Source organism: Molossus molossus, unplaced genomic scaffold, assembly GCF_014108415.1.
Source record: "Molossus molossus isolate mMolMol1 unplaced genomic scaffold, mMolMol1.p scaffold_m16_p_1, whole genome shotgun sequence".
NCBI lineage: Eukaryota > Metazoa > Chordata > Mammalia > Chiroptera > Molossidae > Molossus > Molossus molossus.
In genome coordinates, this window is record NW_023425344.1 from 15,055,228 (window position 1) to 15,343,585 (window position 288,358).

Below are 288,358 nucleotides of genomic sequence, written 5' to 3' on the forward strand. Positions count from 1 at the left end.
AACAAAACAAGAAAACAAAACAAAACAAAAAACTAGGCCTTCTTATCTTCTCTTTCATTCCTTTGACATTCTGTTCTGTGGGCCCAAATTAAATTCTGTTTTTACATCTTTAATAGTACAAGCATTCATGGCACCATGAAAAATAAAGGCCTTGTCCTGGCCAGTTTGACTCAATGATTAGAGCGTCAGCCCGTGGACCAGAGAGTCCCGGGTTCGGTTCCAGATACAGGCATGTACCTTGGTTGCAGTGTGTCCCTGGTCACAGTTGGGGTCCTGTGGGTGGCAACTAGTCGATGTGTTTCTCTCATGTCGATGTTTCTCTCTCTCTTTCCCCTTCCCTCCCTCCCAAACTATCTGAGGATGAATGCAAAAATGTCCTCAGGTGAGGATTAAATAAATAAATAAATAAATAAATAAATAAATAAATAAAGGCCTTATTACTTGATATGTGTGGAATCATGCGTAATCATGCCTACTTGACTAGCTGTCTATAGGAATCGCAGGTCCACAGAGCGACTGAAATTAGAAATGGAAAAGAGCCACTGGGTGCCATTATCCCTCCTCCTGTCAAGGCAAGGTTGTTTTCTGCCATGCACTGTGTGCGTGTGCGTGTGTGCATGTGTGTGCGTGTGTGTGCGCATGTGTGCATGTTTGTGAATTCTCTCTGAGCTACATAAATACACACTCTGATACAATTGTGTAGCAGAATTTGACAGGAACTAAGGTGACACCCGGACAGAAGTGATAGAGCACTGACGGTGACAGTGACCTCGAAGGTCGCAGCAGCAGTAAGGAGCTACAGAGCAGCAGCTCTAGGCCAGACGCCATGACGTAGCCGTCTCCAGTGTGAACGCCGATCGTCCCCAGCAGATATCACTATCCCCACTTGATGTGTGAGGAAACGGTATAAACGAGGAGACGTGGTGTAAACAAGGACAGATGGTTCGCTGTAAGCAGTGGAGCCCGGATTCGAACTCTGGTCTGCCTGCCTCCAGCCCTGTGCTGACCCGTCACACTGAGGAAGCGAGGGGGGAGATGCCTTGCAGCAGCGGCTCCTGGGCGGCCCGCCATCTAATGCGAACCGGGAGAAAGGAGAGTGGTCCTGGGTGGTGCCACCATGGTGGTGGGGTAGGAGCCTCAGCCTTCATCTCCCCACAAAGGACAGTCGACAGCTCTCTGTGGATGCAGGTCCTTTGGGTCAGCAGCAGTCTACTGAAGAAGCTTCAGCAACACATGGAATAGAAAACCTAGGAGCAATCGCGCCAAACTGTAGGAAGAACAGTTTCATTTTGCCTGCAGCCCTTCCCCCCGGTTGGCACTGCTCGGTGCCAGGAAGGAACTGCCCACTGGAGAGACTTCCTCTCACCAGGGGGAGCTCCTAGCTTCCCCAGCCTTCAGGCTCTGTATGAAGGACCCTTTTTAGTGTCACCCCACTCAGGGACTGGCATAGCCGAAACATCTAGGGACAGAGAGGAACAAGGAAGAAGGTCTTGGGGGACCAGCATCAGCCACACAGTACAGCTGACAGCAGGTCCCTGTGGCTGCTCTGCTGAGGACCACAGTTCCATTGCCACTGAGGACTGTAAGAACCCTGTGGACACTGAGGACCCTCCAAAGACTGTGTCACTGTGACTTCATCATGGACCCAGGGGACTGCACCACAAGGGCTCCAACAAAACCGGCGTCCTGCAAACCCACCATGGACGCCTGCAGCTTTTTCCCTCAGGGCCCCGTGGCTTCTGCATCTGCTGCCCGAGTCCCTCTGCTCCCCCATCCTCTGCTAGGTGCCCCTCAGCCAGCGCTGCCCTGGGTGCCCAGGCTCTGGGCCCCGGCATTCATGCCCCCTGCCAGGAGCCCAGCCCAGACTCTGCAGCGATGCGTGTGCGCAGGCCGGACCCACCGCCACGTGTGTCTGTGGCGGACCCCTACCGCGACACATGTGCACACCCACGGCCCAGCTGTGACGGCCCAGGCCCTGCAGCTGCTCTGGCCTGATCTGGCCCTCACTCCTCTTACTGGCCTGCAGTAAAGCCGTCCGTAGATAAAGTTGGAAGCTGGGACCAAAATCAGGGAAGTTGCCACTCAGGGCCAGTGGTTAGCAGAGTTTTGATTTAGCTTCCTGGGTTGACACTAGGGCTAGAGGTCTGCTTTCTGCAAGTCTGGTCCAGAGCCGCTGCTGCCTGGCTGTTTACTGCAGACACGGGGTTGGTCTTCTGGGCAGTCTGCTGCTGGTTGGGGGTCAGTGCTTTCTTTTTATATCTGCTCTGCCGCTGTCCATTTGCGTAGTCAGTCTGCCAGATCTGAGGGGGAGGCATGGCTGGCTGTTTGTGGGGTATAGACGAAGCCTGACTGTGTGGGCTGTGGCGTCTCCATGTGTTAGCATGAGGTCCCTCCTTATGGATGAAGCTAGAGGTGGACAGAAAATGGGATCACGTCACAGCTGGGGACTGGGGCAGGGTCTGCAGTCCCTACGTCCTCACCTCCTGCAGGAGTAGGATGTCTTAGATCTGACTGTGCAACCCCCCTTCCAGTGTCACAAAGAAATATTCTTTTCAAGGTGAGAGGGGAGAATATATTTAATAATTTGGGGTTGGTTGACCGTTTTTTACAACTTCTGATATTCAGCCATATCATAGGTGGCCCTCCAAATTTATTCTTGTCTTGCATTCTGCAAATGTAGGGAATACACCTGTGCCTAAGTCATAGGAACACATAAAGAGAGTGGGGTGGCTTCTCCGTCAGTTATCAGCATCGTGTTGGTGGAAATGGGGGATCCCTTTCCCCACTGGGTGCTGGGGGCTGGGTCCTCACAATATCTTGAGAAAAAGAATTTTCTAAGACTCGTATGGGAGAATGAGCAATTTTTACTTGGGTGGAGTTATATCCCTCAGTTTCCTAAGTCCCATTTTCCTTAAACGGTCCTGGAAGAGGTGCAGCTGGGGACTCAGCAGAGCTAGAAGCAGAGCCAGTGTCCAGAGATTCCCTTCCATGATGGAGTTGGGTCGGCACAGCATCAGCCTAGTTGCAGTCCTTTAGTCCATTGTGTGGGGCCCACACGGCTGTGGCCATGAGGGTGGATGCAGGGGAGTGAGTCCTGTGTCAGGTGTGAGCAGCAAAGGAGAAAGAACCCCTTTGTTTAGGAGATTAAATATCCAAATCTTCCTGCACTTGCAGTGGCCAGTCTATTCTGGCCAATGACCGTTCTCAGGTGTGATTGACAGGCAAGCACCCTCCCCTACGCCACCCAGACTTGACTGGGCATGCGTCTAAATGGCAGCTTCCTTTAGCTCCTTTCCTGTCATTAATAACTGGGTCAAAGTGCAACAGTATCAATCTGAGCTCACTTGTCAGACCTGGGCACCACTGTCTGAATCAAAACGGTCCCTTCCGGTCAGAGCCAGCTCCATCATTTGTTGGGGTCCAATGCAAAATGGAAATGGGTCTGTTGTTCAGGTAGCAGGGGGAAAAAAGCATTTGAGGTGCTGAAATATGAGGTTTTAATCTTTCTTCTACAAGCTTTCACTCACACCTTTCTGGTGATTTTTATTTTGTATTTCATGTCATTCTAAACAAAGAAAAAATTAAAATTAAAATTATTAGCATAAACTTTGATATTCCTCTTTATATTGTACAAGATCAGTTTTAAGTACAACGGGAAGAATATGTATCTCATGTGTAGAATCACCAACATTACATAATTTGTTTTTCACAAAGAGTTGGACAGAGAGGGGAAGAACCTAGTTGATCCCATGAGCTAATTTGGGCTGAGAGGTCATTTTTTTGCCACCAGTGACACACTTGCATGGACTTCTTGAATTAGCTATGGATCTTCAGTAAACCCTCCAGTTTTTAGCCCCATCAACAATCTTGCTTTTAGAAATTGGAAGTCCGAGGACTGAGTCAGCTTGCGTCTGGGGCTGAATCCCAGGTGTTCCCCTGTTCCGCTCAGCCTGTTACTACTTGTCCACTTGTCTTCTCAAAATGTGCTGCTGTTGTCTCCTGATCCATTCTCTTTTGAGAGTTTCTCTCTCCATTGTTACTGTGATCGGAAACTAAAAAGAAGACAGCTTGAGCACAGAGTAAACGACTGTATTTAATTGTAAGTCCCTTTAGTTTTCATATGTTCTCTTTGGTTCCCTGTGCACGTGGAAATACACAGACACTGTTGCCATCTTTGCGTCCCTCATATCTACTCTGTCCATGTTAAAAATGGGATTCAAGACAGCCATTTCTGGTGTCACTGAAGGGCACCGTGAAGAAGGATGTAATGAAATGGGCTTATGTCTGCAATAACAAAATGTAACAGATTGATGACAGAAAGTCCTGACGCTAAGGTGTGAAATCTGAGTGGGATGTATCTCCCCTGTTCTTTCTGGTGTACCTACAATAATTACTAATTTTTTTAGAAATAAGAAAAAAGTAAAAGTTATTTTAAGTTGACAAAAATACACATACACACATATTGCGCCCCCCCCAAACCCTAAAAAAGTATTAAGCTAGAATTAGTTGGGGCTTCACTGAGCTGAGACAGACAGATGCAACGTTAGAACATAGCCTGGTTCTAATGTCTACTGCCAAGGCACGTTGTGTCTTTGTGGCCAGTCCCCTCATTCCTCAGTCGTACCCACTCTTGGGTTCTAAACGTAGAGGTGTTGCCGGGCTCTTGTCGGCAGGGGGGCAGTTGCAAGGTGTGGTCACTGTTGACGTCCCAGGTCTCGGAGTGACTGAGGAAGACGTCACTGCTGTGTCTCATCCAGGGAGCTGCTCTGTAGAGCTGAGCACACGTGTGTACAGGGACACAGAACCTCTCCGCTCGTCATTACAAACTCCCCAGGAGACAATACCACTAACCCCCTTTTGTCTGAAGATGTGTGATTTCAAAACTCAGGGACTTGCTTCTCCCACTAAAGACAAATTAGAGAAATGAAATAGAAAGGACCCTCTATTTCCTGGTTGGAAAATGCCTTAGCCCCGCCCCTCCTGGGGTGCCCCGTGTTTTCATGATAATGGAGTTCTAGGCATTCCTCACTGGCTGCCTTCCCCAGGTGGCCAACCTGACAGTTTCTCCTTCCTTGTCTGTGTAAAGAGCACTTAATTAGAGCACATTTGGCCTGACCAGAAAATAAGAGGCCAGAGTTCACGCTGAGTGATAGCTTTCAAATGCTGCCAAGGACAGGAAACCCAGACAAGGAGACAGGCAGGATTCGCGGAGGTCAAGGAGTGTGGGTCTGTGTCAGCGGGCCCGGGAGGACCCAGCTCTGAGACCCCGAGGACCAGTCATCTGTGTCCTTTCTTGGCTACACCGTGAGCCCACAGGCCGGGACAGCCACCGGGCCGCCCTGGCCAGCAGGGAACGGTGTTTAGAGGAATCCGGTCAGACTGCCAAGGACTTCACAAGCTAGGAGCTGGACATATGGTAATACTCTTGTCTAAAAGTAATAAATCACTTGTTTGAATGAGAGGTGACTGGCGTGGTTATTTCGGTCTCAGCAGATCTCCAAGAAGAGGAAAAAAGTACTTCACAGAAGGGAAGGAGTGAGACTAAGTGAAAGTCCATGTGCTGTGAGGAGGGTCTAAGCCCAGTCTGCCCAGAAGAGAAGCCAGCCCGGAGGCTGTGTGAGGAGGAAGCAGGGGACCCCCAGGCTCTGAGTGGGGACACCAGCGCAGTGGAATCGCGGCCCGCGCGCCCACTTGGGCCATCAGAAGGCCTCGCCAGCGTCCGGCTCTGCCGTGCGGGAGCAGCTGCCAGTCCGATGTCTGAAGGCCCCTGTACCACCTCCTCATCTTAATCTTTTCCCTTTGAGCTTTTAATATTCTCGCAAAAGTCAATTTTAATCGATCTTCTTAATCAGGCTAGCTTCTCCTCTTTGAAATTACTTCCCTTTGACAATATCTTAATAGTAACTAAGGCATCCAGGCAGAAAATTAGAAATGCATGGCCCGCCCCCCGCCCGTCCTCACCCCCCACTGCGGGGGGCACGGTTGGCTGCAGCCCAAGGCGTCCAGAGAAGCACGGGGGTGCCTTTGAGGAAGGAGACCCCTTAGCGGAGTTGCTGCTCTGTTCTGGGAATGTATTCCCTCCTCACCCCACCTCTCCCCCTCTCCCCTCCTCCTCCTCCTTCTTCACCAATATTTACTAAGAAGCTACTAGGGCAAAGGCTCCGCACCAGGTGTAGGAGGAGGTAGAGGCCAGAGCCACAGGGAAAAGGTTCTGCACTAGGCATTAGGAGGAGGTAGAGACCAGAGCCACAGGGAAAAGGCTCTGCACCAGGTGTAGGAGGAGGTAGAGACCAGCCACAGGGAAAAGGCTCCGCACCAGGTGTAGGAGGAGGTAGAGACCAGCCACAGGGAAAAGGCTCTGCACTAGGCATTAGGAGGAGGTAGAGACCAGAGCCACAGGGAAAAGGCTCTGCACTAGGCATTAGGAGGAGGTAGAGACCAGAGCCAGAGGGAAAAGGCTCCGCACCAGGTGTAGGAGGAGGTAGAGACCAGAGCCAGACAGTGTTTTTGTTCTAAAGAAATTCTCCCTGCGGCCTGGGAGCTGCTAAGACATAGTGATTAAAGATTCAGGATTGGGAGTCAGAAAACTGGGTTCCAATCTTGCCTTTCTACTTCCTGGGAAGATTATATACCCTTAATAAATCTATTTTTCAGCTGTAAAATGGGATTAATAATAATAATACCTTCTATGGTTGTTGTATGGACTATGTGACATAGAACATTGTCTGATAAATACTAAGCACTTAAGAATAATGGCTCTTGACTGGGGAAATGGGAAGACGATACAAATAACAAATAGCATAACATTATAAAGTGAAAAATCATAAATATGAAATGGCTGCAAAGAATCAGTTATTAAGAACGTTTTAAGGAAGGCACACACTAGTGTCCATTTTACAAAATAGGTAACTCTTACTTATTTTGAACTCTTACAGTTCAGAAACTGAAAACGAAGTGAAGTGTCTGAAAGCACTTCTAATGACAGTCAACAATAATAATATGGAGCTTTGTTTACCTGTTGGTCACACCAAGACTCACGGTGACCTTCAGTGCTGCCACGTTTGAAGTGAACAGACAGGTGTCCGAGATACTGTGGATGCTGGGAACGACATTGGCGTCCGCCCAAGTGAAACACGTCAGAAAGGTGGCACCTCTGTCAGGCTGTCAGGAAATACATGAGATAAGCAAGAAGCAGTCAGGAGATGGCCCATTGAAAATGTCTCCCCTGTAAAACTTGGTGTTGAAAATAGGTGATATTGCAATGCTTGGAATACTGGGACTCGGGAGATTCTGGTCACAGTGAAAAACAATGGCCCAGAGTAAGACTACGCCAAGTCCTCAGCCTTAAATTGACAACCAATGGGCTCTGCTTCTAATCAGTTGCTCCTTTTTAATCTTTATTTTATTTAAAAATATTAGTACTGGATACTAGATGCTCTTTGAAGGAAGGGAATGTGCCCCATTCTTTGTCATCTCTCCATGGATCCCAGCAAGGTGCTGAGGACCTTAGCGTCTTAAGGAATAGTGGTACATTTATGCAATGGAATACTACTCAGCCACAAAAAAGATGGAAATCCTACTCTTTGCAACAACATGGATGGACCTGGAGAGTGTTTGGCTAAGTGAAATAAGCCAGTCAGAGAAAGACAAGTACCATATGATTTCACTCATATGTATAATCTAAAGAACAAAATAAACTAAGAAACAAAATGGAAACAGACTCATAGATACAGAGAACAGACTCAAGCTGCCAGAGGGGAAGGGAGTGGGACTGGATGAAAAAGGTAAAGGGATTAAGCCGAAAAAAAGACAACTCATAGACACAGACAGCAGTGTGGTGATTAACAGAGGGAAGGGGGGGGGGGAGGAAGTAGAGAGTATGGGGGAGATAGTGGTGACGGAAGGAGACTTGGCTTGGAGGGGTAAACACACAATATAGTGTGCAGATGATGTATTATAGAATTGTATACCTGAAGCCTATGTAATTTTATTAAACCAATGTCACCCCAATAAATTCATTTTTTTAAAAAAATAAAAGTTAGTCCAAAGCTCTTTACAAATGCCAAACTTCAGGCCCAACAAATATCTTGGTTGATTGTAGGACTGAGAGAGGACTTAGAGAACCATGTCCAGAGAAAAGTGCGATGCAACATTCTTTGTTTTGACCCATAGGGAGCCTGCTGATACTTCAATAAATTATCTGATTGCACACAAATACATTTTGACTATTGGTGTAGGTATATGTTGTAGTACACGTTAAAAAATATGTTTTTATTGATTTTTTTTAATCCTCACCCGACGACATTTTTGCATTTATCTTCAGATAGAGTGGGAAGGAGAGAGGGGGGAAGAGAGAGAGAGAGAGAGAGAGAGAGAGAGAGAGAGAGAGAGAGATCGACGTGAGAGAGACACATCGAGTGGTTGCCACCCGCACAACCCCAACCGAGGGACAAACTACAACCGAGGTACGTGCCCTTAGCGAGAACCAAACCCGGGACTCTCTGGTCCACGGGTCGATGCTCCAACCGTTGAGCCAAAACGGCCAGGGCTTTATTGATTTTATTTTAAAGAGAGAGGAAGGGCGAAAGAGAGAGAGAAACATCCATCTCCTCGATCTGTTTCCTCCTGCACACCCCCTACTGGGCATCAAGATGGAAACCCAGGCATGTGCCCTGACCGGGAATCGAACTGGTGAGTTCTTGGTGCGTGGGACAATGCTCAACCAACTGAGCCATGCCAGCCAGCCTCTAGTACACTTTTAAAAAGAAACTAAACCTCCTTTCTCTGCATCCTGGAGCTTGATTCACGGGGAATGAAGCAAATGATGAAATCAAACTTCCTGCCCAACAAAGCTGGGACCTGGATCTCAGAGCTGAAATCATCTTATCAAGTCAGTAGTCCTAATCGTTACTAATATCGGTGCAGTATTTTATAGCTACCCATTTCTTTATTCAAGACATTTATTTAGCGTCAGCCATGTTCCATATTTAGCGACAGGTGTTACAAATGAATAACTGTCATATGTTGACAAGGTGCTATGGCCCGTACTTTTTTCTGAGCCTCTTATTTATACTCTGTGGGTCCTCACAGCGACCCTCCCCCACAGCGGATGCTACCTGCACACGGCAGGGAGTGAGGCTGAGCATGACGAGGTGAAGGGCCTGCTCGAGGACCCGTAGCTGTTGAGCAGAGGGCTGCTACTGTAGCCCAGGTGTTTGTCGGGCTCTAAGACCATCGTGCTCCATGATAGCTGCCTTCCGGGGGCTCATGGTGCAGAGGGAACATCCAGAAAACAGTGTGGCCCTGGCCAGTGTGGCTCAGTTGACTGGGCATAATCCTGTGCACGGAAAGGTTGCCAGTCGATCCCCAGTCAGGGCACATGCCCGGTTGTGGGCTCGATCCCCAGTGGGGTGTGCAGGAGGCAGCCGAACCATGTTTCGCTCTCACATGGATGTTTCTCTCTTTTTCCCTCTCTCTCTAAGTATCAGTAACAAAAATCTAAAAATGTGTGATATATTATAGTAGGAGCTAACATAGAGTTATTTGAAAATATTAGAGTTATTATATCCTAAATGTGCCGTGTACTTTATTCACAACACTGCAAATTCTCAAGACTTTTTGGACTATTATAGTAGTTTCTTCCCAACATCAATATCCTCTCTCTCTCCTCTCTCTCTCTCTCTCTCTCTCTCTCTCTCTCTCTCTCTCTCTCTCTCTTTCTCTCTCTCTGTCTCTCATCACTTTCTCAATTTTTTGGTGGAGGAAATAAGTTCAGAGTAAGTTTAACTGATTTACTCAAAATTATCAGTGATGAGTGACTGAGCTCGGATTCAAACACAGGGTTGCCGAGTTTCAAAACCGGTGCCTTCTGTTCTTGAAGTGCTCAGAGTGTGCCAGGTGCGATGAGAGCGTGGTCAGGGTTTACTTAACGCCGCCTGGGGAGTCCCGGCTGACAAGATGCCCTTGGCCAGGGTTTGCAGGGTCAGAAGTCCGCTAAGTGAATGGGAGCACCCAGGGCATCTCAGCCTACAGACCTGCCTGCGCAGAGAGCCCAGGAGAGCGAAGCGGAGGTGATTTGGGGAAAAGCGCCTCATTGCCCTGGCGGCTGGCGCGCAGGGACATACCCGGTGAGCTGCGATTTCCCATGGCTTTCTAGACTAAACACCGACAGAAAGAAGATGACGTTGACTCTAGGGAAATTACAGAGGTCTCCTAGGAGTGACATCTGGACCTTGAAGGGTGACTAAGCGTTGGACAGGTGGAGATGGAGAAAAGCATCCCACCTGGCAGGAACAGCATTAGGAAAGGAATAAGGAAATACTCAGCCTGTGAACAAATTTTATTTCACTTGTAGGAACCGCCAATGGAAAGCCAGGATCAAAATGGTGCTTTAGGAGGTTGGAAGTAGGCATAGAATTCATTTATAACACACTTTAATGACACTCATTCTCAGAATACTTTTGGTGAAAATCAACACTAACACAGATAGCCAAGCTGACTTGTGTGTCATGTTTCTCTGGCTGTAGCAGGTCCAGCTGAGGACTCACTCGATCCTGAAGCAATCTTGGAGGCAGGTGATGAGAACCTTGAGAAACAGATTTTTAGGAGATGTTCCCAAGCCCGCCCTGTTCTGGCAGGGTCTCTTCAAATCTGACTCCAGGCCCATAATTTTCTGAGCATCCTCACGGTAGGTGTTGGCATTTTACATTTCTTTGTTTTCTTCTTCAGACCATCCATCTAGTTTTCTCCCCACAGAGAAATTAATAAAAGTCTGAGATGTTTCATTAGCATGAGTAGTGATAGCTGACATCAGTGATTATTATGTATTGGGCACAGTTGTAAATGTTCCCTGTGAATGAGATAAATGAGTCATAACAACCATCCTAAGCAGTACCATTTCCATTTTACAGATGAGGAGACTGAAGCATAGTTGACTCCATGTGTTTGCAGCAATTAAGTGACAGAGCCTGGATTTGAACTCTTAGAACAGGGCACACAAATGGAACCTTGTAACCACCACGTCTTACTGTTTTTCCAAGAGCAAGAATTTTTGGAGGGGTTTGGCTAATAGAAATGCAAAATAAGGAGTATTTTCAAGACAATTACTTAGTGGCAAGCACAGTATAAATCTATACAGTGACTTATTTGAAAGTAGCAGTTCTAATTTGTAGGTTTCCCAGGGGCAGTAAGATGACCTTTGTGGCATTCTGACCCTTTCTGGGACACCTCTGGTGAATGCAGGTTGTGAACAGTGAGAGCAAATAGAAGACAATGAATTACGAGATTGACTCGCGATGGTCTTAGGGGCTGTCAGCAAGTGTCTTAAGTCCCTCATTCAGCCCAGCCGGTGTGTCTCAGTGGTTGAGCATCGACCCGTGCACCAAGAGGTGGCTGGTTCGATTCCCGGTCAGGGCACATGCCCAGGTTGTGGGCCTGATCCCCAGTGGGAGGCATGCAGGAGGCGGCCAGTCGATGTTCTCTCTCATCAATGTTTCTATCTCTCTCTCCCTCTCCCTTCCTCTCTCTCTCAAATCAATAAAGAAAAACCAAAGTCCCTCATTCATAAAATAAGGCAAGCAGGAAGAATTTCTAAGAACCTTTCTCATCATAAGTAAGTACACCCAGCGTTCTCCTTTTCTTTGCTTTTTCTCTTTACATCACTACATCAGTAGGCACGTCCGCCCAGCACTGCGGTACTTGCCAGGGCGTCGGATGCAGCTTGTGGAGCCGTTTTCCTGGAGTGACTTATACACATCATGAACGGGTCACAAATCAGGAGGTCTTAAAGTCTGGGCTTGTCCAGCAACAGAAAATTAAATTTTGTCGATGAAATACATTTGAGCTGTGAGTGATCGTCTCTCTAATTTATGGTTTAAAAAAGATAAAGGGAGGCATCAAGATGAGAAAGAGAATGACCAGGGTGATTCATGGAAATGGATTTGGAAGAAAGTGGCCGAGCTTGGAAAGCCTGGAAAAGCGGCAGCTTTTTTTTGTGCGTGTGTGTGTGCTCCAGACCTTATCACTTCCCCCTACTCCTCCCCTGCTTCCTTGCTGTGTTATTCAAGAGACCTCCCCGAGGGCAAGGTTGGGTTCTCCCTACATGTCAAAATCCTTGAGACCGGGCCAGGGTGCTCAAGGTGTTTAAAATCTACCTCTGGAAAGAGTCTCTGTTATGCAAAGGAAGCCGTCTCGGGGAGATAGTTCTGGGGGAGACGAAGCTTTTTCAAGGAAGGTGCTCATCGTCCAGGAAGTGAGAAGTCGGCTCTGCAGAGGGATCGGCACTAGCAGGTTCCCAGTGAAAGGGAGGAGGACCTTCTGGGGCTTTTGTCTCCAGGGACTCCTGCCCTGGAAATCAGGTGGAGTCCCCACACTCCACGTGGCTTTTTTTTTTTCCTTTTCCCACATATCAACAAGAATACACAATCCTGTCCCAGGTGCTGAGCCTCCTCCTTCCCAGCCACCATTTGTTTGGAAAAGGCTGGCTTTTGTCAAAATGGAAACGGGTGATATTTTCGGAACCCAGATTCACAGGCAGGCAGAATGGGTGTCTTCTGGCTGAGGAGTCACAGTCTCACAGGCTCTTCGGACATGGGCTATGATAAGCTTTGCGTGTCATGACTGGGGCAAAGCTATTAGGTTTTATTGTCAAATAAATCCCCAGATGACTCTTCTCTAGTTTGGAGTTAAGCAAAGTGGCTCAATTCGATAACCGTCTATTTCTGAATCTTTAGAAAAGGAATAAGACTGTTTGGCCTTCAGGCTGATTGGGCACTAAGTCTGCGTGGCCAAGCGGACAGGATGACCCCTAGCCTACCCTCGTCGATTTCCTCTGCCCTCCCCCTCCTAAATTCCCAGTTTCACTGGGAAGAAAGGGACAAGTTTGAAGACAAACTGAAGTCGTTAAAGTTGTCAGCAACATGGGCCTGATTACCAACAGTCACTGAAAGGGTGACATGTTTGTTCTTCCAGCCTCTGCCCCTCCCCCAAACACCTGTAGTTCACCTCCGAGCTGTTCGCCTTTGCATTCGGTGTTCATGGAGAGAGGAAGGAGAGGAGAGACATGTGTTCATGTCTGGGAGAGAGACATCCTGCTCTACACTTTTTTCTTCTTCAGCTGGTCTGATTATTAAATATACACAAAACAGATCAACAAGAGACAATAAATTAATTTAATTACATATGTATGTATGGGAACCCCACATGGATGAGAGAGTCAAACACCCCCCCCACACACACACACACATGAGAGATGCGGAGACAAAAAGTTGAATGAAGTAAGTTTGACATTCTGAGCAAAGGATGGTGTAGGGCATCTGGGGATTCAGAGGGGAGGGAGGTCATTTGCAAGACAATAAAAAACAGATTTTCAGTAACTAACTGTTTGCCTTGCCACATAGATAGGTCATGGAAGTTATTTCTGGTAATAACTTTTATTACGGGCAAAGCCTGCAATGCAGATTCTTCCGGGTAGTTAAGGGAGCAGACGGTTCACCTGAACCGAAAGGGTCTCCACAGCCTACAGCTCAGACAATCCCCACGGCAAAGTGGCACGTTTTGTGGGGGCTGTTCTGAACCCCTTCCGTCAACTCTCGGCTTGGGAGGCCTACCATATTCTCTTATCTAAACCTGGTCTGTTAGTATGGTGGTCTCCGTCAGGCTGAAGTGGAAAATTGTAGGGCTAGAGCTGATCTGATCTAACTTAGGAAGCCTGATTTCTTCCTCTCGGTTCAAGGCAAATACTATTCTAATGCACATAAGAAGGTTCTTTGTGTGTGTTTTTTTTTTTATGAAATGATGGCAATCATGAAAAATAAAAACAAAAGCATTTTTTTTTTTAGCATAGCGTCAATCCAACAGAAATGAAGTGGCAGAATTCTGGTTGTATGTCGACCCTGGACAGAGACATCTGTTCAAAATATACTGATTCCCGGAACTCTTTCTCTTGGTTTGGAGCCCCAGTGACTGTCTTCTGGCCTGCGTGTGCGGTCACTGTGCGCCACAGCACGACACGCTTCTACTCCAGTGGCGTGGCGCCGTGCCGAGCATACAGCAACACATGTTTCCGGACGTGTTTCTTCCTTTGCCTATTTTGCTTTTATTCAAAGCAAAGAGCGGGAAGGAGCAGAGGAGGTGATTACACAGAAGAAGAAGGAGGAGGCGTGGAGCGAAGGAGCGTTGGCCAGGAGCATCGTATTCGCGATCCTTTTGAGTATTGTTAGCTATAGGCCTGTTGAAAAGTGGAACTACTGCGTAAAAATGAATGCCCGTGAAAAGGAGTATAGAATCCTCTGATGTCCTAGCAAGCTTAAAAAAAAACAAAATAAAACAAAAATGTAGGAAACACTCTGACATGGGCATTAGGGTAGAAATGTGGCCAGCCTTCTAGAATAAGAATGGACTGTATCTTGAAGTGGAATAAAAGTGCTGGAAAGAAAGACAGGCCTTGGAATGGAAACACTTGGACCCGAGTTCTGGCTTTGCTGCCTGGGAACATGCCTCACCAGGCAATCCTCGGGCCCTTTTCCTTTTCATAAACGATGGCACCTTACTAAGTGACCTTTCCGTCATTTTCAGCCCACAAGACTCTGTGACCCCACCTCAGACTCCTCTCCAAACTCCATGAATAGGGCCTTTTTGGTTCTATGCTTTATGACTTTTGAATGGAGGTCTTGCTTCCACTGTACCCCCGTAGAAGGGGAGGAGGGAGGTCTGGAAGGGGCTGCGGGGAGCTAACTGCTCTGCTCGGTGGCACACAGACCAGCTGTACTACAAGCATTTCTGCTTCCTAAAAAAGATGTGCTGAGGTGGACAAAGAAAGCCCAAGTAGTGGAAGGTCAAGAGCCTCTGGAATGTTCGCTTTATTTAGCCCCAAATGATTGGCAGCCAGTGGTTACTTATTACTCAATGCATCTACGTTGCCACTCAAAACAGTTGTTGCGAGTGCTCAGGCTGCTGTCTCTGCGTTTCCTCTCCTGCAGCGTGGCAGGGTGTGGCCCCACGCAGCCCGCTTCGGAGAACACTAGTGGGGAGAATCGGGGTCTGCCGAGGCTCGGCAGCATTGCTCTATTCCTCCCGTGGGCTCATTGTTAAAAAAAACAAAACGCTTTCCTCGTTCTGATCTGTGACATGGACAGTTATCAAACATTTGTAAAAATGCAAATGAAGGTGAAGATACCAGAATCGCCACACCAAGACATGAGCGCCGTTTGTAAAGAAAACTTGTAGGAACTACACCGAGAAGGAGCGAAGGGGACAGGATTGGTGGGGAAGACCCACGTGCACCGATGGAACAGCCCTGGAGAAGTTGAGGCACCTTGGCAACAAGTCCAGATTCTCGGGGCCACCGCGGGAGAGGAGCCTCACTGGTCCCGGGAAGCTCAGGACGTGGAGGGGGCAGTGCTGCGCTCGGCCTCTGCGAGAAGAAGAGAGCCCAGTGCCTGCCAGGAAAATAATTTTGGAAACTCAGTTAATTGTGAAGGTGAGGCTGAGCCAGCCTGCAGTTAGATACAAAGAAAATATTGTTCACTTCCCATAAGTGATTTCCCATATGTAAAGTGGGGCTGATCCTAGCAGGTGACTTCAGAGATGTGGAAACATTGAACCACATATGAATAAATCTTGCAAACACTTAAAAAAAAAAAATGCTAAGTCTAACCTTTAAAATAACACCGTGGTTGTCACATCTGGAGACCGAAAGCTCTAAAAACAGAGATTGTTTATACCAACCACAAAAGCCAGGGACCTGTGGTTTGGGAGGATTTCTCATCCCAAAAAAATATTTACACTTGGAGGAGATGATGGTGCATTTTTAACTATAAGAGCCATACATAGCACATTTGTGGAAATTATTGCAAGTAAAAATGTTTTCTTCCAAAGCCTACAAAATTGACAGTTATGCTTAAGGCATCAAAAAAAAAAAAAAAAAAGGAAAGAAAAAGGTAAAATGAAGAATTGCACTTCTTTTAAATAAGTGAAGTTTAAAAAATTTTTATTTTATTTATTCTTAGTGGGGATGTATATGGGTGATTGCCACGAAGGGAAAAAGATTTTTGGTAAGTATCCTGCTTTCTATTGCCACACAATTCCCGTCGCTGGAGTTTTTGGAAGCCTAGATCCTTATTTATGGGGGGAAGAGAAAGAACACCACAAGAGAAAATGAGAAAAAACATTAGGATAGACATAACTCAACGGACCGGATGCAATGCAGCATAAATGAACATTCTAAGGAAATAAAGGCAATTTGGGGGAATTTAATAATGTTTTCCATTTAATCATTGGCAATTCAATAATATAAAAAAAAAGACAATGATGGATTAAGAAGTCAATTAGTTTGAGAAAAAAAAACAACCCAAACTAAACATTCACTTTGTGCCTTAACCGTCACGCCATCAAACAAAGTCCTTATGTTCAGGTGAAGTCTCCAGGCTTCTAAATAACACCGACAGAAGTCAAACAGAAGCCACGAGAGGGGGAATGTTGCGGAAACGCTGTGGTGATGCACGCTACCATCTGACCAACAGAAGTGATACCCCAGTGCACCAGTGGAGGGACCCGACGCCCCCCTAAACATCCCCTGTCTCTTCTCTCACTTGTTAAAATTTAATTTTATTGTTTAGAGTTTTAAGATGTCCCCCATGTTTGCATCGCCCCCCTCCACCCATCTTCCACCCACCCCAGGCCTTGCCCTCACTATTGCCCGTCCCTGGGCTATGCACATATGCATGTAAGCTCTTTGGTTCATCTCGTCCCCTCCCTCCTTCCCACCCTCCCTCTGAGATCTGTCGGTCTGTTCCATGGTTCCATGTCTGTGGATCTATATGGTTCGTCAGTTTATTTTGGTCCTTAGATTCCACATGTAAGTGAGATCGTGTGATGTTTATCTTTCTCTGTCTGGCTGTTTTCTCTCATTTTTATAGTTTCTGATGACCACTCTAAAGAATTTAATGCCAACCCCATGAGGAAACTACATAAAGAACTTCTCAAACTGTACTGTTGGACTGAAATTTAATTGCAGCAAGTGTAGCAAATATTTCTTGGAATATGAAAATGAATAACCCCAAAGATTCAGTGTTTTTCCTCAAGGTTACACTGATTTGAGTATATATGTGTGTATATATATCCCCAGTCCCTGACACAGACTCATAATTTCCTGGGGGGACAGGAGCATCTTTTGTTCCAAGGAAGTGACTTTTTGTCACCAGAAAGACCAAGACATGGTTAGAAGCTTGGAATTGTCAGCCCTGTCCTCCGTTCTCTGGAGAGGAGCGAGGGGCTGGACTGAAGTTAATACCCGGTCATGCCTACGTGAGGAAGCCTCTATAAAAATACCCAAAGCACAGGGTTCAGAGAGCTTCCACAATATTGTGCATACCCAGACTGGGAGAATAGCACACCCCAACTCCCTGGGGACAGAAGTCCTGCAGAGGAGACCTTCCTGGACCTCACTCTTCATCTGACTGTTCATCTGTACCCTTTGTCAGATCTTTTATTACGTAGTATACTCACAAACATAACTAAGTGTTTCTTGGGGTTGTGTTAGCTGTTCAAACAAATTATTTAACAAGTAGGTTGCAGAGAGGATCCTGATTTATAGTTATTTGGTTACAAGTACAGGTGACAATCGGTGACTTCAGACTGGCCTCAAGGTGGAGGCAGCCTGTAGGACTGAGCCCTTAGCCTGTGGGATCTTAGACTAATCTAGGTAGATTCAAACTGTGGGACATGCGACTGGTGTCAGAAATATTGCGAAGGTGGGAAAACCCACACGCGACTGGTGTCAGAAATATCGTGTGTGTGGGAGTCAAGGAAAACACTGCTTTTTCCAGACAACTGAGATGTTTATTGTCATAGTGTTTGTTGGACTGCACTGGGACCCAACTGGAATAACGAATGGCCGAAGGCCACAAGTCCAGGGAAAGAGGGTACACCTAATGACCCACACTGTCATTGGAAAGAATTGGCAGGGACATGGTTCCATACACACGTGTGACTTCTGGCCCAGTTCCTCGGTCAGACTTGTACCAGCAAGAGCACGTACCTATGGAAGGTGCGAGAACCCACTTCAGAAAAGGGGTGTCTCGTGAGAGAAGCCATTCCGGAGGGAGCCATGGAAACTGCTCAGATACACATCCTAATGGTGAGCTCGGGCTTTCCCTACGTCTGGAGAGACCCCCCGTCTGTCTCCCGCCCACCGCCAGCTCGCATCGACTTGGGGAATTCATTTCTTTTCCATGTTTGTGTTATTCTGCAGAAAAGAATCCCTCCCAGTGCAGCTTATCACTGTACAGCTCTCTGAAAGGCAAACCACGTTCCATCACTAACAGTGTCTGACCTGTGACTGCTGGTGTCTCATCTGTGGCACTTGGCTCTGTGCTTCGCACACACCATCTCATTTAATCCTGACAACAGTGCTGAGAACTGGGAGTCGTGACCCCTGGTTTACAGACGGGAAAATTCTCGTTCAGAGGGGTCTAGGAATGCGGCCACGCTTACGTATCTAGGAAACAGCCAAGGTGTGCCTCGCCTGGGGCCTGCCCTTGACACCCAGCCACCTGCCTCTACCACGCCCTGTTCCAGGTCACCTGCAGCTTGAAAACACTCAATATTCCAATTGCCTTCCCAATAAAGACGACCAAAGGCAAAGCTAATCAACTTTGCCCTAACTGTTTGAGTGCACATATAAGATATAGGGGGAATTGTTATAATAATTATTATTTTATTGCTTTTGAGAGAGAGAGAGAGAGAGATTTGTTCCACATATTGATGCCGTCATTGGTTGTTTCTTGTCTGTGCCCTGACAGGGGAATGAACCTGTGACCTGTAACTTTGGCATATGGGGAGGACGCTCCAACCAACGGAGCTACCGGCCAGGGCTTATTTTTTCCGCAGGGGAAATTATTGACGGGGCATGGGTTTAAAATGGGTGCAGATAATAGCCTGAGACAGAGCTTCTCAAATTTCAGACATCTGAATACCATCTTTTAAACTTTGCCATTGCTCCCTGATACCTGCATTACTACTTACTTTATTGACTCATCTGTTGTCACTCAGAAATGTATTCATAGAGAAAAACTGGTATCATGCTTGTGTATGGAAAACTAGTATTATGTGTTTTAAGTAAAAGGTAACCAGAATATATAAACACACACACGTAATATATAGTGAAAACATGCCATTTTAATATATTTTAGCTCCCTCTTTTTTTGGCCCCCCTCCCCCAGTTTCCAGCCCCCTCTCCTCCCTCAAACTCCGTTCGCCCCCTCCCTTCTGAGGTTTCCTGCTTGAGTTCTGTGTCTCCGGGGAACGGCTAGGAGATGGCTGCACTCATCACTGGCCTCCCGTCGATTCTGCCGTTTCTACCCACGCGGCATCCTCTTCGGCTCCTTTGGAAGTCGTCTTTGGAGTTATGCTTAGAGTTTGCCATTGACATTGGCAAAAGGATAATTCTGATTCAGACTCCTTTGCCGTTACCAGAAGCTAGAACTTCTGTTTTTATCACCGTTATAATCCGATCTTTGTTTGTGTGTGTGTGTGTGTGTGTATAATGTTGTTCTTTTCAATGAAACTCTAAGCACATGAAGTGAATGCGATAAAAAGAGGTTTCCAGGGAAATTTCTTATCGGACACAAGTTCCTTCCCACTGATTTTAACTGTCTTGGCATATTTTAATGGTCTTACCTGACTTCATGAATCATATTAATATATTGCTCGTTCTTTATGAATTTTGATTGCTATAGATAAAGATTATAATGCAAGAAATCATTAGTCACAATCCAACCACATAAAACTCAGACACGAAATGAGAATGTAATAAGCTTTAAAAATCATTAAAATGTCCACAGTATGTTTTAGCCCTAAGAAGTATGAACAGGAAGGTAAGTTGAGGGCTTGTGCTGTGCTAATGGACCACTGTACAATGCAGGGCCTCCCCAATAACAGGGATGTGAGCACATGACAGTGTTGCCTTCTGGGAGATGGGCATGATGGGCACCTTGGCTTGGTGTAGGGGCTGAGAGATGCCTCATGATGTCAGCACAGCACAGGGGGCAGAGGGATCCTTTATTTTCTATAATATATTTTTTATTGATTTTTTTCTTTTTTTAGAGATAGAGAGATAGAAAGATCCATGTGAGAGAGAAGAATTGATCAGCTGCCTCCCCCACGCACCTTTCTGGGGATCGAGCCCACAACCCGGGCATGTGCCCCGATTGGGAATGGAACCAGGACCTCTCAGTCCATGGGACGATGCTCAATCCACTGAGCCACACCAGCCAGTCTGGGCAGAAGGATCTTTATGTCAGCAACCCTAAGACTGAAGCTTCACAGACAACATTTTGGATATGGGCCTCCTAGTCCCAGCTGCCTGAGCTTAAATCCTAAATCCACCTCAGCCAATGGTTCCAGAGGGCTCCTCTCTCCATCGATGTCCGGGGCAATAGAGCAGAGCATCTTTAGTTTTCAGTACACTCTGTCCTGCTCCCTCTCCTTCTCCTTTCTCTACTCCGAATCTATAATGTGTAGTAGGTTGTGAAGATGAGCCCAACCCTGATGGTTCAGGGATCGACTTGGTCAGATGGGTTGACCACATTCTTCCTAAGGTTTAGCATAGTGCCTGGCTCATAGTAGTTGCCCAATATTCATTTAGTAAATGAACTGATAAATGTGGAGAAAACTATACCAAATGCACCCCCCATTTTTATCTTGCCCAGTTAAGGCCATCCCTACTCTCAGAAAAGTGATAAATTGACGGGGAAGTCAGACGACTAAACGCAGTTTAAAATAAAATGCCACGCGTGTTACAATAAGGGGCACACAAGTACAGGGGGAGCACACAGAAGGGAGACTTGACGTGTTCTGGGGAACGTGTCCGTGGGAAGGTCACCTTAGGCTGGCCAGTGGGGCATAAGGAAGGCAGCCCAGGAGAAAGGAGAGGAAGTTCTAGGCAGAGGAAGCGTCGTTTGTCCAGAATCGGTATTGAGAGCGAGCACGGAGATGGTGGATTTGGAAAGTGGAAAAGAGAAGAGCGTGTGAGAGGGGCCCCGGTGTGAACAGGGACAGAAGGGGGCGGGATCCAGGTGGCACGAGCTTCCTACAGGTCAAGAAGTTTGAACTCGGGGGGCGGAGGATGCTCTCTGAACAACGTGTGTTTTGAAAGATGGGCCAGTCTGCAGCAGAATCTGTCGGATGGGAAAAGAAGACCCCGGAAGCTGGGAATCCACCTGGAACTTCCAGGCTGGAGAGGATTTCTGTTGCCTTTGGCAGAGAAGAGGCCGCAGGCACGAAGGTCAAAGGACTCATGAGAGACATGTCCCGGCCTTAGGGTCAGCAGTGCTTGGAGGTGGGCTGCCTGTGGCCAGAGGTGGAGGACAAGAGAGGGGTTCAGAGCACTGTCCAGGTTACGTAGTGGCCTTTGGGGACCCAAAAGAGAGGGGTCAGGGCAGCCGCTCCTGGCCGGCCACACGCTCGCTGTAGGGAAAGCCGCGCTGTCCAGTCCAGGCCATTGGCAGTCTGACCACCGGGACTGTCCTTTCCCGCTCTGGTTTGTATTCGGTTTGGCTCCATTCCACTCCTGTTCGCTGTCTTTCCAGACGTGGGCCCCCAACGCCTTGCTTTATTCACTGTGGGAAGAAAATGCCTTTGAAGCCCCAAAGGCAGTCTCTGCAGTGAGGTGAATGGCCGAGATCCTCTGGCGAGCAGACGCTGGGGACGTAGGTAGACGCGCTGTGTCTGGTCCCAGGCAGAGGGGCACCCTGTGCTTACGCACAGACAGTTCCGAGGCGGGCGCACCCAGCTCGGTCTGCAGCTGGGCCTTGGAACTGGAGCGCGCTCTTCGGGCTCATGGACGCCAGGGCGGGGCGGCCCGCGCCTCCTTGGATTGCTTGCCCTGCGCCTCGCTTGCTGCGCGGATTCCAGCTCCGCTTCCCGCGGCTCCAAACACTGCGTAGGGATTGAGGGGGGGAAGGGGGGGAGGGGGGGGGAGGGGGGGGGGTTAGGTTGTCCTGGTGGAGGACGCCCCGGTGGCTGAACGAGGTGGACGGAATCGCTGGCAGCGGCACCAGGACAAGGTCCTGGAGCGTGTTACTGCGGGACTCGGTACCACGCTGTGGCTACTTGCTGGGAGGCTCCCAGAAGGCATTCAAAGGGCCCTGCGTCTGTGCACTGGCCTTTATTCTTACAGCTGGGGTGGGTTCTGTGATTCCTTCCGTGCCATGGTTAGTACCTGCCTGTCAACACTTTGAAGGGCAGAGCTCTTTGGGGTTTGTTTTGAAAATTGCTCAAGAGTACATCCCTCCCTGTGTACTGGCTCGGCTTTCTGAAATGCTGAGCGACGCACCGGTGGTGTTTTGTATTGCTTTCATGATCAATCTCACGGGGTGGATGGCCTTGCATAAATTAATGCTAATAACATAATCGAATCTCACTTGAGCCTGCCACTAATTATCTCACATATATCTTCATTCTTGGGCCGGTGATATGGGGCAACATGCAAGTCAGCTAGAAAAATATCCAGTAAAGTACCTGTACGTGGACGGGGTTTATGATATGTGGACATGCATGTGAATCATGTACATTACATACGTGCACTTTCATATGTCTATGTCTGCAGTCATTTATATACATCTACAGCAAGCCACATGTATAAATAAATAGGTATAATATATACATTTATCTTACATATACGCATTTACATGTATGTATTTATACATATACATGTGTGCGTATTATAAGTACAGATAAGGATAGAGATATAGACACACACATATCCCAATCCATATGTATACCATATATGACTCTTGGTTGCAAGTAACAGGAAAAGCCACCCAAAGAGGCCTAAACCATAAAAGAACTGTACTGGTTCTCAAAGGTTTAGTCCCTTCCATCTTTCCTCCATACCCCACAGCTGGTCTTTATGTGTAGGACATGACTGCCCCAAACGTCCACATTGCTGTGTGGCAGGAAGGTACACCTTTCAGACAGCTTCCGCAGAAGAGGGTGGAGCTGCTTCCCCGGAAACCCCAGGTACGTTTTCTGGTGCTGCATTGTTTGGTGGGGTCTGCAGCCCTCCTCAAAGCCACTTCCTGTGAATAATGGGATGAGAAGTGGAGATGGCCTTGCATGAATCCCTGGGGCTGGGGGATCACCGGGTGGGGTGCGGCGTCGGCTTCTCCAGATGCCTACAAGCGGCAGGGGAGGAAGGCAGGTGCCCAGAGGAAATCAGATTCTGTTATCAAGGGAGCCCTGAGAGCTGGCTGAATCCTGGGTGGCTCAGATTCATAAATACCCCTGTCCCCAGGCTCCCCACCAGAACACACACACACACACACACACACACACACACACGCACATGCACGCACATATACCCTGGCTGTGAGAATTTCCAGTTAAAAATTTCTTTTATAACTAGTTTACTTTCTGGACCTCATGTTTTGACAGATTCTGCCGACTAAGAAACCGGGAGCATTGTTATAACTAATTCATTTCTGCACTTTCATGCATGAGAAGCTGGTATTAGCACAATGAGTTTGTATAATTCAGTCCAATGCAATAAAATGGACGCTTTAGATAGCCTGGGAGAGCTGATAGGAAGTGAATTTATAATTGCAATTAGAATTATTGAAATATTAAAAACAGCCTGATGACTCTCAGGAGCCAAGGGCGCTGTTCGGAAGGCACTCAGAGTGAGCATCGTGGTGGAGAGTTGACTAGATCCTGTTGGCAAATGAAAGTCAAGACGAATAATCCATCAGGAAACCGTGGGAGGATTTGCTCTCCGGTGTGCCCGGCCCACCTTGCCCTCCTTCACATTCCCTTTTACTCTTTTTCCTCGGTGACTAATATCACCAAAGTAGCTCCCTTGCTGGAGAGAAGTTCTTTGAAGTTATGAAACTTTGTCTGTGGCCTTTTTGCAAAACAGTCATTATTTGAAGTGTCTTTTTCAGCAACTGCCCAAGCTCAGTGGTTTGGCAAAGTAAACATTCGTGCCGTAGTCCGAAGAGGGTTGCTTGTGGGTTGGTACTGGCCCTGCCCCGCGTGGTAGCTCCTTCCATCTGAAGAGCTCTGGGTTGTCCGGTGGTGCCTCTGTATCCACGCGGTGGGTGGAAGGGGACGGATGACGTCTGGGTGACACACGGATGACTCTGGGCAGACTTCAGCGACCTCGCCTGGAAGTGGTGTGCCTGATTTCTGCCCACGTTCTCCCGGCCAGAGCTCAGCCACGTGGCCACATCTAACGTGGAGGGGAGCTGACGAATGCCATCTAATCATGTGACCAGATGGAAAGGCGAGGGACTCGGCCCTTGGCTGTCTTTGCTGCAGACAGAAGATGCTTATGTAGAATGGCCCCTTTCTCCAGACACAGGTACGCAGGAACATTTTGGATGCCAGGGTTTGGGAATCTCGGCATCTCAAATTGGGAAGTTCAAAGTCATGACGAGTGGGGCTGAATCCTTATAGAATAACTGCTTGTTCTGTAGTTCACAAATAAAAGTTCCTGAGATATATATATTTTACCCTGGATCACACTGAATTTATAATTCCTTGCCATTGCTAGGACTTCTGGAGAGAGCATGTGTGTAGCCAGAACCATAATGCAAGTAGCTTGTATTTCCTGCTAGTGGGAGTGGGGGAGAGGAACTGGTAGTTGTCACCAAGGGCAGTACTCATTGTGGTCCCAAGGCAGCGCCCTGGGAAGGTCTCACAGAGAGGACCCCTGTACCTCAAAAGTAGAGGGTCAGTGTGTGGACTTGGAGTGACCATGGCTGGCATGGAGATTGGCAAGTGGGTGCATTGAGGTTAATCCGTCTGAACCAAAGCCGTGAGGGGAGAGAATGGGCCACCAGGAATCTCTCCTTCTGTGGGTCTTCATAAGACCTACAATTCCTTGTATGGCCCTAACGTGGAATGGAGTGGATTGAAATAATGACAAATTCCCAGCCAGTCTTGCTCAGTAGGACCATGATATCAGAATTCTTTTTGTATGAAGGAACTAAAGAAATAGTTTTTTTCTTACCCAAGACAGGGGCTGAAAATTCCTGTCTTACAGTCAGAGGGCTTTCGTGCAGGGATGTTGGTGGAATGAGACTTCTGAGAGGCGAGAAGGTGCAGGGCTTGTGGGTAGAAATGGGAAGTCCTGGAGAAAGTGTCCCGGACAGCTGAGGTCCCCTGGGGTTCTGGAGACCTTTCTGGGCACCCTCTAGGTCAAAGCTCTTTTTGTAAGGATACTAAGACATGATTTGCCTTTTCCACTCTAATCTCTTATTCTCTGAGTATGCAGTGGAATTCTCCAGAGGCAACACATCGAATCGGAAGCAGATATGAACATCCAATTGTCTACTGTTAAGTCGGGCATAAAAGAGATTTGCAAGAATGTAAAACTCGCCCTGGCCGGTTTGGCTCAGCGGTTAGAGCGTCGGCCTGCGGTCCCGAGAGACCCGGGTTTGTAAAACTCTTTTCACTAAATAGTTTTGGTTTTAGAATATATGATTATTTTTTATAAAATATGTTATTTATGTTCACATGCTTTTTTAAAACATTTATTTATTTTTATTTAATTGATTAATTTATTTTTGTTACAGATGTTTCTCCTTTGCCCCCACAAATACCTCCCTCCCCTACCCTCCCTGCCCTGTCCCCAGCTTTGTTGTCCATGTCCATTGTTCATGCATACATGCATATAAGTTCTGTGGTTTATCTCTCCCCCACACCCCCCCTTCTGGGGATTGTTAGTCTGTACCCCACTTCCATGTCTCTGGGACTGCCCTGTTCCTCAGACTGTTATGCTCATTATATTCCACAAATAAGTGAGATGATATGATACTTGTCTTTCTCTGTTTGGCTTGTTTCACTTAGGATGATACTTTCCAGGTCCCTCCATGTAGTCTCAAAGGATAAGAGATCTTTCTTTTTTACAGCTGCGTAGTACTCCATTGTGTATATGTACCACAGCTTTTTTATCCATTCGTCTACTGATGGACACTTGGGCTGTTTCCAGGTCTTAGCTATTGTAAATAGTGCTGCTATGAACATGGGGGTGCATATATTCTTTCTGATTGGTGTTTCAGGCTTCTTAGGATATATTACTAGAAGTGGGATCACTGGGTCAAATGGCCGTTCAATTTTTAATTTTTTGAGGTAACACCATATTGTTTTCCATAGTGGGTGCACCAGTCTGCATTCCCACCAGCAGTGTACTAGAGTCCCCTTTTCTCCATACCCTCGCCAACACTTGTTGTTTGATGATTTGTTGATGGTAGCTATTCTGACAGGTGTGAGGTGATACCTCATTTTTGTTTTAATTTGCATCTCTCTGATGGAACAGAATAGACAACCCAGAAATGGACCCAAGACAATATGCTCAATTAATATTTGACAAAGGGGGCGAGAACATACAGTAAAGTACAGACAGCCTCTTTAATAAATGATGTTAGGAAAATTGGATAGCTACATGCAAAAAAATAAAACTAGACCATCAACTTACACCATACACAAGAATAAACTCAAAATGGGTAAAAGACATAAATGTGACTCACGAATCCATAAAAATCCTAGAAGAAAATGTAGGCAACAAAGTTTCAGACATCATACACAGTAGAATTTTCACTGATACATCACCTAAGGCAACAGATACAACTACATCAAACTCAAAAGCTTCTGCACAGCAAAAGAAACAACCACTAAAATGGAAAGGCTACCCACTCTATGGGAGAGCATTATTACCAATGATACATCAGATAAGGGGTTAATTTCCAATATATATAGAGTGCTCATACCACTCAACAAAAGGGAGACAAAGAACCCAATTAAAAAATGGGCAGAGGAACTAAACAGACACCTCTCCAAACAGTACATACAAATGTTCACATGCTTTTAATGCTGTTTTAAGAGAAGTCGTCAGTAAATACTATTTTAAATCTCAGGTTTAGTTTTGAATAGAGTGAATGTTGATCAGTATAACCCACATTTTAAAAAGCTCTTTAAGGGCCTCAATTACTTTTGAGAGTATAAAGATGTCCTTACACTAAACACTTGAGAATCCTAGGCTAGAGAATCCCATCAGAGCAGAGAAAAATGGAATTCTGCCATTTGTGGTCAAATAACTTCAGAGAATGTGGGACACGGTGAAGGTGGAGGGTTCTTTCTGGAGAAAATCAGCAGAAGAGCAGTAGCTATTAGCTAGGGGTTGCTGGGGTAGGGGACCACTGGTGGAATAACTACATTTTAATAACACTCCACACATCAATTTGTAAACCTAAAAAAGTTGCAATACTGCCATCTAGTGGTCAATAATAAAAGTAATTTAATTTTTTTTCCCACTGGAGTTACAATGATTACTTCAGAACTGAATGATGGTAGGCACTGAGTTTAGTAGTATGCCCTGTATTTTTGACATTTATATCACCAAACACATACCTTTGAATGTCTTCCTTCATTTCCCTCTATAGGGTTAGGATAACCGGACAGGGTAGGATTTCAACCTAGTTATATCTCACCTCATTGCAATGCTGTGTTCCTATCATTGCAGTGTAGGATGGTTAAATACTTTCCTGGGGGAACTAAAAAAATAGCTTTCCTCACTTTTTGGAGGGCCTCATTCCTCTCTCCATGGCATTGTAAAACAAATAAACTGTTGATTGTGGATCTAGTTTAGAGATACAGACAAGTTGCAGAGACAGTACAGGGGGTTCCTAGGCACCCTTAAGCCTGCTTCCCCTGTGGTCAGCACTCTGCGTTACCTTGGAGAACCCGAGGGCTGGCTGAGAAGTCCCACACGGAGGCTCATAACCGAAACCTCAGAAAGAAGCCTGGGGCGCGGGGAGGGTGGACTGCACGAAACAGGTCCCATGTGGGGGATCAGGACCTGGCTTGTCACTCACCTTCTCCACGGCCACACAGGAAGCTAGGAAGCCGGGAACCCATGCCTTCAAAATTCCGAGTGACAATTATTTCCATCATCAAATCCCACAATACACAGACTGCGTATCAAGTGTGGGGTTAGAATGAAGATGATTTAGAGCTGCATGATTTCAGAAAGTACACCTTCCATGCCCCTTATCTCCGACAGCTATTCATGGATTTGCTTCTCTGAAAAGGAGAAGAAACAAAGAGGGAGCAAGCCCAGGAGACGGACGCAGGCAGCGGGTTCTGTGGCTGGCTCGGCCGCCTGCAGACAGTACATGAGGAAGCAGGAGAGCAGAGGTGTTTGAACAGCTCAGAGATTTATAGTTCTGTCAGAGTGTTTGGGGATGAATTAGTTATAGGTATAGAAAACAATAAATATAAAAACCAGACAGTTGATTAACCCCAGAGAAAATAAAAAGTTGCAGGTAAGCATGGTATACTGCATGGTTCAATTTTGAACGGTATATAGTCATAGTAATGTAAATATCACACATTTATTTCAACACAAAGGTAATCTTAGCCTGTTCTGTGGATGGAAGAGAGAGAGAGAGGAAACTAGGATTTTCTATTCCTATATCCAGAAGTCAATAATCATGATCTAAACCCTAAAAACATACGAAGAAGACCACTTGGAAGTAAATATAGTATTCTCTTCTTATCCACAGTTTCACTTTGAAAGGTTTCAGTCACCTGCGGTCAACCGTGGTCTGAAAATATTAAGTGAAAAATTCCAGAAACAATTCATAAGTTTTAAATTTCCCACCTTTCTGAGTAGCGTGAAGAAATCTTGCGACGTCAGCTTGTGTCCTGCCCAGAACCTGAATCATCCATCCCCTTGTCCAGCGTCCTCACACTGTGGGCACGCTCTGAGTGTCCGTAGGCCACCAGACTGACCCTCGTGGTATCACAGTGCTCGTGTCCCACGGACCCTTATTGTGCTTAAAAATGGCCCAAAGACAGGAGTGGATTCATGCTACGTCACAATGTCCACAGCACACTCTGCGCATCATCTCATCACAGGGGCCCTGCCTCCTGCCACGGCGTCACCGGAGGAGGGGAGTAGAGTGCAATAAGATATTTTGAGGCAGAGAGACCATATTCACATAACTTTTATTATGGTATGTTGTTAAAATTGTTCTATTTGCTATTAGTTAATAATACACTGTTAGTTTCTTGCTGTGCTTAATTTATAAATTAAATTTTATCATAAGTGTGTGTGTATAGGAAAAAAAATACATATATATATATATATATATATATATATATATATATATATATATAGGGTTTGGTGCTATGCATGGTTTTAGGTGTCCACTGGAGATCTTGGGACATGTCTCCCTCAGAAAAGGCGCTGTACTGTACCAGAAGAAACTGTTGAAAATAGTTACCTCTAAGGAGTGGGGATTAGGAACTGGGAGGGACTGTCTAAGGGAAAGTTCTGGTAGGGTTCTGTGGCTTTATAAGATACTGTCCACAAGGCCAAAGGTCAGATGAGTGGGTACCCTGCCAAGGCGGGGACTAGACCAGCACCCAGGGTCGGAGTCTGTGAGAAATCAGGGTGTGCCTGGAGGGAAAGTACAGAGGCGCCCCTGGTACAAAGTGTCTGCGTCTTATCAAGGCAGTGGCCAGTCAGGGGGGCCTGGAGTCGGGCTCCTTCCTCATTTGCATACAGCAGTGCTCTGTGTGACCCGGCAGGGTGAGAGCGGCTCGCTGTTCGCACACGGCCACAGGGCACAGCGCTCCGAGCCGGCTGTCCGGGCCATGGCGTTCCCTGCGGGATTTGGATGGGGGGCCGCCACCGCCGCTTATCAAGTGGAAGGTAGGGGAGCTCCCTTCCCTTTGCTGGGGCTGGGATGAGTTTTTTCTGGTGGGTTTTTTTTCTTTTTAAAATTTTTTTCTATATTGATTTTTAGAGAAAGAGGAAGGGAGAGGGAGAGGAGATAGAAACATCGATGAGAGAGAACATCGACTGGCCGCCTGCTGCACGCCCCCCACTGGGGATCGGGCCCACGACCTGGGCATGTGCCCTGACCGGGAATCGAACCAGCGACCTCCTGGTGCATGGATCAATGCTCAACCACTGAGCCACACTGGCTGGGCTCTGGTGGGTTCTGTATGTGTCAGAAAGAGGGGGGGCGAGGAGGCTAAGAGAAGGAAAAGGACTGCAGAATCCGTAACTGTGCAAATGAAACGAAACCGTGTCCCTCTGCACACAGAAGAGGCGCCCAATCTGTGGTCCTTCCCCGGGACACTGATGGCGGGAGGGCTGAGCACCAAGCTGCCTTTTCAGTCAGTCCCGCCTTGCCTCCGACACCAGCTGACATCGCGCCAGATGCTCTCGGCCTTGGCCATTGGTTTTGGGAACACATTTGCCCCAAGCCCCCTAAAAACAGCAATATTTCCTATTGGCTGGAAAAATATGGGGTAACTGAATAGACCAGCCCTCTAGGAGTGAAAGCGAGAGACGACCTTGGCCAGTTTCCTTGTCAGGAGAGAGGTCGGACAGGTCGGAGAGGGGGTCACAGACAGGAGCAGAGAGGGAGCTGGAATGAAGTAAATAGAATCAGGTTCTAGAAGCAGCAGGCCTGGCGGCTGTGATGAGGAGCTTGGAGCCAGACTCCCTAGACCTGGGATCTATCTCTGCATTTTTTAGATTTAAATTTATTGGGATGACATTGGTTAAAAAACTATATAGGTTTCAAGTGTACACTTCTAGGATATAGCATCTGGGTATTGCATCGTGTGTCCATCATGCAAAGTCAGATCTTCCAGCACCATGTAGCTGACCCCCTTCACCCGATTCTACCTCCCAGCCCCCTTCCTTCTGGTCTCCACCACACTCTTGTCTGTGAGTTTTTGTTTGTTTTTCTTGTTTGTTCATTTGTTGCTTTTAGCTTTGTATGCCACATATGAGTGAAATCATATGGTTCTTAACTTTTTCTGTCTGACTTATTTCACTTAGCAGGATATCCTCAAGGTCCATCCATGTTGTCACAGATGGCAGTATTTCATCCTTTCTTACGGCTGAGCAGTATCCCACAGCATGCCACCCCTTCTTATCCAGGCATCTACCAAAGGGTACTCGGTTGTTTCCATGTCTTGGCCACTGTGAATAATGCTGCGATGAACATAAGGGTGCATATGTCTTTGCGAAAAAAAGTTTTGAAATTTTTTAGGTAGCTACCCCAAAAGGGCGTTGTGGGGTCAGATGGCAACTCTATTATTAATTTTTTTAGTTGCCTTCACCGTCTCTGCGTTTTACCAGTTTTGTGTGACTTTGGGCAAGTTACTCAGCCTCTCTGGCCTCCTCATCTATAAGAAAGAGAACTATGGTTTGTGCCTTGTAACATTGCTGTGAAGTTCAGGGAAGATGGGCCTGTTAGGAGGTGGGGCTTGGTAAGTGCTCAATGCGTGGCGTTTATATTTACTGGGGTCACTGAAGGGTTACTGAGAGTGACTCACTGTAGTATGCTGCAGTTAACTTGGCATGAACACCCCATCAGGTATACAAGACAGGACAGTAGGTTTCGGGTACCAGTGTCTAGGTCCTGCTCGCTTAGCCCTCGGGGATAACCTTGCCAGTCCATCCGGGGTCCTCCCTTCACGGGGTCTCGGCGTGGCTGTGTCTCTTCTGGAAGCTGTCTGTCCCGAGCTTTTGCGTATGTGGTGGCTGCAGCCTGGTTTAAGGTCTTTGTCTGCGGCCTCAAACTGCTACTGTGCTGCTTCCTCTCTATCAACAGCCCTCAGGGTGGGGACATGACCCAGCTGCCCGCTCTCTTAGTTAACCAGCACAGCACCTCCTATCGTTGGCCTGTCGCACCTCTTCCCTACCCTCTTCTGCTGGGTCCGTATCCCAGTCCCAGCACTTTCTAGCTGAGTGACTGTGGGCAAATAACTCATTTGACTCAGTTTCTTGAGCAGGGAAATAAATTTTACTCATTTCGTTAGTAAAATTAGGGAAATGGTCACGCCCACTCTGTAGTTTTGTTCTGGAGATTAAACCAGATGGCCTATGTAACGGGGACACCAGAAGGCCTGGCACATCGTATCCAGGAAATAGCAATAGCAACAACACCTTTATTAATAATCCTTGTACGATTACTTTTACTAACAATAGCATTGCTATTATTGTTCTTTGCCCTGGCGGGATCCTCTCCTGCTCTGTACTGACAGGTGAGTGACTTGTCTGCTCTAGTTGGTGAGAACGCTCGTGCACACTTTGGACGGCAAATTCGAAGGTGCTCCCTTCTTGCTCATTCTATCAGCGGCTGCTGGGAGAGCTGTTGTTCAAGTGGCCTTCCACCACGGCACAGGCCAGACGGCAGGACATCAGCACGTGGGTTTGTTAGATCAATGTGGCTGGATTCAAAAGCTAAGGTCACCCTGTTGCTTTTTTTTATTTTTGAGAATCTGAACTTTTAGGCTGCCGTGGCCTCCGACAGTCTGCAGCCTCCTGAGGAGGTCCCAGGCCCCCAGCAGAATGGAGGACTGAGCGGGAATTGTCTACGATAAGAAATCTAACGTTCCGTGATTTGTTATAATGATGTGTGATAAAACAGGACCACGTATCTCTTTCCACTGAGTTTCAGACCACAGCCGTCTGCGTAGGTATCTTTGTTTTCAGAGACCCTCTCGAGAGCCCTGCGCCGTGGTTATGACTCCACCTTCCCCACTTACCTGGATGCCCTCGCCGCACCCTGCACAGAGATGCACGTATCTGGGCTCTGTTGTTTGGAAGAGAAGCCACCGCCAGGGTCACTGCAGGTGGGCTCATGGAAAGGGGCAGGACAGAGCCTCCTGATCACTGGGTCTCCTCACATCCTGTCTACTTGGTTACATAATCACCAGGCCCATGGCTCGTCCTTCTTCCCGTCCTTGCTCATATCCTTTGTGCCGCCTCTTGTGACTTCCCGGTTGACGGTTGTACCGACGCGTCTAATGTAGTGTTTATTATGTAAGAGCTGACTGTGGGGTGCCGTGCGCCTTTTGGCGGGAAGCACAATGGAAACCTAATGCATATTAAACAAGTGGAGTAAGCAGGAGGAAAATTATGTGTTTTAGGTGGGTTGTGAAGAACATTGTCGAGCCTGTAAAAATGTATTTGTTAGAGGAAGAGGCAGGTAATCATCGTTCTGCAGAAGTGAGTCCCATGCAGTATTTCAAAGGGCGGAGAAGCTCCGTGATTGTTAACCCTTCGGCGGAGGTGACTCTGCCTCTGTTTCTGCCTGGAGGGACGAGGAGGCCAGGACCGCGGGTAGCTCGGTGGCTTTTTGTTTACGTTCTCCTTGGAAAGCTGTGGAGCAGCTATGAACACGGCATTTAAAGCTGATTCTAAAGCCCTGTCACTCCCAGCGACTTCAGGGAGGGCTCCTGAGGGTGAACATTCTCTGGGAACCCCCACAAGTCCTAAAAAAAGCCTAGCCCTGGCCGGTTTGGCTCAGTGGTTAGAGTGTCCGCCTGCGGTCCGGAGAGACCCGGGTTCGGTTCCCACTAAGGGCATGTACCTCGGTTGCAGTTTGTCCCCGGCCCTGGTTGGTCGTGCGGGTGGCAGACACTCGATGTGTCCCTTTCACATCGATGTTTTTCTCTCTCTCTCTTCCTCTCTCTCCCTCCCACTCTGTCTGTACAAAAAATGGAAAAATGTCCTCGGATGAGGATAAAAAAAAAAAAAAAAAGCCTAAACGACTCCGTTAATGCTTCCTTGTGGGACCTGGGTTTGTGGTTCCTAAAGGGGCAGAAGCCTCAGGGTCATGAACGTTGTTATCCGTCTTGGTGCCGCACTGAGTGAGTACCAGTGTAATGTCTGGGTTTTGATTTAACTTTGACTTTGGCTTTGTGTAGGCAGAAACTGGGGCGGGCCTCAAACCTTGGCCATTTATCTGCCACGGTGTGTCAAAAATGAAAGTCTGTAGTTGAGAAATTTGGGGTTAGTTGTGCAGTAAAAATATGGGAGAAGGACCAGGGCAGATGCAGAAATTGGTTTCAGGTCCACTTTGTGGAGATGCTATGAAGGCTGTGTCTTCTCAGGTACCTTTGAAAAACGCAGTTGGTCCACACAAACCCGAACTAGAGGTACATTCCATCCACATGCCATGACCGCCAGCATGGGTCCTGAAGACGTTAGACCATTTCCTGTGTGCTTTCTCCATTCAACCCGACTTGGCTGGGTGTCTGGGTTCCTATATCCTGCTAAGCCCCTTGGATTAAACAGCCCAGTTAGGGACTTGATCTTTGGGCTACCCGTGGTGGACATCCAGAACAGGGCTCAGCTGACACAGAAAGAGGGAAAATAAGCATGGTGGGCGGGGAAATGGAAAGAAGGGGTATGAACACATGTCCGAAAAACTTCTCACTGCTTAAAAGTTGATATGACAGAAACCACTCTCATTTCTTTCCTCCAGCTTCACATTTGCGACTCACAAAAATCTCAACGGTTGCCCCCTTTTTAAGTTGCACAATGAAATTATGTGGGGAGTGTTGAAAGAGAACGGGCTGCAGCAGGGATGACACTCAATATTCATCAGCTAATCCCATTACCGATCAGATGCCAAACAGTAGGTGTAGACCAGAGTCACAGCTGCATTGATTAATGAGGGTGGATGTCGCTGCAAACAACCGCTCTGGGACGGAGCAGCACCTCCACTGGCCGTTAGCAGCAGAGGCCAGATGTAAACAACTGTACCGGCCCAGGCTGGCCCCCGTGTCAACTAGTCGGTGCGGATGCAGCTATAAAAAACCATCGGGGCCACACTTCCATATGCTGCGTGAATTTCAGTCTTGGGCTTTTGAGTGGAATACATCTGGAATATTTCAACTCTATTTGTGGACCACTGGAGTTAAGTCACTTAACTTCTCCAAACCTCAGACCTATCGCCTGAAGATCTCCTAATGCTGCTCTCTGTTTTTGTTTTTTGAAATTGGGTGAAGATCGGAGAACTTTCACTTTGTGTTTCTTTGAAATTTGATTCCCTCAGCTTTTGCCTTCAGGTTTCTCATTTGGACTTCAGCTCCGTTCATTCCACTTTTCAGCCCCGGCACTGACATTTTCCTAGTGACAGTCATCGCTGTAGGCTTTAGGAACTCACTCTGACTCTTTGGTTGCTTCATTTTTAGGAAGCCCTGTTCTGCTTTCTGGATGTGGTCACCCTTCAAATATTCTTGAGAATGCTAGCTTAACAAATTAAGTTCTCTTTCTTTCGTAATTCTTCTTTCCGATATTACATTGAGATCTTTGGGTTATTTTTAATGTGGATTTTCTCTTTCATGCTCTTTGTGTTTGCCTCTTCATGTTTTTGAATGAAAGGCTATGTTGATTGCTCCCTGTAACTGAGTTAGGCTTCCTTTGAAGTTGGATGGTTCTGTCTAACTGAAACAGGGCTCATTCTAGAATCAGGGTTCTGTGCAGGTGGGTGGGAACCTGTGGACAGACAGTCCTCTTGTAAAGGTCAACGTGTGCCAGGGGAGGAAGCCAAGAGCTAGACCCCACCACCGCCAGATCACAAGGACTTTAAGGAAGGGTGTTTATGATCTTAACTTTTAGGTTTTCGTTCTCCACTGCCCTTCAAGTTCATGTTTGGCTCTAGACGTCTGCTTTCCTTGACCAGCTCAATGCGCGTCTACCCTCGTTAGGAATTCTTCCCTCTCATGTCACTCACTTTTATTAAGCATTTCTTGGGACTGCACCATGTGGAAAAGGCATTGCCAGCTGTTCAGTTTATGGGGAGAGGAACCCGTCAGACCAGCAGGGTGACAGGACAGATCATCTTTTTATTAGTTGCTGTGAGGCCCGCCCTGCTCTGTGTAGGTTGACCCAAAGGTTTGCGGGGGGAACTCTTGTTAACCCTTACCATCCCTCCTCAGTGTGAGAATTCATGTTGCAATTCTTTGTTTTAGTTTCTCAGACAATTCAGTTCTGTTTCCCTTCAGTTATCCGGAAATCATTTAGTAAGTGTGATATTCTACTGAAACTTTATTTTTTTGTTTTCAGCTTTATTGTGGATTCTTTTTTTTTAAAAAGTTACTGTCATTTCAATGGGGTTGTGAGAGGGAGAAGAATGACATTCATAGACTCCATTCCCCGTCTTGACATGGAAGTCTGTAGGAACATATGTCGACTTACGGAAGTGCCTCGTCAACCGTGGACTATCACTGAAAGTTAGCGAGTGAATTCCCCTCTCTTCTTCTTACGATCATCTTCCTCATCACTTCTAACACGTCCAACCTCTGGATGTGAGATTGGAATTATCTAGTCTTATGCTTTTAGAAGAGGACAGCTAATGTGGAATTTCAGACAGTATAAGCAAAGAAAGTGAGATAAGCCGACGAGGAGAGGAGAGACAGGTGCAGGAGGCTCCTACGGCCAGGAGAGACGGCGTGTCTGGGCATCCGCGTCTGCGGCCAGCTGCTCTAAGCCACCAGCCCCTCCCGTCATCTCTCAACACGCAGGTTCTCCATGTACCAGGTGCTGCAATAGCGCAGCTGGCCTCAAGGGCAGTGCTGAAAGGTATTGTACTACCATTGCTGTCATTATATCTGGGTTATTTATCAATAGGTTCTCCCTGCTGTGTGTTCTGATGTGCTGGCAAAGTTGTGAATACAGAATGGATATTAATCACATATGTTTAGGAAAAAAAAACCTCAAAATGTTTACATTATAAAAGTAATTAAAGATAATTGTTGAACATTAAAAACATATATACAAAAAAGAAATACAATTAAAAATTAGCCATAGAGGTATTTATAAATTTTGAGTAGGTGCTTTTAGTCTTTATATATTCACAGACTTTCAGGCTTATGTCCCTCCCCTCACCCCCCCCCACTCCCACTTTTGTTCACCCTAATAGAAATGTCCTGTAGATGCTGTCGGTTTTTGTCAGATACTTATAAATATCTCGATGAGCTATAACATGTCTGTACCTTTTCTAATCATCCAGTCCCCTCCCCCTTACCTGTCTGTAGATGCACATGGACAGCTAAACGTGAGTCAGTTTAGTTAACCTTGAAGAACAGCAACAGATCTTCTGCTTCTCAGAAATGATTGTAGGTTCTGTATATTGTCCTACCTATCTGTATATGACTTTTTTTTTTTTTTTTTTTTTTGTCACCACTAATTTCATCAGTTAAGATAGGACATTTGTTCATTTGGATGACTCTGTGGCGACATCATACTGGGAAATAAAAGGCATTACTTGTGCTGTTGCTCTGGGCCTGCCCATCTGGTAGGGGTTGCTTTCTAGGTGAGTTCACTGATGCACAAGGTTGAGTGGTCCTTTAAAAATTATTAGGCCGTCACACAGTGCCCAAACCAGAAATATGGACGCCTGCTAGACTCTTCCTTTTATGCTCTCTATTTAACCAATTATTTTCTATTCTATGTTCTCTAAAACTCTTGATTGCCTCCCTCCTCACCATTACGATCACCTTTCCCCTAGTTCTGAAACTCACCACTCCTTGTTTTCTTAAATTCTGTTTCTCTCTGTCCACTCGGCTCCCGTCTCTCCAGTGCATTGCTTCCTGCTTGGTCTTGTAAAATTCTGACCACATCATTCCTTTTTTTTTTTTTTTTTTGAGAGGTAACATTAGCCTTGAAATCAAACAGACGAGGTTTGAGCCCTGACTCCCCCACTTACCAGTTGTGTGATCCTGGGAGATATCTAAGCTTTGCATGCCTTCGTTTTCTCATTTGCAAAATGGGCAAGTGACAGTGTCTATCTCAGGGTTGTTGTCAATATTAAATGTGTTTATGAACATCAAATGCCTGGGCAGTGCTGGGCAAACTATCTGTGTTCAACTATATGTATTCACAATTTAAAAAAAATATTGTCTTGTACAGAATAATTTCTGATGTTCTTGCATGGCATTAAAAAACCACCTCTGTATTTTACCTCTGACAAATCCAAATTTTATCTTTTGCTTCTTCTTCATTGGTATCCTGTTATTTGACCAAAGCGAAGTGCGTGTGATTCTGTAAATGCGCCATGACCTTCAGGTGCTGTCGCACACATGGATCCCTCTGCCTGACTGCATTCCTGGCTATCGGCGTGAGCAGAGACCAGCAGGGGACAGAGATCCGGGCCACCTAACTCCCAGGCTGGATCCCCTCCTACTCCACATTCTGTCTCTTTCATATTCGTCCTCTGTGCTACTCTTCTGAGTGTGTCCCTGCGAGCTGGGTAGAGGTACTTAGGGATGGTGGTGAGGTGGGGCATAGGGGACCCCCAGACAAGCATTTAGTACATGTGAAAAATCTATTCTTATTTTAGCTATTTGGAACAACGTGGATAATATGGCTTTTTCCTGGGTGCATTTGGGTGTAACTCCTGGCTCCTAAGATGACTAATGTGAAAGGTGCTGAGATGGACCTTGGAGTGAGTGTCGGGACTTTGGATGCCACGGCGGTCACCACGGCAGCAGCTGAGGCTCCGTTGTCTTCCTTCTTCTGTGCTTCATGAGCCTCTGCCTTCAGGTGCCCTCACCGGCAAGCAGGTCTCCACTGGCTGCGGGTCTTTCTCCAGCTGCTCGCTCTTCCTTTCATTAGTGTGAATAATCAGAGTTTGATTGTAAGGTATGCCCGGGCCAAACACAAGGGCTTTTAAAATCGTCTGCTGTTTTAGATTATCCAGGCTACTGATCCCCCTTCCTTAGCATGGATAATTTACAGTGGACCGGGCTGAAGAATGTTAAGCAGAACCAATTGACAAAATAAATGAGATTTAAAAAATCCTTTACATTTTAATAATAGGAAAAAAAAAACTCCAACCTAGTTTACTTCTTCTTTTTTTTATTAATCGAAAAGGGCCTAGTTTATATTTTGAAACTCTAAATTTATTTGGTGTTATCTGATTCCAAGTAAGAATTTATTTTCTATGATGTGACCAATTATAGCCTATTTAAAATGTATTCTGATTATAATATGTACTTAGTAGAGGTAGGGGAAAACTTTTAAACATAGACAAGAGGTTGGCCAGTTTCACATTCAATGTCAAATATTATAACTATATTTATTTTTCAGCTAGGTCGTAGGGGGAGGGTGGGAGTCACTTCAAAGTCTGAAAATCTCTCCCTTGGGGGTGGAGGCTGTACATCTTTACCGCTAACGAGCAATCATCACATAGGGAAGGGCACTTTTGAATGGACATGTATGATTAGCAGGATTCCGGTCCTGGGAACATCTGAGCTCATTCATTTCTCGTTCTCATCCCTCTCCTCTTTCCCAATACATCCCGAATGCAGGGAGAAATGCATTTTATTTACATGTCACTTGACTGGGAATTTAGAGGACATTTTCTCTAAGGGACGATCTTATAAATAGGGCTAGGTGTCACTGAATACCCTTCAGGTGTGTCACGAGATAAATAGATTTGGGGGGCTGGCTTGGGAATTTGGAACAGATTGTAAGACGCAATGGTAAATTTCTTGGCAGTTGACTCATAAACAAGGTTTTTGAAACATTACCCATTTTTACATTGGGAATTTCCAAGCTAAGGCTTAAAGTCTCCCCCAACACCCATGAACAATCATTTAAATACAGGCTTTGAGACTTGGGGGGAAAAGTGCATTATTTACTCTAAAGACAATAATCTTCCTTTGGATTGTAGTCCATCATATAGATGCATACTTGGGGATCTCTGGAAGAGGAACATTTTCTCGTGATGGTCTATGACTTCATGTATCTTAGACATTGTTACCCAGGCACAGGTAGGAACGCACATTGCTACCTCTCTAACAGAGTGGGGGGGACGGAGGCTCTTTCACAGGCTGAAGTGTTAGAAAGGAGCTTCGGTGTTGCCCATTGTGTTTGTGTAAAGAACAAGATATGGGGATGGTGGTTTTGAGGACTCTAATGTAGCCTCTGGGTCCCCATAGCGCCAAGAACGTGGCAAATGTGGGCACACAGGTTCTTGTCACCCAACTGATTTAATGAAGTGAGAACTGAGGGTTTCTCAGCATAGATATCACACAGCTGAGGCCAAAACATCCTCTAGCATCATTGCAGTGCATTCTCTCTGGCTAAAATGAAAACCAGGTCTCACCATCCTAAAGCTATGATGTGGTGGCTTGCTATTGAATGATGACTTTTTGTTAGAGAGAAATCGTGTAAACTTCAGAAAAGGTCTGTGTCTGTATTGCACTGGGAGACCAAGGTTCTCTGGCATGAATTAATAATTAAATTCAATTAAATGAATATTTATTTGAATGACTACTTTGTAGTTCATCCTTGTTAGATATTCATTTACTGTGGTGGACAATAGAGCCTGGCGGTATAAAAAGTAAATAAAATGATCATTTGGATCCAACTTTTTAGTGAGGGAGACCATGATGTGATGTAATAAATCTAACAGAGAGACAAATGCTTTTGGAGAATAAATGGGATACAAGAATAATGTTCAGGGGATTGTACGGGCATCAAAACTGGGCTTTTAAGGAGTTTGTTTTGTTTTCAGGGAAAGGCATAAGGAAGGGTGTATAAGCAAAGAAAACATTTTGAGCAAAGGCACAAGAGTATGAATACTTCTGTTGTATTTTGCAGAACGACATAGTCGCCTCCCATTGGTAGGTAAGTAGTTTAGAATTCTAATACTTTAAAATGTGTTCGAATCATAGGCAGTTCTTCTTCAAGTATAGATGGGGTGGGGGTGGGGCATCATACCAGACTATATAAAATAGCAGTATTTATAGATGGGAACTAGGAATTTACCTTTTTTCTTTTCCCAATGCTCTGATAATTGCGCTGTAGATGGGTCATGCTTTGAGAAAGCCTGCCACAGGCTATGTTTTATGATGATAGGGTGACTGGCAGGATTTGAAGCTGGAAGGAGAGAATAGGGCCAAGTTGTAATGTATGTAAGGTACCAGGCTAAGGAGATGATATTAGGATCATATGCAATAGATTCCTGGCAGCCATACAATATTCTTAAGCAAAGAGAATGATATGGCCAGGTCTGTGTACTGGAGGTTTGCCTACAGTGTGGAGGGTGCACTGAAGGATGGAGACGTGCAGGCTTGGAAACTGTCGCTAGGCAATTGCAGTAGATGAGGCGTATGACAATGAAGACATGCATTTGGGTGGCGAGGACAGAACAGAGAGAGTGTCAAGAGATATCACTGAGGGAGAACAGAAGGATATGTTCATGAAAACAATGTAACACGTGAAGGAGATAGGAGGCAGACTAAGGTGTCTCTTGTGATTGAAATGTATGTAACTGGTTAGCTGACCATGCTATGAATAGAAATAAAATACCCTAGAGATGGGGCAGGTTGGGAATTTGTGTGATTAGGTTTACTTTGGGTTTGAGATTCCCTTAGAGTATTTAAGTGGAGACGCCTGGGAGGGGACTGGAATTTGTACCCCCATTTCTGGTTGGATTTGCCAGTAGTCACCAGTTCACAGTTGATAGCTACAGTCATAATGGAAGAGGGTCAAGACACAGCGTATGAACTAAGGACCCAGAGGCTTATAAGAAAAAGGAGCAAATGTTTCAAATTCTGTAATAAATGATGAAAAGAAGTGAAAGGATTCAAAAGGAACCCACATGAGCCCACCATTCTTTCAGAATGACTGGAAAGGTCTTTAGAAGCCTTTTGGTGCAGTGGTTTGAAAACAGTGATTTTCAAGAAAAATCTAACGCAGATCTCTGATAAAACAGGTAAAAACAGAGCTTCTCCGGTTGGGGGAGGAAGGAAGACCGTCTGCCTGTCCACCCAACATTCCCTTCTTTATTGCTTCTTCCCTACATGGCAGTTCTTGACTCTTCTTCAGGGAACGTGGTTTTACAACACTGACATCTGTGTATACTTATTATTTTATAGAGGCCAGAGAGATGGCTTGACATGGTCAATGTCACACAACTTGTTAGTGACAGAGGGGGATGTGATGTGAAAAGGCTCCCAAGGAACAAAGCAACAAAAGGCAGTGGGACCATAGCCGGAATGAATGGGCAGAAAACACGTGGTTCTAAGGGAAGGAGTCGTGACCCTTAGGGAAGGAGTGGAAGGGAGCTTAATTTTAGAGGCTAAGAAAACCTTTAGGGGTTCATTTTCTTGTCCATCTGAAAGTCAAAGCTGGTTTGTGCTGGGTTCGAGAAAGAAGGTGGATCTTTCCAACTTCTACAAAGTGGAGGCAGCTGTCATATATGTTGCTTCCCAGTTATTGCTCAGACCCCGTTCCAAGTCTGGTAGGAGTGAAACCTAAAAGGTGGAGTAAGCTGAAGAGTCAGAGTGGGAGGGGCTTAGCCGGGGGCAACTTGTTTGGGAGGCAATGGATGTCTTGGTAACTTGTCTTAAAGTTATATTTGCAAAGACAGCTTGCTCTTCTTATTATGCATATTTATTTAAGGAGGCTGTTTGGGGGGCTTGTGGATGAAAAACCCTTTATCCTGACAGTTGGCCTATGGTAGAAACTTGGTAGCTACCACACTCCATCTTTAACACGAGAAGTTCAGAACACTCCGTATTTAGAGAGTTGTTCTAAGACATCAGCAGAAATTTGCCAGGACTGAAGGCTGACCCAGTGATTCCTGGGGGACCTTGAGGAAAGTCAATTAATTTGGGCATCAAAGGAATCTCAAAGTATTCTAAATGGTGTTTGCTGCTATCAGAGAGGTCTGCTCTTGAATTAGCTGCTGCTGCAAGTTCCAAGCTGCTGTGTTTTCTTCGAAAGATGCTTATGGGATATAAATCTTTTAAAGTGCATTTCATTGTATCAGTTGTTTTGTTTTCTTTTTTAAAGCCCATTAGGTTGTTATTAAGTGATCTATTTAATAGTGTCAATAAATTATAGAATTGGAGACTGGGTATTGTTACTTGGGATGGTCCCGACTGTCTAAGTTACTTGGCTTTGGCTTGTTTGACCTTTGTTTAGTATTAATGATTTAGAAAAATTTCCCCAACTTCACAGAGTTGATATAGTGGCTCTTTATACATGTGATACAAATGTGGAAAATATTTGAATAAGTTAACTTATAGTATTTGAATGATTGGACCAGGCTTATATAAATAAAGTGAAATAAATAATTGCAAATTTTATTTATTTTATTTTATTTTTTAAGTTTGTGCATCCTGGCCAGTCTCAGAGGAAAAGGGGGGAAAAATAAAGAGAGAGAGAGAGAGAGAGAATGGGAGGGAGATAATTGCAAATTTTAGAGGAATCAAAAGGCTCAAGTAAAGATTCAATATTTTATAAAAATGGCATAATTTATGACATTTATTATTTTAAGTGTAATTATAACTGTGTAATATCTATCCAGAAAAAGGAGTGGAAAATTATGCTGCAAAATATTAATACAGATTGATAATATAATCCAGTAGTTACAGCCACCTACTAACTACTGGCGTAGGGAAAACAAGACTTTTTTTTTAACCTATCTTTATTGTTGAATATATGACAAATGTCCCCCCTTTTTCCCCCTTTGACCCTCTCCTCCCCAATCCCGGCCCCCTCCTGCCTCCCCCACACTACTGTCAGTGTCCATTGGTTATGCATATATACATAGAAGTTCTTTGGTTTATCTCTTCCCATCCTCCCCCCCTTCCCTTTGAGGTTCATCGGTCTAACAACCAATTTGTATTTCTTAATTCCTTCATCTTTTTCACCCGAAAAGACTTTTGATTTGACTTTCACAAGTAATTGGTGTTGGCCTTAAGCTCTTTATGCCTCACTTCCCTCAGGTGTGTACTACCTGCCTTTGGGAAGTTATTGGGAGTAGTACATAAAGTCATTTTGACAATCTCTTAGCAGAGGGCCTAGAGTTTCTTCTGGAGAACTCAGTAAATGTTAGTCCTCATTATGATTATCCTCACCACCATTAGGACTACCACCACCATCAGCATCATCATGATCATCCATCCCCATCCTCGCCATCAGGTGGTAAGTTGGTCTGGGTCCTCCAAGGAGCAGGTGCCCAGATGGTGTTGAACATGCAAGTTCATCAGGGGAAAGGCCCACGGCAGAAGCTGGCGCGGGAGCCGGGAGAGCCCGGGGTGCAGATGTGATGAGTGAGGGGAGAGGAGGGAGGTTTGAGGGAAGCCTTCAGATCGAGGTCCATTGCAGAGGGAAGTTCCCCAGGTCTTTGGGGAATCCGGATCCAAAGTCGCCTGTCAGAAGAGACTCACCTTCCAGGGACCAGCTTGTCACCGTGGCTTTGCCACCCGGGGCATTGGCTGGGCGCTGCTGGGGAAGTGTGGCCAGTGCGCACGCACCAGCACAGGTGACGGATTTCGGGGCTCAGCAGTCGGGGCTGCAGTCAGTTATTCCCCTTGAGGTTGGGGGTTTGAAAGTGTGTTCTTAAGTCTGTTACAGTTGTGAGTGATTTAAAAAAATCCTCTCATTTTTTGGGGTATCTTAATAATTTTTTAATACTTAACCTTCATTCGATTAACATGTGGGAGAAGAGGTAAAATAAAGAATTCAAAATATAGCCTTTTGCTTGGTTAACGTGAAGAGTTAGGGACTTGCCCAAAGCTCCTCGGAATTCCCAGCTGTTCACCCCACTTCGCCGCGTCGGTGCCGCGGCTCCTTCTTCCGGGAAAAGTTGTCCTTTTCGGATCCCACTTTAATTTCTAGTTAGAAACTTGATTTGATTAAAGAGTAAAAGTTTAAGTTTGTAACAGGATTCAATTAAAGTAGGTCATTCTTAGGGCGCTGAAAATGCTAACAGGCCTTTGGGCAAATTGGAACAAAAGTTGTAAAATTCAGTTGGATGCATCACAACATCTAACATCTTTAAGGAGGACATTTTGCCTAATAGGTTCAATTTAGAAATATTTAGTGGAGGTCATCAGCTTCAGCACCTAACAGATGTGTTTGTTTGTTTGTTTCTGCCTTTAGTTAGAGCTAAGACCAGGCCTCCTGAACCCTAATCTACAAAATACACAATTTGTGGTGGGACCTTGAAGAGAGTCAATTAGTTTCTGTGACTTTACCAGTAGGTTAAAAAGGAGATTGCAATATTGGTGAATAATGTGCTTAGAGATGTTTGCATAAAAGATGCTTTGTCACTGTAAAGTATTATTGAATATTTATGGTCTACCAGACTGAGCCAAATGGCCCAGAGGAAAAAAACAGTCAGATTTATGTAAACCTTGTTCAGTGTCCCAGATACTTCAGGATGGGTGCTCTATATATGAATGAATAAATCAATTCTATAAACATTATTTTAAATTTTGAAGGCCCATCAATATTATCTGGGGTGTTAGCCAATGTGTCTGACCTATGACATTGAAATAAAATGTCTGCCTCCAGGTAACTATTTCAATCTTATAAATATTTTTAAAGCCAGAGGCGTTGACAACAATTAATGTTTTCTTAGAGTTTGGTGTCTGCGAGGAAATGTAAATTGTATCATTACCTAAAACCTGCAAGAAATGGTCTCTCATTCACGGGGTTGCTCTAAGAATTCCCAAATCATGTATCATATACTTCCCTTCCCCTCCCCCATTTTTTAAGAAAACGTCTTTTACTCACTGTCTGCACAGTAGTTTCCTATCACGTTATTGTGAGAAATCTGAGCCCCCAAGAAATAATAAAAAAACATTAGCCGTAAACACTGCCCAAGGACTTAATGGATCTTACTGAGCCGCACAGCGCAGACGTATTGGGACATAAATAGGTGATGGAGATAAGAGGAGCAGAAGCAATTTGTTTGGACGGGGTCACTGCTTAATCCAAATGGGTTCAGCACAAGAATTCATGAAACGTGACAGTGGGCCAAGAAGAACTTGCTGTGACATTTCAGATCCCCCTGCCCCCACCTCCTCTAATTAACCATTTCAAGTATAACACAACGTAGCTCACATACAGATAGGTGAGACCCACCGGTACCAGGTGTCGGCCTGTCGGAGGGGTTGGAGGGCTCTGCTCTCCACAGGCATGGACTGTGACTCAACAATTTCTCAAGTTGGGCTTTTAATTTCTGCAACACATTGATTCTGAACAGCATTCTCCTGAACGGCGGAGACCAGGGCAGCGCTGCCTGATGACATGGCTTGTCATTGAGCGCATTTGGGGAGATCGCACGGATCTAAATATACCTTAGCCGGTCTCACGAGACATGTGAAGACATAAAAATGAAGTATAGAAAACGCTCGCTATCATGGGAATGAAAAGAACAATACCAATAACAAGCACAGCTGCCTTTTTAAACACACACTGTTTGCCACCAGGCCAGCCATTTCACACATTTTCCACAGAATTACTCCATTGTGACGGATGAGGACGCAGATTCAAAGCAGCGCACTTGTCCAGGGTAAATTTGTATGAGGGAGTGCTAGAGATGTGTTTAATTGCAGGAAAAAAACAAAACCCCCACATTCCTGATTAGGTAGGTTGTCAGGAATTCTTGCCCCATTAGTTGGTGGGTTCAGGATTCTCCAGCTGTGAATATCTGGATACGACCCCCCTCTCTTCAAGTCAAGCTTTCCAGGTCGACCTACCCCCAAATCCTCTCATTTCTCTTGGGAAATAGGGGTGAAGATTCAAACCCCAGAGTTAGCCACAGTATGTGACATGTGTGATCCCTATGTCTAATATGATAAAAGAAAGAGCCAGCTGAGTTTGAAGGCTGCAATTTTTATTTGTCAAAAAACGATGCCATTTTCACGAATGCCAGAGTTAGGTGGGTATTCTAGGAAACATACCAAAATGGAATTCATTAAAAGAATATGTTTGAATTTAACTGACAGGAAGAATTAATTGACCTGGCCCTATTCATAGAATAGAGTTAGAGAGCCTATTTGGGTGTGGGGGGCTTGTTTGTGTTGTACAATAAAAATCTGTGATTTTTGGTTGATAAGAAAACAATGAAAATCAAATTAGTGTTTATAAAATTCTTGGGTTGATTTGCTTCTGAATCAGGCCAGACAAAGTCCCAGGAATCCTGGTTTCTTAGGGCACTTTATGTCCCACCTGATGTCACTAGGAAGTAACAGATTAACCACAGGGTGCACTGTGTGATTTTCACGCGGCAGAGGGAGGAAAGAGATAAAGGATGAAGTGTTGCCCAGGGTGCTTCTGGGCAACAGCAGTTTGAATGCAGGGCATCGTTTGCATCTTAACACTGATGTTTGATCTCTTGCCCCATAGTTATGTAATAAGAAAATTTTATTATTTAAAGGGAAAGGGGAAAAATGGGCCACTGAGAAACGTATCTGCCCCTAGGAGACAGCTGTTGCCATGCATTTTGTCCAGGGGCCCTTCCTTCTGCTCCACAGCTCTGGAATAGGAAGCACGCCCTCCTCGAGGTGCTGAGGCCGGAGAGACTACTGAATGCAGGCCTCAGAGACATGGCAGAGCTGTGTGGGCGCCTGGGCACACCCAGCAGGTCTGGGTGGTCACTGGCCAGAGAGCAGCCGCGGGGTCCAGAAAGAGAACCAGGGCTGGAGTCTGCAAGGAGGGCAGGAAGACCAAGTGGCTTCCGAAAAGGCCTGGTCCCTCTGAGATCTTTTCTCAGGGGGACAGTATAGCCCAGACTAGGAGGTTCAAAAGCTGTTTATTAAGAACCACAGTATATGCCTCCTAGCGAGTCAGTTTTAATGCTCAACTCCAGTAATGCATCCAATAAATTTTCTCCACAACTCCAAGCAGGACAACCCCGGTGTCATCATCATTTTTATTTTGCAGATGAAGAAACTGAGGCACAGAGAGGTCGAGTGAGTATAGTAACACAGAGGTAAGTTACTGTGTAGAAAAGGCCATAGGATGTAGTCAAGAGCTATGTTAGCTCAGTCACAACAGCTTCCAGTTTTAGCTTCGTCCGTCACCAGCTCTGTGAGCTTTCCTAAATCCTTTAACTCGAGGAACACTCAGACTCCTTTATATCTAAACGTGGGTGATATCAATAGAATAAAACACGTGATGGGGTTCAGGACATGCTACCCCAAAATATGACACCTTGGAAGCTGAAGGAATTTGAGAATACAGCTGGAACGGGAAGGTCACTGTGACCTTCACCCACCCTTCGTCCTCGATATAGGTTATAGAACATCCCTGTGAGAGGTGCCTCTATATCCCTGAAGGAAAGGCACCCTTAGCTCTGAAAACACGGCCATGGAGGAGAATCGGAATAGACAGGCCTTCCTAAGGGTTCCCCCACGTTGCTGCACTTCCCTCAGGCTCCTTAACCCACAGTGTTCCTCTATGACTGTCCCCCTTCATCACACCTGGCATACAGTCCCCAGGTCTAACTATTCCTTTAGGTCTTCATTTCCTTGTGTTGAATCCACATGTATGCTTTTTCCCTGTGCATCTGTCTGTCGGTTTAATTTTCAGACCCAGCCAGGAAGCCTGAGAGGGTCAAGGGAAATGTTTCCTTCCCTACACATGTAAAGTGCTTGTAAGGGCTTAGTCCGGGGTAGCGATGATTACTCTCACGATGCTTCTGCCAGGATATCACGCCCTTCTGTTAAGTGGGGCTCAGGTCGGCATGGTGGCCGTCAGAGGCTGCGGCCAGCCGAGAGGTGGCGTGCTCTGATGCATGGGGAGGGGGGTGGGGCTCTCCTCCACGGGCAGAGCAAAGGGCCGTTCGCTAGAGAGGGGTCCCACGCCTTCACGGCTGCACGCAGAGACTTTAGAAAGATTAAAGAGTAACTGCAGCAGAATAGGAGAGGCAGAGGCCGTGAAGACGCAAAGCCACAGATGTCAAATGGCACTGTGGTCCACGCAGAGGGACTCCGAGACACCTTTGTGGCTAAAGACATCGTGGTCGTCAGAAAACACACGACAAGTACAGGAGGTTGAGTCCGAGAACCCAGATTGAAATATTTCCTCTCACGCTTCACTCCTGAAAGAATCGATCACCTCTCTAAGTCAGCCTTTCAATGACAGCGCATTCTGTCGTGTATTTGCAGTGCTCCAGTAGGTCACTGCGGGCACTTGGCTTTGTTTACCCTTTTCTTCGGCTCAGCTTTCCCTTTTCTTTCAGAGAAAACTGTGGGTTCTGTTTCTCTGGTGGCCCATAGTCTTCTCGTGAACTGGGTATTTTCTATTCGCTCGTCATCCTTGCCTGTTCTTGGCCCTGGGCGGCCAACCTATATGGGTGGCATTGTCCTCTGGCGTCGGTTTGGACTTGATCAAGTGGAAGCATTAGCAGGAGACAGTAGAGACGGGTGGGAGGAGAGAAAAGCCAAAGTGCTCGTTCTCTGGTTCCTTCCCTGCTGGACTGCAGTGGGTCGGGGTGTCCCTTTCCCACGGCCGCCCCTCCTGCCAGGCTGCTCTCAGCAAGCCACAGCTGCTGATAGGTTCTAGAAAGATTCTGCTCCTGCCCCCCTGTGGGTACTAACAGCTTCCTGCCGCTGCACGCCCCGAGGTCCTGTGCCATCCCTCGTTGCCATCCCCAGACTCTTCGTACACCGCCGTGCACAGTCCTCTTGTGAACCTCCTTCAGTTACCCAGTGCGAACGCCATCTGCTTCCTGCTGGGACCTGGCCGATACATATGGCCCCTTCTCATTGCAACACAGTCTCACATTTGGTCTTTAGAATAATTAACCTATGAAGAACTTAAACTCCAAATCTGATTTAGGGTTAAGTCTGTTTCTTTCTTTCTTTTTTTTTTTTATCCTCACCCAAGGACATTTTTGCATTTATCTTTTAGATAGAGTTTGGGGGCGGGGAGAGAGAGAGTGAGAAACATCTACGTGAAAGAGACACATTGAATGGTCGCCACCCACATGACCCCAACCGGGGCCGTGGGGACCAACTGCAACCAAGTTACGTGCCCTTAGAGGGAACCGAACCCGGGACTCTCCGGTCCGGAGGCCGACGCTCTAACCGCTGAGCCAAACCGGCCAGGGCTTAAGGCTCTTAGCTCTGTTGGAGGAGAGACTGGCCCCCTTTCTTTCTCTTTCTGCTTCTCATATTTCCATTGTTAACTGAGCTTCGGATCTGGTCCAACCCTGCTGACCTGGAGCAAGGTGAGGTCACACAGAGAAAAGTCCTTAGGGTACTTTCACATCTGACTCTGATGGACATTAGAGCTGATCCTTTTTCTCACGGGGCATGTCTGTGACTCCTTCAGAGGCGCCCTTGCTGGGGGGTGTCCTGGGTCCCCGAGGCAGGAGACGTTTCTCCGGGCTGAGCCATTCTCCCTCCAGCCGCTGGCCTCAGGCTCCGGCGTCGAGGAACAGTTCATTTTAAAGCACTTACCTGCATGCAAGATGCTTGTTTTCAGGTGTATGCCTTTTCTTAAGATAATTTTAATAACATATTTTTCCTTAAAATTCACTCTGCTTTTATTTTCTGTTTACTCCAAGATTTAGTTAGAATTTTTAAAAAATGCAAGTGATTTGACTGGGTTATTTTATTGTTAATCTCCCTCCTTCTCGCCTCTCCTTTTCTCTTTTTTTTTTTTATTCCCTCTCTTCTTTTTTGTTTAACCGCCAGAGAATGTGGAGTGCGTGAATTATAATATTTGGGAGTACTTCAAGGTGCTTGGAAATACTTTTCTGTTGGTGAGGAACAATCTCTGTCTCTCAGATGTGTGTGTATCACATGTATATATACACATACATACATAGAAACCTATATGTATATATAAAGTCAATCATGGACATCTGTCCATAAGAGTATAAGCTTATTAACCATGTTAATCAACTTCTCTCTTTCTTTGTCAGTTTCAGAGAGTCTCTCACTGTGTTAGCGGAGTTTTCATTATATCCCTACATTCAAGGAAGGTTTTTTTCGTGTACATTTCAAAACTTTATTGTTACATGCACAAAAGTTCATGATTACTATATAGTACTGATGAGCTGTAGCTTTTATTAATATGAAAATTTTACTTTGTTCCATTTAATGCTGCTTCTTTGTGTTCATTTTTACAGAATATCAACATTGCCAAACTGAGTTTCTTTTTATCAGTATTTACACGATAAATATTTTTCCTCCTGGCCTTTACTTTGGTTTCAACAGGACTCTTTAATGGATTTATGATTTGGATGAATACCGACCAAGTATTTGAAGTTTTATCTGCCAGCTTCATTATTTTTCATTTTTTATGTAATAGTTTCATTTGGTTGCCCTGCCCTTTCACGTCCCCTCCCCCCACATTGTTTATTTCTCTGCTCTTTTCCCATCTGCTCTTAGCCCAGTGTCCAGTGACTGCTGCTGTCCTCTGGTTGGGCCGCTCCCTGGCTGTGTGCGGCTGCTCCGCTCTCGGCAGGACCTCGTTGCTGGCCCTGGAACTAAGTGTCAGCAGCCCTGGAACTAAGTGTCAGCAGCGCCCAGTCTCGCTCACCGAAGCAGCCTCGCCCATTTCCACCCCTCCTTCGGGCGCCGTACCCCTCCTGACCTTGAACCAGAACTTACTACTTTGGGGCTTAGGTCTACAATTTCTCTTCTCTTAGGTTTTCTCTATTTTTCTAACTTTGTTTTAAATTTTATTTTATTGACATGTGCATAGTTGAAAAGCTCAGGTAAGTACAGTGAGAGTTATAATACCCACCATATGCAACAACAGAGACAGGTTATTTTTATGCCACTCCATGGTACTTGTTTTTATTTTCCCCAAAGCCCGTGCTTTTGAGTCTTTCACTATCTCTTTCTAGCACTTTCTTATGTGTTTCTAAGTAACATGTGTATATGGCTGGTTTGATGTTCTACTTGAAAATAAGACATTGGCTTCCTGTGTGTAAAACGAGATCATTTAAAAGTCAGCTTGGTTCATTATACTCACAAAGCAAACTTTCTCTTCTCTCTTTTTTTAGTTTGGTTATTTAACAAACGTTGTCTAAAATCGTCATTTAGTTTTTACATCACTGTTTTGTTTTTGTTTTTTTAATCCTTACCTGAGGATATTTTTTCCATTGATTTTTAGAAAGAGTAGAAGAGAGGAGAAAGAGAGAGAGAGAGAGAGAGAGAGAGAGAGAGAGAGAGAGAGAGAGAGAAACATGGATGTGAGAGACACACATCGATTGGTTGCCTCTTGCACACACCCAGCTGGGGCCAGGAATTGAACCTGCAACCCAAGTACATGCCTTTGACCAGGAATCAAGCGCAAGACCCTTGGTCCTCAGGCCGATGCTCTAACCACCGAGAAAACTGATCAGGGCCATGTCACTGTTTTATATAAATACTGTGCATGGCTGAGATACCTAACGTCTTTTTATTCTTACGCGGACTTTGTTTTGCCTAAGAGTTCATAGTTGTCTGTTGTTGTTGGCTTCCTCTTCTATGATTCTTTCAGTAATTCTCCAGTCTGCCAGCAATGTAAATTACTTCTTGACATGTTCAAACACATAAGATCCTTCCTTTCTTTCTTTCTTTTCTTTTTTTTGTTTTGTTTTGTTTTTCCCTTGGAACCCACCACCCTCCTGTGACACAATAGTGAAATGAGTATCCATGAAGTATGGTGGTTTTTCTTGTCACTTCTGGGCTCTTGTCCCTTTTGAGCTAGGTTCAGGCACACAGGGCAGCTTCTCGATGAGGGTGTCTCTGCTCACCACAACCTCAAGGTTTCACAAAGAATAGTCATGTCTAATATGCTTAGTGAATATTAGTGATAACAAGACATGTATTTGTTGTTACTTACAAATGGCAATTACTTGAATTTGTAGCCACATTTCATTTTTCAAATTAAGAATGTGCAGTAGCCTACAAGCATGAGGGTAACTTCCGCATGCCTCTGTGAAGCGATGGGATGGCAAACATCATTATTTCTGTTTATGTGCAGCACCCACACAGGGATTTTAGTCGGCACACACTGCTCCCACATACCGGTCCTGCTACGGGAAAGCAGACAAGTGAGTGCCGAGTGGACCTGCCTTGACAGAGTGCGAGATGCTTCAACAGATGCCTCTGCCACGGTGCTCTTTGCTAGGGGTGCACCAAGAGGGCCGTGATTGGCATGGGGATTCAGAAAATCCTACGAAACAGGTGGTGTGGTAATGTTGTTTTTGGGTTTCGTAGAAAAGTCTACACACACCTGTGAACACACACTCACACATTTATTTTTTACTTGACATTATTTGCTCTGTGCAGAAGACAGGTCTACGTAGGTCTGCGTCCTCTCAAAGGGTGTCGCTGTGGCAAAGTGTAAGGGGCAAGACACCGTGTGTAATGATGGCTTCTGATCCAGGACGTGAGGGCTCCGCAGGCCAGGTCATCCCAGCCCAGACTCTTGGCCCGTGACCACAGGCAAGACTGCACATCTTTTCAGTGATAGTATTTCCTACACGTGTGCTCTGGTACCAAGAGCAGGCTGCAGCGAGAAGAAGCCAAGAGGGACTGGGGGCTTTTTGTGACGCGTTGTGAGCGTTCGTTGCACTGAGTCAAGAAGAGGAGAAAATCAAGGCTTGTTGAACACAGACCATCTGCCATGGGCCCCGCTAGGCACCCTTGCCTTGGCTCACATGATGTTTTCTAGAACTTCATGAGGTCGATATTATCCTCCCACTATGCATACTGAGAAGTCAGATAAGAGGCAGAGACAGGTCTTACCTCCGCTGCCTGTGCTCTTCCCACAATGCTTTGCAGCCTTGGAAGTCTTTGATAGGTAGGTTTGTAAGTAATATCAACCGTTTACAGCTTTGTGGGAATGCCTCCTATGTCTTAGTATGGTGAGATTTCAGAGACACTATTATTTTCTTCCAAATTACTAAAAAATAAAACATAGGAGCTTATCATTTCTTGCCAAAAATAATGACATAAGCTGCCAACTGGTCTTTGGACCCCTAGTGCATTCTTCCTGGAATTCACCCTTAGCACTGTCACTGAGTGACAGGTTTGCTTTCCCCTTACTTGGCTCACTGTGACAACTCATACTCATCTTTCAACGCTTGCCTTCAAATGTTTTCTCTTGGTTAACTCCCAGTGACACAAGTCATTCTTGAATGCTTGCTTCTTGATTTGCCTGTAGTATTTCCACATGATCTTAAGATAACTCACTGGCATGTGGTCTAAGAATTTATTTGTCTGATATTAAGTAGGTTGTAAGATCCCCAAAGGAAAGTGAATATGCAATGATTACTTGTAAAATGTATAAATGTGAACTAAAACATTAATTCATTTAGTTAAAGACTCATCTAAGTTGTAAACAATAGACTTCATAGAGTTTAATCTGTTGGTGTCAATAAGGGTAGGACTTGTGTATTACATTTTGATATTCACAGTTATTAGCTATATGATATGTTATCTTGGGAAAATTAATCTTTATGAGTCTTAGTTTCTTTTGTTCTTATTAGTAATAATTATAGCGCATCTTCTAAGAGTTATTGCGAGAGAATGAGGTGGTTGATGTAAGTTGTTGGTATAGGACAGACAGAGAACTAAGACCAATAAATAGTGTTTACTATATAACACTGAAATGTATTATAAACATAGATAAAATAACAGTTATAATGTATATGTATAGTATAAAAAATAATAGTAATATCCACTTAGCATGTTATTTCTAGAACCCTCTCTTATATTGTCTCCTTACCCTTCTTCCCAGAGGTATGAATTTTGCATCAATCAATTCCTTGCTTTTTGTTATGGTCTTAGCACATGGGAATGTATAGCTAAATAATCGATTGTTTAATTTTACATGTTTTGGATAAGGTGGAAGTGGAAATATATTGTGTGTATTCTTTGCAACTTGCTTTTCCCTCTCAATATTATATTTGGGAGATTTATCTATGTTGATCTGAATAGATGTTATTCATTCACTCTTGCTCCTGTGTAGTCTTTCATTATATGACTATTCTATAGGTTATTTATTTTTCATAGCTTCATTGTCCTGATAAAGGAGTGGAAATTTGGGCAGTTTCCAGTGTGGCTTTTCTTGTTGTTGTTCCATTGTAGGTATATAAATATTTCCTGGTCTGCATTGTAGAAACAGGGTATATGGTGGTATATGAATCCGTGGGTTTTGGTAAATGTTTTCTTTCAATTTTACTAGCTATTTCCATATTGCTCTCCTTCCAACGGTGTGTAAACATTCCTGCCATGCAATAATCTCTCCAGTGCTTCATATTGCCCAACTTGTAAATGGATGCCAACTGTGTGGGTGTAGAATGGTATCTTGTAGTGGTTTTCATTTGCATTTCCCAGATTTTTAATGATCTCTTACATTTAAAAAAGTGTTTGCTAGCCATGTGTTTCTCCTTCTGTGAGGAAACTATTCACGTCTTTGGTCCATTTTTCTGTAGTGCTGTCGGTCTTTTTAATTAAAATATCCAAATATAATTGTGGATTTGTCTATTTTTATGTTTTACAGTTTCTTTCAGGTTTTGCCTCATGTATTTTGAATGTCTGTTAATAGGTGCATAAACATTTAAAATTGTAATCCTCTTGCCCTGGCTGGGTAGCTCAGTTGGTTTGAGCATCCTCCCAATACACCAAGGTTGTGGGTTCAATCCCCGGTCAGGGCACATATAAGAATCAACCAATAAATGCATAAAAAGTGAAACAACCACTTGATGTTTCTCTCTCTATCTCTCCCCCTGCCTCTCTCTCTCAATTCAATTAATTAAAAAAAAGTATAATTCTCTCAATAAATTGATCCTTTTAATATTATGCAGTGACTCTTCTTGTACCTGGTAATATTCTTGCTCTGAAATCTACACAGGTATCAACGAGCTCCTCCAGTTTGCTTTGATTAGTATTAGCGTGGCACATCTTCTCCAACTGTCACATTTAACCTTTTATCTTGATATTTAACATGAGTTTTTGTAAGCAGTATATAGCTGCGTTTAGTGGTTTTATTCGATGTGACGATGTCTTTGAATTGGGTTGTTTAGACTCATTTACATTTAATGAAAGTATCGGTATGGTTAGGTTTAAAACGACCCTCTTGCTATTTGTTTTCTATTCGATCCATCTTTTTTTTGTTGTTGTTACTTTTATTTTCCCTCCTTTTTCTGCCTTTTTTAGTTTACGCATTTTTATAATTCTATCATACATTTTTTTTTTGCAGGCTCATTAGCTATAACGCTTTGGTGTGTTGTATTTTTCGTGTAGGATTTATAGTATACATCTTTAACTTGTTAAAGTCAACCTTCAAGTGCTATTATACCACTTCATGTGTAATCAAAGACATTTTTTAAACACTGTATCACTGTCCTGTGATATAACTGGACTCTGCTGACAGCACACTTCCGTTTCCCCTCTGCTGGCCTGGCTGCTGCTGTGCCTTTTATTCTCACATATGTTAGCAATGCTAGACTACACTGCCGTTAATTCTAAAAAAGTAAATGCTCTACTAAAGAGATTTAAATAAGACGTATGTTACATATTTACCCAGGTAGTCTCCATTTCTGGTGCACTTCTTTCCTTTTTTTTTTAAACGTTTTTTTTTTCTTTATTGATATTAGAGAGAGGAAAGGAGAGAGAGAGAAACATCAATGAGAGAGAACATCAACTGGCCACCTCCTGCATGCTCCCCACTGGGAATCAGGCCCACAACCTGGGCGTGTGGCCTGACCAGGAATCAAACCAGTGACCTCCTGGTGTATGGGTCGATGCTCAACCACTGAGCCACACCAGCTGGGCTTCTTTCTTTTGTGTAGATCCACACTCCATCTGATATTTCTGCCTGCAGGACTTTTAAAAATTCCTGATAGAGGGTTTGCAGGTGAGGAATTCTTTGAGCTTTTGTATGTCTGAAAAAGTATTTAGCTTTTATTTTTGACACATATTTTTACTGGGTTTATGTTAGTTGGACAGATTTGTTTCCCTTCTATTATGTTAAAGATGTTACTCCACTATTTTCTTGCTTGCATTTTTTTATTATGTTTTTATTGATTTTTTAGAGAGAGAGGAAGGGATAGAAATAGCAATGTGAGAGAGAAACTTGGATCAGCTGCCTCCTGCACACCCCCTACTGGGGTTTGAGCCTGAAACCTGGGCATGTGCCCTGACTGGGAATCGATCCAGGTCCTCTCAGTCAATGGGACAATGCTCAGTCCACTGAGCTATACCCTCCTGGTGCTTTGCTTCCTTCCTCCTTCCCTCCTTCCCTTCTTCCCTCCCTCCCTCCCTCCCTCCCTCCCTCCCTCCCTCTCTTTCTTTACTACAACAAATCTACTGTATTTTTATCTCTGTTCCTCTAGACATTATATCATTTTCCTCTGGTGGTTTTTGAGATCTTTCTCTTCATCACTAGTTTTGAGCAATTTGGTAATGTTCTGCTTTGGCACACTTTTCTTCATTGTTTTGTGCTCGGGGCTCACTAGATTTGGAGTTATTGGTTTACAGTTTTTCTCAAATTAAAAACAATGTCAGCCATTATTCCTTCCAATGTTTTTTTTTTCTGTGCCCTTCCTTTCTTCTTCTTTGGAGATTCTGATTACACGTAAATTAAGCTGATAGAAGGTGTCCCATGGGTCACTGATACTCTATTTATATTGAGTCGTTTTCTTCTGTTTCATTTTCAAGAGTTTCTACTGCTATGTCTTCAAGTGCACTAATATTTTCTTCTGTGATGTTTAATCTATTAATTCCATCTAGTACATTTTTCATCTCAGAAATTGCAGTTTTTATTTCTTGACGTTCCCTTTAGATCTTTCATTTAAAAAAGCTTCCAGGTCTCCACTTACTTTTGCATCTATATTTATGAGTGAGATTAGCTTATAACTTTTTTTCTGGTAGGGACATTTTCTGGTTTTGGAATCATGGGAATTCGAACCTCATAAAATGAGGTGAAAAATTTTTTAGTTTTTATTTTCTGGACTAATTTGTGCTAGAGTGCTATTTAATAGAACTCAGTTGTAGAACCAATTAGCATGGTATTTTCTTCATGGAACATTTTAACTACTGATTAATTTTTAAATAGTTTATAAGATCTTTCAAGTTTTTTTACTTTTTGTTGAGCTATTTAGGTGTTTTAATTTCCTAGAACGTGTCATTTCCATATAACTTTTCATGTTTGCTTATACAAAGTTCAATATACTCTTTGATGAGCATGATCTCTGCAGTTTTGGCAGCTATGTTTCCCTTGCATTACTAATACTTACTTTAAATTTTCTCTCTCATTTAAAAGACTTACTTTGCAGGGTTTATTATATTTTGTTAGACATTTCTAAAGGCGTCCTTTTACTTCTGACAGTCCTCTCTATCCTGGTTTGTTTTCTATTTTATTTCTGATCTTACTTTGTATTTTTCTCTGATTGTGCCACCTTGTGGTGTTCTTCCTTCTTTTTATCTTCTTCCTCCTCTTCCTCTTTCTTCCTTCCAACTTTTAAGTGAGATACTTGTCTCATTAACTCTGAGGCTTGCTTCTGTTCTAACACATGCATTAAAGCTCTCTCTCTGAATATTTTAAATTAGATGCCACAATGTTTAAATACTTATTTTTTGTTATTTTGTTTTCAATGATTTCTGGTGACTACGATATAGCTTCTTTAACCCTTACGTTATTCAGATGCACCTTTTCAGATATCTGAATTTTTGGGGTTTGTAATATTCCTTAGACGTTAAACTCTAACACAATATATTAGAGAGTGTATCTGCATTTCTCCAAACATTTGAAATTTATGGAGTCTTTATTTATGGATCAATTTTTGCTCAACTTTTATACTGGTTTTGTCTACTTGAAAAGAGTGGAGTAGGTTCTTCAACTGTGGGGTTCAGTACTGTGCAGTGTCATTTGTACCCAAGAGATGAGCTTGTTAATATTTGCCATCCTTGTTCTTTCTCAGTCACTGAGAGGGGTTTTGTATCAAGGTTATTTCAGCCACATAAAATGAGCTGAGGAACTCTTCCCTTTTTTAATTTTCTGGAATGATTTGTGCGAGACATAAAAAGTGTAAAGACTTGTGTAAAGTCTTTTTATTTTGGTTTTTAAATGTTTGGTAAAACTCACTTTAATGAAAATCTCCCATTACAAAACAGGTTTTTCAGTGTTGTTTTTCAGTTATGCCCATTTTTGCTTCACATGTTTTGAAACCAGATTATAGATGCATGTACATGTAAGACAGTGTTGTCATTATGTGGTGGCCACATTCTCTTCGTTCATGCTTTAGCCCTTGAACGTCTTTGCTCTTTGCCATGAGGGGGCAGGGATATCTTTTACCCGTATTTTGACTTCAGTTGTCCATATTTTTATGTCTTAGGTGAATTGGTAAAGAGTAAGTCACTGAATTAAAGAAAAATCTAGTTGGACCATAATTCTCTTTTATCTGGGGAGTTTAGTCCATTCACTTTTATTGTTATAAGTGATCATTTAAACCTTGTTCTACTATCTATTTTTATTAACATTTATATGTTTATTTTTTCTGATTTTTTTGTTCTCTTTTTTATTTATTTAGCTTTTCCTATCTGACGTAATGGTTGAGTGTGGGTTCTGGATAGCAAATATCAATACTAGCTTAATTTTGTAATTCCCAGGCATGTTGCTATATGTTTACCTCAAATACATATGTTCAAAAAACCTGTATCGCCCAGCTGGTGTGGCTCAGTGGTTGAGCGTCGACCCATGCACCAAGAGGTCGCCAGTTCGATTCCCAGTCAGGGCACATGCCCAAGTTATGGGCCCGATCCCTAGTGGGGGACATGCAGAAGGTGGCCAGTCGATGTTCTCTCTCATTGATGTCTCCATCTATCTCTCCCTTTCCCTTCCTCTGTCTCTAACCAATAATGAAACAACAACAACAACAAATAAGCCAACAACCTGGATTGTCTTACATATTTTTAAATATACGAAACGTTATAAGCATATTATACATTTATTCTTTTTAAAGTTACAGACCAAAGTCTATTATCTTAGAGCAATTTTAGTTTTACAGAAAAAGTGAGCAGGGAGTATAGAGAGTTACCATAAAACCCATTCCCCCAGTTACCCACCGTATCAGCATATTGCATTAGTGTGGGATATTTGTTACCACTGATGAGGGAATATTGATACATTATTCACTAAAGTTCACATTCATGGTTTTGACAGTGACATGCGTCCACCATTATAGTATCACACAGAATTGTTTCTTTGTCTTAAAAGCCATCTCTACCCCACTTATTCATCCCTATATACATTCTTCTAAATCTTGATTTTTGTTGTTCTTCAACATAAAATTTTTGAGGGTATTTTAGTACATTCGGGCTGCTATAACAAAATACCAGAGACTGGGTGGCTTATAAACAGCACACATTTATTTCTCCCAGTTCTGCAGGCTGTAAGTTCAAAGTCAGATGGCACAGTTGGGTGAGGGCCTTCTTTCCCAGACAGACTTGTTCCTCACATGGCAGAGGGCACTCGGGAGCTCTGTGGGGTCTCTTTTGTGAAAGCACTAATGCTATCCTTGTGGGCTCTACTCTAGTGACCTACTGACCTTCCAAAGACCTCCCTTCTAATCCCATCACCTTGGGCATTTGGATTTCAACACATGAATTTTGAGTAGGGTGCAAACATTCAAACCATGGCCGAGGGTCATCTCTTCTCTGAGTCATTCATTTTCATTGTTGATTAGTGTTTCCTCTCTATCCATACACCTTCAGTTAATGATCTGTTCTGCTATTGATAGGATGTAAGTTGTTCCTAGGATTTTGCTGTTTTGGGCTTTTCTGCCTCAATATATTGTAGATTCTCTGCCTCATGTAGTTTCTTCGTGGAAATATATGAGTGTGTCTGCAGAGTGTGCACCTTGAAGTGGAATGAGGGACTGATGAGATTTTAAAAATTAATCCTTTGCACCATAAAATGGATTCTAACTGCCTCCTTAAACAAAATTTCTATATGAACAGATCTTCCAAATCTAACGTAATTTTTACTTTCTGTTCCTCTAATGTGTACCATGCTCTTATCTCTGAGCTTAGTCAAGTCCTAACTCTTCTTTTATCTATTTCCCCTATCCCCACCTCCAAGAAATTCACCTTGATGATCCAACATTTTCTATATGCTTCAGTCTAGAAGTGACTTTTCTAGGAGACGTCTGACTCGAGCCCGCATCTGGATAAATGCCATTCCTTGGTTACCTTGCAAAGGCCTTTAGGTTGGCTATTTCGCAGTTGCCTATGGCTAAATTCCTCAAGGACAGGGAGCACGTCAGAGTTCACCTCCTGTCCCCTGTGCACAGCATAGTGACGGGCACATAACATTGTGTGAATGAATGACCACGGGGCACCAATATTATATCAGCAATGATGGGGACCAGCACCTTACCCACAAATAATTAACTGGGTGATCACAGGCTCCGTTGTTAAATAACAAGTGTAGAGGGCCAAAGAGAAGGTTTTGGGACTTGGTCATGCAGAGCAAGGACAAGGCATGTCAGTCGTGGCCAAGGGAAATGTTCACAAGGAGATGTTTTCATCTCAGACATTGTAAGCTAGAGCTGCCTCGGTTGACCAGCCAGGGGATCTCCAGACAATGAACTATGAAGTCTGCTATGTGGCAGCACTATGCAATGATTTTCCATTTGCCACCAGTCAGCTTCAGGGATCAGGGGTGGCAAAACATATAACCCACTCGTGTGTGTTATTTTAAAAGCATATTTAAAAGATATAAATATGGTGCATTGAGTTAATGAGGTTTGCTTTTTTGGCAACAAATATTTACATTCCACATATGCCTCTTGATGTTTAGAGTATAAGTGTTTCGTTTTCTTTTTCTCAGGAGGCTGGGATGCAGATGGAAAAGGCCCTAGTGTCTGGGACACATTCACCCATCAGGGAGGAGACAGAGTTTTCAAGAACCAGACTGGCGATGTAGCTTGTGGCAGCTACACTCTGTGGGAGGAAGATTTGAAATGTATCAAACAGCTTGGATTGACTCATTACCGCTTCTCTCTTTCCTGGTCACGTCTGTTACCTGATGGGACGACAGGTTTCATCAACCAGAAAGGCAAGTGTTTCTTAAAAATAGAAGGTTGCAGCTTTAATTCAAGGTTATTGCTGCAGCTTGGCATAATTAATCCAGTATGCTATTCTGCAGTGTAGCTTTGAAACTGCAAGTTTTGGGAGTGATTACGGGGTGCATTTTTTGAAATGGGCTTACATTAGCTGTCTCAGTGATATTCTGCATTCCCTTCACTGCAGGTCGTTGTTGGGAGGGGGCAAATAGGTGGGCAGCAAGAGGGTTGAAACACGTGCTTTATTTATATAAGGTATTATTTGAGTGTTAACCTGAAGGTGAATTTTCAAAAGTTGTGTATAAATTATTTTCTGTTGTGTTACACTGGCATGAGTTATGAAAAGCCCTGGAGAACTTGAGATGATTCTGAGCATTTCAATAGGAGCTGAATTAATGGAGCTAATTAACTAGCACAGAGGTTAGCACCGAGAAATCTGGAGCCCACCTACATGAGCTTAAGTACCAGCTACATCACTTCCTGTCCATGTAAGCATCTCTTGGTGGCTCAATTTTCCTACAGGTAGAAGGGGATCTATAATAGTTCCTACTTCAGAGAGTTATTGGAAAATTAAATAAAATAATCTTTGTACTCTTTACACTTGCTTGTATATCTTAAAATTATCCAATACATGTTAGCTATTATTTATATTAGGCCTTGTAATTCAAAATATTACACCCTGTTCAAAAGACTGTTATTTATGAGTCATTTTACATATATTTTCTAAAAGGTAGAATGATCACACTTTACAGAGGTGGACATCCAAATATTTTGTAAATGGTGGGTCTGGAAGTTAAATCTAAGGTCTGATTACCTCCTTCCACACAACAGGGTTGGCACACGATGACCCGAGGTTCACATTTGGGTGGCCACCTATTCTTGTCAATAAAGCTGTGTCGCAACACAGTCATGCCCATTGTTACCTGCTGTCTGTGGCTGCTTTCTCACCACAACGGCAGAACGGAGCAGCTGTGGCTGAGACCGTGTAGCCTACAAAGCCTATAATATTTGCTATCTGGTTCTTCAAAGGAAAGTTTTGTGACCCTTGTACTACAACATAATGGCTTCTTAATAGAGAACCTTTATTGCTACTTTGTCTTGGAAAAGATTTTACACTATTGCTAGAGTGGGGACTAGGTGAGGCAAGGGACGTGCTTGGGTTGCAAAATTTAGGGAGTCACTCACTCTCAGGGCCTCCCGAGAGCAAGGCAGGACTTGCAGGAACCCGAGTGAAGGCACCCGCTGACCTCAGCACACGTCCAGCCTAAAGAGCCTTCACTGATACTAAGGGGTTCTTTTTGAGTAAGGGATCTGATTTAGAACATAGTAAGAATAAAACACGATAGCAATTTCTAGATAGACGTGTGCATTTGCAATGCCCATTTTATGTCAGGTGGGATCTGTACCTTGTGACATGGAACCACAACTCATGGACTCACATGTCACCTACAGCCTTAGCGTAGCCTCCGCCGGATGGGAACAGCAGATTAGCAGGTTCATTGCTCGATTCTAAAGACATTAGCCCTGTGACTAACTGCCTTTGATTGGATGTCTTCTTTCTGGACATCACTGGCTAGTTTTATTCTTTGATTTGGGACAAAAGTTAATATGTTGTTCAGTTTTAAAATGAACTCAAAATTTTCTACCTTCCCAAACATCATCTGTACCCTCTCTTCTATAGGGCACCATCATACACCCAAGGTCTAAAAACTAAGAGTAGTCTTGGAATCTTCTCTTTGCTTTGCTTTCTACACCTAATTGGTTGCCAAATCGGAGGCATCTATTTATGTCTCTTTAACTTCTCCCCTCCTAACCATCTTCTGTGCCCCTGCCCTGGTTCAGGTATTTATCATTCTCATCAAGGACTTTTTGATATACCCTTGATGGGTTTACCTACTTTTATTTTCTTTCTTTGTCTTTTAATTCTTTATACAAAATGCTACCACAGCAATTTTCCTAAACATGGTCCAAGTCATTTGGCTTACATCATCTCTGCTGAAAACAAAGCAACCTAAACAATGTTAGTCACCCCAAGGCTCAATGTACCGTCTACACTCCTTCACATATCATTCTGGGTTTTATTTGACTTCACTCACCCTGAGTCATGACAGGCTGTAGTTCCCCCGTGCATAGGACCCATGCAGTTCCCTGAGCACACAACCCGTCACTTATTAAATATACTACATAACTTTCTACCCTTGTCAGAATATTCTTAAGCTCTTCCTATTGCCTGGAAGGGCTTTTCCCGAACTGCCAACCAGACCCCCTGCCTGTCTATCCTCCTGTTACGGCCTAGCACAAATGTTTTTCCTTTTGAAAAATCTTCCCCTATTCCAAGACAGAAGAGATCTTGTTTTCCATTTTCATAGCACTTTGTAAAACTCGCAGGGTATTTCTCACAGTCTTCACTCTTAGTGTTATGAAATCCCCCGTTCGACTGTGAACACATGGGTTGAATTTGATTCAACAAACGTGTGTTGAGTGTCTGTGTGTCAGGTGTGCTTGGTGCTCATAACATAGATGTAAGACGATCCCTCGAATTGCTTCTGGTATCATGGGAGATACTTCTGCCTTGTTCACCCCTGTGACCTAGCCCAGTGTCTTGAAGGGAGGAATGGAGTAATCATTTACTGAGTTTAATTGAATTAGGTCAATAACGATTGTAAAAAATCACTCTCAGGACAGGAATGGTTGCCTTTTTAAACACAACGTTATCTTTATTGTTGAAAGTACTGCAGATGTCCCTCCTTTTCCCCCATTGACCCCCTCCTTCCCGCTCTCACCCCCCTCCTGGCCTCCCTACACTATTGTCTGTGTCTATTGGTTATACATATATGTATATAAGTTCTTTAATTGATCTCTTCCTGCCCCCTTCCCTCTGAGGTTTGTCAGTCTAACAACCAATTTGTACTTCTTAATCCCTTCACCTTTTCTGCCCATCCTTTGTGGAGCATGTACTATGCGCAACTCACTGTGCCCACATTGTACCTACTTTTCTAAATTTAATGCTCCTAATAGCCCTATGAGTGAGCGTGTCCTCTAAACAGAGGGTATCACGGCTACTGGGGTGTAACTGTGGGCGTACATTTACTAAGATGACGGGTTTCTTTAGGGCTGATTCAGCTTAGGTCTGTCTGATGTCAAAAACCCAGTCTCTAGTCTTGACATTTACAACCTCACCAAATGACGTGTAATCTTTGTGCTACAGTCTCCCTGTTGGGAAAATGAGGTGGAAAACACTCCATCAGTACAACTCTGTTCATTGTTTTAGTCCACGATTCTGGGAGTTTGGAGTTTTCACTGAGCTTGCATTTGGTTGGTAAAAAAAAAAAAACAAAAACGGAAAAATTAAAAACAGAACAAAAACATAACCCACCAGCTCACACTATAAGTCCATAATTCCTTATCCGAAATTCTAAAATCCAGAAGTCTATGAATGCTGAATCCTTTTTAGCAAGTTTAGTTCTCAAACTAATTTAGCAGCAAAAGCTGACCTAAATTGATGTGGAAGATTTTTTATCATCTCAGTTTTCTTCTGCTTGATGAGGATATTTATATATTTTACTCCAGAAATATTGAGGGATACTAACTCAGACACCACAAGGGGTGTTAAATTTAATACATGGTATTTCCTTTCTAAAATCTAAAAATTGCTAACACGTTGGCCACCAAGATTTGCAGATAAAGGATCGTGAGCCTCTACCAGTGGCAATATATCAAGCTATTTAAAACCAACGTAAGGTTTTCAGAAGTTCAGGGAACACACTGTAGACCCGCAGTCCCTGAGCGGGAAGCAGAACGGCTGGAGGCTGGTGGTGGTGGGACTGGAGTCGTGGGGGCCACCTGAACAGTGTGGGGAGTCACTCATGCAAATCTCACCTGGGGATCATGTGCCTCCAGCACTGAGCTTTCTGTGTCTGCCCAGCTTTTGTAAAGCCACAGCTGATGAATATCACGGACTTTTCCATGAACAAGAGGGCACTGGAGGTCCTTCCAGGAGGTAGAATTTCAATAAGCAGGTGCTCATTCTTGTTCAGTGATCTGTTGAAGCCATTGGAACAGTTTTAACTCAGAAAGGCCATATTTCTTTTTTTTTTTTTCCCTGTTTAACTATTTTCTCAAAGAGCATATAAAGGACGGAAATCCCTTGTCGCTGTTCTTCCTGAGGAATCCCCTCTTTTGTGAGTTTGACTCCTTATTTCAAAACTTGATTAGAAGACACATGGAAACTTATAAAATCCTATGTTGCTAAATCGGAAGAATATTTTACAAAATGGAATTGTTTCACAGTCTCTTTCAAATGTCAAGTTTTCCAGGTTTAACAAGAAGAGACTGAGCTGGCAACGGAAACCACACATTTCTGTATTTCTCAGCTGTTCAAGTGCATGTTCATCTCTGTCTCAAATGTGAGTTTCAGGTGATTAGGAGGGGACTCAAGTGTGGGAAATAAGAGAAAAAGGAATGCTTATACAGAATTTCTTGTTCACTTCTAGGTTGGAAATAAGAGCACAATTAGCAGCAGGAATGTTAACTAAATAAATTACCACCACAAGCTTTTATTAATCTCTTACTTATTTGGGGCCATGTGGCAGCCACTCTCCCCAAATTTATCCGCCCCCTAATTCTTAGAGACTGTAAGTATATAATTTTACCTGGTGAAAGGGACTTGGCAGACATGATTAAAGTAAGGATCTTAGGAGAGCAGCCTGGATCACGTGGGTGCTTGCAATGTAATCACACGGATCCTTACAAGAGGGAGGCGAGAGGATCAGGGAGAGAGAGAGAAAACCCCAGGGCTGAAGCCGAGCTCAGGAAGCAGAGAAGTTGCAGTGCTGGCTTTGCAGGCGGAGGACCGGGCCACGAGCCAAGGAATGTAGGCAACTTCTAGACCCTGGAGCCGACAAGGACATGCATTCTCATGGACAGCCTCTGGAAAGGACGCAGTCCTGCCGACATCTGGATTTTAGCTCAGTGAGAACCATTTTGGATACCTGATGTCCAGGATTGTGAGACGATACATTAGTGTTGTTTAGGCTACTGGGTTTGGGGTGATTTGTTTCAGCAGCGGTAGGTAACTAATGCAGGTGGTGTGCCAAGGGACCCCAGGGCGACGAAAGAAGCTAGTGGTGGGGGTTTAGAGAGGAGTGGTCTTAAAGAGTTGTCATATGTGTGACCCATGTAGCCACTCCATCAAAATTAATTCTACATTAATACGTTTATAGTTTGCCTAGGAGGAGTCCAGTTCAGTTGTCTTCTATATGGAGACATCAGTTTTGCAAGTGCCAACCACGTATTTTTCTCAGGATATTTTCCCGGTTTCTTTGTTCTGTATAATTTTACTGCACTCCTGGCCACAGCTGACTGGATGAGGAAAAGACTTCCCTGTGACATTTCATTTGTGTAACCTCATGAAAAAGATCATCTTGCCCTGTTTTGTTTGTTTGTTTGTTTTTTGTTTTTCTGAGAGATGTTTGCAATTGAGGAGCCCAGAGGCTTAGTGGTGGGTGGTTGGCCTTGGCAGATCGGATGCCCATTTTGAGACCACGGCAAATAGAATGCTTAAAGACAACTGGTCTTTCGAGAAAGAGCCATGCAGTAGGTGGATCAGGAAAAGCTGAGATGGGAGAGATCAGAATTTCCTGAGATGCAAAGATCTTCTCAGCCCCAGCTTCAAATTCCTCAAATTCCATTTGCAGTCATGTTTTGTTATTGGGTAGGTGATATCTCTTGATCACTTCAAAGAGTGCTCACCACATCCCATGCAAACCAGCCACCGGCCGTTACTGCCACTTTCACATTGAATTTAATCTGAATAGGTTCCATTTTTCCAGGTCCAAAAGACCTTAAACTCAAATATGCTTCATATTTTTAATGATGAAATAAAAATAAATAGATTGAATTGAAACAGAGACGATGGAAGTGATGATCCAAGAAGGCCACAAACATGTCAATACTTCAAATAGTCAATCCTTTTCTAACATCCAGATGTAGAACTGGGTCCAAGTGACATCGAAAGTTTCAGGATCTGTAGATTGGTAACAGATGATCATTTGAAAAGCACATTTGTGTGGAGAATTGTACCGGTCTGGTGAAGCTAAAGAACCCTGTGATGGGTTTCCCTCATTAAATACCTACAACACTCACGGGGTAGTACTATTAATACCCTCCTTTGTAGATGAAGAAACTTGGGTGTCAAGAGGCTGGGTGATTTGTCCATGACCCTTTCACTGAGTTGTCTGACCCTGGAGCTCTGCTCTTAAAAACCTCACCCCACTGCATCATGGGAAAGTTTCATGACAACACCCAATAAACTGTACAAACCAGAAATGCAATACTCCATGGTGGGATGTGAAATATTAATCGCCCAATGCTTTGTTTCTCTGACATGCTGATGCATGAGGAAAAAATTTACTTAAATTTTTTTTAAATCTTCAGTTCAACTGAGGATTATCATGTTGTGTGAATTACATGGCTTGTCATGACTTACGACTGTTCCACATCTAATGATGCTTCAGGAGGTAGGTCATCGATTCCTCCGAAAAGACAAAAAGGACCTGATGTTATGAGTCAGCTCCAAAGTCTGTGTTTGTTAAGGCTAGGAAAACAGAAACGGCACTTCTGGTGCTGAAACATGAGTAAATGGGAGAAATGGAATATCGCGGTGGGAACAGTCTGCAGGGCGGGTCTAAATGCTGGCTGGGCCTTATGACAACATGGGCACTTTGTATCCTCACTCTTTGCTGAGGATACAAATGCCCACCTCTTGGGCTTAAATATGAGTGCAGTAAGAAAAAGCTGATGTTTTTATATGCAAAGCCAATGGAAGAAACTGGCTATGTGAACGTTGTCACACCAGTTCCAAGATGATGCCAGGACAGCGGCTTTGAATTCCCCATTTCACAAATGAGGATGTGTGGGTTCACAGAGGTCCAGAGATAGGAAGGTGGAAGACCTCCATCAGGAGAGAAAAGAAATTTTTATAAATTATGGTGAGTATAATCGTTTTTTACTGGTGCTTAACAAATTACTACAAGCTTCGTTGTTTACAGCACAAATGCATTACCTTAGAGATCTGTCAGTCAGAAGTCTGACAGGTCCCGCTGGGTGGCTACAGGGATGTCTTTCCTTCTGTAGGATTTAGGGGAGAGTATGTTCCTTGGTTCATTCAGGTTGTTAGGAGAATTCAGCTTCTTGTGGTTGTAGGACTGAAGTCTGCATTTCCTTGATGGTTGTCAGCTGAGGACTATTTTCAGCTTCTAGAGTTCACCTACATTTCTTGGTTCATGGCTCCCTTCCTCCATCTTCAAGGTCGAGCCTGCCTCATGCTGTCATCTCTCGTGTCTTTTCTGCTGCTGCATCATTCTACCCCACTCTTCTCTGCCTCCGCTTCTGCTTCCAAGGACTCGAGTGGTTTGATTGGCCTAACTGAGCAATCTAGAGAAATCATTCCATCTCAAGATCTTCAACCTTAATCACAGTTGGGAAGTCCCTTTTGCTATGATACATAGTCACATGTTCCAGGGACAACTTGGGGGTGGGGTGGGGCCTTGTTCTATTTACCTAGTGAGCAATGGCATTCAGGCGGGTCATCCAAGTATGGAGTGGTTATACATGATTCACACTGCATTCCAGTTTGCAAAATAAGTGAGCCATTGCTAAGAAGATCCGCGTTCATAGGCAGACAGTCAGACCACGCACGGCCTCGCATGACTGGGCTTCTGCTTACCCTGTTCACCTCTCACCATTCTTTTTTTTCTTTATTGATTCTAGAGAGAGAAGAAGGGAGGGAGAAAGAGACAGAAACATCGATGAGAGAGAACATCGATTGGCCACCTCCTGCACGCTCCCCACTGCGGGTAGGGCCCACAGCCTGGACATGTGCCCTGACTGGAATCGAACCGGCAGCCTCTTGATGCATGGGTTGACGCTCAACCACTGAGCCACACTGGCTGGGCTCTCTCACCATTCTTATTTCTCTTCTGCTGAGCTACATGCTCTCCTTGTACTGAACATTCAGTTTCCAGAAAAATCCAGACTATTCTAAGAAAATAAATATGCAAGCAAAGAATGGCCAGGCTATATATGAGAATAAAATTCCTCCTAAGAAGCCCAGGAAGGCACACTGGGACCTCTGCAGCAATTATTCCCGAGAGTCAGAACTTGGCCAACAACTGTCTGCTTCTTTATTTTTGGGCTCCCTTGCCCTCTGCTTCCAATGGGGGACCAACCAGAGAAAACCAGAAATGTTCCTCAAACCAGTCGTTGAAAATCCCTACTTACTTCTGCCCTGTGCCAATGACCTCTCATCAGCATGTACATAAAGGTCCCCCCTTTTCACTATAAGACTTCCCCCTTCCAAGACTATACTTTCAGGGATCATTTCTATAGTTTGTCATAAAACGTCCCCCTTCCATGACAGCCTGTGGGTCTCTGTCAAATGCTGGTGGTGATGGCTCACTCCCTTGCTATTGCTACGTCCACTTTGGGGTGTTTTTTCGGTCTTTTGACGTTTGCTTTCCCCTTCTCTCCCTGGATCACTTTCCTCTTCGCCTTGTGTGGGTAATTTACATTTATCTTTTGAGTATCAGCTTAGATGTCATTAATGACAACAATAAAAATAGTCGTTATTATTAGAAGGATAGCTAACCTATACTAAGCCCTTATCTTACGCCAAAAACTGTGCTAATAATGTTCAAGTTTTCAACTCATTAAATTCCACAGCAATTATTGAAGTGGGTTTCTATTCCTGTTCACATTTTACAGAAAGGATAAGATAATTCAGAACGATAAAGTCACTTGCCCAAGGTCACTGACATAGTGAAGGAATTGGCATAGAATTTAGGTAGCTTGGCATAGTTCTCTTTTGAAACTGTTATGCTACATTGGTTTCAGAATAAATTTTCAAATGCCCTCAGTTTGGGATGTGTATTCTTTATCATAGGCTTAAGCAGCATTCTGTACTTCATCTTTAACTAATAATACTGTATTGTAATTGTTTATGAATTTATCTAGAGTCCCTCCTAAATTTTAAGCTCCCTGAGGACAAGGACAATGTTGATCTTACATCTATATTTAAGCCCAGCATGTAGTAGCTTCCCTAGAAATGCGAATTTAAGAAGTGAATAAATGAATAATCAAAGGAAACACATACAAAATCTGAATTATTAATAATATATTTTTTAAATCTTCACCCAAGGAAATTTTCCCATTGATTTTCAGATAGAGTAGGGTGATGGGGGGGGGGGGGGGGGAGAGAAGCATTGATGTGAGAGAAACACATCAATTATTGCCTCCTGGCACAGCCCTGACCAGGGCCAGGGATCTAACCACAGCTGAGGTACGTGCCCTTGACAGAATCAAACCTGAGACTTTTCAGTCCTTTGGCTGATGTTCTAACCGCTGAGCCAAACCTACCAGGGTTGGATTACTATTTTTTAATTGGAGGATACTATGTTAAAAAAAAAGGGAAAGGGACCTTATTCCTAGGCAAACTTTGAATGCAACACAGTTCCAATATGAAATTATAATTATTACCCAGGAAACACCTTTCAAAAGAAAAGACAACTTATCTCTTCCAGCTCAGGCTGCCTCCAAGTCTTAGACTAAAATTCCACAATGCACTAACACCACCCTCCCCTCAGAAAGTCTCACGTGAAGAGTGCTCACTAGGGAGGACCCAGCGCCTTCCTGGCGCTGGTCTCCGAGGCAGAGCCTCTCTCGCTCAGTGGCATTCTCTGGACCTGCAGGGTCCGGACGCTCTCTCTCGCCACATGCTGTGCCAGGGAGTCAGCTGAGAGCCAGAGCCAGGGCTGGTCTGTATTCCCAAGGACTCTGTCGGAATTTTAGAGCAGACACCGCACCTAGTGCTCCTTCGTGTCCCAACTGCCCTGCACCGGACATCCCGGGACACGCGCGGAGCTCTTGCTTGAGCACAGTGTGTCTTTCCCTAGATTCCTGAGACCCGTGGTTCTGGAGAAGCACTAAGGTCCCACTCTTTTACCTTATTTTTAATACCATTGAAATGTATTCATTCACCCAACAAATATTTATTGAGTACCGACCCAATTTCCAGCACTGTGCCAGGATTGGGGGAATTCTGAGGTTAAATAGATAAAGTTTTTTGTTACCATGGGGTTTGTGTTCTAGTGCCCTTAAAAGGCAAATCTTGCATGTAAACAAATAAATAACTGGTGTGTAGCAATAACACAAAATTATGTGATAGCAACTTGCCCAAAAGTATCCCTTTCAGAACACACATCTTCCAAACCATGTCACCCCGTCCCTCTCCCGCTCCCTGATCAGCCGTCTTCCTTGAAATCCTTCATGCTCCCTCTCAGCCTTGAATTGATCATTTGTAGGAGGTAATAAACTTTATTTTGAACAAAAGTTATTTAGAAAATTATTCCCAATCATCTACCTTTAAAAAATTATTGCCGTCGGCAGGTGTGGTTCAGTGGTTGAGCATCAAACCATGCACCAAGAGGTCGCCAGTTCGATTCCCAGTCAGGACACATGCCCAAGTTGTGGGCCTGATCCCCAGTGGGGGTTATGCAAGAGGCAACCAATCGATATTCTCTCTCATCAATGTTTCTCTCTCTCTTTCCCCTCTTCCTCTCTCTATAAAAATAAATAAATAAATAAATAAATAAATAAATAAATAAATAAATAAAGGTATTGCCAACATACTAAAAATAACTTTTCTTCTCATATATCTTCTTTTTCTTTTTTCCTAGGAATCGACTATTACAACAAGATCATTGATGATTTGTTAGCAAATCGAGTTACGCCCATAGTGACGCTCTACCACTTTGATTTGCCTCAGGCCTTAGAAGACCAAGGAGGATGGTTGTCAGACACAATCACTGAATCCTTTGATGGATATGCCCAGTTTTGCTTCAAGACATTTGGGGATCGCGTCAAGCAGTGGATCACCATAAATGAGCCTAACCTGTTTGCCTTGCTGGCATATGATTTTGGTGTATTTCCTCCTGGTGTACCTCACGTGGGGACTGGAGGCTATCAGGCAGCTCATAATTTGATTAAGGCCCATGCCAGAGCCTGGCACAGCTACGATTCCTTATTCCGAAAAGGGCAGAAGGGTATGGTGTCCCTAGCACTGTTTTGTGGATGGATAGAACCAGCAGATCCCAACTCATCATCTGACCGGGAAGCTGCTAAAAGAGCCTTGGCTGTCCACTTGGATTTCTTTGCTAAACCCATATTTATTGATGGTGATTATCCAGAAGTTGTGAAGTCCCAGATTGCCTCCATGAGTAAAAAGCAAGGCTATCCATCATCAAGGCTTCCAGAATTTACAGAAGAAGAGAAGAGAATGATCAAAGGCACAGCTGATTTCTTTGCTGTGCAATACTATTCAAGTCGCCTGGTCAAGTCCCGGGAGAATGATAAAGGAGAACTGGGTGTCCTCCAGGATATGGAGATTGACATTTTCCCAGACCCATCTTGGATAACACTGGATTGGGTCTGCGTGGTGCCATGGGGAATACGGAAACTACTGAAATATATTAAGGTAAATGCACTTTTGAGTGTGTTCATGGACACCCAAATACCTGAAGAGGAGAAGACAGGCATAGCTATGTGTGTGTACACACAAATCTGAAAAATGAATGATTTTAGGCAATAGCATATACCTTTGTTGGCCTGAGAAGAAAAGATTAGAAAATAGGCTGGTGATTGGTAGCCAGCTGATAAAGGGCCTTAAAACCATGGTCAAAGGAGTTGACCACTGCTAAAGTCAGCTGTGGCCACAGGAAGAGCTTGGATGTAGCTTTCAGGCTTAATGTCATGACTATAAATATTAAAAGGCATACGAAGGTTTCAAATAGCCGGATCCTTTATGGGCCTCTGTTATGCTGGATAGCGTCCAGGTAGCTGAAATTAAAATTTCAAGGTATCAGTTTTCAAGTTATCCCCGTGACTGCGGAAGGCTAGAGAGTGTGGCTGATTGTGGGACAAAGGGTTAAGGAACAGTGACAGTGAGCAGATGCTGATGGAAGAAAGATATTTCTGTCTTCCCATTATAATAGGAGTCATTTGACTGTCTTCATGCACATTTGCACAGTTTTCTTTTCCATTGTTAGTCATAAAAGATCAGTGCGTGGAAAATTAAGTTAATAGGGTCAGTGCAATTTGCTGAAAACTAGTTTGGGGCTGTAGCTTAGAGAAGATAGAGGATAATGCACCTGATTTTATGAGCCATTTTTTTCTACATCTGTTTGGAATAAAACTTCTGCTCTCTTGTTCCAGGATACGTATAATAACCCTGTAATTTACATCACTGAGAATGGGTTTCCCCAGGGTGACCCCACATCTCTTGATGACACTCAACGCTGGGAGTATTTCAGACAGACATTTCAGGAACTGTTCAAAGGTACCATTTGAAATGATGAAAGATCAATTGTGCAAACTTATGTGCCTATTTGCATTCAGCAAAGACCAATGATTTTGAAAGCTGAAATTCATGTAAATCAGCGTAAAGCCATGTAATTAAGAGAGAGGAGGAAAAGTATTTAGGAAAGAGTAGGGCGAGGATTGCGGCCTAGTTTCAACCTCCTAAAATTTAATCAAGTAAAAAGCGACTGTCTCCAGCATTCGGTGACTCCTGGATGAAGGGGACACGGATCGGAGGAGCAGTGGCTGTTGGGAAAGAGCATTAGTCATTCCAGAAAGCTTAGCACTGACCAACGATAGCATGCTTATTTGCATAATTTAATATCCTAACTACCAAGAAATGAATTGATAGAATTTTTAAAGGATAAAAATTAAGCATTTGAGTAATAAATTTTAAAGTAGCATGAGGCTTCGGTCAACATATGTTTCATTGAATCTGTAACCAACCAGGGTGTGTGTGTCCTATAGATTTTGTGAAATTTGTTTCAAGACAATATTCTTCTTCTTCTTTCCCTCATGGAGTTGTTTTCATGTTTGCAAACAAATGTGACATAGTAACCTTTAACTGGTAACACACATTTCAAAAACAGTAAATTTCCTCCTTTTTAGCTACAACTTAAAACAGTATTGCTTTATAAATGTAATTTCTCCTCCCACTAGAGGAATCATATCATAGCAGCAAAATCCAATACAAGATGAAATTCTAAATGTCTTTTTTTTTTTTTTTTTTTAACCATGGTAGGCACACTTTTCTCTCATCATTCTATTTGAAAGGTCCTGAAACTATTGTTTCAGAAATTAATTAGTAATATACTGGAATCAGCCAGAAGAAATTCTGGAAAGTAACACAAGGGCTTTCTTTCTAAAACCTAAAATATGTTGACTTGATCACTTTCGCAGGCCTAGGGTTTATTGGTAGAGTGCAACTGGGTTCCTACAATTTATTTCAAGCAAAATAATTTCTTTGTCTTACACAGAAAACATACTCTTTCTCTGGGTGGGGATGCATATTCGGATAAGAAAGAGAAATCTCTCATGTTTCTCTTCTTCTCACTTTTCCCTGTAAATGGGCCTATTTATACTTAATCCATTGGTGTTCCCAGCTTCATCCTGAGAGACAAATAGGCTAGTTAACACCAGGCAGATTTATGGATGATGTAGGGGCCACAGATGACTTGTCCAACATTGTTCTCTGTGTTTTTAGGAAAGAGAGAAATACAGGAATTGGCCTTTTTCATCTCCAGTTTGGATGTTTGGTGCTAACCACATAAGGTCTTTCAATTGCTCTTTAAACAAGTTTTGGGTACTTTATACACTCCCTCAAATATTTAAAGATAAAATCTCAATGGTGGACCCCCCAAATTAAAAAAACTACAGCTCGAAAAGTAATTGAAAGAAATGGTGGAAAATGTGAGATGATTTGTGTTTCTGGGGGACAGAATAAGAGAATACCATTAGAGAACAAAATCTTATTTTTCAACTTGCTGATTTTCTATTTTCTTTAAATGGATGGAGAAAGTACTGTGAACTTAAAACATTAATTGTTCATAGCATCTCTGTTCTTCTCTCATTTTTAGCATTAGAGGATCTATATTCATTGTGATTAACACATATACTGTATTTATTTGGCTTTAAAAAAATCACCTTTCATAATGTGTAGAAATATACATATTGACAAAAACTCATACATATATATATCTGTTCTGGACTGGGTGTAGTGATAACTATTCTTCATATATTGTTGCAGTGGACACCGATAATTTTATCTGTGATGAAACTCTCCTTTCTGGTAATTAATCCTCTTTTTTCTACAAAATACCCACCTCCCCCAATGCTCAGGTTTACCCAGAGGGGCAGCCATGTAAGTAGAATCAAGTACTGCTCCTTGTTAACAGATAATTGGTTGGTCTAGATGTAGGCACATGACATGAGCTGGGCCAATCCCAGTTCTTCCCTGGGATTTAGAACTTAGACCAATGAGTTCGTTTGTCTCTTAGCCTGGGCTGGCAGGGGATGTAACTTTGGGGCCCCTGCTGGCTGTGTCCCGCCACATCAGCTAAGAGCAGTGAGAAGGGCAGCTGCAGGCGCCCCAGGGCGCCTGGCGACAGGAGATGGGGACAGATTCTAGATGAGACTGGGGCCTCTAGATCTAGTGTTTCCTCAGACCCAGATGCGTGCGTGTTCTTGAGATACATTACATTACTTTTCGTTAAGTGCCCTTTCTGCTTTTCCTGATTCTGATTGGTTTTCTATCAGTTGGAGCAAAAGAGTCTTAATTGAGACCATCTCATTTTATTTTCAAAACAGTCCCATGAGGTCATTGCTCCTACTTTACAGATGAGAAAACTGAGTTTCCAAGAGGCTACGTCATTTGCTCTAGACCACAAAGTTAATAAGTAATATTTGCTGGAAGAAGGTAGAATGTGTGTACTACTTGTCTTACTACTGCTACTACTTAGGTGTTTGACAAGGTCGAAGAGTCCAGGGCTTTCTAGCTTAGAGTGTTGGCTTGTCCTACCACACAGAACCTTTCCGCACCTTTGCTGCTCTGGGTTTATGTAGATTCCTTGAAAGGGCTTCCTGCTGCCTCTCCAAGAGCTGCTGGGTCCTATGACTTTGGACAGACCTCAACATCCCCTGTCCTGCCTGTCCTCAGAGAAGCAGAGCTGTACTTACTAATCAAATTCCTGAGATTCTCTGAGGTAGCGTGTGATGATTTTGATTGTGGAGTACTTTGCCAGTAAAAAGCACACCATCAGCAATTAAAAATAATAACAGGCGAAGGAAGACATTCACGGGGAGCGCTGCCGGTGAGGACCCACCAGATCCCAGGGAGTCACATACATAATGTCTTTGTGATTCCCATGAACAGACCCTTCCCTCCAACAGCATGCGTGGATAGGCATGTACGACACTATAGTTGAATCAATGGCGTCTACTTAGAGGTGTCACTGATGTCTTTGGGTAGAATCCCACAGCAGTTAATTGGGGAGTAAAAAAAAGTAAGATAATGTTTCTGTCTCCTTTTGGGAAAAGAAAAAAAAAGAGGAAAATGTCATTTCAGGGGAGAAAAAGAAAAAGGAAAGCAGCTAATGTCTTTCTAATTATTGCATTATTGAAATACCTTTAAATAGGTTGTGTTTTAATTCATGTAGACGTAGGTAAGAGTAAAGCAACAGAGTGAAGATACCAAACCTCCAAATAACATCCAGCTGGGCTTGCATTCCAGCTCTGAGGGGCATTTGGCAAATTGTCCAGCCTCCCAAACCCTTCCTTAGTCCAGCTGTAAGAATGACACGACACTTTCCCTGACGGCAGTTGTAATGATTTTATGTAATGCGCTATTGTGGAACCTCCCCCTAGCCGTTGCTGGACACATTGTAGGTTCTCAAACAATGGAAAAAATGATCATCTGTACAAAATATGTACTCTTAAGAACATATTGGTCACCTTTAATTATTTCTCTTGTTATTTTAAAAATGGCATCCAAGACTTTTTTTTGGTAACTCCCCCTCTCTAAATTATAGCAGACTCTTCGCTTGTGTCGGCACGTTGCGCTATCATTCTTCCTGGGGAAGCTCCGAATGAGTGTTGTGACATTGACAGTGGAATCCCATGGAGGAGGCAGCAGCAGCCACTTCCCTTCATTCGTTATTTCCATCAGAGAGGTTGTCAGACTAGCTGAAAACCAAATAATTGGCAGAGAAACAGCCATCAAGCTGAAGAGCTGCATGGCCCTGCCACATGAATTTCGGTAGAAGTTCAGGAAGCAGGGATCTCGGAGAGTTCAGCTTTTCTCACATCAGATGAATCTTCATTCTATCCATAAACTGCACACCAGTCCCTGCTGCTCCAGAGCCAGCAGGCAAGTTGAAACTTAAAATGTACAGATGTGCAAATGGACACCTCACTAATCTGAACGCTGTTGGCCAGGTTATTCCCAATGGGCACTACTCCACCACGGCTGCATTCACCCCGAAGGGGATTCCAGGCTGTGCTCAGCCTGTTCCTAGTCCCGACCCAGCATGTGCCTGCCTTTCACTTGGCTCGCGATCCTTCCTCAATCTGGAACGCCACGGCCTTCGCCTTCTGCCTGGCCCCATTCTGTCCTTGGAGCATGTGAGCTTGCTTCAGGTCACATAAGACGTGGGTTTGGAACCTGGTTCTGACTCACACAAGGGCAATCATTTTGGCAAACTTCTTAAACAGACAGCACTTCAGCTATGTCATCTCTAAATTGGGATAAGAAGAACATCTATTTTTCTAAAGAGTGGTAATAAATGAGTAAGATAATACTTATAAAGCCTAAACACACAGTCTGGCCCATGAGGAACAATTCTGTAAATGATAGTTTTTGTTTGTTTATTTGTTGGTTTTTTGGAGGGTCCATGTAAACCCTCTCGGAGCTGGACCTGTGTGTTTCTCATAATTCTGTCTTCCATCCGAGCATCATTCCTGCCACATGGTAGGTGTTCCATACATGTTTGTTGAATTTGGTTGTGTCTATCAGAGAAGAGTTAGTCAACGGATAATGAGAAATAAATGATTAAATGATTAGGATCGCTATTTTCTTTCCCTAAAGAAATATAACCCACACAAGAAAAAAATAAAAAAAAAGCAGCCTTCTGGAAAGTTTGCGAGCAAGCCCAGCTTTGCGGTCGGATCCGTGCCTGAGTTAGCACAGCGGTAGATGACTGCAGAGAAGGTTTGTTAATGACCAGCTTTCTGCTTTTAATGACAAAACCCCTCAGCAAGATGTCATCAAAGTTATTGAAGACTTCACTGAAAGTGTTGAAGCTGATGTATTGTAACAAGCAGGTTATAAATCTTGCAGCTTGAGTATACCACTAAGACAAGATGCTGAGCGCAGACTCACCCTGCTGCTGTCTGTCAGCATCTCCTCTCCTTCCCACTTCTCCTTCCCACGGAGAGCAGCTAAAGGAGAAATACATCCATTTCCCAACATAGTGCGGACCTGGCAGCCACCTGCCTGTGCCAATTTCAGATCACAGAGGCCCATTTAACTGGACAAAATGTGTTAAGCCCCTGTGTCTTTCTAAATGTGCATTTAAAAATTCTAAGAATTAAGGGAAGATCTCAACGGTTAATACATTGACCTTTTAGAAAAACTAACCAGTTAAAAATCCATTGCAAGCTCAGAATAGAGACCCAAGTACCTGAATATTGACGCCCACTCTATACGTATCGTTTTATTGCTTCTCAAAGTAAATCTTTGTCAACTCTGTGAAGCAGTTCATTTCATAGACCGTGGATGCTCACAGCATAGGCTACCTGTGGAGAGGGATGTTGGAGTCACTTGGGACTGCTGCCCCTAGTTAGACTGGATGGCAGCTAGCAAAGGGGAGTCAACGTCAATACAGAGAAAAATGAGTGAGATTCAAAGGCTGTGCACAAGAATTGCTAGTCTGTGCTAGTTTACAGATTGTAGAATTTGCAGTCATGAAGAAAACAATTTCCAATAAATTAGTGCATCACCAACCTACATACTCACACCACACCGACACTCAAATAGCCAGAGATAACAGAGTTCACCTTCGACAGATATGCCAGATGACCTTCTCCATTTACTTCCACTCAGTGGCCTCCTTACTTTGCCTCCCATTGCCCATGGTGGAGTAGAAAGCCTGTGAGGCTGGAGAGTGAGGCCAGGGACCAAGTGCCTGTTCTAGTGGTGTGCCTTTGGAGTAGTTATCCCTGGGGCCCTCTGAGGGTCAACTTCCTCCTGTTACATGGGGCTCATGCTAGATGCTATTTGGCCTGACCCAAAGTCAGTTGTGAAAATACAAGGAGGTAATTTATGTCTGTGTATGTTCTGTTGAATATTATTTTCATATTTGATATACTTACTTTATACTTTTAAGTAATTCTCTCAACCCAAAATACATAATCTGGACCTCGGTGTTGTCCACTGCAAAGGGAAGGAATTGGTGCTCATTATTCTTTCAACATTGACAATTCTTAGATTCCATGTTTTTGTGGATTTTTTTTTTTTTTTTTTGCTGCATATTTCTAAACAGCTATGATGGTGTGATCAATTTAGGGATCTTAGAGAACATGTACTATGATCAGGTGACTGGTGCAGCATTTGGTACAGCGAAGACACACACACACACACACACACACACACACACACACACACACACACACACGTTGTTGTTGAACTACTTCCCCTGTCCAGAGGAGGCACAGAGTGAGATGATCAGGGACATAGACCATTTAGCAGGCACAGCCTCTTGGAGACAGAACCTGGTGCACCGGTTTCCTGGGAACAGGCTGCATGGAGTTGCCCATGTGAGAAGCAGCTCTAGCAGACATCAGAGAATCTCCCTGTGCTTCCTGACTGGAAGCCATTCTCTACCTTCTCTTTCTGTGCTGTCCTAAAATGTGAGCTGTGTCCCTACAGACTGCCATTCCCTTGGATTTCTTCTTAATTCAGTTCTAGCTTCTCCAAGGGATAATTACTTAAGATCCCACCACCCCAAGCCCAGTGCATTGTATGATTACTATAAAGTCTTAAAAAAAAAAAATTCAGATCATTGCAAATGTGCCCTCCATTTTTAATGAAAATCTGTCCAGTAGTTTTTGTGTGATGTAGCGGCAAGCAGAAGCTCAGTTTTATTTTTATGACTTAAAAGAGAACTGTAAAATAATTGAAGTATAATTTATCTGAAGAAAATCTACTTTTCCAATATGAAGAGTAGACTCAATGGAATCTTGAAAAAAGGAAAAAAAGAGGAAGAATTTGATTATGGCTTTTTAAATTAAATACAATTGATGTATACCATTTTGTAAGTTTAAGATGTATGTGTTGATTTGATATTTATATATTGCAATATGATTATCACCCTACTGTTAGCAGCACCTTTATCACATTACATAATTGCAATTTCTTTTGTTTAGTGGAAACAATTAAGATCTAGTCTCTTAGCAACTTTGAGGTTTAGAATACAGCATTGACGACTACAATGATTATAGTGTGCATTTTATCTCTAGTACTTATTGATCTATTAGTTTCCAGTCTGTACCCTTAAATGATATATCTCCAATCCCCCCACACCCTGCCTCTGGTAACTACCATTCTATTCTCTGTTTCTGTAAGTTTGGCTTTTTTTTAGACTCCACATATAGTGATATCATACAGTGTTTGTCTTTCTCTGACTTATTTCACTTAGCATAATGACCCAAATGTCCATCCATGTTGTCGCAAATGGAAGGATTCCCTTTTACTCATAGCAGAATAATATCCTGGTGTGTGTGTGTGTGTGTATCTTACAACTTCTTTATTCATTCATGTGTTGATGGACTCTTAGATTGTTTCCATATCTTTTTAATTGTGAATAATGCTGTGATAAACATAGGAGTGCATGTATGTCTTGGTTATCATCAAGAACACAAAAGATAAGTGTTGTCAAGGGTGTGGAGAAAGGGTACCCTTGTGCACTGTTGGTAGGAAATAAATTGGTTCAGACACTATGAAAAAAAGTATCAAGGTTGTTCAAAATATTAAAATAAGACCAGTATGTGATCCAACAATTGTATTCCTGGGTGTTTATTAAAAAAAAAAAAAATGAAAACAGAACTTTGAACAGATAATGGTGTTTTTAAACCTGTTCCAGGAGAGAGCAGTGCTGGAATACTCAGGTAATAAGATGGCTATTGGAATTGAGAGAAGGTAAATTTATCAGGTTTTGCCCAGGGCCTGGGTGAAGTGGTCCTCAAACATCTGCCTACATTATCTCTTATTTCAGGATGTCCAAATTGACGTGATTAGTTATCTTGAGAATAAAAAAGCACTGCTTTGGAACTAGGCTAATGGAATTTATCTTAGTGTCATTAGCAGAGATTGCCTGGATAACTGTATTAAGAAGAACTCCACTGGACACCCGGATCATGGAAAGAGTAGGGAGATGCGGATGTCCAGGTGTTAGCCAGTCCTGCTCAGGAAACTTAAGTTTTTCAAAGCTTGGAAAGGAATATTCCCCATTATAAATGAATGCATTGACATTATGTTTTGTAAATTGACATCTTGCAAATTCACCAGTGAGAATTAGTTTTGGGTGCACTAAAAAATTGTTTCTGGATTTGTAGTACTGGCAATGAAACCTTAACAGTCTGAATCCCACCTCTATAACCTTCCTCTCTATGGTCTTCTTATCTTACCTGTTTAGTACCTCAACTTTACTTATGCTGATCAGCCACTCTACAGTGACATAAGTATTGTTTCTGCCAGCTTTCCTGGGTTCATTATTGGATGAATTACTTGTTAATTACACTCTATATTATTTTTCCAATAAAGACTGTGACACCGTGTAGAAGACAGTCAGGAATATTATGAATAAAATCATTAAAAACTGGTGCTGAAAGTGATTCATGGGCCTCTTGCACAACCGTAGCCCTGTCAATTAAGTACTTGTTGAATAAGACAATTGAGTAACTGGAACTTGAGAGATATTTTGACCATTGAAGATAATACCCATTATAATCCTTGAAAGGAAGGAAAAAATCATTTTAGGAGAAAATGAAAGTCTTTAAATGGTATAACCACTTATAGGAAGATACAGTATCTATAAAGATTTTATTCACTATTTTTAAAGACAAAATTCCAAGTAGAATAGAAATTTGAAGTTTTGAGCTATATACTTAGCATTCAGCAAGTGCTCAGTAAATGTTTAAGGAGTGACTAGGAGATTGAGTTTAGATTAGCAGGAAAATTGATTACTCATGGGAATTTCAAAATATTGGATTTATACCACCATTTTGCTGGTTTGTTTTTGTTGTTGTTGTTATTTATTTTATTTTATTTTTTTAGTTTTTAAAGAAATGGTAGATTGCTTTTTCTATTATGAGAACAATTTCCATGCATTGAGATTATGCATGGGTGCTAATTATACCCTTTCAATATTATCCTTGTGTTTGTTGTGACAATAGTTAAAGTATATGCTAAAGTTTTTAAACTATATAAATATAGGTCACCTCTCTGTGCCTCAGTTTCTTTATTTGAAAAATAAAAGGGTTGACTTAGCTATTATTTTGAAATCCTTCCAGTTTAAGAATTGTGTGACCCTCTAAATATCTTTTCTAGAAATGCATGTCAAGAATAGTTTGACATGCATTCCTGGCCAGTTTGGCTCAGTGGTTGAGTGTCAGCCTGCGGACCAGAGAGTCCCGGGTTTGGTTCCTGCTAGGGGCATGTACAACAAAAGAAAAAAGAATAGGATTTTGTTGTTGTTAGTCCTCATCTGAGGATATTTTTCCATTGCTTTTTAGAGAGAATGAAAAGGGGAGGGGGAAAGAAACATGGATGTGAGAGAGACACATCGATTGGTTGGCTCCCACATGTGCCCCAACTGGAGCCAGGGATCATACCTGCAACCCAGATATGTGCCTGTGACCAGGAATCGAACCTGCGACTCTACGATCTACAGCTGATGCTGTAACCACTGAGCCACATGGGCCAGGGCAAGAATCATATTTTATTAGAACTCTTCATACTTTCTTAGGCTATCAAATTAAGTCTAAGAAATTATAATTAATGGTCTTATTTTAACTTTCTTCATTCTTCTCATCTAGCTACTTAATTTGAAATGTGAACACCTTTCTTATCTGGACAAAAAATTAGACTGATCTGCAGTGACCTATTTCCATTGACATTGATTCAGGTACCAGGCGACATTTTCTTGACCTCCAATCTGGGTGTTTCCTCTGCTCTTCTCTTATATTGAAAATGAGTCCCCTTTCTTCCCCTGAGAAAGTTATCCTGGAGTTCGAAGTAAGAAGGACCATCTCAGATTTAAGTTTAACAAAGTTACTGCACAGAGCATAAATCTCAGAGAGGAAACTGAGAGAACACATCAGCCTGAAGCATTCACGTGTAATCTCCAGCTGCCCAGCTGCCCAGCAGCCTCCACGAGCAGTGAAACCACCATCAAAACACGATCATGGCCAGTGCCGCCCAGTCTATCAAGTTTTCAGACAGTTGAGTATGATTTTCAAGTTTCGTCATAAATGCATAATTTAATTCAGTTAGGCAGTGCAGTAATTTTCACTTTCCTTACATTGAACTTGAGCAGGAAACTTTTGTCTCTGAGCAAGATCCTGAATTAGAAGGAGGAATCAGGTTGTGGCGTTTTCAGAATTACCTTCCATCATTTCTGTGTAGAGATGGCGTATATGGGCGGTCTGTTTTTCTATTCCGAATTTTCGAGCAGGTTGCTTGCTCCAATCAGGACACCTTTTACCCCAAGCTACTGCTTGGGTAGCATTTTCTTCTATACAATAAAAATGTTAGCCCTGTGCTAGAGATGAAAATAGTTTCTTTTGGAATAGAAAGTAATTCTTAGGGCTTATCTGGAAATGCTATGTGCAGGGGTGGGGGAGGGAGGCCTGTCTCTCTGCATAGGGTGACCTCAGCAACAGCCAAGTCTCCTGTGTGTGAATGAGATTAGCTAATGAAACAGTATCATGGCCCGAGATTATTTTGTGCCATTCTAAAGTTCAGCCACTTTTCCCTTCTTGTTTGTGGAAATCCATTATAGGAATCACTGCCTGCTTTAGAGATAAGTGGAACCATTATGATTGGAGGAAGAAAAGGCATTTGAACCTGGCAGGATTTTAATCTGTGCTAGTGAGTGGAGGTGAAGAAGAAGCATACATGTATCAGATGGAAAAATTCCGGAGTTTGGGTTTTCCTTGCCTAAGATGTAGCAGCAGCAACAGCATTCACTTTCTGGGTGGTTGCTTTCCAGGCATGATGAGCCTGTATGCAGCACCTAGAATTTTTCAATTAAAATAATATATTCTTTGGGTTCTGATGTGTCCAAGACTGTTGTGGGTTTTAATGCCCACCCAAAATTGTTTTTGTTTGATGTACATAAGTCTTAAGTTTCTCAATAAAGAAAAAAATTATACACACACAAAATCATTAATGAGTTTGGGACTAAAAAGCAGATGATGGGAGTGGAAATGTTTCACCTCTGTTGGTGAAATAACTTTTTGCTTCTCTAATTAAGTGGAGTTTATTTCATTAATAGATTTAAACCCAGCCTAAAGTCTTCCATAATTTAAAATGAACAGGGTCATTTCTAAGTAACACTCAAATAAAATATGTTTTATAATTAAAAATAAGTGGGAAGAGTCTTGGCCGGTGTTGCTCAGTGGTTAGAGTGTCAGCCCGCGGATCAGAGTCTTGGGTTCAATTCCAGTCAAGGGCATGTACCTCAGTTACGTTTTGGTCCCTGGCCCTTGTCAAGGTTGTCAGGAGGCAGCCAATCTGTGTCTCTCTCACATCGATGTTTCTTGTTCTCTCTCTCTTACTCTCCCCCTCCCACTCTATCTGAAGATAAATGGAGAAAAAATCCTCGGATGAGCCATGGCCAGTTTGGCTCAGCGGTTAGAGCGTCTGCCTGCCGTCTGGACAGACCCGGGTTCGGTTCCCGCTAAGGGCACGTACTTCGGTTGCAGTTTGTCCCCGGCCCTGGTTGGTCATGTGGGTGGCAGCCACTCGATGTGTCCCTTCACATCGATGTTTCTCACTCTCTCTCCCTTCCTCTCTCTCCCTCCCACTCTATCTGTACAAAAAATGGAAAATTATCCTCGGGTGAGGATAAAAAAAAAAAAAAAAAAATCCTCGGATGAGGATTAAAAAAAAAAAGTGGGAAGACACAAAAATTAGATCATTGCATAAGATACGAGTAAATGAGTGTATGTAAAGTATATACATTTATTGGCATATCATTGTGTTATGTGGCTAAGGCTCTGATGGTTAAGTTCTTAAAACATTTTTCTTCCAAAGATGTTCAGGCTAAATTGTTAATCCTTTGAATGAGCTGTTTTCATTTAAAAAAAAAAAAAGTTTATGGCCCAAGTTTGCTGCCCTACGAATACATGGTAGCAATCTCAAGAATGCCTCAGAGAAATCCTTCAACATTCCTGGAAGAACAAACAATATGACCCATTGAGGGGGCATACGCTTTGTACACAGAGCCAGCAAATGTTATGAATACTTTTACATAACAAGGACTTGCTTGTTTGACATAGTCAAAGAGAATATTCTTTAAAGACAGTTCTGCGTTCCAGACCCGGCTCTGATACCCTTTCATGTTGTGTAACCTTGGACATGACATTCTAACTCTATGATATCAGTTCATCATCCGCAAGATTTTATTTTTGGCGACAATTAATGATATAGTACTTCAGATTCTAGCAAAATGCCTAGCGCATAAATCCGCCAAATAATGACTATTGCAGTGAATCCTTTGTTACCCAGCATCTATTAACCAAGATTGTAGAAAAACTGTGACTTCCTGCATAGTCATCAAGCACTGATAATTTATGCTTCTCTTGATGACCCTGAAATGCATTCTGAATAATTAGAGAAAGATTAAATTATAATCAATTTAGTTTCAGTGTTAAGTGTATTTTAATTTATTCTCATTCTTTAAAAATTTGTAGTCCTTCTGCATGTGGTAACAATTAACAGAAAATATTTGATTAGCTGGTGCACTTCATTTCCTTACTATCTGGTGAATAAAAACTTTATTGGATATTGTTGAAATCCTGTGGATAAACTGGGCATTTGCTGGATGGGTTCACTTCACACTGGCCTGACATCCATTCTCAGAGATGATGTGTTGATTTATTGCCTATTGGAAATTCTAGAATGAATCTTTAAATATTCTTAGGCAATAGTCTGAGTCTACACAAGGTCATCCTTGCATATTTTTAAAATATGTTTTATTGATTTTTTTAGAGAGAGAGGAAGGGAGAGAGAGATAGAAACATTGATGTAAGAGAGAAACATCAATTGACTGCCTCCTGTACACCCCACTCTGGTGATTGAGCTTGCTATCCAGGTATGTCCCTGACCAGGAGTCGAATCGGGACCTCTCAGTCCATGGATGACACTCAAACCACTGAGCCACACCAACTGGGCTCCTTGCACATTTTTTTTTTTTTTTTTTATTCTCACCCGAGGACATTTTTCCATTTTTTTGCTCAGGTAGAGTGGGAGGGAGAGAGAGGAACAGAGAGAGAGAGAGAGAAACATCGATGTGAAAGGGACACATCGAGTGGCTGCCACCTGCACAACCGACCCGGGCCGGGGACAAACTGCAACCGAGGTACACGCCCTTAGCGGGAACCGAACCCGGGTCTCTCAGGACCGCAGGCCGACGCTCTAACCGCTGAGCCAAACCGGCCAGGGCTCCTTGCACATTTTTGATCACAAGGTCGTAATGCTGGTCATCTGATTTGATTTTGTGCAGATGAGACACTAAAGCTTCTAGCCCTTAAGGCTGTCTGTTCTTTTCCTATGGATTTCCAGGGATGGTCATCACAACTGACATTAGTAATCAATCTGTCTAGGTGTTTCATCAACCTTTACTCTTGTCTAGGCGTGTTTTGTTTCCACCAGGCTTTCTAGGCTGCATAACCTTGATGGAAAATTCACATGCATTTTGTCACTTTTGTGGTTCTTTTCATTTACCACAGTTTCTCTCCTTCTTCCGCCCACCCCACAGAAGGTCATAGGCTGCTTTAAAATATGGTCTAACAACTGACTTGTGTTAAAAATAATGTCTGTTTAACAATTTATCAGCTCCCTTGTCCCTTTGCGACCTCGGTTAGTAGGTACGTTTTTGGGTTTAATTGATCACCGTAGGTCATAGTGTTCATCAGTCCTTCTTTGTCTGGCCTCACTCTGCCTGTCCCTGAATCTCTGCCCAGCCCTAAACCCCCCTCCCAGCTCAAGGGTCTGCTCTTCCATAATGTGCTTCACATGGCAGCCTAGTGGTAGCATAGAAGGATGCTGGTTGTTTCTTTAAGGGAGAGTAAGGACAAGGGGAAAATAGCTGGTAAAGAGTTAATTTACTTTGTAAGCCGGGGCACCATTGGACCTTGGTATGAAGGAAGGATTGGCTAGGGTGCTCTGCTCAAATGTAGAGGTCTTTCGTGGTGATGTCTAGGTGGGGCTAGGTGAGGGTAGGGAGCCTGGGTATATGGCCAGAAGGCAACCGTTAGCATTTCACGCTAATCCTGTGATTTATCTTAGACCCCACTCATTAAGTAGCTGTCCTGCAGTCAAGAAGGCAAGTTGCCTGTTACTGCTGTTGTGTATAATTTCTCCCCAAAGTGACTTTTTTCTCCTATGGAGGTATATTAAAAGCCAGCAACTTGCCCTGGCCAGTTTGGCTCAGCGGTTAGAGTGTCGGCCTGCGGTCCAGAGAGGCCTGGGTTCGGTTCCCGCTAAGGGCACGTACCTCGGTTGCAGTTTGTCCCCGGCCCTGGTTGGTTGTATGGGTGGCAGTCATTCGATGTGTACCTTTCATGTCAAAGTTTCTCTCTCTCTCTTCCTCTCTCTCCCTCCCACTCTATCTGAACAAAAAACGGAAAAATGTTCTCGGGTGAGGATAAAAAAAAAAAAGCCAGCAACTCAATGGTGTCAAGACCGCTGCTTTTATGGCTACAGCCAGCCTACAACTGTTTAACTACTGTGAACATGATTCATGTTTGACAAAGCCTATTCACATCATAAGACGCTTTTGGATTTTCTGGAAAACAGGATGAACTTTAGTAGATTGAAACGGTCAGTTGTAATGTTGAGTAGGCTTCATTAACACATGTGACATTTTCATAAATATAGCGTAAGATAACCTGGCAGACCAAATAAATTTATGTTAATATAAAATGTAAAAACTTAAGAACATTCACAAAATTGACATTAAACCATCTTTACGGGTTTTCAGTACCAATACATTATGAGCCACGGAAATGTCATTCTGAATATTTGTGTTTGTCAGTAGTTGAAAGAAATTTACATGATGTTTCTTATTTCTTATTTATTTACTTATAATTTAATATTTTTAATTGATTTTTAGGGAGAGGGAGAGAGAGACAGAGAGAGAGAGAAAAACATCAATGTGAGAAAGAAACATCAGTCAGCTGCCTCCTGGACATCGCCTACCTGGGATTGAGCCCACAACCCTGACATGTGCCCTGACCCGAATCAAACCAGTAAACTCTCAGTGCATGGGACGATGCCCAACCAACTGAGCCACACCAGTCATGGATTTTTTTCCCTTTTTTAAAAAAGATTTTATTGAGGTTGAATTGACGTATAATATTATGCTAGGTTTAGATGTACAACATAATGATTTGATATGTGTGTATATTGTGAAATCACCACAATAAGTCCAAGTTATTTTTAACTTTGACATTCCTAATGATGGATTCTCTCTCTTTTTTAATGATCATCTCTTTTCAGAGATTTATTTATTTATTTATCATTTATTTATTTATTTTTTATTAATTAATTTTTGTTACAGATGTTTCTCCTTTTCCCCCTACTGATTCTCCCTCCCCCTCCCTCCCCACCCTGTCCCCAGTTTGTTGTCCATGTCCACTGTTCATGCATACATGCATATAAGTTCTGTGGTTTATCTCTCCCCCACCACCCCCTCTTCTGGGGATTGTCAGTCTGTACCCCACCTCCATGTCTCTGGGACTACCCCATTCCTCAGACTGTTATGTTCATTATATTCCACAAATAAGTGAGATCACATGATACTTGTCCTTCTCTGTTTGGCTTGCCTACTCAGGATGATACTCTCCAGGTCCCTCCATGTAGTCTCAAAGGACAAGAGATCTTTCTTTCTTACAGCTGTGTAGTACTCCATTGTGTATATGTACCACTGCTTTTTTATCCATTCGTCTACTGATGGACACTTGGGCTGTTTCCAGATCTTAGCTATTGTAAATAGTGCTGCTACAAACATGGGGGTACATATATTCTTTCTGTTTGGTGTTTCAGGCTTCTTAGGTTATATTCCTAGAAGTGGAATCACTGGGTCAAATGGCCGTTCAATTTTTAATTTTTTGAGGTGACACCATATTGTTTTCCATAGTGGCTGCACCAGTCTGCATTCCCACCAGCAGTGTACTAGAGTCCCCTTTTCTCCACACCCTCGCCAACACTTGTTATTTGATGATTTGTTGATGGTGGCCATTCTGACAGGTGTGAGGTGGTACCTCATTGTTGTTTTAATTTGCATCTCTCTGATGATTAGTGATGATGAGCATTTCTTCATATGTCTCTTAGCCATTTGTATGTTCTGTTTGGAGAGGTGTCTATTGAGCTCCTCTGCCCATTTTTTAATTGGATTCTTTGTCTTCCTTTTGTGGAATTGTATGAGCACTCTATATATATTGGAAATTAACCCCTTATCTGATATATCATTGACAATTATGCTCTCCCATACAGTGAGTAGGTAGCCTTTCCGTTTTGATGATTGTTTCTTTTGCTGTGCAGAAGCTTTTGAGTTTGATGTAGTCCCATGTGTTCATTTTCTCCTTTGTTTCTATTGCCTTAGGTGATATATCAGTGAAAATTCTGCTGCGTATGATGTCTGAAATTTTGTTGCCTACAGTTTCTTCTAGGATTTTTATGGATTCATGAGTCACATTTAAGTCTTTTATCCATTTTGAGTTTATTCTTGTGTAGGGTGTAAGTTGATGGTATAGTTTCATTTTTCTGCATGTAGCTGTCCAATTTTCCCAGCACCATTTATTAAAGACTCTGTCTTGACTCCACTGTATGCTCTTGCCACCTTTGTCAAATATTAATTGAGCATAATGTCTTGTGTCCATTTCTGGGTTCTCTGTTATGTTCCACTGGTCTATATGCCTGTTCTTCTGTCAGTACCAGGCTGTTTTGTTTGGCTTTGTAGTATAACCTGAAATCTTATAATGTGATCCCTCCATCTTTGTTCTTCCTTTTCAAGATTGCTGTGGCTATTCGAGGTCTTTTTTGGTTTCATGTTAACTTTTGAAGTACTTGTTCTAATTCTGTGAAGTATGCCATTGGTATTTTGATGAGGATTGCATTGAATCTATAGATTGCTTTGGGTAATATGGACATTTTAATGATGTTAATTCTCCCAATCCATGAACAGGGTATGTGCTTCCACTTTTTTATATCTTCCTCTATTTCTTTTTTCCATGACCTGTAGTTTTCTGGGAATAGGTCCTTTATTTCTTTGGTTAAGGTTATTCCTAGGTATCTTAATTTTTTTGCTACAATGGTAAATGGGATTGTTTTTTTAGTTTCTCTTTCTGTGAGTTCATCATTGGTGTATAAGAATGCCATTGATTTCTTGACATTAATTTTGTATCCTGCTACTTTGCCAAATTCATTTATATAGTCTAGTAAATTTTTGATGGAGTCTTTGGGGTTTTCTACGTATAGTATCATGTCATCTGCAAATAATGACAGTTTCATTCCTCCTTTCCCATTTGGATCCCTTTTATTTTTTCTTCCTGTCTGATTGCTGTGGCTAAGACTTCCAGTACTATGTTAAATAAGAGTGGCGAATGTGGGCATCCTTGCCTTTTTCCTGTTCTTAAGGGAAATGCTTTTAGTTTTTACCCATTGAGTATGATGTTGGCTGTAGGTCTTTCATATATGGCCTTTATTATGTCGAGATATGATCCCTCTATTCCCACATTGCTGAGCGTTTTTATCAGAAAATCGAAGGCTTTTTCGGCATCTATTGATATGCTCATGTGGTTCTTATTCTTCATTTTATTTATGCGGTGTATCACGTTTATTGATTTGCGAATATTGTACCAGCCTTGCATCCCTGGGATGAATCCCACTTGGTCATGGTGGATAATTTTTTTGGTGTATTGCTGGAGCTGATTTGCTAGTATTTTGTTCAGGATTTTGGCGTCTATGTTCATTGAGGATATTGGCCTATAGTTTTCTTTCTTTGTAGTGTCTTTTTCTGGTTTTGGAATTAGAATTATGCTGGCTTCATAAAACGAGTTTGGAAGTCTTCCTTCTTGAATTTTTTGAAATAGTTTGAGGAGAATGGGTGTTAATTCTTCTTTGAATGTTCGGTAAAACTCCCCCATGAAGCCATCCGGGCCTGGGCTTTTGTTTGCTGGGAGAGTCTTGATTACATCTTCAATTTCTTCTGTTGAAATTGGTATGTTCAAGTTTTCTATCTCTTCCTGGTCCAGTTTTGGGAAACTATGTGTTTCTAGAAATTTGTCCATTTCGCTTAGATTGTCGAATTTGTTGCCATATAATTGTTCATAGTAGTTGTTAACGATCTTTTGTATTTCTGTGGTGTCAGTTGTTACTTCTCCTCTTTCATGTCTGATTTTGTGTATTTTGGGTTCTCTCTCTTTGTTTCTTGGTGAGTCTAGCTAAGGGTCCATCAATCTTGTTTATCTTTTCGAAAAACCAGCTCTTTTTTTCATTGAATCTTTGGATTGTTTTTTTGGTCTCTATGTCATTTATTTCTGCTCTGATCTTTACTATTTCCTTACTTCTACTTCCTCTGGGGTTTTCTTTTCGTTTGCTCTCTAGTTCTTTAAGTTGTGAGGTTAGATTTTCTATTAGAGACTTTTCTTGTGTTTTGAGGTAGGCCTGTAGTGCTATGAACTTTTCTCTCAGAACTGCTTTCGCTGCATCCCATAGATTTTGTGTTGTTATGTCTTCATTTTCATTGGTTTCCATGAAGTTTTTGATTTCTTCCTTGATCTCCTCGGTGACCCATTCATTGTTTAATAACATGCTACGTAGCTTCCATGTGTTCAAATGACTTTGTATGTTCTTCTTGAAATTGATTTCTAGTTTCATGCCATTGTGATCTGAGAAGATGCTTGATATGATTTGAGTCTTCTTGAACGTGTAGAGACTTAGTTTGTGCCCTAACATGTGGTCTATCTTTGAGAATGTCCCATGTGCACTTGAGAAGAATGTGAATTCTCTAGTTTTGGGGTGTAATTCTCTGTAGATATGTATTAAATCCATTTGGTCTAGTGCTTCATTTAGAGACTCTGTTTCCTTGCTAATTTTTTGTCTAGAGGATCTATCCAGTGATGTCAGCGGGGTGTTGAAGTTCCCTGCTATGACTGTATTGCTATCGATTTCTCCTTTGAAGTCCTCCAGAAGATTTTTAATATATTTTGGTGCTCCTATATTGGGTGCATATATGTTTATCAAGGTTATATCTTCCTGTTGGATAGATCCTTTCAATATTATGTAGTGGCCTTCTTTGTCTCTAGTTATGGCCTTCATTTTGAAGTCTATTTTATCAGATATGAGTATTGCTACCCCAGCTTTTTTTTCCTTTCTGTTTGCTTGGAAGATTTTTTTCCATCCCTTCATTTTCAAGCTATGTGAGTCTTTTGTTGTGAAGTGGGTCTCTTGTGACAACATATAGATGAGTCATGCTTTCTTATCCAATCAGCTACTCTGTGTCTTTTTATGGGAGCATTCAATCCATTTACATTTAAGGTGATTATTGATATATACTTATTTATTGCCATTTTTGTTTAGTGTGGTTCTATTTTTCTTCCCATTGCTCCTGCTAATTACAGCAGTCCTTTTAACATTTCTTGCAGTGCTGGTTTGGTGCTAATGTATTCCCTTAGCCTTTTTTGTGTGTGGGAAGCTCTTTATTTGACCTTCCATTTTGAATGATAGCCTTGCTGGGTAGAGGAGTCTTGGATTCAGATCCTTGTTTTTCATGACCTTGATTACTCCATGCCATTCCCTTCTGGCCTGTAGTGTTTCTTGTGAGAAGTCAGCTGAGAGCCTTATGGGGTTTCCTTTGTAGGTAACCTGTTACTTATCTCTTCCTGCTTTTAGGATTCGCTCTTTGTCTTTAATTTGATTACAGTGATACCTCGGTTCTCGAACATAATTCGTTCCAGGAGGACGGTCGAGAACCGAATTGTTCGAGAACCGAAGCAATGAAACTAAATAGGAAAGCGTGACTCCACAAAGCGTGACTCTCTCTCTGTACTCACACTGATGACGCAAGCAAGGCGCGCTGGGCCGAATGAACGCCATTCGGCTCAACTCGGCTCATCTCGGAAGTTCGAGTTCCAAATATTTGTTCGGATTCCGAGACAAAAGTTTCTCGAATCTCCTGGTCGAATACCGATTTGGTCGAAAACCGAGGCGTTCGAGAACCGAGGTATCACTGTACTATGTGTCTTGGTGTGAGCCTGTTTGGGTTCTTCTTACTTGCGGCTCTCTGTGCTTCTTGAACTTGAATGCTTTCTTCCCTCACCAAATTAGGAAAGTTTTCTGTCCCTATTTCTTTGAATATATTCTCTAACCCTTGCTCATTTTCTACTTCTTCGGGGACTCCTATGATGCGAATATTATTACGTTTCCAGTTGTCCCACAGTTCTCTTAAACTGTTTCCCTGTTTTTTAATCGTTTTTTCCTTTTGGTTTTCTGATTGGTTGATTTTTTCCTACCCTGTCTTCTAATTCACTGATCCAGTTCTCAACTTCCTCTACTCTGCTTTTTAGACCTTCCAATGTGTTTTTCATTTCTGATATGTCGTTTTTAATTTCCAACTGGTCCTTACTCATGCTGTTGAGCTTCCTCAAGATCATGGCTAGAATTCTAGTTCTGTTAACTTGCTTAACTGCACCTCATTTATCTCATCTTCGGTAGAGGTCTCTTGTTCTTTTCATCTGGTTTTTGTTTCTGTTTTTCACCATTTTGGCTATCATAGTGGGCTTTGGTGTCTGCCAAATTTTCCCTGTGGGTGTTGGTGTTCTGCTGTTTGTGGCTTCCTCTCCTAGGTTTCGATGAGGCAGGGAGGACCCACTTTAACCACCACTGTCAAGTCTTAACTTTACTCTAGCTTTTTTTTTTTGTCTGGAGGCTATTAGTAGAGGTCACCTAAAGAACCCTGGTTTCTGAGTTGCCTGAAAAACTCCCTCAGGTGCTCAGTGTAAGATGATTTCTCTAGGGTGGGGCAGATGCTGGTTGTTAATGGGTCTCAATTAGCATTTCTATGGCCACCAGGTGGGGTTGAATCTCCAAGGGAGGGGCCGCTGCCTCTCCCCAGGGCCCTGGGAAGGAGTAAAATGACCACAGTCCTGAGATGGCTGCAACTCAGCAAAAGCTCTGAGTGCCCTCCAAATCCCGAGTGCCCCCACACAGTTCCAGTCCAGTCTGCCTTCTCTCTGCCCGAGCCCAAGGTGAGTGGCTGCTGCCAATTTAGCCTCTGTCCAGACTCTGCATCATGGAGCCGCCTGGGACTTTTAACCCTCTGCTCCCCGCTAAGGGCGGCCGAGTCTGTGGCACCAGCTGAGGGTGTAGCACTCAGCCAAGTTTGCAGAACTTAGCCGCAGTCACAGGTGAGGTGGCGGCAGCTTCCCCCTGAGTCCCCTGGTCCCAGCTGAGTCCGTTGGTCCCAGCCCAGGCCACTGCGGACCATGGGCTCCCGGCCCCCTCTCGCGTCCTCACAAGCTTACCAGGATTGAGTCAGTGTCACTGGTTATGTGGCCCTCCAGGCTGCCTTTCGGTTGCCCCTTCCTGAAGATTTGTCTTTATTTTCCTTGTAAATCCAGTTTGGTCATGGGAGATGGTCTGTGTAGCTCCATTCCCTCCGCCGCCATTTTTTTCCTCCTATTTATTTATCTTTTAAACTTATCATTATTGTTGAATGTATCACAGAGTTCCCTCCTTTTTTCTGCAATTGACCCCCTCCTCCCCACTCTCACCCCCCTCCTGCCTTCCCCACACTACTTCCTGTGTCCCTTGGTTATGCATATATACATGAAGTTCCTTAGTTTATCAATTCCTGCCCCCTCTTCCCTTTGAGCTTTGTCAGTCTAACAACCAATTTGTACTTCTTAATTTCTTCACCTTTTTCACCCATCCCCCAATATCCCTCCCATCTGGCAACCAACAAAAAGTTCTTAGTATCTATGAGTCTGTTTCTGTTCTGCTTGCTCATTTTGTTTGTAGACTCAATTATTGATAGATATTTATTTATTGCCATTTTACTGTTCATATTTTGGTTCTTCTTCAAGAAGACTCATCAACATTTCATATAATTCTGGTTTGGTGGTGATGAACTCCTTTAGCTTTTTCTTGTCTGGGCAACTTTATATGTTCATAGATTCTAAATGATAGCTTTGCAAGATAAAATAATCTTGGTTGTAGGTCCTTGCTTTTCGTCACTTTGAATATTTCTTGCCACTCCCTTCTGGCCTTCAAAGTTTCTTTTGAGAAATCAGCTGACAGTTTTATGGAAGCTCCCTTGTAGGTAACTAACTGCTTCCCTCTCTTGCTGCTTTTAAGATTCTCTGTCTTTAATCTTGTACATTTTAATGGTCATGTATCTTGGTGTGGACCTCCTTAGGTTTATCTTGTTTGGGACTCTCTGTGCTTCTTGCACTTGTATGTCTGTTTCCTTCACCAAGTTAGGGAAATTTTCTGGCATTATTTTTTCAAATAGGTTTTCAATTTCTTGCTCTCTCTCTTCTCCTTCTGGCACTGTCATTATTCATATATTGGCATGCTTGAAGTTGTCCCAGAAGCTCCTTACACTATCCTCATTTTTTTGGATTCTTTTTTTCTTTTTGCTGTTCTGATTGGGTGTTTTTTGCTTCATTGTATTCCAAATTAATGGTTTGCTTCACCTACTCTACTATTGATTCCCTGTACATTATTCTTTATCTCACTTTGTGCATCCTTCATTTCTGACTGTGCATCATTCATTTGTCACTAGTCCTTTTTTATGCTTTTGAGGTCCTCACTAAGTCCCTTGAAGTTCTCACTAAGTTCCGTGAAATTCTCACTAAGTTCATTGAACATCCTTATAACAAGTGTTCTGAACTCTGCATCTATTAGATTGCTTATCTTCATTTCTCTTAGTTCTTTTCCTGGAGTTTTGTTCTGTCCTTTCATTTGGCACATGTTTCTCTGTCTCCTCATTTTGGCTACCTTCCTGTGTTTGTTTCTATGTTTTGGGTAGAGTTGCTATGTATCCTGGGCTTTGTAGGGTGTCCTATTGTTGTAGGTATCCTGTAGGGTCCAATGGCACAACCTCCCTGATCACCCCAGCTGGGCCCTCAAGGTGCACTCCTAGTGTGGACTTCATACCCTTCAGTTGTAATTGAGTCTTGGTTACTATTGGCACGTCAATGGTAGAGATTTACTCAGGCTGATCAGCTTTAAGGACTGGCTGTGCCCACTGCCCATTGACCTCTGACTACCTTGGAGGATCAGCTGTGCCAGAACCCACCACACAGAGCAAACTTACTTCAGCAGAGCTCTGGTACCCACTGAGTGTGCTCCTCGAGTGTGTCACTTATGGAGGTGGTTGGGTGGTGGTGTTTCGATGTAGTCTGAAGCTGTCCACTGGGTGTACTGGCTCTGGGGCAAGGTCAGTCACTGCCTGTGTTCTACCCGGGGCCACCAGGCATAAATTACAAAGTGATCTGCACATGGCTGCTGCTTGTGTGGGCTTGAAGGTATCCAGGCAAACCCAGTCTGTGAAACAAGGCTGACTGGTATAGGGCTTGCTGTGGCCAGATGCTGCTTATTTGAGAGAATTTACAAAAATCTAAAGCAGAAGCCAAGACAGGCCAATCCTATGGTAAAGCCACTGGAAACAGCTTGGGTGGGCCCAAAAGTTGGGTGAGTCAGGGCCTCAGGGAATCAGCAGGGCGGGGCTACCAGTGTGAGCCAGGTTGCTGGAGTCCCAGATATGATGCCCATCCGCCTGCCCCAGGGAAGGGCTCACCAAAGGAACGAAGGCCTCTACCAGCCGTCTGTCCTGGAGGAAGCTGCACTCCAGCTCTCATCCAGATGCTGAACAACTCAGTTCTTCCCTGCATGTCTCTGGTGCCTTGTTTGTTTGTTTGTTTGTTTGTTTCTTAAAATATGTTTTCATTGATTTTTTAGACACAGAGAAAGGAAGAGAGAGATACAAACATTGATGTGAGAGAGAAACATGGACTAGCTGCCTCCTGCCTGCCCTCTACTGGGGATCGAGCCCGGAACCTGGGCATGTGCCCTGGGGAATCAAACCAGGACCTCTCAGTCCACGGAACGATGCTCCACTGAGCCACCCTGGCCAGGCATCTCTGGTGCCTTTCAAGCTGCCTCCCCGATGTTGGAGCCTGGATGGAGTGTGTCTGAGTAAGTCCATGTGTTGGCCCTTTAAGAGGAATGGCCTGGGGCTCCAGCAGCCTCAGCTTCTCTTGACCTCAGTTCCGGCTGTTTTTTAGAGCCAGCATTATGGGGACTTCTCTTCCTGCCACTGGAACCCTGAGCTAGGGGCCTGGTGTGGGATGGGGACTCCTCACTCCTCAGGGAGGACCTTACCAGCCGAGGTATACTCCTGATTTTTATCCACCCATGTGGGTGTGGGACCAGCCTGTCCACCTCCACCCTCCTCCCAATGTGGATATTTCTCTTTTTAAAAAAAAAATTTTTTCTTTATTGATTTTAGAGAGAGAGGAAGGAAGAGGGAAAGAGAGAGAGAAGCATCAATGAGAGAGAACATCGATTGGCCACCTCCTGCATGCTCCCACTGGGGATTGGGCCCCCAACCTGGGCATGTGCCCTGACTGAAAATCGAACTGGTGACCTCTTGGTGCATGGGTCAATGCTCAAACGTTGAGCCACACTGGCCAGGCTTGATGTAGATATTTTTCTATTTATCTTCAGACAGAGAGGAGGAAGGTAGAGAGAAGGAGAGAAAGAGAAACATCCATGGGAGAGAGATAGTTGAATTGGTTGCCTCCTGCATGACCTCGACCAGGGCCAGCGACCAACCGCAATTGAGGTTTGTGCCCTTGACTGGAGCTGAACCTGTGATTTGTTGGTCTGCGGGCCGACGCTCTAACTGCTGAGCCAAACCGGCCAGGGTTTAGTTTAGTTGTACTTTTGATGTGGTTGTGGGAGGAGGTGAGGACAGGTTTACCTATATCACCATCTTGCCTGGAAGTGGATTCTCTTTTAAATATATCTAATTGCACTCACTCTAAGTCATTTCTTTCTTTCCTTTTATTTAAGGAAGATGTGCTTATTTAAAAAAATTAACTTACTGCCTGACTGGTGTGGCTCAGTGGCTGAGCGTTGACCCATGCACCAAGGGGTCACCAAGGGGTCACCAAGGGGTCAGGACACATGCCAAGGTTGTGGACTTGATCCCCAATGGGGAGCAGGCAGGAGGTGGCCAATTGATGTTCTCTCTTATTGATGTTTCTACCTTAAAAAAAAAAATTAACTTCCTTTTGTACATTTGTTTTTAAACCTATTTTGGGGGTAATAAGCATTGTTAAATCTGTTATTCAGAATAATGTTAAGGAGGACAGGTAAGAATTGCCCGTTTAAATTTGTTGAGATGTATTCATTTCTGTTCATTATTGAAGATGAACCCTTTTATTACATTTAGGTCCTCGATAAAAAGAAATCCCAGGTAGTAAGGCACACACAGGAAGGGAAGGGAGGATGCGCATGACCCGACCTTAAATGTGAACATAAACCTTGAAAACTGGCTCGTAGCTTCCTGGCTTCCAGGTCAAAAGGAGTTGCCACTGGTTACATCAGTGGTTTTCTAACTGTGCTCTGTGGAGCCTTGGGTTCCATGGAGATACCTTTGGGGACACTGCCACGTTGCATAGAGACAGAGAGAAAGCAGGGCTCCAGGGCACCTCGACTTTTACTGGTTGTGTGTATTAGGAATCCACACAAATGTTCATTTAAAAAGAAAATTCTGTTACTTTAAAAAGATATTTGGAAAGGCACTGAATAATGGGGATCTCATTACCAGAAGGGAAGAAACATAGCAGCTCCTTTGTGGGAGTGAAGCTTAATGTCCTCTCTTTTACTTAAAACAAAAAGTTATCTCAACATACAGAAAAATATATCTAATTGTGATCCAGATTTAACAAATGTTAATATTTTGCCACATATATTTTACATTTACAAAGGAAACCAAATGCTATTGATCCAGGTGGAACCACTTTGTACACCTCCCAAAAGTCCTTTCCTCCCTCTCTCGCCCGGGATAACCGTGATCCTGAAGCCAACGAGTATCTACCTATCACTGGATACGTATGTTGATACAAATGCACGTACCCATCACCTATTTGTATATTTATTGTGCATTTTACTATTTATATAGATGATGCTGCCGTATACATATCCATTTTCAGCAGTACGTTCTTTAAGATTTATCCATGTTGATATTAAGTCACTCTTTTTAATGGATCTATGGTATTTTGATAGATGAATAAACCGCATTTATTTATCCATTCTCCTGCTGATGGACATTTGGGGTCCACATGATGGGTTTTTTTTTTTCACATTTACACACAGTGCTGCATTGAGTATCCTTCAGTAGCTCATGTGTTTGGAAGGCATTGCTTACGTGGAGTTGATGAAGCAGCCCTACAGCTAGTCCACGTACGTCTTCGTACCACTGAGAATGAGGCTCCCATTCCTCAGAACACTTTATACTTTTTGGAAATTGGTCACAAAGACTAAAGAAATCTACAGTGACCTTATGTCAAAGGTGTCCTCCAGAGTTGTGCAAAGTAAACCTGCATAATCCTAAGCAGCAATCCTGGATGTAGGGGTGCTGTAAGTGTGAAGACCTGTAGCCTATAGAGAGTTGGGGTGAACTAGTGTGCTTAACAGGCTAGCAACTGCAATCTAAACAAAATAAGTGTGCTTAGTATTTACAGGGCGCTTTTCTAGCTAACGATTTGGGCTGGGGAAAATTGTACCTTCTTTAGAGATAGTATGTTGTGAATGGAGAACACAGGGAAGAGGTATAGGTGATGGTTTTTTTCCAGGTCACAGAGGACCAGCAGCAGGGCCCAGTGAAGATGGAAGGGAGCATTACCCATCAGTTTCTCCCCTTTCCAAAATACTGTCCTCAAGTCCCTTCTATGGACACCTACATATACAGTGTAGACTTCTACTATGCTTCATCTGCTAACTCAGCAGCATGATGCTAAGGAAGGGCAAATTGTGCCCTTGCTCTGGAAAAGGAAGTTTAAATTGTATCGAGCTGAGGAACCAAGCTGGGGGCCTCCCACTGCAGCTACAAGTATCAATACTTGTAGCTGCATTCATCTCAAGTTCCTTTGGTCCTCACTAGGTGGTTTGCCTGGAGATGAAAACAACTCCGCAACAGGCAGTGCAATGCACCCTCTATTGTTTGTGGGAGTTTGAAAAGGGAGACATTCTGTCCTTCTTTGGAAATCTTGAAAGCATAATGTTTGCTTTGCAAAGCTCTTGTAATTAGATGTTGCACAAGACAGTTTACCAGGCAACTCTCCTGCTGCCTGAAGTTTCTTCTTGACCCTGACACATGCAACATTTTAATCAATGATTTGGGTGGAGTTGAGGGAATGAGTTTCCAATTTGCAGATGACAAAAAGCTCCTTAGGAGAGAGCAAAACCAGGCTTGCTACTTCCGGATGCTTTGTTCATTTTCATCAAATAAGTCTTAGCTCTTTTCACCTCTCACTGACACTTTTGCTGAGGAGCTGAGTAATATATGGCCTCTTTTTTGATCAGTTTACCTTTTTTTTTTATTCATTTATTTTTTGTTACAGATGTTTCTCCTTTTAACCCATTGACTCCCTCCTCTCCATACCCCCTTCCCACCCTGTCCCCAGCATTGTTGTCTATGTCCATGGTTACACATACATGCATATAAGTTTTGTGGTGTATCACTTCCCTCCCCCGTACCTCCGCCCCTCTCTTCTGAGGTTTATCAGTCTGTAACCTATCTCTGTGTCTCTGGGTCTGTTTTGTTCATCAGTTTGTTTTGTTCATTATATTCCACAAATAAGTTTGATCATGTGATACTTGTCTTTCTCTGCTTGGCTTGTTTTGCTTAGGATAATACTCTCCAGGTCCCTCCATGTTGTCTCAAAGGATAAGAGATCTTTCTTACCTATTTTTTTCTTAATCTGTATTTTTAACCTTAGTTGTTTACCTGTATTTTGAGTTGTTAACCCTTAGATGGTGACTATATTTGTTGACTCGTTTCCTGATGCATCTCCATAGACTATATGCTTGATGGGAGAAGAGACCCCGCTCATTTCAGGAGCCCCAAGGACGCAGAAGACCCCTTGCACATAATAGGAACTTACTCAATCTTTGTTGATTAAAAGAAAATCATGGGAATCCCTGAAGAATATCAGATAAGGAAGTGACCTGATCCGATTCCCGGTTTAGAAATGAGACTTGGAAGGAGTCAAGACTAGAAGCCTGGTGGCCACAGCTGAATGTGCTTTGTGGAAACAAACACGCCTGTGTTGTCATTTAAAAATTTGCCTAACTTGCAGTCCATGGCCGATCTCCCAATTATGAGACGTAAAACATCACCCTCAGTTTATATCGGGAACATGATCTCCATTCTCAGCACCACTGAGTATTAACAATAATATTAACAATTTACATTGTACCCAGAAAAGAATGTGTAGGCTGAGCGCAAATAGGAAGATCCCTGTTCGTTTTTGCTAAAATTGTTCAAGAACTGTCAGGTAGAAGACGAAAAAGACTCATTTTGTGTTGCTGGAGAGGGACGAACTCAGGCCAGTGGGGGCCCATTACATGAAAGCAAGTTTCAGTTCAACACAAGACAGAGCTTTCCGACAATTAGTGGGCCCGAGTCAGGAATGAATGCCCTCAGGAGATCATTAGATACCTGTCAATAGATGGCATGGAAGCAGATGCCGGATGCCCATCTGTCAGAGACACTGTTGAGAGAATGTCTGCGCCATGTGAGAGAGTCATTCGCAAGTATGGGCAACCATCTAATATTTATTGAGTATCCGCCATGTCCCTGCTTCTGTGGTGGGGATACAGAGATATATAAGGAACAGCTGTTGTCTGGACATGATCAACTTCTAGTCCTGAATTCTGTGAATCTCCGGGAGTTTTAGCCAAGGCTCTGATGTAATTCTCACAAATTCCACATTCGAGCTGTCTGAAAGTTAGGCAGTGTCAAAACAGTGCCAACCTGTGGGTAATACTTAACCTTCTGTCCAGCAGGAGGCACATGGTATGGAATAGCACTTCATAGCCTATTTAAGATCTGACATTGCTTCTGAACTTTTTTATTCTTTCTCTTTACAATTGAAGCATATTTGATGTTGATTTGGTATTTCTATATTGTAATATGATTGGCATTGTAGTGATAATTAGTACCTCTACTATGTCACGTAGTTATCATTTCTTTTTAGTTTTGGGAAAAATTAAGATCTAGTGGCTTTGCTTTTGTGACATGGAAGATTGTAGCCTATAAAAAGTTGACATCTTTTCTTTGGTTAACTTCTCTCCTGGTCTTGATGTTAATATGAATGCTGAGCTCAGGGTGATGTGTGCTGTTGGTTTTATTTAATCGAGCTGTTAAGATAAATATTTTTTTTTATTAGAATTGGATCTCTGTAATTCTCACTGATGATAAAAACTTGAATTATAAATTAGGGACTTTATGGAATTATAAGTAAGCACACTTACTTCTTAAAGTTGTAGCTGCTCCAATTAATCCCAAAGTGACTTGGAAACCTTTTTCAGTGCAGTAGAGGACATTCATAACCATCTTTTGTGAAACAGTTTTGGGGGTTGGATTAGGATATCACATTATGAACTTAACATTTCGGTCTTAATCCTCTGATCTGTGCTAAAGACATGACCTCGGCAGATGCATGGGTATGGACTCTGTCTTTCAAACACTTTAGAAACAAGTGTGTCAGAATCTCATTGATATATGTAATATTTCCCGCAGTCACTGATCCACATTGTATCCCCGTGACCTGAGGAGTCAATGTGCTTCCTTAGGCTGCTGCATATAACATTGGGAGTGATGTTGACCCTGAGTGGAGTACAGCCCTAGACAGTTAACATTTGCCTTCATTACTACATGAGTAAATATACAAGATACTTGGGCAATCTTTTAAAATATTCCTTTGTTGTATAGTCTGCGGACTGAGTTATCTCCTCTAGTAGCCGAAGTCTCTTTGTGTATGTCTATTTTTCATGTGTTGACCCTGAAATTAATCCAATTTAAAATTATGTTGTCCAAATGCAGTTCAGAATTATCTGTTCAGAGTAAGGAATATAGGCAAAGGAAGAGTGTGACAGAGACAACTTTCCCGAGCCCTTGCTTTGGAATTGCGAAGGGTGACGTGCCAGCAAGACCTGAAGGGTCCATTTCACATGGCATGCACGTGTTTTAAGAGGATCTTAGCTGAAAAAGCAATACCTTTGGGAAATTAAAAATAATGGAAGTTTGCACACTCTAACTGGGAAAGGAAACATTACCCCTACGTGACTCCTTTTTGGTACTCAATGTTTTCCTTTATGTATGTATGTATGTGTATATTTTATTTTTTAATTCTCACTCGAGGATGTTTTTCCATTTGTTTTCAGACAGAGTAGGAGTGAGGGAGAGAGAGAGAAAGAGAAACATTGATTGGATGCCTCCCGCACGACTCCAACCAGGGCCAGGGCCTGAACTACAACCGAGGTACGACGTGCCCTTGACCGGAACAGAATCCGCAACTCTTTGGTCCATAGGCCACCTCTCTAACCGCTGAGCCAAACCGTCCAGGGCCAATGTTTTGCTCCAAATAGAGCAAAGATTTGGAGCTTCTTAATTTGACTATATACATTGCAGTAACCTAGGGAGCTCTTTCAACTACTGGGTTCTACCCCCAGTGATTGTATTTCCCCTAGCCTTCTTGAGATATAATTGGCATATAACACTGGGTAATTGTAAATTGTACGAGGGGATGTTTAGATACATGTATATACTGTGAAATGATTGTCACAGTGGGGTTAGTTACCACTCCATCCTCTCACATGAGTACCTCTTTTTTACCTTTTTTGTGGTGAGAACATTTAAGATTTACTCCCTTAGCAACGTTCAAGTCTACAATGCAGTCTTATTAACTACAGCCACCACCTTGCACATTTCATTCCCAGAACTAATTCATCTTGTAACTGAAAGTTTGTGCATTTTGACCAACATCTCTCTATTTCCCCCATCTCCAGGCCCTGGCAACCGCCATTCTATTCTCCATGTTTAGCTTTTTGAAAGAATATATTTTTTGCATTCCACATATAAATGTGATCTTACAGTATTTGTTTTTCTCTAGCTGACCTACTGCACTTAGCATCATTCCCTCAAGTTCCATGGATATTGTTGCAAATGGCAAGATTTCCTTCTTTCTCATGCCAGAGTAATACTCCTCCCTCCCTCCTTCCCTCCCTCCCTCCCTCCCTCCCTCCCTCCCTCCCTCCCTCCCTCCCTCCCTTCCTTCCTTCCTTCCTTCCTTCCTTCCTTCCTTCCTTCCTTCCTTCCTTCCTTCCTTCCTATATATCTATATCTATAACTATCTATCTATCTATCATCTATCTATCTATCATCTATCTATCTATCTATCTATCTATCTATCTATCTATCTATCTATCATCTATCTATCATCTATCTATCTTTCTATCTATCTATATCTCCTATTATCTCACCTCTTCTGTAGCCATTCACCCATAGACAGACATTTAGGTGGTTTTCATATCTTGGCCATTGTGGATGACGCACCATAAACACGGGAGTGAAGAAACAGATTCTAATTTAGATGATGGAGTTGTGGCCTGGGCAATAGGACTTCCCACATTCCCCTGGAGATTCTACTGTGCAGATAATGCTGAGAAGCACTGGGGTGAGGGCTTGGATCTTCTAATATTAAAGAGAAATCAAAAACTTTCCATATTATTTGTGGAGCATCATTTGCATAGAACATAGTCTGGATCTGAGAACTGAAAAAGACCTCGTTTCTAAGAGACACTTCAGGCCAGTGCCCTCATTGATGTTGAACAATCATGAAATGGTAGAACCTTTTCGAAAAGTGCTTCCAGAAAAGTTTTTACAGGTGTGACGTTTGCAGAGTGTTTCCGAAATGTACCGTTTGAGAGAGCATTTCTGTTGTTCTCGCTCACAGATAGCGATCAGCATGTGTCTGCGATTCCCCTCCGCCCCTCCTCCACATCCTCCTTCTCCAGTTCCTCTTTGTTGAATTAAGGGTTTGATCTATTTTCTTCTGGATGTCAGTGTGTGGAAGCAACGTTTGTAGACTGATGTGTGTTTCTTTGTAGGGGATCAAGCATCTAGGTGGACGCTTATGAGAATATTTGTTTATTCTTGAGACACAAAACAGAGGATACCTGTCTCTTTATGAATGTAGGCTGCCAGTAGCTATTTGCAGCAACAGCTGCAGGTTTGTCTTAAACTCAGGAAAAATTTGTGCTATTATATCTTTAATAGTCAGGTCTGTTTCATCTCTACCGAGGCCACTGAAATGCTACTTTTTTTTTTTTTAAACATTTTATTTTTTTTTATTTTATTTTTTTTATTTTTTAATCCTCACCCGAGGATATTTTTCCATTTTTTGTACAGATAGAGTGGGAGGGAGAGAGAGAAAGGGAGAGAGAGAGAGAAACATCGACGTGAAGAGACACATTGAGTGGCTGCCACCCGCACGACCAACCAGGGCCGGGGACAAACTTGCAACCGAAGTACGTGCCCTTAGCGGGAACCGAACCCGGGTCTCTCCGGACCGCAGGCCGACGCTCTAACCACTGAGCCAAACTGGCCAGGGTGAAATGCTACTTTTGACACACAGAATATTGGCTTTTCTGAACCAGTTTTTTTTGTCCTTTTTTTCTGATAGTTAAATCCATTTTTTATTTCTGTGAGATTCAGACAGATTTCCAACCATGTCTCTTGCTTTACTGATCCGACTTTTAGCTATGCCCGATTATCTGATCACTGCCGCAATGGTGGTTTTTGATTTGGCAGTTTATTTTCTCCATGTGTGCTTTCCGTGTGATCTCAAGACTTCTTACTTTAGTTTCATAAATACAGTAAGTGCTCACATACATTTGAGGCATAGAGACGGTGGTGGGGGGGCGGTTGGAGAAATTGAGCAAAAAGAAAAGGACGAGTAAAAACTCATGGACATGGAAAATAGTGTGGTGATTGCTGGAAGGGGTAGAGGGGGGTAAGTGGGTGATACATGGTGATGGATGGAGACTTGACTCGAAGTGGTGAACACACAGTATGGTGTACAGACGATGTGTTGTTGCGTCATGCCCCTGAAACCTGTATAACTTTGTTAATGGTGTCACTCCAATACACTCAATTAAAGGGGAGAAAAAAGGATTAAAATGTTGTAAACATTCACATCGTCCTTGCAGTAAGTCTCATTTGTTGTGAAGCATTTTCTCTAACTTTTAGTAGTTCTATTCTTAAGACAGGCAATACCTTTTCAGGAGACTAATTGTTTCTGCTCATTTGGGAGGAATCCAGATTGTGTCCTTCCTGCTGCTGGAGTCTACCCTCCTCAGGCGTGTTCTCTCCTTTCCGTCCACACTGATCTACCCTCAGTCCTTCCTTCGGTCTGGTGCCACCTGCTTTCTCTCTCCAGCAGAAAAACTGGAAATCTTACAATCTTACATTTTTGGGTAAATGGGGCCAATCCTTTATTGCTTCCAGACTTAATGCAGGGTTAACCTACTGCGTGTCTACTCACATAGATAGCTTGTATAAATCATGATATATCATTGGAACATATGTTTTGACCCAGCTTCTGTTGATAGCCTTACGATATAGTTCTAGATAAAAATTACTGAGTTTAAAATTCTGCACATATTTTCAAATTGATTTCTGGAAATACTTCTTTCCTTGATACTTTTTAGGGTACCTATTTTGCCACATCTTCACTAATACTGAGTGTAATCTTTAATACACACACATACACACATCATATGATTTGCTAATTTAATATGACATATACATTTGCATATATGTGTTTGCATTTATTTTAATTTCAGGGGAGACTGGATAATTTTTTGTTTTTGTTCTGTTGTTAATTCTCACATGAGGATATTTTCTATTGACTTTCAGATAGAGCAGAAGGGAAGGAAGTGGGGAGAGAGACACACAGACAGACATTGATGTGAGAGAGATACATTGATTGGTTGCCTTTTGCATGACCTCAAAAGCAGATGGGGATTGAACTGTAAACCCAGGCATGTGCCCTTTTTTTTTTTTTAATTTTATTTTTGTTACAGATGTTTCTCCTTTTTTACCCTGTTGACACCCTCCTCCCCATCCCCCCCACCCCGTCCCTGGCTTTGTTGTCCATGTCCATTGGTTATGCGTACATGCATATAAGTTCTGTGGTTTATCTATTCCCTCCCCCAACCACCCGCTCTTCTGAGGTTTGTCAGTCTGTACCTACTTTCACATCTCTGGATCTACCCTATTCCTAAGACTGTTATGTTCATTATATTCCACAAAAAGTGAAATCATGTGGTATTTGTCTTTTTCTGTTTGGCTTGTTTCGCTTAGGATAATACTTTCCAGGTCCCTCCATGTCATCTCAAAGGATAAGAGATCTTTCTTACAGCTGCGTAGTACTCCATTGTGTATATGTACCACAGTGTTTTATCCATTCATCTACTGATGGACATTTGGACTGTTTCCAGATCTTAGCTATTGTAGATAGTGCTGCTATGAACATGGGCATACATATATTCTTTCTGATTGGTGTTTCAGGCTTCTTAGGGTATATTCCTAGAAGTGGAATCACTGGGTCAAATGGCAATTCAATTTTTAATTTTTGAGGTAACACCATAGTGTTTTCCATAGTGGCTGCCAGTCTGCATTCTCACTAGCAGTGTACTAGAGTTCCCTTTTCTCCACATCCTCGTCAGCACTTATTGTTTGATGATTTGTTGATGGTGGCCATTCTGACAGGTGTGAGGTGATACCTCATTGTTGTTTTAATTTGCATCTTTCTGATGATTAGTGATATTGAGCATTTCTTCTTATGTCGCTTGGCCATTTGTATGTCCTGTTTGGAGCGGTGTCTATTTAGGTCCTCTGTCCATTTTTTAATTGGATTTTTTGGCTTTCTTTTGTCGCATTGTATGAGTACTCTATTTTGGAAATTAACCCCTCATCTGATGTATAATTGGCAATGATGTTCTCCTATACAATGGGTTACCTTTCCATTTTGGTGGTTGTTTCTTTTGCTGTGCAGAAGCTTTTTAGTTTGATGTAGTCCCATGTGTTCATTTTATCCTTTGGTTCTGTTGCCTTAGGTGATGTATCATTGAAAATTCTACTGCGAATGATGTCTGAAATTTTGTTGTCTACATTTTTTTTCTAGGATTTTTATGGATTCATGAGTCACATTTATGTCTTTTACCCATTTTGAGTTTATTCTTGTGTATGGTGTAAATTGATAGTCTAGTTTCATTTTTTTGCATGTAGCTGTCCAATTTTCCAGACACCATTTATTATAGAGGCGATCTTTACTCCATTGTATGCTCTTGCCTCCTTTGTCAAATATTAATTGAGCATAATGTCTTGGGTCCATTTCTGGGTTCCTCGTTCTGTTCCACTGGTCTATATGCCTGTTCTTGTGCCAGTACCAGGCTGTTTTGATTACAGTAGCTTTGTATTATAACCTGATATCTGGTATTGTTATCCCACCTACTTTGTCTTCCTTTTTCAGGATTGCTGTGGCTATTCAGGATCTTTTTTGCTTCCCTATGAAATTTTGAAGTATTTGTTCTAGTTCTGTGAAATATGTCATTGGTATTTTGAAGGGAATTGCATTAAATCTATACATTGCTTTGGGTAGTATGGACATTTTAATGGTGTTAATTCTTCCAATCATGAACAAGGTATGTGCTTCCACTTTTTTATATCTTCCTCTATTTCTTTTTTCAATGTCCTGTAGTTTTCTGCAAATAGGTCCTTTAGTTCTTTGGTTAAGTTTATTCCTAGGTATCTTAATTTTTTTTCCGCGATGGTAAATGGGATTTTTTTTTTTTAGTTTCTCTTTCTGTGAGTTCATCATTGGTGTATAAGAATGCCAGCAATTTCTTGACGTTAATTCTGTATCCTGATAGTTTGCCAAATCCATTTATTAAGTCTAGTAAATTTTTGATAGAGTCTTGGGGTTTTCTATGTATAGTATCATGTCATCTGCAAAAAATGAGAGTTTCACTTCCTCCTTTCCCATTTGGATCCCTTTTATTTTTACTTCATGTCTAATTGCTGTGGTTAAGACTTCCAGTACTATGTTAAATAAGAGTGGCGAAAGTGGGCATCCTTGTCTTGTTCATGTTCTTACGGGAAATGTTTTTAGTTTCTGCCCATTAAGTATGATGTTGACTGTAGGTCTGTCATACATGGCCTTTATTATGTCGAGATATGAACGCTCTATTCCCATATTGCTGAGCGTTTTTTATCAGAAATGGATGCTGGATTTTGTTGAATGCTTTTTTAGCATCTATTGATATGAGCATGTGGTTTTTATTCTTCATTTTATTTATGTGGTGTATCACATTTATTGATTTGTGAACATTGTACCAGCCTTACATCCCTGGGATGAATCCCACTTGGTCATGGTAAATAACTTTTTGATGTATTGCTGGATCCAATTTGCTAATATTTTATTCAGGATTTTGGCATCTATGTTCATTAGGGATATTGATCTGTAGTTTTCTTTCTTTGTAGTGTCTTTTACTGGTTTTGGAATTAGAATTATGCTGGCTTCATAAAACGAGTTTGGAAGTCTTCCTTCTTCTTAAATTCTTTGAAATAGTTTGAGGAGAAGGGGTGTTAGTACTTCTTTAAATCTTCAGTAAAACTCCTTCATGAAGCAATCCGGGCCTGGTCTTTTGTTTGCTGAGAGAGTCTTGATTACATCTTCAATTTTTTTAGTTGTTATTGGTCTGTTCAAGTTTTCTATCACTTCCCGGTCCAGTTATGGGAGACTGTGTGTTTCTAGAAATTTGTCCACTTCTCTTAGATTGTCGAATTTGTTGCCGTATAATTGTTCATAATATTTGTTAACAATCCTTTGTATTTCTGCGGTGTCAGTTGTTACTTCTCTTTCATTTCCAATTTTGTGTATTTGGGTTCTCTCTCTTTGTTTCTTGGTGAGTCTAGCTAAGGGTTCATTAATCTTGTTTATCTTTTTGAAAAACCAGCTCTTTGTTTCCTTGATCCTTTGAATTGTTTGGGTTTTGTTTTTTTTTGGTCTCTATGTCATTTATTTCTGCTCTGATCTTTACTATTTCCTTCCTTTTACGTACTCTGGGGTTTTCTTTTTGTTTGCTTTCTAGTTCTTTAAGTTGTGAGGTTAGATTGTCTATTAGAGATTTTTCTTTGTTTTGAGGTAGGCCTGTTAGTGCTATGAACTTCCCTCTCAGAACTGTTTTCGCTGCATCCCATAGATTTTGTGTTGTTGTGTGTTCAGTTTCATTGGATTCTAGGAAGTTTTTAATTTCTTCCCTGATCTCCTTGGTAACCCATTTATTGTTCAATAACATGCTATTTATCCTCCATGTTTTCAAATGTCTTTGCATGTTCTTGTTGCAATTGATTTTTAGTTTCATGCCATTGTGATCTGAGAAGATGCTTGATATGATTTCAATCTTCTTGAACTTGTTGAGACTTAGTTTGTGTCCTAACATGTGGTCTATCTTTGAGAATGTCCCATGTGCACTTGAGAAGAATGTGAATTCTCTAGTTTTGTGGTGTAATTCTCTGTAGATATGTATTAAATCCATTTGGTCTAGTGCTTCATTTAGAGTCTCTGTTTCCTTGCTAATTTTTTGTCTAGAGGATCTATCCAGTGATGTCAGCGGGGTGTTGAAGTCCCCTGCTATGATTGTATCACTGTTGATTTCTCCTTTGAAGTCCTCCAGAAGATTTTTAATATATTTTGGTGCTCCTATATTGGGTGCACATATGTTTACCAAGGTTATATCTTCCTGTTGGATAGATCTTTTCAATATTATGTAGTGGCCTTTTTTGTCTTTAGTTATGGTCTTCATTTTGAAATCTACTTTATCAGATATGAGAATTGCTACCCCAGCTTTTTTTTCCTTTCTGTTTGCTTGGAAGATTTTTTTCCATCCCTTCACTTTCAGCCTATGTGAGTCTTTTGTTGTAAGGTGGGTTTTTTGTAAACAACTATATATGAGTCATGCTTCTTGGTGGTTTTTCATTTCCAATTGCTTGGTTTTCAACGTTTCTCTGTCTTTACTCATGGTGTTGATGTCCTTACTCATGCTGTTCAGCTTCCTCAAGATCATGGCTCTGAATTCTAACTCTGTTAACTTTCTTATCTGTATCTCATTTATCTCATCTTTGGTAGAGGTCTCTCTTTCTTTCATTTGGCATTTGTTTCTTTGTTTCACCATTTTGGCTATCTCAGTGGGCTTTGGAGCCTGCCAAATTTCCCCTGTGGGTGTTGGTGTTCTGCTGTTTGTGGCTCCCTCTACTGGGTTTGGATGAGTGTGGGAGGACCAACGGTAAACACCACTGTCAAGTCTTTCTTGGGTAGATTTGCAAGCCCAGGAATGGCTCAGTTATTCTCTAGCTTTTTGCTTTGTCTGGAGGCTATCAGTAGTGGTTACTTGAAGAGCCTTGGGTTCTCAGTTGAATGAAAAACTCCCTCAGCTGTTCAGTGTAAGGGGATTTCCTGTGGGTGGAGCAGAGATGCTGGTTGTTAATGAGCCTCAATTTGCATTTCAATGGCCCACTGGGTGGGGTTGAATCTCTGAGGGAGGGGCCGCTGCCTTTCCCCAAAGCCCTTGGAAGGAGTAAGATGACCACTGTCCTGTGTGGCTGAGACTCAGCAAAAACTCTGAGCACCCTCCAAATCCGATGAGTCCCCACAGAGTTCCAGCCCAGTCTTCCCTCCCTTTGTTGGAGCTCTAGGTGAGTGATTGTGGCTGTTTTAGTGTCTGTTCAGGCTCTGTGCTGTGGATCTGCCTGGGAGTTTAACCCGATGGCCCTGCTCACAGCTAAGGCCGCTGCTGTCTGTGGGCTCCCAGCCCCTCTCTCACGCCTCTGCAATCCTACCAGGATCGAGTCAGTGTCCCTGGTTATATGGTCCTTGAAAGCTGCTTTTCTGTTGCTTTCTCCCGAGGATTTGTCTTTATTTTAATTGTAATTCCAGTTTGGTCCTGGGAGATGGTCTGTGTAGCTTCCATTCACTCCACCACCATTTTGGAATTTTCGATATGTGCCCGTGATCAGGAATCAAACCCAAGACCCTTCAGTCCGCAGGCTGATGTTCTAACCACTGAGCCAAACAGACCAGGACTAGACTGGATGTCTTATTTATTTGTTATTTGAATTTCTTATGTGAGGTGTCTGTCTTGTCCTCTGAACATTCTATTTTGGTATTTCCATTTAGTCTGTATTTTAAGAAAATAATAGCCATTATGATATCTAAATGCAATCTCCAGAAGTATATCAAGACAATCATGATTTTAATATATGGGGCAAAGTCATCAATCTTATTTGTAGTTTTAAACATTGGACCCATTCATTATAATCTTAGCTGTAGTTTGACACCTTTTTTAGAGCTTAAAATGAGATTTTAACATGTCATTATATAAATGACATCATATGAAGGTATCCAAAAGAGGATAAAGTGAGGGAGAGACAGGGAGAAAGACAGAGGGAGAGAGAGAAAGAGAGAGAGGGAGGGGGGAGAGAGGGAAAAGGGGAGAAGGATAAGGACAGAGAGGGAGAGACCGAAGGGGAGAGAGAGGGAGGGAGAGGGAGCGCTCTTCTGCTTGGACGATGACACTCTTGTTCCATGAGGCATAGTTTAAACACCAGGTTAGAGATTTTCCTTTTCTGTTAACGGTAATAAAACCCTTTGGTATCATTTCACTGTAACTTCATTTGCCTTCAATGTCAGCAAATCCCCATAGCTGCCTACTGCTGCAGAGATTCACACACACATTATGGATGCCCATTATAAATTTAGAGACGATGATGAAGAAAATCATGCTGCTTGTTACCTCCTAATTAAACCCAAACTTGTTTTTATGATTCCTTAAATCTAGGCCAAATTTCACTTCCATCTCCCTGGCATGTTCCAAATCCAAGGCAAACACAATATATTACTTTCTCTTTCTCCGGCTGTGTGGGATTCTCTCTGGGTGAAATCATTGTCCTATGATGTTGCTATTGTGAGACATCGAAGGTGTGATATTACAACCCAGGATCTGGAACAAGGACGACTATGAAAATTCAAGTTTCTGTTGAGATGCATGATCCCTTTGCAGTTGTCACTGAACTCTTTAGTCGGTAAGCAAGATGCCTCAGAGAAATAGATGTAAAAATTCTTTCGTTTTCTGGAAAATGACACCTCTTCAAACCGCATTTTTATTTCCTTGTCATGCCTTTTTCTTTCCTCATTCACCCTTCTCTGTTCACTTCACCCTTCACACTCTTTCTATTTCCAAAAGGGCAAAGTAGAAGGTTTGAGGCCCCGCTCAGCATGGCTTGGAGTAGCTTTGTATAAGCACGAGAATTGCATTATGTGCCACTCAGTCTTAAGGCATGAAAATGGCTTTCACTTTAGTGAAAAGAAGCATCACAAGGTCTGAAAATTATAGGCCATCAGAGCTGAAGGGAACCAGGGAAAGCATGGCATCCATCCTTCTTGTTTTATGGATTAAAAGTGACCAGGCAATCTTCCCGGGGTTGGAAAAGCCTCCCTGCGCCCACCGCCGGCTCTGTGCGTCCTGCCCACCTCCCTCCCCCGGACTAAGTGGAGCCAGAGTTAGACCAAAGTGCAGCAGTTCAAACCACTTCTCCTTCAGCTCTTCGACCTTGGGCAAGTCACCTCACTCTGCTGAGCTGGGTTTCTTCCCTCTGTGAAACCAGACTGATTGCATCATTACGTCATTGCGAGGACTGAATGGTGTCGTGTTTGTAGCATGTTGAGTTCAGGTCCTGGTACAAAGTCAGAGTGTAGGAAACGGAGCCGGCCTTTGGTGACTCCTTCTTCCTGTTCATCGCCTCCGTGGGTTCTCAGAGCCACGGGTCCTGCTCATCTGTGTGCCTGGCCTGTCATCTCATTCAGTGGCCACTCCAAGCTTCCAACGATGTGAACTCCCAACCACAGAGACATTTTTATCTTCTCTCTTTCCTTTGTGCTTTTCATCTCCAAACATTGAGGTTGAAGCGACCATCATCTTTTCTGGGAGTAATGGGACAGGGTCTTAATTGGTTCCTTATTTCTCCATCTTACAGCAGCCACATAGCCTCTGAAAACACAAGACAAATCACAGGAACACTCTGCCCGGAGCTCTGCGGGGGCGTTCTGTCTCACAGAGTGATGTCGAACCCCTTCACTGATTGACAGGGTGCTACGCCTCCACCCTGTTCAAACTCTTGGACCTCATCTCCTGTCTTTCCCTCTGCATCATTCCACTCCAGCCACACTGGCCTTCCAGACGGCCCTCAGGACTCCAGGCCCATGACTACCTAGAGGGAGGGTCAGTGTCGCCGTTTTGAAGACATGTTGATTAGCCTAGCCACATGTAGGTTGTGCATTTCATGTTAGCACCTGCAAACATCATGTGTTCTTAAACGAGTCCATTATACTGTCTACCTGCTTTCCGATAGAAGGAGGGGGATCAAAGCTGTTACACGAAAGACTTAACTCCCGTGGTTGAAAGCCTTTTCAGAACAAAGGATTGATTGGGCGGTGAAGGACCAGGTCCTGGGGAATGAAGTCGAAGCCTGCTGAGCGGCAACAGCACTTGGTGAAAGAGGCCACAGGTCTGCCCTCCTGCAGATGATATGCCTTTTGACGCATCACACAGGGGCACCAGCTGGTGTGGCTCAGTGGTTGACCCGTGCACCAAGGGGTTGCTGGTTTGTTTCCCAGTCAGGACACATGCCCAGGTTGTGGGCCAAATCACAAGTCGGAGGCATGCCGGAGGCAGCCAGTGGATGTTCTCTCTCATCGATATTTCCACCTCTCTCTCCCTCTCCTTCCTCTCTCTCTCAAATCAATAAAGCAAAAAAGTAGTTATACATCACACAGGGGGAAGAAAGGCTGTTTGAGAGAATTTATATTGGCTACAGATAAGGCGGCCGGATAAGGTGGCGTGGGAGCCGCTGTATCCTTGGGGCACAGTCTGGAAGGAAGAAATATTTACTGCTTTGGACTGGTTGCCGGCAACAGTCCTGAAAGTCCACGCATCCGCGGGTGCTGTGGCCTGTTCACCGGGGGCTGGTGGGAAGAAGCCCGGACTCTGACTCAAAGCTGCGACATACTTTCCCGATGTGAGTGTCCTTTGTTGGCTGCCCCCAGCTACTTGGAGGCTAACTGCTCTGTCTCTTCTTTCATTCTACTGCCTGCTGTAATTTAATGTAGAACATCTCAGAATTTTTTTCTTGTCAAAACAAAAATTAACATATTCAATTAGGCAGATTGGTAATGACAGTGCAAAACGAAGAGAAGAGGACTCTTTGGGAATGTAAACTGGGCTGGGAAGCTAATCCGTGGACACACAAAGAAGAGAGCAGAGTGTGCACGCTGGGCAGCACGGAGCTTGCTCCCGCGGCCCCTTCTCTGCATTTCATTATCTCTGGCCAGCATGTGCTCCGCCGCTGGTGTGTTGTCTGTGGCTCTCTCTCCAATCTCTTACCCTCTGTTCCAATTATCTGGCTTTTCATCTTGCTAAGATTTTAGTTAGTTAGCTCAAACCAGATGTAACGTAGCTGACTTCTTACCAGACTCTCTGCTCCTCATGGTCCCCACGTGGCTTCTTTTCGGGCAGCGCTGTCTGAGCGTGGCTGAGCCCAGTGTGGCCAGCGTAGAGGGACGGGCATGAGTCACCAAACTCTGAGGTTAGCACAAACCCTGTGCTTGTGCTGAGTCACCATCAGCCAGGGAAAGACTAGACTGTGAGTCGCACACTTTCTTTCCCTAATAATAGAATGCAGGCCTGTTTTTCTCCAAGAGAAAGAAAAAACAGTATAATCTTCTGATACATACACTATATATATATATACATATATATATACACACACACACACACATACATACATATACACACACACATATATACATACATACACACACACACATATATACATATGTATTTATACACACACACACACGACTATATCTTTGTCAGTAACTTACTGTGTGCTATGTGAAAATGTGAAAACAAGAACTCACACGGAGTTGGCAACTCATTGAGGTTAAGATTTCGCTTGATAGATATTGAAATTTTTATGAAATCTTAGGATCCTTATAGGAATAAAATGGGGGACCCAAAAGAGCTTTCATAACTGGGTTACAAACTAATTAGAGCATTTCACCTTTGAAATATAATAAAAAACTCTACACTTTTGTTGGGGGGATGACAAACAAATGGGGTTGGCTTTATTTTCCGACTTAGAATAACGGAAGGCCAGAGATGTGGAAACACGGCTTTCTGTGGCCAGGGTGGTAGCTGTGACGACCTCTGGGAACCGTTCTGTTGCAGCAGGAAAAAAACCTTAGATCTAAACCGAGAAATCCCGGGCTCTGTTTTTGCCAAAAATATGTGACCACCAACAAATCATTTGACTAATTTGAGACTCTTTGTCATCACTTGTGAAATGAAGGCTCACGAACAGCTTCCAAATTCCATGTGATCTATTGAGTGTTGGCTACTTCGAATAAGGTGGCCACCCAGTTTCAACCTACGAAAGTCTCTCTTATAGTTAGAGTGGAGGCTAACCGTTGGCAATGAGGCGGGCCTTGCTGATGACGCTGTGTTGCCGTTGTAGTGTGAAGGACATGAGCAAACGTATGACGCCGAGAAAGTCCATCCTGACAGTCGGGCAAGGCCCTTGGGAAGACATGATCGGGCCAGTGACCGTGTTCGTGGACTGAAGTCTTGTCAGCATGCCCCGAGTGTATACATTTTGCACGGGGCAGACTCATATCAGTGACTTGCAAGACACTGATATATAAACCAAAACGCCAGTTTATTAATTTATGACTAGAAATACACCTGTCAAGGATGTAGGCTATTGGTGTCAAATCGTCGACACAGCCTCTCCCTGGGCGAGAGCTGTAAGTGAAACAGAAGAGAAGCGGAGACACCGGCCAGATGGCCACGGCGCAGGAAGGACTAACAGTATTACCATCTCTTAGCTTGAGGTGCCCCCCTCAATTATACAACAAAAGTATACCAGGGGCTCCGGGCATTCAGCACTGCTTGGGCTGGGCACATCTTGGTAAATGTTTTCATGGCCAAATCTCTCTTGTTTCTTGTTGCATCTTGTGTGTAGGTATAACCATACCTTCCTTATGGCCCTGGTGAGCCTGTTCTGTGGGGGGCGGTGGGGGACCCCGTGTTGCTCACAGGCGTGTCTGCGGCTGCCTGCCATCCCCAGTTAGACAGCGGTGCTCCTCTGCTCAGCGGGCACTGGGCGTGCCGTCTGCGATCCACCCGTGTCTCAGGCACGGTTCTCCTGCTAATGTTTTGGCAGTAGCAAAAAAGAATTGTCTCCAAGATCTGCATTCCCACAGCCTGGGATGTCTCCAGGCCTAATGCTAAGGGTGGGGACAGGGTTCACTGGAAGGTGCTGGAGGAAAGTGTAAGGGGAGTGGCTATTCCCGAGGCTGGATCATGTGTCTTTGCTTTGTCCTTGGTGGGCTCAGGCCCCGGAGGGGGTATGTTCCGTGTGTAGTAACACTCACAGTCATCTGGGACTCTCTTTTTGCAGACCTTGACTGTTTCCCCCCTCAGGGAAATCTGGAATCTCAAGAGTAAAATGAATCATCTCCTTGGCTAATTAGCTAGGACAGAACACAATTCTCGGGAGGCTCACCCCATCTGAGAATTTCTGTAATGTATGCTTGTTTTTGCCGAGTCGATCTCTCCTCGTTTCGTAGCCGGCTTGTCCTCTAGCTCATGCCTCACAGACAAGACAAAAGTGTCAAGTAGGCGATTTCTCTTTCCTGCACCTCTCTGCCTTCCTCCGCGTCCTCTGCCCCATGATTTCTGATACTCATGGGTGACCTAAGGCACTCCGTCCTCTCAGGTTGTCCCAGTTTCTGCACTTGCCTGCTCTGTCAATTTCTCGCCTCAGGAGATGAAATGTGTCCCCGCCAACACCCACCACATTTACATCCTCCGCACACCCCTTCTCCTGCCTCCTGCCAGGCCAGGTGCCTTAATTGGCAATCAGTGAACATACCAGCATCCTGATAAAGTATGAGCAGCTTCGCATGGTTTTCTGCCTTACCCTTTTCTAACGGATAGAGACCACATCTTCTAACATGAGCCCACATTTCCTTTGAGCGGTTCATTTGGTCCCCAGTTCAACCACCTAATTTTGGCAAGAATGGCTTCACCTTTAGCTTCAGAGGGAAGCCCTTATTAGTTTTAAGTCCATCAGAGACTCACTCGTTCCTGAGACACTCTGACTGAAGCATGGACAGGATGTGACCCAGTAAGAGACAAAGGGACGTAAGAAGATATTCGCTGGGGTTTATACACAGGTATTTCCCCTCTTCCACCTGCTAAGGGAGCGCCTTGGTCTCCGTGCTGTGAGAAGGGAGGTCTGAACCCCTGGCCATTGTGTTGTGTTCCCCAGGGGAGAACCTGGAGCTCTGGGGGCTCTGAGGGCTGACACAGAAGCAGATACCATGCCAGGCAGAACAGAGAGAGGGAGCGAACCTAGATTCTTGCTGAGATCATCGTGGCTGCAGATCACACTAACTTCAGCCACTGTGTCTCCAGACTTTTCATTACCTAGGTCCACGAGCCTCTGTCGTTGAGGTCTGGGTCTTTGTCAGGCTCCACAGAAGGGCTCGTGGAAGGTTCAAAGGCTTTCTGGAATGCAGCAAAGCAGTAACTCAGAAGTTCATATTTAATGATGGACTTCCATGTGCTGTTTCTCACTCTGCGGCACCCCTCAGCTGTAACATGAAGGCCATGTCAAAGGGTAGCCCTGGCCAGGAGTGACAAATCCTATACGCATATGTCTGTCAGACCTCAGACACAGTGTGCACCCGGACTCTGCTCATTATGCCTTTGGGAGACCCTGCGTCATATGGCATTCCTACCTCTGACCCACCCTAGACTCACAGTGGTGGACTGTCCCTAGTCCCCACAGCTGGAAGGTCAGCATTAGCATGGAGGAGTAGAGAGACAGATTTTGGGGAAAAGATTTGAATTCTCTCATTGGCTGTGTTGCTTAATCTCTCCTAAAAGTTCATCACATTTGTATAAAGAGAACCATGTGGGGCCCTGCCCGGTTTGGCTCAGTGCTTAGAGGACCAATGCGTTGGGGGTTCGATTCTGGTCAAGGGCATGTACCTCGGTTGTGGTTCGTCCCTGGCCCTGGTCAGGTTGTGCGGGAGGCAACCAGTCGATGTGTCTCTCTCACATCAATGTTTCCCTCTCTCCCTCCCTCCCTCCCACTCTGTCTGATGATAAATGCAAAAATATCTTTGGAGTAGGATTTAAAAAAAAAAAAAAGGAGAGAATCATGTGGGTTTCAGAGAAGTGTTTGGCTATGAAAGGAAATAGTGCACCAAAGGTGTGCACTGGCCTGGGGTGTGGGCCATGCCTGCTGCACTGTGTGCACCCAGAAAGCAGCATTTCCTGTGGCCCTTGTTTCGTGACACATACACACATCCGATCATTGTGCTATCTGCCTTAATGTTACATTGCATCATATGTCAGTTATAGCTCGATAAATTTGGGAGGTGGGGAGAAAATGGAATTTTCTTTAATCCTCCAAAACAGATAGAGACAGTCTAGTTGAGTGACTGAGGTCATGGAATTAGAATAAGACTCCCTGGCTTCAAATTCTGGTCCCTCCACTCTTGGAATAAATGGGCAAAGTCAAGGTTGTCAACCATCTATTCCTCAGTATCCTCATCAGCAAAATAGGGGTAAATACAGCACTTTCTTTATGGGGTTCCTGAGAGGATGAAGGAGGCAGAGCAGGGACAGGGGACCGGAGTTGCTGGGAGCAGAGGGGTTGGTGGAGTTGAGGGGCTGTTGGCACATAACTGTCATTGAGTTGGGGTTCTATTGAGGATTGTCTTGGAGGAGATGAGAGTGGAAATGGTGAAGACATTTGGGGTGGGGGGAAGCTTCCAGTCAGAGGGAGGAGCCAGCACAGAATCTCTGCATCGAGACCTGGTCTGGCCTGGTCCGGGACAGGAAGGGAGTCAGCATGGCAAGAGCAGTGGGCCAAGGGGACAGGAGTCCCAGATGAAGAGGGGGAGCTGTGTGAAGAGAGTTCACAGGGAAGGGTAGGTCTCTAACACACTGACTTCTACTTTGGTTGAAATAAGACTCATTGGAAGTTTTTGTGCAGAAAAAGGACTGAATCTGATGTGTTGTGTGTTTTTTTTTTTTTCCAGTGGATCCCTGGCCGTTTCACTAGGATAAGGTGTGGGTGATGTCTTAGTTGCTAGGACTGCTATACAAATACACCACCAACTGGGTGGCTTACACAACAGAAATTAATTTTCTTAGATTTTTGGAGGCTGGGAAGTCCGAAATCCAAGAGGTTGGGTTTCTGGTGAGAGGTATGATAGGTAGCTGCCTCCTCTTTGTCCTTCTGTGTGCCCAGGGTAGCAGGGCGTGGCAGTGGGGACAGAGGTTGAGCTCGAGAGGGAGAATGTGAGGAGTGGAAGATAGAGGGATCGATGTCTCTGATGTCTCTTCTTACACGGACACCAGTCCTGTGAGATTAGGGCCCCTTATGACCTCATTTAACCGTAATTACCTCCTTAAAGCCCCATCTCCAAACACAGTCACATTGGGAACTAGGGCTTGGACATATGAATCTTGGAGGGACAAAATCTAGTCCCTAAGAGGCAGTTTGTGTGTCAACTTGGCCAGGCTATGGTAGCCAGATGTTTGACCAAACGCCAGTCTAGATGTTGCTATGAAGATATTTTTTAGTTGTCATAAAGATTTAAGTCAGGACTTTGAGTAAAGCAGATTACCCTCCATAATGTGAATGGGCCTCATCCAATCAGTTGATGGCATTAAGAGTAACAGGCTGAGGTTCCCCAAGGAAGGAGTTCTGCCTCCACACTGACTTTGGACTTGAGCTGCAACGTCAACTCTGTCCTGGGTCTCCAGCCTGCCCTGCAGACTTGGTACTTCATGGTCCCCAATTGTGTGAGCCAATTCCTTTAGATAAACTCTCCCTCCAACGTATGTGCACACACATGGCCATCCTGTTTCCCTGGAGTGCTCTGACTAATACAGGGGCAAGGGTGTGATCAGAGGCATAAGTCAGATAGCTGCTGTAGTGGTTCATTAGACCGGGTCAAGTGAAATGCCTTATAGTTAATTTGCATGACTTATTATGCACAATAATATTATATCTAGATTTCTATTAAGTTACCATAATAGGTAATGTTATGTAATTATAATGTTGCCATATGAATAGCGTTTAATTGTTTGGGTTATTTACATCTGGCTTCATCAGATTATTTTATAATATTGTAATCTACAAAGGAAATGAGATCCCAGTGTGAGAGGAACACATTGGCCCTATTGACTGAGTGTGGTGTGTACAAACCTATGGATACAGTAGTTTGTTTTGAACTTTATCCCTTTGGGGAGTTTTAAAGGCGTGAACACTTCAGGAGACTGAGCTTATACACTAGCTTACAGTAGGTGCTCAATGCATAGCATTTAATATATAATGGTGAGGGCTGACACTGGCTAGAAGGAAGTTTCCGGGGACGTTGGTGACTGGGAGATGCTAGCAGAGCCTCCTTGGCCCATTGCATGTGGCTCTTTGAAGTGGGTGGGGATCTGGTCCACTTTATGGTTGTTTGTCCCCCAAGGAGCACCGTTCCAGTTCTTTCTCACCTCCACATTCATAGTAAGTTTATTCTTCAAGTAATTAGGTATGAAAAGGCCTCGTAGCTTAGTTGTTCCAAGAAAGGAGACAATCTCAGCCCGATCATTCCCAGCAGTGAGGATTTGGACTGGCAGCCTCCCCTGAGTAAGACAAAATTTCCTCATTTTTCAAATGGGGGTGACGTAAAGACAGAAGGAAGACAGGTGGCTGCCAGCCCGGGAGGAGGGGAGAATGGGGACCGACTGCTTGATGAACATGCGGTTTTCCTTCGGGTGACGAGAACATTTCAAAACTACATAGAGGTGGTGGTTGCACGTTGTAAGTGTAATAAATGCTCCTTCACTTAAAATGGCTAAACCTAGATGATCCTATTAACCAATGCCACCCCAATAAATTTAATTAAAAATGATTAATCTTGTATTATGTGACTCTCACATTGAGAGCAAAATAAATAAATAAATAATGAGGATAAAAACAGTACACACCTCAAGGTTATAATGAGATCTGTGGACATTGGATACTTAGCACAGTGACGGACACTTGCACATGGTAACCGATCAAAGAATGTCAGAATGTCAGTCCCCTCTTCCTCCTCCTCCTCCTCTTCTCCATCATCGCTGTTGTCATCATTGTTATCACCATTCTCAAACCAATTCCTCCTCTGACAAATGTGCTAACCTGTATCCAAGTCACCTGGAAGGAAGTCCTGGGAGATAGGGGTAGATAAGTTAGGGACTAGTTTATGACAACCTGAGAGATCCAAGTGCATTTAGTAAGCAACAGGGAGCCACTGCAGATACTTGAGCTGGAGAGTGAAATGGGTCAGACCGTGCTCTGAATCAATCACCCTGGGAGCCACGTGGTTGGAGCGAGGAGCCTGAAACAGGGAAACAGGTTACTCTTAAAGGGGTCCTCAGATTCACTTTCTTAGTTGCTCCTCAATCACTTTGGACTTGGCTGGCGACAGCGAACACTTAATAAATACTTGTAGATTAGTTATTTTTACACTTGTTTAATGCCTTCCTTTAAAGTACTTCCAGTTGAGATTACTTCTACAAATCATATAATGCAAGATAAAATGCCCTATATATCTGCCAGTTTCTCCAAGACTGTTTTCTCTGTATTATATGTGCTTGGTTCATGGACTGGGTTTTCAGTTGCTGGAAACATAGAAATCACCCCATTAGTCATACCTCTGCAAATTTCACATTTTATATTCCAAGCTTTGTGGTGGGTGATATTGACAGCTTTCACTTTGCTGGTTATTGTGTCCCTACAACTGTATATCGCTTGTGGACATTTTGCGATCTCAGATCTAAGGGGAATGGTGATGCTCCATTTGTTATCACTTTGAGCAAAGCGCAAGAAGACCGTCAAGTGAGAAACACAGCTTAATTAGCACGTTGGTGATTTATGTCATCCAGTGTAAAACCTGCACTGGCCCCGAAAAAAGGATCACAACAAAAGGCATTTTTTGGATTTTGAATGTCTTTTGGTTTCATTCAGAATTCACAGCCTTCTTTCCATGTCTGTAATCTGCTGAACCCACAGTGTAGCATCATCTCAGTTACTGGATTATCAGTATCAGGCGAAGGTCCTCAGGTGCTTGTGGATTAATCTTCGAGGACAAATGCCCCCTGTGCCATTTTAGGCAGAGGTTTATACCCCGATTTATGTAATGCAAGATTTCTTAGACATCTTGGGGTTTTAGAACCTGAAAAAATTGCCCTAAGTACTAATTGTACCTTTTTACTATATATTAATTGGAAAAAATCCTAATAAAAATGCTTTTAAAGCTTTTACATGAATTTATATTTTATTTGGTGCATTATTAATGAGTCTTATAAAAATATTTGTATATCTCTGTATTAGACTGAGTAAATTAGTCAATTTATAGATTATGCATACCTAATCCATCTCTTTTAGTTACCAAAAAAACAACACAAACTGGTTTCATTTAGGGGAAAAAAAAAAACATAAACCCATTAAAATAAGGGAAATTATTTGCTCAAGTGCCTGAAAGGTCCATGTTCTTTAAACTACTTGAACTCAGAGGCTCAAAGAGATCTATTTTTTTTCCATCTCTTGGCTCTGTTTTCTGTGGATTTTCTTCAACTCCCAGACTTCATCCTTATGATGGTTTCTAGCAGGTCTGGCTTATATTCTCAAGGTTCAAAAGCAGAGGGAAGAGAAACACGTTCTCCAGCTTCTCAAGTGTGGCTTAGCTCTGGTTAGGCAGCCTGAGGCGGCAGTTCATCCGTGGACCAGTTACTGTGATTTCAGTGACTGACTGGAAACAGGGCTTGTGTCCACACCTGCATTCAAGAGACGGGGCCAATCCCAACTAAACCATGTATACTGAGTATAGGCAGTGCAGTTTCTCCAGAAAAATCGAGGTGTTCTTAAAAGTGTTTGGTGGGGGCCAGATGCAGGATTGGCAGAACTAACAGATGCCCATGAGAAGTTCATGAGTCTATTTCCAAATGCCAGGCAGTTGTAACAGGACGGGAGAAAGGAGACATGAGGAGGAACCCCCCCCCCTCCCAAAGAGTGTAAATCCACAGATTAGGAATACTTCGTAGGAACTTTTTCATGAGGTTGTACTCTCTGCAAAATTAGTACCTTGTCTGTGGAATCACATTTAAAACAGTAAAGCCAGCCTAACACCGTACTCATGCCCTTCACTTAGACTAGGACATTTCTTAGGTTAATAATATAGGATTTTTTAAAAAGTCAATTTTTTGTGTGTGCCTAATTTCAAAAGTCTGGAAAGCTCCCAAGAGCAAGTGAATATGACTTCACAAGAGAACTATTAAAACTTTCTCTCTTAAATTGTTTTGAATTTAATTCTGTAAAAGGAGAATATATAAGCTCTATTTAATCAGTCTGTTACGATGACTTTCATGTAGAAAATGTTCGTCGGGTTATTTCCACAATTTAAATTGTATTTATGGAAAGCCATCTTTGCAAATTCCTCAATGAGATATGACCAGAATTACATTATTATTACATAAACACATCCGTTTTCGGGTAGGGGCTTTTCAGTCTTTCTCAGAATGCTTCTTCTTCTTTTTTTTAATCCTCACCTGAGGTTATTTTTACATTTATCTTCAGACTCAGTGGGAGGGAGAGAAACATCGATGTGAGAGAGACACATCAACTTGTTGCTTCCTGCACAACCCTGATGGGGCCGGACATGAACTGCAAGTGAGGTACGTGCCCCTGGCTGAAATCGAACCCAGGTCTCTTTGGTCCATGGGCCGATGCTTCAACTGCTGAGCCAAACCGGCCAGGGCTCAGAATGCTTTCTTTTACTGACTGGCTGGCACTCTTCTATGTGGCAGGTTCCCAAAGAGTTGCTTCTATGGATGCTCTCAGGAGAGACTTCTTCACATGTCACTACACAGTCTACTGGCCCAGGAGTTCCAAGTCAGTCTTGACCTCTTCCTGCCAGTTTCACTCCAGACCATGGACAGGCCACTCACACCATGCCCTATTGCAGCAGGGTCCCCTCATTCACTGAGCGACTCTTGTGGAAGTGCTTTCATCCATCTATCTTCTGGCAACTGGTCGACCCGTAGGAAATACCTATGCCCTTACCATGGTGATCTGCATTAGGGCAGGCAGGCCCCAAACCACTACCCATCTTACTTCTGCCATCCGGCTCCTGCCCTTTGTCCCACGTCTTTGTAACACTGGGCACTCTGCTTAGCCCTTCAGATAAGAAATGATCGCCTGTTCCTCACTTACCAGAGTGGAAAAGGACCCTCAATAATACAGTAGGGGGTGGCAGAGAGGTCCAAGAAGAAACGATGCTTGCTGCTCTGCCAACTGTTATAGGTGCCCTCTCTCTCCTGGTTCTACTTATTTGTACTGGGTGGGCTGGAGGTGTTGACAGTGATCAGGGTGGTGGTTGATGAGCTGGGGTCTTGACTGAAGCAACCTGTGTGGGGAAGGGGCTGCCTCTGTCTCCTGGCTATTCTCTGACCTGTATTTGCTTCCTAGTAGGACATTCTTTTCACATCAGCCAAATCAGAAAATGTCATTTCTCTGCTTGGAACACTCTCATGGCTTTCCATCTCACTCAGAATAAGATCCAAATTCTTGCTGTGGCCGAGAAGACCCCTATCTGATCTGGCCCCACCTCCCCTCATTTATGCTCTGACACTCTTCTGTTGCAGATGTAGCGTGCACTCCTTATTGTCCTCGGGCATGTCGGATGTTTCACCCGAGAGCTTTGTGCTCACTGTTGCCTCTGTAGAGAACAAACTCATTGTGTATTCTCAGGATTTTCTCTCTTTCTTTTGTAAATCTCGTCTCAAATGTCACTTTATCGGTGAGGCCTTCCTTGACAATTCTATATGAAATAGTATCTTCCAACAATCTCAACTCTTACCCTGATTTCTTTTTCTTTATATCATCTCTCACAGAGGATATATGCATGCCTTTACTTGTTTATTTCCACCCCCTCCCATGGATTTCTCTGCTTGGTGCATTGCTGTAACCCTGATTCCAGGGCAGTGACTGACACTTGGTAGCTCTCAGTAAATATGTGTTGACTTAATAACTGAACAAGTGATGAGATAATTAGGATATATATGGTAAATTTGAAACAACACAAAGAAACTTACTTTGAAGTTTCAGTCGACTGATTTTCACAGAATGCAAATTTCAAATTCCCACCAGAAAAGCCAACTCCTCTCCTAATTTTGACACAATAGTTCTGACTGTTTCTATTTTTGTGAAGAATAACCAGGTACCTGCACAAATGCTGAGAAGCCCCACGGGCATTTGGCTCTGTACATTTCATTTCTTCTCTGCCAGTGGGCAAAGTTTTACCTTCCACACTTCCTCCCACTCTCTCTTGTGATGGTAGCTACAAGACCAGACTAGGTAACTGGACAGGTCTCTTTTTGCCCTCAATTGAATACACTACACACATCCCCTTCCATTTCACTCTGCATGCACTTGAGAACTGACACTGTCTGCTCATAACTTGCAGACGAGGTTCTTGTGGTACGTACTTTGCAAGACTGGTCTTGACTGTTTCTTTCCAATGAGAGCTAATAGTGGCTGTGGAAACCACTAAATTAGGAATCTGATTCAAGTAGTTTGGATGATGCAGTTACTTTTCAGACGAGACTCTCCCTGAGGCTATCAGTTTTCATCTGCAGAGCGATGTGGATTCAGGACTCTGAAGGCCATTAAAATGGGTTCTTTCTCTAGTTAAGTCGATTTGTTGAGGTAACTTTACAGTAAGTCTGTAAAGCTGTTGACAGGGAACTAAGGGTTAGGGGTCTTCCTTTTTTGTCTCTTCTTTTTTTTGTATTATACCCCTAAGAATTATTTATTTTATAACTGGGACCCCCTTTATTCATTTTGCCTTCTTCCCAACCCCCCTCCTCTCTGGCAACCACCAGTCTCTTTTCTGATATCTATCAGCTTTGTTTTCTTTGGTCTGTTTGTTTGATTTGTCTTTTAGATTCCACGTATAAGTGAAATCATACAGGACTTGTCTTTCTCTGTCTGATTTATTTCGCTTAGCATAATACCCTCAAGGTCCATCCATGCTGTCATAAATGGCAAGATTTTTCTTTTTTATGGCTGAGTAGGTTGTTTTCATATCTTGGCTACTGTAAATAATGCTGCAAGGAACATAGGGATGCATATATCTTTTCAAATTAACATTTTTATTTATTTTCTTTGAGTAAATACTAAGAAGTCGAATTGCTGGGTCATATGGTAGTCTTATTGTTAATTTTTTGAGAAAACTCCGTACTGTTTTCTATAGTGGCTGTACCAATTTACATTTCCACCTATCATACATGAGGTTTCCCTTTTTTTCAATCCTCTGCAATACTTATTTCTTGTCTTTTTCTTTTTTTTAATCCTCACCTGAGGATATTTTTCCATTTATCTTCAGATAGAGTGCGTGGGAGGGAGGGAGGGAGGGAGGAAGGGAGGGAGGGAGGGAGAGGGAGAGAGAGAGATAGATAGATAGATAGAGAGAGAGAGACATCAACTGGTTGCTTCCCTCATGACCCTGACCAGGCCAGGGCCGGGGACTAAACCACAATTGAGGTACATGCCCTTGACTGGAATTAAACCTGTGACTCTTTGGTCCTTGGGCCGATACTACAACCACTGAGCCAAACCAGCCAGGGCTATTTCTTGTCTTTTTGACAATAACCATTCTAGATGTGAGGTGATATCTCATCAAATGATATCACCTGATATCATTTTGTGTGAGGTTTTGATTAGCATTACTCTGATGATTAGTGATATTGAGCATCTTGTCATGTGTCTGTTGGCCATCTGTGTGTCCTCTTTGGAAAAATATTTATTAAAATATCTGCCCATTTTTAAATCAGTCTTTTGTTGTCGTTGCTATTCAGTTGTATCAGTTCTTATATATTGAATATTAACCCTTTATCAGATATATGATAGGAGATATATAATCTATTCACTAGGTTGCCTTTGCATTTTGCGGATGGTTTTCTCTCCTGTAGAGAAACTTTTTAGTTTGATGTAGTGCTGTTTATTTTTGCTAGTGTTGTCTTTGCTTTTGGAGTCAGATCCAATAAATCATCATCAAGACTGATGTCAAGGAGATCAACACCTGTATTTTCTTCTAGAAGTTTTATGGCTTCAGGTTTTACATTAATTTTGAGTTAATGTTTTTTCTATGGTGTAAGATAATAGTCTCGTTTTATTCTTTGTAAAAAATTTATCTTTATTCTTGAAAGTATTACAGATGTCCCTCCTTTTCCTCCCATTGACACCCTTTTCCGCTCTTGCCCTCCCCCTACATTTTGCATGTGGCAGTTATCCCAACACCACCTATTGAAGAGACTGTCCCCCCCATTGTATATTCTTGCCTTCTTTGTCATAAATTAGTTGACCATATATGCATGGGTTTATTTCTGGGCTCTCTATTCTGTTCCATTAATCTGTGTGTTATTTTTGTGCCAATATCATACTGTTTTAATTATTATAGCTTTGAAATATAGTTTGAAATCAAGAAGCATACAATTCTAGCTTTGTTCTTTCTCAATATTGGTTATGCTATGTGAGATCTTTTGTGGTTCCATTCAAATTTTAGGATTTTTAATTCCATTTCTTTGAAAAATGCCACTGGACTTTTGATATGAATTATATTGATTGCTTTGAGTAATATGGATATTTTAACAATAATAATTATTCTAATTAATAAGTATGAGATATCTTTCCATGTATTTGTGTTTTCTTCAACAATGTCTTATAATTTTAGTGTACAGGTCTTTTACCTCCTTGGTTAAATTTATTCCTAGGTATTCTTTTTGATGCAATTGTAGAGGGGATTTATTTCTTAATATCTCTTTCTGATAGTTCATTGTTAGTGCATAGAAATTCAACCAATTTTTGTATGTTGATATTCTACCCAGAAACTGAACTGAATTTGTTTATTAGTTTTAACATTTTTGGTGGAGTCTTTAGGGTTTTCTATACAGTCGTACTACGGTATCTGCTTGGTTTGGGATACCTTGTAGATACCAAAATCTGCAGATGTTCAAGTCCCTTGTATAAAATGACATAGTATTTGCATTTTACATATTTTTGCATATGGGCTACTGCAGTGTATGCTTACATGTCACTTCATTTGCATGACTTCAGTGTAGTGCTTGGTGCACTGCAAATTCAAGTTTTGCTTTTTGGAAATTTCTGGGATTTTTTGCTAGGGGGATGTTTTTGATCTGTGGTTGGTTGAATCTACAAATGCAAACTCTATAGATATGAAAGGCTGACTGTATATAAAATCATGTCCACAAGTAGTGCCTGTTTAACTCTTTTGTTCCAACTTGAATGAATTTTACTTCTTTCTTGCCTAATTGCTCTGGCTAGAAATTTCAATACTATGTTGAATAAAAGTGGTAAGAATAGGTTTCCTTTTTTGTTCCTGATTTTAGAGGAAAAGCTTCCAACTTTTCAGCATTACATATAATGTTAGATGTGGGCTTGGCATATATGACCTAGGTTATATTGAGCTATGGTTCCTCTATACCTACTTTGTTGACTTTTTAAAAATCACAAATAGATATTGAATTTTTTCTAGTAATATTTTTGCATCTATTGAAATGAGTATATTATTATATTGATTCATTTTCTTAGTATAGTATATCACATCGATTGATTTGCCGATGTTGAACTATCCTAGCAGCTCTGGAATAAATTCCACTTGGTCATGGTGTATGATCCTTGTACTATATTGTTGGTTTGGTTTGCTAAGATTTTGTTGAAAAATTTTGCATCTAATTTTATCAGGAATATTGGCCTTTAATTTTTTTCTTTTTTTGTGGTGTCCTTGTCTAATTTTTGTATCAGGATAATTTAATGCTGGCCTTGTAAATAAGTTTGGAAGCATTTCCTTCTCTTTAAAATTTGGAAGCATTTGAGAAGGATAAGTATTAAATCCTCTTTGAATGTTTGATAGAAGTTACCAGTGAAGCTGTCTTGTTCTGGAATTTTGAGAATTTTGAGGGGAGGTTTTTAATTACTGATTTCATCTCCTTATTAGTGATTGGTCTATTCAGATTTTCTATTTCTTCATGATTCAGGCTTGAGAAATTGTGTGGAAGGTTTTTCTATAAACATTTCTTAGCAAAATTTTTAGATTCTCATTCTTAGTATAGGATTTAGTTCACTTTTGCTTAAAATCAATACAGTTAAATTTGTCTGGATCCAGTAGGGTTATTTGTGGAGATATAGATTTATTCATTCTCTCTCTCTTTCTCTCTCTCTCTCTAGGTCCTTGAATAATATTGTTATGTTGATGAGATGCCACAGGAACTTAACTCTTATTTATATCAATCCACTTATGGTAAAATTTGTTTCATTTTGTGTTTTTATGCTTAAAGTTGCAGAACCTATAACAATGTTAAGTGAGAACTTACTGATTATGTATCTATTCCTATATCTATTTTTCAGTATCTACATTTGAATTCTTTTTTTTTTTTTTAATTTATGTAGGGAGATATAAAAGGACTTTATGGCTAGGTTGACATAATGTTTATGTTGAGTACATTCCCAGCACAGAAAAGAACAGAACAGAAAAAAGCCACACCTTGGAAGGATAAGTTTGTTTACAACTGTAATTAATCTGTTTTGAACATGATAAATGCCATAGTTTTTAAAGGTTCATTATAGAATTGATTTTTTTTTGTATGTTTCCAATGGTTTAATTTGATTGGCAGAACAAAACACTACCATTTCATGTAGGAGAAGTTATTTTTAATGTACAGTACTGTGTAAATTTTATTTGTGTTAATAATGTTATATAAAATGCATTTATCTGTTGGTTTAATTTCTGGCTACTGTGCTACTATGTAATTTGATTGTTCAGTGTTCAGACATAGTTTTATATTTTCACACAGCTGTCAGTTAGCTGATGACATTGCATTGTTTCTGCTTGTGAAATCAGGAAAGTGATCACACTTAAGAAAGAAAGCTATTTCAAGATTTTCTTCTCTTTTTAAAAGTACTAAGTTAGCCCTGGCCAGTTTGGTTCAGCGGTTAGAGCATCGACCTGCAGTCCTGAGAGACCTGGGTTTGGTTCCAGCTAAGGGCATATACCTCAGTTGCAGTTCCTGGCCCGGGTTGGTCGTGCGGGTGGCAGCCACTCAATGTGTCCCTTTCACATCGATGTTTCTCTCTCTCTCTCTCTGTTCCTCTCTGTTCCTCCCACTCTCCCTGAACAACAACAAAAAAGTACTAAGTTATTTCTGTAGAAACTTGATAATAAAGAGTAATTAAACCATTGACCTCTGTCTGTCCGAATGAGTCTGAAAGTACGGTTCTGACTTTCCATACAACTGCTCATGTCCTTACCTAAAGATGTGACACTTTTTCTTAATTGTCCTTTAAACAAATCAACATATTATTTTATGCTTTTAAAACCAATTCAATATATCGATAATGAGCTCTTACTACATTATGAAGTTATTATTTTCAATATGTACCTTGACACTATAATTTTAAATAATCATCACATTCAAACCCATAAAGTGGTTACTGAGTTAATGATGTTTCAATAATACCAAACATATTTTTTCATGCGTACTAGAATATACTTAAAATTGGGTAGACAATAGAACTATTTGATCAAGATGGTACATCTTAGTGACCATTACAGTAATTCACATGGAACTGCAGTTTACTTTTCAGTGTATTCTCCTTTTCGGGCTAGTTGGTGTCCAACTCCAGTGGAGTTAAGACCACGAAAGCTCGAGGATTCATCTATTTTAACTCTATGATGAAGGCTTCATAAAATAAACTATCCATAGCTCATACATATACCTTCTTGCCTTGTTTAATTCTATTACTGTCAGCTTCTATGGATCTGACTATATGTATGCCTAATTAAACACCAAAACATGAATCAAGGTCAAATTGTTTGAGATCTTTTAATCTGAAAGAACTAAGTATTCATGGGCAGAAAGACCAACTCACCAATATTCACTCCAGGGTATTTTCATCAGGAATGGCAGAAATTGACTCAAAGGCACCAGTCAACAAACAAATACCTATTGAGTGTTTGGATGCTCCTGGTGGTACGGGAAACCTATCTTCAAGAAGCATAAAATTAAATTGATGAGATAATGCATAGATATATGAAAAGTCACTTAGCAACACAGTAATACAAAATAATAATAAATTACATATTAATTGGCACATGAGGGGTACAGCAGATATCACAGATGCCTTGAGTACATTTATTTACTCAAACCTGAGTAATTTAATCATCTTCTTCAGACATTTTAAATTCATTGGACTAAGGTGGTTTGTCCCATGCAAATAGGCTAGGGAAGTAAATAATACTGAATAGTTCCTACATGCTGGACACAAGTGTATCACAGGATTTGAGACCCCTGGATCCCATGAAATAGGTTCTGTGATCCTTCTTTCACCAATGAGGAAACTAAGGAACGATACGTTGCGGAAGGCCATGTGGCTGGTGGTTACCAGAACTGGGATCTGAACCCAGGCAGCCCAAGCTTGGAGCTTATGGCTGCATCCCTGCCCCATCCTGCCTTTTCCAGCATGGCTGGTGCCGCGGTGTGGCCGAGAAAGGCATCTGGCCAGACAGAGCAAGCTTCTCACGGCAAGCTGACCATTACAGGGCTCCAATCAGTGCACATAAAATGCTCATTTATTGAACAGGCTCTGAGTAATTGGCTAATGGGCTTTTGGTGAGTAGTGTCCTCAGAGGGCTGACACCACAGCCTGAGGCATTGGGTGGTCAAGCCCTGGGTTGTTGATCCCTCTCCAGGAAAACACAGCCCAGCACACTAATGCTTCTAGAAAATGCTTCCTTACTGAAAGCTCAAAATGGATCGACGCAGCCTGGCCCTAGCTTTCAGAAGGCAACACCAGCTGCCCGGCAAGGAGGCCCCGGGTTTTCTTGCCTGTGCACTGAAGGAAATGGGAGTGAGGCAGGGAAAAATTGCCCCCATCTTCCATATGTGGGTGAAAACAGTGAAGACCTGTGTCTGCATCCTCCTTCAGCCACAGGCTCTGAAAGAACCGTGCTCTCTGACACACAAAGGTGTGTTTCCGTTTGCCAGGGCACCAGACCCTCCGCATAAGGGAAATGCCAACAGATCAATTTTTTTTGCCCCAACTGATACCGCTTATTGCTGGCACCTCTGTGCCCATTGGTTTCCAGTACAAAATGTGTAGGGCTGTTGTGAGGACTGGGTTGATCAATGTAAACGTCTTAAAAGAGGCATGGACCTTTAACTCAGTTACCTCTCATCGTTATTATTTTGCAACTATTTTTATGTGTATCAGATCATGTAGTGGAAATAAAATGAAATTAAGAAAAGTTCAACTTTTAGTTCTTCCCTCTTCTCCTTTTGGGACGTGATCATGCCCCCAAAACTCTATTCAATGTGCCCATGGGAGATGAGAAAAACACCAACATCGTAAGGTTGTTTATAGAAATGAAAAAACAATACCTGTCAGTTTCATTGGTAAACTCCAAAGCCTCATGTTTATTATCATCATGAATCATCCAAACCTGATCCTTATATTAAATTCTCTTTATTAAACCAGTTGACACAACTATAAACCTGAGGTCATCATAAACTCTTCTTTCCAATTACTGGCCTATAAGAGTTTATTCTTCTTCTTAATATTTGAGTGTCTGGCCCCTCCCTCCCATCCCATTGCAATTTCTTTAAATATCAGACTTTGCAGCCTCCTAACTGGCCTCCTGGCCTCCAGTCTCCAAGTCTGCTGGCAGAACGATGGTTCTAAAGTGCAAATTCAATCATCTCATTCCCCTCCTTAAACCTCCCTAGTGGTTTCTCATTGCCTTGAGCATAAAATTCCAATTTCTTAGCATGACAAGCAAGGTCTCACATGACATGGCTTTTTACACACTTTTTACATACTTCCCTAGGGTCATTCTTGCCCTTTTACCTTTATCGATGCCTAGTGTCACACCAAATTAGATGTAGTTCCCAGAACATGTCCTTGTCTTTTTCTTTTACTCTCTGGCCTTTTACTCCTCATTATCTTCTACCTGCCCTTCAAGATTATTTTAGCATCTCCTACTGTAATGAAGCTCTGTCTGACAACCTCTTTCCCCAAAGCATTCACTGAGTCGGAGTCTTCTCTGCGGCCCATGACACCCAGTGTTTACCCTGATCACATTGCATCATAACTACTCTTTTGTGTGTCTTGCTTCCTTATAAGGTCGAGCAACACTTGAGGATCAGAATCATATTCTCCTTGTGTCTGCATTCCTAGTGTCTTAACACAAAATTAATAAGTGTTGATTGAATGAAAGAATAAATATTATACTCAATGAAAAAAAGATAATGCTGTCATCCATCAAGTATCATCTCCAAGTTGCTCATCCATTCCACTCTGTAAGAATCTTACAAAAGAGACCATGCTTGAGATGTATTATCCAATGTGTGACCTTAGGTATGTGACACAGCCTCCCTGTGTCTCATTTTTCTCATCTTGTAAAATGAGAATAATAAGAGGTTCGCTTTATAGGACTTTTGGAAAAAGTAAATGAAATATGCATATAAAACTCTTAAAACAATGCTTGGTCTAGTAAACACTCAGTGAATGTGAATTACTACTCTCTTATTAGCTCCAAAATGGGAGTAAATTCACCATGTCCTTTCCTCAGGAATGTTGCTCTTGGAGGTGGTCAATGAAAGATTGAGTGGGAGTGGTGGCCAGTAAATTTTCTTAACTTCAGTGAAGTAGCTCATAAAAGAGTGGATTTATTAAAATCCAAACAAAGCCAATATCTATCAAGAAAAACAATAGAATTTAAAAAACTTGTAGAGTCCTGGCATAAGCCAAAGAATACAAAAATCTGTCTTTGTCTGGTGTTTTTCTCTGCCCTGCAGTTCACAGTAAAATATAAGGTTTTCAACTCCCACACACATTCTCTACTTTATCTCCCTTTCTGTTGATGCCTCTTAAAAATACTTCCGTCTTCTTAATACTCAAAACCAGAAAAGATGAACTGATGTATGAGAGACAGCAAGGTCAAATAAAAAGAGGCACTGGTTGGACATGCTGCGGTCAGTCACGTGCCCAATGTCTGGCACTTGTCCAGAATTCCTCTGACACGCCTCTGCTGTGGCCACCTCCACAACTGTGATCAACAGTCTTTCAACAGTAAATACAATGGGGGAAAAATGGCTATTTTTTTTTACTTCCTAAGCAGAGGTATGAATAAGGAAAAGGGCATGGTAGGGTCTTGGAAAGAGTATGGACTTTGGGGGCAGACAGCTGGGTTTCAATCCTTTCTGCTACCTGTTCTCTTGATAGCTTTGAATACATTTACTTTCTCTGAACTTCATTTTCTGTGTCCAAATGATGGAGATAACACCATCAATCTTTAAGGATTGTTGTAAAAAACATGATTTCTAAGCCATAATTTATAGCTGTTCCTTTTTCTATGTACCTGGGCAGGATCACATGCCATTTTTTGGTAACATCTCTGCTGTTCTCCTTGAGTCTGAAAAGACTTGAAAGATAATGCCCTCGCTACATCCTTGTGAGCCATTGTTGAGAGCCTGGAGATAAACACGGTTTAGACATACTATCGGTTATAGTAGGTAGATGTTCCCTGCCTTCCTTCCTCCCTCTTTCCCTACCTTCCTCCTTTCTCCTCTCTCCCTCTTTGTCTCCTGTCTCCTTTATCTTCTTCCTCCCTCCCTTCCAACCTTTTTTTTTTTTTTTTTCCTTTGTGCCCTCATGAACTTGTTAAATAAAAATCCCTGGTCAAAGCAGCTTATCTTCTTGCATTTCAGATTCTAGCATCATCAGTACCTGTAGGAAGCCAGTTACTTCTTTTACATGTCTCCAGGTCTACCATGTTATGTCATAGTCAACATATTTATTTCATCTACCATTATTGCTCTAAATTTTTTATTTCAAAGATTGAATTTGATATAATCTTTCCATGATAAAATGCAGAGGCTCTTTTGGCGTGGGACCATGGGCTCCAGAGGAATAAGATAACGTCTTCGCAGGCAAAGTTCCGCACGCCCATCACTCTCTATAATGTTAAGCTAAGCCATTTTACATAAAATAAGTTTCTAAAATTCTAAGCTGTACCACTGTGTACTGTTTTGGGGTGGAGAAATACTGGAGCTCCACATTTCATGTTGACTCTTAGTTGGGGAAGAACACTAGAGAGATTCTAGTGCCAATATACTCAGAAGATCCCCATTCTACAACCATCCTTGGATCATATGAGCGATCTCAGACACACATGTCTTGTTCATGCATAAGCTAATTAGAAATGGAGATAGGAATAGGACTCAGAGCCTCAAACTGAATCATTCTGCTCATGGCCTTGGGGGAGACCATTAAAGTGGGCATTCACGCAAAGTTCTCACCCTGCTATGGCTCATATCTGTTTTTACTTGACTAGCTAAAGATACTTATTTTTCAAGTTTTGATTCAAATGTCTGTTCCTCTGGAAAGCTGTCCTTGAACTTCCCAGGGGAATATCACCCCCTGAGTATCTTTTTGTATTCCCAAAAAGGTGCTTTTGTGGTCTTTCTTCTCAGTGAGCCAATCAACTCCCGAGGGCAGAAATGGTGTGCTATTGATCTTGGAAGCACCACACCTAGTCTGGAGCCTGGCACATAATAGCTGCTCAGTGCATATTTGTTGAGTGAATAATGAACAAACTGTGCCTCTCAAATATTTGAACCAGATGTGGAGCCACAGAGCTCACTTGTAAAGGGAAACTGTTCATGTCCCCTTCTCCCCTGCCGTTGCTGACGGATAGAGCTTGGCTTACATTCACGTCAAATGCTCCCCTGTCTTTGCAGGGCTGCATGATTGAACTGCTGCGGTTCTTTTCAGGCAGACTGGAAGGTTCTATATGCCACAGTGTTGGAGTCCCCAACGTTTAGGAGGAGAGATATTTCATGGCCTTCACTCTGAGGTCTATAAGGAATTTTATTATCTGAATAAGTATTGATTGCAGCTTACAAAATACGGCAAACCTGTATAATTAAAAAGAATGAGACCAGTCATTGGTGGGCAGTGCATGGCTAAGTGTAAGAGAAGACAAATTCTTCAGGTGCCTGCAATTTTATAATTGCACTTGCTTGGGAGGCTCACTAAAGCTTTGCAGGTGCAGTGCTTCATCACAGAGTAGTGAACCTTTGAAAGATATGCATAATAAACAGAGTTTGAAATATGTTTTTATTCCAGGCCATATGGTCCTGTCTGGAGCTTTCCTGGATCTTTGGGTCAGTTCATTGTTGAAAGATGGGCTTGCAAGGACCCACCTCTCAGAGCAGCTGTCAGGGCCCCATCAGAACAAATCTGCTTTTGCATGATTATTTATTTTATGTGGCTCCCTGAAATGAACCCAGCCTTGCTCAAGAGCTGAAATGTGCTGAGCAAAGTCTCTTCCCTGAACAGCTTGTGGTCACCAAGCAGTGTCCTTCTTTGTCCTTAAAAAGCAGACTAGGGAGACTTGTACAATAGGCCAGGACAGGCAGCCTGGGTGAAGTGTACCCACCTGGGCTTGAACTTAGTGCCAGCAATATGAGAACATATGGTAGCCTTTTAAAGAAGTATCATTGTTCATTCTTCTTACCTCTCTTCTGCTCACTTTCTATTATCGTATGACTCAACACAATTACAGTGGCTGCTGTGCACAAGCACCGAGTGTTATTGTGGTGAGGATAATGCTAATGCTTCTTCTCCTTGTCATTAACAAAAGGTGGTGTCATTGACTCCTTGGAGAATGGTTTTTTAAGGAGCATTTAATATAATGTATTCACCATTTATTGTATATGTATAGGAATATCAGTAACTGACAAGGGACATGATCTTCGAGTCAAGTGATCCCGGAAAAATATTCTAGCATACAAAATGAGCAGTGAGTTGATCAGATGGGAGGAAGGTATTTCTTTCTCTTTATTGGGACAAGGTGAATTTGGAGTTGAAGTTTGTCAACTTGGCCAAGAAAATAATCTTGCCTTCTTGAGAACTACTTTTTCTCTATTCTTTTCACCCATGGTGCCTACTCTTATATTGCTAACATTATGCTCCATATTCAATCTCTATTTGTAGTCACTCATTTAGTTAAGCAATATTCATTAGACACTTGTCCTTCATCGGCCACTTTGCTAATCTTTGGGAATATATAATCCATGTGCTTCTTGCCTCCACGGAGCTTAGAGTCTGGAGTACATGGCAAACTCTGAACAAAGAGTTAATTCCATGTCTTATTTATTTTGCAGGAGGGAATTTAAGGTTGTTGAGTGAAGGCACATAGCAGGGGACCTCTGTGGATCTTTGCTCTTCTACTTGACCTTGAGGGCAAGGTCTACGTTAGGTATGTCCCCCCTGTATAAGTATCACTCTGCCGAAAACAATACCTTTTGTATAGCAGATACTTAATAAAGTATTTTGTGGTTGTAAGGAAGAATGAAAGAAAGAAGCAAAGAAGGAAGTATTAATATGAATCCATTTATTTAGGATATGGTTTGACAAATTATGGTTCTAAAGCCTTACGTCAGTTTTGGAACAAAACCACACACTTTCTTTTGCTCTCAAATGCAGCTATGCCCATTTTTGTTCACCCATGTTGCCCATTTTTCGACTGAGAGCCATAGAACCTGGAACCTAGTCATTGGTGTACAGAAATATGAAACTCTGCTGTTTCCATCTGGGGCACCAGCTACTTTCTTTGAGGGTTTTTCTTGGATGGTTGTAGTTAATAGAAACAGGCTATTTAGAGATACAAGTAAATCAATATTCTTATGGCCTAAAGAATGATAGCTATTACAAAGTGTGTACCCGAGGCCCAGGGATAAGGTCATATGATGAAATATTTTCTTCTGGAGCTCTGCTATGGTACCCAGGGAACTTCTGGGACCAAGGAGCCACTGTCCCAGCTTAGCTCTACGCCCAGGAGAGTGGTGGAACCTGGCTCCGTAGTGTCCAGAGTTTTCAGGAAAGGGGAAACACTCAAGAGGACTACCCTAGAAAAATAGTCAAGAGTGAAATAAAACATTCTTTGCGAATATCCAAAATCAGAGGTAAAGTGTGGTAGCTGCAGCTGAGACCATGGAGAAGCTTTTGGGCAATGTCAGATAGTGGGAGGCCAGAGGAAGATGATGGGGAATGTCATATCTGAATGGGTGGAGAGTTGGAGTAGGGAGGTTGGGACTGGAGACAGAGGCTGGTTTCCCATGGGATGGGGCCCTCCCAGCAGTGCAGTAACAGGGATTCAGATGCTCAGTAGGGACTTGGCATCAGTGGCTATTGAGGTCTTGGTTGTTCAGCTTGGAGATAGTGGGATTCTAATACCCAGGTTGGGGTAAAAAAGAAAATTTCAAGAAGAGTACGAAGTCCAGTGTGCCTGGAGTTTTGCAGTTGTGGGAAGGAAGGAAACAGTGTAGGAAAGCTGGGCAGATGCCTGATCACATAGGTTCTTCAAGGTCATATAAGGATTTTAAATTTTACACGAAGCGACATTGGAAAACTATGGAGTGTGTTGGGGGAGGTGGTTAAACAGTGAAAGGACATGAGCTAAATTGGTTTTTCAAAGATTTACACACTCTGGCTACATTGTGTGCAAAAGCTGTGGCTGGGACACCAGTCAGGAAGCTGAAGGGCTAGTTTAGAGGGTAGAGGAGTGGATAAAGGCGGAGCAGGCTACAGGTGGTCAGGGAAAGGGGGTAACGAAAAGGGAGAGCCAGGCTTGACTTCTAGGTATTTGTTCTGAAGAACTGGGTGGATGGTGCCATCTATTGGGATCACAAAAGCTGGCGTGGGGGCAGGTTTGAGGAGTGGGTTGAAAACCAAGAGTTCTGTTTCATACACAAATTTTATTTACTTATTTTAAAAATTTTAAATAAATTTTAAATGTTTAGTTTAATTTTTAAAATTCCAAAATTAAAATACACTAAAACCATTTAAAGGAAGTCTACCATTTTAACCATCTTCAAGTGTGCAGTTCAGGGGCAGGAGGTGCATTCACCGTGTGCGGCCATCACCTCTGCCCACGTCCAGAACTTTTCACCCGCCCTACATGGAAACTCTGTTCCCATTCAACGAGAGCTCCCCATCACCTCCTCCCCTGCATCCCTGGCAGCGCTCATTCTCCTTTTTGTTTCTGTAAATTTGACATTCTAGGTACCAAGTAAGTGGAAAATACCATAGAAAATATAATATGTGTTTTCCATGGTGGGCTTATTTCACTTAGCATAATGTCTTTATGGTTCACCCATGTTTTCAAATGATCAGATGTGTGTTCTTTTTAAGACTGAATAATACATATTGCATTGCGGGTATATGCCATATTGTGTTTTTCCATTCATCCAGGGATGGACATTTGGGCATTGCCATCTTTTGTCTATTATGAATAATGTTGTATTAAACATTAGTGTACAGATATAAATGTTAATTTTTTTTTTATCCTCATCCGAGGACATTTTCCCATTTCTGTTCAGCTAGAGTGGGAGGGAGAGAGAGAGAAACATCAACATGAAAGGGACACATTGCGTGGCTGCCACCTGCATGACCCAACCAGGGCCAGGGACAAACTGCAACCGAGGTACGCGCCTTAGCAGGTACCAAACCCAGGTCTCTCTGGACCGCAGGCTGACGCTCTAACCACTGAACCAAACCAGCCAAGGCATAAATGTTAAATTTTTAATGTCATTTAGACCCCCCAAAAGAGAAGCCAAACAGTCAGTTATTTATAGATTTTTTGTAGGTTAGAGAAATACCAGAACTGAAAGTATAAATTTTGGAGTCATCGCAGAGTATTTGACCAGAGGACCCCATGACCCAAATTTTGCCATAGCTGAGTCACCCCCTCTCATGGAGATATATATATATCTCCATGATATATATATACACACACACTAAAAAGACAAAGAAAGTAAAGTAAAACTTTATTGCTAGTTGGGTCTTTGGACTCCAATTGTCTACAGAAGTCTAGTGAGCTAGTCTAAACCATATGGCATTAAATACTTTTTTTGGCCGACATTAGAGGCAGACTAGAATTAGTTTAAAGCCCGGAGTTTAAACAGGCTGAAAAGGCTACGATTTCCCCTAAGTTCACATGAGGAGCTCTGAGCTTAGCTTTCCAGTAGGATGCAAAGCCACATCACTAGATCAAGTTCTAGGCAATGCAACCAGAGCAACAGAGAGCACCCCACCAAGCCCGCCTCTTTCCTGGGCCCAAGCAAGTCAAGAAACTTTTGGCCTGCTGGCAAATAAGGAAAAGGGAAACTTCAAACAAAATATGAGCAATGGCAAAGTGTGCTCCAGGGGGACAGAATCTGGGCCATCTCACCTCTCACTTCAGGACTGCATGATAGACAGACCCCTTCCCCTGCGGGCTATATCTTTATAATCTGATTCCCTTTAAAACTATCACCCCAGAAACACTTGGTGCAACCCCTGACCTCTGAACTGAATGCTACTGTCTCACTGGGCGCAAGCTTCTGGTTTTGATCTGGATTTTTTCCTGGGGGAGACGTAGGGGGTTCTAGAAAGTATCGATAAGCCTTGAATTGTCCCTACACTACAATGTCCAGATATTGCTCTTAGGGGATTGATGTTACAGGTACCTCCCTCACCTCTACCCACTTTATACTCTCCATATAGTTTGGCTATATGTGTTTCCCATAGTGGCTTTGACCCTTGGATGTCACATTCAGTCCTAGATTTGCAATCGTTCTGGATTTACAATCTTGCCATGTTATTCTGATATACAGAATGTGAGCATTGGAGTAATTTCTAAATTCTCCTTTTGTAGTGTGTGACGTTGATCAAACGACATCCACAGAAAGTATCCCCTATGGTTGTATCAGGTCAAGGACATTGAACATTTCTGGTCGTCCTTACTATCTCTTTCAGCTCATCTTCAAATGATGGAATACCATAAGTCTTGCACAAATGTTTTGTTTTCCTGTTCTATAAATTCTATTCGACAACTATGATTTCATTTGCTACCTCTACATGATAATTCTAACATTTCCATTTCCATCTCAGACTCTAGTTTCAGCTCTTTATTTATTTATTCAACTGTCTATTCAGCTCTTCATTTGAAGGTCAACAATGGCACATAAAAGTCATCATAACCAAAGCTGGATTTATTATCTTCCCTGCCTTTTCTCAAAAATTTGTCTATGACCAGTTTTCTACCTCAGAGACTGACAACGTTATCCATTAAATTGTGCTAAATTTGCTACCTTATCTCCTTCATTACCGATCTCCAGTGAAATGTTCCATCCTGTTGATTTTATCTGAGTATCTGTGGAATCCATCTGATTCTCTCTGTCTTCACCTATGCCACCCAGATGAACCCCCATCCTCTCCCTTGTGATTCATTGCAGTCACTCCTAAAAGCTCTCTCGGATTCCATTCTTGCTACACTCAAATCTATTCTCCACAGAGGTCACAGTAATCTTCTAAAAATGCAAATTAGCTAAAGTCATTCTCTTGCTTAACCTCCTTCAATGACATTTCATTGCTGTTAAGATAAAGATCAAAATCCTTAAAGTTTTTAGAAGGACCTACATGTCTCAGCCCTGCCTTGTGGATTTCTCCTGATAATTCTTTTTTTTCTCTTCCAGCTTTTTTTATATATAATTGACATATAATATTGTGTAAGTTTAAGCTATACACCGCGTTGCTTTGATATACTTACATATTGAGACATGATTCCCACCATAGCATTAGCTAACACCCTCCAGCCCCTCACAGAATTACCATTTATTTCTTGGTGAGAATATTTAAGATCTAATCTTTTAGCAACTCTCAAGTCTATAATACAGAATTATTAACCATAATCACCATACTGTACATAGATTCCCCCAAATGTATTCATCTTGAAACTGAAAGTGTTCACCCTTTGAGCAACATCTCCCCATTTCCCCATCCCTAGACCTTGGTAACCACCATTCTACGCTCTTTGTCTACAAATTTCCGATATTATTTTTTAAATGTTTTTATTGATTTTTAGAGAGAGAGAAGGAAGAGGAAGAGAGAGATAGAAACAGCAATGAGAGAGAAACATGGATTGACTGCCTCCTGCATGCCCTTTACTGGGGATTGAGCCTGCAACCTGGGCATGTGCCCTGACTGGGAATCTAACCGGTGAACTCTTGGTGCATGGGTCAACACTCAACCACTGAGCCACACCAGCTGGGCATTTCAGATATTCTTTATGATCCCCTGAACTATCTTCTTTAAGTTCTTTGCTAAGATACACCTTCTACATCTTCTATGACATTACTGAGTGCATACATGAAACCCTTGAAGTGGTACCTAAATGCTTAGTACATGTCAGTGATTATGTTCTTTCTCACAGTTTTTTTTTTTTTTTACTTCCATAATTCCTTGCACATGCCATTAAAGGCTTACAGGGTGATAATTTGATTAAGAGATACATTGACTGTTAAGCTCCATAAAAACAGGGGCTGTTTAGTTTTCCCACCATTATATTCCCAATTCCTAGCACAATATATATTTATTTGATAAATGTAGGGTGGATGTTACGTAGGGTCCCAGAAATCTCGAGTGACGTCATCCCCACCTCTGACCACTCTGAGGAACAGGGGTGTCAGCTTACCGGTGTCCCTGGCAGCCTTACCCGCAGTTCCTTTTCTTTCATGATTTATTTCTCATGACCCACAACTGACCCGTTCCCACAGAGCACAAGCCCTGCCCCAGATGCTACACTTTTCTGTGAGGCCCTGATTTCTCTGGTTCTCAGCACTGAGCATTTTGTGCTGACTCTGTACCCTCTGAGAGTTGGAGGCCAGATGGAAGGAAGAGATGAAATAGGTCTCATTCATAGCCCGCCCAGACTTGGAGAGAAACAACAACAACAACAACAACAACAGTAACAGCAAGCGGCGTCTATTGAGTGCTCCCTATAAACGAGACATGCCTCATTGAGCTTTATACATATTAGTTTATTCAATACCCACCACCACCCTAGGGAGAAGATGCAAAACTATCCATTCATAGAAGGGGAGAGCCAGTCTCAGAGGAAAATGAATGGAGAAAGGAAAGAAGGAGAGAAGGAAGGAAGGAAGGAAGGAAGGAAGGAAGGAAGGAAGGAAGGAAGGAAGGAAGGGGGGGGGAGGGAGGGAAAGGGGAAAGGATGGACACTTTCCGGGGGGAGAGCACTTCACTTGCTGAGCACTTTGGTTTCTACAACAACTTCTCTCCTGCAACAGAAGTAACTGTAACAGTAATATTGATGGAGAAATTACATGAGATGACACAGAATATGTAACTATCCTCCGACCAGCTTTCTAAGGCAGGTAGTTTTACACGGTCCCTTTCAAATGCTTGCTGTTTGCAGCTTCTTTCCCCCGAAGTCCAATGTGAGTAACAGGAACAACGCAGATAATTAAGACATCTGTACAGCTTGTTTCTGGTTAATTGGCATTTTCCTATAGAATATTTAAAAATTAGCCTTCGGTTTCCAAAGACACTCTTTTGAGAAAGTCATAATTTTTGCTACCAGGAGGTCCCACGTGCAGGTAGGCCTCCTGTCTGGGGATTATTTGGGCATCTTCACAGACGCTGCTCAGCCACTGACATTCACCTTGGGGGGGGGGGGGGCGCTTATTGTGCATTTTCTATGTTTAGATCTTCCTGATGTTGTTTTATTTTATTTTTCTCCAAAGAAAAGGGGAAACAGCCGGCATGCCAGTTCTCTTGCAGGAACCGTTGTCCGGATGAAGCTGCCCTCCCGTCGTACGGCTCTTGTGCGTTATAACCAAACTCAGGGAAACACAGCTTTAAGGTCACTGTGTGGGGCAGTTGCCAGGAAATGTGCTGCCCGCTGTGTCCTGGGAAGGCTTTCTCCCTCCGGTTCTGACGCCCTGAGAGGGCTTCTCATCAGCCATCCGCAAAGCAGGTGGGCGGCTTGGGACTCGGAGTCCAGCTGGCAACCGCTCTGCATGTCTCCTGGCTGCCTCAACAAACTACGGCAAGCTTGGTGTCCAACACGTGAATGAATGAAATATATGCTCTCACGCTCTCTGAAATGCAAGCATCAGTAGGATCGGTTCCTTCTGGACACGGAGGAGAAGTCTGTTCTGACCTCTCCTCTTGCTGCGTAGTGACCTACAACTGGTAGACGTATCCCTCCAAACTCTGCCTCTGCCATGTGCCTTTTTCCCTTCCTTCCTCCCCATCTCTTCTTTGGTAAAGGACACTTGTCATTGGGTTTAGGACTCACCATTAACAAGGGTGATCTCATCTTGAAATCCTTCCCTTAATTACATTTGCAAAGGCCCCCTTTCCAAGTAAGGTTACATTCACAGGCTTGGAATGGACAAATATTTTGTGTGGTTGGTCAGACAACCCACTGCACGCAATGGGGTGAGAGGATTTCTCATACTCTGGGGACAGGGCTAAGGCTGACTGAGCAGTGGGATGAAAAGGCATCCCCCCCCCCCCCCCTGCATTCAGCATCTCTGCCTTAGGCTCAGTAACCATCGTTTCTGAAAGGCGTTGTGACCTGGTTGCCATAGAGCTGTGTCTCTTTGCCTAGGGCTCCTCTGGCTAGGGCTCTTAGGGAGAAAGGCTGAGGGAGGTTCTCCAACGTTTATGAGCCTGAATAAATATTCCTCTGGGGTTGGAGACTGTTCAAAAAATTGTAGTGGACTATCAGAGCTTATTCTAGATGGGTGAGTCTCAAGCTCAGGGAGATTATGAAAAAATAGAAATTTTTAGGTCACAACCCAAATTAGTTTGCTAAGGCTGCCACACCAAAGTGCCACAGGTCAGGGGGCTTAAACCACAGAAGTGCATCTTCTTATAGTTCTGGAAGCCAGAAGTCCAAGATCAAGGGATCAGCAGGTTTGATTTTTTCTGAGGCTTCTCTTTTTGGCTTTTGGACAATCTCCTTCTGGCTGTGTCCTCCCTGGTCCTTCCGCTGTACACACATCCCTGGTGTCACTCTTGTGACAAGGATACCAGTCATTGGATCAGGGCCCACCCTAATTACCTCCTTTTAATTCGACCCCCTCTTTAAAGACCTTCTGTTCAAGTAAGGTCATATGCTAAGGTACTGGAAGTCGGTGCTTCAACATATGAATTTAGCCCATAGCACAACCCAAGAGATTCTAATTTTAGAAAGTTGGTGTCAGTGAACTATATAAGCTATGTCCCCGGTAACTGCAACTGGTTGAGGTGGTCAGAGTCTACACTATGAGATGTTTTCGACATTTGCTTTGACTCCATATCTTTATGTCATCCTGATTCTTCCACATCCCATATTTAGGAATAAATTCATGCAAATAGAAGATACTCCATGGCCCTTTGCAGTCACTCCCCATACCTCTCTGAAACTCCAGCGTCTTTGTCTCAGAGGTTTCCATTTCAGGGACCTTGAACCTGAGGTTGTTCTGAATCCTGTCTTTTGGACTTGTTGTGGCATTGACTTAGACACATACTGCTTGAGGATCTTGACTCACACCTACTCTGCTAGTTTTTCCCACATCTGGGGTAGGATTTGCTGCTCAAGAACCAATTTCTAGCATGCACCTGCTCAGCTAACACAGTTCTGAGCGCTTGGACACCCGAAACTGAGTGCTTCAGGGGGTCTCAGGACCACTCCTCAGGACTCAGAGAGGCAGGAAGCCAGGCCATGACGGGGAGGTATCCTTATGGAGAAAAGAAAGGAATCTGTCAACTGATATAAAGAGACCCGTTTTCAGATTTACATAGTTTGTTTATACCTGTCCCTTCATCCCTAAGCTCACCTTTCTCAGACTGAATGTTGTCCTGTGACTCCTTTTCCCCTTTCATACAATCTAAGATTTTCATGTAAGCCCATTTTCTACTTTAAATATTTGTGTTGGGGGAGAGGGCACATCAGAGTTTGTTTTTCCTTTGGGTTCTTCATTCTCCTAAGAGGTGGCCAGAAAGAAGCAACAAGCTGGCCATGGGCTGGGTACGGTGCTGGGGTCCATGCTATTGCATTTAACCCTTACCACATGAGAGAAATGAGAGGTCCCTTCCACCTATGTGGTCGAAGCTCCCGGGACTCAAACCCAAGCACGTTGACGGTCTTCTTCTATATCTGCCACTTTATTTTTTATGGTTCCTCAACCTTGAAGATGTTTGAAGTTTACCTCTGTGGTTTAGACATAGTTAACATGGTCATTTTGTAGTCTGTCTGATAATTCTAAGAACTGGGAATTTTGTGGGTTTGTTTCTATTGTCTGTTCTGGTGATTTTTAGAATGTCATCATTTTCCCATGTCTGTCTCATTAGATTTGATCATATGCTGATAATTACACTTAAGATATTTGTAATAACAATTGGAGGTTTAGAGTAGAGGCATATCCCTTTAGAAAATAATTTTAATATACATATTCTAGGTGCCTGAGGTACTACCAGCCTGGAATCACCTCAACCCCAAATCCAGACTTGACGATTTCTGAATCACCAGCTGACTCAAGACTTTCCAATGACGGGTTTACTGCTGGCTCTTATCCCGGTAGTTTAGCCCTTGAGATACTTAGTTTTCTGTGTGTGGTTTTGGACATGACGTGGCTCTGTGCATTGACATCCATCCTCACCATAGAAAATATACAAAGGTTCGGATTTTCAAAGACTGGAAAATTCCATCCGGCGAAAGTAGCTGCCAGATATGCCAATCTCAGCGTCTGCTCTCTGCGTTGGCTTGATAGTTCCCTGCTACACTGTCTGCTTTCCATTGGCTGGAGAATTTGTGTTTAAAATTTCAAATACCATGTTCACTTCTTTTTATTAGAAGGGTTTGCTCGAAGAATGCAGCAAGTCATTACCTGAGCACAGAGATATAGAAGTTATAGTTTTTCTTCTCACTCATTCTTGGGGCTTTAACTTGCTCATTTCTTTTCCATAAAGTCTGCTGCCCTTTGCGTGGTCCTGAACCTCTGCACTGGTTCTTGTCACGGCTGTTTGGGTTTGTGGATAAGTGGTGTGCTCGATAGCTTCATAGCGTTGCCACACATCCAAGGCAACCTTGAAAACAAGGCTATCTTACCCAGCCGGTGTGGCTTGGTGGACTGAGTATTGTCCCATGGACCGAGAGGCCCTGGTTTGATTCCCAGTCAGGGCACATACGCGGGTTCTGGGCTCGATCCCCAGTAGGGGGCGTGCAGGAGGCAGCCAATCGATGTCTCTCTCTCACATTGATGTTTCTCTCTCTCCCTCCCTCTCTCCCAAAAAAGTCAATAGAAAAATATTTTAAAAGAAAAAAGAAAACAAGGCTATCTCTGTTGTAACCTGGGGGATATAAATTAGATTGAGGTCACATGCCCAATGTCTAGCTTTTTAAATAATGTGACACACACAGATGTGGTCAGGCACTTTATACACCAGTAACCTGAGAAGAGTCTAGCCAGTAGCAGGAAATAATGAGCTTCCAAACAGGTTGTGTGCACATGTAGTAAAGAATTTGATTTTGTCCAGAAAATGGGTTGGCTTTTGCTCTCAACTTCTGGGAAGAAACCTCTCTCATACCTGACAGAATGTCCTTGTTCAGTTGGGAGCTGGTCACACTAGGAAGACCAAGCATGTGATGGAGGGTGGGTGGCTTTGGGTCGCACGGTGTCATGTAACCTGGGGACTGAGTCCATTCACACTGGGCATCCATCAACCACAACAATGTAACAAAGCCCAGGGAAAGCTCTGGTCACTGACTCAGGTGGGTTCCCTGGGTCAGCGGTGCTCTGTGAGTATCGGCACATGTCCACACCAGGAGGACAACTTTCTGACTCCTAGGGGAGGCGACAGTGGATGCTTTGTGTCTGGAACCCCACGGACACTGCCCTGTGTGCCCCTTTCTTTGGCTGATGTTAATCTGTATCCTTCCCTGAAATAAACCATAACTGTGAGAATAATGGGTTTTGGAGAGTTCTGTGGATCCTTCTAACAAATTATGGAAACTGAGCGTGATTTTGGGAAAACTCTGAACTTGCATTTGGTGTCAAAAGTTAGGGCAGGCTAGTGGAGGACTGCACCCTCAGCCTTTGCAATTTGGCTAATACTGAGCAGTATATAGATGTGTGTATGTGTGCATGTGCGTGCATGTGTGTGAGTGTCTGTGCATGTGTGTGAGTGTCTGCATGCATGTGAATGTGTGTGTGCGTGTGTGCGTGTGTGTAATACAACGCTGGCATGGGATTCTTATCATTAGGACAACCTGACTAAGGCTACAACATATGAGCAAGGCCTAGATGCTTTTCTCTTTGCATCTTTATAGTCAACCTGCTGGGAGTCCCTTCCCACTGGCCTTTTAGTCCCAAACCAACTCTGACGCTGTGGTGAGTGTCGTTTTCATCCCAGTGTGCTTTGTACCCATCTACAGTCCTGTTAGGTCTGTGTTTACGTGTCCTCCAACTCTGGTTAAAGAAAGAAAGTGAACCCACAGAAGTGCTTTTTCCCTACCAAGGCTTGGAGCCTCATAAATCATGACGACAGGCGAGCCGGTGACGGTCTCTTTCTGTTCTTGAGACTGGAAGACGAGAGGCCTGCAGGTTCCAGTGCGGTCTGTAATTTTCCCCGGCGGTGGCGCAGCGTGAAGGCGTCCAGCAGGCCAGCTCCTCGGCCCTCGCTCAGTAGTTCTCTACTTGAATGTCCCTGCAGCGAAAGCGCAGACTCCCCCAGTGTCGCTCGGGCAGTTCACCACCTGCTGCAGACTCCTGGCAGTTAGCAATGAGCTCGGTGTGGTTTCCTTTGTTCCCTTCCAAGCCGGCAGGCCATCATTTTTATCCCCCAGTTTAGCACATGAATCCATCCTTTTGTACCTGATCAGTGGGACTGTGCATGTTTTCAGAAACGGTCTGGCTTGCTGCGTGGCAGGTGAGCTGGTTGGGCAGGGGTTCTGCAAACGAGAAAGGAATACACGGATCCTCACGCGTCGCCAGATTGGATTACAAGGCAGTCAAAGGAGGTGGCTGCTTTCTGGCCTGATACCTGCCTTGCGTTGTTTGAATTCTTAACAATAGTCTTAGTATTTAAAAAAAAATTTATATTTAATAAGTGGTATTTTGTAGATTGTGGTGATAGAAAGGGGAGGAGACATCTGGCAATCTGGACAAGCTGGAGAAGAAGGAATATCTCGTAAATGTTTTAATTCCTGCACAGCTTAATGTGTTTGCATGTTATATATTTCGTTTTCCAAGAATACTTTATTTTAAAGGAACCAACCCAGCTTGGCTTAATTTCTGCCCCGAGGCCATTCATAAGGCCCTTTCTAGCTTGGGCACTTTTCAGGCCTCCATGCACAAAGGCAGGGAGGTTATGCATCAGTGAACCTGTCAGAAACCATTTGTCTATGGACTATCCACAACAAAAAGATAAAATGCTGAGAAAATGGGAGACCATCACACGTATGGTTGTGTATGGATGTCGTGTCAGCAAGAGACCTGAAAAATACTGATTTACACCAGAGAAAGAAATTAGAGGGTAGATTGTTGCTTTGCCGAAGTTAGAGGGTCACTTTGGTTGAAAGCAATCCCCAGGACCATTAAAACTTGACTTGTTAGATGAATGCTCATTTCCACCCAACCGATTGTAGAATATGTCTGTCTTATAAATGGACCCTTCCTTACAACTTTCGTTTTTGAACCGAGACATGGATAGGCGTGCACCCTGTAGATACAGTTGGTTATTTTCACTTAAACAAGGAAAATGCTCGATGCAGAGGTCTGCACAACCTCAGAGCTTTACCAAACTTAAAATACTAATAAAAACGAGCTCAGTTCTGTGACTGAAGTGATGGACTCAGTGTAAAAGTAGGTAGAGAATTCTCTACGTGTTGTTGTCTTAATGGGGAGGCCATAGATGGGCCTGGGGGCACCCAGGAATGAACTGGCATAGGATGTGCCTGTGCACATGTGTGTTTGCAGGGAGGGTCCCTTGCCTTGGCTCTGCTGACTCAGTCTGGGCTGTAGGCTCAGCCAGCGCATTTGGAGGTTCTGTTTTCAGAATTCTCAGACATGTTTCCATTTGGTCATGGGGGCAAAGGTAAGTGCTGGGGCTTCCCCACTCATGTCATTATGACCTCTTCCCTTTAGCAGTGGATTTTCTAGATGATCTGGAAGTTGTACTTTGACGCCCGGCAGGGCCTTTACTGAATGTAATTTCAGGTTCTAGGAAGAAATTCACTGTGTGTGTTTTGTTGTGTCTGAAAAGTAGTAGATATTGAAAAGATGTGCATTGAGTATGAATGGGTAAATAAAACAAGTGTCTGAATGAGTAAATAACCAAATAATTATAATAATATGTAATTTAACTTCTTCAATGAAGCCCATGCTCAATTAAAACAGCAAATTGGCAGGGGAGTGAGAAGCTTGTTTCCGTTCCCATTGTGATCTCTGGTGCAAGGAAGATGCCCACACTGGTCTGCAGGGATCTTGTCTGTGTTCTCCTAGAACCTTCCCAGCAATGGTAATTGTTCTTTTTATTTTTTAAATTTCAGCTATCCAACTTGATAAAGTCAACCTTCAATTCTATTGTGCTTGGTCTCTTCTGGATAACTTTGAGTGGACCCAGGGGTACAGCAAACGGTTCGGTTTCTTCCATGTTGATTTTGAAGATCCAGCCAGACCCAGAGTCCCTTACACGTCAGCCAAGGAGTATGCCAAGGTCATCCGAAACAATGGCTTAGAGGGACATCTATAGACAAACATGGCTGGGCAGTGTCACCGGGAGAAGAGACCTCTGCATTTGGAAAGGAAATCTGCTTTGGTGATCCCTCAGACAACTTTGTAACCACCAGGTCCTCTCAGCTGATCCATGATTGTCAAGTCTGAATATGTAATGCCTGGGGTAGTATTTAATGATGACCTTCGCTCTAGGTGAATTTGAATCAATGAGGCTTTTAAAAAAATAGAATAGGAAACCACTGCAATTGATTTTTATTTTATTTTTTATGTTTTATTTTTTTCCATTTTTTTGTTCAGATAGAGTGGGAGGGAGAGAAAGAGAGAGAAACATCAACATGAAAGGGACACATCGAGTGGTTGCTACCTGCACGACCCAGCCAAGGCCAGGGACAAACTGCAACTGAGGTCCGTACCCTTAGCGGGAACCAAACCTGGGTCTCTCTGGACCGCAGGCCAACACTCTAACCACTGAGCCAAACCAGCCAGGGCAACAATTGATTTTTATATTAAGAAATCAGATAGACTTAGAAACTTCTACATAGATTCTTTAAATTTTTCTAGAAAAAAACAATGCAACATTTATTATTGATTTGCAACTGTAACAGCCGACTACTTGTTATACGAATAGTTGTTTGCAAGCATATTTGTTTTCTGATTACATAAGCTTTGGTTTTCTATTAGGTCCATAGTTTTTCTTCTAGTTAATCTAATGTAGAAAAAAAATCAAAATCAAAAGTCATATTATAAAGTTATGCATTCCATTCACCAAAGGGATTAATTGATGACCTATTAAATAAAAATGGATGGATTGATGTATTTGACTTACATTTTATCTATGCATCTTTCTCTTGCCTGGTAAACTTTTGAAAAATAATAAATTATAAAACAAATGAGACTGTGAATACCAGAAACAGTACTTGAGTGTTGATGTTTAGCAGAAACTGGACTCCTATTCCCGGATGACACCAAATGAACAGCAAAATAATTAACAGGGGATGGTCTGTACTTCTGAGGACTTAGAAACAAATGTAAGATCCAAACAAGCACCGGCGACACCTGTGAACACACGCATGTGCTGATTGACCAGGCATGCAAGCAGAGAGAGAATGAGTCACCACACTGTAGTTGAAATGTCTGAGATGTAGAGGGGGTGAGGGAGTTGGGTTTTTTACTGAGCTTCTTCAGTAAGAGATGTAGGGCTCCCTCTGGACTTCATGTCTCCACCCTCACATCCTTATTTTTTTATTTAATTTTTATCCTTACCCAAGGACATGTTTGCATTTATCTTCAGATAGAGCAGGAGGGAGAGAGGGGGGAAGAGAGAGAGAGAAACATCAATGTGAGAGAGACACATCGACTGGTTGCCACCCACTCAACTCCCACTGGGGCTGGGGACAAACTGCAATGGAGGTACTTGCCTCTAGCGGGAACCGAACCCGGGACTCTCCGGTCCGCAAGCCGATGCTCTATCTGCTGAGCCAAATCGACCAGGGCTCACATCCTTATTTAAGTAGTATTTACTAAACATTTATTCAGATATCAGGCTTGGAATTAGGAGGTGAGTATTATTACCCCATCTTGCAGACTGACAAACTGAGGCCGCATTGACGTTCATCTTCCTGAAATCACACTAGCGCATGTTACTGGACCCAGGTCTTCTTTGGCATCAGCTCTGTTCTCTGTTCAGCACCATGGGTTTTGGTGCCTTAGACATCTTTTTAATAGAGAAAAAAAGAATCAGAGAGGTGGAGTTGCCTTACACAGGAGGAGACGGGAAGACAGTTTTCTGTATTCCCAGTCTACTTGCTTGAAGAAATGGCACTTAATTTGTGGTCCTCTTAAGGCTTTTGGCCCTCATTTCTTTTTTTAAAGTGTGGTCAGTTTCTGGATCATTTTCATGTTCATAATCGAAGGGTTATTTACAACCAAGAATACTCTCTCAGTAACTTTGGACAGAGCGAGAAAGAAATGGTCGTGGTAGTTCAATAAACGTGGATGCACTGTGGAAATTTATATGAAGATTAAAATGGTATGCACAGGAAATTCTATTACTTCTTTGCCACTGGTTTGTTATTTTTATTGTTCAATGAGACATTATCTCACAATTTGTGCTCATTTAAAAAGCACATTTCCAAATCTTATTTCATTCTTTTCCTATCAACCTGTCTTTTTCATTTCTGCCATGTATCTTATTTACAATTTAGGTGCCCTCTTCTATTATCTTGCGAGACAACCAAGTTTTCCTTTTAATTAGGAGGTTGATTTGAATAGTCCTTATCCTACAGGGCATATTTACAAGTTTTACAACAGTACAAATGAACACTGTACTTTGGGTACCAAAACCACTACTGTACTATCTGCACTGTGAATGAAAGGGTCCGTCACGTTGGGTCCGCCAGTGAAATGGACACTATGGCTGCAGCCCCCATATGGCTGCAGCCCCCAAGCTTCTCCCGCTGCCGGCCTTTTGCCGCTCTGGGCTGGGTTTTAAAAGTCAGCTTTTCACCCCAGAGGTGAATCAAACCAAGGGTGCGTCCCTAATTAGTCCTGTAAATTAGAATTGCCATGAGGTTAAACTGAAGAAGAAGAAAAAAATCCACTAGCCCCAAACTGAAGGGCCCCTATAGTATTTTAATTAATGTCACTTGTAATTGCTTGTATTAGGATTTGAAAACGAGATTGATTGGCTTTTGCCTGTCAAGGAAACAGAACTTGGATTCTTTGGGTGGAAAAACAGGAGTTGTTAATTATACTTAAAAATCCATAGATACTGTACTTAGATGTCTTGAAGGTCACCTGAGGCTTGTAAAACACATGTTTTATGTCTGTTTTATCTAAGGAGAAACTTGGATATCACAGTGATGGATTGGATCTCCTTGTATTTCTCTCTGCCTTCCTTCCTTGATCTTTTTTTTTTAAGGTAACATGAACACATATTATTAACATCCTGGGGACCACTTTTAAATAATTTTTTTATCCTCACCTGAGGATATATTTTTTTTTTCATTGATTCCCAGATAGAGTGGGAGGAAGGGGGAGAGAGAGAGAGAGAGAGAGAGAGAGATGTGAGAGAGACACACCAATTGGTTTCCTCCAGCACAACCCCTGCAGGGGCAAGGACCAATCCTGCAGTCCAGGTACATGCCCTTGACTGGGAATCGATCCCGTGACTCTTCAGTCCATAGGCTGAGGTTCTAACCACTGAACCAAACCAGCCAAGGCTAAATAATTTTTTAATAGTTTTTATTTCCAAGTTATTTCTGAATTGCTAAAAAACACGCAGAAGGTAATTGTAGTCCATTTTCATTTTGATGTGTAGGGTTTTAATTTTATAATTCCTACCAACACCACCAGAAAATGTCCACCTAAGCCCTTTATCGAATGAAAAGGCATGAGTTCTCATTAAGAAATCCATAAACTAAGAAGCTGGCAACCTTGGTATTTGGCAGTGGAGTGCCAGTCAGGTTTTTGTGCTCAGGGAATTTGTGTTCAGCCTGTAGCTTTTAATTATTTTTATGAATGAGGGAATAATGAATACATTTGTAATATATTGAAAGAATTCCCCAACACTGACTGACCAGAAAGTAGATTTATATGATAATCCTTAAACACCGATACTATTACTCAGTGCTAAGCAGAAAGAAAATAAAATACTGAGCTTCATTGCTGAGAGAGCAGAATAAATCAAAGCTGATAGAATTAATACTGTTTAATTACTAGCAATACACCTTACCTGGAGAACGCATATCCATCGCCCATCACAATATTTTAGGTTACAGTTGTCCTGGGAGGGATATAGTCCTGAGCACAAAGCATGATGAGCCTTAAAGAATGAAATTAGAAGACATTTTGACATAGAGACACTTTATGGTGGCCTTAGAATTACGGCAGCATGAAGGAGAATCAACCTTTTAAATGATGGCAGGGGGAAGACGGGAAGACATGTAGAGGCTCTGGGTTAGGGTCACAGGAAGGAACACTTCCCGATCGTGAGATTTTTGAGTGCCACTTACAGAGAGTAGACAGGGCCTGTTGTGTCAGCTTTTCTCACTGTCTACAAATGTCCCCTGGCCCTCGATTGGCTAATGTGACCTTGCCTGGGTGGCTATTGGTAGCCTGTATAAGGCAAATGTAGTATAATCATTATGAATTCAGGCTCTGGAGCCAGGTCACCTGGATTTACATTTTGGCTCTGACATTTAATAGCAAAGTGACATTTAAGCAACTTATTAAGTTTACTTGTGCCTCAGCTTTTCTCTCTGTAAAGTGGGTTCCTCAAGAGGCTGTTGTGTGCTGATAGTCGTAACATGTTTGGAACAGTGTGAGCCATTATTTTTAATTCTCAAACTTGTCCATGGTGATGGCCCAGCAATTTTATTACAGTCCAGGGTTTTCCTACTCTGGTACCATTTCTGTTCTGCAGAGGAGTCTGCTCTGGTGAGTCGTGATGCATTCTCTCCCTCGTTTTCTGTCTCCCTCGTTTTTGTGACCGTCGTTTTCCCTGTGACCTCAATTCTCGGACTGGTCTAAGAAGAGTCGTTAATTCAGTTTGTTTAGCTTTTTGGTCTTAGGAAAGGAGCGATGACTTCCAGGCTCCTTACATACTGGACTGGAAATGGGAAGTTGCCATTATTTTTATCATCATTGGAATTGCATTTTTCAGTACGTATTTAATTACTTTGCTTCTGTGCAATACATTGTGCCAATGCAATTCCATAGACAAGCCAGTTCTTCCTCAAAGGAGTTCCAGGCTGGTTGGGGAACCAAGATAGAGACCCCACATGCTGAGCATTCCCGGGTGAACTCCCCAGGCAGCAAGAGGGGGGAGCGCTGTCTGCCAACTGGGGTGGGCAGACAAGGCTTCATGGGCAAGGGGAAATCACATCCTTAACGTAAGTAAAAATATGGAAGTGGGAAGTGTAAGGTCATTAAAGGTGAGGGGCAGTGCCAGAGTGTGCAGGTTGGGACAAGAATATGGAGATTCTCTCATGTTCTTCAAAGATGTTTTGGTTTTACCTTAGAGCAGAATTGATTCTGAGCCGCACGGCAGTGATTAAAAGCAACATGCTGAAAGATGGTAAAGAAGAAGGGTAGAGGAACCAGATCAAAATTCCTTGTAGTAGAATATATGTAGTTGATGTGTTAAGGGACCTATTTAAGGTGGGAAGTACATGTATGAAAAGTTCATGTGTGATTAATGTATCAAAAGTACACAGGAACCGAAATGCAACGTGTCCTCTTTGGTTGGATTCTAGAACAACAACAACAAAAAGGACATGAGTGGAAAACTGGAACTACAAGTCATCTTTAGTCTAATTAATAGTGCTTTACCGATATTAACGTCTTAGCTTTGATCAGTAATGTACAGTGGTTACGTAGGATGTTTTAGGGGAAGCCGGGTGAAGAACATATGAAATATTTCATTGTTCCTCTGCAACTCGTTTGTAAATCTAAAATTATCTGCCCCCCAAACTTTTCAAAATGTACATGGGAAGAGTTAATACTCTATTCAGAGAATGTAGTAGACTAAGACCTATTATAATCTACAGATACAGAGATAAGAGATAGGAAGGAAATAACCAATGTTGATGTCTTAATAGTTCCTTTTTTCTCTCTCTCTGGGTTGGTACAATAGCTAATTTTTTAAAACTTTATAATTTGCTTTCAAGTTAGCCTTACTTTGCTTTTGTCTTTTTTATTTGAATACACACACACACACACACACACACACACACACACACAGATGTATATTAGAGATAGAGGAAGGGAAAAGGAGATAGAAACATGGATGTGAGAGAGAAACATTGATCAGCTGCCTCCTCCACACCCTACTGGGGATCGAGGCTGCAACCTGGGCATGTGCCCTGACCAGGAATCAAACCCAGACCTCTCAGTCCAAGGGACGATGCTCAATCCACTTAGCCATACCAACTGGGCTATCTGAATATATTTTTAAAGACAAACTTTAGCAGTCCAGGTGATTCCTTGGCTGTTGGAGTAATGGAAGTAGACAAGTCAGCAATGGTTTTTCAGGGAACAAAGGTACAATTGATAGAAATTGGCAAGTGTGCACATTACTTCATCTAGGTGATACTTTAAACACTTGTCACAACAACAAGTATATCTTAAGTACGTGTTACAGTTTTGAGATATTTAAGAATTAATTGCTACCTCTAGTCTATAATCACCAATTTATTAGATCTCTGTCACGCCTAACACTTTATTCATCTAGATGATGAACAATTCAAGGTCTTACTCATCTTAATATTTCCAGTATCTAGCATGATATCTGGCATAGCTAAGCAACTTATAAACATGTATGAAATTATTGATGCAGTGGATGATAGGTAGTCAAATTCTTATTTGCGATAGAAACTTAAGACCTAGATTGACTCATTTAATCCTTACAAGAACCCTGTGAGGTAAATTCTATGCTTATTATCCCCATTTTACAGGGGAGTGAACTGAGGCAGAGAGAAGGTAACTTATCTAAACCATAGAGCCAGTAAGTGGTGGAGCCACCGTTTCAACCCATGCAGCCTGCTTCCAGACATCAAAATGCTACTTCATATTCTTTCCTGATGAGGTTGTGGTAGAACAGGCCTGACCAGGGCTTCTGACTCCACGTTCTTTTCTTTAATTTTTTTAATTTTTGTTTTTCATTGAATTTCTTGGGGTAACGTTGGTTGATAAAATTATATAGGTTTCAAGTGCACAATTCTATAATACATCATCTGTATATTGTATTGTGTGTTCACCACCCAAAATCAAGTCTCCTTCCATCACCATTTATCCCGCTATACAGTCTTCTACCTCTCCCCCGGCAGTCACCATGCTGTTGTCTGTGTCTATGAGTTTATTTATTTATTTTGCCTGCTTAGCTCTATCACAACATTTCAGTACAAGGTCCTCTGTGTCTCCGAAAGTTCGGCTGATTTTCCACACCTTAGTAGTGCAGGTTCTTTCTTTCCTAAGAGTCCCATTGTCCACACCAAACCTTCGCTCTGCTTCAGCACTGACCCCGGCCGCTCTGTTTTTGAACCTAGTCTTCAAACAAGGCAGTTACTCTTCCCAGCAATGGCCCTGACCCGCATGGAAGGGCTCCTGTGATAAAAGTGCTGTGTTTCTGGCCACCCGCTGAGCAGATGCGGCGGTGAAGCCCACAGACGGGGTCCAGTCACCCGGGGCCCAAGTGGAGCGCACCCTCCAGCAATGTGCACGTCTCTCTAGTTTTTATTCCCCTCATCGATAAAGTGGGAATGAAAATAAAACTAGCAACTGCGTAGCACTGCCATGAGAATTAATTGAGATGATACAGGCAAGATAACTTAGAACACTACCCACTAAGTAGTAGCGATAATGTCCATTAAGTGGTAGTTAGCTGTCATTGCTTTCCTCTGTTAATATTAGTGCGAAGACTCTAAGATTATGGGCATTATTTCAGGCAATCAACTCTTGTTACATGTCTACCTGGCTTTCTTATTCCTCCCATCTGCACTGAAGCAGCTGATTTGGTGAAGGGCATTCACCGACAGCTTCAAGAAAACAGCTCCTGCTTCTTGCAGTGGAGAATCTTTCTTCCCTGGACCAGAACTGCAATCCAGTGCTCCCTTCCTGCATGACTTTTCCAGATCCACGCTGCCGGGGATGGAGGCTGCCTTCCCAATGCTGCTGCCTCACACGTAACTCTGGGGTGAGTTCCATGTGCCTTTTGAGGGTTCATGTTCCATAACAGGCAGAACCAAACATTTTATTTACCACTCACATACACGAAGAGGACTGACGGAGCAATGTCGCTCAGTTCTCCATTCCCCTGTAAGTGCCCCTTCCTCTCTTTTTACCCCCCAGAAACGACAGTACATGGTTCTTATTACTGTGATAGACCACAAATCGATTTGCTTGCAAGATCGAACTCGTCAATGAGTCTGGCTAAGAATGAAGTTTTCTTTCTCTTTTCTGTGTTTCATTTTTACAGTAGAATGCATCCCTGAAAACCTTCCAGATTGTCTATTTTCTGATCATACTGTCTATTATAATTCTGCCCGTTGGCAAACTTCTCCTTATTGACTCTAAATTACATTTAATCCTGTTAGGCTCTCTTTTTATTGAAAGGCGTGCGATGTGATGGCATTGACAAGAGTCCAGAAGCCAAGGTGCCCGGCCGAAGGAAAATAAACTCTTGGAGCTTTCTAATGCTCATCATTTTCATGCTGGGCCCGGCTGTGTAGCCTCTTGAAGGATGCAGAGCATCGGGGTGTTCAGTGCAGATAACGGTGGGCTCCCGGGCGGAGTGGAGAGCTTTCCACCATAAGAAAATAATCTTGTTGAGCCCAGTGGACTAAGAACCAAAGGCCATTTTGAGCTAAGACAGTATAATTCTATTAGTGAAAAGCCCTTGCAGAGGGAAATAGCCTGTGCTAAAATCTGTGCACAAATTAAAATAACAGGGCTAAGGGGAAAATATCTCTATAAAAGGCTTTATGACTCTGGTGGATAATAATATCCTTGTCACTTTAGGATCTGGGGACCTAAAGATATAGCAGCTTTTTTTACACAGCATATGGACCTTCCTGACTCAACTTTACCCTGTGCAGCAACTCTGTTCCTGGGTGTTTATTTGATGAATTTATGTGCTGTGCCAAAGCCTACTTTTATTCTCATCCAAATAAAAAAAAAAAAAAAAGAAAGCATTAGTAAGGTCTGCCTATCACTGCTGAGGGACACCTTATAAGATTGATGTCATCGAAAAGGTCCATTTTGGCTAAATGTATTGCACGTATGAGTTGTCTGTAATATGCATGGATGGGGTGGCAACAGGCAGTGTTAATATTGCTGTCTTGGTATGTGTGTAAAATTTACTTAAATGCGTACCTCGGTATAGAATAGATTCATTAGAAAGGGGTGAACTGGAAAAGTGAAAAGCTGTCAGAACCCGTGCTGTTTATTTTCAGTGACAGAAATCAGAAGTCCCGAGAACGTGACTGTGGAGTAGCCGTCTCCGTGTATTGGCGCTGTCAGTGCGCCGGGCCCCCCTCGCTGCGTGGATGGCAGCTACGAACCCAGCGCTCCCGCCGCATCCCCCCGATTCCACAACAAGGACAACACGGGAATGGGCTGACGCATCTTTGAAAATGGTGGCATGTAAGTAAATAAAGACACAGTGTATGATTCTGCTAAAGGATGATGACAACACATTCTGGAATGGAAAGTAATAAAGCAGATGATTCTTTGAGCGGTCGCAGTCGAGTAGGGAGTTCAGTGCTAATACATCTCCTTCCTAACCTAGAAAGAAATCAAGGTGGCAACCTACTGGCTCTAGTTCCTCCTGCCCTTCTGCCCTCTCTTCCTGCTTCCTCCGCTCTCCCTCCTCTTTTATTTCTCTCATCCATTCCTCCCTGACCTGTCACTTTAACCCTCTACGTCATTCTGGTCCCTCTCTGCATCCACTCACTCACCATCCTTCTCACTCTCTGAGTCCTTCATCGGTCATTTATTATGAACCTGTCTTGGCTCAGGCACTGTGCCGGCACTACCCTGGGACCCAGACAGATGGCTTTGGTCATCATGAAACTTGCAGTGTATGTGGAAACAGTGCCGGGTTGTCCAACATGAGGACCAACCATGTGCTCAGAGCACCAGCAAAGGAGGAGCTGCACCCCCCCCCCCCCGCCCATCTTTTAAAAAGTAGGCTCTTTAAAAAGTGTGCAGTAAAGCATTGAAACAGTCGTGATAGAAACTATCGAAACCTTGTTGGACATCTTAAACTTACTTGAAAGGTTTTATTTATTTTTCTTAACTCCAAAATCCATATGGTGTTGGAGGAGACGCCATTATCTTGTCAGAGCTTAGGGCCTCTAAAAGTCTTAATAGAGAACATGTGGGGACCAAGTAATTAGACAGTGACATTGAACAAGTAATTAGAAGTGTGATGAGTGCTGTAAAAGAGAGTGCTATGGAGCATATGACGGGGGCCTAACCTCCCTTCTTTTTTTTCGATGAAATCCGCGACACACACATTTCAACTTCGGTGGGATGAAGACCTTGCAAGAGTTAGTGTTTACAGAGCCTGGAGTGAAGTAATCACTTTTACCAGTTGTCCTTGAGTTGAGTGAGAACACTGGGCAGATGAAGGAAGAATCGAAGACTTGCGTAAGAGAAAGACTTTTTACTCCCACCAAAATTGAGGTGTTGGAGGATCTTGAGTTCAAGAAGTGAAAACCCTTTCCTTTCTCTCCAAATGGACAGGAACAGGGGAAGAGAAGCTAACCAATGGCCAGGTCACCTGTACTGCGTGTATAAGCTTTAAACATTCTGCTTCTCGTGGCTTTGAGGTCTCTGGGAGGCTTAATCTAAGGACTACTGATACAGGGACTGTTCCTAGGATGACTCTGTGATACCTTAGGTAGGAACGGATCGCAGGATCCTTAGGAAGTTCGATACAAAGTTGTATAACAATCATACCATTTTCTAGGCTACTGTGTTTAGTGTAAGCTAGTGGTTCTCAAACATTGGCGGGCATCAATCTCACCGAGAGAGCTTGTCAAAACACAGATCGCTGGGCCTATCCCAGAGTTTCGGACTCAGCAGGTCGGGTCATGGGGTGACTGAGAGTTTGCGCTTCTCACGAGCTGCCCGGTGAGACTGCTGCCACCCACTCTGAGCCGCGCGGTGTGTCCAGTGAGTTCACTCGCCTTCACGGTCAGGAGGTGGAAACGAGCACGGGGCCTGAGAATCAGAAGACCTGAGTGGATTTGCAGCTCCACTGTGTAAATGCTTTCATCATCTTAATATTGTCCAACTTCCCCAGATTTCTCCCCTCATCTGTGGAATGTGTGTTTTTATAGCTACGTCATTACAAGGATCACATTATATATCTGGAAGCATTTTGTAAATGGAGAAAACCCTCTGAGATTTAAAACTTTTTCTGATTCTCATCATGATCACATATCTCTGTCTAGTGTGTCCAGTGAACAATGGCCTGAAGACAGGGGAAAGCTTCCCAGAGGATAGAAAGACCTCTGACCTCACCCAGCTTGTGTGGCTCAGTGGTTGAGAGTCGACCTGCACCAAGAGGTTGCCGGTTCGATTCCCGGTCAGGACACATGCCCAGGTTGTGGGTCTGATCCCCAGAGGGGGGCATGCAGGAGGCGGCTAAACGATGTTCTCTCTCATTGATGCTTTTATCTCTCTCCCTCTCCCTTTCTCTCTTTCTAATCACTAAAGAAAAAAAATATTTAACAAAGTAAGACCTCTGACCTCAAACACTCATGGTTACTGGAAGACTGCAGTGTAAACTATTACTATGCTACAAACCAGACACAAAAGAAGAATTGGCTGTGACCAATTATGTGGTGTTTTCATAAATTCCTTCTTTGTTATTTGGCAATCTGTCAATTTTGGGGGAACCAGAGCTGTCAATTTCCTCTGTCAGATCAGATTCTGGGTGAATTGATAAAGCCTGTTGGCTCTGAGTGGCTGAAACTCCTTTAAGAGTAATAGGATGTTAAGAAAAAATGGTATAGCCTAAATATATAATGCTGTAAAAACAAAAACAAAAACAAAAAGTAAGCAACAAGCAATTTTGACTGCATGAAGAATCTCATTTCTGTTGATTGAGGAATCCTAATTGTCATTTTTATTTTCCGGCCTATTTTTCCATTGTACAGTCCCTTTCATTCAAATTCATTAAGGCTTTAAAAAAATCAGGCCTCAAATGAAAACCCTTCTGTTCCCTCCAGCTACAAAAGAAGCCCCATGTTGTACTGACTGTCAGCTTCCTAAGATGCTTTATCCTTAGTCTCAGCTGAGCCCTGCCAGTGCTGAGCTTTTCCAAGAGGAATCGGTGATTCTGAGCCTTGGTGAAAATTTGAACATCGACGTGTCCTTGAAGCATATCTGTGAGATGTACTGGGAGCCCAGCAAAATTGAGAATCCCCTCCATGGGATATCCAGAAATCTTTTATTTGGCCATTAAACTGTTCATAGAACTTATCACTTTCACGGGGTGACAGAAAATCATTGAGGAAGCTCCCTTCTGTTCAGCAATGACAAAGAAAACATCCTTGAGTATCAATTGTTTTGGTGGTGGTTGCGCGGAGCCCTGGATGCATGCCAACTGCCTTGCCAGGTAGTCTCAAGGTTTGATTTGAAATATGATTTTCCCTCAAGCCTTGTGGGGGAGGGGGTGTCCATGTATTTTTGTGTTTCAGTAATTATGGCTGGAAGATTTCCTGTAGGAGGCGGATTGCTATTCTACAGCATCTCTAAGGGAGAATAATAGACAAGGGAAGAAAGAATACTGAAGAGTTCAGGACTGCGACATCACTGAGGGCAGTCCTTGGGGAAGGTCAGCAGCTGAAGATTCAAGTCCAAGTTCACAGCCTGGATTCCAGAGTCAGGCAGACAGGGTTAAATTCCTTGTGTCGCCACTCCCCAGATCTCTGAGCTTGAGTCAATAGCCTTCCAGAACCTCAGTTTCCTCCAGTACAAAATGAGCTTAAAAATACTGCCTTCCTCACAGATGTGTGGTGAAGATCACGTGAGGAAATGTCTGTTTGTTCCAGCTAGGTTACATGTCCCTTTAGAAAAGAGACTCAGGTCTTTTCTCATTTATTCAAAATCTTGTGTTAAGCAGCCACTGGGTGCTGGACACTGGGGATGTGTCCTCCAATAGGCCCATCCCATTTTGTTCAACCTTACGCTCAGCATGCAAATAACAATTAAATATGATTGCTGTGTTAATGAAATACAAATTCCCCATTTTGTTTCTTTAAGAAATGGTATAATGTGGGCCAAATCCTTTATTCACCTCTCACGTCCTTCTTAAAATAAGTGCAAGTTTTAATTTGGACACCCTATTAATAAAAAGTTGGAATGGTAAAATTTCTTCCCAGATCTCCCACGCCATACTATTTCCTAGGGGCATTCTTGATTAAAACTTGACACAAGAAAGTTTTATTTTATGCAGGATAAAATATATGCAAAGGACCATGACTATGTTACTATCACAGTTTGTATTCTTGGAGTTTGGATCTAATTTTTGATTTAGGCATTTTGCCCCCAATGACATATCATATGTTATAACGTGGCAGCTAATAAGATCTGATACAGTGACTTTAACTTGAATTCCATTAACAAATAAGAGCATAAAATGTCTTCCTAATAGTCTTAATTAGGGAAATTGGGAGATCATAGTATTTCTATATTAATGCACTAACCTAGGTAATTGGGATAATATGAAAGACATAGTGAGAAAAGTATGAAGTTTGGAAGCCAAGGGAAAAAGAACTCACAACTTTCAAATTTCTAGTATTTTTGTTTTTGGTCCAAGGAAACTCACAGGATGTTGGGCATAATGTCTTAAAGTAATTATCCTCTTTCATGTGTACAAGTCCGTATTGTCCTCCAGCAGCCCTTGTTTCGTGGTGACTACTTCCCTGGGAAAGGCATTGTTCTGAATCTTACTGCTTCATAACAACTGCCACTTGTCCTCCTGATTAGGGCATTGTATGGAAACAGCGTCTTCATCGCAGGGTTCTTACTAATCTCTCTCATTTCTCCCAGCACCTCCCAGCTTCGCAGAGGGCTCTGCCTCTGCGTTTCTAATTGAATGCTCCTAAAAGTTGATATTCATGCATCCGGCTTGCCTGAAATCTCTGTTCATACCTCACTCTGATGGTCTTATCTGTCTCTTTTATATTTCAGTCTGATTGGGAAGTGAAATTAGGCTTGATTCTCTAATTGGAAGCCACATGGGGCATCCATGTGATGATAACTGTACCCAGAACTCAGTAGCTACCCCGCACTCTGAAACAGAAGGTCGCCATTTTGTGAAACCGTAGAAAATGCTATTGGGCCTTTCAGAGAATTGTCAATCAGGATAGAACGGACACAAGCTGCTTCTCCCACAGATGTTAACATTCCCTTTTAGTGACCAGGCAACTCGTAAGACGGATAAACTCTCTTGGACATCCGAAGATTTCCTACTAACCTAAGTGTAGATTTCCAAGGTGCCATCGACAATGAGTTGTTCATTGATTGACATAAATGATGAGCTAACACTTCTGAACAAATAAAATATTTTAGACAGGAAGACTTGGTTCTATTGAATAATATAGCTGTCAGATAAATACAATTCTGTGCTCAAAGTTCTGGGCGCTTTTGTGTCATTATGATTGTATATGTTCCTCTATCACAGTGTTCTCCAAAATAGAAGCAGACATATCAAGTGATCAACAAACTAATCCAGTAGGGTCCACACCCATAATAAATTATTAAAATTTTTCTCTATGTTTATTTTTGTCTAAAATTAAGAAAAATGGTGAAAAAAAAAACAAAAAATGGCAGCAGAGTGAACGGAAGCTACACAGACCGTCTCCCAGAACCAAACTGGAATTACAACTATAACACAGACAAATCGATGGGAAAAAGCAACAGAAAAGCAGCTTGCGAGGACTATATAATGAGGGACACTGACTCCATCCCGGTAGGCTTGGGAAGGCGCGAGACGGGGGCTGGGAGCCCACGGTCGGTAGCTCAGCAGGGGCCTTAGCTGGGACTCCCAGGCGGCTCCACAGCGCAGCCGGGACAGAGGCTGAAACAGCCACAGCCATGCACCTTGGGCCCCGGCAGAGGGAGGGCAGACTGGACTGGAACTGTGTCGGGACACGTGGGATTTGGGGGGCACTCAGAGCTTTTGCTGAGTTGCAGCCACGCAGGACGGTGGTCATCTTGCTCCTTCCCAGGGCTCTGGGGAGAGGCAGCAGCCCCTCCCTCAGAGATCCAACCCCACCCTGTGGGCCACTGAAGTACTAATTGAGGCTCATTAACAACCAGCATCTGCCCCACCCTCAGGAAATCCCCTTACCCTGAGCACCTGAGGGAATTTTTCAATCAACTGACAACCCCAAACTCATCAAGTAACCTCGACTGCTAGCCTCCAGGCAAAAAGCTAGAGGATAGCAGTACCTTTCCAGGGCTAGCAACTTTAGCCAGGAAAGTAAGACTTGACAGTGGTGTTTAACGTGGGTCCTCCCTCGCTCATCTAAACACAGGAGAGGGAGCCACAGACAGCAGAACACCAACACCCAAGGGAAAACTTGACAGGCTCCAAAGCCCACAGTGATAGCCAAAATGGTGAAACACAGAAACAGAAGCCAAATGAAAGAGCAAGAGACCTCCACCAAAGATGAGATTAATGTGGAGCAATTAGGCATGTCAACAGAGCTAGAATGCAGGGCCATGATCTTGAGGAAGCTGAACAGCATGAGTAAGGACATAGAGACACTGAAAATAAGACAATTGGAAATTAAAAACCATCAAGAAGAGATAAAAAATTACATATCGGAAATGAAAAACACATTGGAAGGTTTAAAAAGCAGAGTAGAGGAAGCTGAGGACCGGATCAGTGAATTAAAACAAAAGGAAAAAAACTATTAAAAAACAGGAAGACAGCTTAAGAGAACTGTGGGACAACTGGAAAAGTAATAATATTCGCATCATAGGAGTCCCCGAAGAAGAAGAAAATGAGCAAGGGATAGAGAATATATTAAAAAAAATAGTGACAGAAAACTTCCCTATATTTGGTGAAGGAAGAAGGCATTCAAGTTCAAGAAGCACAGAGAGTCCCAAGTAAGAAGAACCCAAACAGGCCCACACCAAGACACATAGTAATTAAAATGCCACAAATTAAAGACAAAGAGAGAATCCTAAAAGCAGTAAGAGATAAGCAACAGGTTACCTACAACGGAAATCCCATAAGGCTCTCAACTTACTTCTCACAAGAAACACTACAGGCCAGAAAGGAATGGCATGAAGTAATCAAAGTCATGAAAAACAAGAATCTGAATCCAAGACTACTCTACCCAGCAAGACTATCATTCAAAATAGAAGGTCAGCCCTGGCCAGTTTGGCTCAGCGGTTAGAGCGTTTGCCTGTGGTCCGGAGAGACCCGGGTTTGGTTCCCGCTAAGGGCACATACTTCGGTTGCAGTTTGTCCCCGGCCCTGGTTGGTCGTGTGGGTGGCAGCCACTCGATGTGTCCCTTCACGTCGATGTTTCTCTCTCTCTCTCCCTTCCTCTCTCTCCCTCCCACTCTATCTGTACAAAAAATGGAAAAAGGTCCTTGAATGAGGATAAAAAAAAAAAAAAAAGAAGGTCAAATAAAGAGCTTCCCAGACAAAAACAGGCTAAGGGAATACATTAGCACCAAACCAGCACTGCAAGAAATGTTAAAAGGACTGCTGTAATTAGTAGTAGAAATGGGAAGAAAAATAGAACCACACTAAACAAAAATGGCAATAAATAAGTACATATCAATAATCACCTTAAATGTAAATGGATTGAATGCTCCCATAAAAAGACACAGAGTAGCTGATTGGCTAAGAAAGCATGACTCATCTATATGTTGTTCACAAGAGACCCACCTCACAACAAAAGACTCACATAGGTTGAAAGTGAAGGGATGGAAAAAAATTTTCCAAGCAAATGGAAAGCAAAAAAAAGCTGGGGTAGCAATTCTCATATCTGATAAAATAGATTTCAAAACGAAGACCATAACTAGAGACAAAGAAAGCCACTACATAATATTGAAAGGATCTATCCAACAGGAAGATATAACCTTGATAAACATATATGCACCCAATATAGGAGCCCCAAAATATATTAAAAATCTTCTGGAGGACTTCCAAGGAGAAATCGACAACAATACATCATAGCAGGGAACTTCAACACCCCGTTGACATCACTGGATAGATCCTCTAGGCAAAAAATCAGCAAGGAAACAGAGACTTTAAATGAAGCACTAGACCAAATGGATTTAATAGATATCTACAGAGAATTACACCCCCAAATTACAGAATAAACATTCTTCTCAAGTGCACATGGGACATTCTCAAAGATAGACCACATGATAGGACACAAACTAAATCTCTACAATTTCAAGAAGATTGAAATCATATCAACCATCTTCTCAGATCACAATGGCATGAAACTAGAAATCAATTGCAACAAAAACATACAAAGATATTTCAACACATGGAGGCTAAATAGCATGTTATTAAACAATGGATGGGTCACCGAGGAGATCAAGGAAGAAATTAAAAACTTCCTGGAAACCAATGAAAATGAACACACAACACAAAATCTATGGGATGCAGCGAAAGCAGTTCTGAGAGGGAAGTTCATAGCACTACAGGCCAACCTCAAAAAACAAGAAAAATTTCTAATTGACTGTCTAACCTCACAACTTAAAGAATTAGAAAGCAAACAAAAAGAAAACCCCAGAACAAGTACAAGGAAGGATATAGTAAAGATCAGAGCAGAAATAAATGACATAAAGACCAAAAAAAACAATTCAAAGGATCAGTGAAACAAAGAGCTGGTTTTTCGAAAAGATAAACAAGATTGATGGACCTTTAGCCAGACTCACCAAGAAACAAAGAGAGAGAACCCAAATACACAAAATCAGAAATGAAAGAGGAGAAGTAACAACCAACACCACGGAAATACAAAAGATCGTTAACAACTACTATGAAGAACTATATGGCAACAAATTCGACAATCTAAGCGAAATGGACAAATTTCTAGAAACACACAGTCTCCCAAAACTGGACCCGGAAGAGATAGAAAACTTGAACAGACCAATAACAACTAAGGAAATTGAAGAGGTAATCAAGACTCTCCCAGTAATCATAAGCCCAGGCCCAGATGGCTTCATGGGGGAGTTTTACCGAACATTCAAAAAAGAACTAACACCCATTCTCCTCAAACTATTTCAAAAAATTCAAGAAGAAGGAAGACTTCCAAACACATTCTATGAGGCCAGCATAATTCTAATTACAAAACCAGAAAAAGACACTACAAAGAAAGAAAACTACAGGCCAATATCCTTGATGAACATAGATGCCAAAATCCTGAACAAAATATTAGCAAATCGGATCCAGAAATACATCAAAAAAATTATTCACCATGACAAGTGGGATTCATTCCAGGGATGCAAGGCTGGTACAATATTCACAAATCAATAAACGTGATACACCACATAAATAAAATGAAGAATAAAAACCACATGATCATATCAATAGATGCTGAAAAAGCATTCGAGAAAATCCAGCATCCATTTCTGATAAAAACACTCAGCAATGTGGGAATAGAGGGATCATATCTCGACATAATAAAGGCCATATACGAAAGACCTACAGCCAACATCATACTCGATGGACAGAAACTAAAAACATTTCCATTAAGAACAGGAACAAGACAGGGATGTCCACTTTCGCCACTCTTATTTAACATTGTACTGGAAGTCTTAGCCACAGCAATCAGACATGAAGAAAAAATAAAAGGGATCCAAATTGGAAAGGAGGAAGTGAAACTGTCATTATTTGCAGATGACATGATATTATACATAGAAAACCCTAAAGACTCCATCAAAAATCTACTAGACTTAATAAATGAATTTGGCAAAGTAGCAGGATACAAAATTAACGACAAGAAATCAACGGCATTCTTGTACACCAATCATGAACTCACAGAAAGAGAAACTAAAAAAACTATCCCATTTACCATCGCGGAAAACAAATTAAGATACCTAGGAATAAACTTAACCAAAGAAGTAAAGGACCTATTTGCAGAAAACTACAGGTCATTGAAAAAAGAAATAGAGGAAGATATAAAAAAGTGGAAGCACATACCCTGTTCATGGATTGGAAGAATTAACATCATTAAAATATCCATACTACCCAAAGCAATCTATAGATTCAATGCAATCCCCATCAAAATACCAACGACATATTTCATAGAACTAGAACAAATACTTCAAAAGTTCATATGGAACCAAAAAAGACCCCAAATAGCCACAGCAATCTTGAAAAAGGAGAACAAAGTAGGTGGGATCACAATACCAGATATCAGGTTATACTACAAAGCGACTGTAACCAAAACAGCCTGGTACTGGCACAAGAATAGGCATATAGATCAGTGGAACAGAACTGAAAACCCAGAAATGGACCCAAGGCAATATGCTCAATTAATATTTGACAAAGGTCGCAAAAGCATACAGTGGAGTAAAGACAGCCTCTTTAATAAACGGTGTTGGGAAAATTGGACAGCTACATGCAAAAAAATGAAACTAGACCATCAACTTACACCATACACAAAAATAAACTCAACATGGATAAAAGACTTAAATGTGACCCGTGAATCCATAAAAGTTCTAGAAGAAAATGTAGGCAACAAAATTTCAGACATCATACGGAGCAGAATTTTCACTGATACATCACCTAAAGCAACAGAAACAAAGGAAAAAATGAACACATGGGACTACATCAAACTAAAAAGCTCCTGCACAGCAAAAGAAACAATCATCAAAATGGAAAGGCAACCACTGTATGGGAGAACATCATTGCCAATGATATATCAGATAAGGGGTTAATTTCCAATATATATAGAGTGCTCATACAACTCAACAAAAGGAAGACAAAGAACCCAATTAAAAAATGGGCAGAGGAGCTGAATAGACACCTTTCCAAACAGGACATACAAATGGCCAAGAGACATATGAAGAAATGCTCAGCATCACTAATCATCAGAGAGATGCAAATTAAAACAACAATGAGGTATCACCTCACACCTGTCAGAATGGCCGCCATCAACAAATCATCAAACAAGTGTTGGTGAGGGTGTGGAGAAAAGGGGACTCTAATACACTGCTGGTGGGAATGCAGACTGGTGCAGCCACTATGGAAAACAATATGGTATTACCTCAGAAAATTAAAAATTGAACTTCCATTTGACCCAGTGATTCCACTTCTAGGAATATACCCTAAGAAGCCTGAAACACCAATGAGGAAGAATATATGTACCCCCATGTTCATAGCAGCACTATTTACAATAGCTAAGATCTGGAAACAGCCCAAGTGTCCATCAGTAGACGAATGGATAAAAAAGCTGTGGTACATATACACAATGGAGTACTATGCAGTGGTAAGAAAGAAAGATCTCTTATCCTTTGAGACGACATGGAGGGACCTGGAAAGTATTATTGTAAGTGAAATAAGCCAAGTAGAGAAAGACAAATAACACATGATCTCACTTATATACGGAATATAATGAACATAACAGTCTGATTCTGGTAGACCCAGAATCATGGAAGTAGGGCACAGACTGACATCCCTCAGAAGTGGGGGTGGGGGTGGTGGGAAGAGATAAACCACAGAATTTATATGCATGTATGCATGACCAATGGACATGGACAACTAAGCCGGGGACGGGGTGGGGGTGGGGTGGGGAGGGGGGTGCCAATGGGGTAAAAAAGGTGAAATATCTGTAACAAAAAAATAAATAATAAATAATAAATAAATAAAAAGGAAAAAAAAAAGAAAGAAAAATGGTAGCTTTGCTAGTATTTAAAGCCAAAGTTTGTAGTAGTACATGTTTATAGTTTATAACTAAATGTACATATATTGGGATTGTAGGCTTCTTTTTTTTTTTTTACTAATCAGAGTATATGTTAGTTATCTATTGCTGGGTAGCAATTATCCCCAAACCTAACACCTTCAAACAACAATCATTTATGATCTCACAGTTTTGAATGGAATCTGGGTGTAATCGGCTGGCTTCCTCTATCTCAAGGTGGTTCATGAACTTGAAATAAGGCTGTTGGCCAAGGTTATGGTCACATTTGTAGGCCTAACTGGGGGAGAATCTACTTTAAACTCTCTTTCCTGGTTGTTGATAGGATTAAGTTCCTTGCAGACTGTTGGGCTGAAGGCCTTAATTCTCACTGTCTGGTGGCTAGAGGCCTTTCTCCTTTCCTTGTCTGTTCATAGAGTAGCTCACAATATAGCAGCTGGCTTTGCTCAGAGCAGGTGAGTGAGAGAGGGGCGAGTGTCCCAGTCAGAAACCAGACTTTTAAAAAACTTAATTGTAGAAGAAATATTCCATAATGTTTGCCATATTTTATTCAGCAAAATGGAATACAAGCAAGTCTTCTGTAGGATTGAATAGGATAGAATAGAATAGAATCCAATATAATACAATAGAACTGGAGTTGCTAACTTTCTAGACCATGTTCAAAGGAGGGGATTATACAAGGGCTTGAATCCAAGAGTGCAGGAAACTTTTTGGACAAAATTAGAAGGTGCTTACCACATAGTGTGTGGTTGAAAAGTCTGGACACCACTTCTTTAGAGCACATTTCTGCAAACTCTTTTGTAAAGATCCAGATTGTAAGTATTTTTGGCTGGATGGGCCATATGCCATCACTGCTGCATTTCTCCTTCTCCTTCTCCTCTCCTCCTTCTTCTCCTTCTTCTCCTTGTCCTTCTCCTTGTCCTTGTCCTTCTCCTTCTCCTTCTCCTTCGTCGCCTCCTCCTCCTCCTCCTCCTTCTTCTTCTTCTTCTTCTTCTTCTTCTTCTTCTTCTTCTTCTTCTTCTTCTTCTTCTTCTTCTTCTTCTTCTTCTTCTTCTTCTTCTTCTCCTCCTCCTCCTTCTCCTTTATTCTCCTCCTCCTCCTCCCCCCTCTTCCCTATCTCCCTTCTTCTTCTTCTCCTCCTTCTCCTTTTCTCTCCTCCTCCTCCTGCCCCCTCTTCCCTATCCCCCCTCCCCTTCTTCTTCTTTTACAGTCTTTAAGAATATAAAAACCATTCTTAGCTTGAAGGCCATACAAAAATAAGACATTGGCCAGATTTTTCCTGTCAACCATTGTTCACCAACACCACCTCTAATGGACTGTGAGGCAGATTTCAGCTCAAATTTCAAAAGATCCCTCACAGTGAAGGCTATCTAAAGATAAAAACTGGTTCGCTAAAAAAAAATAGGATGCATCACTTATTCATAAAATTATTTAAACAGAGTTATCAAGTTCTCTTTCACTGGGTAAAGTGTGGTTGGGATAGAGGAGTAAAGCTAGAAAAATGGACCAGTTGAGTACTTCCCCAAATCAGAATATTAGTTTCACAAGATGTGGCTCAATACAAATGCCCCCTGGATGAATATGGTTGGAAATATGTGCTATATTTGATTTTGAGAGAAATACATAATTTTAGCACACCAACGTCTCTGAAAGTGAAGAAACTCGTTTGATTCTGTTTTCTCCAAACTTATTTAACCAAGAAATCTCCCAACCCCTTTGTTTTAGTATTATCCATTACTTTTATACCATGGAACAAACTTAGGGAACAGCTTCAATGACATCTATGATCCCTTCCAACTTTTTGAGTTGGTGATTTTAGACATGTAAGATATTACTTGGTTCTCTCAATTCATAGTTTTATGTATTCTGCCTCCCTAAAATGTTTAATTCATTTAAACATTTATCAACTACATATATTAGTCTGGGCCCTCTTACTAGACATGGAAAGATAAAGATGATATAGCACTTGCCCTAAAAAATCGTATTAATTTCTTTTAGGGTCTGAAATTTAGTACAGTGCTTTTCACACAGAAGGTACTCAGGAAAGGTTTGTTGAAGAAATGAAGATTGAAAAACCAGGGCCCTTTGAACCATTTGGGATTATGGACACATAGAGGAACTCAATAAATATACAGAACAAATCAATGAATTCTGGATGAAAAATAACAATGCATTTAGTTATTGCGGTATTGCCGTAAATCTGGATATATGTTCCTGAGCAATCAAACTAAATTTATCACCATTGTAAATGAGGAAGCTTAAAGTAAAACTGAACTCCTGAAATTTAGATTCACATAAAGAATACTTTAAAAATAACCTTTGCGGATTTAAGTTGATATCTTTCCACTAGATGGTTTGATAGGACTGTGGCTTTCATCTTTGTATAATAGAACATTATCTGGTTACAACACATAATTCAATTAACATTAGCCTTTAAATTTCTCCATCCTTTGTTGAAATGCTTAAATTTATTCCTCTTTTATCCTTGCCTTTCCTTTTTCAATCTTAGAAACTACTGTCATTAATCTATATCTTTTGAGGTTATCATTTCACTTTAGCTAGGAACCATTTCATTCTTATCATCCAAATAGCACCAGCTGGGTTGCTCTTCTTTATATTGTGTATTGCCATCAATATTTCACCCTTATATATTTTTAATCTCAGCCAAGAATATTGTATCATCTTCAATTCTGTTCAGATATAATAAATGTTCCGTAGGATATGTAAATGGTCCTGTAAGCCAGATAAATTAGGAAGTTCACTTTCAGTGTTAAATAAAGATCTTTATCCTTACATCAGACATTATGGAAACAAACAAAATGTTACATGCTGGTATATTTTTAAAAGCTAATATATATTTTTTTACCTCCCCATAAAAAACAAAAAACAAAAAAAAACATGACATTTGCAACTCAGGCTTTGCTCTGGAAAATGAAGTCTTTTCATTTATTTACAAAAAAGGAGGATCAGGAGCACTTGGGGAAGCTTTCATTCCTTTTCTTTCTCTCCAGCTGTCAGGCGGTAATGGCATTGGCCTCTGCTTGCCTGGGCTGGAAGCAAATAGATGCCCCCCAGCAACCTGGGAAATCAAGCTTCAGAATGTTTTAACTGGAAGCAATCTAAAATGATATCTGGTAAACCCTGTTCTTATAGCTGAGGAAACGGGGGCTTAAAGAAATTAAATGAATTATTAAAGGTCATGCAGCTCTCAGAACCATGCTGGAGGCCACCTTTCCTGACTCCCAACTCAGTGCTCCTCCTGCATGACCACATGCAGGTGGTCTTCTTCAAGTGTTGCCGACTAGTTAAGTGAAGGGTTCGTGAACAGATACTAACAGATGTCCACGGGGTCCTCAGGTGGGAATATCAAAGCAAAGAAAGCTTTAAAATATTTTAATACATGGAATTTTTACTTACACTTGGGCAATCTATGGTAAAGGCAGAAATATGAGCACGGAAGTTAGTGGTGGCTCCTTACTGATGAAATAGCTAATTGCATCGAGGCATCATGATAAAGTCCACAGAAAGGGAAAGTGTAAATGAGAGATGACTGTGTGAAAGTTTGGGAGCCTTTGATGTTCCTCTCCAGAGGCCTCATCTATTCTCGTTGCAATTGCATTTTGGAAAGATGTTTTAGAATGTTTAAAGAAGCAGAACAGTCCAGCCGGTGTGGCGCAGCGGTTGAGTGTCGACCTATGTATTAGGAGGTCGCCAGTTCGGTTCCTGGTCAGGACACATGCCCAGGTTGTGGGCCCAGTCCCCTGTGGGGGTCATGCAGGAGCTGGCCAATTGATGTTTTCATTCATTGATGTTTCTCTCTCTCTCTCTCTCTCTCTGTCTCTCTCTCCCTCCCTCTCTTTCTCAAATCAATAAAGAAAAAAGAAAAGAAGTAGAACAAATGATTTGAATGTAGACATATCTCTACCTTCTTGTGCTGTCTTGAAATTTGTTTATTGAATATCTCAGAGAAAAGTCATATAATAAACAGAACATAAAACAAAATCTATGAAGATCAGCAGTAAAACAAAAAAAAATCAGTAGAAATCATTCTGATCTTGAGAGACAAATTGTAACAAAAAGTTCAGATTACAACCAATATAGAAACTTTCATTATGATTAGCTGTCCATCAAACTCTGTTTATGATTTTAGACCATAGATTAGTTTCTGCCACCTTACATTTCAACCCTTGTTTTTTCCCTATTATCTACATGCTTCCAGTTACGGATGTCTAAGCTCATATTGCAATATGGCCTCTGGTCCTGCACCTTCATGGAAGGAGGTCAGATTATTCGTTATTTCAGGGTTAGGAGTTCCTTAAAGCTACATTTGGATGGCTATCAACAACTTTGTTATACATAGATGTGATTATGAGTGGAACCATGTAATTCTGTCCTCCTAAACCTAGAGTAAATGCGTCCCCAAACAACTTTGCCATTAACAGAGCAAAGTAGAGACCCAGGAAGGATAAACAACATGTCTCTAGCTAGTCAGAGCTGAGACCAGAGCCCGCATCTCTGACTCAGTCGCATGACTTTCGCCTACTTTATTTTGGGTGTCCAGGCTTTTCCTGGGCTTCCTACTGCAATTCCCTTTGGGCACTCCGGAGGAGGACCTGAAGACTCCTCACACTTTTCCAAATCCATGGTTGGTGACATTTCTTGAAAACAGATTTTTGCCATACTCTCTACATGGAATGTTTTCATTGAATGCCCACAACTTTGATGTTAACATTTCAGGAAGATCCTTCTTTATTGACATTTAAATGTTTTACTCTGGCCTCTCTCCTAGCCCACCAGTCCCTTCTCCTAGGTACACTACAGATTTCCTTCCTTTAGGAATTTTTGCAGTCCTCTGATTTTTTTTTTTTCCTTTCTGGCTTTCATTACTGTATTTCTCTGTTTGAAATGCCTTCTGCCTTTTTCCTGCCTGGCTATAGATATAGATGAAAAAGTCATATATCCCTCACCAATTTTTCCATTTCCAACAGTCCCTGAAATAAATTGCATGCAGCACTATGTGCCTGCAAAATTACCTTCAAATACGACAAATGGCCACATTAAAATATCACCTCTGAACCCTGCGATGAGACTGTACAAATATTCCGGAGATGGCTGGTAGTTAGCAGGCAACACGGTGTTCACCAGCTCTTGGTTTTAAATGTTATGCCCAGAAGAGATCTTTGAAATTTTATAAACAGATGGATTCTTTTTGCTTGATTCACTAGTGTTTTACAATTAGCTAATTAACAGGTTTATTGCCAAAATTAGCAATAAAAAGTGTTCAGGAGCTTCGACCAAAGCAGCCTCTTGCAATTACATAGGCACCAAGACAATCTGCACGATGGTTTGAGGCTAAACGCCGCTCCCATCACAATTCCACCTGCTGTTTCCAAATAAAAATTGACAAATACGAACATGAGCCCTTCAGATTGCTACACTCCTTTCAGACACAGGTCTCTGCCTTAATTAATAATAACTACAGGTAACACAAACTATGGCGAGAAGGTGTAAATGTACCCAGATTGCTTTCAAGTGTGTAAAATTGCTTAGTAAACACAGTTCTGAAGAACCATCAGGAACAGTTTTACGCAAAGCCCAGCTGTTATTTTCTAGCCAGCAGGACCTTCGACAAGGTCCTCACCTTTATCGCCCACTGTTCCCCATCGTGAGCCAGGTCGGTGCAGTGTCCAGTGGGTCATCGGTGCACTGCTGCTGTGGTTCTGCCCCTCACCCCTCTCCAGCACACCCCAAGCTTCTCGTGTACGAAAACCCCTGTAGTTCCTTGAATATACCACGTTCTCTATTTTGCTTTGGCAGGAGCTATTTTTCTGCCTGGAGTACCTTCCAGGCTCCTTCATGATTTAGTTTGAGCAGCACCTTTTTTGGCTCCTATTTCCCCGATCACCGCTCTCCTCCTACCTCCAGAAGATGGAATTAGATGCAGGAGGGAAGGAGGGCAAAGTATGTTTCCTTTTGGAGCCCTGCTGTTGAACTGCAAGCTACTTGCCATGAAGGACTAGGTTTTTGATTAAAAAGTAATTCTGGGCTCAGTAAATATCTATTCAAAAAGGGACATAAGGAAAGAACTAATGAGAGAGGGGAAAAGGGAGGGCGGGGGGCACTCTATTCAGAATATTTCCTCAGTCTGGAGTCCTTCAGTCCACACTTCTCAGTTCATCATTCAGAACCCCCTGGAAGTCTTTGTACCACACCCCTTACTACCACCTTTGTCAATGGACCTTGCTTTAGACTGTGCTTTTTTTCTGGCATGAAAAAATCGGCTTCATCAATTAGGTAATCAGCTTCTTGAGCTAGAAGCTGGCAGAAATGAAACCTCCATATTCAGAAGAATGTAGCAAAATGTGCCTCGTTCTCGCCCCTCTCCGATGGGAGAATCCCATTGGTTACGGTGCTGGCCGTTCTGAAAATTCTCTCGAAGCTTCTTTGGTGCCTAGTCTTCGGTAAACACTCTCTGTGCATGGCTAATCAATTAAACATTCCTTGTGCTTAACAAGATTAAACACCGTTCTTATGATTTTATTGATTTACTAAATTAATTACTTTTGTATGTATACCCTGCTATGTCCCCCAAGCTCCACACCACCGGGTAAGAACCAGTTATGATCTCCGAACCTGAAAGTGTGGTCCGAGCAGAGGTAAAGAACAGCTTGTGCGCCTTTATTTCCTGATTTCTTAGGCTCAATCCAACGGACACTTGCTCCTGGAAGCCTTCCTGACTTCTCCACCACGAGGCAGGTAGCTTCTCTGCGTATCTCCAAAGCGTCACTGCGCGTCCCTTTATCACAACCCAATAGCCATTGCATAGCAGTTATCTGTGCCCTGATTACCTGCCTACCCACTAGGCTTCCACCATCTGGAAGACAATGACAATGTCCTAATTTGTGCGCGGTCACTAACACAGAGCCTAGGACAGGCTGCCCCTCCCCGAATCCATCCTGTCTCATGCTCCAGAAGCCCTTCTTATAGAAGGAACCCTGCATACACACTGCCCTGCAGATGAGCCCCTGAAGGCTCCAGATCTTCTAGGAAAAAGTACAAGCCCTCTTGTTTGGAATCGGTATCTTCCCAGTGTGGTCCAAGCCACCCTCATCCTCCATGCCAAGCTCTCCGAACCTTTCAGGGCTTGTGCATCCATTTACCCCTGCCTTCCCTTACATTTCAATCAGAAAACAAACAAACAAACAAACAAACAAACAAACAAACAAAAACAGTGAGTAATATCTGCTTTCCCTTGATCTCTGCTAGCTGAATATGTCTCTTCTTAGAAATGCCCTGTCCTTTTGTAAAGATTCATCTCAAATATTAACCTGCTCCTTGGTGTTCTGAAAGCACTTTGACCCAATGTACCGCATCGCCGTAATCCAACCAGGATTCAGTTAACACCTGCGAAGAGACAGAGACCTGGACCGAGGCCTCACTGTGTGAGCACAGGGTCTCGGCTCGTCTTCCTCACACTCGGGCAAAGCACCGTGTCTGGCCCATTATGATAGTGTAGATGGACACACTCGGGTATTTCTTGGCTATTTATTCATTATCAACCTAATGTCAATACTGCATTGTGACTAGCCATTTCACATATCATTTATGAAATTGTAAATGACCACAGGTGGAACTTCCGCCGATACATTTTCTTCCGAGCGCTTCATTAGGGAAGTCTGCGTGAATTCTAGAGGCGAGCACTGGCTTCTTGCTGCCACCGTTCTGATCTTTTCATTCAGAATTCCCTTCTTGCACTCTGGTCCTTTGCTGTAGTTAATATTTGCATTAACATTGCCTTTGACATTGTATTAGATATAATGCTTTAATTTTTAGCATAATGTATGGAGAATTAGGTATACAACTTCTCTACTGATAATGGTAATACTGATAATGGCAGTTTTAATGTTCCAACTCCTTGCATATTTTATTAAAATGTACACCATTATTTCATCCAAGTTTCTTCAGGGAGCTGAGCAGACATTATTCAAGCAACTTCAGAAGAAATACAAGCCTGATTAACTATTATCATTTGTGTGTGTGTGTGAAACAGTAACATGTTGCTGTGTTTTCCACGGAGGGAAAAGTGCTATAAAAAGAGAAAGAGCCGCAGAGTGAAATTCAGTGTGCACACCATAGACTCTGCAATTAACACATACGAGCTTTAACACATCGAGTCAGACAAACCCGCACCTGAGATCCAGGGTAGTTTCCAAGAAACTAAACCAGAAGCAGTGAATTCTCCTAGGTCTTCTCTCCTCTCCTTCCCAGTAAGAGCACATCCAAATTGTTGTCTGCTCCCAGATGGGAACCACTCTTAACTGGTCTCTACTTAATCATACTGATGGATTCATATTTTTAATATTTAATATTTTGATGGGTTGATTGACTGTATTAATTGACACTCTCCATTTCCTCTGTAAAATATATGTACTGGCAAGCTATACTAACACCCATGATACTTTGATGACTCAGAGTTAGCAGGCCACAATTTTAAGTTGGTTTCCTTGTTTGTTTATTTACTTTATTTTTCAGGTTTATGGAGGTATAATGAACAAATGAAATTACAATATATTTAAAGTGTATACCATGATGATTTGATACACACATAAGCTGTGAACGTGTTACCAGAGAATTGTATGAATTATCTTTCTTCATTGCTAGTGGGAGTGGGGTTCTTAGGATATCTTGAGGAAAAGAATTTTCTGAGACTTGTCCAGGACGATGAGAGACTTTCGTTTGTGTAGAAGTACATCCCTTGGTTTGCAAAGTCCCAGTTATCTTAATTTAGTCCTGCAAGAAGGGTAGCTGGGAATCTGCAGGGCTAGAAGCAGTGTCCAGAGTTTCTGTTTCATGGTTGAGTTCAGTCTCATGTAGCATCAGGCTAACTAACCACGGTCCATTAGTCCATTGCGTGTGGGCTCCTCATGGCCATGAGTCCTGTGGGCGACTGCAGGAGCGTGCCAGGGGTCAGACTCCCTCAGTAAGAGAGGGAGCAAGAAGGACCAAGAGGGCAAGCTCCCTTTGTTTAGGAGTTTACGGATCTCAGATTTTGTACCCTTTCAGTGGCCATGCCTATTCTAGCCAATTACCAGGTGTGATTGACAGGTAAGCACCTTCCCATGTCATTCAGATATTACTGGGCATGCATCTAAACTGCCTTTTCCCCACTGATCTGTGGGGGACAAACCTGGAGAGTGCTAAACTGCAGCTTCCTGGCAAAGCTGTACAAATGTCACGCCTGTATTATCTGGCTTCCCCTTTGCTCCTTTCCTGTTAATTAATAACTAGATTGTTACAACGGTATCAAAAGGATTCCCACAATTGAGTTAATTAACACATCCATCAACTCACATACTTACATTTTAAAAATTTATCTATTTTTTGATAAAATATGTCAAACATGTAAAAGAAAATTAAAAACACTATGATTCCTTTAAATGAGAATAATAAGTGTATACTTCAGTATCCACTATCCAACTTTAAAACTAGGAACCTGCATGCCTCTCCCTCACTGTATTTCTCTTGGGCTACTGCCCCTCCCTGCCCCCGCATCCTCCCCAGGGCAAACACTGTGCTGATGGTTCTCTAAATTACTCTCCAAATTTTCTTCATGGTTTGATACATACATCTAAAAACATATTGGTTTATTCTGCTGCTTTCTAATATAATCATATTTTACTTACATATAGCTTACATAAAATAATCTCATTTTATTATTTTTTCTTTATATGTTTGGATGCTATGTGTTCAATGTATTATTTTTTTACCCTAACATTCTTATTTAACCATCACCACTTTATCATCCTCCCAGATATTCAAAGACCTTAAATAATTTAACCTTAATCACTTTTCCCCCTAACTGAAATATTTGTTGTTATTCTGTATTTTAATTCTCCTCTGTTTTCCTCCAACAATTAAACATTTCATAGTTATTTTGACTAGGCAATGTTGATTTAGATATACCCACATATTTCTCAATTTTATTTTGTTTTTGCTCACCATCCTATTTCAAATATTCTATCTTGATCATTTTCTTTCTGTTTAAAGTACATCCTATAGATGGTACTCTAGGGAGGGTCTGTACTAGGTTTAGCTTCTCATATATTATTTATCTGAAAATGTCTTTATCTTATTTCTTGAATAATAGTTCAACTTTTTTTTCCTCTCATACATTGAAAGTATTATTCCAATACTATCTGGTTTTTATTGTTGCTGTTGATGAGTCATCAATGGGTCTAATTTCCATTCCTTTGTGGGCAATCTGTCTTTTAAAATCTCTTTCTTTTTGGTGTTCTTCAGTATTATTATGATGATGGAGGTGTGGATACTTTTTATTTACCCCATGGGATTTGTTTCAATGCTTAGTTCTGAGAATTGGTGTTTTTAAATAGCTTAAAAAATTCTCAGCAATTGTTAATTTGAACATTACCTTTTTCCGTTCTCTATTATTTCTGTGACAAAGACAATACTTTGAATGTTCCAGGCACAGAATAAGATAGGTTTATCTAGCCTCTCTTTCTTTCTCTTTATTGATTTTAGAGAGACTGGAAGGGAGAGGGAGAGAGAACATTGGCCACCTCCTGCATGCCCCACACTGGGGATTTGGCCCACAACCTGAGCATGTGCCCTGACCTGCAATCAAACCAGCAACCTCTTGGTGTGTGGGTCAATGCTCAACCACTGAACCACTCTGGCTGGGCACTATCCTCTCTTTTAATTAGGGACAATGTGACTAAGTTATGGACAATGGACAGTGCACAGTGGAATGTGAGTGAAAGGGATTACTGTCCCATCCAGTTTTGGCAGACATACAAGCAGTGCACCTGGTCATCAACTTTGTGTGGCCAGAGTAGTGACCACCTCAGGTTAAAATACATATTGATTTATAGGAAGATACAGCTATCCTGGACAGTGAGTCTAACATCTGGAAAGAGAAATATTGGATGAGTAGGGAAGAGGTGATCTGTGATAGAGGGATGTGGGTGAACACATGGAAATGGATGCTAAGGTGTTAAAATCTTTGTAATACATATTAATAGCTATCAGTGAGCATCCTCTGTGGGAGAGGAACAAATGACTTAGCTGGTTGACATTGGCCATCCTCTGTTACCCTGGTACTGGATAATAGACACAAGAATGAGATTGCCTTAGTGACAGAGATAGGGCCATGAATGGCCTCAATAATGTGGCCCCACACTCATCAAGGCTGATGTAGCTATTGCCACTGCTGAATGTCCAACTAATCTACACCAGCCACCAACACCTGATTCAGCATCATTTTTTGAGGAGACCAATAGCACTTTGGTGGCAAGTGGACTACTCCATGTAGCTCTTTCTACCATTGAAGGTCCAGTGATTGACTCTCACAGGAATAGATGCATATTCTGTGTATGCATTTTCCTTTCCTGCTGTAGGGCCTCAAGCTGCATCACAACTGAAGGGTTTACAGACTTTGACTCACTGGTCCATCCCATATAATATTGTGTCAGACCAGGAGACACAGTGTATACCAAAAAATATGTATGTGGGTTTACCCCATGGCATCCATGGATTTTATTATATAGTAGAGGGTTGTAACATTGAGTATCATTTGTGGCCCAGAGACCATCTAGACCATCTAGACGAGTAGTGGGGCTGTTTTTTGTTTCATTAACCTTCCTTTTCTAGGTCCCTCCTGCAAAAGGGAGGCCTACTGGAGTTGGAGAGAAGTTGCTCCTCAAACACACTAAGAAATGGAATTGAGACCCACAAGGGATGGCCTGTGCTGGACAAGGAGATCTGTTACCTAGATTCCTCTTCACAGAAGGACTTATTCCCTTGTTTCTGATAGTTATCATGATAGAGATCCTTTAGACAATAGCTTATTCTCAGATTCCTTAGCTGCAGGTGGCCATCTCCCCTAAGGTCCCTACCTTCCTGGCTGTGACTCATATCCAGTGACTAATCAAAACACATATATAAGCAGCTGGCTATTTTGGCCCAACTTGTGACTTTTCTTGGACCATTGTCATTCCAGAGTTCCCTGTGGGGTATGCTGAGGTTGTTATAAGTCTTCCTTACATCTTCATTTCCCCTTGTTTTTGATCCTGTCATCTTCCCGTCCCTAGTACAGGTGTTGATTCCAAGGTCATACCTTAACAGAAATCCTGTACACAAAAACTCCATATTGAAATATGCTCTCTGGGAAACCCAACACAGGACAATGTTATAAAAATGAGATTTGTTCAAGAAAGTTGGGACCAGTTTGCAAGCACAATAAGAGGAAATAGAGATTTTAGAAACTCAGAACCTTACCGAGCTGGGTAAGTCAAAAGATTGATCTAAATGTGGCAACTAACAAAACCTATTAATAGATAAAATGACCCAGGATAAAAGCACATTATAGGTTTGGCCACCCCACTCATTGATCCCGATAGTTTGTGTCCACCATAAGATCAAGAGAAAGAGAGAGAGAGGTGTGTGGGATGAGAAAACAAAGAAATCATATCTGAAAACCATGTCTCTTAGAGTACTTTTGCTATAATTACTGGCACATGTAACTGACTGAAAGCAAGTAGATCAGAAGATTAATACATTTTTAGGAAACCTATATTGACAAAGAAATTAGGAACATGGATTTTTAATGAAACCAATTTTTTTTTTTGTTTTTAAGATTTAAAATAGCCTTTCAGTTCCAAATCTGCATAAACAGAAAGTCAGTTGTGAAACCTGTGCCAACCACAAGGATGATTGACTCCCAATACCCACTTCAGATGTGGCCAAGGATAATAATTAAACAGGAATAACATTAAGAGAGTAGCACCACAGACATGAAACCAATGGACAAAAATTCTTCCAAAGAAGAGAATCGGGGCTTCATCAAGAAGAGTGTCCCTTGAGTAAGGAGCATGCATAGTGTCTGCTCTGAATTTTAGTGAGTAGTATAAGCCTCCCATTCTTTTCTTTGCAGAATGGCAATATTTACTGTAATTATTTTGTTCCTGTTTCACCATTGTTGATTTGGCGGCATGGGGCAAAATGATCACTTTTGAGTTCCTAGATCTCAGAATAAGAGAAGCTATGTTTCTGGAGACTAATCTGAATATTATTCAGAATTCTTGGATTTTCGACCGAGGAACAGTGACTAGATGGGACTTTGGTTTGGGGCGATTGTGTTCTATGTGTGGATGATGTGATAACTAAAGAGTGAGTGGGGGCAGAGATAATGCTGTGTATTTACCATGTCATGGATGCTTATTCTGTGACCCCTCCAACTTCTCCTTCTCTTTTGGAAGTAGCTATGGAGACCACTTGTTGAGATGAAAGAATCACAAAAATCTCTGGGGCATCCAGGGGAGAAAATTTCTCTAAAGAGTTACCTGATTCACATTGGACTTTATGTGAGTAAAAAATACACTCATTTTGTTGAGTTAGTAGATTTGGGGTTTACTTTGTTGCTACACCATAGATTAGCCCATTCTCTCTCTCACACACACACACACACACACACACACACACACACACGCCAGACATTATCCCTGTATCCCCTGTGTCTCTTTAATGTTTCAATAACTTTTATTCTGAGACGATTCTACATCATTTATTTGAATCTATCTTTTAGTTTCCCAACACTCTTGTCCGTTGTCTTTAATCTGTTATTTAATTTACCCATTGCATTTTTTAATTTTAGTTAATTTATTTTTTATTTCTAGGAGTGTAATGTGGACCTTTTCCAACTCTGTTTAGTTGTACTTTATAGTCTATTTTTCTATGTTTATATTTCCATGCTTCTCATTTATTTTCCTAAACATATTGAATTTGAATATTTTATGTTCTGCCTCTGATACTGCGATCTCTGAGGACTTTTAGTCTGGTACTGACATCTCGTTGTTTGTGCTGGCTGTCACTTTTGTGTTTTGTGATTTTTGGCTGTGATCTTCTCATTTTCTTTGGCACTTTATCTGCGAGAATTTCTTGAGGTCTGCATTGTAGTTGGGTTCCTCCAAACTACAAACTACATTTGTATCTGGTGAGACTATTTGTCAGAATTACCAATATAGGATTACTTACTTCACTTTGTTTTTTTTTGTGTGTTTTTTTTTTTACCAAAATGGAAACATGAATTTGGATTGTAAACTTCTGTAATGATTACTGAATGGTAACAAACTCTCAAATGAAATATTTTTCTTTTTTCACTCAATATAGAATTAATAAATGCAATGCATTGCTGAATGCTATTTTTCTTGAATCTCTATTTACCATGAGTGTATAGTCCTTGGGGTCTGAGCCCCATGGCCTTTGTCTTCATAGGCTTCATCCTTAGGCTGATCCTAGATTTTAACTCCTGGTCCCTGTATCTTTTTTTTTCAATCATTACCCAAGAATATGTTTTTATTGATTTTTAGAGAGAGAAGGAGGGGAGGGAGAGTGGGAGGTAGAAAGAAGGAAACAGAGAGACAGAGAGACAGAGAGTGAGGTATCAATGTAAGAGAGAAACATCAATTGGTTGTCTCCCTTACATGCTCTGGCTGGGACTAAACCACAACCTTTTGGTGTATGTGACGATGCTCCAACCAACTGAGCCACCTGGTCAGGGTTTCCCTGCATTTTTTTTTATAACATTAGAGTGGAAACTCCAGAACAACAGGTTTTACCAAAAAACTCCACATATAATTTCATTTTGATATCCTTTATGTTTCAAGGTTCCTGCTTTCATGTTCTTTTTTTTCTTTGCTCCTGTGAATTACTACCTTTTGTGCCAACTCAGCAATGCTTTTTAGAAGATTGAATATATATAATTTATCCACCATTTTAGCCGTTTCAGTCAGGAAGGTTGTTCAGAATGATCTAGTATGTCATACTGCTAGAAATAGAAGTCATTTTAGGTCATCCTCAAGAACTACACTCATACACATACACCTCTACCAGTCAAGTTGTATGTTTACCAAAACAGAGGTATCTGTCATTTCTAATTGTTTGCTATAAAGTCTTTAGATTAACCAATTAATTTACAGAACTATCATCCTGATTAAATAATTGAATAAAAGAGCTTTTATTTATTATTAAATAACGATGGCAAGTTTTTATTGAAAGAGCATTGAATTAAACCTGGGAAAAACAGCAGCAACATAGTTGGAAAAATTTTTAAGGATCTAGAAGGAGTCTATACTCACATGAATTTGCAACTATCTTTAATTTATTTTTCCCCTTTAGAGAAATAAAAATAGAAACAAATGCTGTATTATAGGTATGGTTTATGTAAGAAAGATAACAGAAAAGCTAACTAAGAGAACTTCACTTGATGAGAAAGCACTGGACTCAAATGCAGAGATTAGTATATAACATATTTTAAGTATGTATGTATTATTTTTTATAGTTTCTCAATCTAAATGATGTTTTAAAATAAGTCAGCCTTATGGAAAAAAAATAGAGCTACTTATAAACTTAAACCTACATATCATATTAGTTAACACAGTTGGTACTAGACTATGTGCATAGCAAAGTCTTTTAAAGGTTTTTGTTTTTTTCATCCAATCTTATTGAGGTATAATTGACAAAAACTTGTGACAGCCTTAAATTGTTTAATGTGGTGATTTGATATCATATACATTGTGAAATGATTCCTTCAATGAAATTAATTAACACATACATCATGGAGATGTTTGTTTTGTTGTAGCTTTGGATATAGAAGGAGGGGTTACATCTCAGCATTGTCCAGCAAAAATAATTTTTTATAATATAATATTTTTATTATGCCAAAGTGAGGAATGTCTTCAACCCTACGAATCATAAAATATATAACTTAGCACAATTATTAAATACAAAATTTTCACACGTTCTATTGTCAAAATTTGCAGATCCAATTTTGGTGAGCAGGTAGGGAGAAGTTATTTTATTTTTTTTCCAGCTTTACTGAGGTACAATTGACAAATAAAAATGGTATATACTTAAGGTGTACACTGTGATGATTTGCTATACTATAAATTGTGAAATGATTATTATAATCAAGTTCATTAACACACCTGTGTAGTTACCTTGTGTGTGTGTTGATGAGAACATGTCAGATCTACTCTCTTAGTAGATTTCAATGGCACCATGTAGATTTCCTAGTCACCATGTAGCAAATAACTTTTATGAGAATGTTTCATATGTCTCATTCTTTTTTGTTCATACTGGTGCTTTTATTTAAATGAAAAAATTATTTCTATGAGTAGATTGCTTGAAAGAAGGTACGTTTAATTTTAATTTTTAAAACTGAATTTATTGGGATGTCATTGCTTAATAAAATTATACAGGTTTCAAGTGTACAATTCTATAATATGTCATCTGTATATTGCATTCATATCCTCTATTCTTGAAAAAGTTGTTGGGACAGTTTTTTTTTTTTTAATATATATTTTTCTTTATTGATTTTTAGAGAGAGAGGAAGGGAGGGGGGGTAGAAACATCAATGAGAGAGAACATCAATTGGCCGTCTCCTGCATGCCCCCCTGGGGATTGGGCCCACAACCTGGGCATGTACCCTGACCAGGAATTGAACCAGTGACCTTCTGGTGCATGGGTCAATGCTCAACTACTGAGCCACACCGACCAGTTTCTTTAATCAGCAGTTGTTTTTTTTGTTTGTTTGTTTGTTCTTTTCATCTTTTTTATAGTTTCATCTTCTAGAGTTTTTCCTCCATTCTCAGACTATAATCCTAGGTTTGTCTTGTTATAGTCAAATATGACATGGATATATTTTACTTAACAAAATGTGGTTCTCTTCCTCGGGAGAACCTTGTCTTTAACTGAAAAAAGCATTATTATTTTTTTCTTTATGATCTTCCTTGATTATTTACTTTGTGCCATTGTAAGTTGCTGGGCACTTCTGTATTATCTCTTATTTAAATTCACATATAGCCCTGTCAAGAAGTTATTATAATCTTCACTTCACAGATAACAAAATAGAACACCAGAGAAATTAACTTGACCCAGCCATAGCTAAAAGTTGTTGATTTCAGTCTTGAAACCAGGGTTGCCTAATTTTTTAGCTCAGGCTTTCTTATTATAATATTACATTACCGTCAGACTGGTGGGGCTTAGTAGTTGGGCATCAACTCATGCGCCAAGAGTTCGCCAGTACAATTCCTAGTCGGGGCACATGCCCAGGTTGTGGGCCTGATACCCAGTGCAGGGCATGCAGGAGGTGGCCAATCGATGCTTTCTCCCATTGATATTTCTATCTCTCTCTCCCTCTCCCTTCCTCTCTCTCTAAAATCAATAAAGAAAAAAAATCACATTACCATCTACTCCCTTTGATATCACTTGACCCTAATCCAGTTATATGTAGCTCTAAACCACCAGCATTGTCTAATTTCTTTAGTAGTCAAACTAAATACAGTCCAAACAACCCACTTTTCCTAGCCTGCTTTGGGAAGATTTTGAACCACTTTTTTCATTTTCCAGTTTCATTGAACATCTCTAGGATGGCTTTAGGTCAGTTCTCTCTTTGGCATGATCACGAGACTAATAGCTCCAAGGTAATAGTTTTGTGCCCTTCCCACCTTTGGATCTGTAATATCCTCCCATGTGCCCCACACATAGTAGGCATTCATATTTATTCAACTGAAGAGCTCCCTTCTCCTTCTTGTTGCAATTCAGACCTTCCTTAGACTCATCTCCAACACTCACTAGTTCTAATGGCCATCTTCTGGCTGATTTGTATTTGTATCTAACTTAGAGTACAACAAAACTAAAAACATTTCCATTAAGAACAGGAACAAGACACGGATGTCCACTTTCGCCACTCTTATTTAACATAGTACTGGAAGTCTTAGCCACAGCAATCAGACATGAGGAAAAAATAAAAGGGATCCAAATTGGAAAGGAGAAAGTGAAAGTCATTATTTGCAGATGACATGATATTATACATAGAAAACTTTAAAGACTCCATGAAAAATCTACTAGACTTAATAAATGAATTTGGCAAAGTAGCAGAATACAAAATTAATGTCAAGAAATCGACGGCATTCGTATACACCAATGATGAACTCACAGAAAAAGAAACTGAAAAAACAATCCCATTTACCATCATGGCAAAAAAATTAAGATACCTAGGAATAAACTTAACCAAAGAAGTAAAGGACCTATTTGCAGAAAACTACAGGACAGTGAAAAAAGAAATAGAGGAAGATATAAAAAAGTGGAAGCACATACCTTGTTCATGGATTGGAAGAATTAACATCATTAAAATGTCCATATTACCCAAAGCAATCTATAGATTCAATGCAATCCCCATCAAAATACCAACAACATATTTCATAGAACTAGAACAAATACTTCAAAAGTTCATATGGAACCAAAAAAGTCCCCGAATAGCCACAGCAATTTTGAAAAAGAAGGACAAGGTAGATGGGATCACAATACCAGATATTAGGTTATAATACAAAGCTACTATAATCAAAACAGCCTGGTACTGGCACAAGAACAGGCATATAGACCAGTGGAACAGAACTGAGAATCCAGAAATGGACCCAAGGCAATATGCTCAATTAATATTTGACAAAGGTGGCAAGAGCATACAGTGGAGTCAAGACAGCCTCTTTAATAAATGGTGTTGGGAAAATTGGACAGCTACATGCAAAAAAATGAAACTGGACCATCAACTTATACCATACACAAAAATAAACTCAAAATGGATAAAAGACTTAAATGTGACCCGTGAATCCATAAAAATTCTAGAAGAAAATGTAGGCATCAGAATTTTGAACATCATACGCAGCAGAATTTTCACTGATACATCACCTAAAGCAACAGACACAAAGGAAAAAATGAACACATGGGACTACATCAAACTCAAAAGCTTCTGCACAGCAAAAGAAACAATCATCAAAATGGAAAGGCAACCCACTGTATGGGAGAACATCATTGCCAATGATATATCAGATAAGGGGTTAATTTCCAATATATATAAAGTGCTCATACAACTCAACAAAAGGAAGACAAAGAACCCAATTAAAAAATGGGCAGAGGAGCTGAATAGACACCTTTCCAAACAGGACATACAAATGGCCAAGAGACATATGAAGAAATGCTCAACATCACTAATCATCAGAGAGATGCAAATTAAAACAACAATGAGGTATCACCTCACACCTGTCAGAATGGCCGCCATCAACAAATCATCAAACAACAAGTATTGGCAAAGGTGTGGAGAAAAGAGGACTCTAGTACACTGCTGGTGGGAATGCAGACTGGTGCAGCCACTATGGAAAACAATATGGTGTTATCGCAAAAAAATTAAAAATTGATCTTCCATTTGACCCAATGATCCCACTTCTAGGAATATACCCTAAGAAGCCTGAAACACCAGTCAGGAAGAATATATGCACCCCCGTATTCATAGCAGCACAATTTACAATAGCTAAGATCTGGAAACAGCCCAAGTGTCCATCAGTAGACGAATGGATAAAAAAGCTGTGGTACAAACACACAATGGAGTACTATGCAGCTGTAAGAAAGAAAGAAAGAGCTCTTATCCTTTGAGATGACATGGAGGGACCTGGAAAGTATTATCCTAAGTGAAATAAGCCAAGCAGAAAAAGACAAATACCATATGATCTCACTTATATATGGAATATAATGAACATAACAGTCTGAGGAATATGGTAGACCGAGAAACATGGAAGTAGGGCACAGACTGACATCCCTCAGAAGAGGAGGTGGGGGGGTGGGAAGAGATAAACCACAGACTTATATGCATATATGCATAACCAATGGACATGGACAACAAAGCCCGGGACGGGGTGGGGTGGGGGATGGGGAGGACGGTGTCAATGGGGTAAAAAAGGAGAAACATCTGTAACAACAACAACAACAAAAATATGAACAACAACAAAAAAAGAGTGCCACAAAATTCTGCAAACTATTGATCTTCAATGAGAAGCAGTTACTATAAAAATAAATATTAGAAATAAAAGAAATGCAAATTAAAATTAAAAATTGTTCCACCTTTCAAATGATCAAAAATAAAAATAATAATAATACTCAATGCTGGCAAAGTTGCAATAAAAAAAACAACAAGCTCATATATTGTTAAGGAGACTGTAAAATGATACAGTTTTTTTGGGAAGTAATTGGTCAATAGGATCTAAAACTTAAAAAAATTGTTACCTTTGATTCAATAATTTGTTTCCTCAATGAAAAGGGTTTACATGTGAAGATGATTATTGTAGCTTTATTTGTAAGATTAAAAATGATAAACTCCTTAGCCCTGGCCATTGTGGCTCATTTGGTTGAGCATGATCCCATGCACCAAGAGATCACCAGTTTGATTTCATTGCTGGTCAGGGCACATGCCCAGGTTGAGGGCTCCATCCCCAGTAGGGGGTGGGCAGGAGGCAGCAACTGATGTTTCTCTTTCTCTTCTTCCCCCTTTCTCTTTCTCTAAAATCAATAATAATAATAATATAAAACATTTAAAAAATATAAACTACCTAAATTTCCAGTAATATTAAAATTGTTATACTATAGTCATTCATATTAGTAGAATATTATACAACCACTCAAATTATGTTGTGAATAATTTATAATATTGTATAAAAACTATTTTCTAGGCTGAATTCCCATGGAGCAGAATCTTGAACGAAGGCTTGTGTGTAGGTAGTAACTTTAGGATGAGATTCCATGTAGCAAGTTTGCAGAACACAGAGCGAAAAAGGAGAACCCAAACAAAGATGTGTGTTTATGTTGTTCATGGCTAACCATTAATACCACCCAGATTTTCAGAGCGGTCTTTTGAAATACAACTTATAACCATCTTCCTCAGGGATGAAAGGAGGAAGTATTTATCTATTGCCTCCTGCCTCTGGCTGGTCAAGGGCGGCTTCGTGGACACAACTCCTGGCTCTCTATATAGTTCCTGTGAGTGTCCCTGTTTGTGGGATGAGGGAAGCGTTGAGGCTGGGGGAAAAGTTCACTCAAGGCATTCTGCAGCTGGTGGTGCAGGAAGCTCAAGGCTGCAGGGAACCATCATCTTACAGCACTCTGAGTAGTGGAGAGATTGAAGGGACTGTGTAGTGAGACACACATGCATTTCATTACAGGTCTATCATATTGGGAGAGAAATGTCAGGTCTAAAATTATACTTTCAACAGAATCTCAATTAATTTTGTGCATTCAATAATTTATTAGGTGCCAAAGAGGCGTAGAGTTCTGTGAAAGCAAAGACTGGGACACACCTCTTCCTTTTGGAGCATACATTGTAGAACAGGAGGGGGTTGAGGGCAGAGTGGAGTGGCAGACCATACATAAATAAGCAAAGTATTTAAAGATGACTAAGCTAGAAATGAACAGGTGTAAAACAAATGGACAATGTAAGGATGCTGAGAAAAAAGGTCAGGTAAAAATACATCAAAATGTTGTCAATGGTGGTTTCTGAGTAGTAGCACTTATTAGGTACCATCTCTGTATTTTCCAAAATTGCTGTAATGGGCATAGATTTTCCTCAATAAGCAGAAAAACCACAGCAAAAGTGTTATTAAAAATTATTACAAGGAAACGAATTAATTCCTCATTAGTTGGGTGGCCCCTGGGAATGACTTCATATCCCGTTTGTACTCGGTCTTTTTCGGCTTGGCTTTGGGCTTGTTTCCCTCCCCGCTAGTCTTTCACAGCCTTTCGGAAATTTCACGGAAGGGACGCAGACTCGGGTCTGCGTGGGCGTGGGTGGGGGAAAGTCCCTGAAGGCAAGACCGTTTTCTAAGCTGCTCTGCCCTTACTGAGAACTTGGTGAGCTGGGGCTCCTGAAATGTAACGTACCCACTGCTACTTGTTAACAAGGCCAGCCAGCCATGACATTGATTCTGTTTTTGGGTTTTGGTGTCTGAACAAATTAATGGTTTGAGAGGAAAGTCAATGATTCTATGCAGCATAGCCGGCAATGGTTTCATTTCAGGCTCAACTATGGACGGACTTAGGTTTCCCGTGTGCAAGGTGTCCACTTAGCACTGCGTCTGGCCACTCAACACTGCTTTCCTGTTCCCCACTGCAAGGCGCCGCCAGGAACACAAACCTGTAAGGGCTCAGCCGCTGCTCACCATCTGCTTGACACTCAAGGTCTCCAAATGGCCCCCAAAGGCGGCGGCTGTGCGCAGTGCTCGGATTTTGAATTGCATTAAGTAGCAGTCTGAATGTTCTGTTTGGCTGACCTCTAACGGATGGCAGAGGAGACCGATGCAGGCATCAAGTGCCCCGCAGAGGAACCTTCCGGGACAGCGCTTGCTCCCATCCGGATGCCGGTGTGACCAATTCAGCAATTGCGTCTTTCCTTTCCCCAGGACACAATGAAGACTGTGTCAGTGAAGCTGGAATCAGAGAGTGATGATCTGAGAAGCAGCGAGGAGGAAGACGTTGACCTTGGAGAGGTTTAAGAATGCCTTACGAATAGCTATCCAGAACATAATTAAAGGCATTTTAACATCATAAGCCTTGAAGAATGCGAACCGCCACCACGGCGCACTGGGGAGTAGCAGATATTGCTTTTATAGCTGCAGAGCTTATGGTCAGAAGTGATATGAAATATTAGAAATGTGACAGTTTTATAATAATTTTATTCTTGTTCATTGTGATAATTTTCATTCGCAGCTTTTTACTTTTGAATATCTCGAATCACATTAAGCCCTTTCTCACTCCATCCTTGTCCTGTAACCTTAGAAGCCGAGGCCGTAATCTGAGGAGTTACAGTCAGTGCTACAGGCACACGCACACAGGGGATGGTGTTTACGGTGCCTGTGACCGGAAGAATTAAAAGTTCGAAGTGCATGTGTCTCCCAGTTAATAAAGGCAATAGAACCCTGAGTGAAAAAAGGCCTCTTCCTTCTTTTTATAATAACACTTTCACTTTTTATATCCTGTTTCCCATCTTAGCTGCTTTTGATTTGGGGCAGGGAAGGGGGAGGCAGGATTCTTTCCGTCAGATAATTGACTATGCTCTGTTTCTCCTTCCCTCGTCGGCCGTCTTCTCTCAGACACCATATGTGTTTTCTTTACTGAATAACCCAAATTAGAATGGGTGCTAGAGATCATATTTAAATATTTCCATTTCTTAGATGAGGAAACATGAAATCACAAGCTCAGTTGCAGCAGAATGAGGATTATAGTCTTTGTCTCCGACAACAAAAACAACAGCTAACATTCACTGAGCACATGCTGGGGACAGACCGAGCTCTAAGTCCCTGACATGCATTAACTCGCATGCGTGCGTGTGTGTGTGTTTGCGCGTGTTCTAATAAAACTGTATTTATAAAAACAGATGGTGGGGCAGATTTGGGCTGTGGGCGATAGTTTGCCAACCCTGAACTCTTTTAAGCTTCAGAGTGTCTGTGTGAGATGGAGCCTTCTATTATTGTCAGCCCCGTTTACAGAACAGTGAGCTGAGGCACAGAACGGCTAGTGGCAACTGACCTAAAGGTATGTGCTTACCGAGTGCCTCTATCTGAAGAAACTGGGCTGTTTGACTGCAACCCACACACTGGTGCACACGAGTGTCTGGGGCTCTACTCCCTGTTCTTCCCTCTCCCTTTATTTCTTGAGATTCTTTCTTGGAGGGAACGTGTCTGGGTTGGCCTGTAGAATCTCATACACATGTATGTGTTAAGGCTTTATTTTGATCGTTTAGAAAATTTTTTTTCTTTATTGATTTTAGAGAGAGGAAGAGAGAGGGAGAGAGAGATAGAAATATTGATGAGAGAGAACATCGATTGGCTGCCTCCTGCACGCCCCCCACTGGGGATTTGGCCCACAACCTGGGCATGTGCCCTGACCAGGAATCGAACTGGCAACCTTCTGGTGCATGGGTTGATGCTCAACCACTGAGCCACACCAGCCAGGCTATTTTGATCATTTTCTACCTTGTTCTCTTTCTATGGTTGACAATGCTGTTTAGTTCCATGCTTGGTCATCTGAGGGGGATGTAAAAGGAACAGTTGGTGTGGTTCTTGCATTTGAAAAGGTTAAAATTTTGCTGAGGAGTCAACAAAAATAAAATTAGATCAAAATTTACCGAGTACTTACTACCTGGAGTAGACAGTCCAGATGTTCTTTAACTGGTGATCAAGTCAGGATCCAAAAGGCTGTTCATTAGCACATTTGTTCAGAAGTCCCAGGATCCTTGACAAGCAGACTCTGTTTGCACATTTGTGTCAAGTTTTGTAAAAGATCTGTAAGTATTTGACAGTTCTGATTTTTAAACCCTCATTTTTCTGACATATGCTTGCATTTCCATATTTTTCTTGATCACAAATAAGTTGATGACATGATACTGCTTCAGACATTCAAGTGATTAATAAAAGACCCGATTGTCACATGTCAGGGGACCATTCTCAACCATCTGTTGCTGGCAGATTGCTTTACTTCTGCCTGAGTCAGAACCTTTGTCTCCAGGAAGGTTTGCAAGTGGAATGCTCAGAAGTGAAGGGATTTCTGGGATTTTACATTACAGGTGAGACAAAGACGACAACAACGTGCACAACCGAGTTGTTGTCTTTGAGGAACAGACAATCCAGGGAGGAAGACAAGGCATGATCACATATCTAAGAAGCTTCATGATTTTTCTGTAGATTCATGCAAGTGTTAGATTCCTTTCTGATGAGTGTCTTTCTCCACCATCTGTCATCGGGTGAGCTGGCGGACGAGTGGTTAGGTGTGTGCCGGGAGACCCCAGCGGAACTGCCTGCATAGGCATCAGGCAGAAGAGTTTTTGAGCTGAACCGTAACAGATGGACAAGATTTGGAAAGGTGGGTAAGGAGGGAAGAGATTGACCATTACCATTTTATTTCAATATCAAAACCCATCACCAAGTGAAACATGGCCAGGGCCACCTGGGGCTTCTCTGCCAGAGCCACTGCCCATCCCTCTGTACTTGTCACCAAGGAAGCAGTTGCTAATATGATTGAACAGACCAAAGCCCTTCTGGGGGCCATACTGCTGTCACAAGGATGCTTACAGTCCTTAAAGGCTGCAATGGCATACCCCCCCCCCCCATGATGGCCCTTCATATACTGAGCAGATCTAGGCAGGGCCCACTGTCCTAGGGAATCATGGTTCCTTATTCTACAGTATCTCTCACCTTGTGATGGGGTTGGTAACTCGGGTCAGGGCCTGCTCTTGATGTTTACTCATTCGTGTTCTCTCTTCTCTGTCCTCTCCCCTCCATCTTCTATCCCTTCTCCCCCACCCCACAGATTTGACTGTGCATAACTGTCTAAAAATTTAGAGTTGTAGGAAGAGGAAGGGAATTTAAGGTACCTCTTAGGTCTCCACAAAAACAAGTTTGCTCTGATTCTGCCATGTAACCGAATAAAGTAGAAAGATTTCATGCTGCTCTTAATTTAGTGGAACCTTATTCTAAATATCCTGTTTCTGCATATGAATGTATTTCTCTCAGGACCCTTATAGGGAGATAAGAATATTTATCATGGCAAGATTTGAAAATTTGGAAGTCTTTGGGTATCAATTCCTTACCCTAAGTCTCTAACTTTAACAACATGAACATAGGGTTTATCCTGGAAAAGATTGCTTCAAATTTATCATTGTTGTACTAGTAGGTATAAAACTATCAGGCACCTTGATTATAGCAGTTTTGGGTGGTTTTAAAATGGTTGTTTTCTTTACATTATGGCTCTGATATACTTGATCATTTATCTGCTAAGTGATTGAGATGAGATACTTTAATAGCTCTCCTCTGTCAAGTCACTGGGCTGTTTGTGTGTGTGTGTGTGTGTGTGTGTGTACAAACATGTCAGTCAACATGATAATGTCGTCGTGTTGGTTTTTCTGAGATCTAACCTTTGCATAAATTGGCCTATGTGATCTTAGTTTGAAAGGAATCCATTTTAGGCCAATTTCACAGTTTCTTGCGAAGATGAAATTTTATAGCTTAAAGTTGGATCGGTAGATGCTAGCCAAGCAGCATCTAGATTAATGTTTCTCAAATTATGCTCTGTGGTCCGGCCTATCTGCATCAGAACCACCTAGGGCTTATGTTAAAAATAAAGAACCATTTACTTTAATCCAGATTTATTGAATGCACATTTTAGGATAAGATACATGTATCTATCTATCTATCTATCTATCTATCTATCTATCTATCATCTATCTATCTATCTATCTATCTATCTATCTATCATCTTTCTATTATATTTATCCTCACCAGAGGACATTTTTTTCCATTTATCTTCAGATAGAGCAGCAGGGAGAGAGGAAGGAAGAGAGAGAGAAACATCAATGTGAGAGAGACACATCGAGTGGTTGCCACCCACACGACGCCAACAGGGCCGGGGACAAGCTACAACCGAGGTACGTGCCCTCTGGTCTGCGTGCCAATGCTCTAATGGCTGAGCCAAACCAGCCAGGGCATGAATCTATATTTTTCACATGGTCCTTATGTGATTATGACTATACCCAAATTTGAGAACAAATGATTCTAGGCTGATTGAGTTGAGTCTATATACCTAGAAATGTAATGTAGCCAAGACATGAGATCCTATGCAGTTGACTAAACCATAGTCGGTCTCCATCCTTAGGTGATGCTGCATGTGAGGAATCTGTCATGTCTCATGGGACAGTTCTTTCAATAACTTTCTTCACTGAATCCCCCATAGGCTTCCATCATATCTACAATCTGACCATTTGTTTGCAGGTGATAGAATGTGATGGTGACAGGTTTCTCTTTTTAATTTTCATTGAATTTATTGGGATGAGATTGCTTAATAAATTTATATAGGTTTCAAGTGTACAATTCTGTAATACATCACCTGTATATTGTATTGTGTGTTCACCACCCTGAGTCCAGTCTCCTCCCATGATGGTGACAGTTTTAATAAAGTCTCTAAACACTAATTCCTTAAACTCAGCAGATTTTAAGGCAAGCCCAGAGTCCAAAGTAGAACGTGCAGCAACCTATGCATTGCAAATAACTGGCAGAGTGTACAACTCAGCAGTAAATATTTAAGTCAATTAGAAGAACTCTGTGACTTTTTGAAATGTCCTAGAATGGTCCCGGTGAATCAATCTAAATTCTTGACCAGTGTCTCATTTCCTAAGGAGTGGTTGGTTTATTTGACAGGAGAATGCCAGATATGTTTTAGTTTTCTGTTGTTTTCTGTCACCATTATCAGAATAGATTTAAATCCATAGCTAAAAGCTAAGCCAACACTTTCTGTAGTGTAGCCAAGGTAATAAGATGTCTGCTTTCTATAATGTTGATTCTTGAGCACATAGAGAATTGATCCACAGTGCCTTCTACCATCCGGTTTATTTTTATTCTTACTAGAATGCAGTGTTTTGGAAGGTAACAAGCTGATGACCAGCAATTTTCGGAAAACATGCTTTATTAAATGACTTAATGTGTGCCAAACACTGAACACAGAGCGTGATGCCTAGTAGCACTGAATTAAATAGTTGTTACAACCAGTTTTTCAAAAAGTTAATTAACCCTATTCAACCTCCTTTTCAATACAAGGGGACAACTCAACAAGAAGTCAGGGTACAAATGCGCACATTTAAAGAAGAATTTCAGTACTAATCTGCTTACCTGAACATCATAGGAAGCAAAGGAGGGTTCCTGAAAAGACACTATTTCCTTTCCTGCAGAGCCCGCCTTCTAAAGCCCACAGAGGCTGAAAATGTTCGTTTCTTGCTTGTGTGGCCTCCTTTGCTGTTAGGGTATCGGCACAGATTCCGATCCTGACCAATGGGACCTGAGGGCCTGATACCAAACCTGATAAGGATACTTGTCAAACCTTTCATTTTACACCCTCATGGAAGAAAAAGGGAAACAGGGAACACATCTTTCCCCATTTTCTTGCTTTACATATTTTCAGTGTAAAGATGTGATACGTGGTGCTATGGCAGCTATCTTTAGACCATGAGGATAGGTCTAAGAACATCACAGAGAAACTGACACAGAGACCTGATATTGCTGAGCCACTAAATAAACTCTGGAACCACTCTAATTTCTTTCCCCAATTTTTTTTTTATCCTCACCCAAGGACATTTTTCCATTTTTTTGTTCCGATAAAGTGGGAGGGAGAGAGAGGGAGAGGGAGAGGGAGAGGGAGAGGGGGAGAGAGAGAGAGAGAGAGAGAGAGAGAGAGAGAGAGAGAAACATTGATGTGAAAGGGACACATTGAGTGGCTGCCACCCACATGACCCAACCAGGGCTGAGGACAAACTGCAACCGAGGTACGTGCCCTTAGTGGGAGCTGAACCCAGGTCTCTCTGGACCACAGGCTGACGCTCTAACCACTGAGCCAAACTGGCCAGGGCCTAATTTCTTTTTATGTGAGACAAACAAGCTTTTATTTCAAAGTCTCTTAGTTTCTGGTTATTCTGTTTCTTGAAACCAGAAGTATCCTATCTGATATATACCTTTATGACAGTTCACTTTGCTTTTAGAATATAAGCTCCATAAGATCAGGGACCAAATCCTAGTTCAATTACAATTACAGTGATTTCAAAATAATGATAGTTTATCTTTCTTACACAAAGTCTAAGCTACTGCAATGGCTGTGTGATGTTTTTAGGTAGCCTGTTTCCTTTTTTCTGGTTGCTCTTCCATCCCTAGCATGTTACCCTCATCCATAAAGTCTACAATGGCTCCCCACCATGTCTACATTCCAGAAGTGGGGAAAAAAAGGAGGGGAAAGTCTTTCCTTTCAAAGTCATCACCCAGAAGTTACAGCATCACTTGGCTTATTATTCTACTGGTCAAAACTTCGTCTACTGGCTACAGGTACAAGGACAGCTGAGAAATGAAGTGATTACTCTGCACAGCCATTTGCCCAGCTACAAATTCCACTGTTATGTTTGAAAGGAAAAAAACAGAGAACAGGTTCTACCATAACATCACCAATGAGAATAATAGGTACAAATTGATTTGGAAATATGGAAACAATGAGTACGTCGTGAATGACTGCCACTCCACTGTTTTTTTCTAAAATTATTTGACTCTTCACAATAACCTTGCATCATAGGTGGTGTTATTCTCCCCACTTTGCAGATATGGACAACAAAACTCAAAGAGTTTGGGCAATTTGCCAAGGTCGTACTTTGAATGATTGAATGAGACCAGTATTTAAATCAAAGTCCATGCCCCTGAGGTTTTATCCTTTAAGATCTATCTGGCTGGCTACCATCTGTCCGCACCCTAAATGCCTCATCCTAACACTACATTCTGTGTTATGTTTATTCCGTCTTCAAATTTGCTTGTGAATTCCAAGTGTTTACTTTTTTTTTTTTTTTTTTTTAATGGTTATCTCTCATTGCAGTTTTCTGCTTCTCCTGATTCTTAGTCTCTGTGTCTTTATAGCGCCAACACCAACATGGTACACATCTCTTTCTCTCCTTGTCGACCAGTACCGGTCATTAAGGGATTGTCTCCCCGCTCCGAATGGACCCTTCTCTATTCTTTGTGATGCTGGCACTAGGGCTCTGTGACTGCCTTTCGGCTTTGCTCACTGCTCCCTGGTAAGTCCTGCCACGAGGGGGCGCTAGAGGGAGACTCTGAGCCAGGCTGGAGGAAACAAGGAACCTTTGCTTCTTGTTGCCTTTATTGAACTTCTGGTTTTTGTCAGGGTCACTCAGGGGATGGGTCTACACCCCAGCGGCTGAATGCGTGTCGAAGTTCTTCCAACACTTGCAGGACTAGCCCTGTCATGTACCCTCAGAGATACCAGCTCCAGCCAAGCATCTCTCCCTCCTCCAAGGTATGAGTTTCAGCGTCACTGGTCTTTGTTCTGTTTTAATGGTGCTAGTTGTTCGCCTCGGTTTCCCCAGCCCGAGGGGTGGTAGCTACATGGTGCAACTGCTAACTCCATGATACTTTTCAGTTGTGAGGTTCCGCTAAGTCGGCTTTTGGTGTAACTGTTTTCCTTCTCAATTATTCATTGGCTTAGTGTTATTTTGCTGGGTAGATCTGTTTCCAGACACTGCAGAGAGAATCCTTAATTGAAAGCAGGACCCCATGCTATTCCACAGACATGGGCAGACTGGGAACACAGTGGCCTTGATAGGCACGAGGAGATGAAAAATTCCCTTGGGTACACTCCTCATAGCCAAGAAGCCAGCCTAGGCTTTGTCCAATGAGTTGCTATTACGCTTTTGCCTCTGTCAACTCAGAAGCACTTCAAACCTGAAAACACTTGTGTTCTTAAGTATCTCGGAGGGAAGAGAAACCTGAGTGATTCTGCCCACTCAACAGAAAGGAAAACTGAGGTGGAGTAAGGATGTTGGCCAAGCTTTCAAATGAGACTGCAGTGGGCACAAGAAACGATCCGCTCTTGGACTGCTTTCTCCTAATCCCCCTGGACGAGGGGGGACAGCACTGACGTTTGAGAGCCAGGTTGCTGTTCTCCGATCTTTCTCATTGGCAAGTGCAGCCCATCACTTTCCTGGCCTGCTCAGCTGCCTCTGGCACTTTCCACGGGCATACAGTTCACTTCAGAGAAGGAAAATACAAGTGAGATCAAAGCCTCCTGTAATTTCACTTCTCAGGGAGAGAGCGAACTTCTTCTAGCAGCCTGCTTTGCGGGAGTTGCCCAGACCACCCTGTCTCTGTGGTCCACAGTCAGCTGCAAGCCGTGAAGAGCGCCAGGCGTTCTTTTTCTCAGTTGCTAATGAAAACAAGGGTGGGTTAAGCAGCCAAGATAAATAACCATTTGGAGGCACCGAGAGGCAACAGTGAGCCATGCGACCCCCACCAGGGTAATGGGAGCTGTGCATCGGAGTCCTCACAGGTTGTAGAAAATTGAAGCCCTGTACTAATTGGGTGTGAAGTTCTTGTTTAGATGTTGGTAGCCAAATGGCTGTGTCTGAGCCTTTCCCCAGGTGCTGTTCCTTTGAAGGTGTCCAGCACTGTGGACACCATGGTTTGGTCATTGACTGATTGCATATCCGAGCCTGGTATTTTTTCCCTTTTATATTTATTTTATTTTGTGATAATAGCACATCTTGCCACAGGAAGGGCTTCTTGATCTGATAAGTTGCTTTGAAGATTGAGTGATATTTAATATTTTGAGTGACTGCTTCTGGTTGAAGCAATTGGGTTCTTCAAGGACATGCTATACATGTTTAAAATGGGATGTCTGGGGCTGCCACAGAATAATCGACTGTGAAATAAGTCTGTCGGAGAGGACAATTACTCCTGGGGCCTCAAATGCAAGTCAAGTCTCCGGTGGCAGTTTGAGGAGGCTCCTGTTCACTTGTAGTCAAGAGGCAAGAGGGCTGTTGCTTTACTGCTTAGCACCGGCTGGAGCCTGCTAGATAAACCCACCACCCAGCATCACAGAGTGTAGGTGCAGCCCAGACAGCCAGCCAGCGATGGCTCAGAGTGCCAGTGGCTGTGGTGAACCATCTGTCCGTCCGTCCATCCATCCATCCATCCATCCATCCATCCATCCATCCATCCACCCACCCATCCATCCATCCGATCGTCCGTCTGTCCGTCCGCCCGTTTTTCCATCTAATCTGTCCTAACATTAATTAACTACCCCAAACCCGTTATTGAGAACCTATGTGCCAGGTATACACATAGGTACTGGGAACAAAGAGACACACAGTGTGCTCCTTAAGCATACAGTTAAGTAGAAAAGGGGAGAGTGCTAACATTTATTAAAATGATACTATATGCCAAAAACTATATCTTGTTAATCCCCTCAACCATCGTAGAAAATGTCGTGTCCATTTTACAGAAGGTGAACCTGAGGCTGAGAGAAGTGAAATACGAACCCACGGTCACAGAGCTGGTAAGGAGCAGCTCTGGGATGCAGCTCAGGCTGACTGTCTCTGTCCTCCCTGCCCGAGTGCTGCACGGACAGGAGCCCAGCTGGCTGTAGCTGCAAAGTGATTGAGACGTTGGACTCTCTCAGTCACAAATCTTGAAAGCCTCATGATGAATGTGGCCATTATTATTTATTTCTTTTAATGGAGAACTTTTTAATTTTTTTCTTTTCCTAAACTAATCAGGGATTCTGAGAGTTGCTCAGGAGGCTTTACTGAAAGGTACACACTGGGGTCACATCAAATTAGACGCACAATTGCAATGACAGTTTGCCAATACCCAAACCTGAAGCATACTGAACAAACCCCACAGAAATGTAAGCCGATGCTTGACCTAAAACTGCGGCTGATATTTGAAATGCCAAATGAGTTCAAGAAATCTGTGGATGGCTCTGGGATTCAGCAAGTCACAGCATAAGATGACAGCGGCAGGCAGTCCTTCTGAGCTGAGGGATGCACTTTGCTTATCAGTATTTCATTGTTCTCAGCTGATAAATGTTCTTATCAGTCATAAAGCAGCTTTCTTAAAATACATACACACACACTCATCCACTCAAAAGCAGGAAAGATATTTTCTTAAAAAATATATTTTTTCATCAACAAAATCTGTGGTGACTAGTTCACGTTATAAACTAAATCTTTTCATTTATTTAGGATCATTTCTCTGTTTTCAACTTCTGTTTAATTCATCCTGGTCAAACAATTGCTTTTATCATCGCACTGGAGTGAGTTCTCTGATGACTCAAGCGCCAGCTTCCTTCTAGGTGGAGAGGTTAAAAAGCTGAAAACTACAATAAAACAGCATTTCCTAGAACTCTTCATGGAGAGGGCTCTGGATTTGAGGTAGGTTCCACCAGAGTGCTTCCGGGAGGTATTGGAAGATGTTGTCTTCTGCCCCGCTTGGCCAAGGGCATGGGTGGTTGGTGTCTCTGCAGCAGTTCCTGCGCATTCGGAGGCATCATGGTGGAGTCAGAGGCAGTGAAGTTCCTGAGCCTGGCTTCGCTCTCCTGGTGGTTCAATTCTGTATCGATCCGGGAGTTCCTGGTGGTCCAGCCAGAATGCATATGTCCAGCAGCTCCAAGAATCCTAGAAGCTCCCAATCCCCTATATTAAATTCCTTCCTGACTAAATCACCTAGGATGGTTTCTGCTCCCCGACTGAACCCCTACTGGTATCGAAGTCTGGAAAGGCAGACTAGAATCCCTTGGGGTCACTGTATGTCACTAGCTAAGGTTTTGGTCTTAACTTCAAACTTGCCATCTTCTAATTTTGACATAATCTGACATAATAAGTCCATGCTTTTACTCATGTCATTTCTCTGCTTGGAATGTCCTATTTGTCTTCCTTCAACCCTCCGTTCAGATGTCACCTGCCCTGAAGAGTTTTGTCCCCTATGGCTAGGGGAAAGGGAGAGATTTGTATGTTAGGTACATTCCTTGTTTGCATTTTGATTACACTGTGGTTCAGGGAGATGGAGATGAAAGACCCTGCTTTCATTTTAGTGTGTGTGTGTGTGTGTGTGTGTGTGTGTGTGTGTGTAGGGGGGAGTAAATGCATAAACACAGAGAGATCCAACTACACATATTGCTGTAGCTCTCAGAGGTTGCTCCCGTGTTGGTGCTAGTTAAGTATTTGCTGATGTGGTTGATAAGACGGCTGCGGGCGGAATGATCACACATGGTGAAATCCACATGGCAGTGCTTGATGCCGTGAAAGGAACGTGGTCAGTTCCATTTTCTGGTTTCAATGTCCACGTGTCATTTCATCAGCCCTGGGATGATGACTTGCCTATGGCTTTGATCCCTGAAAGCCACTATAATTTCTTATGGAAGGCAAATATTTTGTTTCTTTCCTTTCTACATAAAATTCGGCACTTGAATTAGTTTCTTTCAGAAGATAGTCCATGAAGTTTCATTTGAACATTTTTTTTTTAATGTACCTAGTTAATTCCAGGATTAGAAGAGTCCCTCCCTAGCTAAGAAAGGAAAAAATGTTAATAAGTTGAGACTATTGCTTACTATGTCTGTTTAGTGAAATTAAGGGTATACAAAAGGTTTAAATTGAAGTTTTATTAAAAGAAAAAGGAAACAAAGGAACACTTTTTTTAAAATTTCCCAACTAGTCTGCCTAGGAGCATGGCTACCTGCCAGATGGAACCACCGTCAGACACACACAATTCAGGGTGGTTTACAGTCTAAACTCTTTAGGGCTTCCACCTGTGCTCAGTTAATGAATTGCAGAACCGAAACCTGCTTTCCTTGAGTCATTTTCTTTGTTTCTTGATGGGTCACCTGCCCTTTGCTTGGCAGCTGGAATGGCCAGGCAGGATCCATATTATCCACTGCCTCAAGTTGTAGCAGTTTAACTCTTCTTTCTTTAGTGCAATACTGACTCTTCTGTTCCTCAGTTCTTCCAACTTGACAAGCCTCTTTGGGGCCACCAGATGGCTCCATTTTCTCCCAGCTACCAATGATTCTATCCCTGGGAACTGGATTTTCCCCTCTTGCCAGGACATCTCAGACTCAACATGGATCATTGCTCTCCTGTTTAGTAACATACGAGGACAGTCCAAATCTGAATATTTCCTTTTTTAAAAAATATTTTTTTCTTTATTGATTGTAGAGAGAGAGGAAGGAGGAGGGAGAGAGATATAGATATCCATGAGAGAGAACATTGATTGGCTGCCTCCTGCATGCCCCCTACCAGAGATCAGGCTCACAACCTGGGCATGTGCTCTGACTGGGAATCAAACTGGAGACCCCTTAGTACATGGATTAATGCTCAACCACTGAGCCATACCAGCCAGGCTGAGTATTTCCTTTTGTTTGGTCTGTGTGTGTCCCTCAGAGAGATATATTGAAGTCCTAATTCCTGGTAGCTGGTACTCTTATTTAGAAAGAGGGTCTTTGCAGATGTAATCAAGTTGAGGTCAAACTCTATTAGGTTGGGCCCTAATCTAATATGACTGATGTCCTAATAAGAAGAGAAAACAGAAACACGGGAGGAGGATGGCGTGCAAAGAGAGACAGGCAGGCATGAGAGAAGGCAGCTGTGTGACGGTGGAGGCAAAGGTTGGAGTCAAGTTGCTATAAGACAAAGAACACCTGCGGCCACCAGGTGCTGAGCTCTTCCCCAGAGTCTGTAGAGGAAGCATGGCCGACACCTTGATTTTGAACTTGTAGCCCCTGGACCTGAGAGAGAATACATTTGTGGTAATTTGTTACAGGGGCCACAGGAAACTAATATGGAAACTCAAACAAGATGTGGCCCCGTTGGCCCTGTGGTTGGGCACTGTACATCTAGAAGAGCAGAAACCACCTGCTCCAGTCCTCTGGACATACTTCCTCATAATTTAGTGCCACGTTTAGGGCAATGGAAGAGTTTCCCTGTGTCTTCCCAGTTCTATAGTGGTGTGATTCCCTGAGTTTTGAGGATGAGGTAACTAAGGCCAGATGTTGAGTGTCTCCATCAGTATCACAGCTGGTGGCTGGTGGAGTCCAGCCCGTTCCCGGTTCTCTTGATGAGAAGATGAGGGCATTTTAGACGACCCTATCCTGTCTAGTTGCATAGTGAAAAGAAGTCCCTTGAATATACCTTATTTCAGTCCTCCCTATCGTCTGTGTGTATGCTGCTTGTCAGGTGAACTCACTTCACTTCAGGTGAAGTGAAGAAACTGAGCATAATCAGATCAATGACAATGAGCATGCGCCAGGCTGATCGACCTTGCTAAAATAGAATAGAATGTGGAGCACCTGTCTCCGTCATGCTGCTAACACTGTAGTTCGTGTTTCCATCGTCTCTCAACAAGGCCACGGCACTAGCCTCCTGTTCATCTGCTCCTGCTCTTGCCCATGACAGTGTTCTCAAAGCAGCCAGAGGGAGCATTTAACCATATACATCATATATCCCCACTTCCTTGCACAGATTTCCGTTATGCACAAAAGACTACTTATCTTGAGCTTCTAGGTCCTGCCAAGACGTCTGACTTCATCTCATGTCTCTTTCATTTCTTGTCCACTATTTTCCAGCTCACTGGTCTCCTTTTTCCCATTGGCCATGTCAAGACCATGCTGCTATGGACCTTTGTCTGTTTTCTATATCTGAGCATTTAAGTTGCAACTCAGAGATTTCCACTATAGAGAGAGGCCTCTCCTGAATACCCTCCCTAGAGGTAGTCCCCAACCCACTCTCTCTACCCCAGCTTTGTTTTATTTTGTTCATAGAAATTCTTACTCTTTCAAATGATCTTGTTTACAAATTTAATTCAGTGTTTGTTGTCTGTTTCCTTTACAAGTGTCTAATGCTCATGATTGCCCAAGCCTGGTCTGTCTTTTTCTGTGCTGTCTTTCCAGAACATAAAGGAATGCCTGGTAGATAGTAAATGCTCAGTAAAAGTTTGTTGAATTACAAACTGCAGTAAGCGATAATAGCCAACTTTTACAGAGCTCATGATGCACCTGGCACGGATATATTCCTTACATGGATGATCTTATTCATAGAACCCCAACGAGTGAGAAATGATTCTTAACCCCCATATTAGAGATGAGATACTGAGGCCGAGAGAGCTTAGAGGACGTGCACAAGGACACACAGCTTGTGACGGTCAGAGGCAGGGCTTGGACCCAGGTGTGTGAATGACAAGTTTATTCTCTTGAACTAATGCTCCCTGCTCAGGTTGAGTACAAACTTATGTTGCTGCTTCTTTTTATTATTTTTTTATTTTTTTATTGTTGACACTACTACAGATGTCTCCCATTGCCTACATCCACCCAGCCCCTGCCCTTTCGTGGTGGGCAATGACCATTTCAGAGAGCAAATGTTAAATATTAAGGCAATGATTTTTTTTTCTTTTTTATTGGAGTTGACCAGCTGTGTACTCCAATCCAGGACCACAGTTTAGTTCCCAGAGTCAGGGAAATGGCCCTATTCCTGGCAATCCGTTGGTTTTAGGGCCCCGTTCTGACATTATTTGCTTTGATGCTTTATGGATCGAGGGACATGATCCAGACAAATCAGTGGATCCCCTGAGAGTAGATCATTCTTAGAAACAAAGAGGGTCATGGTGGAGCCCAGTTCTGTGCTCCCCCCCCCCCTACGCCTCCCATTGGTTTCCTCTCCTGCATTAGAGTGCCGGCTGGGACACGGGCTCCATTTAGCAAAACGATGAAACACAAATGTTTATTGAGACTGTGCTTCGAATCAACAGGGTTTTCCTCAGATTGAGTTGCCGCCAATTATCCTCCATGCAATTATGGTGATCCCAGAAGCAAGCAGATGGGGAAGAGTTTTGTTTTGAAATGGAGGAGAAACCAATATGTAGGAAGAAAAGGCAGCTTGTTCATTTGAAAAGACTCCAGGTGGCTGGTCGCCAAAAGGCAAAGAGCTGGGGAGCAGGTCTGGCCCCGGCGCAGTCAGCTGCCCACAGACCAGGAGAACCACAGAGACAGCAAGCCTGCCTCTGCCCATCACGCTGGTCTGCCTTCGGCCAGCTCGGCAGGGACAGTGGAGGCAGAGGGAGAGACAGCGCACAGAGGCCTCATTGGTCAGCCTCCTGACCTTGACGTCTTTGGAACATGAAGTCCTGCTATTTTGCGGTTGTTCAACAGTGACATGTTGGTGTGCTATATAAAAGAACCCCCCCCCCCCCCCCCCCGCCACACACACACACAAAGCAAACTCTCAAGCCTTATGGCAACCTTCCATGGACAGCTCTGATCATTTGAAGTTTCATAAAGCCTAAAAAATATTTTCCTTTTCTTAAGGATGAGGTTGTCCTAAACTTTTGCCTCTTGAACTGGTCATTCACAGGAGAACCAAGGATGCTATTGAGTGATGATGACTGTAATGACTGTTGTCTGGGTTTTTATTTATAATTACAAGGTGCACCTAGGGCTCTCAGAAACCTTCCGGATTACCAGTGCCAGGATCGTGAGTGCTTCCAGGGACTGTGGTCCCCCTTTGACAAGAAGGGTCCACTTTCAAATCCCAGGCACATGATTTGCAGTGTGGGAATGATTTAATGAATAAATATTAATTGAGGTAAGAAAGATAATTAAATGAGGGAAATGCAGAAATCAGCTCAACTCATAAACCAAATGCAAGTGGTTTGAATTTTTGTTATCACCACATAGTGAATAATGACTTACGATCCCATTGGAAAAAAAGTGGTCGTTTTCCCTAGATACATAGGTGGAAAAGAGACTTACATGACTCAGTTTTAGTCCCTGTTGAGCCACAAGAACTTGGGTCAAATCACTGCCTCTGTCTGAGGCTTGGTTTCGTCCTCCAGACTGAAGTAGCACTCTCAAATTCTGGGATGAGTTTCGCTAATGGGTGCTGAAATGTGCATTTTTGGTTAGAAAACAAAGCCTGACAAATTTGGGGCCTTTTAAAGAGGCTGATTTACTCTGTAAGCACCTGAATGAGGTTGCCAGAGAGCGTATTGATGACCGCACAAATGAGTGCTACCATGGCGTGTCCCGTACGTGAACGAACATCGCGGGGTGGACTGGGATATGCAAACAGAATCCGGCCGTGCAGCAGCGTGGACAAGATGGATGGTGTCTATTTTGATGGTAAGGGGAAAAAAGCCCAGGTACCCTCTCGGAGGCAGGAAGCAATTTTGGAAGTGCTGCAAAAGACAATGATATTGTTCTTGGTTTAATAGGTGATCTACCCATGAAATAAAGCTGCAGGGCCACGTTTGTCTTGGTTAATAATGTCAGCGGAATGAGGAGGTTTAGCTGTAATAACTGTAATAACTGTGTCGATGTAACTGCTGGGCTGAATCTCCATCTGCAGCCTCATAATGTATGACCTTTGTTATGCCTCTACCTGTTGATTTTTTAAAGGCAAAATTGGCTTGTCTGTTCTGCTCAGGGGACCGAGGCTGAGATAGTCCATTTTCCCTGGATAAATCAAGGTCTTGTGGGTGGTGATTTAATCTCACAAGTGTTTTTTTGGACTTGATTAAAATTGCAGAGAAAGGAAGAGGAACATTAACAGATACATTGTTACTTTGATACGGAATCAGGTGGGCTTCAAGCTGGACATTTTTATTTGCTTCTTGTCTTTTTTTTTTTTATCCCCATAAAACAAACACTGATACCTGCATTTTCTTCCTGTGACATTTTTCCAGGCTGTCCTGATGGAGTTAAACATTCCCTATTCTTGGGAATGTGTTGTTTTGTATTTCACCTGTCATACTGTTTGAAACACCTTTGTTAACACATTGTGTCTCCATCCCTGGCCTGTGAATTCCTTGAGGTGGAGATTAGATCTTGCTCCTCTCAGGGTCTCTAATACATGGAGTCCTTTCGGAAGCTGGGTAAATCATTCAAGATTTTCTAACCCATCAGTAGTGAACACAGGGTCACTAGTCTTGAGCCTGGGCCATGACAGACACCTTTGTCCTTGTCATCCCTCTCCACCATGCCCAGGCTCATGCACCACTTTATTTATTTATTTTGTCCCATCTACCTTTTCCTCCACTAATTGTATTTTTTCACCTTCTTCCATTTCATTCCTTTCACTACCCCTTTAATAACCCCCCCCCCTTTTCCCCTCTTTCCCTCCATTTGAGGCCTTAGGCGGTCTGTGACACATGCTGAACCTGTTGCTTGGCTTACACAACACCAAGAATTTCCCTGGCAGGCCTGTCCTGTAGATTTGTCCATCTCAAACTTGGGGTCTTGGGGTTCCAGGAGCCCAAGGGTAGGCATGTAGTAATTACAACGTGAATGGCGATGTATCTAACGCCACGAGGAATTTATGATTAGGAAAGGGGTAGGGATGGTGGGCTCTGTGATTTCAGAGGACACTGAGCTCATTGGGGGGAAATGGGGAGATCTCCGGAGGGGAACAAACTTCAGTTGGGTCTGAAAGGATGCAGAGAGCTCTGGAGTCAGCAGCCTTGGGTTTCGATCTTTTTCCAGCACTGAATACACAGTGAACGTAGGCAAAGTCATGCTCCTTTCCAAACCTTACTTGGGGATGGTGACAATGATAATGATACCATTTCATGCTGTAGGGATTTAAAAAGACAATAAATGTAAAGTGTATAGACTAGTGCTTCACTCATGGTCAGTGTTGCACACATATGAACTACTATCCTTAAAATGTTAATTTTATGCTATTTTCTGTTGCACTGATAGGCATGGGTACAATGCAAAATACATCTAAGTTTTTCGGATCAAACAAATTCTCGAAGAAGCTTTGAACCTGTGATGGTAGGCCTCAGGCCCTGGACAGCCTGTCTACTCTCCTCTGTCTTGATGGCCTCTGGGACCCATGAGATGGTTTGGGAGCACAGAATGGAGTGGAGAAATCGTAGCTAAAGACACTGAGTTGAAAAGTGTAGAGTTCTCTGGCCCAAATAGGAGAGCTAACCAGGCCTTTTAGAGGGAAGGCAGAGGTGATGGATGATGTTTGTTGACTCTATGGGCGCTGCTCACATAGACAGCGGCCCTGCTTTCAAAGACAGAGTGGTGACGAGCTACAGCCTGGGCCCACCGGCCCCCTCCTTGACTCTTCTGAGCATCTTTCACACCAAGAGCCTCAACCATCCAGCTCTCTCTAGCTGGTTAGACTGACACCGTCTTCCTCACTCTGTGGATACCAGTCGATGCCTGTCCATCTAGCTCAGGGCACTATGCATCCCACTTTCCACCTCTGCCTCTGCCTCTGGCTTCCTCTGTATCCCCAAGAGGAGTTAGCAAAGCCAATAAATTTGTTTAAAGGAACGAATGAGTGATGCTGCAGGCAACGTGTTATTTCTTCAAGGACTTAGAGTTGATTCTTGTTAGTCATGATTGTTATGTTGTATAAAGCCACTGTCAACGCTGAGTTAGAGAAAACTGACCATTGGCTCTAGGGGACAGACTGGGCTAGGTTCCTGTAGCCTCTGCCCACATTTTGACAACCAATCAATACATGACCATGTTTTATGTGTGATTCTCTTTCATGGCACCTTATTTAATATATATTGTTAATTCATTAACATTGAACTCATGCCCAACAGCACTATAACTCGTGCCTGAATGAAGGTTATCTCACACATACGTTCTCACATCATAGCCTTCTTGTGCCTAGGAATACTGGACAGAACTTTGGCACTACACCCAAGGCGTGGGACATTATCAACAGCAAAGACCACCAACAAGAAGCACAGACATGTGGAAAGCATAGCATTAAATAGATTCTGCCAAAGACACTTGTTTATAGGATGAGAGCTGGAAAGCAGAACACTGCCGTGTTGGAACTCAGCTTGGAGCATGAATATCAGAAGCCTCATTTTTTATCCTTCTGCATATGTCTACAAACGACCATGGAAATGCCATAAGCATTGATTTTGGCCAGTAGGCAAATTCTCACACGTTGAACCTGCAAATAATAAGGATAGGTTGTATATGCATTTTCATAGAGTGTAGACTACAAAGGAGCATCCCTTCTAGGATGCTAGGACTGAACACCCTCTAGGCTCAGTGCCATCTTATAGTCAAGTAAATGCTGGTTTTCAGTTTCCAAACTGCATGTCTACTTTCCAGTGTGGTTAAGAGCATGGAATTTGGGGTCAATCACACAGGCCTCCCCATTATTTGCTGTGCAATCTCAAACAACTCGACTCCTTTGTATCACAGTTTATTTATAAAATATAAATTATTGAGGAATTCTACCAAGGTTTATATTCTTCCCTCAGAAAATTGTTGGGAAGACTAGCAATACATGTGAAGGGCTACCAGACAACCACGTCTGAGTGTATTGTAAGCACTTGACAAACTTACCAATTACATTCTGCTTCTATCTTTGATTGTCTTATCTGTTCTGCAGTAGCTCACTAACGCTGGTCTGTCCTTCAAAGCCCACAATTTTTTAAAGCCTAAGTTTTTCCTCCACAATTTCACTCTGGAGTCCTTTTGGGGGAGGGCTCAGTCCCTCTGAGATCATAGCACTGACTGCCCATACCTCTCACTAACCACTTGTGGTCTTATAGAATCATGAGCATTGTTGTCTCTCCCTCTCTCTCTTATTTTTTGCCCTGTTTTCTCAGTTACATATAATAAAACAAGTTTGAATATCTATGATGCACAGTTCTCCATGTGATGCCTCATAGGATCCTTGACCTCAAAGAGCTCACAACCTTGGGAACATTTCTGATTATTTTCATCTTTGCTTTCTAATGGCTTTTCTATGCATCTGTGCTACATCTGTTTACATCTTCTTACTCTGCAAGGTGGGCATGGCAGGTTCAATATCTCCATTTTACAGATGAGCAGACTGATCATCAGATAGGTGAAATAAGTTTTCCAGGTCACATGGCAACCTGAGTGTAGTGTTGATGATAGTGATGGTGATGGTGATGATGATGATGATGATGATAACAGTGACGACAATACATGACTTGCAGGGACATACTTGTTGTTGCCCTGATGTCTGTGCAAATTTCAAAAAATATGTTTTTATTCTTTTAGAAAGAGAAGAAGGGAGAAAGAGACAGAAACATCTATGTGAGAGAGATACATTCATCAGCTACCTCCTGTGTGCCCCCTACCAGTGATTGAGCCCACAACCCAGGCATGTGCCCTGACCAGGAATCAAATGGACCTCTCAGTCCATGGGACACCACTCAATCTACTGAGCCACACTGGCCGGGATGTGTGAATTCTTCCTCCCTCCCTCCTTCCCTTCCTTCCTTCCTTCCTTCCTTCCTTCCTTCCTTCCTTCCTTCCTTCCTTCCTTCCTTCCTTCCTTCCTTCCCTCCCTCCCTCCCCTTCCCTCCCTCCCTCCCTCCCTCCCCCTCCCTCTCTCCCCCTTCCTTCCTTCCTTCCTTCCTCACCCGAGGACACTTTTCCATATTTTGTTCAGATAGAGTGGGAGGGGAAGAGAGAGAGAGAGAAACATCAACGTGAAAGGGACACATTGAGTGGTTGCCACCCGCATGACCCAACCAGGGCTGGGGACAAACTGCAACCGAGGTACATGCCCTTAGCAGGAACCGAACCCGGGTCTCTCTGGACCGGAGGCCGAAACCAACCAGGGCTATTTTTATTTTTATCCTCACCCTAGGACATTTTTGCATTTATCTTCAGATAGAGTGGGGGAGGGGATAGAGAGAGGAAGAGAGAGAGAGAGAAACATAAACGTGAGAGAGACACATTGAGTGGCTGTCACCCACACAACCCCAATAGGGACCGGGAACAAACTGCATCCAAGGTACGTGCCCTTAGCAGGAACCGAACCCAGGACTTTCTGATCTGTGGGCCAATACTCTAATCACTGAGCCAATCAGGCCAGGGCTGGATGTGTGAATTCTTTTAACCAGTGAACTCCAACTCTCCTGAGAAAGGTCTTGAAACTTTCCTCTCAATTCCAAGTTAGCCACCAGCTGATGTGTTGGTTCAACTTTATCATTACCACCCACGACAATGAAAACTCCACAGAAGGATCTGCCAAAGATTCCAGCCAAAATCTGACAGCAGGCATTTGAAATTTCAATTCTGATGCTGATTTTAGCCATAAAAACAATACCAACACCATGGACTGTTGCACAAAAAGAAAGGAGGAGTTGGGAGAAAGAAAGTGGACAGCAGGAAACACAGCAGGAAACGCAGATGATGTAGAATATTTGTATCTCATGCCTCTGGTCATCCCTTTTTGATATTGGGATTTCATACTGACAGCTTCCTGTCTCAGCATTCAGAGTTTGTACTCTTCGAATATCAGACATTTAAACTTTTGTTTCAATTTAGGTCAAAACTGCTCAAGCAGAACCCGGAGTTAATGTGTAAATTTTTCCCTAGGGTATCCCTCATTTTGAAATGAAAGGCTTAGCCCCATCTTAAAAGAATTTCAGGCATTAGTGAGCCTGCATGGGGATAGAGGTTAGCAAGGAGCACTTTCCACGTATTCTTCCAAGGAAATATCATGCATATCAATAGAATAGACTCTGCTTTCTCCTTTGTGAGCCTCAGTGTTTGTAATATTATCTATTATTCAACCATCTGTCTCTTGGTCTGTCACTTGTACAGGCAGGGTGGGGAGGGCGAGTGGGGGAGGACTGTTCTGCATGTCTTGGTCCTTACCTTCTAGGGTTCCCCTTCTTCCATCTTCTCTCTCCACTATTCTTTTTTATTTTATTTCTTCCTTTATTGATTTCAGACAGAGAGGAAATGAGAGGGAGAGAGAGATAGAAACATCGATGAGAGAGAACATTGATTGGCCACCTCCTGCATGCCCCCCACCAGGGATCAGGCCCACAAACTGGGCATGTGCCTTGACTTGGTGCATGGGCCGACGCTCAACCACTGAGCCACACCGGCCGACTCTTCACTATTATTTCCAAACTCCCAACACCTTTGTGTGTTTGTTATTAATATTTTAAATTACTACGTAGAAGGGAGAAAAAAAGAACCATCATCTCGCTCTTTGCCCTTCATTCCTTCCCTCACATCCACTCCTTGTATATGGTCAACTATGTTTCGCACTATCAATCTGAAGCAAAATTTATTGACACCTACCTCCCATCACTTATGAAAAGGTAAAAAAAACTAGTCCATTATCCACTCCCTCTGAATTATTCTTCCCTGTTTTTTTTTATTCATAAGATATTAATTCTCCATTTGTTTATTGGTTACCCTTGCAAATTTCAATAATGTACTTTAACTCCTATTTCTTGGTTCATCAACTCTAGTAAGACAGGATTCTTGTTTTGTTTTAGACACTATTGGCACAAAGCAGTCTCTGCTGGAGTTGTCCTGGTGAAAGGCCAAGCCTAGGTTTTGCTCTGTGAGCTCAGCACACCCAGGAAAACTACCTGTCACCAGGTTGGCAATAAGAACTTTGGGACTAAGCCACATTGGAAACCAATATCACAGAAGGTTTAGTAAAGTTAAAACTGATAAATCAGGGTAAAAAAAATCAACATGATAAACAGTAATTGGGAAAATCATTCACTTAAAAAAGAAACACTATCCAACAATTAGCCAAATTAGCATCTCTATTGATTCTTGGAAGTATTTTCTTCCATTTAACCTACTCAGATCAATTAGCTTGGCATCTGCCTCCAACTTCATATATCAATATAACTGTTTTCTCCCCAGCTTAACCACTACTTAGGAGGTTATGGGAGGGGTGGCCCATTTTACAAGACAATAACACAGTTCCTGGTGAAATGGAGAAATAAATGGAGAGACTGAAGGAGTCAGATTTTTTTCCCCAAAGAAAGTGGTACATCCCTCCCACTGTGCCTAATACGCTGGTGGTTAAACAATTAATTCACTTTTGGATAAGAAGTTAATTACTCTGAAAAGTCAGTGATACACCATTGACAAATACTACCCTTAAAACGCTTAGAAAGAACAAGGCGGTCACTCAGAACAGCTAACATGGCAATGGCTGACATTTGTTATCGCAGGAATTATGGTCTTCCTACAAGTTCCCTGATCTTTCTCATCTCAATTAAACCTTAGCAGGGCTCACGTTAGAAGTAACTGGAGGTGGGAACTGAGAACCCCATCATTTTCCTTGTTAGGTCCAACGAATACAGTATTCTCCAAATGCCTTCATTCGATGCCAAGCACCTTTCTCAGTTGTTAAATCCCTTGATGTTAAATTCCGTTTAGGAGCTAGGCTGGCTGCAGGTATCAAAGAATACCATCATGATGGCCAATGAATGAATGGAGACTTGATTTACTTTCTGCAAAGTTAGACCCCTGTTAGAAGCCAAGGATCATGAACTACAGGGAAGTAGTTGAATGCGTGTGTCATACAAAATACAACTAATGTGGCCATTACCAATAATGTCTGCAAGTAATATTTACTGATCATGAAAATGCTGCAATCTATAGTTCGGTTCACAAAGGCAGGAAACAGAACTTCCTGGGAATCTCATTTCAGTTGAAGCAGCTGCACATGGATCATTAGAAAAAAGACTGGAAAGAAATGTGATGTTTATCTCCAGAAGGTGGGCTTATGGATGTTTTTGTTGTTGTTACTGTTTACATTTTTCTGCATTTTCCAAATAGTCATTGAACACGCATATCTCTTACCATCTGAAGAAATAGACTGTTTTAAAATAACTAAGGGGACACTGAAAGTTTAGAAATTCAAGGGCTCCAGGTTCTTCTCTTCCCATCCCTTTTCTACCTACTGTGTCACAACCTCCCCCTGGCCTGGATCCAGATCTCTCTGCATTTCCCCTTGTGGTGGAGAAAGGCTGCTGTCTACCTCTCGTTGTCATGGAGGGACATGATGAAAGAGGATAGAATGATGTCTGTCAACACTTTCATTACTTTACAGGACAAAAAGTTTATATATTCTATTAACGCAGTACTTCCTAAGTGAGGGTGGGTCAGTTAGAGGCCCAGTGGGAGGCAGAGGGCATATCCACAGGGATCATGGACAGGAGTCCCCTCAAGGGGTTATTTACAAGGATGGCAGCAGACTTAGGGAAACTACCAAGGGCAGTGGAATTGGGGAGGCCTGTAGGAAGGCAGACAGGGTCTCTATTTGTTGTGATAGGCACTCAATAGTTGCTAGAGAGCAATACATTGCTATGAACTATTGATATGCAGCAACATAGATAAATCTCAAAATAATTATGTTGAACACAAGAGTGCATACTCTCTGATTCCATTCTGTTCAATTCTAATTAGGGTGAAACTAATCTATAAGGATGGACGTCAGACCACGTGTTGCCGAGGCTGGGAAGGTAGGGGGACTGCAAGGGGAAACGAGGAGCATTTTGTGGTGATGGCATGTTTTCCCTCTTGATGGAAGTGATGGCTACACAGGTGTGCACATTTGTCAAAACTCACTCAGCAGGTCAAATAAAAGGGGGTTTACTACATGCAGATGAAGTTGATAGAAGGGGAGGGAGGGAGGAAGAAGGGAAGGAAGAGGGCGGGAATAAGGGTGAAGAAGGGAGAAAGGGAGGAAGAAAGGGAGAGAGAAAGAAGAGGGAAGGAAGAGGGGGAGGGAAGGAGAAAGGGAGGAAAGAAGAAAAGAAAGAGGGAAGAAGGGAAGGAAGAGAGAGGAAGGAGGAGGGAGGGAAGAAGGGAGGAAGGAAGGAAAAGAAAGGGAAGGAAGGAAGAAAAGAGAGGGAAGCAGGGAAGGAAGGAGGGAGGGAGGGAAGAAGGGAAAGGAAGGAAGGAGGAAAGGAAGAAGGGGAGGAAGGAAGGAGAGAAGGAAGGAAGGAAGCTAGTTCTAACACTTGGTTTGCAGAGAGGAACCAGGGGCACAGGATGTCCGTCTCCCTCTCCCTCCACTCCACAATCCTTGCTGCTCTCTCTAATGCCCACCCTACCAGCTGCCAGAGGACAAGGGGGCCTGCTGAGGCAGGATTTAGAGGTCAGAGCAGAGCGAAAGGCACATCTGTAGAAGCAGGCAAAGAACACACAGCACAGTCATTCCACGCAGTGTGAGGCCCGGGAACCCTGGGGAGAAAAATATTAGGGAGGAAAGTACCTCTTGGTTTAAAGCCTTGCAAACGGGACAATTGACAACACAGGGCAAATCGATGGAGGGACCCTGACTATACCAGGAAAGTACAGCGTGAGACTAAAAAAGTCTTCCCAGGTGTGCTCCTGTTTCCTTCTCTAGGCATAGAAGGAAATGCCCAGGTACTGCAGTCTGAGCCTCCTTTCTCCAGTGCTCATGTGCTCAGCTGCAACCCCCTGGCTGACCATCCCAAGGCCAAGCAGAGCCAGGCGTGGGCACCTCTCTGCCTGTCAGCATGGAAGCTTGGGGCCCACTTCACACTGTGGTCCCTCCGAATCCATTTCTTTAATATTTTACTTACCTGCTGTCACTAAGAGGCATTTATATTTGAATTCAGTGGATGACTGAAATGTGACATCATATATCATTTGAAATGCCAAATAATACATTTTAAAAAAAAGGTAATGACACTTTCAAGTTTAGGGAGCTACAATGCAAAACATAATGTTTAGCATCTTTGGAAAGATTTTGTGAAATTGTGATTCATATATTGATGCCCTTGGGATACACAGGATGTCCTTCCTCTTCGGGAAATGCTCTTCTTTTGTTTTTTAGACTTTAATCTGTTGTCATTTGTCGTCGTTCTGTGTTTCCCATTACTTCGCAGATTGACTGACTATGCAGCTATCTGAGCCTAATCTAAGGAGGGCCCAACAAGTTCGTGTCCACGGTGGTCAGAGCTGGGTGTCAGCTCAAGTTGGGTGGGCGCCCAGAGACTGGAAGACGCACATCAACTCTGTTACACTAAGTTTGCCTTTCAAAAGATTCTTGTCACAGGTTTTTCAGGTAAACCCTGAATTTGTGAGGCCCTTTTTGGTTCTAGATCTCCATATTTCCATCCCACCTCCCAGGCCTCCGCATCTCTCTGTTACCGAGTTTAGGAGGTCATGTGTTCAGTTTATTTTTCTCAAGCGGCCAGGATTCCTGCCTCCATGTGTGTTTGGGGGATGTGGAGAGGAAGTCCGAGACCTAAACACACCCCAGTGGGTGCTACAGGATGGCGGAAGCCATGCGCAGTCAGGGATTCCCGCCTTGGGGTTCCCCTCTTTCAACACCCGTCACTTGCTTTTTCGTGGGATCCTTGTGGTTGACCTTCTCTGAATTTGTCCCATTGAATGATCCTGGTTTTGGAAAATGAGACCATAAATCTGTTTTAGTTCATTTAGATTAGTAATTATGAACCTAGGGGTTGGACCATAGCAAACCTTAACAAGGTAGATATCTTGCTTACTATCGAGGACTTGGAGAGATTTGTTTGCTTCTTCCAGGTATCTTCATTAGTCAGTGGAGAGCCAGGATTCATGTACAGATTTGTCTCGCTCAATACTCATTTAAAAACAGTGATCAGATTTATGAAGTTTTCTTGCACCCAGAATCCTGCGTGGAGACAGCCACGTGTGGTAGGAAGGCAGGTCCGTTCTGGAGGCAGAGACTGTATCATAGTCACTTTCGGATGCACAGTGTCATCAAAGATGTTAATTAAATAAGGAATCTGGTTTACAAATTTAGATTCACGTAGTGTTAGATTTCAGAGTAAAGTAAAAAACGCTGCTTTTATAAATCTCTGGTTGCATAGCTTAACTGTTTGTAAAGAGTCAGAAGGTAGTCACTTGCTTACCCAAAGAATAGTTATCGAGAAACCATCAAGTGCCCTGCATTAGTGTATTAGTAATTTATTTCTGTATAACACGTTACCCCCAAACTTAGTGGCTTAGCACCACACACGCTCATCCCAGAGTGTCTGTGCGTTAGGAGCCTAGGAGTGGGGGAGCCGGAATCCCCTCACTTGGGGTCTCTCACAAGTCCGCAGTCACCTCAGGGCTCCGTGGAGGAGGCTGCATCCAGGTTCATTCCACGACCACTGACAGGTCTGAGATGGTTCACAGCCAAGCTCACCCACAAGGCTCTGGATTCAGGTCTTAGCTGCAGGCCGACGGGAGACACAGTTCCAGGCCCTGCAGGCCTCCCCTTAGGCCTACTCCACACAGCAGCTTGTTCCCCAGTGAGGGCTGCACGAGAGATGGGGGTGGGGAGAGAGATTCAGAGAGAGAGACAGAGGGCAAGATGAAAGTCAGTCTTTCCGTTGCCTGATATAGGAAGTGACATCACTCCTGCAGTATTCCTTTCTCCAGAAGGAAGTCGCCGGGTCCAGCCAGCCCTCAGAGGGAGGGAGTGACGCAGATTCAGGAAGGTCAGGAGGTGGGGGCACAGACAGCTCTCGGAGAGGCTGACTATCAAAATCGATCCCATGGGCCCCGGCCAGTGTGGCTTGGTTGGCTGTGTCGTCGTCAGGTGCTCCAAAAGGTCACCGGTTTGATTTCTGGTCAGGGCACATGGCCAGGGTGCATACCGGAGGCAACCATTGATGTTTCTCTCTCACATCAGTGTTTCTCTCACAGCACTGTTTCCCCCCACCCCACCCCCATTTCTCTCTCTGAAAAAAAAAACAATCTGTAAAAACATATCTAAAAAAATTGATCTCACTCAGTGAACAAGTGTTTGGTGCTTCAAGACCAATACGTATGCAGGACTGATGAGGTTCTGTGTGGCAGGGGTGAGTGGGCTCCATGGTGGTAGCAGGTGGCTCAGTGATTCAAACAAGGTGTCAGTGGAGCAGGAGGAATGGCCTGTGAGCAATAGGACAGTCAGTTCACACAAGTCTGCTTGTGATTATGTGTGAGAACAGGGGCTCTTGCTTGTTACAGATGAAGCATGTATCTGAATATCTATGGTTTAAACTAGGAAATCACAAGTCCTGTAAGGAAGAGGTTGCAGAGAAATGCAGACGAAGGGAAGATGCCTGGGGAATTAAGGGACTAGTTAACTCTAAAAATTTACCTAGTCATAACTTTTAGGTTTCAAAGAAAGACACCTAATTACTTTAATGAATCCGATTAATTATTTTCTGGGCACCTCTTGTGTGTGAGACACTGCAAAGTATTACAAGCTGAATCTTCTTTGTGGACACAGTGACCCTAAAGGTAGTTATCATCTCCCGTATTTTCGGATGAGCTCGCTGAGACTCAGTGATGCGAACTGGCATGCTCAGTGTTAGCGCTGGGATATACGTTTGCAATGCCATATTGTAAGTTCATTTATTTCCCTTTTACTTATTTGGTATTTTTATGCAAATAAAAAAGGTTCCAGGGACTGTTTAAAGCCTTGGAGTTACAGAGATGAACAAGGTAAAGAAGGGCCCTGATGTCTTTCTTATTGGTTTACATTCTAGTTGAGGAGGGTTGGGTTGGGCAGACAATGAAAATTAAATAAACCAGGAAAACAACAAGGAAGGGATAAGAGATTTATCTGTCTTGCTCCATTGGAATGTAAACTCCTTGAGAAGAAGGACTTTGTCATTTCACTACTGTATTCCACAGCGTCTGGAAGAGTTCTTGCAATGAGTAGAAATTCAATCAATATTTCCAATTGACCAGAAATGCAAAAGCAAGTAATAGAATATACCAAGTAGAAAATAAAATGACAATGTGATAGAGAGGGACTGAGGGTTTACACCGGTCAGGGAGTGTCTCTTTAAAGACTCTGATGAGATTTGAGCTGAGGTCTGAACAATGAGAAGAGGTTGGCCATGGAAATATCTGGATAAAGAGCATTCCATACAGAAACAAGCAGCTAGTGCAAAGGCCCTGAGGTGAGCACAGGCTTGGTGATTCTTAGCAACAGAAAAGAGATGAGTGTGCTGAAACATGGGGATAAGGTAGAGGAGAGATGGGTAAGGTGAGGTGATGGGAGATTCAGAAGGCCATTGGGTAGATTTTAGATTTTATTTTAAATGTGATAGAAGTGACTGGAATGTTTTTAATAGGAACTCAGGAAAACAACACAGTCTTTTGCAATAATCTAGAAAGGAAGTAATGGAGGCTTAGTTGGGGGATAGTGGTAGAAATGGATGGAAGGAGGAGATTATTACTCATTGACCAGAGGCCTATTCATGGTTGGAATATGGGAAGTGGGTGTAAAGAAAATTGACAAACCCAGGATGACTTAACTTTCTAACCCTGTTTTTTTTTGGGAAAGCGTGGTGATGTTTTTCTTTAGCTATGGGAGACCGAAACAAAAAGCTGCATTCGTTTGCTAGGGCTGCCTTAACAAAGTACTGTTCACGGAGTGTTTAAAGAACAGAGTTACTGTCTCAGTTCTAGAGATTGGAAGTCCAAGACCAGGCGTGAGTCGGGATGGTTTCCTCTGCCAGCTGTGTGGGAGATGCTCACCTAGCCAACAATCCTTGGCGTCCCTTGACTTATGGACATATCACCCCCACCTCTGCATTTATCTCCTCGGGGAATGCGAAGATTGGGGAGTAGGAGAGGAACTCAGTTTCTCTTTGACTATGTTAAATAATGTTTGACTATTAGATCCAAGTAGTGATGTTAGCAATGATGAGAACAGAGAAGAAAGAGGCAGATCACAGCCGGGAAGGCTTCATGGGAAAGGCCTGAAGGATGGTTAGAGTTTTGGCAACATTAACTTCCAGTCTTCTCTGGGACTCCCATACCAAGTGGGTAAGTAAATGGAAGCGAATGTATTACCACCACGGAAAAGCATTTATTGCTGTTCCCTTCACAGAGAGGAAGAGAGTCAGGCAATTATTAAATGTGTTATTCTGATCAGTCAGTTCAGTCATTTCCAGATGCAGCTGACACCCACCCAGGAGGGAACAGAGTTAGGAATGTCCCTCCCTTCCCAGTGAAAGCATCTCTTCCTGCCTTTGTTAAGAGAGCAGGTCTCTACTGCTATTGATTGAGTCGCATCCGTGTCCAGGAATATGCAATGAGGATAATGCAGAAAACAAACCACTGAACTGGGAATGACTCCTACCTCTGACACGGCATGAGTAGATATGATTTCAGGGGTCTGCTAAACTTTCTAGTCTGATCATGTCACTTCCTTTATTAAAGACTAATTGCTTCCCATTGGTTTTAGACCAAAAAAAAACCAAAACCTTAACCTTTGCCTAGAAGAACTCGCATATGCTGGTGCTGCTAATTCTCTTTCTTCTCTGCATTCTGGCCTCACTGGCCTTCCTGCATTTCCTGCCCCCACTCCCAGCTCAACTTGCTGTCTTTTGCTTCAGGGACTTAAAATGCACCACAAGAACCTCCCTTGTAAATTTGGGTTTTCTTGCCCTCCTCTCAACTCCATTTTGTGAGCTCCACTCGTCCTCTTGATGACTGAAGTGCCCACGTTTTTAGGGCATCAGAAATCTATTTCATCCTCATCGTTTGACATTCCATACTCGTCTGCTTCTATTTGTGATCACTTTCAACATCAGCCGGATTTAACAAAAAGGAATTCATTTGTAATCCAGTTTTAGGATATTCCCTCCATCACCACCAGGGGGAGGGCTGCACTGCCCAAGTTTTCTGCTTCTGAGCTTTGATTATAGGTTGATTATTTGATGGCATCAAGTGCAAAAGAGGAAATTAAGGGCAAGTATCCAGCTGCAGTGGAGAAGTGGGAGATGAAGGCAATGTTAGTGCTGGAGGAGAACAAAACAGCATAAGGCAAAAGTCACAGAGGAATGGCCCTCGGCAATTCCAGGGACGGAAAGGATGGAACACTGGTTGTTTATATTTTAATAATGACATCTTCGCAGAGGGCCCTGCTCGAGGCCCTGGCGCACCGGGCTCTTTGTTTATTATTCCTTGTTCCTCCACAGTGGGAAAATGAGATAATCAAGTAGAAGGCTCAACTGAGGGTTTTACCACACTCTAGGTAGGTAGTCTGCAGGCTTGAATTTTTGTGGCATACCCAGGACAGGTCACCAGGGAGGTAGTTAAGGGCTTGGGCTTGGTTCTGGAATCTCTGGCTGACTCCCAGATTTATTGCCTGCTCGTGGGGTTACCTTGAACAAGTTACATTATTTCTCTGTGCCTTGGTCACCTCTTCTGCAAATTGAACATACTAGTTCTAGGAGGGTTATTGTGAGCATTGATAACAACTAAAACGATGCTGTGCTTATTACATCGGGCTTGTTCTAAATGCTCTCTCTGAGTCCTTTAGTTCTCGGAGCAACTGTAGGACATAGCTATTATTATCATTATCCCTAATTCACAGCTCAAGAAACTGAGGCACAGAGGAGTGGAGAAATTTGCCCAAACTCACGTAGCTACCAGTGGCAGAGTCAGGATTTGAACCCACCAGGCACTTAGAATAATGCCCAGCTTAATTTGGGCACTCAAAAAGATTTGGAAATATTCTGTTTACTGGGAAACCCCTGCCTAGCTTGTTTGGTGGTTCAGGAGCTGGCATCTATTTTTCATACTCTGATTTTGTGTAGAAGGGGGTAGAGGGATGGAGGGGGGCAGGGGGACACTTTCTCTCGTGCTGGGTGAGTTCAGCCTCCTGGACTATTTTGTTGTTTTGGGAGAGGATCTGGGATAGTCGGGCGCAAGCAACCTTATTTCAGAGTCTATGTGTGTGGACAGCCCAGGGAAATAGGACTTCTCTTCATTCCTGTGACGAGCTCGGTGTGGCTTCTCTACCTCCTTGGGGCCTGAGAGGTTCACTGTGGTGGTCTGGCAGGTCTGGCCCCTCAGCTCAAAATCAGGGACTTTCTGCCTCCGACCCACAGGTGGACATGTTTGATCCCACTGAGGACCCGGAGGCAACAGAGTGGGAAAAGCTTCTGGAAGATAGGATTTCAATGCATGGGTTGGAGTACTGCAAGAAAACTCTTCACAGTGATGCCGCACACGTGGAGATCTCTAGAAATAACTGAGGAGGGACTTAGAAGAGGGGAATCAGATACATTTAACATGCAGGTGAGGTCAGCAGGCATCCAAAAGTGATTACTCTTAAAGGGTCGCACTCAAGCTCGGTCTGCTAGGTTTGGGGTCATAAGAGAAGTAGGATCTATGTTCCCCAACTACACCATTGTCTGTATATTATAGAAAGTTAATTGTATAGTATTGATTCCCTGGGGCATCTACCCCATGTCCCTCAGAAATCTGCATTCTTGCACCATGGTCTGATTGATGCTAGAGGAAGAAACATAGACAGACACTGAGTTCTAATTGAAGTTCAATGAATGTCTTCATCTTGAAGCAGAATGGTGGTCAACACGAGTTTTTGAAACTTACCCTTTTAGGAAACTACTGATGCCTTTCTACAGGATTTGTCACATAAATAGAGACCACAGGAATAAGTGTTGTTAAAACCCAATGTTTTGCTTGGCCAGTGTGGCTCAGTGGTTGAGTGTCAACCCATGCACCAAGAGGTCACTGGTTCAATTCCCAGTCAGAGCACATGCCCAGGTTGTAGACCAAATCCTCAGTGTAGGGCATGCAGGAGGTGGCCAATCGATGTTCTCTCTATTTGTCTCTCCCTCGCCCTTCCTCCCTCTCTAAGAAATCAATCAAGAAATAAATTAATTAAAAAAACAACAACCCGCCCTGGCCAGTTTGGCTCAGCGGTTAGAGCATTGGCCTGCGGTCCGGAGAGACCCGGGTTCGGTTCCCGCTAAGGGCACGTACTTCGGTTGCAGTTTGTCCCCGGCCCTGGTTGGTCGTGTGGGTGGCAGCCACTCGATGTGTCCCTTCACATCGATGTTTCTCTCTCTCTCTCCCTCCCACTCTATCTGTACAAAAAATGGAAAAATATCCTCGGGTGAGGATAAAAAAAAAAAAAAAAAAAAAAAAAAACAACAACCCAATGTTTTTATGTTATATAAGTGAACGGTATTTCTACCACATCGATGCAGAAGCGTATGGATATCTATCTAAGCTCCTCGAGGGCAGGACCACATCTGCTTATCAGTTGTATGTGATGCCCAGGGGTCTACTGGGTGGAGATGATACTCCTTTGATGTTCTTTGAAGATGCTGATGCTGGAGATTTTTTTCTGTTCACTCACCAGAAAGCACAATTGGAAAATACATCTAATGCACATGAAACAAGGGACCCCATGAGATGGGGAGGATTTGGACTCCCTTGCTAGAGCTATGAATCAGAAGGAGTGGTGACCAGCTTCAAAGATGAGGGATGTCCGTGTGTACTGTGGTTGCTACAAATTAACACTATTTCTGTCAAATTTATCACAGTCTGGTCAAGGTTAATACATTTGGAGTTCATCTCTCGTGGGCATGCTAAAGATGTGGAACAACAAACGGTCATTTCTGCCACTTTCTTGAGGAGACAGAAGAAGAAGAATGGCTTCTGGGATACAACAAGTAATGGCGGGGGGCAGAGCGTATGAACCGTGGTGGGAGTGAACCGCCACCATGAGGAGAGTGTCAGTGTTCTCGCGAACCGAGAAGACGTCCCCTGCGAGAGCGTCTGCGAATCACCTTCGCTGGTGGTGACAGTGACTCACCGCAGGCCCACAGAGAGCCAGGAGTGCGGAAAACTTTCTCAGAGGGACAAGGGGAGACGGCTAGCGAGGCTGGATCAGAATAACGTAGAGGGGGTCATTCAGTCTGTCTGCTTTACCAGAGTGATTTTTAAGATGGCAACGCCCCAGTCCTTCAGTAGGACAGTAGTAGCCAACGTGTCCTAAGGGCTCCGATCTGTGGAAGGAGACGGATACAACTGAGAGGTCAGCCCAGCAACCTGGTGGTGTCTTCGTTTTGATGTGTACGCGGTGCGAGCTGGATTCACAGCCTGGATTCACAGTTTAGTCTTTCCTTGAATGCTGAAAGGTCAAGAGCAGGATAGAAGCAGATTACTTTCTTCTGCACCACAGTTTTTCTTTTTTAATTTAGCAAAGGTTTAAAACAATTATAAAGAATGCTGCAGTGTGGGCAAGAGGTTTTTAGCAAACACGACCAAGCACTAATAGGCGTGAAAAGTGGGACAATGGTTTTGATGCACCGACGTTTTGAGCCAAGAAAAGCTTGGCTAGGGGAACGTGGGTATAGTTAAAAACAAGGTAAAAAATATAGGTAAGCGGTTAAAAAAATTAATAATGGGATTCAGCCACAAATATTTTTTAAAATCCTCACCAGAGGACACGCTTATTGATTATTGAGGGAGGTGAAGGGAGAGAGAGAAAGATCAATATGAGAGAGAACACTGATTGGTTGCTTCCTGTAAGCACCCAGACCAGGGATTGAACCTAAAACCTAGGTTCCTATGTGCCCTGATCAGGAATTGAATTCACAGCGTTTTGGTGTATGAGACAATGTTCCAACCAACTGAGCCACACTGCTCAGGGCCAGCCACAATTTTTTTTTTTAATTCTCACCTAAGGATATTTTTCCATTTATCTTCAGGTAGAGAGAGAGAGAGAGAGAGAGAGAGAGACAGAGAGAGAGAGAGAGAAATATCAATGTGAGAGAGAGACATTGACTGGTTGCCTCCCACAGGACCCCGACCAGGGCCAGGGACTGAACCACAACCAAGGTATGTGCCCTTGACTGGGATCAAACCTGTGACTCTCTGGTCCATCGCTCCAACCGCTGAACCAAACCAGCCAGGGCAAATTCTTTAATATTGCTTTGCTTTCCCTGAATTTTCTTTTCTCAAATAAAACTGTATTTAACAATATAGAGTTTTAGCTATTTATTAAAGATGAAAGAATTTGGCATACAGATTCATAGTGGATTATATCTAGACCTTAATGGCTAAACAGCTGTTCGGAAATCAAAATCAGGTCCAAGTCTCTCTGGAACAAAATTTCCTTTCTTGTAAAATGTAGAGAGCTGAACTAGATTATGTCCAAAATAATGTTTAGTACTGAATTCTACGATCTACAATGTGACATGGTGTCCATTCTTGTTGGTTTGCGATCTCGCAGTCATGTGTGGTGATTCTATCTTGCCAAGACATCTGACAGCCCTTACCTGCCACTCTGAAGAGGCCCCAGGCTGGCACTGACCCACCGATTACTACGTTAGAGAAGCAGTGACTGGGAGGCAGACACACCAGATCTTAATTCGCAGTTGAACATTCAAACACCAGGCAGAGACGAGGTTGGTCAAGAAGCTTTAAAAAATATGGACAAAGCACACTTCCTTAGTACACCGGACAAGACATTGCTGGAGAAAAAACTACATTTGCATTTGAAAGTTGGCATCTTAAAAGTGATTGGAGAGAGTAAAAGGAAAGGAGACATAAAAGAAGCAAGGAGAGCATGGGGAGGAGGCAGACAGACAGGACAGAAAGGGAGGTGGGGACGATGAAACGACGAAGGGCCAGCAGGTGCCGAGAGGCTCAGTGTTGTGGGATTAAGAGAATGGCTTTGGAACCAACCGATTTGACTCTCTGTGCTGTCCTTTACTGTGTGACCTTGGGAGGTTACGTGGCCTCTCTGAGCCTCAATGTCCACATCGGTGAAACGTGGCTGAGAATGCTAGGCCTCTCGGCTTCCTCAGCAGCGTGCATACTTCGTCATGATGCCGAGCTCCCAGGTGAGGATCTCTAAGCGTTCATCCGTCATTGCGGTGGCCGTGAGCGTTAAATGGTAAAATGCATCTGAAATTTTTCAGAGCATTCCCTGGACGGGGTCCGCAGTAGATGGTTGGAAGGAAAGGGCATGTAATTAATATTCATCGAGAATGTACAGAAAATGGTCTCTATTGTCGGGCACCAAGCTGGGTATCACTTTCCCTGTCTGGGTGAAAAAAATGAGGCTTAGAGGTTGCCTGACCAGAGCCGCCCTGGGCAGAGGGGTGTACTCACGGATGTTATTCTGTCTGGCTAGGTGCTCATGCGACATTGCCAGGCGCCCCCTTTGGCTCTTTCTTAGTTTCTTGAGCTATTGTTGCACTAACACTGAGCAGGAAGTATTTGGCTTTTCATTTATAAATAAATCCCAGAAAAAGAACACCAACTGTACTTCTCAGATTCCAAAGCCCATTCTCTCTCCACACTAAGAGTATACAAATAAATCGGGCCAGTGTGGCTCAGTGGTTGAGCGTTGACCCATGCACCAAGAGGTCGCCAGTGCTATGCTCGGTCAGGGCGCATGTCCAGGTTGCGGGCCCGATGCCCAGGTTGCAGGCCCGATCCCCAGGGGCGGACATGCAGGAGGCGGCCAATCAATGTTCTCTCTCATCGATGATTCTATCTCTCTCCCTCTCTCTCTTCCTCTCTGTAAAATACAAAAAGAAAAAAATATTAAAAAACAAAATATACAAGTGGATACTTTATAACCATTAACATATGGCTTTGTAGGCCGGCATTCCAGTGGAACTCTAATGCAAGCCCAAGGTATGACAGACGTATGATTTAAAGTTTTCTAATAGCCACAGTAAAAAAGTAAAAAGAGATCAGATAAATTAATTGTAATAATATAGTCAACATACCATATCGAAAATATGTCTACTTAAATGTATAACCAATATAAAATTACTAATACAAAGTTTTACATTTTTTTCTTTCTGCTCAGTCTTTGAGATTGAATTTATATCTAACATGTGGTACAGCTTATGTCAACCAGGATGGGCCACCATTCACATGCTTGAAATCCACATGTGTCTCTGTCAACGTGGATGATTCTCCAAGCTACAGAAGGCATTGAAGTTGTAACCACAGCAAGGACAACTAAACAAGGGAAAATGTGATCCAAGACTTTATGAATTAATCCTGTTAATGACATTTTGGACTACAATCGCTAAATCTACAAAGAAAAGAAAAGTCTCACTTAGTTTGCCATTAAATATTCGTTCATTCAAAACAGGGACTTCATTGCTTTTATCATTTCTAAAAAACATTTTTTTTAAAATATGTTTTTATTGATTTTTTTTGAGAGAGAGGAAGGGAGGGAGAGAGAAACGTTGATGTGAGAGAGGTATCGATCAGCTGCCTCTTGCACGTCCCCTACTGGGGATTAAGCCCGCAACCCGGGCATGTGCCCTGTCTGAGAATAGAACCAGGTCTGCTCAGTCCATGCAACAACACTCAATCCACTGAGCCGCACCGGCTGGGCTTAAAGAACATTTTTAAAAAGGGAGCTAGTATTCTATGTGCGACAGAAGGGAAATTTTAGAATTCATTTACCAGATACGTAGGGAATACAAAGTGTGGAGATGGGAGAATGGGGTCTGCGAGGATGCCATCAAAGCCTTGTATCAGCAAAGCCGTCAGTTTACGGAGACGTACCCTGACAGGCACAGGCTGAGCTTGCTTTGGCTGAGAGCTCTCACTGGGAAGGTAATTTCATGAACTTGACTCAGAAAATCGTTGGAAAAGGCAGGAGACAATAACACATGCTTCTGCTTCTTTTATTCACTTATGTCACATGAACCAGATGTCAGAAGTCTTAAATTTGGAGATTTTAAGTTTCCCAGTGAACTAGGTGATAGTTAAAGTTGACAGCTAGGGCCAAGGAGTTTTTAGAGAACTCTTAACCTCTGACATTCAGAACCACATTTATAAAATACTTCACTGGAGTGCTTAATAGTTCCAGAGAGTCACAAAGGTGTTCCCAGAGCATTGTCCTCAAACCTAGGCCATAATCAACGCCATTTTTATGTGTGTGTTCAGTGAACCAAAATATGTGTTTGTGCCTGGGTTTTATGTACTAATTTTAGGTGTATTCACATCTACATGTTGTTTCCCCACTTTATGTTTCTTGCTTGGCTTTTCCATCTACATCACTGCTTTATGCACCTCTCCTTAATATTATTAGAATTCTAGAACAATTAAAAATACTAGTAATTAAATGACTGAAGTCTGCCTGTGTGAAGTAAGAACATTTCAGTTCTATCAGTATGGGGGTTAATTATTTTAGGCTAGCTGTCATTTAGGCTTTCTAAAGTGGATTTTGTTCTTGCAGTCAAGAACATTGCTTAGTGCAGAATTAATTAATCATTATAAATATAAAACCTGCAGTATCAGCTCCTGTGCTCAGATAGGTTTTAAGAGGCAAGGTTGAATGAGTCGATAGGCTGCTGAAGGGAATCTTATCATGCACCCCACCCCCAATCTGATACAGGGACATTTAAACCATGTACTTCATTTTCATCTAGGCCCTTCAAGTATCATTTCAAAAATTGGAAATGTCTACTTTTTCAACAAATTTTGTGTGTGTGTGTGTGTGTGTCTTCTTTTAATGACATTTTAGAAAGCAAGATTGGGGAGAAAGGGCTGAAAATTGGAATTTATTTTAGTTGAAAGAAGATTCCCCTCACCCCACCCAGACCCCTCAATTTCATTCTTCAACACTCAGCTGAACAGAAAATGTATCTTCTGTGGGCTCTGAATTTTCCCAGATACCCATTGGCTACCTAAGAAATGTTCTTTAGCATGATCATAATAACTGCATTCCTCACATGAAGGTTCAGCTTCTGCAAGAGAAAATGTTCCCGTTTTCCATCGCCTTCCCTGCTTTTTTTTTTTTTTTAATAATTGCTTTACAAAATTGTGTCAATTCTCTGCTCTACAATAGAAGTGAAATTCAACCAAGTTACACGGGAACACATTGAACAACACACTGAGATCATGCCTGTATTGTTGAAGAAACCAACTGGCATAACAATGTAGATAATGATGGTATTAACTGACATTTAATAAGCCAACTGTGTGAGAGCCTCTCTAAGTGCTTTAAATGTAATGGCCTCTAAGATAAGCACTTTTTGTGTAATTGTCTCATTACCACTCAGGAGCAAAGGGTGTTCCCCAATATAGAAACATGTGCTCATTTTTAATGTGATTTTGCTATCACCTCAACATTAAAAGAATCATTCATTTATTTAAAAATATATATGGAGGCTCGTTCTTTCCAAGGCAGTTCCTAAGAAGACGACAAATGCTCCCCAAACTTCCATGTCTGGATAAAGCACCTGAGCATCTTGTCACACTGCAGGTCTGGGTGGGGTCTGAGGTCTTGCATTTGGAACAAGCTCCCAGGTGATGTGGATGCTGCTGGTTTGAAGACCATACTCTGAGAACAAGGACAGAGTCTCTATTTAAAGAAATTTTGGAGTTATCATGACCAAAGAATCATGTCGTAATTGTTCTGAGGAACCCATTAGTAACTGCAGCTAAGGGAGTCAGGCTTAGCTTTGTCTAAGGAACAGCATTTAAGTTGGGTTTTGAAGAATGGGTAAAAGTGAGTGGAGTAGTAGGGTGTTGCTTAATATGTTCTTACAGGTTAAGTAGTTGATAGAAAAGATGTAGATGATGTACTCAACCATGTTGGGATATCTTCAGGGCTTTTGGCTCTCTCACAATGGGGATCTATATGATTGATTGGTATCCTCACCTGCAATGGACAGTCTCTTCTACTTGCTCCTTCTTCAGTAATGACAGCATCTACCTGTGTCAGGGCAGGTGGTGACGGAAAAGTATGATGCCCTCTCTGAGGCACAGAGCATTAATTATGCAAACACCCCTGTTTTTTAGTTTATTTTAAAAGATCCCGTTTTATGATTTGTACCACAATTATGTTTAAAATAGAATTTAACTGATTTTTAATCCAATTAAATAACCTATTTTTAAAGAACATCTCAGTTGTTGTGGCTCAGAAGTCACGCCAGTTGGCACGGTACAAGTCTTCAGAGTAGAATTTGGATGCATTAGGTGTAAGTAGTTAGGGGGAATTGATGAGTGGCTTACATTTAATATTTAAAATATTTTTTAGCATTTTATACTTCTCAAGAATATGTCAATGCCCTAATGATATAAGTAATTTTTACTAGAGAAAGTTTTATGGTTTTCTGGGTAAAATTTATCAGTTCTAGTTTTAAGAAAGAGATACTTTTCTGGGAAGCAGTACCCCTTGGTCCATATGTTGGTCTGTAAATTATTATTATTTTCCTCCAAAGTCACATCCATCTGAGCTCCTACAAAGGACTGTTTTAGATCATTAAATTTTTCCCCCTAGACTTGATTCAGTTACATTACACACACATATAATGGCTTTTCCTTGTCTGTTGAATAAACTCCCCTGTCCTGACTCTTCATGGTATAGTTGAAAGCTGAACTTATTTCAAACCCTAGAACTTGCTACCCCTCCCTCCCACACCACCATTGTCATTGCTCTTGTTCTCTCCACCTAGAATATATCCTTTGATGGTATGACTGGAAGATCTTTTGAAAGGACAGTCCAGAGCCAACTTGAAACCATGTGGTGACATGGACCTTGGAGGGGTATGGATTGGTGACACAAAAGAGCAGGTAGCCCCTCCACAATCCTCTCATTGAACCTGTACATAGGTAGCTCAAAAGTGATGGAAAGTCCCCGAATTCTAGGTAGCCAATGTAACACCTCTCCTTTATCTCTAAAACTAACAATGAAAGGCTCAAGTCTCATGGAGTCTTTCACCCTTTGCATTTTAAAATGCTGGCCTCAGTAATGTTTCAGAAGCATAATCAATGTTGCAATTTTCCCCCCAAAGTAACCAGTGTTCATAAAGTCAACATATGTGCCACTGTGCCCATTTTAAGGTGAACCTTAACGGGAATGAAAACATCTCTCATAATTAATCCTTGCACAGCTGAGTCTGTTAGCTGTTTTCTACAGAAGTCTACACAATTCCAAGTTTCCTAACCCCTGCCCAGCCCTCAAAGAATACACACTATAAAAATAGATTCATTTTTAACCATGGTCCTACCACCAATGAGGCTCAATGTTTCTAGGAACTTGGCTGTACTGAGAGAGGACATTATTTTTTCCCCCTTTATGTCCAAAGATGAACTTTACATATGAAGAGGCAAGCCTGCCTGTCAGAGGTCAGCAAAGCCGTAGTTTGAAGAGAAGGTAGATTACCATATAGAGTCTAAGGAAAGTTTTTCCCACCCAGGAAGGAAAACAGAGATCTCTGGACTCTCGTGGTGTTTGCACCAGAGAAAAAAGAAAAAGAGGGAGAGAGAGCCAGCGAGGAGGAAGGGACAGAGGGAGGGGGGAGAGGAGGGGAGAGAGAAAGAACTACAGAGGAGTTTAGACAGTATTCATGGATGGAAAGAATCAACATCATTAAAATGTCCATAGTTCCCAAAGTAATCTATAGATTCAACATAAGCCTTATTAAAATACTAATGGCATATTTCACAGATCTAGAACAAATACTCCAAAAATTTATATGGAACCAAAAAAGACCCCAAATAGCCACAGCAATCTTGAGAAAGAAGAACAAAGGTGGAGGGATCACAATACCAGATATCAAGTTACACTACAACGCCATTGTAATTAAAACAGCCTGGTACTGGCACAAGAACAGCCATATAGATCAATGGAACAGAAAAGAGAGCCCAGAAACTGACTCAAACCATTGTACTCAATTAATATTTGACAAAAAAGGCAAGAGCATACAATGAAGTAAGCGCAGTCTCTTCAGTAAATGGTTTTGGGGAAATTGGATAGGTACATGCAAAATAATGAAACCAGACCATGAACTTACACCATACACAAGAAAAAACTCAAAATGGATAAAAGACTTAAATGTAAGTTGTGAAACCAGAATGTATTTGTTGGCTTTCTTCTTGGGGACAGCACCATAGTTGTGTCTGATGAAAATGCTTAAGGGGTAGGAGTCAAGTCAGCCTCACAGAGCCCTACATTTTGGTGAGGGCTGGAGAGAACAGTCCTAAATTCTCAGACCCCATCAGTTTGAGAGAAATCCTGAGGAAACTGGCTGAGTGGGAGGGCTTTGGGTTGGGGTGAGGATGGACAGTCTGTGAGTTTAGGCCACGACTGGTACCACAGACTACCGTGGTGCCATACCTGAAGGATTGGGGTGTATTCAGCCACACCCCAGTGGATTCTGGTGAAGGACATCTTGGTGACCTGGTGGAACACTTAGACCACTGTGAAGGCCAATGAGACCTGAGTGGCAAAATGGACATGAAAACTACTCCTTCTGCTAATATCATGAGATAAGCCATGTAGGATAATTTACTGGTCAAAATTTTAAGCAGTAAATAGACCAGAAAATGAATTTGTAATTAAGGGTAAACCTTGGCCTTGAATTAATCTGTTATTTTGATAAATGCAGAGTCTTCTTTAATTTTTTTTTCTTTATTGATTTTGAAGAGAGAGGAAGGAAGAGGTAGATAGAGAGAGAAACATCGATGAGAGAGAACATCGATTGGCCGCCTCCTGCATGTCTCCCACTGGGGATTGGGCCCACAACCTGGACATGTGCCCTGATTGGGAATCGAACCAGCGACCTCTTGGTGCATGGGTCGATGCTCAACCAGTGAGCCACACTGGCTGGGCCAGAGCCTTCTTTAAGAAAAAGTTCTCCCACTCTTTCAAAGAGGCTGTGATAGGGGAAACCACCTTATGAAAGTGGGAATCAGATTGTTCCAAACAAAATGCTGATCTTCACTCCTTCCCTGACTATTTAGAGAAGCAGCCACATTCTGACTGACGTGGTTGAAAGATGCAGCAAGGGCCCGGATTGTCCCTCCTACATTTCTGTGAAGAGCAGAGTCAAGGATGCTGCTGGGCTGTGGTTCCACCACTCGTTCTGGATGGGAGGTTTAGAAGGTGTGTTTCTGCTCTTTCCTTACCCTTCACTCATTCTTCGCCTTTGGACAAGTGTGACTTTTCTGCCTGGTGAGATTGCGAAGTGGGTGTCCAATGTGCGTCGCTGAATCTATCACCGGTTTCTCCCTGTGGATCTGCCTGTCCACACTGCACAGGTGTTTCCTGCTTGTGGTTTCCGCCTTCTGTATGGTTAGCCCAGGAGGATCTAGGCCTAAGCCTACTTCTAAGAGATGGGCTGGGTTCTAACTTTTCTCACTAATAAGGAAAAAGCCATGCAGTTCAAAATGTTCTGAGTAACAGTGTGTGATCTGCATGTCTACATTCTCCCTCAGGTGATTCTTCCCAAAGTCTAGATGTGGGGGTGTTATCGGGAAGCCCTAATGTGGCTGCACATTGAGGCTGGCTTCTCCCTTCCACTTTTACCTATAATGAAGGAAATACTTGTCCGCCATCTATCTGACTTCACTGCCCCTCTTCTGAAGGGATGGGTGTGGGAAATAGGTGCGATTTTTTATAATCCCAAACCCAAACATATACTGAAGTGTTTATACAATATAAAGTGTGATAAAAATGCAAGGAAAGCATTTATGTAGTGAAAAACGACACCAACCTTGGAGTCAGCCCTGAATTCAAATTCTGCCTCTTTGACTAACTAGTTATCGACCCAATTACTCAACCTATCTAAGCCTCCTCTGTAAAATATTGACAACAAATCCTATCTCCCAGGATTGTAAAGATTAAATGATATAAGATGTATAACTTACTTCATTTTCTCTCTCTATCATTAAGGCTGGCATGCAGTAGAACTCTACCATGAGTTATTGTCCTCATTTTTCTTTTCTTGAACAAGTAACATTTATTTATCTTTCCCCTTCTCGACCTTCCCCCCCACACACATCCTCTGTACATTCATAGTTTCACTTTATCACAGTCACTTGACCTACTGTTGAGGGAGGAACATATTTGTTGGGAATGCAGACGACGCAGTGTAACATCCATTATATATACACTCAATGAAAATTATACTGTTGTGTGTGTGTTTTTTTTTCTCCTTTACCAATACAGCCCTATTGAAACTCTGGGTTTTCCCTTATGATATACCTGCATTTTAGAATGTGATAAAAAATGGTTTTTAAAATAGTCTCCTCATTTGCAAAATTATGGGATTTTGTCATAAGACTGGCAAAGAACCTTTGTGTTACAAATTCTATAGTAATATAAAATGCCACAGTGTCATTATGCTTGGAACTATTTTGTTTGTTGTGTTGGTTCCATGTAATTTCCCTAATAATTTCCCAAGGTTTGTGTTCATAGTGCTTTTACACTTTCTTTCATTCTGTAGAATGATAGAGAAAAATGAAGTTCTTTTTCTTTATCAGCAAAACTGAAAAAAAAAAAAAAAGACCTCAGTAGGTTATTATAAAAACCACACAAAAAAAGCCTATTTAAATGTGCCATTGCCATGGGTTTAGCCGGTATTTAATAATTGTTTCATTTAGTGCATATTTGCTGAGCTCAACTCTGCCATGTCCAACAGGCACTGGGCCCGTGGAGATGAATACGATTTGTTCCTTGCCCTAAAGAGGCTCTTGATGAGAAAAGGCAAAAAAAAAAAAGTGTGAGTTGGTGGCCTCAGGAAACATATTACATTGGTGACAATCATGGCTTAGTCAGAGAAGCAGAACCAGTAGGAGATACACATTGTGGATCAAAATAGGGCACTGTAATAAATCTAACCCAAACGTAACCTCACAAGGTGATCTGATCATAAATTCCTAACTGGGCATGTCCTGGTGAGTAGTCACGCCTCAGGTCTATAACTTCTTTAGTAAAAGGTTAAGGCAAGCCCTGTCCATTGTTCTCTTGCATCTAAGTTAACACACCTTTGAATTGCCAGAGTAATTTCCTGTTCCAGACCTCTCTAAGGTGTAACCACTCTCAAGGGAGCATTTGGGATCTTGCTTCCTGGCAATTGTCCTCAGTTTGGCTTAAATAAACTCTTATGAAAGGCATCTAGCCCTGGCCAGTTTGGCTCAGCGGTTAGAGCGTCGGCCTGCGGTCCTGAGAGACCCGGGTTCGGTTCCCGCTAAGGGCGCGTACCTCGGTTGCAGTTTGTCCCCGGCCCTGGTCGGTTGTGCGGGTGGCAGCCACTCGATGTGTCCCTTCACGTCGATGTTTCTCTCTCTCTCTCTGTTCCTCTCTCTCCCTCCCCACTCTACCTGAACAAAAAATGGAAAAATGTCCTCGGGTGAGGATAAAAAAAAAAAAAAAAAAAAAAAAAAAAGAAAGGCATCTATAGGTTTGGACATTCCTTATGTTGACAAGATTAAAAGATTTACTGCAATGAATTGACTTATGCAATCGTGGGGACTGCCTAGGCAAGGACCGGTCATCAGGATGGGTCAGCTGGAATCCAGGGGCTCCAGTGAAGCTGCTGTCCATGGGCAGACTGCTGTTTCATCAGGGACACCCCAGCTGCTATTAAGGTCTTTCAGGGAATTGAAATCAGGCCCACTCAAATTATCTAAAACAACTTATTTAAAGTTAACTGGTTATGGACTTTCATCCCAGCTCCCAAATAGTCTCAAAGCAACACCTAGATGAGTGTTTGATTCAATAACCTCTGCTAGAGTCAGCCAAATTGACAAATAAAACTGATCATCACAATCATCCTTTGCAAAATCCTCATGAGTCTAATGTAGATCTCTTCCCAAATCACAGACAGCGTCTGCTGAGCAAATATTGCAAGAATCTGTTTCCTAAAGTGCTATCAATTTACCTCAAAATTATAATCAGGAGTTTTACTGTGGCTTCCGAGGTTCCGGGCTCTTGATGCCTTTGGGGAGGAATCAGGTGGAGACACAAGTTCTATATTGCTCCCTCTGATCCGTGTGTGTGTCGTAGGGGAGAAAAATACAAGGTTAGAGTATTATAAAAGAAATATAAATGCCCACTTCTAATAAAACATAGTCCTTTGTTATAAATTCACTGAATGAGCCTACTTTCCTAAAGTAGGTTCCACAAAACACTAATTTCTTTTCTTTTCTTTTTTTTTAAATCCTCACCCGAGAACATTTTTTGCTATTTTGTTCAGATAGAGTGGGAGGGGGAGAGAGAGAGAGAGGAACATCGACGTGAAAGGGACACATCGAGTGGTTGACACCCACACGACCCAACCAGGGCCGGGGACAAACTGCAACTGAGGTACGTGCCCTTAGCAGGAACCGAACCCGTGTCTCTCTGGACCACAGGCCGAAGCTCTAATTGCTGAGCCAAACCGGCCAGGGCAAAACACTAATTTCTTTAGATGAAAAGTTTGTTTGCGATATTTTTATCTATGCACGTATTTTCACACAAGTCATGAATTTTATAGTAGATGTAAACACCCCCTGGCGATGGGCAAGGAGACACCCTATTGATGATGTTGCTCTTATATCAGTCAGGGATGCAACAGACACCCAGTCCTTAGCTTATCGTAGCTTGATGCCTGTGTTGGTGGCCAGAGCTGTACATGTTCAGGCACACAAAAATAAATAATATATGTCTGTACATTTACATGCAAACAAATATTTTATAAATTTATGTATTCTATATGTGTATATATATGTGTATGTCTATATCTATATATCCATCTATATCTATATATCTATATGTATATATCATCTATATATGTATCTATAATCAAATACATGGCAAAAATGTTGAAACATTTAAAAAGTCTTCTTCGCCACTGCATTTTTCTGAACCTTAATCTGTCGACATCATTGTCATCTTGAAGAGGGAGATTTAGAGTTTAGCTTTAGTCAAATTCATTTGATCATAGGACACTTTTATTCAAGGGCTAACTATTAGGATTATGATTTAGTGCAATGCACCTTTAAAAATCTGTGTGATAAAGCATTGTTTATGGGGTAAGGATGGGATGGGTTTGCAATTAAGCAGCTATTCTAATCCAACAGAAGCTTCTGTCATAATGTGTGAGAAGTGGAAGAGACCTTCAAGATTGTCTAGTCCAATCACTCATCCAATGGATAATACTTCCATTTTCCTTCAATCACACAGCTGGTCAATACTTCATATATAAAAGAAACTGCAGAGTCTGACAACATGATCCATCACATTGTCTCCATCATTATTTTGATAATGCCATTTGTCATCGTCAGAGGTCTCCAACAAAAATGTTTCTAAAGAGAAAACCAACAGACTAAATGAAAGAAATGCCACGCAGCGGGGTTCGCCAAGCATTTACCAAGGGTTGGTGACAGGCAGGGTGTGGAGCAGCTCACTGCTCTCTCTTTGGGAAGATGGACGTGCCCCAAACTAATTATTACAATGAAGCACAAGTAATATCCAGTTGCAAACAAATGGTACAAAAATGCAGGTGGCTGAGGCCATTTCTTCCAGTTGTATTATTGTGTGTACTGGGGTGTAAGGAACTTAACAGAGGTCATCACTGTTGAGGTTGATGTTTTTGATGAGTAAGGCTTTACCAAACTGAGTAAGATATAAAGAGAATTCCACGTGCCGAGGGAAAAGAATGAAGAAACACCCGGTGGTGTCAAGAGCACCAGATGATTTGGAGAACTGGGTGTTAAAAAGGATCACAGCACAGGATGAATGTTGGATGGGAAATGGAAGGTGTAATGGACTGAATCGTGCCCCCCTCCCAAATATCTATGTGTTAAAATCCTAACCCCTAGCACCTTAGAATTTATTTTACTTGGAGATAGGGTCTTTAAAGAGGTAATCAAGTTCAATGGAGGTGATTAGGTGGGTGTTCATCCAAAATAACTGGTGTCCTGACAAGAAGAAGAGATTTTGGCACAGGTGCACACAGGGGACAGTGATGTAAGGAGACCCAGCAGAAGACGGCCATCTGCACGTGCCGGGGAGTGCTGGCACGGATCCTCTCTCACAGCCTTCACAAGGAACCCACACCAGCTATGAGACTGCTGGCCTCCAAACCATGGGACAGTGCATTCTGCATGTTCAAACTACCCAGTCTGGGGTATTGGTTAGGGCAGCCCTCGGAAACCACTGAAGGAGGTGAAGCAGGAAATGTAAGCTGGGACTGGACTGCGAGAGCCCTCTGTTTATGTATTCAGCATCTGATTAGTGGAGAGCTTCCTGGTCGGAGGTACCTCAACAAGCTAACTTTGCAGCAGCTTGGAAAACTTGAAGCTGGAGGAGGAGAGGGAGGCGGCCAGAAGCCAGCAGCTGGGGCTCCTTCACTGGGCCTGATGGAATGTGTTCAGGGTCTAAACTAGGCCAGAAGCACTGGGTAGAATTTGTAAAACTGATAAACCATAGGACACAGCCCACAAAGAAGGAGAAATCAAAACACCTACTGGATTTGTAGTGCTTTTTCCCTCAGATTAAGCTCAAGTGGGTAGGAATGAATGCCTGGGTTCAAGGCAATGGATTAGATTTGGATATAACCCTCTAGGGGCTCATAAAACTTTGCAAATCCACTCTTCCATTCACTTCTTCCCTCCAGGCACCCCATCTCTGGCCTCCTTTGTGATCTATAAACATGCCAATTTCTTTCCCAGCATTTGCAAATCTCAGTGCCTAGAAGACTCTACTGTTAAGGGTGGAAAATGTGCCTGACTCACCAGGTTGTTGCTGAGGGTCGATGTCTTGTGATATCCTGAGCAAAGGGATTTCTGAGACTCTGGGAGAAGGAGTAATTTTTATTTGTTGAGAATTAAATTCCCGTATTTCCAAAGTCCCATTTCCCTTAGTCCAGTCATAGAAGAAGTGTAGCTGGGGTCTCAGTAGAGCTAAAATCATAGCCAGTGTCCAGAATTTCTGTTCCATGTTGGACCGTGATCCAGTTCAGCATCAGGCTAGTTGCAGTCCATTAGTCCATTGTATGTGGGGGTATGCATGGTCGTTGGTCCACACAGGAGAATGTCAGGAGCCAAACGTGAGCCATGAGCCATGAGCAAAATGTGCCAAGACAAACCAAGAAAATGAACTTCTTTGTCCGAACACTTACGGTGGCTTTGCCCATTCTCACCAACCATCTCTGTCCCCAGGTGTAATTGACAGGCAAGTACATTCCCTTTGTCTTCCCAGCTTTACTGGGCATGCATCTTCCCTTTGTTGGATCTTTCCCCCAGTGTTTTGCAGGAAACATGCCTATAATGTCTGGCCTTCCCTTTGCTCCTTTCCTATGGTCAATAACTAGCTAATTATAATGGTATCACTACCTGGTACTGCCCCTCTTCCCCCATCCCCCATCACCTGGTTGACTCATTCTCATCCTTCAGGTTTTAATACCCTTATCACCTCCTTGGAAGGACGGCCTCCTTTTCTGAGTGCTCTGCCCTCTGGGTGCTTTGAGTCCTCACCCTGTTTATGTTTCCTCAAAGCATTTCTCAGGCTCTGTCATCAGATGGTTTATTTATTGATTTTTGTTTATCCTCAGCCTCTCCCACTTTGTCTCCACCCCCAACTATAATGCAGACTCAAAGACTGTAGAGACACTGTCTCATTCTACAGCTCCTCCCTGGAGTCTAGTGAAGTCTCTAGCACTTAGTAGGTACTCATTAAGTAGTGGTTGAATAAATGAATGTACCAACCAATAATATTTTTTATGAGTGGCATGAAATGATATAAATGATACAAAATATTGAAGGGGTTGTAATTTTCTAAACGTTGACACCTCTTCAATATTCTATATCATTTCACTCAAAAGGGATGATGTTTTGGTTTAATACATTTAGAATTAAAAAAGATCATCTTAATAATAATTTTTAGAAAAAACTTTAAATTTCCAAAGAATTAGCAATACACAATAATGAGTTATGAAAAAGGTGAGTCTTTGACTTCACATTTTCTCATAGAAAATATTTTAAACCATTTAACATTTAAAAATTTTTGCAAATAATCTGGCCAAGCCTGGCAGGTGTGACTCAGTGGTTGAGCATTGACCCATGCACCAAGCTTGATTCCAGGAGGGCACATGCACAGACTGTGGGCCCGATCCTTGGTGGGGGGTGTGCAGAAGGTAGCTGATTGATGTTCTCTCTCATGGATGTCTCTCTCTCCCTCTCCCTTATTCTCTCTCTAAAATCAATAAAGAAAAATTATATTTAAAAAAATCAGGCCAAGACAATGGAAAAGAAGTTGGTGATTATATTTGTTATTTGCTCTCCCTCCTTAGATATAAGTCTGTGATTGGCATTACGTTGTGCCACAGCGGACAAGGGGTCCTCTGACCTTTGGGTCACTTAAGCATTGATACATCTGATAGCAATCTTGCAATAAATTTAGTAGCGCTGCAGCCATTCTGGCAGGGAGGAGAGAATATGGTTTGTTTTTCTTTAGCAATCTTCTTACCAAATAGCTGAAACTGTTTCCCAGTGACAGACGAAACTGAGAACTTAATGTTTTTCCAGATGAGCATGGTGACTTTCCTTGGGGGAGGGGGGGCATGATGTGGGTAGATGAACTCAATGAAAAGTAGAGAAATGAGGAAGGGAAAATGAAGTCTATGCACGGTCCAGAGACATTTAGGGACTTGGGCAGACTACTTAGAGAGAGAGAGAGAGAGAGAGAGAGAGAGAGAGAGCGAGCAGGATGTGATGCTAATGGGCAGGAAATAAGTTCTCTGGATGAGATTTATGTTGTGTAAACCAGTGTTCCTTCCCTCCACCCTCCTTTCTTGGTTTCTCCCCACTGCTTTCAACTTGCCTCAGGCTGGGAATAAAGTATATAGTTTTGGTAGAAGAGTGGATATTTCTCCCCAGCAAGGCTGAAAAGAACAGAATTGAATAGGAAACTTTTCTAATGACTCCCTCCCTATTCACTGAGCCAAGGTTTTCTGTGACCTTGATGGTATACATATTACCTAATATCTACAGTTTATCAAGCATGTACTATGTGCTAGGACTATTCAATGTACCTTAATTGCGCTTGTCTTCATGTAATGAAGAAACTAAGTCAGAGAGGATTCAATAACTTTCCCAAGTCATTTTGGCAGGTAGATGGCAGAGTATGGATTTGACTTGAGATCTATGCACGTACCACATTTTTCTTGTGGTGCCCTACAATTCCTTTTCCATACAGCAGCCAGGGTACATTTATACATGCAAACTAATTTAATCCCTTTTGTGGCCTCCCTTTATATCTACAATAAAATATGTATAAATCCAAGCCCCAGTTTACAAGCCACACATGAACTGTCTGTATCTCCAGCTTCTTGAGTCACTCTGTCCATTATACACTATTATTGGTTGAAATAACTAAGTTCTTGCCACAGGGCCTTTGAATCAGCTGTCCCTCTACCTAGAATGTTCTTTCCCTTAATTAATAAGGGTTGCTGGTTCCTTTTCTTTGTTAAGCTTCAGCTAACCCGGATCCTCCATCAGAAAGACAATCTCTTTCTATTACCTTTTAAGAGTATACCTTGTCCTGTACTGTCACATCAACTTTTCTTAATGCTCTGAAGAATCCTCATTGCTATCTCATTTTTTTCCTGTTATTTTTATTTATTTTTTGCTAATTATATATCCCCCCCCCCCAATTAAAGCTAGCTTCTTAAGAGCAAGGATCTTCTCTCTTCTTCACTGTTGTAGCACAGGTATAGTAGATATTCTGTAGCCTAGACTGGGACCTGCCATATTGGCTGAGTGGATAAATGGACTTGATAAATTCTCCCTTTGTCATTTCTTTTAATTTTACATATTTATTCTCTAGAATAGATCCAATAATGATTTATAGAAAATCCTGCCTCTGCCTTATAGTGAAATCTGAGTCCACATTATATCATGTAACAGGTAAGAGATTCTTCTATGTCTTGTTTTAATTTCTGAAAAGAATAATTATTTTTAACCCTGATATTTTTCTATTTTCCCCATCATTAAAAGTAGCACTGCCATAGATAAATCAGAATAACTAAGAATTATCCTCGATTCCTCTTTCTTCATCAGTCCCCACATTGCCAGTCACTATGGTCTATTGATTTTACCTCCCAAATATATTTCATATTCATGTATTTTCTTGTCTCCCATGCTGCAACCCAGTCCAATTCCCATTATTTCTTGCTTAGATTTCTGTAATAACCCCTTATTGGTTTTGCTGCTTTGGCCTCTCCACAATTTTTATTTAAACTATAATCAGAGAAATATTCCTAAAATGCAAGTATAATGCCACCCTACTGCACAGCTCTCTGGTGCCTTCTCATCATATTAAAACAAAGTACAAGACCCTGCCTGCTTGGACACTGAAACAGCTGCGTCTCCAGCTTGAACAGTTATGTTAATTTCCTCCCATCGAGTGCTATTCCTGAAATGTGAAGCACTTGGACCTTTAGAACAGTCCAGTGAAGAAGGTTGATAATGCTCTACCCCATTTTACAGATGGGAAAACCAAGACCTACCGCATTAACAGGGTCGGCCATAATCAGAATATCTGAGAGTGATCCTGCATCTCTTTCTTTCTCAACCCCCACATTCAGACAGTCATAAAATTCTGTTTCACCTCAGTGTCTCACACAGTTAAAAAGAACCAGCTATGGGAACTAAAATTTCTTGATTTCTAGACATTGTGTTTGTTTGTTTTCCAGCAAGAAGGTTAGAGAGGAAGAGAGAGATAGAAACATCGATGAAAGAGAACATTGATTGGTTGCCTCCAGCATGCCCCTTGACTGAGGATTTGTCCCACAACCCAGGCATGTACCCTGACTGGGAATCGAACCAGTGAGCTCTTGGTGCATGGGTCGATGCTGAACCACTGAGCCACACAGGCTAGGCTCCTATTTCCTTGTTTTATTTCCACCTCATTATAACAGGATTTTATTTTCCATCCCCATTTGTGCTATCAAGGACTCCAAAAGGTCATTAGTCAGTGTTAACCAGGTTCTGGTTGCTTTACAGATTAACACAATATTTCTGTGTTCTTGAGCTTTAAGGTAGTGGGGATGCTTTGAAGAAAAGTTAAGTTTTCTGCAGGCTAAGGATCCTTCTCATGACTGTGATCATATTTCGTTGACTGTCTTGCCTTGTATCAGACACTATCCTAAGTGGATAAAAGATTAATAACAATATTTTAGGTGATATTTATTGAGATAAATATACTTTCAAGGTGTTTCAAGCATAGTTGTTTGGATTTTCTGTACTTTATTTAAATTTTATAACAACCTTATGATGTGGCTAATATTATTATTCGCATTTTAGAGACAAGGAAACTGAGGCACAGGGAGGTTAAGGAATTTGCCAAGGTCTTGCAGGAAGTGATGGAATTCAGGTATTAACCCACCCAGTTTGTTTCTAAAACCCATGATTTTAATTCTGACATTCAAGAGCTCTAAATGAGAATAACATACAATCTTTTTTATAAAGATTTTATTTTTGATGTGGAAGACAGACCCATGAATAGAACACAGTGCGTTAAGTGTTATGATCCACTCAACATGTCTTTCTGCTGACTGCTGTATAATGGACATTCATAATGTACTCCATTGTATAGTATAGAGCAAGGAATAGGAACTCAGAAATTGGAGATTTTTTTTAAACCTTAAAACCTTGAGGGAGTGGTTTAACTTTTCAGAGTAGTTTTCTTACACATAAAACATAAAAACCAATATTTATTTCAAAGTTTTACTATTGGTGTTAAGTAGGTTAATGTATATTAAATAGCACATAGTAGGCCCACATGGAGACTTTCATGAGTTGTAGGAATATTAGAGTTACATATAATGTGTCAGGTCAGCACGAAGGAAGAAAACATTAAGTTAACCTGGGAGATGGGGTGATGGTGTTCCCCATAGCGGATAGAAGCCACTTGAGCTAGGACTTGAAAGGTGCACTATAATTTTATTTCTGTGCTTTCCCATTCTGCATCCAGATTTTTCTCTGGGGAACAACCCTTTCCTCAAGAGTATGCCTCACCCTATGCAGACCTGGTTGCTGGTGATATTCACCCTGTTACCCTAAGATGAGCCTCCCAGATACTGAACTAGGTGCTACATAAGGCAGGGAAGAGTGATAGCAAGAAAGCAGACCCGTGGCCATGCCAATGAGCCAGATATTTCTTCAACCAAATACAAATCCTGTCAACCTCTTGACTTTCCAACCTCTACGCCAATAAATGCATATGCTTCATTGTTGAAGCCTGTTTGAGCTGAGTTTTCTGTTACTGGCCACCGATCCCCTCCTAACTGCAGAGACATCTAGATGGGAGGGCAGCATGTGGAAAGCTCGCAGAGGGGAGAAATGATGGTTTGGGGATATTACACTGAGAAATAAAGCCAGAGGTGGGTCCGTGCCAGCTCTGAAGGGCATTGACTTTCATGGTAATGAGTTTGGACTCTAGCCTGTAGACAGTAGGGAGCAACTGTACTTGAGTAGAGAAGTGACATGATCAGATTTGCATCTTAGAAATATAACTCTGGAGGTGAAGTTGAGTTTGGGTAGAAGCAGGGAAGGCTAACAGCAGAGAAAAGAGGAGATAACAAGGTAAAGACCATAGCAGTGGGGACAGACACGTAAGGACCTGGTATCATTTCCTTTCTAGACCCACTTTGCTATTACCTACTTACTCAAGTGGGTTCTTGCTTTTAATCCTGGGCTTGCAGATGCCTTAGCAGGCGCAGACGCAGACTGGCAGACAGGGGCCCTTGCTCTTTGGGTGCACGGCACAGCCTTCAAAATGGGAGCTAGGAGGCACAGGAGCTTTCTGACTTTTGCTGTCCTTATTCCTACATCATGCTTTACAGCTGGACATTGACAAATGGCCCCCAAAGACTACCATCTTCACAGACCACAGTTCAGGAAACCAATTTAAATATCTTTCTGAACTCCTAGATGAGTTCCCAAGTTCCTTTTCTTTCAGGCAGATGTCCCAGCAGGGAGTACCAAAATACTGTCATAAAATTCATGTGTATTGCCTCTTTTTCCTGTGTCAGAAAAATCTCCAAGTAGTTACCATGGAGTTAATACTGCTTCCCACTCTTCTGAGGTGTTTTTAATAGAGGAATGCTGGAATTGTATGGGGGCAGAGATACATAAAGAACTGGGAGTTGGATTTTGAAGTATGTACTTAAACAAACAAACGAAGAAGTCCTTCATGTCCAGTCTCTCTGGCACTGTGCTTTCATTTGCTGCGTGCAATTTGGTGTGAGTTTGAATGGTCAATTAAACATCTGTTAATAGGACCAAACCAAGTTATAACTTCCATGTTTCCATGAGTTCATATCATCTATATGTTAGTCTTCTGCTGAACTATGAAGTCGTAGCTAAATCACATTGGGTCTTTTAGGGGTTTAGGCCAGGAAAATGCATTCCCAATCTTGTAGTGCCACCACCACCACCAATGAATCCCATTCCTATGCCTTACCATGGGTGGGTGGGGCAGTTGAAACTTTTTAAATTTTAAGTACTGAAAGGGACTTTAGAAATGATTCACTCTAGAATTATTAGTTAATGAGTTCAATTGGTTTGGCTGAGGCTAAAGATATTCAAAATTATACCCCAAAATCTGGAGCTAGAACCCACCATGCATGACTTTCCCCAAAGGAGGTGCTTCTGTTTCAAATCTGTAAGATGGAAATATCTACTTCTAATGGCTCTTTGAAGATTAAATAAATTAATGTATTTGAAGTACTCAAATGCTGCTGGCACGTATTAGGTGCCAAATTAAGTGTAAACTATTAGGATATGGTTGTTTGGAGACCGCATCGGGTTTGCTGTCAGATTCCAGCACGGATGGGCTGGTTGGCTGAATGCTCAACTGCAGAACAAAAGCAAGTTTGTTGCCCCGGGCAGCGGCCACTTAAGAGTCTGTGAGGGTGAAGAAAGAAAGACTGCTGCTTATGAAACAGTGTGGTGAAATGCGAAGGAGATCTGCATGGCATGGTCTCTAGTCTTGTCCACAAGAGATGAACAGATCTAACCAGAGAAGCTGGGATGTTAATGGGTTCCTGGGATCTGAGGGAAGGGGTAAGAGTCAGCCAAAGTAGAGATGCATCCACCCTGCCTGTGGAACTGCAGGTGAGACCCTTTGTGGTTAAAGGACCCCAGATGATTTTGGAAAGCACCTTAAGGGAGTCAGTTGTAAATATCTGACAACTTCAGAAAGAGTCAATGACAAATCAACACAATAGTGTCAGCTAACAAGACATTTCTGTAACTTCCCCCAGCATTGGGTTGGGGAGAAACCATCAGAAACCTTATATGGCAAGTTGGGAAAAAGGGAAAATCCTACGAGAGAGAGAAGGCAATCCTACTCCTTATGACCATGGGTTTTTGTTTATGGAGCAGTCTGAGCCTGAGATGAGAGAGAAACTCTTATTTTAATTGAAGATGTACTGATACATGGAACTATATACTTTCATTACTGAATTCAGACAGTGTTTTGTAATGTAAAGTGACAAAGAAACTCTTTGTATACTGAAGGATGACAAACAAACCAACCAAAACCAAAACAAAACACATCCTGCAGAGCTTCCTGGCAGAAGTAGCACCATGACAGTGGGTTTAAAAGGACAATGGAAGACAAAGTAAGGATGCTTTGTGATCACATACCATGAGCTGTGTCTCTTCAACACAATGGCTACACAAAGAGCTAATATTGAATGCCTCCACTTACCAGGTACTGCTCTGGTGCTTAGGATATAGCAACAAAAACAAATCTCTACTCTCTTGGGAATTGGATAGTATAGGAAAAATGAAATGCAAACCAATAAAGTAAATAATAAGTCTGGGGTAACTTTTAAGTGCTAGCTAAAATATCATGAGAATAAGAGAAAGGGGGTAAGGTGAGGGTAAATGTGGGGATAATAAGAAAGTTCTCCTTGATAGCTTCGATCTTCTCAGTGCACTTGGAGGGGACAACCTGGGGGCAGTAAGGAGGAGGTAGGCGATGTTGATATCTTAAAGGGAAGGTATACAATTGTCACCCAGGATAATGAGAGAGAAAATAGAATTGGGAACTGTAGTCATCAGGCAGCTTTAAGGACTCTCTTGAGAGCCATGGTAATGATCGTAAGTGACATGAGTGAGCATTTCTGTATGTTTTTCTCCAGCTAAGTTTAATTACCCTGATGCAGGCACAGAGAAAGTGGAGAATTAAATTTATTCAAGGTTGGGATTTGGCCAGGGAATCATGATGGAGGAAGAGAGGAAAAGGGACTTGAACCCACTGGCAAAGAACCATGGAATCTAATTTGAGTATGGGGCAAAATGAGGACAAGAGAAGAATTAGTAATAGGACCGATGGCTCACTGGTCCCTGTGGGACTTATTAATTGTTTGAGTCATGACACAGAGTGAGTAAGCCACACAGAGAAGACGTGTGGTTTGAAGAGAGGATAATTGAAATGGAGATTATGGTGATGACAAAGTTCAGGAAATGTCCTGAGGATTGGGTGGCTGAAGTTAAGTCCACAATACATCATGGATAGAGGAGGTCAAGAAACCGCAAACCAAGAGGCCAAAGGAATAAAAAAAACTGTCTGTCTGGATATGGAAGTCGCCAAGAATCATGGTAGATGTAATACTGGAGATCCAGGCACTAAAATGGTTAAGAAATGAGGAAGAGTTGATGAGGACTAGCTTAAGGAGGCAGTAGTGGTAGATTAGTCTGATTGAGTTATGTTCACAGCTGGGAGTTTTAGTAAGAGGAAGTGACACTTACCTAGAAATGACTAGGAGGTACACCTTAACTCTAGGTTCAGTGGTAGAAGGGGTATGGAAGAGAAAGGAATCACTACTTAAGAGAACTATGGGGATCCAGAGTCTTTAGCACAGAACAAGATTTCAGTTAGAGAAAGGCAGAGAAGCAAAAAGGAATGAAGATAAAGGGGGGAGTTTGTTGACAATGAACCATGCATTCTAGAAGGCCCATGGGTGGAGTGGGGGATGGGCTTGTGTTAGGGGAATTGTAGGGTGATGAAGGACAACCTGGGAGATAGGGTCTCTGGTGTTAACTAACAAAGATGTGGAAGTAGGGTAAGATCAATGCATCCTTATGTCCTGGTTTAGGCTGATTATGGTGATGAGAATGTTGGGCCGGAAGGAGCGGAGGTCCTGCTTGGAGAACTCACTGCTCTGGGTAGTGCCCTGATCAAAAAGAAAGTGATAATTTAATCACATTGCACCAGACTGGCTGGAGTAAGCTCTTATATATCTGAAGCGTAATGTTTCATCATAGATGTGCCCAACTCCAATCAATTAGAATAGCTACTCAGTGCCTCAGGGTGAGAAAGAACGGGGAATGGATTCATGAGGTCACCAATGGACACATGAGGTAAAGTGGTTCATGAGTCGTAAGTGGGGGACCTTTTATTTTTACATTTTTGAAATATACAAAAAAGTAAGCGCTTTGCTCAAAAATGATGAGAGTGTCAGAACCACTCTTACCAGGGAAACCCCTATTTAGGTAGCTCTCATCATCAAGGAAATGTTATTTTGTATTTATGTTCAGTTGATGAAGATTAGTAATATAGACATGGAGTCTTGGCTTTGCCTCCAGCTGTCTGTGTAACTTTGGGCTATTTGTTAGACTCCTGTGTCAGTTGGGGTTCTCAAAGAAGAAGATACCAAGATAAGGTCAGATGTGCCAGAGACTTACCAAGAGGAAATGTGCCGCGTGGACAAAGTGATGAGCAGGAGTAGGCGGGGAGCACAATGCAAGTCTGAGCTGTGGAAGAAGAGAGGAGAGTAAGGGGAAGGCACTCCATTGCCTTGCAGTCTGCAGCAAAGCTCGCCTGCTGGGTGAGTCCTGCACTGGGCAGGGATGGTCCAGCCCCAGCACCCCACCGTGTTCAATCCTTGACTGGGATCAATTCACTGGAAAGCATGGCCTTGAGCATCAATACTGTGGGGCAGCCTCCAGCTGCCAGCCAATTCCCTCTCTTGCTGCAAGTCCTCTTAGAATAAGATGTGAGTGGAATGATGCCAATACTACCTAAGACTCTATATCTCATTAAAGCTTTTTACCATTTTTTAAAAATTGAGGCAAAATTCACATAATATAAAATGAACCATTTTAAAGGGTATCCTTCAGTGGTATCTGTACATTCACCACGTGCAACCATCTCTATCTGATTTCAAAACATTTTCATTATCCTCAAGGAGACCTGTGTCCATTGAGCAGTTACTCCTCAGTCCCTGGCAACCGCTGATGTACTTTCTGTTTTTATGTATTTACTTGGTAAGGAAATTTCATATGAATAGAATCCTACAATATGTTATGGTGTTGTATCTGTTTTTTGTCACTTAGCCTAATGCTTTTGAGGCTCCTTCATGGTGCAGCATGTATCAGGTCTTTGTTCCTTTTCACAATTGAGTAATATTCCATTATATGAATACACCACATTTGGTGTATCCATTGCTCCATTGATGGACATTTGCATGGTTTCCACATTTTGGCTATTGGGAATAATGTGCTGTAAACATTTTTGTACCCATATTTTTTGAGTACCAATTCTCAAGTCATTTGGATATACAGAGCAGGGCAAAAGTAGGTTACAGCTGCGACCATATGAAACACGGAGTTTATTCTTGTATGATTATTTATTAAGTATTGTACTATTTTTCATATGAACAATAGTAAACCTACTTTTGCCCCATCCTGTAGACTTAGGAGTGGAATTTCTGGGTTATACGGTAACTCTATGTTTAACTTTGCAGGAACCACTTAGCTGTTTCAGAAACCAAAATCCGTTCTCTAAATCTCTGTTTTCTCATCTGTTACTTCAGAGGATTGGTGAAGAGAGTGGATGAGAAAATGCTCATGGAGCACTGAGCACAAGGGCAGGCCCATGACAGAAATAAAACCTCCTAAATTATAGTTGTTGTCTTTTGTAGATGTGGCATATTTACCCAACAGACTGACTTCCATCAGAACATATATTATAGCTTTATGTGTATTTTTTTTCTTCCCTAAAAAGTGAAGGTGTGAAGTTAACAATATTCATTGCTCTTAAAAAGAAATGGACCCATGGTCTCACTTATTTGTGGAATATAATGAACATAACAGTCCAAGGAACAGAGTAGACCCAGAGATGTGGAAGTAGGGTGCAGACTGACAATCCTCAGAAGAGGGGATTGGGGAAAGGAAAGAGATTAACCACAGAACTTATATGCATGTATGTATAGCCAATGGGCATGGACAGCAAAGCTGGGGATGGGATGGGGGGTATAGGGAGGATGGTGTCGATGGGGAAAAAAGGAGAAACATCTGTAATAAAAATAAATTAATAAAAAAATAAATAAATAAAGGGGGGGGGGATGGACTCTACTTCAACGTGATGCACTGTGGTTTGTGGAAGTGCAGAGCCCTGGGATTAAAGCCATAACCACAGTACGGGTCTCAAGGTTCTATTGGTGATGAGCTTGTGAGCGACTCTCTCCCTGGAGACCGCTCTCTCTGCAAAGAACTCCCTCCTAGCAGAGCTTCCTGGAAATACCATTTCTGGGTTTCACGCTGGTCACTGCCTCTCACCTCTCACCAAATTTGGACAGGCTCGCACAGACTCTCATTTTGACACCTATTTTTTTTGTTTGTTTGTTGTTTTTTAGAGGAAAGGGAAAGAAAATGTTAGAAGATTTAAAAAACATTAGTCATCACTTTAGCTTCCAGGGGGAAAAGAAAGAGAACAGTAACTCAAATATTCCACAAGTGATTGGGAAGGGAGGGTACAGAGTCACTGACAGATTTCCCAGGGATTGGTGTGGACGACTGAGGAGCATGGTCTAATTTTCCTGTCTGCAGGCACTTAAAATACTAAAAGCGATCTGAAAATCTCCCCTGGTCCCCAGCATAAGACCTTTGCCTCGGTCTAAACAATGACGATACTCTGACAATATAAGTACATAAGTCAAGACGACTCTGATGGAGTTTTTCTTCCTACATTTCTCTCTTGGTTTGTTTGTTTGTTTTCTGATGGAGTTGTTGTATCCCACACAATATTTGGCTAGTTTCTGAATAAACTTCCCCGTCGATGACTGTCATTGCCTCTGCTCGGCATCTCTTAGTCACCCGAAGCCTGCTTGGGGTACCGGTGAAACACACAGCCTCTGGTGTAGGACTAAGTGGGTTTGAGCCTGGCCACTACCACCTAGGAACCGTGAGATTTTGGGCAGTTTTCTTTGGATACAAATGAAGATAATAGTCATCACAGTCTGAAGAGCTTGATGTGAGGAATATATGAGATACATTCCGTGACATGCTTGACAAATTCATGGCACATGGTAAGTTAGTAGATGTTAGCTACTGGCATAAATGTCTGTCCAACCTTCCTGGCTTTGTTTCTTTATCTAGTGGAGTCTTATCTCTCCTGGTTGAAATCCATGACTCTTGAGAGTAGACTGTGGCTTAGATATATGCAGTGCCTACAGAGAAACACACACACACATACTGGAAATCTGACTTGACCAATAGTTCTGATGCACCATGGAAAGAGGTGAAATCCGGATTTTGCATCAGCCCAAATGCTTCTAACAACGTATATTAGTGATACAAATAGGTGACATATGGGCAAACAGCAGCCAACGTTTCATTCGAATGTACTCACCGTGAGGGCAGGGTTGTACTCTCTAGCACTAAGAATAATCTCTGGTACAAAGAAGGTATTTCATAAGTTGTGAAAAAATGGATGGATAGCACAATTAGCACTAAGATACGGCAGAAATTCTGCCAACATTTACTTCAGTTTTACAAGGCTATATGACTTAATTGTCCCTTTGTGTTTAAGAGCTGAGTTAGGCTACAAGTTGGTGAGACTTGACTAGAATGACGTAAATAATAAAGGCTTGATTTTAACACTAATATAAGAAAGTCCAAGTGTCACTGACGATAGTGTAGAGGGGGTCATTGTTCAGGACCAGGGTCTCTGGAGTTCTTTAGGGTTTGCCTTGTGGTCCTAAGGTGGTTGCTGCCCAGCCATCATGTTCTTGTTATAAATGGAAAAGGAAGAAAGAAAAGCACTTTTTCCAACTAGGGCAGCCCTGTTTAGGAAGATTTCTTTAAGAACCTTACCATTAAAGATTTCTGCTTACATCCCACCGGCCACCTCCAGTTTGCAAGCAAATGGGGAAAGTAGAGGCCTCCTTGGCTTCCTTGGCCTCCCACACTCCCTGCCCGTCTCCTCTTTGCCCCTCCCCTCTTTGTCTCTCCCCCCTCCCCTGGGGGACTTGTTCCAACAAAAACACCTGTTGTTAGGGAGAAAGGTGGGACTGCAAAAGGGGCGGGTACCAGCAATCTCTATCATGGTCCCATTGTACACACCCAGCAAACTGAGGCTCAGCCCTGTGGAACTCCTTACTGTTTCACTGTGACTTTTGAGGGTTTTCTTTATCACACCACACAGTAACTTCTTTGGAGGACCCTCTGGACAAACCCCTGTTGCTGGTGATTCTCTGAGCAGTCAGTGGCCTAAGAAAACTATAGACTGTACACATGGTTGTATCTGTTTCCTCACTGATACCTACTGCCAAGAAGCTCCAGGAAGAGCAGAGGTCGTACTCTAGAGTCATTCCCCACCCACAAGACTTTCTTGCATTTCTTTAAGGTACCCAAAACTCTCTTGAGGACCAAAAGGGTATGTGAACAATAACACACATACAAATCTTTTGAATATATACGTGCATAACAGGGAGGCTCAGGGGTTTGGGTAGATGGCGTCTGTTGTGGACAGTTAGGGATGAGGCAGGAGCCCACCCACCTCCCCGACCCACAGCTGTCCTCTCCGTCTTTCACCGCGGTCCTCAACCCTGCTGCACGTCGGAAATCTACGGGAGCTTTAAAACTCCAGTGCTCGGGTCACACCCGAGCCAAATGATAAATCCGAACCTCTGGAGTTGAGTCCAGGCATCGATATTTTTTTCATGCCCCCTGATGACTTTGATGCACATGTAAGGTTGAGGACCACTATTTCCGAGTTCTCGTAAGCAAGACAATTGAAGTGTAGAGTCCTCTAAAGAGAGTATAAACATGACTAACCTGTCCCAGCGGTTTCCTCATCTGCTTCATCTTCTCCTAGTGGGGCCACCGACACGTAAAATGAATGAAAACAGAGCCTTTCCCACTGAAGATGGTACGTGGTGGTGGGGAAGTCTGGCTCCCCTTTATCATCCCTCAGGCCACCCTGTCTCTTGTAGGTGGGCCCTGCTGCCTCTCACAGGACAGTGACCATCCTACTTCAGTACATTCCTTAGAGGAGATTTCTTAATGGTTCCACAAACAATCTCACCATCACAGTAACAGGCATGACTGGGAAAAGCCTCTGCCGGACAGAGGATGGTGGTGTGGTCTTCTCTTCCTCTGTAGATAATCTTCAATCTCCATTGTTTCACCCGTGGCTGTTCAGAGGACTCGTAGCGAAAAAGAGCTCTAGTGTTAATAACAGAAATATATAAAAATATGCTTTCCATTAACTCTTGTGACCTTGTGCGGTGTGTGTGTGTGTGTGTCTTTATCCACAACCCCCCAGGGGATAAGTGATCATGCAGACCCATAAAGCAGAGGGCTCAAACTCAAATGCCCACAGGGGCCAGGCGTAGAGCTGAGTTTCCATGTTTAAGTGGATTCTGTGGAGAACTTTGACATGTGATTCCTAAAAGCATGTATATTAAAAAACAATCCTTCACTCTGTGTTGGCAAACAGACAAAAGATAATACACACACACACACACACACACACACACACACAACACATTTTCTGGGCATAAGAAATTTTAATGAGGCACCTGGTGAGATAGAATTTATTTATTTCACTTAACTTTACATCGTAGCTATCAAGATGGTGCATGGCTTTGCTAGGTGGACCCAGCCAGGGTATTTTGAGCAGTGATTTTCACCTGGTTGCCACAAGAATTTCTGAATTGTGCCATACCTGCCTATTTAGTGACGGGCACAGTCCTCTTTCCCTTAGCTCATTAAATGCAAAAGTTGTCAAGAGCCAAAACAATAATAGCTGTCCGGTGTGAATGAATCAAAATTATACTTTTTTTTTTTTTTTGGTCAGATCTGTGTGCCGCAGAATTTTAGTAATTAGTTTGTGTGCCGCAGCATGAAAAAGGTTGAAAATCGCTAGTTTATAGCACTGCGTATTTTCAGGGAAGAGCTACTCAGTTTTTTAATTGCAAGAAGAGTGTGAACGGATTAGTCTGGGACAGAACATTCTGAGCTCTGCCTGCAGCTCTCCTGCCTGAGCCCCTTGGAATGTGGTCGACCAGACAAGGTGGAGACAGGCACGTTCTCACAGGGGCCAAGGTACCTCCTGTGAGAACAGATGCACTCTGAATCTCTTCAATGATTGAGATGGTCCCGACCTCCTGGTAGAAAAGACCCCTGAAGTCCCCAAAGTCAGTACAATTTCCCTGAGGGGGGAGGATGGGTGAGTGTCAGCACTCCTCTGATGCCTAGGTGTTGCTGTGTGACCACCGGAAGGATCCTGTTTCTCCCTCTCACTGTCATTTGGAAACAACACTGACCCCTTGGATGAGTACGTCCCTCTAAACAGAGCACTGGTGTGGGCGATCCCTCAGAGGAGAACCCAGACTCACTGCTCATAGAGGCGGAGGGATATTTTAATGGTTCATTGGCATTGTGATATTTGTTCTTTGAAACTGGCGAAGCAGGGCAAGTTGGTGTCACAGTAAAGATTCCTAAGGCAAGGAAGACATGCATTCCAATGTGTCCCCTTAGACGAACACTGAGCAGGTGCGGTAGGAACCGCAAAGATGATGTCAGTCCTGTTGTCACAGCGCTGCGAGTGGGGGAGGGTGGGTTGGGTAGACGGCTGCAGTGGGGGTTCAGCAGGGCAGATGGGGCAGAGCGGGGAGAGCCAGGCCCCCGGTCCTGCCATCCACGCTCACTGGAAGAGCAGAGCCAGCATCTTCCATAGCGGAGTATCCTGGCAGCGTGGCTTGCCGAGCTGGAGAGAGAAGAGGAGGAAAGAAATGACCCCAGTGGGTACCACCGAAGGGGGTCAGCGAGGAGTGGGTGCGAGGGGTTGATGAATAACACCTGCTATCTTCCTTCCTGTGTTTGGAGCCAACTGAGAACAGGCCCAGGAGTCAGGCAAGCTGGGAGCAGAGGCGCCGCTCTGTGACTGAGGCAACCGGTTGGGGTGCAGCTGGGGTGTCTGCCTGACTGAGTCCCTCAGACTCCTGCTGCTGACTTCAGCTCCCCGCTGAGTTAACGCGAAGGCAGCAGTCGCGGTCCTCCTGTCTCCGCAAGGGCCGCACAAGGACCCCCTCCCGGGAAACGGGGTCCGGACAACTGAGCGCACGTGCCTGCTGTCTGCTCGGTGTTACTCATCCTTGTCCTTCTGTTGGAGGAGCCGCAACCATGGGAGGAGAGACCAGGGGTTTCACTCTCACAGGAGACCCTTTCACAACGTTCTCACCCCCAAACCAAAGAGCAATTAGACCTTCGTCACTCAAAAAGCATGGGCAGGTCTCGCTCCTCTCCTCACGTGTACAAAGTGGGCCTCGTCATTTACCTGTGTCCATCACGGCACCTTGTAATATCTCCTGTGTGTACAATGACAACGCCGTCGACCCCCTTGTCTGCGGTTCACTGTCCGTGGGTTCACTGTCTGCGGTTCACTGTCCGCGGTACAGTGTGGTCTGAAAAAGTCCTGTGACAAATTTCAGAAATAAACAATGCATAAGCTTTAAATCACGCTCGGTTCTGACCGCCTCACTTGTTCTCACCATGAAGACATCACATCATCTCACATCATAAGAAGGGCGAGCCGAGTACAACAAGGTATTTTGAGAGAGGCCATATTCACATTAATTTAATTACTTTTTATTATTATAACAGTTCTATTTCATTATTTGTTGTTTTTAATATCTTACTGTGCCTAAATTATAAATTAAACTATCATAGACACGTATGGATAGGAAAAACGTAGTCTCGGTGTGTGCTTGGTACGATCCGTAGTTTGAGGGTCTTGGAACATATCTCATGGGTAAGGGGCCGACTGTGCTGAACAGGTGACTTCCTTCCTGTTAAGTTCCAGGCCTGTGGGTACTTTCTACTTTTTAGAAACACAAGACAAGTTATCTGCTTTTTACATCTCGCACTAAAGTTTTATCTCTCACTTGAGGATCATTTCCCTCAAAGAAACAAAGTTTTTATCACTTACTCGAGTAAGTGTGTACACAAAATGAATAGAACTGCAAACCCATGTTGAGATGCTAATGAGAGACACGTAGCTAGACTCACCCAGCAAATAAGCAATGAACCCAGCTCCCCAAGTTTGTGTTAGGAGAGTCTGCAGCTGGTTACGGAATATGTGAAACTTTACTTAAGTCTAAGAACCCCCTGGTATCCTTGCCATAATGTTTCTCCTGTTGCAAATGAGTGTTACTGTCTCTTTCTCCTTAACGGTATCTCGAGTCCCACGTCTCTTTTTCCCCCTTTATTGATTTTAGAAATAGAGAGAAGGGAGGGGAAGAGAGATAGAAACATTGATGAAAGAGAATATTGATTGGCTGCCTCCTGCATGCACCCCATTGGGGATTGGACCCACAACCTGGGCATGTGCCCTGACTGGGAATCAAACCAGGGACCTCTTGGTGCATGGGTCAACACTCAACCACTGAGCCACACCAACTGGACTTTTAAAACTTGTTAACTAAGTCCCAAATACTATGGTCCATAATATACACTCAGTAAATATTTGTCAAATGAATGAATAAAGACTAATTTATCAGAGCAGCATAGTATTCATCTTGAGCATGTTTAATAGAGCAAATCTTGGACAGGGACCTTTAAGGAAGTGCCCACATGGCAGAGTGGTGTCCTGACGCTAGTCAAGTGTGTATTCATTGTCGTCGTGCAGTGTATAGAACGGCACACATGAGTACGTGGACAGGGACAGCCCTAGCATCTGTGTCTTCAAGTTTCAGTGCAGTTTGCCACATTGTACTTTCTGCCCCCTAGTGGCCTTTTCATCGTGTCCCTAAACTAGATGTCTCTAAACTCAGAGATTTAGGGTTACAGAAAGACTCAGAGAGGGTTGTGATAGGAAAAAGGTGCCTTTCTCTTTCCTTTGACAGGGTCTTAGGAAAAAGCTAAATGTGTTCCGTGGGGATCCCCATGGAGTCCCCTCAGTTCGTGGGCGGGTCTGGCTGGAACTGGGTTTTGAGCCTGCGGCAGAGGCAGATTGTCCCACTGAGTATGGAGGACGCGGGAGCTGAGCCAGGAAAGGGAGGTTCTGGATTATTTTCCTAGGCTGCCATCACTCGGGGGCTTGAAACAACAGGGGCTTTGTGGCTGGCGGTTCTGGGGGTCAGCCGGCTGCGATCCAGGTGTTGGCAGGTGGCAGGTGTGTTCCTCGTGGAGGCTCTCACGAAGTCTGCTCCTGGCCTCTCCTGGCCTCTGGTGGTGGCCGGCAGCCTTGGCGTGGCGACACGTCACTTCAGCTGTTGCCTCCGTGTCACATGGAGCTCTCCCTGAGCTCTCTCCTCTCATACTGGCCATTAAATCAGCGCTCAGTTTTACTTAATCACTTCTGCAAAAACCTTCTTCCCCAATAATGTCACATTCTGAAGTTCTGGGTGAACACAAATATTCAGAGGAGAGTCTGAGACGCTTGAAGGGAATTCCATCAAAGCAATGGGGTCCAGGGTTGGGAGCAGGGCCCATGATGAAAAGCCAGGAAGCCGAAGCCAAAGGGAAGAGGGTGGGCACCAGCACCTCCACATGGAGGGGACTGGCAGGGTGGAGCCTCGGTCCAGGGACCGTCTTGAATGGCACCTGCTCTTTATGATTAGCTTTGGTGAATGTATCAGTCTCCCGGCATCCTCGTTCTGCCCCTGGACTTGGTTCCTTTGACAGAGCTATAACTTAAGCATGTTTTTAATTCCAGGAAAAGTCCATTTCCATAAAGTAAGCGATCAGGGTTGACTCTAGTGAAGATTTTAGGAGGAGAGCCTTGTGTGTTACTCCCCACAGCAGTGAAAAATCCACAGCGTGCATTGTGTGTTCCTCCTAAAACCTTGCTACTGGCGGTGTCCCTCTCTTGCGGTGTCTCCCTCTATTATTCATAACAGCTGGGTTCTCCTTCTGGCTCCTACTCCAAACTCACACACGTATCTGTCCCAAAGCTCTACAGAACTAAAACTGTTGCTATCCTTAGCTAAGCTACTCAGAAGGCAGTTAGCACCAGAGGGAGCACCTACGGCCTCTTCATCGTGTCCCTAAACTAGATGGCACTTCGATGGCCAGACCGATTATCTTCATCTCCACGTCTTCTACAGCACCGAGCATGGTATTTCCCACATATGAGGGACTTCTCAGAAACTGGCTTATGCTACTGTTGATGCCTAACTGTGAGTTTCTGTCTTCCCATTAGAGGCCCGCAGTACTGCACAGGTATCACCTTGGTTGTGTCTTTGAAACAGCAAAACTAAAGACGTTCTTAAGCAGGGACAGAATGTTTTAAAAGTCACCTATTCCCCCTCATGAGCAAGTTTCTGAACATGTTCGCATTTGTTGTAAGAGGGAGATTTCCATCCAGAAATATTTATGAAATGATGACTTTGTGAACATTCGGAGATTCAAAAAAGTATGCGAAATAATTTCTTTCTTGCACAGGCTTACATTCTAATTGAGGTTATTTTGGGGTGTGGAGGAGGAATATAAATTATTGGGGCTTGCAGTGATCTACCTGGCATTCAAATTCTCACTCTACCACTAAATAGTTACTTGACTTTGAACACTTGTTTCCATGTCTGAGACCCAGTTTCCTTATCTGTTAAGTGGGGATGATAGTACACAATAAAGTCATTGAGGGGATGAAGTAAGACGAGGCTTCCTGTTTGTCAATATAGTTGGCAGTCAATAAGTGCGAGCTATCGTGACTATTGTTTTATTAATGATGATAACAATAAGTGCTGTGGGGTTTCTGGAGGGAGGTCGTTTTTACTGCAAGGGCTCAGGAAAAACTATACAAAAGTGCAGTGTTTGAGGTGGTCTTATAAGAGTGGTTACAATTCCAAAGGCTACAACAAAATATTCTTGAAGAGTTGATGGGATTAGTACACAAGTGCAGAGAAGGCTTAAGGGGGGCTCAGACCAAACTGGAAAGAAGAGGGTAGTAGAGACAAAATAGCCATTCTCAAATGATGAGAGCAAAGTTCTGTGGTCACAGTCGCGTCTCCTTTTTACCCTCCCCATCTCCCCAGGCCAAATGCCAGTCCTAAATGACGGTATTTCACATTGAGGGGGTATACAAGCTGGTGCAGGGCATGAAGCTCAAAACCAGTTGGACTTGTCCAATTAAACAGTCCTAGAGCTTGATGTGTTTCCTATGAGCTGTGGCAATCCCACATTTGACTCCCTTCTAAAAGTTTAGATGAAAAGGAAGCAAACTTCCAAAATTAGAATAGTAATTAAAATTTGACTTTGATCAGTAGCTGCTGCGAGGGTCATTAAGAGCCACAAATGTGCTGACACAGGGGGGCTGTTGGGTGGGTGAGGTGAGGAGGGAAGCGGGGAGATTGGAAACAAATAAAAAATTGTTAAGGAGCATTATCAAATTGCAAATATCAATTATTACGGGTCTATGGATGAGCGATTATTATATTAAAAACATTCTTGGCAGGCAGCCCGTATGGGCGTAGATAGCTGCGATCCTTCAGGCTTGGCTTTAATTTGATTTTTGCAAACATGTTTTTGGTTTCTTTTCCTTTGACTGGTTTTGGAGAACACTGGACAACAGCTGGGCAGAAAGTGCATCTAACCCTCTGTAAAACTGCGGAAAGCTATCTTCTGCCTCCTACCAAGCTGGGGCCCATCTTCTCAGAAGGGGATGAGAGGAAGGAGCAAGGTGAACTGGCAAGGGGGGAGGGGTTCGCATGCAGAGTGCACCCCAGAAAGGCTGCGGTCTCCACAACCCATGAGCAATGATCGGGGAGACACACATGAGAGAGCTAAGGGCTTGCTTTTGTTTCTTGATAAAGAATAACGACTTTCTGGCATGAATGATGAGAGTTGATGTGGCAAAACAATGCAAGAAAGATAGTGGCTTTAGATCCCTGAGCCAGCTGTGTGTTGTGGCTGCCAAAAAGACGAATAAGATCATAGGCTGCAATTACGGAGGATGGAAGAAAACGGTCGTTCCCTTTTCTCTGCACACCTGGAGCAACACGTTCACTTTCAAGTGCGAGGAATGCCCCCTTGTCTGCCTGGTGTGTTCCTATTCATCTTTCCAAAGCCAGCTCAAGGTCTTTCATGACACTTTTCCCGACCCCATGCTCGCCAGGCCAATTTAATCACTGCCATCATGTGCTGGCTCAGTTGTACGATTTCATTTGTCACCTTGCATTGCCACATTGCTTATATGTCTACCTGCCCTGAAGGGCCGGATCCCTGTCCAATTTGATTATGTATCCCCAGAGCCTGGCACTTAGTAGGTACTCAGTACAGGTATATCTTGTTTTATTGCATTTTGCTTTATTGTGCTTCATTGTGTATTTTGTTACAAATGGAAGGCAAGACTCTCCACCAGCAGAAAGATTATGACTCACTTTATTGTGATACTCTCTTTATTGCAGTGGTCTGGAACTGAACCCATGATCTCTCTGAGGTATGACTGTATATACTTATGGAATTGAGTGGAACAGACCAATGGGAACATGTTAGAGAAGACCAAGTAGAAAAGTGAAAGGTCTTATGCCCAGCCTGTGTGGCTCAGTGGTTGAGTGTCAACCCAGGTACCAAGAGGTTGCTGGTTTGATTCCTGGTCAGGGCATATGCCCAGGTTGTGGGCCAAATCCCCAGTGAGGGGCATGCAGGAGGCAGCCAGTTGATGTTCTCTCATCGATGTTTCCATCTCTCTCTCCCTCTCCCTTCCTCTCTCTCTAAAATCAATAAAGAAAAAAAATTTTTTTAAAAAGTGAAAGAACTTGAAATGTTGAAAATGTTGCAGCCTAGCTGGAGTCAAGTCATGCTGTGATTAGCATGTGGACTAACAATGGGCTCTTCCCCTCATAGGTAAGACTGTGGAATGGTCTGCAGATTGACTGGGAAGAGGAACTTCAAGAGAAGCCAGAAGTGACTCTTTACCTTCCCAAAAGCAATGATGAGAGAGCTATATGTAAGGGGAGAAAACAATTATGTCATGCAAAGAAAGGAGTTATAATTTTTTCTTTATCCCATTATTTGGTAATGTGTCGAGGTACATTCAAAGAAATTTAGGTAGTCAAACACACAACTCAATTTATGCAGCAAATGGAACTATTTTCTGTGTCCTAGAAAATAACACCCATAACCACGGTCCCAAGGATGATGAAGGCCAGAAACACCATATTCTATTTGGCAGACATCAAAGCATATGTCAAAGCAAGGAGACTTGAGATACTTCAGTCACCAAGAGTAAAAGGAAAGATGAGTAGAAGAAATTTTGTGGCATGGGGAATTCCAGTTTCCAATCATTATATGTTAATTCATTGGTTATCATACATAAAGTTTTATATTTCTTTCTGCAAAACCTTTACCAACCATTGCAAAGTGCTGGAATGGCAACTGGGCAAGTTTTTGTTTTATTTTTCAGATATTTGCAGGAAAAGTGGACCGTCGGGGAGAAAAGGGAGAATGAGGGAAGAAGGGAAACTTAACACAGAGCAGACGTTGAAGAAAGGTGAGCTGGCCTCTTAAAGAGTCATGTAAGGAATGATTAAAGAGAAATGTGCTGAGTAATCACATATATAGAAGATTATAATACTAACGAGGGAGTATGCCTGTCTATATTGCCACAGAGAGATAAGTACAAGACCAGTGAGGTATCAGATACACTTTTCTGGTTGCAATGAATAAAAGTTGACTTTGCTTAGTTTTAGGCAAAAATCAAATTTATGAGAAAGTGTTAGGTGCTCACAGATATGAAATTAAAATAGAAAAACCTGGTCTTTCAGGAAATCAGAATTTTCAAGGTACTGACATTAGGATGAATTAGTTCCAAATATTTTTCTCTCTTACCCCCTAACACTCAGAATTTAAATCCCCGAGGGATAGATTTAGATTGTCATAACTTGGATCACATAAGCACTCCTTGGCTAACAGAGAAGAGGTCACCTTGACTGATGGTCCCATTAAGGCAGCATTAGATGAGGAAGAACAATTCCCCAAAGGAAAAGCAAGGCACCTCCTTCAGACAAAGAGGAAATTCAAGATGTAAAGCTAAAACATTAGTCATCTACTGCAAATGCATAGACTATTCCAGAAATTCCCTTTGACTCAAGGCACTCAGATGAGGGTTGAGTGACTATTTGTCAAGCACTTTGTAGGAAAAATTCAATAGTTGAGTAATTGAACTACATCACCTCCTCTCTAACTCTAAAACTTTACATCCCTGTGATTTTGGAAAACAGGATCCAATCACAAGATCCCCTTTAGGAGGAATAATGAAACCATCTTTATATTTTTCCTGCTCGCAAGTTTATTTGCAAATATGCAAGATTGTCCTGTAGATACACAAACAAGAATTTATCGAGATGTAACCCACAGTGCAAATAGCTTGTAATTAAAGAACCAGACTAATGCAACATTTTCCCACTTACAACTCTTCCCCACTGTTAGCATTCTTTAAGCCTTATTTTATCAGGCAATTTAGTTATACACAATAAATACATACATATACATGTGTGAGGATATTTAAATATATTTTTCTTACAGTAAATTAGGGATCTTTATACAACAACTATGAGTTTTGAGCCTGGTTTATACTGGCTAAAAATTGAAGCTGAAAAAAATTCCCCAGATAAGGTCATTTCTTCTCATTTGAGAAACACTGGAAAGGCTATAATAGGGTTCTTTTAAGTTTGCAGATATTTGGGTTCTGTTACCTGACAGACATTAATGATGGCTTCTCTTCTGATTATATTATGGGATCATAGAATTCTAGAAGTGGAGCTCATGCTGAGATGTCCTTCTGTACATGTCCCTGGGACACCAAGAAAATTACTTTAGATGGAGTGAGGAGGTGTCAACTTTGGAGTTGTGGGCTATACTCAGAGAAAGATAGAAAGCATAATATGATCTGAAAAAAGTTTCTCTGATGTTTCTAAATGGAAGGAGAAGTCTTAGGTATTCAGCCCAGGTCTCTGCAATATTAGACCTTCGGGGGTGACATACTGATCCAGATGTTGGAGTGGTTCTTACTTCAGAATTTACCTGAAGAGTATTTCAAACTGCCCGTAGTAACATCAATTTACTAACGCAGCGATTCTCAGTGGTGGGAAAGGGGCACTTGGGGGCAGCAGGATCTTGGGGAAAGTACAGAGAGGTATGCTATCACCTCCGTATACTGCACCTCATCACTTCCATGTTGAGAATAAATGATTTAGGGGGGAAATTATAGATGTTTGAAATTGAGAGAGTTTCTGAAATCTGCAAGGTATGCTGACCCTGAGTGTATGATTGGCTTACCATTGGGGAGTAAAAATTAATGACATGTTATAGTTCTCCTACAAGTCTTAAAAAAATAGAGAGAAACAAATCAGCTAATTTTTATAATGTACACAGCACAATGACGAGAATAGAATAGGTATACAATAAATGATATCATACATTTATTCCCACCATCAACACCATTTCCTCAGTTATCTCTGAATGCATTTCACTGTCAAGTGCATTTTACTCCTATTTAAATTCGCATCTCCTATGATAACCAGATATTTAAGTTAAATCTTGATCTCTGTCATTAGGAAACTGACCATCTAGTCTATACATTCTTGTGTAGGGGAGGGCGAATTTATTTTATCCTTTTCCCATCTTAGGTTCATTGGCTGGGTTTCTGTAAATTAAAGACACATTAACAAGAGACAAACAGAACTTTATTAACATGTATATCACCTGTACACATGGGAACATTTAGTAGTAACTCAAAAAGGGTAGTTAGAATTTGAGCTTATGTAGCATTTTAGCAAAGAACAGTAATTTTGTAGAGAGGTGACAAGACAAAGAAAAGGGACTTTGAGCTTCTGGGGAGGCACTTTGTGGAAAGGAAAACTGTGGGGAACCTAATGGTAGATAAGGGACAGCTGTAGCAAGGTTACTCATGTATCTTCTTCTGGTGCAGTTGCTGGGCTGACGAGGATCTAGAGTTGACTCCAGTGATGAACATCTGTCCTCCCTGGTAAAGAGGGGAAAGGGGATGCCCTTGAAAATTATGTCCTGGTTTTATTCAAATAGAAAGAGGGCAGAAAACTTTTCTTGTATCTGCTTCTTCTCAATTGCCTTTGCTCACAATAATCTTTATGCCACAGTGACATATTTTGGGGTGGTGTATTCTGCTACACTTCCCTTACACAGTCTAATCTACCCATGGCCATGGAGTTCCATTGTTTCAGTTCCCTGGAGAGTTGAAGTCTTTCCTATTTGTTGCCATGAGGACTGGCAATAGTTTGATGCCACTTGAAGGGACTGACTGGCTGTCACAACTATTTTCATGCTTCGTGCCTTTCTAAAAGGAAAATGTTTTCCTAGAGTGCAGCGCAAGTTTAGGAATATCAAAGGCAGTCGGATACTCAGCATGATTATAGGTTAGATTTGCTGACCAGATATTCAAATCATCTTCTTTTCATGGGAGGAGTGTTTGGTTGATTAAAACATTTGAGGCAGCATCAGATGCAAATATCCCAGAGAACACATCAAAGATGTCTGGTCACGGAAAATAGCCTTCTGCAGCCAGGGAGGCAACTTTGTCCAAATAAACCCTCTGAGAGGGAAGGATGGTTGACTTGAGCCCCATGTGTATGGATGACTAATCTTTTGTGACAATTTTTTTGTTTCCAGTTCATGGCTCTGAGACAACAGCTGGATTTAGGGCAGCATTTCCTTGCTTCTCCACCACCAGGACACACGTGAGTGATGATGTTCAGGGCCCATGGCACTGGCAGGATTATTAGAACTTCTCAGTGTGCTCCTGTATGCCACCTCCTTCTCTCACTCAAAAAACAAACAACAAACAAACAAACAAACAACAGAAAAAAAGTATCACTGTGCAAATGAGTAAGAGTGGTCTTTTTCTTAGGGCAGGTTTCCACAAAAAGTGGTTTTAGGTTGTTCCCAGATAGGAATCAAATAACATTGACCCACACAGTCACTTAATCCTCTTTAAATTCTCTTTCAATTCTTCAGATTACATCAAGGGGAACGACTCAATTTGTTGCTTGTGTTTTTTAAACATCTCAGCTCTTACTATCTTATTTTTGAACAGAACAAAGCACCAGATCTGACTCAAGAGTTCTTAGCTAGCAGCAGTATCTAACTAAAGCTTGACAACAGTGTCTGGTAATTTTATTTATATTTAAGTTTATTTTCCATTTTGGCAAGCAATACTGGTTTTTCATTTACAATAGTGACAAAAAGGTTCTTCTATAAATAAATGTAAATCAAAAGGTTTAAAGAAAGAGATTTCAGTAAATAACAGTAAAGAGATGTCCTGAAGTACATAATAGTTCAGATATGCTATAAGAAAAATGCAATTAAAGAGAAAATTCTGATAGTTGCTTGAGTTATGGAAGTTAGGAAATATTGCTCTAGCAATAATCTTGAATTGGTCCTAATTTTTCAAAAATAAATTATTTTCTACTTTTAATACTTTGATGATTATCATAACAGATTTCTTAGGATATATTTCATAACTGTTTAAGATGTTACTGTGGTATAAAATCGCCGACCTACGTGAACTTATTACACAGAAAACATGTAGAACATTGGACTGTTTCTGTGTTAATCTTTTGAAACATGTTTCACATTCACAATCTTTGCTGTGCTCTTTAAAAAAAATAGTAACAGCAAATGGCTCTAAAAGGCTCATATTGGGGAGATGGGTAGTTTTCTATGCAATGCCCCCCCCTTCTCTCTTCCATTGTAACTACATAGTATCCAGATATATGGATGGAGAATTAATTATATTTCTTTCATGTGGCAAAGTTCTTGCCCTTGGAATGTGATCATGCCTCCTCTCTGTTCTGCTTCCTGATAGATGGAAACTGGATAGGGCAGGAAGCCAACTTCATCATACAGGCCGTAGACCTAAGGAAGGGTGGGGCAGCCGCGGATGAGCCTCATGTCTGAATGACCAAGTGGAGCAGAGTGGCTCGCATTGCTCGGATTCCCACATGGAAACTTTTATGTGACAGAGAAATACAGTTCTTTTCCTTTAAGACCCCATATTTCTTCAAGTCCCTTTGTTACAGCAATTTAGCTTTTACTCAAATATAGTATTTCCCCATCTCCCAAACCACTCTCTATGACATTAGATATAATTAGTTGGCATAATGAGAAAAGGTGGGAAGAAAGAAGGTGTGTCACCTCGCGTCTTTGTAGATAAATTGCATTTGACTCCTACACAGTCCCCTTCCTCCTAAGACTCAGAATGAGTCAGCGAGAAGAGAACTGTGGAGCAACTGTTCAAGCACACCTTGTCGTGAACTCATAAATATCAAGTCTGTTGCTCTAGTCTTTGTATAAGTCAGATCGGCTGTGGACAGATGAAAGGAAAAAAAATGTTTAGAAGAAGTTAAAGCTCAGATGACCAAGGGAAAACTTGAAAGATCCGGGTTTCATGAATCAGGTTGACGCGAGCAGGGGGTTGGCATAGGTTTGGAGAGCAAAACTATTAAGGATTTCTCCCCAGCCTTCATTCTTTGTTTGTGCTCCACTCAAGACTCGAGTTCTTGGGAATCTATCTGACCAGTCTTAGTTCGTAAGGTTATTCCTCCAGACTAGCTTGGGGCACCTTCAATGTCAGGTCCACCATGCAATGGCGGATGGGTAGTTCTTCAAAGACAGACTGCAGGTCTTCTACCCTGTACTCAGCAGCACGTTGGAATCAGTTGGCACTGGCTCATGATAGCTGATACACAGCTCTTTCCGATTTCATGTTAAGGGACAGCTCCCTGGGGGCTGGAAAACAGCCAAGCTGGCACTTTTACACCACGGCTGTGGGTAGAGGATACAAACCAGGCTCTTTTCTTTGGAGAGTTGCTTGCCAGGCATTCACTAGCACAACGTTGCCTGTACTCCTTCCCTTGTTTCCACCTGCTACTTTCTCCTTTCCACCTGCTACTTTCTCCATGTTCCTTACGACGGAGGCCGGACCTGCTTCGGACTCAACAGAAACTGGGTTTTTTGTTTTATAAATATGCTGCCAAAACAACATAGTATTACCTAATTTGAACATTAGTTCCATCCATGTAGAACACTGTCTAATTAAAATCAGGTTTGGAAGTGCTGCTTTAGCTTGTGCAATTCTTAGAAAGGCATTTTGTTTTGCTCTGGGGACTAAACCAGCCCTGCTTTGCTTTAATGTCTGAGTGGCACTTATATGTTCTTTGATCATTTTGTATGTGGAAGGCCAGGGCCTAGGATCCAATAGATAATCAATACATATAGGATGCATGAATGAATAACAAAACTGCAAGCATTCAATGGCAAATATAGTATATCTTTCTCTTGTGTTCTTTCACAGAATTCAGTACGGTAGTAAGAACATGATTTAATAAATACTTGCTTTTTATTTTGAGTTAGAGACTATTTCTCAGGTAGTTTAATGGTGAACTGATTTTAATTTTGATACTACAATGATCAGAACTTTTTTTTTTTTTGACCTGGTATTTATTTCATGTATTTAATACATTTTTATGGAGCAGCTATAGGGTACCGCTCAGCTAGATGCTGGTAATGCTAAATACCTAAAATGCAGTTTTCCCCTCCACAGTCTGTGCACTTATTTATTCATCGTGTCTTTACTGAGTGTCTTCTGTGTGCTTTAAGTGGATGAGACAGCTACATCAGCTTGTAAATTACAGGACTACATGGTGAGTACCCTAACCGAGGTTAAACCAACGTGCTTGAGGAAGAAAAGGGGGTGAGGTATGGACTTTCTCTGCTTGAGGTCAAAATTTAACTGCTTTTGAAGTAGGTAGCGAAGAATCAGCTGGAGAAGGGAAGGCATTCCCTACAGGGGATGCATCCGGAGTACATCCACACAGGAATGATATAAACATACATTTGCATGCTAAGTTTATTGTCTCATATAACTGTGTGTGTAGGGTGACAGAGGACATGGCTAGAGCAAACTCTCTCATCGTGGCACAGCTGTATTTGTTTGGAGCACTGGATCAACAGACGAAGCTGCTGGTGACTGGCAGCAGTGGGCCCAGGAATGCATGTTTTCCGGCCCCACCAGGCCACTCTGGGACCTGCATTCAAGGTTCTGCTCATTCACATCCCCGACCATCCATTTGGGGAGTTCTGGAGGAACTAGGGGAGTACTGATTGAGGGGGTGGGAGTTGGGTCAAGAGGAATTTTTTTGGCTTTGCATCTCCCAGGGCTGAAGCTCTAACTCTGCTTCTGCTACGTACTGGCTGGGTGATCTCAGCAAGGTTTCTGAAGTCGCTTTGCTTCCATCTCCTCCTCTTTGTAAAATGCTGATAGTACCTGCAAGGGATCCCATGAAGCCTAAAATTAATGAGACACTGTATATAAACCTTTTGCTGCAGAGTCAACACAACAAGTTATTTATTTCTTCTCTATATCTTTCCAACTTCCCTATCCACAATAAAGAAAAATCCCTTGACAAGAAAATCCATGCCCTTTCCAATCTCTACACCCATGGTCTGGGGTTAGTGGTTGGGCTTTTCTGGCACAGAGAGAATGATAAGTGAAGGGAAACCATAAGTAATGAGTAAATCTATTGCTTTGGTATTCTTACTTCAAATAAGAACTTTTCTTTAGGAGAGAAGTCATCTACTCTTGGAACAATAAGATACAAGTTGTGTTCCTTGTATTAGGAGAGAACTTTCTCTCTCTTTCCTTCTTTCTTTCCTTCTGTCTCTTTTTTTTATAAGCCAAGGTGCAGGGGCTGAGTGGGCTGTGCCCTGAAGGTGAACTGAGGACTCTGATTAAACATGGCTTTGGAGGAAGCTCTTCAGCTGACTTCAACAGGAACATCTGTGAGTTCATATTGGCCAAGTCTCTAGAGAGTTTTTCACTGCTGAACATGCTACTTCCCAACTGTTCAAGATAGTGGCTCAGAGCTGTGTACATATTTTGAGATACATTCTGCTGATTGGATTATTTTTAAAGCCTATTTCTTATCTAAAGTATTTCCTTTAATTGCTTCTTTTTGGCCTGATGCTAGGTCTCAGTGAGGTTGTTCCAAGTCTAGAAATCACAGAATAATACTCTCAAAATTGGAAGTAGCCACCCCATCACTATCCAGATGTGGAAATTGATGTCCCCTGGGGTGAAGAATTGCTCAGTTCACATAGATCTCTCATATTTTCTTCCTTCCCTTATTCTTCTTTCTCTCCACCCTTCCTCCCCCTTCCTCCCCCTCCCTCCCTTCCCTTCCCCTCCCTCCCTCCCTCCCTTCCTTCCTTCTTTTCTTCCTTCCTTCCTTCCTTCTTTCTCTCCTTCCCTGTTTACCAAATAACACCAAGATGCCACGCTCTTTTTTGAGTGCTAATGATACAAAGAGACATGACACAGCCTGCTGAACTCTTAGCCTAGTGCAGCAGCTAGTTATTTCTCTAGGGATGATAAGTGATTGCATAGAGGTGCACACAGGATTCCAAGAGAACCCAGAAGAGGGCCAACTAAATTAGACTTGGAGAGGCAGAGAAATTGACTTGAGTGCAGTCTCAAAGGATGTCTTGGATATAAGTGGGCTGTGAAGGAAGTGAGGTGTGAGAGCAGAGATGAGAGAAATGATCTTCCAGACAGAAGGAAGAGTACAGTGTAATAGCATCATTGTACATTTCATTTTCCTGAATTCATAAAGGGGAAGGAAGGGAAGGAGGAAGGGAGGGGGGAGAGAGAGAGCAAGAGAGGAGAATTAGGAAAAAAGAAAATAAAATTCAACTTGAAGGGTGACTCCTCCTGTTCTTCCAGTCCATACTTCTGTTATTGGCCATTCTCCCAGCCCAAGGGAGTCATGATTGAGTTTCACACTCATGGAGAAACAGGGATGACCTCACAACCATCAATATCTCTCACAGGCATGTGTTAGCATCTCACCAGTCCAGAACTCTTTTGATTATAGGTGATTTTATATGCTGAACATGGGACGGAAACCCCTGGAAGGTGCCCTTCCCCATACAAAAGCATGCTTGCCTTGTACTTGCCCATAAGGGGTTTTGTTAAGGAGAACTGGTTGCCTGGGCTGGCTTTAGAAAATGCAATCTTTTCTGTTGATTCAAAGAAGATACGTTTTATGGCTGCCATGTACCATCTTCTCTGATCTCTTTTTTGGAAGAGGTGTTGCTGAAAGAGCTGTGAAGTCAATAAATAAAGTTAACCAAGTGCATAACTTTTACTTTTCTAGCAATGCCTGGTGAGAGCCCAGAGCTGGTGTGATGCTGAGATACAACCTCCCCATAGGTCATGCCCAGGGACTCCCATTATCTCTAAGCAGCACACACTCCAGAGCGTCTTATTAATGATATTTAATTACATTCAAATTAATGATGTTTTTCATCTGATCCTGGACCGATTTTACAGCTGGGAGATAAGCTAGGGCGACTTTGGCTGTTCGTCTCTCCATCTCAGCAGTCAAGTGCCCCCTTTATTTCTGTTGACTCCACTTTTTCCAGGTGCCCATTTTCTCCACCTGCACTTCCTTCTCTGGCTACCCCCCTCCCCCTTTCAGTAATAATTAGCTACCCCAAGTCACAGAAATGCTCCGTTTCCACAGGAGGGTTTCTGATAATATGGACAATGCAGTTTTTTCTTTACACAGCTTTATTTGCATATGTACCGGCTGCAACTTCATTAGGTCTTAAAACACAGAGATTGTCAAATAATCACTATCTGATCACTCGAACAATGCAATAGTTTTAGCAGACTCTAATCACATCATTGTATACTTGAACGCTCTGGGTTTTGCTGATTAAAATCTTTACGGAAGTGGAATGGAGTATTCAATTCTTAGGTTCAGGAATTGTTATTATTTCCCAATAAAAATAATGGGATTGTAGATAGGATTTACCAAATTCGAACTGTATTGATGGTTTTTGTTTTGTTTTGAGCAAAAACAGATGTTTGGGGTGGGGGTGGGAATCAAGCGTTTCTGTTGTGAACTGTAATACAGTAGTATTGAGGATGAAATATTTAAAAACTGAATATAGGGCATGATGATGAAAGTGAATTGAATTGTGAAAATTCTTGTAGTTCAAAGTCTTATGCTATTTAAAGAATTAAAGAGCAAATTGGAAATATACCCTGTCTGGATTTTTTTGTTCTTTGGAAATGGTAAAAAAAAGCAGTCCTTGAAGAATGCTTCATTATAATGGCAACGCAACTTGATTTATTAGGGCAGAAAATAAAAAGTATTATATCAAATAATTTATCTATTTATTTATTTTTCTAGTTATCTCAAATTACTCCTTAAATCTCCTCTCTCCCTCTCAAAACCCCCCAAATATTATCAAAATAATAATAATAACAACTAAAATAAAATACCTCATTGTATCCATTCATATTAGATAATTGAAAATTCTCCAGTTATCTCTGCATCTGATCCTAGGATGCACATCCTTTTCCTCTGTACTCTCGGTTTATTTATTCATTCACTGAGCATATATTTATAGACACATGCTATATACCAGATATTGTGATAGGCGCTGGAGAAACCTTGGTTGGTCGAAGTCTCTATGCAGGTACTACACCCCAGTAGAGGAGGCTGACATTAGGCAATACATCACACCAATAGAAATATAAAATTAAAATCATGACAAACACTAAGAAGGACAGGTATGTGGTACCAGGAGAACTTGTAGACGTGAGGTTTAATCTAACCTGGAGGACCAGGACAAAAGCTTTTCCTTAGAAGCTGTTATGGAATTTCAATCTGTAGAAACAATAGATATTTGTTGGCCAGGAGAAGATGGTGAAGGTGAGGGTTTTCCAAATGGAAGATGCTACATGTGCATTGACCCCAGGTGAGAGGGGAGATAATGTGATAACACAACTCATCCTCACCCTCTCAGAAGAGAGTCTATGAGTCTTTGGTTATCTCTCCATTTTATTGTGGGTGAAGACACCCTTTGTACTTCAGATTCCTGAAGGTGAAATTTCTCTCCCTGAGAGTCTGGTCCCCAAAGGAAAAGAAAAAAAGAATGGAACATTTTTCCTGCTGCCAACCCTCTTGTTCTGGCCAGTGCTGATGAACTGTGCTAAGGCGGTCCTATCTGGACATTATATGAGAAGGTGTGTGAGGGGCCTAGGTGTCCAGTTGCAATTTTTCTGGTTGGCAGGAAGATGAGTGGGCAGAGTCCTGGGGTTAGCCTGAAAAGATTGGGCTTTTCAAGGTGTCATGTAACTTCTCTGGGTCCCAGTTTTCCCCATCTAATGGGTGGTTGTGGGGATTAAATGAGGCAGCAGTGCCAGAGAATGTAGTACATTTATTTAAATGTGTGAGAAACAATGTTATTGTTATGACATAAAGGTTCTGGGCAAGTCTGGCACACTTTTCAAATAGAATCTCAGAAGAAAAATTTTTCTCACAGTTTTAATGTGTGTTTTCAAATAGTGTAATGAAACAACAGTGGGACTAAGGGTTGGTTGAGGTGCACGGCTGAAGTTTCCTAGTGAAATGGATCATTTGGGCAGTTCCGCTCACAACTTGACTCTATTTCAAGCCTTACTTCAGCTCAGTCACCACATGTGGACACAGCTGGTGTTTTAGCCAGAATTGGATCATTTTCAGAGATGACTCAGATCTTCAAAGTACTTCACCTGAAATATCAGATAAGTGAAGCAAAGGGCCATCTATGCTTTAAAACAGACCTTATCAGGATGGGTCTCCTCTGCATCTGACCCAGACTGACATGTCTGAGGGTCTCCTGGGCTTCACTGTTCCTGACACTGAGGGACTAGAAAAGAGGGAATGTCTAATATTCTTTCGAGCTCTAACATTTCATGCAGAAAATTCCTATCATCCCTATCATCCCCATCAAGAGGCATTAGAGTCCAACACATCTGGATTCTTTTTTTTTTTTTTTAATGTGCATATTGTTTACTGAAAGAAGAACAAACTTATAAGAATCTGTTGGAACTTTCAGAGAATGGAGAGCCATAAGTTTCCATTGAGCAAGGAAGGATTAATAGAAATTACCTCTATATTACTTATTATTACTAATTTAACATTTAGTCATACATTTTGATACAAATTGATAAATTTATTTGATGTCTTGCTGATTGTCCTATGTTAGTCAACTTAAATAAGAAGGGCTTTTAAAAATTCATATAAACAACAGTTTTTATTAAAAGTAACTTTCCTAAAACAAAAATATTTAGTGAGAAGAGTAGCATTATTTTATATTTTTAAAAATGCTTTACTGGAGAACCGAAAAATGGCGGCGGAGTGAACGGAGCTACACAGACCGTCTCCCAGAACCAAACTGGAATTACAAGTATAACACAGACAAATCGACGGGAAAAACCAACAGAAAAGCAGCTTGCGAGGACCAGACAACGAGGGACACCGACTCGATCCCGGTAGGCTTGCGAAGGCGCGAGACGGGGCTGGGAGCCCACGGTCGGCAGCTCGGCAGCGGCCTCAGCTGGGAGCAGCGCCCTCGGGTCACACTCCCAGGCGGCCCCACAGCGCAGCCGGGACAGAGGCTGAAACAGCCACAGCCACTCACCTTGGGCTCCGGCGGAGGGAGGGCAGACTGGACTGGAGCTGTGTCGGGACACTCGGGGTTTGGAGGGCGCTCAGAGCTCTTCCTGAGTGGCAGCCACTCAGGACGGTGGCCACATTGCTCCTTCCCAGGGCTTTGAGAGAGGCAGCAGCCCCTCCCTCGGAGATCCAACCCCAGCCTGTGGGCCATTGAAGTGCTAATTGAGGCTCACTAACAACCAGCATCTGCCCCACCCTCGTGAAAGTCCCTTGGCTGAGCACCAGAGGGAGTTTTTCAATCAACTGACAACCCAAAACTCATCAATTAACCTAGACTGCTAGCCTCCAGGCAAAAAGCTAGAGGATAACAGTACGTTTTCTGGGCTGGCAACTTTAACCAGGAAAGTAAGACTTGACAGTGGTGTTTAACGTGGGTCCTCCCTCGCTCATCTAAACCCAGGAGAGGGAACCACAAACAGCAGAACACCAACACCCACAGGGAGAACTTGACAGGCTCCAAAGCCCACAGTGATAGCCAAAATGGTGAAACACAGAAACAGAAGCCAAATGAAAGAGCAAGAGACCTCCATCGAAGATGAGATCAATGCAGAGCAATTAGGCATGTTAACAGAGCTAGAATTCAGAGCCATGATCATGAGGAAGCTGAACAGCATGAGTAAGGACATAGAGACACTGAAAATAAGCCAATTGGAAATTAAAAACCAACAAGAAGAGATAAAAAATGACATATCAGAAATGAAGAACACATTGGAAGGTTTAAAAAGCAAAGTAGGGGAAGCTGAGGACTGGATCAGTGAATTAGAAGACAGGGTAGAAAAAATCAACCAATCAGAAAAACAAAAGGAAAAAACTATTAAAAAACAGGAAAACAGCTTAAGAGAACTATGGGACAACTGGAAACGTAATAATATTCGCATCATAGGAGTCCCCGAAGAAGAAGAAAATGAGCAAGGGATAGAGAATATATTCAAAAACATAGTGAGAGAAAACTTCCCTAATTTGGTGAAGGAAGAAGGCATTCAAGTTCAAGAAGCACAGAGAGTCCCAAGTAAGAAGAACCCAAACAGGCCCACACCAAGACACATAGTAATTAAAATGCCACAAATTAAAGACAAAGAGAGAATTCTAAAAGCAGCAAGAGATAAGCAACAGGTTACCTACAAAGGGAACCCCATAAGGCTCTCCGCTGACTTCTCACAAGAAACACTACAGGCCAGAAGAGAATGGCATGAAGTAATCAAAGTCATGAAAAACAAGAATCTGAATCCAAGACTACTCTACCCAGCAAGGCTATCATTCAAAATAGAAGGTCAAATAAAGAGCTTCCCAGACAAAAAAAGGCTAAGGGAATACATTAGCACCAAACCAGCACTGCAAGAAATGTTAAAAGGACTGCTGTAATTAGCAGTAGAAATGGGAAGAAAAATAGAACCACACTAAAAAAAAAATGGCAATAAATAAGTACATATCAATAATCACCTTAAACGTTAATGGATTGAATGCTCCCATAAAGAGACACAGAGTAGCTGATTGGATAAGAAAGCATGACTCATCTATATGTTGTCTACAAGAGGCCCACCTCTCAACAAAAGACTCACATAGGTTGAAAGTGAAGGGATGGAAAAAAATTTTCCAAGCAAATGGAAAGCAAAAAAAAGCTGGGGTAGCAATTCTCATATCTGATAAAATAGATTTCAAAATGAAGACCATAACTAGAGACAAAGATGGCCACTACATAATATTGAAAGGATCTATCCAACAGGAAGATATAACCTTGATAAACATATATGCACCCAATATAGGAGCACCAAAATATATTAAAAATCTTCTGGAGGACTTCCAAGGAGAAATCGACAACAATACAATCATAGCAGGGGACTTCAACACCCCGTTGACAGCACTGGATAGATCCTCTAGGCAAAAAATTAGCAAGGAAACAGAGACTCTAAATGAAGCACTAGACCAAATGGATTTAATAGATATCTACAGAGAATTACACCCCAAAACTACAGAATACACATTCTTCTCAAGTGCACATGGGACATTCTCAAAGATAGACCACATGATAGGACACAAACTAAATCTCTACAAGTTCAAGAAGATTGAAATCATATCAAGCATCTTCTCAGATCACAATGGCATGAAACTAGAAATCAATTGCAACAAGAACATGCAAAGACATTTCAACACATGGAGGTTAAATAGCATGTTATTAAACAATGATTGGTTCACCGTCGAGATCAAGGAAGAAATTAAAAACTTCCTGGAAACCAATGAAAATGAACACACAACAACACAAAATCTATGGGATGCAGCGAAAGCAGTTCTGAGAGGGAAGTTCATAGCACTACAGGCCTACCTCAAAAAACAAGAAAAATTTCTAATTGACTGTCTAACCTCACAACTTAAGGAACTAGAAAGCAAACAAAAAGAAAACCCCAGAGCAAGTAGAAGGAAGGAAATAGTAAAGATCAGAGCAGAAATAAATGACATAGAGACCAAAAAAACAATTCAAAGGATCAATGAAACAAAGAGCTGGTTTTTCGAAAAGATAAACAAGATTGACGGACCCTTAGCTAGACTCACCAAGAAACAAAGAGAGAGAACCCAAATACACAAAATCAGAAATGAAAGAGGAGAAGTAACAACCAACACCACGGAAATACAGAAGATCGTTAACAACTACTATGAACAACTATATGGCAACAAATTCGAAAATCTAAGCGAAATGGACAAATTTCTAGAAACACACAGTCTCCCAAAACTATTCCCGGAAGAGATAGAAAACTTGAACAGACCAATAACAACCAAGGAAATTGAAGAGGTAATCAAGACTCTCCCAGCAAACAAAAGCCCAGGCCCGGATGGTTTCACAGGGGAGTTTTACCGAACATTCGAAAAAGAACTAACACCCATTCTCCTCAAACTATTTCAAAAAATTCAAGAAGAAGGAAGACTTCCAAACACGTTCTATGAGGCCAGCATAATTCTAATTCCAAAACCAGAAAAAGACACTACGAAGAAAGAAAACTACAGGCCAATATCCCTGATGAACATAGACGCCAAAATCCTGAACAAAATACTAGCAAATCGGATCCAGAAGTACATCAAAAAAATTATTCACCATGACCAAGTGGGATTCATTCCAGGGATGCAAGGCTGGTACAATATTCGCAAATCAATAAATGTGATACACCACATCAACAAAATGAAGAATAAAAAACACATGATCATATCAATAGATGCTGAAAAAGCATTCGACAAAATCCAGCATCCATTTCTGATAAAAACGCTCAGCAATGTAGGAATAGAGGGATCATATCTCGACATAATAAAGGCCATATATGAAAGACCTACAGCCAACATCATACTCAATGGACAGAAACTAAAAACATTTCCATTAAGAACAGGAACAAGACAGGGATGTCCACTTTCGCCACTCTTATTTAACATTGTACTGGAAGTCTTAGCCACAGCAATCAGACAGGAAGAAAAAATAAAAGGGATCCAAATTGGAAAGGAAGAAATGAAACTATCATTATTTGCAGATGACATGATATTGTACATAGAAAACCCTAAAGACTCCATCAAAAATCTATTAGACTTAATAAATGAATTTGGCAAAGTAGCAGGATACAAAATTAACGTCAAGAAATCGATGGCATTCTTGTACATCAATGATGAACTCACAGAAAGAGAAACTGAAAAAACAATCCCATTTACCATTGCGCCAAAAAAATTACGATACCTAGGAATAAACTTAACCAAAGAAGTAAAGGACCTATTTGCAGAAAACTACAGGTCATTGAAAAAAGAAATAGAGGAAGATATAAAAAAGTGGAAGCACATACCCTGTTCATGGATTGGAAGAATTAACATCATTAAAATGTCCATACTACCCAAAGCAATCTATAGATTCAATGCAATCCCCATCAAAATACCAACGACATATTTCATAGAACTAGAACAAATACTTCAAAAGTTCATATGGAACCAAAAAAGACCCCGAATAGCCACAGCAATCTTGAAAAAGAAGAACAAAGTAGGTGGGATCACAATACCAGATATCAGATTATACTACAAAGCGACTGTAACCAAAACAGCCTGGTACTGGCACAAGAACAGGCATATAGACCAGTGGAACAGAACTGAAAACCCAGAAATGGACCCAAGGCAATACGCTCAATTAATATTTGACAAAGGTGGCAAGAGCATACAGTGGAGTAAAGACAGCCTCTTTAATAAATGGTGTTGGGAAAATTGGACAGCTACATGCAAAAAAATGAAACTAGACCATCAACTTACACCATACACAAAAATAAAGTCAAAATGGATAAAAGACTTAAATGTGACCCGTGAATCCATAAAAATTCTAGAAGAAAATGTAGGCAACAAAATTTCGGACATCATACGGAGCAGAATTTTCACTGATACATCACCTAAGGCAACAGAAATAAAGGAGAAAATGAACACATGGGACTACATCAAACTGAAAAGCTTCTGCACAGCAAAGGAAACAATCATCAAAATGGAAAGGGAACCCACTGTATGGGAGAACATCATTGCCAATGATGTTTCAGATAAGGGGTTAATTTCCAATATATATAGAGTGCTCATACAACTCCACAAAAGGAAGACAAAGAACCCAATTAAAAAATGGGCAGAGGAGCTGAATAGACACCTCTCCAAACAGGACATACAAATGGCCAAGAGACATATGAAGAAATGCTCAACATCACTAATCATCAGAGAGATGCAAATTAAAACAACAATGAGGTATCACCTCACACCTGTCAGAATGGCCGCCATCAACAAATCATCAAACAACAAGTGTTGGCGAGGGTGTGGAGAAAAGGGGACTCTAATACACTGTTGGTGGGAATGCAGACTGGTGCAACCGCTATGGAAAACAATATGGTGCTACCTCAAAAAATTAAAAATTGAACTTCCATTTGACCCAGTGATCCCACTGCTGGGAATATACCCTAAGAAGCCTGAAACACCAATCAGGAAGAATATATGTACCCCCATGTTCATAGCAGCACTATTTACAATAGCTAAGATCTGGAAACAGCCCAAGTGTCCACCAGTAGACGAATGGATAAAAAAGCTGTGGTACATATACACAATGGAGTACTATGCAGCGGTAAGAAAGAAAGATCTCTTATCCTTTGAGACGACATGGAGGGACCTGGAAAGTATTATCCTAAGTGAAAGAAGCCAAGCAGAAAAAGACAAATACCACATGATCTCACTTATATACGGAATATAATGAACATAACAGTCTGAGGAATACAGTAGACCCAGACACATGGAAGTAGGGCACAGACTGATATCCCTCAGAAGAGGGGATGGGGGGTGGGGGGGTGGGAAGAGATAAACCACAGAACTTATATGCATGTATGCATGACCAATGGACATGGACAACTAAGCCGGGGACAGGGTGGAGGGGGGTTAGGGTGGGGGGTACCAATGGGGTAAAAAGGTAAAATATCTGTAACAAGACTAGACATTAAAAAATAAACCCTTAAAAAAAATAAAATAAAAATAAATAAAAATAAAAATGCTTTACTGAGGCATGATTGTTATATGAAACTCTGTACATATTTAATAGATACACTTTGATAAATTTGGAAATAAGTATACATTTGTGAAATAAGCACCATGATCTATGTCATAGATTTTTTTATCACCTCCAAAAGCTTTTTCCACCCTCTTATTTATTATTATTATTTTGTGATAAGAACATAGGATAAGATTTGCCTTCTTTGTAACACAATACAGTATTGTTAATTATACACTAGGCCACGAAGTAGATCTTTGGGACTTATTTCTTTTGCATAATGGAAACTATGTACTTTTCGATTAATACCTCCCTGTTACCCCTGCCCCCAACCCTGGCAATCATCGTTTTAATTTCTACAATCAACACACCTGACATTTTCTTCTGGTTCTATACTCATTGACTATGTGACTTTAAAATAGTGACCTAGACTTTCTAGTCCTATCCCCTATTTTTTTTTAAAACAAAGGTGTTTTCCATGAAGATACATTGAGATAAATATGAGCTACGTTTAAGAAAATCTCTTGTGCATCTCTGTGCACCAAATAAATATCTATTACCTTCCTTTCTGTTCTCTTTAGCACTTAAGGCTATGAGTATATTTGCTCTTAATGAGCTTTTGTGCTTTAACTGGCCTCCTCTAACTGAGACCTTCTTGAGTGGAATGAAGAATTTCCAAATTCTGCACTATTCAAAGCCAACAATTGTTCATAACATATAAAACACTTGAATTTCCTCAACACTGGGAAAGTGAAAGACATTTCCATTACTTGCAATTATTTTGCTTGTAGTAATTAGATATCAATCTTATGACTCATGATACTGCCTTATATTAAAATATAAGGAAGAAAAATCTTAAGAAGGGAAGGGAGAAATGAGTGTGAGCTATTAAAAAAAGTTTCATATTCACTTCTGAAATGAATGTAGTATGCTTGTTTTTGAAAGAATTGCAGCTTCAGGGGAGACAGGAGAAAATCTATTAAAGGGGGAAAAGTTTCTAAGGAAGTCAAGAGGTTCTTTTTATTTTCTTAAACTAATTTTCACTGCCAAGTATTGGCTCTTGGAAAACATGGTTAGCCAGCTATAAAGTCGTAACAGAAAATAATAAAAGCAATGAAATGTACAATTAAGGATCACACACCCTAGACAGCTTCTAGTTCATTAGTCATCCTCTTATCTCAGCCCAGGAGGGTTCTCAATCTCTGCTTTTTACTCCTAGACTCAACGAGAGTGAAATTGACGATAAGGTTCACTCTTTTTTATAGTGATTCCCTGCACACAGCAACGCTCTCTTAGAGATGAAGTTTAATGCTCCCTCAGGAACTGCTGTCCACTTTAGACTGTTTTTCTGCTTGGTCGCATTCTCTTTTTCTCGGTCAACGTTGTAAACTAGATCAGTAGTCATAGGGATTTTTATTGGATTCACGAGTAGAGGGAGTTCAAACCAAATTGTGTGAAATTTGGGGGAAGGGGTTATCCTAGAATTGTGGAGGGAGCTATATGTTGAGTGCTGGATTCATTCATCGATTCTTTCAACAAACACTCACTGAGCTGAGATAGGTGCCAAAGATGCAACAAAGAATGAGAGGGAATCGGTACTTGCCTCAAAGGTTTATAGTAGGAGGAGGTCTATGTAAACAAGTTGACTATAATACTCTTATCTTGATATAGTTACAGAATGTGAACAAAATGTGGGAGCTGCTCATCTCTCCAAATTGGTGGTGGGGTAGAAGAAGGTGATGTTTAGTGTGGGTCCTAGAAAGATAAGTCACCCTTCTCTTCAAAGCATTCATCATGAGCCAGAAGGGTAGGGCCCTAGTTTCCATATGTACAGGAGTAAGATATTTAGCAAAAACCCCAGAGATCTCAAGGACTTCTAACTTATTTTCTGCTACCAAATGACTGTAACCTTAACCAGTCACTTAATTATTAGAGCTTTAGTTTATTTAGCTCTAAATTAAGTAGATTGGTTATGAAATATGTTAAATTTCCTTCTGTGAGGGATGCATAAAAACTTGGTGACAAGGGATGGAGATAGAGGACAATGGACCTGACCTGTTGAAACTTTCCTAGTAGAGTCACCTTCTTCTTGCCTTTTGGTTACCTTCCCAAGTCACTGTTGAACACTGGTGATCTCAAATAGGTCTCCTCAAATCAATCCTCCTCATTGATGGCTTGAGGTGCTGAGATTGTTCTTCTTAAATGTAAGTTAGAAATAGCCCACTTGAAATCCAATATTCCCATCTGGGGCAGATTTATTCTGGTTAGGGGACCTCCCTTTGTGTTTTCAAAGGCACCTGTGCTTAGCCTAGTATTAAAAAAAATGTAACTGTGTATTGTACTGGGTTAGTTGTCTAGCCAGCTTTGTGAAGAGAGAAGGAAGTTTTAATCTCTTCACCCCAACACTCAGCACAGAGAAGAGAATACAGTAAGTGTTTAATAAATGTTAGCTGGGTAAATGAATAAAGGAATCAATGAGTGAATGAGTTCACATTTTGTTGCAAATCTGATGGTTATAAAAAGTCTCCAATGTTACACACATTATGAAAATATTGAGCACACTAGAAAGGATAAGCTACAAGTGTAACTATGAGCTTCATTTCAAGTGCAAGTAGCCTCTATTTTGTGGAATTGTTTTAGAAGAGTTTATTATCATAAAAATCTTATCCCGAGATTGATTTGTCCCTCAAATCTTGTATCTGTGTCAAAATGCCACAAAATTCAGCAGAAGATAAAGCAAAAATTATTTAAGGTGGGCTGAGAGAAGGTATCAAAGCAAGTCTTCCAGGATTTTTGAGATCTAATGACCTCTCAAGTATCTGGTAAGGCTGGATGAGTTGACCCTTAGGTGGAGAGATGCATCTTACTATTTTCAGTAAGGCCCTATGATCTTGAATACTTTTCACTGCCTTTTCTCCACTTCTAAGCCTTTCTAACTAATTCTGTATTCTAAGACTATGGTCATATGTTCATTGACCCACAGAGAAATTCACTCAGGTTGTGCTTACACAAATAGTTTTACATTAGTGAAAATAATAACTGATATACTTGAGTGCCAAGCTGAATGCTTTTAGTTTTGTTTCACAATTAAGTTTTATATTCTTGTAAAGAAGACACCGCTATCTTTGTTTTTGTAAAGATTAGAAAGTTAGAGGGTGAATAACTTGCCCAAGGTTTTGCAGTTAATGAGTTAGAACTCTTACCAGGGTCTAACTTCAATCTGTACTTTCTCAATTATTTCATATTGTTTCCCATCATATTACACTCTTGGATGAGATTAATCTAATAATCAGAAAATTCATGAAATAAAAGACAATTGTAAACAGTCAATACATAGAAAGAATAATTACTTGCCTGCATTGTTGGCTTATGACAATCTTGTGAGATATTATGATATGTCTTCAGATACTAGATTTTCCCATAAAAATTAGGGATTCAAGAAATTTTGGAATTCATTTATTCAAAGAATATTTATTGAGTACCTACCATGTGCCTGCTTTTTGGAGCTTGGGACATAGCAGGAAAGAATAAATTCTTTGCTCTCAAGAAACTCAGAACAGATTAGTAGGTAACAGACAAAATTTATGTCCTCACGAAACCCTCATTCCTCTTATTGTCTTGATTACAATTCAGGTGGAAGCAAATTATCCCAAATTATGCAAATAATTGCTTCTCTACTCCATTTTACTGCTCCTGTGGACTTGACCAGCCTTAAACATCCACTGGGACCTCATGTAAACATTCATTTGAAAAAAAATAAAATTTGGAGAATGGAAGATAAAGCACAATGTTTTAAATAATTTTTTTGGTCCCTGTTCTGTTTCTCAGTGGACACTCTTGAAGTAATATAATTTTTGTTTTAGCATAATAGTAATGAAACTTTATGTTCAAATATTATATGGGAATTAAAGAATTGTTGACAATAATTGTCTCAAAAGTCTGTGAATTATTTAGTGAACTCAATCTTTGCTCCATTAACTCACCCAAACTATATTGTGTGAACAGTACCCCCCAGAAGTCATCAATGTGCACAGGCTGAGCACCTGTGAACATGGTAGATTAGTAACCTACCATGACATGCCATGACCTTCTTCATTTGGGAAACAGATTTTTTTTCAAGGAGGACATTAACCACCTATACAACCTGAATTTATGAGCTAATTGCTTCTCTTCTTTTACATGCTCTTAATCTTGGTTTTTCCCAGGAAAGTGATTTTTTTAAATCTTTGAATCTAAGAATGACCCCCATTATCAAACAGTATCGCTTGGTTAAC

General features: G+C 42.3%; 1 protein-coding gene across 2 annotated transcripts; it reads left to right on the plus strand.

Annotated features, from left to right (window-relative positions):
* Positions 1–29,656: 29,656 nt before the first annotated feature.
* LOC118636952 (cytosolic beta-glucosidase) lies at positions 29,657–153,043 on the plus strand. 2 transcript variants are annotated; one of them, XM_036271946.1, is made up of 5 exons: positions 29,657–29,716; positions 61,412–61,639; positions 72,380–73,176; positions 73,914–74,037; positions 152,616–153,043. In XM_036271946.1, exons 1-5 carry the CDS (start codon positions 29,659–29,661, stop codon positions 152,816–152,818), a joined length of 1,410 nt encoding a protein of 469 aa, XP_036127839.1. In that variant the 5' UTR covers positions 29,657–29,658; the 3' UTR covers positions 152,819–153,043. The 2 variants fall into 2 exon arrangements, with proteins under 2 accessions (XP_036127839.1, XP_036127848.1); XM_036271955.1 differs by lacking the exons at positions 72,380–73,176; positions 73,914–74,037.
* Positions 153,044–288,358: the final 135,315 nt, after the last annotated feature.

Excerpts from the sequence above, each read along its gene's own strand:
- LOC118636952 (XM_036271946.1), top strand. The coding sequence starts at position 29,659 with ATGGCGTTCCCTGCGGGATTTGGATGGGGGGCCGCCACCGCCGCTTAT. Across the intron at positions 29,717-61,411 it reads CGCCGCTTATCAAGTGGAAG|GAGGCTGGGATGCAGATGGA; the intron begins GTAGGGGAGCTC and ends TCTTTTTCTCAG. Across the intron at positions 73,177-73,913 it reads AACTACTGAAATATATTAAG|GATACGTATAATAACCCTGT; the intron begins GTAAATGCACTT and ends CTCTTGTTCCAG.